Genomic DNA, 264,138 nt, shown 5'->3' on the forward strand with positions numbered 1-264,138 from the left:
CATAAAGGGCTGTTATACAGAGGACAGTGATGAATTGTTCTCCATGTCCACTGAAGGTAGGACAAGAAGTAATCAGCTTAATCTGCAGCAAAGGAGATTTAGGTTAGACAGTAGGATAGTTAAGAACTGGAACAGGCTTCTAAGGGAACTTGTGGAATCCCCATCATTGGAAGTTTTCAAGTACAGTTTAGACAAACAGCTATCAGCACAGTGGGCTGGACCAGATTACCTCTTCGAGTCCTACATTTCCATGATTTTTAAACACTTGGAGCTACTCTGCATTTCCATTATAACTTAGCCAGGCCACAACACTGTTATTCACACATAGATTAAATATCCTTCCCAGCAATGAGGAATTAAATCATTACATTTTATTTTCTCAAGTATTTACCTTTATGTTACATATATTTCTGCCATCTTTGATTTATTTTTACATATAAATATATTTAAACTAAAAATCCAGCTTGTGGTAACTGATTCTGTGTGAGTAGTGAATGCTGGAGAGCAGACTATTGACTGCTAAGGGTGAAATAATACAAATTTTCTACTAATATTGTGTAGTAGACCACAGAGGAACTTTTCTATGATAAAAAATTACACTGAAGCATGAGATCTCTCTCTCTCTCTCTCTCTGTATATATACACTAGACTGATTTTTTGCATGTTGTTACATAACTTCATGTATGTATTATTTCTCCAGGACTAAAAATATATTCAGCACTTTACAATACACAAACTAAAGACAGTCTCTGCCTTGTCCACACTGGAAAGTGACACCAGCATACCCTGAGGTGTGACTTTAAACTGATACAGTTAAACCAGTGCAAATCCCTCTGTAGACACTTTTATTCCTAATAATAAGAACAGCTTTTTGCAGTATAGCTTAAGATGATTGGAAACAGGTTTATTAAACTGAAATAACCAGCCTTTAGACCAAAATAACAGCATCCACACAGGGATTTGCACAATTTAACTAGATAATCTTTAAAATGATTTAAATTAAACTGGAACAATTTACCCATATATAATACAAAATCTTAGAGTAAAATGAAGGGACAGACAAAAGATGGGTATTGTTTTATTCTTGTTATTGTTATATTTATTAAAATTTTAATCTCATTTCCTCTGGGCCATGCAAAAAATAAAGGTTTTAAAAGGCACTTAAACGAAGAGCTGGGATTAGCTCAGCAAACTGGGATGGGAAGGGCATTTCATGCTTTAAACTCCTTCTGATATACCGCGTGACTACTGCTAAGAGAGAGTGAGCTGGATTCTACTTTTCATGCACCATCAACAGAGTTAGATCCTGATCCGAGACAATGAGCTGCAGTGTACCTTCACAGAGCATATTGAAGCATCGGGACATTATTCGCCACACTCCAGTCACATCTGTGCATAGTATACCCATGGAAGGCAATGGGAGTGGAGGGGGGCACAGGGTGACTAAGCACATAATGTGCAACTAAGCACATAATTTGAGGTGAATGGGGCTGCACAAGTGAAACTGAGAACCCAGTTTGGTTTGCAGAACCTTTACTAGTGGTGATAATGTATCAAAAGAAAAGAACCCGGTTGAAATCCTAAATGAAGTTCCAGGACTGGCAGTTCCAAAAATCGCTTCCTTAAAAATTGGGCATAATTGACCCAGAAATTATTGCCAGATAATAAATATGGATCCTTACAACAACATTTATATTGCGTCACTTTTCAGAGTAGAACTGCACTTTAAGTAACAATACATTAATCATGATGCATTAATTCATGTTAAGACAGTGGTGAGCAACCTGCGGCCCATGGGCCACATGTGGCCCATCAGGGTAATCTGATTGCAGGCCTCAACACATTTTGCTGACATTGATCGTCCACAGGCACAGCTCCCTGCAGCTCCCAGTGGCTGCAGTTTGCCATTTCCAGCCAATGGGAGCTGTGGGAAGCAACAGGCAGCAGGGACATGCTGGCCGTCACTTCCTGCAGCTCCGATTGGCCAGGAACGGTGAACTGCAGCCACTGGGAGCTGCGCCTGTGGATGGTCAACATAAGCAAAATGTTTTCCGGCCCGCAATCAGATTACCCGGATGGACTGCATGTGGCCCGCGGGCTACAGGTCGCCCACCATTGTGTTAGGCTCAAAGACAACAGCAGTGTGTCTTAGATATAGATTTTATACCTAGTAGGTTCCATGCTGGGCTAGTTTATATCATATAGAAAATGTAACTTTATAAAATATTTTTGTAAGTTGTGCACGGTAATTTGGGGATCTGTTTTCTCTTCAGCACCAAATGTACAACTCTTTCATGTAATATGAGTTACATGTGGTTCTGGGAGAGAGAGTATCTCTGGCCACTACATTTGTACTTATTGCAATGGGTTTTAGCAGCATAATTCAAACAGAACTAATGTAACATTTTGATAATGTAGGAGGAAAAATTATTTTTAAACAATTGAATCAGGTGGTTTCACTTGGCATTTACACATTTCTTTGCTTTGTTTTTGTTATAGTAATTGCTTATAATATTTTTAACCAGGCCATTTTAGGAGCCAAAATGTGCCTAAGTAGCTTTAGTATATTCATCTTAAAAACTTTACTTAAAGATATGTTGGCTGAGCTCATTAAAGGAAATATTAATAACTCCACTGTACTATACATACTTCCCCAGTGTTATACACTTAAGATAATAAAATTACCTCTTCACATCAAATTTTAATAAATACTGTGTTAAATTATAGATTACAACCACCATGAAGCATTTATAGACAAGTATTTAATGTTGTCATTGTGGCCAGCACAGTTGTCTAGCAGCAGTGCAGTAAAGTTCTATACAGCAGGTCCATGACTTTGGCTTGTTCTCTTCTTCCCTGGTTATCAAAAACTGTACAGGCTGTGGAAGTAGTGAGCTCAATTCCTGCAGAGAACAGAGTGCAACGTGTCATTAGAGTAAGAACTCTGGCTGATTTGGGAGCAGTGATACAGGCTAGACATAAGTGAGAGCTGCACCCAGCCCTCAAAAACCTGATGATGTTCAACTACATGGGATGCGGGGAGAGTAAAAAGGGGTGGAGGAGGCGAGACTATTCAGTGTCATCAGGCTGCAACGCGATTGGAGACATCTAGGAAGAAAGTGTGCTGTTTAGTGTTGATGGTGGAGACCCGAAGCCAAAGGTTTAAAGCTTGGGTAGAGATCACCCTGTCACTCTGATGATGCCTGTTTTGAACATCATATTTCCTCAGTCCTCCTTCCATCACATCAAAGAAGGGGGCAGGGATGCTTAGAGCTATTCCATCCTGCAGCTGACAGGAGATACTGATACAGTGGCGAAACCAACACACACCCTGCTTTCAGAAACCAAATGCATATGTATAATTATTAAACTAAATGCCCATGTATAATTATACTAACAATTACTAGTGTTTTTCCTCCTCCCATCATATCCAGCTGCAGCATTTTTATTATAATTAAACCAGTATTAAGACATCATAGCTTTATTTTTCCATAATACTACAACAGTTAAATCACATATTTATAATTTTGGGTTTATATCAAAGACAATGCATGTAATCCTAATAGCTCCAGTTATTAATTTCTTTCAGTGTTGCCTGTAATTGCAGTTATTTACAAAGTTAATATCCTGCTCCCAGGCTTAATAGCAGTGGATACTCATATTATTCACAAATTCAGTAAAATAGCTTGAAGGATTAGTGATTTCCAATATCTAATGTTTTGTATAACACAGGGTCATAGCATTCTGTCTGGAATATCAATGGGATCTCTTGTCCAGTGTACCTAAGTGTGACACAGAGGCCCACTGGTGGTTCACTATTCTGTGTCAGCAACTCATCAGGCCTGATATACTTACTACACCTCACACACTGTTGTCATGACAAAAGGTGGCATGTATTATATCATTGTAAAACTCATAATTCACTGATCATTAATATTATTGCATAGTGTATGTACAGATAACATATGTAAAATTACAAATGTGCTGAAAGGTTTGGCAAGCAATGCATAAGCCCAGTCTGCCCTATACAAAGGAATGTGTATTTGTTTATCTTACCAGCTGGGTCATCAGGCAGAGACAATGAAGGTACATTTACATAAAAGATAAATCAAGACCTCAGCATAGCGAGAGGGAGAAATAGCCTCTTGCAGGGATCTGAACCTCAAATGATAAGCAAGTATTACTCTATTACACAAATGTATCAAGTAGTGTCTTTTATGAAAGCCTGTGACACACTGGTGATGAATATTATTGTGAAAAGTATGTATTAGCACTATATGAGGAATTAGGAATACTCATTGATATTATGCTTTAAAGTCTGTGATCAAAAACAGAGAGAAACAGGAAGGAAGGTAGCACTGTGGAATCAAAACAATGGAAGCCCTATTTACATTCAAATCACCAAGGAGATAAGCAGTCCACAGGAAGGGAAGAACAGTAGGAGGTCATTCTGTCTCTTGGAACAGAGCCAATGAACTCTGAGAGATGTAAGGGGAAACAGAGCCATTTTGGCAACTAGGACAGTGGTTACCAACTGGTAGATGGTGATCAGTTGGTCGATCATGGAGGCTCTGTCAGTTAATCTCAGTCTCCAGCCACTAAAAGTCCAGCGGCACAGAGGGGCTAAGGCAGGCTCTCTGTCTGCCCTGGCCCTGTGCCGCTCCTGGAAGCAGCCAGCACATCCCTGCAGCCCCTGGGGGTGGGGACAGAGGGTCTCTGACTCTGTACACTGCTCCTGCCTGAAGGCACCGCCCCCGCAACTCCCATTGGCCAGGAACGGTAACTGTGGCCAATGGGAGCTGCGAGGATGGTGCCTGCAGGGAGGGGCAGCACGCAGAGCCACGTGCCCCACCCCCAGAGGCCACAGGGACATGCTGGCCACTTCCAGGAGTGGCACAGGGCCGGGGAAGGCAGGGATCCTGCCTTAGCCCCGCTGCACGGCAGACGCCCGAGGTAAGCACTGCTGGCTGGGAGCTCGCACCCCTGCACCCCCTCCTGCACCCTAACACTCTGCTGCAACCCAGAGCCCCCTTCTGCATCCAAACTCCCTCCCAGAGCTTGCACCCGTCACCCCCTCTTGCACCCCAACCCTCTGCCCCAGGCTCAGCCCAGAGCCCCCTCCCACACTGCAAGTCCCTCAGCCCCAACTCAGAGCCCGCACCCAGTCCTGAACCACAACCCCCTGCCCCAGCCCAGTGAGGGTGGGGGAGAGCGAGTGATGGAGGGAAGGGGGATTGAGTGAGCAGGGTGGGGCCTCAGGAAGGGGCAGGGCCTTGGGGAAGGGGAAGGGTAGATTCTGGGTTGCACTTAAATTCAAAAAGTGATCTTGTGCTTAAAAAGGTTGAAGACCACTGACCTAGGAAGACAAGGGAAAGCAGCACCTTGTACTTTTGTGGAAGACCCTGACTGACAGAAAGTCAGCCATGGCTGGGAAGAAGAAATATTGGTAAGAAATCTACCTTGAACAAAGAGGGTAGCTTGTTAAGTTAGCCTTAGATACTAGAAAGCATATTTCACTTTTATTCGCTTTTGTCCATTTTTGTCTTTATCCCTTGTACATGAACTCACTTAAAACTTATCTTTCTGTTAATACATTTGTTTTACTTTGAATCAAAGCCAACCCAGTGTTGTGTTTGAATTGCATTGATTGTTTACTCCAGTTAAAATAATAGCTTGTGCTTTTGTCTCTTTAAAGGAGCAGCAAAACTTCTTATTTCTCTGAGTGTTCCAGGAGAGGTCTGAACACTTCATGGCATATGGTTTTGGGGAAATTTGGGACTAGGAGTGTGTTGGGGTCACCCAACAAGCAAGGGTGGTGGAAGTCAGGGTGGGGTTGTTGTGGGGTCAGAAGCATTGAACTAAGGCTGCACAGCACACAGACACTCAGGGAACTGCATGCTTGTCTGCTGGCTGTTGGTGTCCTGGCTGTGAGCCACATCTGCATAACATTTAAGGCAGTCAGGGTTACAGGGCAGGCAGTGACACAACCCCTTATTGGTCTGGGTTAAACCCCAGAATGTCATACTACATTAGTGCCTTCGAGCCAGATTCTAACACCCTTACTCATGTTGGGTAGCAAATTCCTCCATGAGTAGTCCCAATGACTTCAACAGGCTATTTGTGGAGCATGGTGTGACACTGGCAGACCAGGTGCCAGCTCATACCAAAGCCCAGGGCCTCACTGAACACTGACAAATGCATGGCTGGAAACCAATCAGACTCACTTGTGTGTTAGCTCTGTTAAAACAGATATTAAGTTTATAAGAATATGTTTAGTGCTTGGATTTTATGAAATGCTTGAGAGTTGCTGCATGCATTAAGTGTGTCCCATCACAATTTAACCTCAGGGGAAAGGGAATAAAAATCCCTGACCAGGAGGAACTGTATCACTATGCTGCTTGGAATTTGGAGTGGGAAATGTTTCTAAGCTTAAGCAAGGGATCCCCAAGCTGCTTAGCTTGGGTTAGCCCTAAAGGACATATAAAGCTTGCACATTACTGCAGCTTCTTACACATTTTGGAACCTAACACTAACTCATTTGTATGTTTACATCATTCAATCTTGTAAATAACTCATTTCTTTTTCCTAGTTTATAAATCCTTAGTGTTTTACAGGATTGGCTACAAGCATTGTCTTTTGACCTGGAGTAAGTGACTGGGCCTTTGGGACTAGGAATAGCCTGAATATTGTTGTGATTTTTGGTGTAAGGGACCATCTGTCACAATGGCAGGGTTGTCTGGGTGGCACGACAGATAGGTGTACCCAAGGGGACTGTCTGTGACTCCATGTTAAGGCTATTATAGTGTTTGAGGAGTTCACACTTGATACTTGGTTGATGAAATCTAAATTATAGAACACACCGTAAGTTTGGCATTTGTGCCCTGGTTTGTAACAGTCTGCCCTGAGGTTGGCACCCATGTTTGTGAGCCACTTGGGACAGCCTGAACTATTGTACTATTCACCATGAATAAGGGTGTGATGGGTTTCCCCCGGGGTGCTGCTTGGAACTGGGTACCACTAAGCCCCCCTGACCCACCAGCCTGGGCTCTCTTCACATTGTATTGCTGAGGCAAGCCAGCCAAGCCCTCCCTCAGGCTTCGGCCTGCACTTAATCAGCGCACACACACAGGTAGGGACACACCCAGCTGCAGGAACACACACTGAAAATGAAATCAGCTCTGCATGGGAAGGTTCAGCTAAGGATTTGCCTAGTACTCAAGTGCCCGCCCCCATCTAGAGGATAAACCCAAAATTATACTGTCTTGTGCTGCACAGAGAACTGTACAGTGTGGAGGGAGACATGCAACAGCTTTTTGCACCCCAGTTATGAATTCAATACACTGGGTGTTAGCCAAAACAAAACCAAGTGTATTAATTACTGTCATAGGTCTCACCCCCACTTAGAGCTGTTGGGTTCCAATGTGGGGACCTGCACTGGTTTCCCTCTAAACTAAAATCCTAGTTTAGATCTGGTAAAACTGCCACCACCCAATCAGTTACGTGGATTGGGACACAATCCTTCCCCAAAATCCTAGGGGATCCCAAGAGCCCCAAATCCATGGAGTTCTTATACCCAGGAGAAATAAACCATTCCCCCCTGCTTCCTCCCCCCTCCCTTTTCCTAGGAGAGACACCGGGATCTAACTACAGAGGGATACCTCCCCCTTCTCTTTCCCTGAGAATCCACCCAAGGAAAGATCAACCAAGTCCTTAATAGAAAAGAATTTATTAAAGAATAAAAAGAAAAGTCACTGTCTCTGTAACCAAATGGAACAATACAGGGTCTAAACTATAAACCTGGAGAGCATTCCCCCTCCCCCTTTCTTTCTCAGTAAAAGCAAAGTAACAGCAAACAAGAATAAAGAATTTCCTTTAGCAAACACACAATTGCAAATGTAGAAATCAAATTATAAGACTAATTTGCCTTTCTAATTAATACTCACTATTGAATAGTAGAAACTACTCCAGGAGAACTTGGAGACATGACTGGTCTCTCTTAGATCCAAAAAGAGAACTCTGAGCAAACAAGGAACACGGACAAAGGCTTCCCTCCACAGAGATTTGAAATTAATCTGTCTCTGATTGGTCCTCTGGTCAGGTGGTCATCAGGTACTGCATGTTAACCCTTTACAGGTAAAAGAGACCTTAACCCTTAACTATCTGTTTATGACAATTACAAAAGATAGATTTAAGTGATTATAAGGGTTAGCAAACAGATCAAAGCAAGTCACCGAGCAAATAAAACAAAAATGCAATCTAAGCTTAAGTTACTAAAGGAAGTGAGTTTTTTTACCCTCAAAAGCTTATGCCCTAATAAATCTGTTAGTCTTTAAGGTGCCACCAGACTCCTGTTGGTTACAAGTAGTAATTTCTCACCCTAAATGTTGTTTCAGGCAGATTGCAGATTCTGGAAGGCCAGCTGCCCTTGACTGCAGCTTAAAACTTCAGATATCTAATTCACAGGCGAGATAACCTCCCATCCTGGACTCAGTCCTTCTCCACCTGCCCCTCCATTCAGTCTTAGTCTTAGATGTTTAGAGTAGTCATCTTGGGTGGAGATTCAGTGAAGAATGAACCATGATTATGTCACTCCCCTGCCTTAAATAGGTTTTACATATGATGGGAATCCTTTGTCTTCCTGTGTGATTCCCACCCCTGGCCAGTGGAAAAATACTAATATTATTATGGTGTCCATTATCAGGTGATTTGATCACATGACCCTGCAGCCGTAACTCAGAGTCTGTTTGAGGCGTCCCCAGGAAGGATTTCCGGGTGAAAGATTAGCCTCGTCTAAGATCTATTGTTTTTCCTAATGGCCCTTTCCAGCTAGCTATCTAGACTGATTGCATTCTGTCTAGTGGGCGTTCCCCAGGTGTAAACAAATTTCTAATAGATGGCTAGACAATATTGCTAACTTCAGATACCAAAATGATACATGCTTACAAATAGGATAATCATATTCAGTAAATCATAACCTTTCCAACGATATCTCACGTGCCTTATATTGTATAAAATACATCATAGTTATGCCATACTCATATCATTATAATACTATGAAGAATATGGGGGTGTAATGCCACAAAGGGTATCAGAATCTGGCATTTAGATGTTCTTTAAAGGTCCACCTCACATAGAGGAGCACAGTCCAATTAATATAGTAGCCTTTGAATGCCCTGCAGAGATGTTGAGAGGAGCAAAGCCCATTACAGTATGCTTCAAAGAAAAAGAATCTAAAGATTCAAATTACAAGGCTATCATCGCTATAATTGCTAGTTCCACCTGTGTCTAGGAAATGATGCTGATACTACACTATGTTCCAGCACAACAAATTAGCTAATTAGTGCATTTGCCCCAAGAACAAATACATGGGCTCCAAGACATTTGACCTGAAGCCAACTAGGGAAGGGGACTGGGATCCACATATAGAAGACTGAGATACATCACGAGAATGTTTTCCCCTCCTTTTTAATTTTGGAGAGGTGGCTATACTTATTTTTCTTTGTGTTTCTTTATATTTTTAATTTATAGCAAAAGTGCCTAGAGCCCTATTTTTGTTATTAGGTGCTTTTTATGTTGCGTATAAATCTAAACAAATGAAAATAGTGTATTTGCCCCAAGAATAATGCAGTCATTATTAAGTTAAGTTAGTAAATATATTAGTCCTCAGTTCCAGCAGCACTTACATACATTCTGAAATTTAAGCACATGTGTAAATGTTGGTCAGATCAGAACTTTAGTTTTCCTGTTGTACTTGCCCAAAACAATTATGTGAATTGTTATGATTCTAGCTAATACCTGTATCCTTGGTATGTTCTTTATTAAGGTAATGTCACTATTTCCATCACCTGGTCGTTAATCTTTCATTTGTATTTACTGTGCTGTAGGTAACATCAGAAACCCTCCTTTCTTCTGAACTGCCTCCCTGTAGAACAATGAAATAACATGGCACATTGTACTGCCATATCTTCCATTTAAAAAAAAAATCTCTATCTCACGTATTTCAAAGACAATTACTGCATTAGTATCTAAACAGCACTACATTAAGTAACCAGTCATTCATTGGTGGTTATCCAATGTCTCAATTAGAGCTGGTTGAAAATTTTCCAATGAGACATTTTTCTGTCAGAAAATGTCAATTTGCCAAAGCCGACATTTTCCATTGGAACATGTTGATTTCAACTAAAAACCTGCCTGGTTTCCTGCCAGTTCACCCTCCCATCTCCTCAGCATCGTACCTAGCAGGTGGGATGAGGGAGCTGAGAGCCTGAAAACTCAGGAGCCCTACCTCCCTAGCTCCACAACCGCCCAACTTCCCAGGGCTTCCTACTCCCCTCTAGCTGACTAGGCAGCCTGCTGAGGAGGTGAGAGGAAGCCTCAGAAATATTTTGAAAGGACTGAAACAAAATGTCATTTTGACTCTTTCTAAATGAAATTTTAGAACTCCCATTCCATGGGAAATTTCAAAATGTTCATTTCTTGTTCCATTTCAGAATGATTTTTTTTTCCAATTTGCAATTTGCCATGGAACAGAAATTCCAGCTCCCAGTCAGCTTTAATCTCAGTTTTGATTCAGCTGTAACTCATCCATAAAGCTAACGTATTACATAACTTTATATACCTGTTACCTGGTGAACAAAAGATTAAAGTGAGCTCTGCTTGCCCATCCCATTGCACAGTTGTCATAGGTTTATTCCCCACTTTGAACTTTAGCGTCCACAAGATGGGGACCTGCATGGACTCCTCTAAACTAAAATCTTAGTTTAGATCTGGTACGCTGCCACCAGCCAGGTTTTTAGTGTCTGGCACACTCCCTGTTCCCCCAAACTTTCCCTGGGGAACACAGATCCAAATTCCTTGAATCTTAACAAAAAGGGAAATAATCCATTCCCCCCACCTTCTTCCCCCTCCCCATGTCCTTGGGAAAGGTATCTTGAATCAAACAAAGAGGGATTCCCTATCCCCCTTCCCTTCCCCTGAAAATCCAAACAAGGGAAGAAATCAATCAAGTTCTAAAAAGAAAAGGATTTTATTAAAAGAAAGAAAGTACACTATGTCTGTAACACCAGGATAAAAAAGATACAGTGTCTAGCTTATAAACCTAGAGAGACTTCCCCCCTCTCCTTTCTCAGAATAATCAAAGTAACAGCAAACAGCAATAAAGATATTTTTTCAGCAAACACACAATTGCAAATGTAGAAAATTAATTATAAGGCTAGTCCACCTTTCTAATACTTACTATACTGAATAGAAGAAAATACTTCAGGAAACCTTGGAGAACTTGAAGATATGTCTGGCCTCTCTTAGGGTACGTCTACACTACAAGACTATTTCGAATCTACTTAATTCGAATTTGTGGAATCGACCTTATGAAGTCGAATTTGTGTATCCACACTAAATACACTAATTCGACTGTCTGAGTCCACAGTAACGGGGCCAGCATCGACTTTGGAAGCAGTGCACTGTGGGAAGCTATCCCACAGTTCCCGCACTCCCCGCTGCCCAGTGGAATGCTGGGTAGAGCCCCCAATGCCTGCTGGGGGGAAAAATGTGTCGAGGGTGGTTTTGGGTAACTCTCATCATTGAACCGTCACTCCCGCCCTCTCTCCTTGAAAGCGCCAGCGGGAAATCTGTTCGCGCCCTTCTCTGGTCGGTTACAGCTCGGACGCCACAGCACTGCGAGCATGGAGCCCGCTGCGATCATCGCTGCATTTATGGCCGTTGTCAACTCCTCGCACCTTATCATCCACCTCTTCCACAGTCAGCTGCTGAGAAATCGGGCGAGGAGGCTCCGGCAGCGCGGTGAGGACAGGAAGTCACACAGTGGCGCAGACCTCTCACAAAGCAGGGTACGCCGCGCAGTGGAGATCATGGTGGCAATGGGTCAAGTTCATGGTGTGGAACGGCGATTCTGGGCCCGGGAAACAAGCACGGACTGGTGGGACCGCATAGTGCTGCAGGTCTGGGATGAATCACAGTGGCTGCGAAACTTCAGGATGCGTAAGGGCACTTTCCTTGAACTCTGTGACTTGCTGTCCCCTGCCCTTAAGCGCCAGGACACCCGGATGCGAGCAGCCCTGACTGTGCAGAAGCGAGTGGCCATAGCCCTCTGGAAACTTGCAACGCCAGACAGCTACCGGTCAGTAGCGAACCACTTTGGCGTGGGCAAATCTACCGTAGGGCTTGCTGTGATTCAAGTAGCCCACGCAATCGTTGAGCAACTGTTCTCAAAGGTAGTGACCCTGGGAAACGTCCAGGTCGTCATAGATGGCTTCAGCGCGATGGGATTCCCAAACTGCGGTGGGGCTATAGATGGCACTCACATCCCTATCCTGGGACCAGCCCACCAGGCCAGCGAGTACATTAACCGAAAGGGCTACTTTTCTATGGTGCTGCAAGCACTGGTGGACCATAGGGGACGTTTTACCAACATCTACGTCAGGTGGCCGGGCAAGGTTCATGACGCGCGTGTGTTCAGGAACTCTGGTCTGTTTAAACGCCTCCAGGCAGGTAGTTTCTTCCCGGACCACAAAATAACGGTTGGGGATGTGCAGATGCCTACAGTGATCCTCGGGATCCCAGCCTACCCGCTAATGCCCTGGCTCATGAAGCCCTATACAGGCGCCTTGGACAGTGAGAAGGAACTCTTCAACTACCGGCTGAGCAAGTGCAGAATGGTGGTGGAGTGTGCTTTCGGACGTCTCAAGGGGAGATGGCGGAGCTTACTGACTCGCTCGGACCTCAGCGAAAAAAATATCCCCGTTGTTATTGCTGCTTGCTGTGTGCTCCACAATCTCACTGAGAGCAAGAGGGAGACCTTTATGGCTGGATGGGAGGTTGAGGCCAATCGCCTGGCTGCTGATTACGCTCAGCCAGACAGCCGTGCCGATAGAAGATCCCAGCGGGAAGCGCTGTGCATCCGGGAGGCTTTGAAAGATAGGTTCCTCGGAGAGCAGGGTAACCTATGACTCTCCAGTTGATTTACAGAGAAGCTGAACCTGAGCCTGTTTCAGTGACTGTTGACCTCGATCTGCGGTTACATACCCCGTTCTCCAGGTTTCCCCCCTTCCAACACACGTTTTAAAATAACTTTAATGGAACACTGATTATTAATAAAGTTTTCTTTAATTATGAATTCCTGTTCAAGGGTTGAAACATGGACGCGGACTGTGGTGGGTACGGTGTGCACTGATGTCCAGACCGCTTCTACACTAGAGGAATGACAGGCTCCTGCTCCTACAGCGGTCTCTGGGGGGAGGACGGTTGCAGGTGGGTGTGCAGGAAGGGGTGGGTTTGCAGGAAGGGGTGAGGGGTGCCGTCTTTGGGACGGAGTTTGGATGCAGGCTCTGGGCTGGGGGTTGGGGCGTAGGAAGGAGTGAGGGGTGTGTGGGAAGGGTGAGTATGTGTCCGTGGATGAGGGCTCTTGCTGGGGCTCAGGGCATCGGAGAGGCTCGTGGCTAGGGTGGAAGGGCATGGTAAGGGCAGCCTGCCTTGCCATTTGTGGATGTCAGGCGCTAGGACCCTGGGGCAGCATACACCTCACAGACTGACCCGGGGCAGCATTCACCTCCCAGAATGACCCTAGTGCCTAGTGACTGCAGTCTGTGTGTGTCCTGCTGTTGATCCTGCCCCCAAGTCTGTACCCTGGTAATGGAGGCTGTCCTATGCAATTAAAAAACCCCTCCCCCCTTCACACAAAGTCTTCTGACAAGGAAAACGTGACGGAAACAGTGAATAACAACAAACTACTTTTAATACTCAACTACACAGTGGGGGGATGAAACTTGGATTTGGGACTGGGTGATCCAGGAAGGGAAGCACTTCTCATACTTTAGGGAATGAGAGCTGTTTGGTACATGAGCGCTCTGCTGGGGTGGAGTGACAGTTTTCACGGCCCCTAGCGCCCCTCCTTCTTGTGATTTTTGGTGACGGGGGGACAGGACTTTGTGGCGGGGGAAGGCGGTTGCAGATACAGTTCAGGGGGGCTCTCTGCTCCTGCCTGCGGTCCTGCAGAACATCTACAAGGTGCCGGAGCGTGTCCGTTTGCTCCCTCATTAGCCCAAGCAGCGTTTGAGTTGCCTGCTGGTCTTCCTGCCGCCACCTGTCCTCCCGTTCGCTGTGTGAGCGCTGGTGCTGACATAGGGTCTCCCTCCACTGTCTCTGCTCGGCCGCCTCGGCTCTGGAGCAAGCCATCAGTTCAGAGAACATGTCGTCCCTAGTCTTTTTCTTTCGCCGCCTAATCTGTGCCAGCCTCTGTGAGGGGGATGCCGAGGCAGTTCGTGAAAGAGCCGCAGCTGTGTGATGGGAAAAAGGAAGTGATTTCCTTGAAAAGATACATGTTTGCGAACACTGAACACAGTCTAGTCAGTTTCTGTGAACAAGACCATACAGGGCACCTAGTCTCACGAGCTCTCAGGACAAGTTCGAGATTTCGGAATACGCTTTCATTGGCTGCGGTCTTGCACAGGAGATCGGACAAGCGGGGCGGTACAGCTGAATCCGTGTAGCAGCCAGGCCTGGTAAGCACTACACTACAGGCTGCTTAACAGTTGATGGATAGCTGTGTCCTCCCGCTGAAGGCAATCTGTAAAGCATAAAGTCTGACCCTGTTCCAGCCCATCGCGGCTGTGGCCGGGAAAGATCACTGTATGCTTTTCCTCTGCGGCCTCCAACACGTGGCTGTTAAACGAAGGTCATTGCTATGCAAAGTAAAAGTCAAGCATTCACAATAGTAACAGTACACTAATTGCCCTAATTAGATGCAGCAGTCGCCGAACGAGATTACCCTGAGGCGGGTCACTCGGAGAGAGAGAGAGAGGATGCTGCTAGAATCCCTGCACAGACCAGGACCGTACGCTGCAATGCTGGTGGAGGCAATGATTCCGCTGTACATTAGGATGGCCTGGCGCGGAAGAGTGTGCTTCCACGGAGCACCAAATAAGGCACCTCTCCCCAGGAACCTCCTGCGGAGACTTTTCGAGCTGCTCTCCGAGAGCTTCGTGGAAGTGTCCCAGGAGGATTTCTGTTCCATCCCTATATGTGTGGACCTTCTCTTTATATAGTTTTTTAAGGAAAAGTTTTTATATAGTTTTTACATATTTTTTATTCCTGTTTTTTTTAAAATAAATGTTTCCATGTTTATAGCACTTACCGACTGATCCTTCCCCTGATTCTGAGTCCGGGTTAACGGCCGGGGAGGGTTGGTAGGGGATCTCTGTGAGGGTGATGAAGAGATCCTGGCTGTTGGGGAAAGCGGTATTGTAAGCGCTGTCGCCTGCATCGTCCTCCACAAACCCTTCCTCATCTTCCCCATCGGCGAACATCGCCGAGGAACTGCCCCTCGACACTATCCCATACTCAGAGTCCACGGTCACTGGTGGGGCAGTGGTGGCAGACCCACCTAGAATGGCATGCAGTGCCTCGTAGAAGCGGCATGTCTGGGGCTGTGCTCCGGAGCGTCCGTTTGCCGCTCTGACTTTTTGGTAGCCTTGTCTCAGGTCCTTGATTTTCACGCGGCACTGCGTTGTATCCCGGCTGTATCCTCTGAGTGCCATGGCTTTGGAGACCTTCTCGTAGGTCTTTGCATTCCGTTTGTTGGAGCGCAGCTCCGAAAGCACAGACTCATCTCCCCACACAGCGATCAGATCCAGGACTTCACGGTCTGTCCATGCTGGGGACCTCTTTCTATTCTGGGATTGCATGGACTCCTCTGCTGGAGAGCTCTGCATCATTGCAGGTGCTGCTGAGCTCGCCCCGATGTCCAACCAGGACATCAGATTCAAAGTGCCCAGACAGGAAAAAGAATTCAAATTTTCCCGGGTCGTTTCCTGTGTGGCTGGTCAGAGAATCCAAGCTTGGACTGCTGTCCAGAGCGTCAACAGAGTGGTGCACTGTGGGATAGCTCCCGGAGCTAGTAAGTTCGATTTGCATCCACACCTAGCCTAATTCGAGATAGCCATGTCGAATTTAGCGCTACTCCCCTCGTCGGGGTGGAGTACCGAATTCGAACTAAAGAGCCCTCTAGGTCGAATTAAACGGCTTCCTGGTGTGGACGGTTGAGCGGTTAATTCAAATTAATGCTGCTAAATTCGATTTAAAGTCCTAGTGTAGACCAGGCCTGAGATCCAAAAAGAGAACGGCCACCCAAACAAAGGACACAGACAAAGACTTCCCTCCACAGAGATTTGAAACTATTTTGTCCCTTGATTGGTCCTCTGGTCAGGTGTTCCTCAGGTTACTGAGCTTGTTAACCCTTTACAGGTAAAAGAGACCTTAACCCTTAACTATCTGTTTATGACAACAGTGCTCAGGGGAAAGATCATAACAATGGCTATTTGGGAGGTAAAGGGCAAAGAATGACTTTGGGAAGATCAGGACTGGGTTGAACCACAAGATGTTTATTTTTCTTCATAGGGTAGTCTATCGGAATAGGTATTTGCTAGGTAAGGCATAAGTATAATTTAAGGCAGTAATGCAGGAATCCTACAAGCCTCAAGGCCTATAAGACAATATCTTAGCTAAACTGATCAAGGCATAATGCCCAAAAAGCCTTAGCCTAGGCAGCTAACCAGGAGTAACCCCAGATCATAAGATGTCACAGGATAGAATGCTATAACAACTACACTGCTGACAGGTAACCACAAGATGCCAGTTTATACCAGCTTAAGATATTTTAAGTTAGGAACATCAGCAGATGTCTGACCACAAGAATGCCATGGCAACTAATAAACATATATGCTAATGAATCTGAGGTAAAGGCCTAGTAGTCTATGGGAGAAGGGCAGTCCAACATTAGTAGGGCCTGGAAGTTCAAATAAAGAAAAGGGGCTGAAATGCCTACTGAATGTGCAATAGGCATAGTGGCATCAGTGTAACATGTTATAAAAGTTGTATCCCAGCCTGCGTGTCTTGAGAGATGCCAGGATGATGACCACTGGTGCTGATGATGATGATTAACACTTCAGGTTTTTCTGCAAGGGAAAGTGTGAGTATACGGATGCTCAGATGTTCATTTTATATTATCCTGACCTTCCTTGCTGGGTTGGAGTGTTTGTGACTTTGCTAATTGTGCTAAATAAAAATGTTATAAGGACAAAATGCCTGTCCAAAATGTAATTGTCTCCTTGGTGCATGTTGGGGTTCCCAAATTAATAATAATGTTAATAACTCTGGACCTGATCTCAGGACTAGACCTCCCAACCCACAGAATGTTAATTGGGATTTCTAACTGATCAATATAATTAATACACAATCAATAGATCAGGCAACATAGCCTGATGTATTTAGACTCATTACTGTATTTTCACTTGAGGAAAAAGATTTGCTGATTAGTTCTTAATACTGAGAGACCATTTCCAATAGGTAAACCCCTGTTTTAAATGACACTTTAAAATATCCTTAGTGATTCCAATATAACTTTATCTAACCTTTAATAAAGGTCAACCTCAACTAGACATCTTCTTTTTTGTTGGTCTTTTGGGTCGTTGCTTATGTCAGGTTTTGCTGTAATATACAAAATATTTATGAATATTAGTCACAATGCATTTCAACTCCCACAACCACCATGTTTGCTTAACTTGTAGTAAAGTTCTGTCTAAATCAAAATGGGTTTACAATTAATATGTATATAAAGCTCTCAGTACACACTGTGCAGTACAATAAATCAACTGCCAAAAAAATAATAGATTCCTATCCCAAAGAGTTTTGAGTCTAGGGGTAAAATGGGTACTATTCAGAAAAACAGAACAGTCTTGCCAGGACATCTGAATGACCAGCCATGGGTAGAGCAGGAACAGGAACAGACTACTGCAAGAGTAGTCTGTCAGAACTACCAGGCAGTTGGGAGTATTCCTGAAAAGGCAGTGACCTTGAGCAGACTAGAGTGGCTGCTTTAATTAGGAGCCTATAGATCTGCCTTGGGGTCACCTGGTTAAACACTTGCTTGTGGATTGGCTGAACCCTTAGGACTCACAGGTAATTATCTCAGGTGATTCATCAGGCTCAGTAAAAGCAACAAAGAATCCTGTGGCACCTTATAGACTAAGAGAATAACACATCTGAAGAAGTGGGTATTCACCCACGAAAGCTCATGCTGCAAAACGTCTGTTAGTCTATAAGGTGCCACAGGATTCTTTGTTGCTTTTACAGATCCAGACTAACACGGCTACCCCTCTGATATCAGGCTCAGGACACTCAGGCTTAGGGATGACTCATCAGGTTCAGAACACTCATCACAAGTCTAGATTTAGCCAACTTTGATTAAAACAAACACATTTTCAAGCCAGCCCCCAATGACTGGAACACCTGTGATGAAATGTCTTTGTGTTTATGACATTACTTTCATGTGACAATGGTAAAGAATCATAGAAATAATTGCTTTCTTCTAACACTGAGCAAGGAACTCTATTATAATAACAACATGCTACCCTGGCTGTTTCTCACACTCTGTCTCTCTACTTCACTATACAATTCTGCCTAGAACCTTTCCTGACTTTCTCTCCCCGCCCCCCACCAACTTTCCATTACAGATTTAAAGAAACAGTACATATCTTCACAACAACAACCCACTTTCCAGTATTGGGCATCACATGTAGAAAGGGAACAAGCAGGACTATAACCTGGCTAAAAAGTGTTTTTTAAACAAATATTACCAATAACTTGGAAACCATAGACTAACAAGACCCAGTCATTAACAGTCATTAAACACAATAAATTGAATGATCTACTAATTTAGAATTAAATAAATCCAGCTATTCAACCAGGGCAAGACATAATTAAGTCCCAATCCACACTCCAGTCAGTGCATTCGACCTGAATTTTGCACCAGGGACTACAGAATTATGCTTTACTGCCCCTATGCCATTGGTCTAGCACAATCATTATAGTATCCTGTGGTGTTTTTTTATTTTGATATTAACCTTACTGTGTTTTCCTCTGCCTCCAGAATTTCAATGTGCTGCAGATTTTCATATTGAAAATGCATAACTGTCTCGCAGAAGCTAGTAGGGAAAAGATGGAGGTTTTGGCAGCTAGGTAGGGAACAGCTGGCACTTTGTCAGCAAGAATATCTACAAGTCCGTTTTGGTGGGATTTGAAACCCAAAAGTAGTTAAGTATTTGTAATGGGAAGAGAGACACTTCCATTTCCCCTCCCCATTCTCCTGATTTCAGGAAGTATCCCTATGTTCATGAAGGGCACTTAAACATGTGCTGAACTTAAAGCTTAAGTGCTTTCCTGAATAGGGATGGACTTAAACATGTGCTTCATTGCTTTCCTGAATTAGGATCTTTGATAGAAGTGAAGGTCACTTTAAATTTGGGGTGGGGTATTAATTCCTCACCCCTTCTCTAGCAGGTCTTGAGAGCAATTAGCTCCTTGTATTCTGCCTCAATAGCTGGCATAAATCCAACAACAGTGGAGAATCTGGATGCGTCTCCTAAAATGATCAGCACTGAAATGGTAAATGCTGACATTTTAAATTGGCATTATGAAGTTTCATTGTTAGTATCTGAGATTAAAAATTAAAATAAATTAAACTAAATCCTCCTTCCCCGTATCATTAACTAGAAGGGTGTCTTGTAGCACCCTTCCAATCAGTGATTTGCCTCAGGATTCTAATTCCCAGTGTTACCAGTACAGAGTGAAGGCTGTAATAAGCTTTGTTTAAATTCATTATTCTATTACTTTTTAACAACTTTATTCTACTTTGTCACACCTGGATTCACTGTTTGTCTAGTGTCTTCCATTTAATACCTGAAGTGTGATACATCTTCATCTTCTACAGCATTGTTTTGTGTTACAAGTTTAATTTCAGGCTATATTTTTACTTTCTTATTTGAATATTCATTGGATAAGATTATATAAGGCAATTATAATTTTTGGTGGGTGATGAATAACTGATGTGAAATGAGCACACTCTACTATAAAAACACAAAAAATGTATCCTGTTCTACAGCAAGACAAAAAAGAGTCAGCAAACTACAATAATAAACAAAAGTTTTTTGCCTTTTAAGGTTTTTAAAACATTATACTTGTTTGGTTGGTTTTGGTTTTTTACTTTCCTCTGTTACTTTCAGATTTGGTTTAAATTCATAAGTGTTCAGAGCTGGGTTAAAAATATTATTAATTACACAAATGAGTCCAGTATGGAAAATGAAGCATGTGTGTGTTTGCAAGATCAGGGTCCAAATGCAAAATCTGTATTTCTATATGCAAATGAGCATTTGTGCACACAAATATGGGATATGCAAGAATAAAAGATGCATACACATATTCTGTAGTTGAAATTTAAATAGTTTTGAAAATACGGTGACAAATATAGAATCATAGAATCATAGAATCATAGAATTCAAGATCAGAAGGGACCAATATGATCATCTAGTCTGACCTCCTGCAAGATGCAGGCCACATAAGCCTATCCCCCCACTCCTTTAGCAAGCGACCCCTGCCCCATGCTTCGGAGGAAGGCGAAAAACCTCCAGGGCCACAGCCAATCTACCCTGGAGGAAAATTCCTTCCCGACCCCAAATATGGCGGTCAGCTGAACCCCGAGCATGCGGGCAAGACTCTCCAGCCATACCCTCTGGAAAAAGGTTAAGAATATCCTATCATTGACCCATGTACTATTTACCAGTGTGGCACTTAATTAACCTATTGACTAAGCCCGGTATCCTATCATACCATCTCCTCCATAAACTTATCTAGCATAATCTTAAAGTCATGGAGGTCCTTCGCCCCCACTGTTTCCCTCGGTAGGCTGTTCCAGTATTGCACTCCCCTGATAGTTAGAAACCTTCGTCTAATTTCAAGCCTAAATTTCCTGACTGACAATTTATATCCGTTTGTCCTCGTGTCCACATTAGCACTGAGCTGAAATAATTCCTCTCCTTCCCTGGTATTTATCCCTCTGATATATTTAAAGAGTGCAATCATATCTCCTCTTATCCTTCTTTTGGTTAGGGAAAACAAACCGAGCTCCTCAAGTCTCCTTTCATACGACAGGCCTTCCATTCCTCGGACCATTCTAGTGGCCCTTCTTTGTACCCGTTCCAGTTTGAATTCATCCTTCTTAAACATGGGAGACCAAAACTGCACACCATACTCCAGATGAGGTCTCACCAACGCCTTATATAACGGGACTAGCACCTCCTTATCCCTACTAGAAATACCTCGCCTAATGCATCCCAAGACCGCATTTGCTTTTTTAACGGCCACATCACATTGCCTGCTCATAGTCATCCTACGATCAACCAGGACTCCTAGGTCCTTCTCCTCCTCCGTTACTTGCAACTGGTGCGTCCCTAGCTTATAACTAAAATTCTTGTTAGTCATCCCTAAATGCATAACCTTACACTTCTCACTATTGAATTTCATCCTGTTACTAATACTCCAGTTTACAAGGTCATCCAAATCTCCCTGGAGGATATCCCGATCCTTTTCCGAATTGGCAATACCTCCCAACTTGGTGTCGTCCGCAAACTTTATCAGCCCACTCCTACTCTTGGTTCCCAGGTCAGCAATAAATAGATTGAATAAAATCGGACCCAAAACCGAACCTTGAGGAACTCCACTGGTAACCCCCCTCCAACCCGACAGTTCCCCCTTCAATACTACCCTCTGCAGTCTCCCCTTTAACCAGCTCCTTATCCACCTCTGGATTTTCATTTCAATCCCCATCTTTTCCAATTTAACCAGTAATTCCTCATGCGGTACCGTATCAAACACCTTACTGAAATCCAGATATATTAGATCCACTGCATTTCCCTTGTCTAAAAAATCTGTTACTTTCTCAAAGAAGGAGATCAGGTTGGTTTGGCACGATCTACCTTTCGTAAATCCATGCTGTAAACTATCCCAGTTGCCATCGGCCTCCTGCTCCGTAACCACTCTCTCTTTTAAAAAATTTTCCATGACTTTGCATACTACAGATGTTAAACTAACAGGCCTGTAGTTACCCGGGTCACTTTTTTTCCCTTCTTGAATATAGGAACTACATTAGCTAATCTCCAGTCCAACGGCACAATCCCCGAATTTAGAGATTTATTAAAAATCATCGCTAACGGGCTAGCAATATCACTCGCTAATTCCCTTAATATTCTAGGGTGAAGATTATCCGGACCCCCCGATTTACTTCCGTTAAGCTGTTCAAGTTTGGTTTCCACCTCCGATACCGTAATGTCTACCCCCATATCCTCATTCCCATCGGTCCCTCTATCACTATTCCTTAGCCCTTCGTTAGCCTCATTGAAGACCGAGGCAAAATATTCGTTCAGATATTGTGCCATTCCAAGATTATCCCTAATCTCCACTCCGTTCAAAGTTTTAAGCGGTCCCACTTCTTCTTTCTTGGTTTTCTTCCTATTTATATGGCTAAAAAACCTTTTGCTATTGGTTTTAATCCCCTTCGCTAGGTCCATCTCCACCCGTCGCTTTGCCTTTCTCACTGCTTCCCTACACCCTCTGACCTCAATAAGGTAGGTTTCTTTGCTGATCCCTCCCATTTTCCACTCCTGGTACGCTTTCTGTTTTTTCTTAATGACCCCTCTGAGACGCTTGCTCATCCAGCTCGGTCTAAAACCGCTACCTACGAGCCGTTTTCCCTTTCTCGGGATACATGCCTCTGACATCTCCTGCAACTTCAACCTGGGGATTTTACTATCATTTGAGAGAGGAAAACCTTTGAATTTTCTGCACTGTGATTGTCTGAAATCATCTTTTCAGAATCAAATCCTAATGGCTTGTATACATTAGGAAACTTCATTGTGTTTAACTTTGTTCTATGTGTTACTGATAAACATTCAGATTTGTTATTTTGCTTGGTACATTGTAATAAAAAGTGGAAGTTTCCTTTTTTATATGTCTTGGAGTTCATCTGGTTATTCTGAATGTTGTCTCATGCAACATGGCAGGAATTCACACTCCTCATAAAAGACAAGATTCTTTTCCTCATTGGAGATTAACTCAGGCACAAATAGTGCCTTTTTATATTACCACAACCGTTCATGACCCCGAAGACTAATTTGTTCTGTTAAGAAGGGCACTCTGCTGTGAAAGGTACACATTGTGTAATGTGTGCCCCTAGTTTGTTGTTGTTGTTATTAATTATTATTATTATTATTGCATATTTCTTTTTCTCAGAAATATGTCTGATTCACATATAATTTTAGTTGATTAATTCAGTTTTAGGACTCAAGAACCCAGATGGTTCATTCAATTAAAAGATAATAGAACAATTACCTCATTTGTATGTGTTTGCAACCACAGCAATATATAAACAACAGTTTGTGTATATATTTGACTATTATATGAGAAAGACAAGCTGGGTGAGGTAATATCTTTTATTGGACCAACTTCTGTTGGAAAAAGACCAAGCCTTTGAGCTACACAGAGCTCTTCTTCACATCTGGGAAAGGTAACTATTGTATCAAACGATGCATCCGACAAAGTGGGTATTCACCCACGAAAGCTCATGCTCCAATATGTCTGTTAGTCTATAAGGTGCCACAGGACTCTTTGCTGCTTTTGCAGATCCAGACTAACACAGCTACCCCTCTGATACTTGACATTGTATCAAAGAGTAACAGATTGTTTAGCCTAGGCAGGCTGCACAGGGAACAGCCAATCAGGGCCCAACGGGTTCACATAAAAGGGAACTGCAGGGCAGAGCAGGGTCAGTTGCTTCAGGGAGCCCATGTTGAGAGGAGTGTGTTCCTAGCAGGCTGCAGGAAGGTAACATCTTAGACAGAGCAGTTGCTGGCAGGGACTGGGGGAGTAAGAAGGAGCTCCTGACTGGCTGCTGCAACATGCTGGCTGGAGGCCCTAAGAGGAAGGTGAAGAAGGTGCTAGGGTTGTGGGGAAGTGGCCTAGGGAATTGAAGAAGCTTTGGCAGAGAAGATAAGGAGATGCAGCAGGAGGCTGCTATTGACAGGGTCCCTAGACTCAGATCTGGAGTCGTGAGCAGGCTCAGGTGTCCCCCCTCTTCCCCCGCTCACCCACCAACCACTGGGGATATAGCTGGACTATAGAACTGGGAGATACTTCCTCCCTGGAAGGGGGAAAACACAGATGGTAATGTGGCCAGAGGGCTGAATTATGAAGAGGATGCTACAGTTCCTGGACTGAGGCAGGTCTGCAGGAGGAGAAGGTGGTAGGAGAGGCACCACCAGGAGATGGCACACTGGCTGAGAGAGCTAATCCCCAAGACAACTCCGTCACAATTTCCCATTCAGTTTTCACTCAGGTGAGTATAAGAGTGGTAGCACTTAACTAATACTAGAACCAATTTGACATCTGTGACATGATAGAAGCATAATAGTAATTTTGTAGGTCTGGGAGACCAAATCCCACACCCACCCACCTCTGCTTGGCTATAGGGAGCTGGATTTTTTTAAAGTGATAGCTGTGAGTGTTGACCCCACAGAAAAGCTCTAATAATGTTGATTTTTCTAAAATAAGATGGCGGGATTTATACAGTTAGCTGCTTAGAATAGAGGAGCCTAGGCAGAATATTCATTTTTATTGTATTAACCCTTCCCCACAGGCTCAGGGAGCGAGGATGCCACCTATTTGTATCACTAGTTATTTGATAGTACTGGATCTAACTTTATCTTCACTAATTCATTAAGATATTTGGTACTTTTATACCTAGATATTTGATTGCATCACTTTGCCTATGGAAATTCCATTGAGAAAAAGACCCACCACATGACAACTGGGAGATTTCCAATAGTTCTGATTTTTCCCATTTTATTTTGTAACCAGATATTGCACTGGATGTTTGAATTAGTGATTGGAGGGCTGGAATAGTAGTTTCTGGTCTGAATATGTACAAAAGTGCATTGTTTACCTATAACATTGATTCCATGGGGCATAAATTGATCTGTGTGCTTCAGATATCTGGATGAGCCTATATAGCTATTGCCAGGGGCTCAGGAGCCAAATCAAAAAGTAATTAGACTGCAGGCATCCCTGCCAAGTTCCATGGAAGAGGCTGAGGTTATCCAAGGTCATGTTGTGATTCAAGAGGTTGGGTAAGAATATAATAGTTGGATCTAGGAAATAAATATGGGTCCAAATTTTTGTAAGGTACAAAACATATACCTCCAACCCGCTCTATGAAAGCCTTTCTGCATCCAAGGCTAATATGGCTTGTGGTTTGGGGTCATATTTCACTGCTATAATATCAATAAGAAGTCAAAGGTTGTCAGAGTCCATCATGGCTCTGATAAACCCAACTTGAATTGGGTGCATGATAGAATACAAAACCTTCTCCAATCTCACCACCAGAACTTTTGCTAATATTTTGATATCACTATTAAGTGAAATTGGCCTATACCTGGAACATAGTGTGGAATCAATTTTTGACTTTTTAAGCAAATCTTAACTTCTTTGTCTCAGTTTTCCCCTCAGTAAAATTGGAACAGTGCTTACCCACTTAACAGGGTGTTGTCAGGTTTAACCCATTAATATTTGCAAAGTACTTTGAGATCCTCAGATGGGATGTGCTAGAGAATTGCAAATCATTATTGGTATTCCTTCCCATATTTATGACACATTGAGAGTAGTGAATATTACAAACTTTTTGAAACATCCAAACACATGATAAATTGTATATCAAAAGGAGATTAACTACAATTATATATATTTTCATTCCCCTTTGTTTATAACATTGTAGAAGTTAGAAAACATTTGGGAAAACACTGGGCTGTTTTTTTTTGTTTTCCTGTTTCATGTCTCTCTTTTCTCCTCATGTCTGTGTGCCAACATTTTCAGTAAAGACCGCATGAAGCTACACAGGTTTGAGAATAAATTGAGAGCTAACCTCAGTAAAGCCAATACAGCCAGTGAAAGAGCTCAAAACACTGGCTACTGTTTTTGTGTGTGTGTTTCAGTTTAGAACAGAATAATGGATTATCTTGTTTTTAAAGTAGATACTAGGCTCAGTCTGCACTCCTTACTTCTACCTAGGCAAAACTTCCAGTGGTTTTAAGGAGCACATTAGTGGGTCTATTCTAGAGGAATTTCTCAATAATATAATAATTTTAAGCTAGGTCAAATTTGGGGCTTACTCTACTTGTCAGTGTCCCTTTAGCTTTTTTCCTTTGCTATGCTCATTCCACTACCTAGCAGTAACCAAAGAATGTTACTTTTTTCCAGAAGTATCGCTAGGGAATGAAGAGTCTAAGTGAGTATTGCCAATGCAAACTACTGACAGTGCATTCCCTGAAATACTAATCAATGGCATGTTCATTTCTGAAAAGGCTGTAAACAGATGCCAGGGGTAGGTTGTGTGTATTCCTCTGATGTGATGTATCAGGTATAAGAAGTGTAAATGATTCCTTTTGACTTAGGGCTTCTCTGCACTTAAAACTCTGCTGAGGCACAGCTGTAGCTCTTCAGTGAAGATGCTACATATGCAGTGGGAGGGCTTTTCCCATTGACATAAGGAATCTGCCTCCCTGAGAGGCAGAGAATTCTCCTGTCAATCTAGCACTGTCTACATCAGTGGTTAGGTCAGTCTAACTGTGCCATTCAGGAGTATGGATTTTTCACCTCCCTTGAGCAATGTAGTTATACCAACCTGATTTCCTAATGTAGACCAAGCCTCCCATGTTTCATGTTTTGCATATGCTTGTTTGCTTACCTTTTTAAAGGTAGGGATTGGTGGCTCTACACACTTACTTAGCTTGTTTTGAGCAATTCCACTCCCTTTTGTTCAATGCCCAACATTTTCTAGGATGTGTAGTCTCAATCTTGTGAATGGAAAGGCCTCTGCAATATATTTCATTTTTGAAAGGTATACCATTGCCGAGGCCAGGAACCAATGAGGGCAGGTACAAACAGCTATAGAAAATGGCTAAATGGGAGCAACTTGATTGAATTACATGTAACAAGGCATCTTTCCCATTTCCCAGTCACTGCGGGGTTGGGAGAACAAATTGCCAATAGCCCATTGATTTTTAACCCTGGCTGGGTTATTGATTTAACCCCAAGACAAAATGTCCAAAGATGAGTCAACAGTGTGATGCTGCAGCAAAAAAAGCAAACATGATTCTGGGATGCATTAACAGGTGTGTTGTGAGCAAGACACGAGAAGTCATTCTTCCGCTCTACTCTGCGCTGGTTAGGCCTCAACTGGAGTATTGTGTCTAGTTCTGGGCACCACATTTCAAGAAAGATGTGGAGAAATTGGAGAGAGTCCAGAGAAGAGCAACAAGAATGATTAAAGGTCTTGAGAACATGACCTATGAAGGAAGGCTGAAAGAATTGGGTTTGTTTAGTTTGGAAAAGAGAAGACTGAGAGGGGACATGATAGCAGTTTTCAGGTATCTAAAAGGGTGTCATCGGGAGGAGGGAGAAAACTTGCTCACCTTAGCCGCTAAGGATAGAACAAGAAGCAATGGGCTTAAACTGCAGCAAGGGAGGTTTAGGTTGGACATTAGGAAAAAGTTCCTAACTGTCAGGGTGGTTAAACACTGGAATAAATTGCCTAGGGAGGTTGTGGAATCTCCATCTCTGGAGATATTTAAGAGTGGGTTAGATAAATGTCTATCAGGGATGGTCTAGACAGTATTTGGTCCTGCCATGAGGGCAGGGGACTGGACTCGATGACCTCTCGAGGTCCCTTCCAGTCCTAGAATCTATGAATCGATGAAGCACTGTGAAACAAGAAATGAAATTAACCACATATCTAATATCTACTTGTTCTTAAAATTCATACCCATTCAAAGTGATCCATGCTGCTGCTCAGAAGTGAATATCTGTCAGAACAACCAACCAAAAAACAAAGAAAAATGCATAACTGCATATTTGAACAAACTGGGGAGAGCAAATTAAAAGATAGTAAAGTTATATTGTAATTTAGTTAAGATATCTTTATACAGTAATGTGGGAGGGAGATTGGAAGCAGCAGGGTGGAACAAAAAGGGGGATGCTTCATGGAGGATTGGTCCATTAATGACTATTAGCCAAGATTGTCAGGGATGCTGCCCCATGCAGCTGTTAGGATAATTGTACCTTTTTTTGTGACACTTACACGATACATTTGCTTAGCTTGCAAAGTCATATGTTACAACAGCATCAGGGACAGGAGAATAGGACTCTAAGACTTAGCACCAAACCTTTTCAAAGCCCTGTACAAACATCAGTTAGCCCTCACAATACTGTGAGGTAGGTGCTAGCATGTTTAACAGAAATCAAGAGACTTGTATGAGGCCACATAGCAAGTCATCAGCGGGCTAGGATTACAACTCAGACATTCCTGATTTGTAGCCTCATGATCATTCCCCTAGATTACACCGCCTCTATCTCTAGACCTCAGTCTTTCTCCCATGGCATCAACGGCAAAACTTCTATTGGTTTCAGTGGGTGCAGGATGATGCCTTTAATGGGGGTACCTTAATCCAATGCTGTTTCAAGATCCAGCATTTATGGATTAGTCTACGTCATCAGCAAAGGCATATTGTTTATTGAAACTGCAAACAGGCTTTACACTGCAGATCATAAAACCGAGATCCAGCATATATTTAAAGTTGGATGCTGAATACTTCAGCCTTAGAAATCAGTAAATTTATTCTCCAGCTATTTTTGCCAAACCTTGAGAAGAAGCCATCTAGCAATGCAGTGGTGACACAATATATGATATAACCAACCTCAGCCTGCAGGGGTTGGATGTGCATATTTTTCAAATATATATTCTGGTAGAGCCAAGGGGCTGTGTGATAGATAAAAGGTAATAATTGGAGATATACCAATCTCCTAGAACTGGAAGGGACCTTGAAAGGTCATTGAGTCCAGCCCCCTGCCTTCACTAGCAGGACCAATTTTTGCCCCAGATCCCTAAGTGGCCCCCTCAAGGATTGAACTCACAACCCTGGGTTTAGCAGGCCAATGCTCAAACCACTGAGCTATCCCTCCCCCCTAGATACTATTTTAAAAAAAAAAAAAAGGTAAACATTGTCCCTGCCCCCTGAGAATAGAATCTAAGAAAACAAGCAATGTACAGAGCTTGGGGGAGAAGGAAACAAGATCTATATTTTATGCATTTGCTGTTTTATTTGTATAAGCATTGACTTTCCCCACTGCCACTCCAATTAGATATAAAGTATCAACTGATTTTTTTTTATTTTTTTTGTAAATGGGCATCACAGTAAAAAAGGGACTTGCAAAGGAGTTGAAGGAAGAAAGGTGCTTCCAAGCATAAGAGGCTGGCATAGAAGAAAGAGATCTATATGGAGAAAGAAAGGGACCGAATACATGATGGTAGCATGTAGCAGAATACAAAGATTCAGAAGGTTGTTTTTTGTTTTTGTTTTTGTTTTTTTAAAGGCCAGAATGGACCACTTTGATAATCTAGTCTGACTTCCTGTATAGCACAGGCCATAGAACTTCCCTGAATTAATTCCTGTTTCAAGTCCAATCGCTGTGCTTGAACTAGAGCATATCTTTTAGCAAAACATCCCATCTTGACTTAAAAATTTCCACTGACAGCAAATCCACCACAACTAGAGCTGTGCAGAGAAAGGTACCTGTAATTCCATTTCATGGAGGATTTTGGTATTTCCCATTACATTTTGTTCCAATTCAGAATGAAATCTAAACTTTTTTTTAAAGTTCTCTGCAAAAGGGAATGGAATACCAGCTCTGGAGCAGTCTGCCTGTTTGATTATCCTAGAGCCAGGAACCTTGGAAGTCTTGAGGTCCCCCACTCAGAGGCAGTCCGCCAGGTGGTCTGCTCTGAGACTGTGGCTCCTGGAAACCTGGGCTCCCCATCATCCTATTGTGTGGGCTGCCAAGTGGCCAAGCTATCAGGAAACCTGACAGGTTTTGAATGTGTTCTGTCAGATCGTACCATAGCTGCAAAACAATTTGATTTCCACAAATTGACAGGTTCTGACCAAAAAAATTATTTCGGAGGAATTTTTGAACCAGCTCTAACCACAACCCTTGCTAAGTTGTTCCAGTGGTTACTTACTCCCACTGTTCAAATGGATTAACAAACTGATTGGCATAATTCCAGGATAGTTGCATTATCCAGGAGCCTGTGTTGCATATTCAGGTCTCCTGTTTGTTTGCCACTGTAATAATGCATGGTGATCTCTTTCATTAGCATCCTTTAGTTTCCTATGGACCTTCTCTTAGGCTGTGAAGAGCAAAAATGTCCTAACTAATCAGCTGTCAGATGTGGCCAGGCTGCAGCACAAGAAGGCAGCAGTGGTAACATGAGGCTCTGAACACTGAGTTTTATTTTTAGATTCCTACTTTGTTTTTTCTCTGTAAATATAACTAAACGACAGCTGGTTATGTGCTGCGAATAATTTCCCATGCAAATTCTTCACAGGATGATGCGTATGGTCCTGTTGTAGTCATGAATGTACAAAATATAGGCATATCTGTAAGGGCACCCATTCATTAACAAGAACCGGATATATGTGAGTTGAAGTCTCCATGACAATGTTTAAAATAGCTTCCCTTATGCTATATTCACATAAAATAGTATTTAGGGACTATGATTTATGCAGCATGGGTCTAATCCAAAATCTACTGAGATAAATGGGAGATTCTCATTGACTTCAGTGGTCTTTGGATTACAATTTATGATGATCTGGTAACAATTAAGCACTTAAGGTCTGATCCTGCTCCTGTACAATTCAATGGCAAAATTCTCATTGACTTAAAATGTGCTGGATTGAGCCTTTAAAATTAAGACCTTGGAAAGGCTGTTGTGTATCTTCCCCAATAAATAATGTGAAACAAAATGGTTTATGAGACTGTCCAATGTTATTTATCTCTGACACCACCTCCTTCAGCTCAAACTCAACATAGCTAAAACAGAGCTCCTAAACCTTCCTCCAAACCCTTCCTTCTATCTCCATTCTTGATCACTGTGGACAGCACCATCATTCTACCTGTCTCTCAGGCCTGAGATCTGGGCCTCATCTTTAACTCTCAGGGTACGTCTACACTACCCGCCGATCCGGCTGGTAGTGATCGATCTATTGATCCATTTATCGCATGTAGTGTAGACGTGAGAAATCAATCCCTGATCACTTTTTCCCCTCCCCACCACTCCCCATAGTGTAGACGAGGCCTCAGACCCTTTCTAGGTCCTCACATCCAGGCCCTATCTAAATCTCACCAAATCTTTCTGCATAACAGCTCTAAGACATGGCTTTTCCCATCCATCCACCCACACAGCTAAATCTCTCATCCAAGCTTTCATTAACTTGTGTCTCAATTATTGCAACATCCTTTTCTCTGGCCTTGACAAATGCAGTCTTGCCCCATTGATATCCATTCAGAATTGTGTTGCAAAGATCATTTTCCTAGCCCATTGCTTTGAACATGTCACCCCCCTCTTTGCATCCTTTCACTGGATCCCCCTTTTCTGTTGCACCAAACATAAGCTATCTGCATTTACTTTCAAGGCCTTTCACGGTCAAGCCCCACTCTACATATCATCCCTCAATTGCTATCAAGATGTCAACTCTTTAATTGGCCCATGATGCCAGCCTCCATCGTCTACTTGTTACATTTTCAAACAAGCACCTCCATGCTTTCTCCCATACTGCTCCTCACGCTTGAGAGAAGTTTCCCTAAACATCTGCAAAACTAGTTCATTCTCTACCTTCAAATCCCTCCTTAAAATTCTCCTTAGTTGTAATGCCTACAAGAAACTTGACAATGGTTAGCCTCCTAGTGTGCTGAACCCACTGCCTATCATGTTGACCAGTGTTTTCTTGTACTCCCCTGTTTGTCTCTTGTCTTATACTTAGACTGCAACTCAGATTGGGTGAAGGATCAACTTTTTGATCTGTGTATGTACAGGGCCTAGCACAATGGGGTCCATGACTAGGTCTCCTGGGTGCTATGTCAACACAAAGAATAACATTAATAATTACCAGAAAGTGCCAAGGGCAGGGAGTGTGCTGTCATCATTATCCATTTACTTCAAAGGTGGATCATTACGTTCTTTAAAATATGAATAAACCTTTTAAACTAATCTCAGTAATACCCTAAATCTCTGTAGTGCTCTGAAAACTTAGATTTACTGTATTTGAAGAAAAAAATGGTAATTAGCTTAGTAAAACTAATTGCAGTGTCCTGTAAATTCTGTAAAATGTTTAATTTTTTTAAAATCATAAATTAAGAAAGATTTAAAATCTTAATCCCATTTGCAATGTGCTTTATTCTTAACCATTAAGGGATCTGGGATTCATGGTATCCATTTAATCAATCTGATCTGAAAGAGGTAATTTGTCATAGCCGGAGAAAGTGCTTACAAAAAAAAGCATGACAAGTTAATTAAATAAAGCTGAATATACTGTATAATAAAAATAAGAATCTGTATTTGTTTTTTGTTTTAATAACATTTGATGCCTGGAAAATCAAGGCACAGAAGAAATTTTATAGACGTAAGAGAGGGGGGGAAAAAAACCTGGCAATAATTAATGTATATTTATTTTATGCTTACAGGATGTGATCTTGCATTCCTTGTACACCCTAAACTCCGAGTGAAGTCATTAGACAATTGTATGGTTCAAAAATTAAACCAATTTTTTTTTAAATGTCACTGTTTTCAAATAATGCCTAACTCTGCAACCCTTGCTAAGGACTAATGCATGATCACACAAAGATTACTCATATGAGTAAGGAGTGTAAGACTAGTCTTCTAGGCCCTGTTTTACAAAGACTTACACATGTGCTTAACTTTACTACCCCGAAATCAATGGGACCTCTCATGGTAATAAAGTTAAGCATCTGTCTAAGTCTTTGCAGGGCTTTAGAATCTTTTGTTCAAAGGGGCTGATTTCTGCATACACACAAGTAACTTTGTTCATTTAGCTAGTCTCATTGATACCAATGTGTGTAAGTGCTGCAAGAGCTGGCAGATTTGCCAGCTCATAGAAGGCCTAATCCTACTGGAGCTGAGTCTCTCCCAAAAATTACTGTGTACCTATAACTCCCATTGATGCCTTTTCAGAGGAGCTAGTATTGCCAGCTCTAGACATTCAAAAATCACAATTCAGGCCCCCCAAAATCATGAGATTGCCTTAAAGAAAACCCACATGTTTTTAAAACAACACATTTGTGTTGTGCTATTTGCTTTCTAATTTTTGAGCTTCCAGGGGTCTCATTTTAAGGCTTTTTCCACAAACATGATGGCTAGAAACACTTTTTTTTATTATTAAATAAAAGCAGAGATTCTTGTGTAATCACATGACCCCAGGAGCTGGAGCTTTAAGAAAAACTGCAGCTGTCAGGAGAACCACAAATAAATCATGAGCATTGGCAACAGTGGGCCCTGAGGCTACTGTGAGGTTATAGCATTCTCTTAATTAATAATTATTAATCTTTCACAATATAATAATTGAAAATAAAATATTTTTGCTAGCTCTCTCCCCTCAAAATACGTTGGGGCAACTTCAGATTAAAAGCTTGGTCCTGCAAACACTTAGTACCTGCTGTAGTCCCTTTTGGAGACTAAACCAAAAGCATGTGTTCTATGAGTTGTATTCCATCTATGCCAGGTTCCCCACTCCCATCCTGGGCTCCCTGACAGCATGGCTCTTTAGGGCTGTGTTGCACTATCTGTCTCTTGCTGCTGCTGCCGTCTCACACACACCTTTCCAAGGAAGTCACCCCAGCATGGAGACAGTCACATAAAATGTAATGCAACCTTACAATGGATTAACCTAATATAACCTTTCTGCTGGTCTCCAAACAGACTGATTTTCAATCCCATTTCATCCCTTCTCAGGTCATAGTTCCTGTTAAGTCCTTGGGGCAGTCGGTGTAGGAAACAATCACTTGAGGCCAGAGAGCAGACAGCTAACCAAAACCTCCATTTTATTTACAGAAACAGAGAGCTCACTCAGCCGGTTGAAACCGGCTGAGCTATCCCTTAATAGTCTAACTCAGTTGCCATAGTAACAAAACCCATGACAACCAAATACACAACATATTCCTCCCCCCCTAATAAGAACATCCCCTAAATAAAACACACACTAAACTAGAGAAGGAGGGTAGACTGCCTCCATTCCCGGCTAAACCCTGGGGATTATTTTGCCCCATAACCGTGGGTTCGCCCTAACTAAAGATCCAGCCGATGAGGAGGCCTTCTGTCTCTAGGTGGATTACGGCAAACTTCTGATGTTGTTGCACCCGAAAGTACTAGGGGCTCAGGGTCCGCAGCACGAATAGGTGAGGAGGTGGTATCAGCTCGTGCTGGGCAAAGGCGTATCTCAGCTGCCGGCAGTAATGGAGGAGAACAGTCAGGAACAGGTGACTCATGATTCGGTGTCTCACCAGGAGGGGTGAAGTCAGACCCCTCAACTGCAGATGGGTCCTGAAGACTGGCATGACCTGGAAACAGCTGATCTACATGTCACCACCAGGTAAGATTCTCTGCAGTCCGGACTGTATAGGAAACAGGTCCTGTTTGAGTGATGACTGTGGCCGGGACCCATTTAGCTCTGGAAGTATAATTCCGAGCCAAAACTGGCTGTCCTGGGCTAAAGGTTCGGTCTTTTGCTCTGGGTGCCCGTCTGATGACTTGATATTGCTGCTGATGTTGCACAGTTTGTCTGGGTTCAGAAGGTTTCAGCAGATCAAAGCAAGTGCGCAGCTGTCGTCCCATCATTAGAAAGGCTGGGGAAGCCTGGGTCGTAGCATGAGGTGTGTTTCTATAGGAAAGTAAGAAGGTATCCAGACGCTTTTGAATGGAGTGTTGTCCCTTTGCTGATTTCAAAGCGTTTTTCATTGTCTGCACAAATCTTTCAGCTAATCCGTTGGTGGACGGATGATATGGTGCTGACGTGATGTGGTGTATCCCATTTGCCTTCATAAAATTTTGAAACTCCTGAGAGACGAACTGCGGTCCTTTGTCGCTCACAAGTTGTTCTGGCAGACCAAAACGACTAAAGAGTCCTCGTAGTTTTTGGATAGTACTCTCTGCAGTAGTGGACTGCATTATAGAGACTTCTGGCCATTTAGAATGGGCATCTACTGCCACCAAGAACATGCTTCCTTCAAGGGGGCCAGCAAAGTCAACGTGAATACGTTGCCACGGGTTTTCAGGCCAGTCCCATGGGTGTAGGGGTGCCCACTGGGGTGCATTTCTTACACTCTGACATGACATACAAGCTTTTGCCTTCTCTTCAATAGCACTGTCCAATCTAGGCCACCAAAAATAGCTTCGTGCAATTTCCTTCATGCGCACTATTCCACAGTGACCGGAATGTAGCTGTTCTAACATCTGTGATCTCAGGGGTGGTGGAATAATGACACACCTCCCCCACAACAAACAACCAGATTGGACCGATAACTCCGTCCGCCTGGACATGTAGGGAACAAGGTCGGGTGAGACCGGAGAGGTTTGTCGAGATTTTCCATGCATCACCAGGTCCATAACTTGGGATAATACTGGGTCAACGCGGGTTGCCTTCTTTATCTGAGTAGCAGTGATGGGTGTATTCTCTACCTGTTCAAAGTAGAAGATTTCCTTTTGGGCACTATCTTGATGTTTGACCGGTAAAGGCAACCTTGAGAGGCCATCTGCATTGCCGTGCAGAGTGGATTTCCGATATTTGATTTCATATGTGTGTGCAGAAAGTATCAATGCCCAACGTTGCATACGACTAGCAGCTAATGGGGGAATGCCTGTGTAGGGTCCAAAAATTGATGTCAGAGGTCGATGGTCTGTAAGAAGAGTAAACTTTCGCCCAAACAGGTACTGATGAAACTTCCTAATTCCAAAAACAATTCCTAATGCCTCACGTTCGATTTGGGCGTAGTTAGTTTCTGCTTTGCTTAGAGTGCGTGAAGCAAAAGCAATAGGTCTTTCTTCTCCCGAAGGCATAATGTGTGACACAACTGCTCCCACTCCATAAGGGGAAGCATCGCGGGCCAATTGCAGGGGTAAGGATGGATCAAAGTGCGTTAGAACTTCAGAATTTAACAATGCATCCTTAGCTTTGTTAAATGCAACATCACAGGCTTCAGTCCACTTCCAGGCCTTGTTCTGCCCAAGGAGCTCATGAAGTGGTTTTAGCAGTGTGGCTAACTGTGAGATGAACTTTCCATAATAGTTCAGTAGTCCTAGAAATGAGCGCAGCTGGCTTACATTTCGAGGTGGGGGAGCCTCCACAATAGCTTTAACTTTTGCAGGGGCCTTATGAAGACCTGCAGAATCGATGATGTGTCCCAAATATTCAACAGAGGGCTTGAAGAATTCACACTTGTCTTTGCGAACTCGTAGGCCATACTCTTCCAGTCTTTGTAGGGTAGCCTCTAAATTCCTTAAGTGATCCTCTTCATTTCTTCCAGTGACCAGGATATCATCCAGATAGCACTGAACTCCTGACAAGCCACACAAGATCTGGTCCATAGCCCTCTGGAACAGGGCGGGAGCCGATGTGATTCTGAAGGGTAGGCGACAGTATCGATAAAGCCCCTTATGAGTCACAATAGTCAACAGCTCTTGGGACTTTTCATCGACGTGCATCTGTAAATATGCTTGACTCAGATCAATCTTACTGAACTTTTGTCCCCCAGCCAGGCCTGCGAAGAGGTCATCGATGCGGGGAAGCGGGTATTGCTCTGCACACAACACTGGGTTGACAGTGACTTTAAAATCACCGCAAATCCGGAGAGAGCCATCTTTCTTCACTATTGGAACGATAGGAGTGGCCCATGAGCTATGGGTAACTGGTATTAGGACTCCATTGGTGACCAGGCGCTCCAGGTCTGCTTCAACTTTTGGCCTGATGGCATATGGCACAGTTCGGGCTTTCAGATATTTTGGTGGACTGCCAGGTTTAATGTTCAATGTCACAGTGATTCCCTTCATACTTCCCAAATCATCTCCAAAAACAGCAGCATGTTTCCTTAGTATAGGGGTTAGACTGGTTTCTTCTTTAGTCATCCGGTGCACTTCTGCCCAGTTCAGCTGAATCTTCCCAAGCCAAGACCTACCCATTAAGGCTGGGTAGTTACCTCTGACCACAAACAGTGGCAATTTAGCCGCCTTTCCATTGAGCTCCACCTTAACATCAATAGTGCCCAACATGGGCACAGCTTCACCTGTATACGTCTTCAGAACAGTTTTTGTTGCCTTAAGCGGAAGATGCTGTAGCTTTTCCTTATACACAGTCTCAGGAACCAGCGAGACAGCTGCACCGGTGTCTAGTTCCATGCGTATAGGTTTGCCCTCCAATAAGGGGGTTACCCAGTATTCATGTGAGCCCGCTGCCAAAGACAAAACATGCAGTGGCACTTCCTCTTGTGAGGAGGTGTCACCTTGATCATCCTGGGTCTGCTCTAGGGTATGCAAGGTTCCTCTTTTTGTCGGCCAGACCACAGGCCTCTTTTTCTTTTGTTTACAGGCATACTCAATGTGTCCCTTTTTGCCACAGTGTCGACACACCAGGTCCTTACACCAGCATTCTGATGCCTGGTGACCCAGCTTACCACAGCGGTAACATTCTTGACTCTGCACCGTTTTGTGGGTCAGTTCTTGTGACACTTTTTGCACCCTAGGGGATGCACCGATGTATTGTGCCTCCCTTGTAGCCAGTTCCATGGAGACAGCAATATCAACAGCCTTCTGTAATGTAAGCTGAGCCTCTGTCAGTAGGCGCTTCCGTATAGCTTCACTGCAGAGGCCACACACTAACCTGTCACGCAGGGCATCATTTAACATCTCTTTAAATTCACAGTGTTCTGCTAGCTTTTTTAAAATGGCTACAAATTGTACAACTGTTTCATCTTCCTTTTGGTCTCTTTTGTGGAACCTATATCTTTCAGCAATTACCAGTGGTTTTGGGGAGAAATGAGACCCCAGGATTTCCACAATGTCACTGTAAGATTTAGTCTCAGGCTTAACAGGGTGCAGTAAGCTGTGTAGCAGAGAGTAGGTTTTAGCCCCTACAACAGTTAAGAATATTGGCACCTTCTTCGCTTCTGTAATGTCATTTGCAATACCAAAAAGCTCAAAACGCTCAGTATACACATGCCACTGCTCTGTATTCTCATCAAAAGGCTCCAGGGGCCTGGTCAGAGTAGCCATGATTTTTAGTTTCACTTTCACAGTCAGTGCAAACAAGCAGCTTTTTTTCTTTGTTTGGTCTTTACCTTGACTTCTACTTCCTTCTGTTACTGGAGCAGCACCAGGATCCCATCCTCATCGCCAGTGTTAAGTCCTTGGGGCAGCCAGTGTAGGAAACAATCACTTGAGGCCAGAGAGCAGACAGCTAACCAAAACCTCCATTTTATTTACAGAAACAGAGAGCTCACTCAGCCGGTTGAAACCGGCTGAGCTATCCCTTAATAGTCTAACTCAGTTGCCATAGTAACAAAACCCATGACAACCAAATACACAACAGTTCCATGCACTTGTGAAGTGCTCTCTACGCATCTGGTGGGGGATAGAAAGGGGAAGAATGATGAGGCAGAAGTGACTGACTCTCCCGCACGTACACATACACACACACACAGAGCATATCAGAGATCCATGAGGAAGGTTATCTCCACATTGGAAGTAATCTGAGAATTTGATTAGGTCCTTAGGGAGGGTGGTATAATGGATTTTACTGGGGGAAGAACAAACTTAAAAGATGTCTATGCCCCAGCATTGAAGTCAGTGGGAATTGCATCCATTTTATTTTATATTATCTTTTTAATTCCAGGACTAAATTTGGTCCATTGTTCCAGATTAAAGAGCCAGATGCTGACTGCCTGGTGTGCTTAATTATGCTCCATAAAACCCACAGCCAGAGAAGGAAAATGGAGTGGAAGTTTTCCATAGCAATTCTGACTCCCACAAACCCATGGAAAAGCCATAGAACAAGGACTGGGACTCTAAATTTGTGCATGCACATTCCCTGTCCTGCCATAGCTATATGCACATACAGCCATATACACAGATTATTTATGATCCTAACAGGAATAATTTGTACAGGGGGAGAAGATAAATCAGTGACAAGAGCACAATAATGAGGTGTCTACAACTGTATTTGTCATCCATTTTGGTGGAATTTAAACAGAGATATAACTTGGCCTCAAATCCTCTTTCTATTATTACTTAAATTCATTTTATACTCTTATAAAGGTATTCAGAAAACAGCTGAGGCATTAATGTACACCAACGTTTTCTTCTGCTGCCCACTCTTCAGAGGGTCAAGCCAAACTGGAGAAGGGAATTTTGCCCCAAATGTCAACATTTTGTTACCGTTGTAAACATGCTCAAATTAATATTTTATTTCTATGAAACAAGTTTCTAAACAAGTTTCCTTTCCATCAACATACTCCACAGAGTAGGAGTAAATGTGGACTGAAGTAAAGTGAGTCATGATGATAATAAAATAATGTTACCTTTAAATGTCAGCTGTTATTCTATTCTAAGATCTCTCTACATTGTAGTCCTTAGAAAGTTAAATGGGAGACTGCCACTGCACTAGACAAACACAATAAAAAAAATTATCGCCAAAGAAACTACTTTGGGCCTTTCTTTTCCTCTAAGACAGCATTAAAGAGAACAAATTCCATCATTAAGTGCAAATGTAACATTAACCTTCCTAACAGTGTCTAATGTACTTGAGGAATAGGTCAAAGCAATTTTTTTTGTTGTGTTTTGTTGCATGAGGATCAGAAATGTCAAACCCTCCTCGCTGTCTGCGTCACACTGGCCTCCTGATCCTTCACAATACTGCAGCAACACCAACACAAACTAGCAGAGATATGAGTCAGTATTCTTTTATTATGACAATAAGGACAAAATTGATTGGCAAACTGCTTTTGTTGTTGTTACTATAACAGGAAAGCATATTCATGGCAGTTACCTAGGGGCAGTGCTCTGCAGAAACAACAGGCTCAACTTTCAGGCCATGGGCCAGGTTGTGACTCATTTACTCCTAGGTAAATCTGATGTCATCCCCCTGACTTTAATTAAGGACTTATCTACAGACAAAAATTGTACCACTTTACCTATACCCTCCTGCCTCCTCTTCTCCCCCACACCCAGTGTCAACCATATGGGAAGAGGAATAATCTATCCTGGTATAAGGCATCTTTAGTCTGGTATAACTGTGTACACACTAGAGGTTGTAATGATGTGATTATATTGGTAAAAAAATCACAACTCTCACTAATATAGTTATACCAGTACAGAGGCTATAGCCCCAGAGTTAGGCCTAAGTAAGGCAGCTTACATTGACTGAATTATGCAAGTGTCTACACTAGTGTCTTACTTCCCCCGAAGTAAGTGGCCTGCCACACCAACATAACTCCGTCTCCAGAAGAGGTGTAGAGCTTATGTCAGGCCTTGTCTACTTGGCCACTTTACAGCACTGAAACTTTCTCCCTCAAGGGTGTGAACCCCGTGAGCGATGCAAGTTTCAGCACTGTAAAGTGGCCATGTAGACAGTGCACCAGAGCCGCGCTCCCAGCACTGGTAGCTACTCCCCTTGTGGGGTGGGTTTGTTTGTTTTTTTACAGCACTGGGAGAGCTCGGCTGTAGTCGCTGGTGCTGCGACTACATAGCCATGTTAAAGTGCTGCTGCGGCAGTGCTTTAACGTTGGTAGTGAAGATGTACCCTTAGTGTAGTCAGGGTGACGCAGCGTCTATGTAGACACTGCAATACTTTAGCTGCCAGGCTCATCGCTGAAGCCATGAAATTGACAATGTCAATTTCACTGCTGGTAGGCTCCCTGCTGTGAAATTAGGCCCAGCTCTGGTCTCGAAGCTTCCCCTGCCCCAGCTGTCAGCCAGGTGTCTGGTTTAGAGCTGGAGCCCCCACCCCCGGGGAGACAGCCCCAGCTGTGAGCCCAGTGAAGGGCTCAATTTCACAACATGGAGACTACTCCCAGTGAGATTGACATTCTTGCCAATTTCACAGCTCCAGCTGTGAGTCCCCCTCCTGCTCTGAGCCCCAGGCAACTGTGAAATTGATAGGAAGGTCAATTTCAGTGCCTGCAGGTTCTGTGAACCCACAAGGGGCTCACTGCTCCAGCTGTCACCTCTGGGTGGGTGGCTCCAGCTGTGAGCCCCACTCAGCTGTCAGTGCCTCACAGTGCCCCACTTCAGAGAGTGCAAATGTTCCTGGTGAGGAGACACACCATTAGCAGAAGGAGGGTAGTGTGGACACCAACAGCAAATTAAATTACTGCAGTGGCTGTAGGTTGACCTAAATTAGGGTGACCAGATGTCCCAATATTCAGGGCTTTGTCTTATATAGGGATCTATTGCCCCCCCACATCCCCAGTCTGATTTTTCACACTTGCTATCGGGTGACCCTAACCTAAATTATGTCAACCTAATTTTGTAATGTAGACAAACCCTTAGTTACTTCAAGTTTATTGGAGTGCAAATTCTGGCCTCAATTCTCTAGCTCCCTGATTCTACAAGGGTTGAGAGCACTGTAGCCCTGCTACTCTCTAAGAGGCAGGGAGTATCTTTTATTATTCAGCAGCAGCTAAGTCCTGATTCAGAGCACTGGAGTCTTGACTAGTCGCTCCTATGCAGCCAAATAAATAAATAAATAATGGTGTCCTTAGTATGAGGGGCTCAAGAATGGGAAGGATTCAAAGTTGAGGGAAATATAGGCATCCTCAGAACTTCATCTAGCAAGTGAAGAAACCCTGGTGGTAAGGGACAATCAGAGACAACTCTGCAGACCTTCTATGGCAGAAGACACAAAGTCAGGGCATACCCTATGTGTCAGGGACATGGTCCCAAGGAGGTAAGGACCGAACAACAAAGCAAGGTTGGGTGGAGGGGGCTGCTAATAACAAACCTGGGGGAGAGTAGTGAGGGTGAGTGACAGAGCTGAGGGAGGTGGGATAGTGAGGGTGTGATAAGGCTCCATGCTTGTTTTTCCTGCCTGGCAATGGTCAGTGGTAGTAGAGGATATATAAGAGCTCAGACTAATGCTTGCAATGGCTAAGAATTGCTGCCCACAGTTAAGCAAAGCAAACTGGTACACTGAGGAATGCTACATCACCAGACTTCTTAGGGTGCGCAAAAAGCTAGCACCAGCCCTATATACTGTTTACACAAGAGGTTTTGCTCTACACTTCATAGAGTGATTCACAGGGCTGTACCCTGCAAAAGACTTAGATCTGATTCTTGCACCTGCTTTTATATCTGTCCCTGGTATTTTTTCCCTCTAGAGCAAAAGCATGGTCAGCAACAACAACATAGTAGCCTTATAACCCAAGTTGTCAAAAACTGCCGCTGAAATTGTGCCTGCAGTTTTGCACCCATAATTATTTTTACCCATATTTTGTGTTTGCAAGTGTAGTTTTCACAAGCAACTCGTAGTTTCTGAACATATAAAAACTTGAACATGAAAATTTGGGAATGCAAAGTTGTAGGCACAATTCTAAAGTCTCTCATGACTAATCTGTAGTATTGCTGATATGAAAGAAATTTCTCTATTATATGTATTTTTGAAGTGTCTTAGTATGAAAAATGATGGTTTTCAAATACATGAAGCATAACAAGAAAACAGAATGTTATAAAATAATTTATTTATATTAATAATTGCAGCTGCAGAGAGTAACACAACCTTGCATATATCTAGTGTTGAGGATAGCAACAGACAGCCAAGTGTAATAACAAGCTAGATTTCACAAGGTACAGGATGTAAATCTGGCATGATTTCTTGCATTATAGATAGTAGTCTTTTTTCAGAAGCAATTCATCTGTTGTCTTTTATATGCTAAAATATTTTAAAAGGATTTTGTACAAAGGACATGATCAGTGGGACAATGGGAGTCAGAACTCTTGCATTATAATTCCAACTCTGTCACTGACCTGTTGTGGACTTAACTTTTTTGTAACTCAGTTTTCTATCTGTAAAGTGGTTATAATACTCAACAACCACACAGGAATCTTGTGCAGCTTGCGCAGATAATATTTTAAAAGTGTTTTGTAATCTTCAGATTCCAGGAGGTATGTATGGAAAAGAATTTAGAATTCAAAACTATAGGCTGAGAGTGTGGTGTGCAGATCAGAATCCATCTGAAGTACCTTCAGATTTTGGGTCTGACACAGAGTCAAACCTGTTCGGGCAAGTTCAGCCTCTAGCATTCCATCATGAGTCACTTCCCACTTCAAAAATTCAGAAGGGTTCACATTCAAGATTTTGATTTTTAGCTGATCTCTATTCTAAACCTGTTATAACTGATGCTATGCAAATGTAATGGAGTGTTTTAATGTGGGGTTTCTTGCTTTATTATAAAAATGTAGGCTGTTGTGGCAGTTCATTAAGCAACTAATATTTTCTCCCAGTTTGTTTTTCCCCTCATGATAATTTATTATTTGATCTTTTGTTGATAATCCTTGCATCACTGTCAGATGTTGCTTTGGGCATGAACAAGGCTTTCCCTGTCTATCATGCTGCTGCCAGAATAACTCCCTTTTTGTGTTTCTCTGAGTAGGTCTACACTGCAGCTGGAGATGTAATTCACAGGTTGGGTAGACGTTCACGTGCTAGCTTGGATGGAGCTACTATGCTAAAAAATAGTATTGGTGCAGGGCAATAGGGTGGGCTAGCTGCCCAAATACAATCCTGTCCAAGAACCTAAGTACATACTTGGGCAACTAGCCCAAGCCTCTGTGGCTACACTGATTTATTTTCAGTGAACTAGTTCAGCCAAAGCTAGCACATGTACATCTACCCAAGCTGGAATTTACAACTCCAGCTGCAGCTTAATTTTTTGATGAGGACAGGTTGTTGGGTTATCATTCAACCTCCAGCCTGGAGGACCAGTGGAATCTTTTTCATCTGGTCACTATCCTTTGACCCATAGGCGCTGACTCCATGGGTGCTCTGGGGCTGGAGCACCCATGGGGGAAAAAAATAGCGGGTACACAGCACCCACTGGCAGCCCTGTGGATCAGTGCCTCTGCTTGCCCCCCAGCACCTCCCACCTGCCGTGGTCAGCTGTTCAGCGGTGTTCAGGAAGCACTGGGAGACAGGGGGAGGAGCAGTGGCAGGAAGAGGTGGGGTGGGTGGAGGCTTGGGGGAAGGGGTGGAGTGGAGATGGGGCCGGGGTGGAGTAGGGGTCAAGCACCTCCCGGGAACAGAGGAAGTCGGCACCAATGCTATAACCTGTCCAGCTTTGGTGGCTCTACCCTTGCACAGATTTCAGAGACATTGTAACACAGCCAGGGAAGGTATTGCTGGTATAGAAATCCCTTTAGAATATATAGAACAAAGGCACTTACAGAACTTTTTATTGCCCCTTTTCCCACCAAAATAATTGAGATCAGATTATTGCCTTTACTCTCCCTCCCAAAATCTAATCTGGATCACACTGACGCTGGGCCTACTCACTAGAAATGCTTTGCTTGTGAAATTCCCCCTCTGAGGGTGTTTTCAGAATTTTTGAGTGTGTCCTATTTGTTTCAGTATTCTGTGACCACGTCTTTCCCTGTTTCCACCCTACCCCTCCTTTGCACAAGTGGGTTTGGGTTTTGATGCTGGCTGTTTGGGATTAATGGAGTTGTTTTTGAAAAGTGCCTTTAAAGTGATTTAATATTTGAAACCTGTTTTGTTTTCATTCCTCCTTTGGTTTTGCCTCAGCAACCCATATGGAGTGCTTTGTATTTGTGCTTTGCATTTTATAATCCCATTTTTAGATCTTCACAGGGTGTGAACTCATCCTGTGCAGAAGGCCAGCACAAGGTATAGGTATCACTTAAGCTTCACTTAAACCTTAATTTGAGGTATTAAGAGGGGATTAAGTGTTGCATGGGCATTATTCTGAATCTCTACACAGTGCTGAATTTCATCCTTTGAAAGCAGTATCCTCACTAATTAGAACTATTTTTTTGCCTTTTCTCTCTTAGTACTCAATAGTACTATTGCTCTGGAAGGCATAGGGAGAACTGATTTGACTCACTAAGAAGGATTTGTAAATTACAAAATTGCTTTTCAAGAGAGAGGACACAGAAATATCTACAGAACCCCTTAGGCCTGCACAGCATGAAGCCACATAAGGAGCATAGGCTTTTGAGAACCTCCACTCTCAGTTCAAACTCACTCATGAATGCAACCACATCCCTGGCCCAGTATCCCACTGCAACTCCCTGCTCCGGTCACTATCTCCCTTTTGAATTTTTGTATACATTGGTGTACAAGGAAGTGTGGGGTATATCACACTCAAGAGCACACCAGATCATGCAAGACTGGGATTTGATGGGCCTCGGAATCCACTGTACACCAAGATCTACAAAAAATCAAAGGAAAATTCAAAAATAAATGAACCACAAATTCATCTTTAAAGGGGGAAAGAGGTTGCAACTGGCTTTCAGGTAGGGAGGTCATAAGTGTATGCTGAGCACAAAAAAGATCTGACTGAGTGGTCCTTTAAAAGCCTAGGCCCTGTGTCTCAGACCAAGTACATTTGTCACAGACTAGGGGCTAACCCTCACCTGTAAGTATCTGCATATATTCTGATGAAAATTATTGGGGGTCTGAGAGATGAGATTGATGTGCCTTGCTGCAGATGCAAAGCACTTACTATCAATCTATAATAACAAAATGTCCGTGACAATAAACATCTTTTGAGAATTGCAATGCTGCCACATGTGAGGTGCAAGTGTCTGTCTACACCCTTGATCTCATCAGATTCAAGATTTTTAAATGCAGAACTGAAAGAGAGGTCCACCCACAGGGCAAAGGGGAAGTCAATCACTGATGGAGAACCATAATAAATATGCTGCTGCATGGAACAAAAATAAGATAGAAGACCAAAAAGCAGAAGCATGTACTCAAAGCAATGCCAGCTATGAGAGTGAGTCAAACTATCTGAGAAGGATGGAAAATCCAGACATCCACCCTCTCAGTCTTAATATCACACAATCCGTAACTGAATTCAGAAGCAAAGAAAATGTCTTGGTCCTCTGAAAGATATAGAAGAGGACCCTGTCAATTGAAGCATCAGCAGATCTGAGCTCTCCCATAGGAGATTTTTTTTTAAATTAAATTAAAAGCAAACATTTCAAAAATAAATAAGGCGGGAACAAATAGAATCAGTTTCTTCCTTGTGCCAAAGCATTAATCATATTATAAAATCAGAATGTAAGGTGCTGCTCCTACAAGCTGATCCATATGGGCAAACTCCAGTGTTAGCCCATAGCCCCACTGTCTTCAGTACAGAAATCAGCTGGCAGGATCAGAGACTAAATGATTAACAAAAGTGAAACTAACACCACATTTATGGCACTGATGCATTTCCCATTTATTTGCCTAACCTGTGGCCCTATACCGCTCAGGAACTGACAGATAATATTAAGAGAAGATCCCTCCACTTCCCATGAATATTTGAGCTCTATGTGGATTTGAATTTAATCAGGCATCAAATAAACTTTGACCAAGATTTTCAAACATGGCTGCCTAAAATTAGGCTTCTAAATCTGTAGTTAGGCAACTGAATAAGGGACTTGATTTTTCAAGTGTGCTGATCATCCAGAAGCTCCCATTAAAGTCAGTTTTCTTTCTTGGGTGAAGTAGAAGCCAGGTGCTGATCTCTTGTTACCATTAGAACATCTTTGCAATGTTATTGGTTATGTGAATCGGAAATGAGGTATATGTAAGACAGCGAGTTTGTCACAGAGGTCATGGAAGTCACGTAGTCCGTGACTTTCTGGGACTTCCATGACTTCTGTAGTGGCTGGTGCAGCTGGACTGGGTCCACCTGAGCAGCTCAGGCAGCCCCTGGACCAGCTGCACCGGCTGCTGGTGGGGCAGTCTCAGGCCTCTGCCCCCCAGCAGCAGGAGTTTGGGTGTGGGAGGGGGTTCTGGGCAGCACTTACCTTGGGGGGGCTCCCTGGAAGTGGCGACATGTCCCTCCCTCAGCTCCTAGCTCTGTGCGCTGCCTCCGCCCATGGGCACTGCTCCCACAGCTCCCAGTGGCCCCGGTTCCCGGCCAATGGGAGCTACGGAGCCGGAGCTTGGGGTGGGGGCAGCGTGCAGAGCTAGGAGCTGAGGGATGGACATGCTGCTTCCAGGAAGCCGTGAGGAGCCAGGTAGGGAGCCTGCCAGCCCTGCCAACCCTGCCCCCCCCAAGGGGAACCCACAGTGCCCCCTGGACTGCGACCCCCCCCCACCAGCACCCACAGCACCCCCCGGGCCGCCCCCCACCAGCACTTATGGCGCCCCCTAGGTTGCCCACCCACAAGCACCCATGGCACCTCTGGGCCTCCCCCTCCCCAAGATTTAGTCAGGAATATATAGTACAACTCATGCACAGGTCACAGCCATGCCGCTTCCCGCAGCTCCCCATTGGCTGGGAACAGCAAACCTGCAGCCACTGGAAGCAGCGTGGGGCCATGCCTGCAAACAGTCAATGTAAACAAAACATCTCGCAGCCCGCTAATGGATTACCCTGATGGTCCATGTGCCGAAGGTTGCTGACCCCTGGTGTATATCCCCACTTAGGTGGAATTTTATTTAACTAAAATTGCAAATTTATGACACTCTACTTAAATTACATGAAACGTCCTAGATATCACATCAGAAACCTTGCTCTTTTGCAATGTGGACCATCAAAGGACTGGAACATCATAGAATCCAGGTTCCTAGAGGAAGGTTTATGCCACCTGGTCATGTTGGGGACTGAGCTCAAACTGTAGTTGAGATTCTGTCTGAATCATTGAGGTTTGATCCTGCAAGTTATTAACTACTCTGACCTTGATCCAGCAACACATTTAAGCCTTACTGAAGTGTAAGTATGAGTAGTCCTCTTCACTGGCACTACTTGCATGCTTAATGTTAATTCAGCTTTTAAGTGTTTTACTAGATTGCAGCCAGAGTACTCAGTACCTTGCAGGACTAAGCCCAGGGTGAGCGGCATACAGTGGGAGATGAAGTTACAAAATGTGTGGGACAAGAGCTGAGGAGCAACATACTGGAGGCACAGTCACAACCACAGGATTGTCAGGCAAGAGCATTCCATTGTAGGAGTGGGATGAAGAAAGGAGAGCCATTATAGTACTGTATCTATTGTGACAGCCCAAATAGCACGGCTTATAATAGTGCTACTACAGGGGCCATTATTGTAGCCAGAATACTCTTTAGTTTCTCCTTTAAGAGGAAATTGGTGGCATTTCATCAAAGGCTCAAGCTAAAACCCTACTCCCATACCTCTGAGGCTGCAATCTTATGTGTGTTCAGGGCCTGTGCTAAAATGGTAACTTCAGTGAAACAGAGGATGGTTGGTATATTACCAAGATGATCAGAAGTTGGCCATCTCTCTCTACGTGTAAAGTAATTTATTGCACAATTACATTTACTTTTTAAAATATTAAATTCCTGAAAGTGAAGCATTTAATTTTTCTCAATAGTTTAATAGAGAAGAAACTTAAATTACCAGATATATTAATTTAGATACAATAGAAGAAGAATTCAATTTAAAAAAAAAACACTACTACTATCTAGCGGATAATGCAATCGTAAGCAATATGTAGCATGGGTTTGCTAAGAATAAAAGTTGACAGACAAACTTGATTTTTTTTATGGAATTACAGAATTAGTAGATGAAGATAACATGGTAGATGTAATATATTTGGATTGTTAGTACAGCATTTGAAGCAATGTCTTAAAATTAATTGAAGTTAATAAGGAAAGTACAGCAGGTTGTAACCCTAACCCGATTGCTCCCAGCTGGCCTTTTAAATAACTTCCACCCACCTCAACCCACTTATTTCTGTTGTGGAGTAATAAGTGGCAAAATATCAGCTTGAGTATAAGTGTCTAGTGGATTCCACAGGGTTTGGTATTAGGACCATTTTTTTAGGGCAAGATTCTGATCCTCTTACACTGAGTAGCATGTTACTTTGCAATGCCACTGAAGTAAATGGAATTACTCCTGGAGTAAGATGCTACTCAGTGTAAGGGCATCAGACTCTGGCAATGATTTGGAAGATAGGGGCAAACAGCATGTGTATAATATGTGAAGATAATAAATTGTGAGGAGTTGGAAATATAAGTGAGAACAGAAGAAGAATATAAGGGGCTCTAAATATTAAAAAATTGGCAGAACATAACAAAATGAGACCCCATTTGGGGAAATGCAGCCTGGTACATCTGAGGGGAGAATAAGCTGAAACACACAAATATTCAATGGGAGGGAAAAACCTGGAACCAGTAATGTGGAAAGAGACATGGGGTCTGTATCTATTGGGTTATCCGGGAGAGGGGGCGGGCGGAAGCCCGCCCCATGCTAACGGATCCCCCCCCTCCAGCCTAAGGGGAGGATCCACAGAGCCTCAGAAACCCACTAATTGCGGGGGACAGACATGGGGTCTGTAGCAGGGTGGTCACCCGCTCCTGCCTGGGAAGGGTTAAAGCCAGCCCTACAGAGGGCTGGGGCTGTGGAAGGAAAGAGCTGGGTTGATTGAGGGAAGCAGCTGCAGCTGGGCCACGCCCCAATCAGAGCCCAGCTGGCCCTATAAAGAGGCTGGGAGCCAAGCACTCAGCACTCTCCCTCTGCCTGTAGGGAGCTAGACAAGGTACCTAGATTGCAGCAGAGCTGGGAAAAGGCAGAGGAGTTGGGGAGCTCCTGCCTGGAAAGCCCCAGGCTGTGGCCTAGCATTAGGCCAAGAGGTACTGGAGGTTGCAGGGGGCAGCCCGGGGTAGGCAAAGGCAGCAGGTCCAAACCCCTTTGCTGATGATGAGTGGCTGATACTGCAGTCTGCCCCAGTGAATGGGGGCTAGATGGAGACTGGGCAGTAGCCAATACTGAGGCAAAGTGGGGTGGGGGTTCCCCTGGGAGGGGGAGACCCAGTTAAAGGGGCACTGGGGTCATGGGAGGGACATGGGGGGGCTAGTAGCTGGAAGGCAGATCACTGGCCTGCAGAGGGTGCTCTGGGCTGGATTGAGCTAATTCCCAGGACAACCAGCAGGAGGTGCCACAGGGGTGAGTCTGGCCCGTCTACAGGGTTAAAGGCACTGACTCCGTTGGTGCTCCAGGGCTCCCCCAGAAAATCACAAAGTCAGTGCCTCTGTATGGGGTGATAAAGTACTGCAAATCTGACATGAGTCTGGGGTGCCTTATTGCAGCAAAAAGGCCAGGTCACTTTTGGGCTGCACATACAGAAACATCAATTAACAGAACAGGGAGATAATGGTCCCTCTCTCTCTGGCTTTGGAGCCTAGTAGGCTACAACTCAGCCAGCTACATCAAGCTACCAGGTCTTTCCCTACATCTATACTAGGAAAAAGGTCCAGTTTAAGTCAGGATTACCTAATGTGTTAGCTAAACATGAAGTAAACTTGATCACTTTTCCTAGTCAAGCCAAAACGCTCTAGGGCTCTGGTCTGGCTACACCTGGAATAGTGAATTAATTTCTGAGCACCACCTCATAAGGGAGATATTGACAAATTGGAGACAGTTTAAAGAAGAGCAACAAGAATTATCTGGAGGAATGGCTTTATGGAAAGATTAAAACAGCTAAATATGTGATTCTGTTACTAGATGACTAAATAGGGCCCTGTTAACAGTCTACAACTATTTAAATAATGTAAACATTAAGGATGGAGTGGAAGTATTTAGACTGGTACACATGGGTGTGAGTAATTAAATGAAATTAAGAAAGGGAAATTTTAGAATGAATATCAGGAAACACATCCTGACAGGGAAGTGCATTAGGCTGTGAAACAATCTGCCAAAGAAGTGCCTTCAGTTAGGACATTTAAAACAGGAGTGGGAAAAATGCTAGAAAATGTGTTGTAGGGAGCAAATCCATAGACAGGAAAATAGACTGGATAATCTGAAGTATTTTTTTCCTTGTCTCTTTTTCTTGCATGAAAATTATCAAGAGAAGAAAATGAAGGCTTGACACATGAATTGGCCATTTACGACACATTTATGGAAGGAAAGAGCAGGTAACTCAGATCTACCTCTATCTCCTGAAGGATGACAACCAATATAACACCTGTGTCCTTTGTGTTCTTCAATTTACTGTTTCTCTGCCACTCACAATACCAAAGCTGACAACCGCAGCAATGCTGAAGGTGTGGCTGGCCATTGCAAAACCTGTATGGCTGATATTTTTCTGTGCAATTGGCTCTCCCTATTTATCATATGATTAAGGCACCTCTTGAACTTAGTTGGCTAATTATTGCTGTAATTTCTGTTGAGCAGCAGGGTTTTATTCACATAGAACACATACACTCTCCCCAAAACTATATTCTCTTTCCCATCATGCTTTATAATCATAATTTTTTTTTCCATACAAAACTTGACAGTCTATTTTGTTGTCGTTCACTGGGAAACAAGGACACTTTTGTATTGAGAGTAAATTATTTCCCTGCCATCAAAACATATTAATACATCCTGCTTCTACTTAAGTGTAACTGAGAACAAAGATTGAACTTTTAATATATAGGAATACTGTATATATGCCACCCAGCAACCTACTGTAGAGCATCAAACATTTATGATACAGTATAATCAGATTAATTCAGGAATAAATCTTAACAGAATACCTTCTCTATCATTTACAGACCTTGAGCCCTATTCTACTGTTTTTGCCTGCACAGAACTCTTACTGAAAACAGTGGGAGTTCTGGACAAAGATGAAGGGGAGAATATGTCCCAAGAGCTATTTGTTTTCTATCCATTTAATAATATCCTACCAGAAAGTCTTTGTATAGAGCATTTAAAAACAGTGAACATTTTAATGTTACATTTAAGATATATAAAACCCTGAATTGTTTATATTTGTAATGTTTCTTGCATGTTTCATTGCCATTAATTTTTCATGAACTGTTCAGTTGGTGCTTCCACCATTTCATTCTGAGAGATTTTTGCCACCTACCATCAGTAGAGAACCCACTGATTCCAATGGGACTTCTTACGGAGAAAGATATTACACTGTGAGTAAGGCTGACAAAAATCTGTCCCTCTGAATATTTTAACAGTGAACTGAAAATGTAAGAAGTAGAAAAATAGCTTATTTTTCAGAAAAGAGCACCTGTGTGCAGCAGAAGACTGAGTAAGGGGGCAATAACTAAGGGTGAGATTGTGCAATATCATACACATTCAAACAATTGCTTGGAGGATGTCTTTTAAAGTTTTTTGGTTTTTTTCCTAAGGAAAACTAAAAGCTCTTGGGCCTCATCATGCTTCTTTGTGCCTAGACACATTTCCCATTGAAGTTAGAGGGTGTTGCTCAGATTTCTCTAAGGTTGCTCAGGCTCCTTCATGTTGGGTGTGCACTGGGTGGCTCTCAAAACTGTTAACAAAAACATTCACTACTAGGACAACGAGGAGTCCAGTGGCACGTTAAAGACTAACAGATTTATTTGGGCATAAGCTTTCGTGGGTATAAAACCACACTTCAGATGCGTGGAGTGAAAATTACAGATACGGGCATAGATATATTGGCAAATGAAGAGAAGGGAGTTACCTTACAAGTGGAAAACCAGTGTTGACAAGGCCAATTCAGTCAGGGTGGATGTGGTCCACTCCCAATAGTTGAGGAGGTGTCAATACCAAGAGAGGGAAAATTGCTTTGTAGTGAGCCAGCCACACTCAGTCCCTATTGAAGTCCAAATTAATGGTGTTAAGTCTGCAAATGAATTGTAGCTCTGCCATTTCTCTTTGAAGTCTGTTTTTGAAGTTTATTTGTTGAATGGCTACTTTTAAACCTGTTATTGAATGTCCAGGGAGATTGAAGTGTTCTCCCACTGGCTTTTGTATGTTACCATTCCTGATGTCTGATTTGTGTCCATTTATTCTTTTATGTAGAGACTGTCCAGTTTGGCCAATGTACATGGCAGAGGGCATTGCTGACACATGATGGCATATATCACATTAGTAGATGTGCAGGTGAATGAGCCCCTGATAGTGTGGCTGATGTGGTTGGGTCCTCTGATGGTGTCGCTAGAGTAGACATGGGGACTGAGCAGACAACGGGATTGGTTCCTGAGTTAGTGTTTCTGTGGTGTGTAGTGCGGGTGAGTGTTTGCTTCAGTTCAAATGTAAGCCTTTCAATACAATGATCAAAAGGCTATGGAGTTCCAGCCTAGGATTTACAGAATGTCAGGAATGAGGGCCTGCAGCCAGGCCTGAGATCAGCTAGCAAGTTAGTAGGCATCCTTCAGTCTCGAGTGACCCTGGGTATGCACCCATAAGAGAGAATTTATTCAGTTGGTTTTATGGCAGCCGCAAACGTGGCTGAAGAGACCCACTAGAGAGGGACAAGCTCTGCCGCATCTGTCACATTTTAAAGGTGATGTTTCAACCCTTTGGGCTCTGCCTTCTGAGAGCTCTTTTCTCCTCTGCTAAGCTGGACTACTTCCTTTCGTAACTCCAGAGATCAGTTAGCTAGCTTCAGCAGAAACCCCTAGTCAGAGAGGTTGCTTGATTGGCTGAATGGCATTGCCAAGACAGCTCTTAAGCCCAGCGGTGCCATTGGCCAGTGGCTGCTCACTCTTGTGCCTCTCGTTTCCAGCTGTGCTCCAGTCGTTTCCCAGCCTTGGTCCATCCCTACTCTAGTCTGCTCCAACCATGCTCCCCTGCTCTGTTTCTGACTCCTGGATCTGGAGTCTGGCTCCAACTATTAGGCTGGATCACCACTGCTATGACCACTAGGAGTGACCACCCATAACCTGATGAGTGACAGTTTGAGCAGCCTACCAAAAAAAGGAGGTAAAGAAGGGGAGTAGAAATGGGTCGGTTACTGGGATGGATCCTGCTAAGGCCAGCATCATCTTGTGTGAGATAGTGAATGCCAGCGTTCCCTCTAATTTTTTACATCCATGTGAGGAATTAATTTTATGTGCACCAATATGGAGGTGATGTGTGGTGGGGTGGGGCTAAAGGGTTATGAGTGTGGGAGGGGGCTCAGGGCTTGGGCAGAGGGATGAGGTGAGAGTAGGTGAGGGCTCTGACTGGGGGTGCAGGCTCTGGAGTGGGGCTGAAGATGAGGGGATTGGGATGCGCAAGGGGGCTCAAGGCTAGGGCAGAAGGTTGGGGTGTGGGAGGATGAGGGCTCTGGCTGGGAGTACGGGCTCTGGGGTGAGACTGGGGATGAAGGGTTTGGGGTGTAGGAGGGGGCTCAGGGCTGGGGCAGAGTGTAGGGTGACCAGGTGTCTGGAAGCAGCCAGCATGTCCTCCCTCTGGCTCCTATGCCAAATTGGACCTTCAAGGGGCATATAATCTAGTCTGGTTCTGAGAGGAAGACTGCTTTCTGTATCAGGTACAGGCATTTCAAATACCTGGTCCTACCTTTTAGCTTGTGCAATGCCCTGGCAACCTTTCAGCACTTCATGGATAATATCTTGGACCAATTTATCTTGATATCCTATTTTTTTTCTCCAGATCAGGATCTTCATAACCAGCATGTGCACTGCATCTTAGAAAAACTCCAGGAAAACCACCTCTGTGTGAGGCTTGAGAAATGTGAGTTTGATGAGGACATGGTTTAATTCCTAGGGTATGCTGTCGCCTCTAAGGGACTCACTACGGACCCATGCAAGGTGTCATCCATATCCAACTGTGGGGCTCTATAGGACATATGGTTCTTGGGTTTCAATAATATCTACTGGTGTTTCATCAAGGGATTTTCTAGGTTGGTCGCCTCTATGATGGCACTCCTGCAAAAAGGAGCATGGTTCATCTGGTCCTCAGAAGTTCAGCCTACCTTTGATCAGTTGACTAGGACATTCACCACGGCACCCATCTTACCACCCAGACCTCACCAGACCATTAATTGTGGAAGCTGACATGTCAGATTTTGCCATATGCGAGTATTGTCCCAGCCAGTGAGCTCTCATAGTCAACTTCACCCATATGCCTTTTATTCCTGCAAACTGAATGTGGCAGAGAATAATTATAACATCTGAGACACGGCAATACTACCAATCAAGGCAACGCTGAAGAATGGTGTTACCTCCTGGAGGGAGCTCAGTTCCCAATCCAGGTTCTCACAAATCATAAGAACCTAGAGTGCCTCTGGATGGCCAGGCACCTCAATCAATAGCAGATTTGATTTTGTTGTAACCTAGCACCCGGTGCCTACAAATGGGAAAGCAGGTGCTCTGTCCCACGAAAAGGTATTCCTATGACTGGCATGGAACTTCTCTTCACAATCCTTAATGCATCCAGTTTTTGTTTCAGGTCAGTTGACTGCAATCTAATGTATCTGTTGTCAGCTGTTCCACGACCCCTTGGCGACCCAGATCCATCAGACCCTGGATAACATAGATGCCCAATCTGGCTCCAGATTCAGGCTGCAAGATGACCTCCTCTATGACAAGGACTGTATTTATGTTCTGGAGGATCAAGCTAGACTCCAGGTCCTGAAACTGTCATGACATGCCAGTTGATGGTCACTTTGGCCAACCCAAGATGTAGGGCCTGATATTGTAGAGTTTCTGGTGGCTTGGTGCACATGCATGCACCAAAGAATATGCAAGGCTCTGAGACATTTTCTCCCAAACCAAGAGCTGGCACTTGAAACCACTCAGCCTTCTCCAGCCTTTGCCCATTTCCCCACCAACCCTGGCCTATTGTATCTATAGACTCTGTTGTGGAGCTGCCTCAATCTCAAGGGCACAAATATCTTCCCCTACATGGGTTACCAACTGGCATCATGCTGGACTGTGGCCCCAGTTTGTCTCCAGTTTTTGACAGGAGTTTCAATGGCTTCTCAGTATAAAGTCTCTCACGTTGTTTGCCTACCACCTGCAGACCAATAGGCAAACAGAACAAGTCGACTAGATTCTAGAACAGTATCTTCATTGTTTCTTGAATTACCCCCAGGACAACTGTTTTCTCTGCTTCACTATGCAGAATTCACCTTTAATAATGCAATCCATGCCTCAACATAACAAAGCTCATTCTATGTGACTGTTTTCATTCTCAATTCCATCATGACATACCCATGAACTCCCCAGTACCACAAGCTGCAGATTGGGCTGCCCACCTACACCAAGAGCCCTAGGAGCAATTGATATCCATAAATGAAACTTACAAACACCATGCTGACCAAGGCTGTCGGACCTCTCTCATCCCTATTGACCCAGAACCTTAAGTTGGTTCACTTGTCAGCCAGACTCAATCATTAGTACTTGTGCCCATTCAAGATCTTGGAAGAGGTCAATCCTGTAGCCTTCAAGCTACGAATACCTGCTTCACTCAAGATGCATCCAGTATTTCACATTTCCCTTCTTAAGCTATGTACTGAACATCCGTTCCCAAATCACTCCAGCCCACCACCACTGCCCACAACCATTAGGGAGCAAGAATAAATTAATCTGGCAAATCTTTAAATCCTGGTGAGTTAGGGAAAAACTCCCTTACCTGGTGAACTGGAAGGGCTATGATCTGGATGACTGATCTTGGGAACTTGCTGAAAACATCCACACCCCAGACCTACTACAGGATTTCCACTGGGCTCACAGTCACCGGCTTCTAATTTTCCCTTGGGGTGCTCTACCCCCACTCAGCCCCATGCCCTGCCCCCACTCCACCCCTCCCCCACAAGGCCCCACCCCACCTCTTCCCACCATGCCTCTTTCAGACTCCTCCCCTGAGTGCACCCTGTCACCACTCCTCCCCCATCTGCCCAGTGCCTCCTGCATGCCACTGAACAGCTGTTCCACAGCATTCAGGAGGTGCTGGAAGGGAGGGGAAGGAGTTGATCGGTGGGGGCTGGCAGTGGGCAGGAGTAGGGAGGGGAGCGTGGCTGCTGGTGGTTGCTAAGCACCCTAAGACTGGGCTCATCCTGAGAAACCAGGCCCTAGGGCTTCTGAGAGGTGTCCTCAAAAGGGAGGGGTGCTGTCAGGAATGAGGGCCTATAGCTGGGCCTGGGGTCAGCAAGCACCACAGCTGCAACCTCTAATTGGCTGGACTGGCTGAGCAGCATTGCAAGGTCTGCTCTTAAACCTAGCTGTAGCACTTAGCACATGGCTGCTCAATACTTATGCCTGCACTCCTGTGCTCACTCCTGTGCCCTGTTCCCAGCCTTCTTCCAACCTTGATCCAGCCCTCCTTAGTTTCTGACTCCTGGTTCCTGATTCCAGCTCCGATTCTTGGATCTTGACTCCTGCTCCAGATACTAGGCCGGACCACCACTGCACTGACCACTAGCACTGACTGCCCAGGCCTTGGTCAGAGACACAGACAAGTCTTTAACTCCCTTCTCTATGCAGTAAGTTTCAATGAGATTTGTGTAACAGATGCCATTGTCGATTGTTGAGACTTGAGGTATTCTGCACACCTGATTGCCTCCTTTCCCCCTTGGGATTAATGCCTTTCCCATCCCTCCTATACTGTGACTGTATCTCTAGTGAACAGCAAGAACTAAAGACTGTAGAACAGGGGTCGGCAAGCTTTCGGAAGTGGTGTACTGAGTCTTCATTTATTCACTCTAATTTAAGGTTTCACCTGCCAGTAATATATTTTAACGTTTTTAGAAGGTCTCTTTCTAGAAGTCTATGATATATAACTAAACTATTGTTGTATGTAAAGTAAATAAGGTTTTTAAAATGTTTAAGAAGCTTAATTTAAAATTAAATTAAAATGCAGAGCTCCCCGGACTGGTGCCCAAGACCCGGGTAGTGTGAGTGCCACTGAAAATCAGTTCATGTGTCACAGGTTGCCTACCCCTGCTGAAGAGTCTCAAGGTGGCCCAGGCATCATTAGACAATAATAAGAAACAAAAAATGAAAAGTATGACACCAATAACTCCAAAGTATATTATTACTGGATAAAAATCAATGCTGTCATGTGGGTGTAAAGTGTAATAGGCTGTTAAATGATTCAACCTGCTGATATTCTAAACAAAAAACCTCCCAACCATTCTTGTAGCTGTTTCCATCACTTCCACCTGACTCAGCAGACACAATACATACCTCAGAATGACAAGGTGCTAACCTGGGATTAGGGCCTCTTTGGGCTCCTGAATCTTTTCCAGTTTCTAAAAATCATGTGATTTCAAGAAATTCAACCTTAACCAGAGAGGTTAAAAATGCTGTTTGGGTGGGGAACTGGATGATTTGGGTATGGTCATATGCAATTTTTTACTCTAATCTTGCCCAGGTCAGCAGTGAATGAAAGTTACTGCTAGTGAAAGCTGTTCGGTGGCCCACTTTGTGACATGACTGATGGTCTCAGGGCAGTTCCTAGAAGAGAAGACCAACACAGAAGTCATGATCACACGTGGCCTCCTTATTGATACTTAGCATATAAAGCCATGGAATTGCATAGTTTATGCATAGGCTGTACTACATACCTCAGGGATAAATAATCTCACATTGCTATTACACCTAGCATCCCCCTATATTTCAAATTTGTATCACAAATTTTCAAATGTGAATTCTTTTATTGGCATGACAAGTTTTCACACGTTTTGCGAAAGGAATACAAGATCCTGCACGACATCGTGTGCTTGCCTCACCGACACTGGGGGCAGGCGGAGGAGGGAAAATCAAGGGGAAATAGCTCCTTCCTCGTAGGAAGCGCCTCCCCCCCAACCAGGTGTGTAGGGGTCTCTACAGCGGAGTCTCCCCCCACTCACTGATCCACCCTCCCCGTCCCCGCGGGCTGCAGCAGGGAGTGCCGCCGGAGGCAGGATGGAGACAGTACCAATGCACCATAGAGAAGAGACAGCAGCAGGGACGGAGCGTCGAGCTGCACTAGGGATAGAAGTGCGCTTCCCGCCGCCATCTTGAAGCCGGGCACGAAGGCCCTCCCCCGGCTAGTTTCACCGCCACACCCTCCGCTCTGTGGCGTCAAAAGGGGCTGGAGCTTCACCGCCAATCATTTCACGCCAGCGGGAGGAGTAGGCGGTTTCCGGACGCACGAGCCGCTCCGCAGCGTGTCGCGCGGCCCCTGCCCTCACCTAAGATGGCGACTCCCCGCTCCGCCCCTCCCCAGCGCGGCGGGGGCGGTGCCGGGCCCGCCCCCCGCCGGGGGGGGAGGGGGTGTTGTGTGTGCACCAGGCGCCCGCCCGCCCCGGCCGTGACTGACACTCGCACGCGCCCCGGGACGCAGCGAGTCCGGAGCCCCGTTCGCAGGGCCCCGCCGAGACACCGAGCCCGCGGCAGCAGCGTGATGAGGGCCCGGCGGGAGGTAGCGGCGGCCCCTGGCCCCGGCTTTGCCCTCCCGGCGCCCGCCGGCCCCCAGCTCGGAGCGGCGCTGCGGCTGCTGCTCGCGCTGCTGGCGCACACGGCCCGGGCCGAGCAGGAAGGTGAGAGGCGCCCCCGGGCTCCGCTGTTACCGTTTGGGGCCTGGCCGCAGAGCGGGGCCCCGATCCCGGCAGCCTGCGCCGGGCCCAGGCTGGGGAGGATCCCCCGGGGCAGGGCGGTTGCTCGGGGGTTTTGCGGGGACCCGCAGCGCTCGAGCCGGGGAGGCGGCTTCTCCCCCACCCCCCAGCTCCGGGGCTGAAGGAGCCCCGGTGCCTGGGCCGCTGCCACCCTCGGCCGGGTCCCTGTGCGGGGGGTGCCCCTTCGCAGCGCCTCGCTTCTCCTCCCGGCCGCGCTGCCAGCTCACAGGCTGGGGCTGGTCTCCCCGCCGCCCTTCCCGGACTGTCACTGCCGGGCTGACGCGCCCCGCCTCGGCCCGGGGTCAGGCCGGGGGCTGGGTGGGTGGGTGGCTGAGAAGCAGGGGTCAGGGCTGGCCGTTGAGGGTCATCCGCAGGCTTTCGGAAGGCAGTTGACATTGAGGTGAACTTGTGAATGGGCTTCACCTCGGGACTTTTTCTGAGGCAGTGGCAGGGGGAAGCTGGTGCTGCCTCGTAAAACACCTTCCCTTGCGGGCGCTTCCCCGTGCTTAAGTTCGAAGGCAGCTGCCCATTATAAGACTCTTTTGCATAGCTTACCCCCCCCCCCCCCAACTGGTCCGCTAAGAGATTGACATCCACCCCTCCCCCAGAACTTTTGACAGGCTGGACCTAGTCACTGTGTAGGATAGAGAATATTTTTTTGCCCGAGTTTGGTGAAATTCAGAAAAGGACTTTTAAATTTGGTGTTTTGAAAACTCTGCTACCACTTTTTTGTGTGGCTCATTTTATTTCTCATATGGGTTGACCTGAAATGCTAAGTTTGCTTTGTTGGAGTTGCTGAGATGTGCCTTCTGGTATTGTGGCGGGGCCTAATGGAATAGATAAAAAGGTAGTTGTCTTTAAGTGTCTAAAGAGCAACATTTAAATCAGTGTTATTGTTTATAATATAAGCTGACATTGTGCTGACTTCAGGCTTAGGTGCTGACTTCAGGCTTAGATGCTGAAGCAGTTCCTGGGTTAAACAAGAAGTGGAGGTGCACATACAAGGGATAGGGCAGAAGTGTGTCTGAGCAGAAGTCCAGAAAGAGGGAGACTGATAGAGAACTGGAAAGTACAAGCAGGTCAAGGGGAGCACAGACAGGTGGCCTAGAGCCATAGTTTGAAGTGAGGAGAGAGTGGCATAGGTGGTTCTGCTGTAGAAATGTAGGATGGGGACCCCAGTGTCATATACACAGAGAGCAGAATACATTTAGCTAGACTGCTGTTTTCTAACCAAGGAATCAACTCTAATAATTAGCTAGTAATTTGTTTTTGTAGATTTTAAGGTAGCAATGTTGATATGGTATGATAGCGACAGAATCATAGCAGAGAGCTGGCTGGATCCCTTTATTGTTCAATTCAAGACATTCTAGTGTTTGAGTTTAAAAAAATTGTGTAAGGAATGTAACATTTGAGTGTGGGGAGTTCATAGACCCAACAGTCAGAATTGTGGTGTCTTCTCAGTCATTGGGTAGTTCAAATGTAGACACTTCCAAAATGTGGTTATTTCCATGCCTTGTTTGGTTATAATAATTCTGGTGTATGTTCGCTCATATGTATCTAGTCAACTCTTAATTGAAATAATCTCCAAATATGATACCACTGATCTATGTCCTAGAGTTAGTGCCACCTTAAGACCACTATTTTATGTTGACTCTTCAGGAGGGCTGATCACCTTCATTCTTTGGGCAATTCCATATTGATGTTTTCTGAGAAATAAATGCAATCTGAGACTCAAGATCAAAGTTTGAGCAGGTGCAATTGAGCTCTTTCAAGAAAGTAATATAACTGTGTCAGTAGTTAAATGTGCTTTTATCAGTATAACTTATGCCTGTAAATTTACCCCAACCATACTTCAACCATCTCCACAGAGTGAATTTGACACTCATGCTCTAGTCTAGAAGACTCCTTTTGTTTGCTTTTTTGCATGCTGCCTGGATTGGAAGCTCTGGATAAAGTGAACAATGAAGCTTTAAGGTTTACCTACCAAGAAAAACTCCTGGATACAGGACCTCTATCATATTTATGGGAATAAGCTGTAGTGTACAAGCAACCTTATACAGATATAAACTGTGTCTGTACTATAAGGCTGCACTGCTTTAACTAGGTCAATTTCTAAACAAAACTAATTATAGTGGTACACAAACTGTGTAGCCCAGGCTTAAAGTGGATATAAATCCATATCCAGACTGAAATTGACTGATATTTGTCATTGTCATTGATACCCATATGATTCTGAAGAGCTTCAGAGAGGCTCTTCAGAATGCTGTTAATCTTTTTTATTTTTATTTTTTAATTGTTTGGGGAAGTAGCAGAAGGACTGGAATTGGTCAGCAGAGTGAGTAAGAAAATACTGAATTCACTCACAATTTGAAGGATCTGTCATCAGCCATAAGGACAAAAAACTTTAAATTTAACTACTCTTCTTTAAAAGCTTGCAACTGTCGGTGTTTCAGACTTTCCTTTCTTAGTGTTATGAAGGTGTCCTACTCTACTGCCAAATGGATTTTTCAAAATCATTTGATATCTTCCAGTTTTTTGGATACTAACCATGACATGGCATAGAAGTGGTACTAGTCCTTGCTTTCAGTATAAGTCTCTGGAATCAGTGCCTGATAGAAGTTTATCTAAGTCTGAGCCAGGTCACATTCAGGAAGAGTTTTAATGTTGCTTTTTAGCAGATGATCTGGAACCTCTGCCATTCAGCTTATTGACCGCATTTTCCTCACCTTCAGCTTGTACAATTGTTGTGTATTTGTTCTCTTAGTATTCAATATATAACTTTATACAAAACGCTGACACTGGAAAATAACTTTCCAGAATAATGCAGCATAAAATCCCTGCTTTGCAACTGGGCAACTGACTAATGGGTGCCGGACTACTCTGTTAACTTCCGATAGCCATCTTACCTGCCATTTCACAAGACTGGAGCAGAGAGAGCAGGACTGTTAGGGTAACTTTAGTCCCTGATGGTGTAACTCTTAAAGATGCTCTTTAGTGCTTATATTGGAACAACTTTTATTTAAACAAACCTAACAACTGACAAGTCAACATGAGCAAATAATATCTTTGCACGTTTGATTTACACTCTTCTAAAGTCCTTGATATTTATCTTTGAAAGATGGCAACTGGACATAAATGGGAGTTAAGATTACCATTAAAGAGGGTCTGTACTGGGACCTAGGAAGTCTTCAGCAGAGCTGAAAACAGAAGAGGATCCTCTATGTGACATTGCGTTAGTCACTGTCTCTCTCCACTTTTGCTAACATCTAAAAAATGGGAAGAGTAATACTTCCTTATGTTGTAGGAGTATCATAAACATAAATTCATTAATACTGGTGAGGTCCTCCGATACTACAGTGATGAGTACCATAGAGAAAAAGCCTATACAACATTTAAAAATGTTTTTTAAAAAATGTCATTCCTTATTTTGTTGTTTCTCGTACACTGCTTTCAAAATTAATGTAAGGCACAGTAAAAAAAACTTATTTTAACACTAAAGTTGTGACCCTGATAGTCCAAAATACAGTCTGATATAGCAACTTCAACATTGAACTCAAAGGATGCTTATTCTATTATACTGAATTGGCACACCAAAATAATAAACAGCATGAGGCAAAAAACTGTTAGTGAAGCAGAGTGGTAAATTTTTACCCTGTCATTGAGAAATTGTAGATAATTGGAAAGCTAAGTGGTTTGTGCTACATCTTGCTCTTTTAATGTGTGATGAAAGATAAGATCTTTCAGCCAAAGAAGTTTTCCATTTATATTTGTATCAATAAGAAAGGAGCAGTAAGTGGTTAGGTAGTGGTTGTCATTTATAGTTGCTGGTCCTGTTAATCCATATTCTTGGGTTGTTAGCCAAATTAAATATGGTAGACAGTGTAGTCATAACAATAGCCATATCCTGTCTTCTGACAGTGGCCAATGCCAGGTGCTTCAGAGGGAATGAACAGAACAGGTAATCATCAAGTGATCCAACTCTTGTCATCCATTGCCAGCTTCTGGCAACAGTGACTAGGGACACCATCCCTGCCCATCCTGGCTAATTGCTGTTGATGGACCTATCTTCCATGAACTTAACTAGTTCTTTTTTGGACCCTATTATAGTTTTGCCCTTCACAACATCCTCTGGCAAAAAGTTCCACAGGTTGACTGTGCGTTGTGTGAAGGAATACTTCCCTTTGTTTGTTTTAAACCTGCTGCCTATTAAGTTAATTTGGTGACCCTAGTTCTTGTTATGTGAAGGAGTAAATAACACTTCCTTATTTACTTTCTCCATACCAGTCATGATTTTACAGACCTCTATCATATCTCCTCTTAGTCATCTCTTTTCCAGGGTGAAAAGTCCCAGTCTTATTAATCTTTCCTCATATGGAAGCTGTTCCATACCCCTAGTCATTTTTGTTGCCCTTTTCCATACCTTTTCCAATATCCAACATAGTCTAGTGGATAGGGAGTCAGGAGCCCTGGATTCTACTCCCAGCTGACCTGATGTGTAGCGTTTGGAAAGTCATGTGGGTCATAGCCCACAAAAGCTTGTGCTCTAATTAATTTGTTAGTCTTTAAGGTGTCACAAGACTCCTCCTTGTTTCTGCTGACACAGCTACCCCTCTGAAACTCATATATCTGTTTCTCCTCTCATCCTTTGTCTTCTCTGTATAGGCCCCAGCCTACAATTCTTTGCATGCAGGCAGACTGCTGTGCTCACGGAGCACCATTAAAGTCAACAAATTGCAGGTTGTGGGCCTTAAGCTGTAAGTTCTTCAGGAAGCTCTTTCATTATTGTGTTTGTATAGTGCCTAGCAAAGTAAGGGCCCAAACTGTGCTCAAGCCTTTAGGTTGTGGTGTAATACAATTAATATATATTGATGTTTTTAGTTTGAATCAACATGACTTCCAAGTCAACAATATTGCAGTATTTTTGAAATGCCTACTTTGAGCCATTTGGATATCTTTTGATGAAGGTATTGGCTGAATGCAGAACAATTTCATATAAAAATTAATGTTGGGCATCTATTGTACAACATATTTGGCTAACTTTTAAAGTGCAGTTCTTCTTCAAAACATGACTTGGCTTTTGGTTCCATATTTGTGTTCTCTCAATGATTCCCAGATCAGATCCACTCCGTTTACAAGTATGAAGATTACATTTCTTCCATAAGCTCTGCAACTCAGTCTGGAATTCGAAAATGAAAGATGGGCTTTTGTGGACTGTGCATTGCAAACAGTGAAGGATCTGTGATTGTTGAAGTGCAAGCCAGAACAGAATCTAGCTCATTCACTTGCCTATTGCTCTGCAGGGCTAATGGGAGTAAACAGTAGTCAAAATGTTTTGTTGCTTTGTTCTTTCTTTGCTGTTTGCCTGTATGCTCTCCCAACTGCCCTCCCCGTCCCCACTGCTCATGCATGTACACCTCCACCCTGTTCATCTTGCTTCCCAGATTAAAGGGCCTGAGGCAGACACACCATGTAGAGCAGGGAAGCATGGGAAGAAGATAAAAAGGAAAGTGAGAGAGAAAACTAATGCTGCTTAAAAACTATTATCTCTTTCAAATACAAATTTGCCTCTCCTCTTCCTTTCAGTCCACACCACATCTGTTGGAGACATCTTCTCCAAATGTTTTTTTCCTTTATTGTAAAATTGGATGACCTCCACTATAGCTTGTCATATCAATGAGTCATTCAATTATATTTGTGATTAGAGAGTCAGAGACTGAAGAGGTTAGAAATTGCTTATCTAAGATGAAGAGTGATACTTGGACTAGCTGGATACTTGATGGAGTGTATGTTCATTGGTTGCCTCAGTTTTTGGGTCGTCAGTTTGAAATCAGTGTAGCGTGTATTAAATGGAATAAAACTGGCTAACTGATAGATCTCAAAGTAACTCTAAATGGGGAATTATACAATGGGGTTGCTTCTAGTGAGGTTCTGCAGGGATCTGTTCTTGTTCCAATGATATTAAATCTTTATCAGTGATTTGCAAGAAAGTATAAAATAGCACAGATTGGTGGGATGGAAAATAATAAAAATATGTCCGTTATACAGAATAATCTATATTGTTTGGTAAGCTGGGTTTATCAAAATGCAAGATTATACATACGTTCATAGACTAAGGCCAGCAGAAATCACTGTGTTCTTCAAATGCAGCAATAAATCTAAATGACTTTTAGCTAACTAAGGAATCTAACTGAGACAAAACCCCATTCCTGGGATGTGCCAGTGGTGCAGCTTGGATAGTGGAATGAAATCCACTCCAGCAGGCACTGTTGTGAAACATTTGTGCCGCCTCCTGCCCCGCCCTGTACTTTTTCTGACCATATTGAATGCAAGGCCATAGAAGGGGGTGTGGTGCTCCACTTCCTCAGTTCTTTCCAGCTGTGGCTGCGGATGGACCAGGGATTTCTCCTGGCTGATCCATCCCCTTTGAAGATTTTACATCAGTTAGATCCCTTAGCTGAGGTTTGTTTAGATTTATTGCTTTTAAGTTATTTATTTTAACATTTTATTAGTTCATGTGGGCTCATGGATCATAGTGGCAGATCTGAAGGGGACGAGGCTTTGGACTCCCATACCAGGTGTCTAGTTTGCTTGGAGGCAGAATACCCTTCTTCACAGTGCATGATCTGCAGCACCTTCTGGCAAGCTCTTGGAGTGATGCATGAAACCAAACTCCAAGACTTGCTGCTTCAGGAGGCTATGCAAACCCTCCAGCTCTGTAACTGCCAGTTCCATGAGTACTGTTGGGCTTGCATCAACCCTTCACCTCCCAGGGAATAAAAAGCAGCCCAAGATCCCACCTGAAGGTAGTATCCTCCTGTCATGGAGTGAAAACCAAACCTTTGGTACCAAAGGATCGTAAATAATTCGATTTTGGTTCTAGACACAACAGAACCCCATATATGTCAGCCTTTGTTAAAAGATCTTTATGGGTGTGCCCTTTCAGATATGACAGTTTTGGTTCAGAATAAGGGTAGGGCCTGTAAGCAAAACTATGCATTGTTTTGGGTCTCTGTCCTTTAGGGTCAGTTCTGAAAACATCACTGGAACCTAGACTAAAAGTTACTGCCTTAGTGCAGGGGAAATCCCAAAGGAAGGGGTGTGCCCCTAATGTAGCAAGTATATCAGTTCCAGGTAATTTCGATTCCTCTGCGTGGTCAGCATCCACTATAATGGTAGTTGCCCAGGTACTGCTCAGATCTGCCGTTAGAGCCATTATCTAATTAGTGAACTGTATATCCCCTGGGCAGAGTGATAGGGACGCTTCCTGCTCCCACCTCCCCACTGGAAAAGAGACAGAAGATCAGAGAAGATTCAGATTTCCCTAGCCATATCACTTCCTTCCCCTAAAACACCTCACCAAGGAGGTTTATCTCCCCCTTTTCAATTTCAAGAATTCCAAGGCATTAGTTGTCCCTTTACTAACTGCCTTGGACCTGATATTGGATCTGCAATCTGTCAGTGAATCAGATCATGAAAAATGGGTTAATATACCAGCTCAGTTCCCATCAGCTGAGGTAAAAGTGAACCCAAATAAATGTTACTGAGATGCTCCATGCAGCACACACACAAGATCATACCCTTAACCAAGTAGGTACTATGATTGGGACTGTGATACTAAATATTAGCAGGCTTAGCAATTCCCTCCTTCATACAGATCATCATCCTTACAGAGATCTAGCACCTCCTATAGATCAGGGAAAATCTCATATATTGGCTCGGTTTAGATTATCTGGGTATACTGAGCACTCCCTGATAGTAGTCCCAGATACGCTCAAAGAGGAGGAACCGATGGGACTTATCTCATACCAGGACATGGATTTGAAGTTTAATGATCAAATGTCCCCCTGATGACAATGTGGGAGTCACTTCAGCATCTTCCTCACCAGAAGATGTCATTCAGTTTCGTGAACTGTAGTCAGAATAGCTTCAACCTTAAAGAATACAACTGTGTCCATAGAAGAGATCTGACTTTGCGTATTCAATATATTGGGTCCTCCTAATAGCAAGATCACCCCCACTCAGTTTTAAAAGCACTATTGCAACCAACCAAAACTGTCTGAGCAAATCCTGCCTCTGGTCAAGCCATGTCAAAGAAGGCTGACAAGCTATAGCAGTTACCACATGAGGATTTTTCTTTTTGTCTTCCTGCTCCTAACTTGGTGGTGTTGCTGCAGCAGTTCAGAGGACAAAATGAGACCAAGTGCATTCTGTCTTGTTTGACAGAGGTGAGAAACTGGATACTCTGGGCAGGATGGTTTTCTCCTCAGCCTCACTAGGCATTAGGATTGCTAATTGTCAGGCTCTAAAGGTTTAGATATCAGTGCCATCTCTGAGGGGAAATGGCCTTGTTTGCTAAAGATCTGCCTGAAGAGCAAAGGAAATTGGCTAAAGCCTTAATAAAAGGACAGCTAGTAGCTAAACATGGACATGTCTAGATCTATAAAATGACTTGGGTGCCTAAGTCCAACATCTAGATGGCACTGAGATCCTCAGAGTCCCCACTCAGCTGCTCATAAATGTGTATGAACACACATTTCTGCTGTTAGTCACCAAGGCGCCTACAAATCTGCTGGTGAGCATGTTCACAGCTGCCTCAGTCTAGGCAGTTGGGTGCCTAAGTCCCAGCAGGATCCTCAGACTAAGCATTCCCCTCCCAATCTCGCCTGCAAGTCCTAATCCAATAGGCCTAAATCACACACAAAACTAATGGGGAAATTCAACCCTCTGCCTGACGTGGAGGAGGGACTTGAACACAAGTCTCCACCTATCAAGAGAGTGCCCTAATCACTGGGCTATGAGGTATTTTGGGGTGGGGGGTCTCTGTCTCCTGTTGAAACTGTTCCACTGTATAAATATGTAAATGTGCATTGGAACAGGAAGACTGGACCCTGGGTCCCTCCCCGACCAGGTGAGTGCCATAACCACTGGTCTATAGAGTCATTCACGCTCTCTGGCTGTATAAATTTTTAAATATTGTATGTAGTGACACAGCTTCAACAGGAGAGATTGAAAGAGATCTGTGTTCATATCCCTTCTCCACATGAGGCAGAGGGGAGAATTGAATCCACCTCTTGTACATCCCTGGTGAGTAACCTAACCATTGGAGTAATGGTTATAAGAGAGGCATACCACCATCCCTTCCTTCAGTGTTTCATGTGGGTGTGTGGTGAGGGGAAGGATTAGCACCTAACCCTTTAAGGAATTCAGGAGACAGTTTAGAGCTGTGAATTCCGAGCAGAGATTGGTGTCTCCCTCTGGCTTATACGTAGGTGCCTAACTGACTTCGAGGGATAGGATTTAAGACCCACCCCCTTCTGGGCATTTTTCTACTGTCTAGGCTCCCCGTACAATGGGCTGGCTTTTGTGGATCCAGTTCTTAAGCACCTAACTCTCCCCAAACACTGTGTTAGGGAGCCAAGTAGGTGTCAAACTTGGGGCTGTGGATTCCAATGGGTGACAAGTCACATAAAAGCTAGGCGTGGCAATGCCTAAGTTCCTTTGGTGGATCCAGTCCTTAGAGCCTCATTTGATGCTTCAGACACTGCAGCAACGGCAGTGGTTTCAGCTATCAATATAGGTCAACATGCATGGTTTAGGCTATGTCTACACTAGCACTTTTGTCAGTATAACTTATGTCGCTAAGGAGTGAGAAAAAACACACCCCTGAGAACCATAAGTTACATCAACAGAAGCACTGGTGTGGACAGTGCTATGTTAGCCGGAGACACTCTCCTGCCAACATAGCTACAGCCGTTCATTGGCGATGGTTTAATTATGTTGACAGAGCTATCTTCCCATCAGCATAGAGCGGCTACCTGGAAGATCTTACAGCTGCATTGGTATAGCTGAGCTGCTCTAAGGTGTCTAGTGTAGACATGGCCTTAGATTATCTCATCTTCCACCTGAATCCAGAGCACATGTGGAAGAACATTCATTCATAGGTGATGGCTTGCTCAGTGGAAGGATTGATAGTCCTAGAGAAGATTAGATGCTAGATGAGCAGCTAGATTGCTAGGGGATTATTAACCCAAGGAGAAGGTTTGGAGCTCTTGTCTTAATTATTGTAGACAGCAGTACACTTCATCAGTTTGTATTTCATACAGACAGGCTATTATTTGCACAAACAACTTCCAGTTCAATAGCAGTGAAGGAAAAAGAGCGCCAAGCAAATAAAGGACAATTAAATCATACCCTTTTCTTTTGTGTCAAGCCTTAGACCACAGGTTTGACATGAGGTTCCAGACCTGCAAGCCAATCTTAAACTGTTCACCTCCCTCCTTCCACACCTTTGAGCATCAGTTTTCTCACTCCAACAACTGGGGTTTCATCAATACAAACAAATGGATCCTGGAAGTAGTACAAAGAGTTTATTCCATATAATTTGACACCATATCGCCCCTTTCCTATCTCATCAGGAATCAGCAAACAAGAACCTACTAAAAGCAGGGGTTCACTTGTTTGTAGAAATAAGGGTCATAGAGGAAGTTCTAAGAGAATTCAGGGGAAAGGGATTCTTTGGAATCAGAAAGTATCTGAAAGCATCTTAAACCTGAGAGTGCTCAGCTCCTTCATCAGAAAGTTCAAACTGTACATGCTGACTCTGTCATTAATAATTCCCTCCCTACCCACTCAAGTTTATTTTGAGTTTTCTGTTTAAAAAAGGATGTATATTACCACATCTCTCTGGCTTTCACATTGCAAATACCTTTGTTTCTTTGTGGGGAGGAATGGGGAGGGAGGAAGATCGCTGTAACTATAGAATCCTTCCTTTTGACCACCTCTTGTATACTTACAAAATACTTATTTGTAGTGGCAGCACATCTAAGATAGGGTGTACATGTATACCCTAAGTTACATGACACACACATTAAAGGATCATAAGAGAGCTTGTCCAGTGATACAACTTGCACCTGCTTCCATTTTGAGAAACTGGGACTTGGAATAAATTGGGGGGCGGGGGGGGAATCATGCTTGCTTCCTACTCAAAGAATTCCTTTCATTGGGGAAGATCTGAATTCAAAAGCAGACAGAGCCTTCCTACCAGAAGAAAGAATCCTGAAAATTCAGTTAGCTATACTCAAGCATCAAGAGTTCTTACCAGATGTAATGTTCTTCTTCAGACTGGTGGGCCTCAGATCTCAGTTACACATACAAATCCCACCCATGCTTGTCTCAAGATGAGAGTTCTGCAGCAATACTTAGCAGAACATGATCTCTAAAGCTCAGACAACATGTTTTCAAAGTTAACTCCCCCAAGAGAAGGGTCACAGTGTCCTGAGAGAGAGCATTCAGTCTCCCTGTTTCATCTACAAGTATCCCCTTCAGTGCCTCCAACTTTAGGAGGGGAGCCTATTTCAACAATTTACTAATTCATGGTCATCCAGGCTATGTGGAGAAAGATGCATACTAATATTGAGGGCAATTTACTGGGCTCGCAAGGCTTTCCTTCCTCATTTGCAAGGTATAGTAGTCCAGTTTGTTACATACAACACAACAGCAGTGTCCTATGTAAATAAGCAGAGAAGTTCATTCCACTCAGCTGTGCAGAGAAGCTGTAGCACCATGGAACTGATGTATCATCACACTTTACCACATAGCCCTACATTGGGTGGGCTGGGCAAAAACAACAACTTGGCAGGTCAACTGAGCAGGAGCAGAAGAGAACAGCATGAATGGTCTGTAAACACATCAACAGATGACATCTTTGCAAGTCTCTGAGTTATCTGTAAATAGATCTGTTTCCAGCAAAGCACAATGCCAAGTGCCCACAGTTCTGCTTGAGAGCAGGAGAGCATTCCATTTAGGATGCGTTACTCAACTGGTTTCCTCTCATCCAAAAAGTAATACAGAAGATAAAGTGAGATACAGCCAATAATAATATGGTTACGACAATGGTTTCCAGACTTCCTTCATCTCTCCAGAGAAGTATATTATTTATTTAATGTATTACTGTAGCACCTAGGTGCCCCAGTCATGAACCAGGACCTCATTGTTCTAGGTGCTGTACAAACACAGAACAAAAATACTGGCTTTTCTCCCTATCACCATGGACCGGTTGTCTCAGTAGAACAGCCAGATTTATCACTCCATCCTTCCATTCAGTACACCTGATAGCATGGGCCATAGGACCTCTCTAGATCGATTAGTTTTGTTGCCACGTCTTGATAAGTTTCCTGAAACAATCAACTCACAATGTCTATGACTTCAAGTGGAAAAGGCTTACAGTTTGGGCATTCAATAACATAGTCCTAGGTTCAGCTCCAAACCAGTCTGTTTGCTTTGCTTGAAACTTTCTGATACCTGTGAAAATTCATCTAGCTGTCATATGTGCTTACCACATACTCATTGATAACAGGATTGTATTTACTCACAGTAAAGAGATTTATGAAAGGTCTAATAAGCATCTATCCTCCAGTCAAAGGTTCAGCTCCATCATGGGATCTTAATTTAGTGCTTACTCAATTTATGAAGCTGCCCTTTGAGCCTCTGAATGTTCACTGTTTGTCTATCAATCAAAACAGCATTTATAATAACCGTAGCATCTGCCAGGAGAGTAAGTGAATTGCATGCTGATGACTTATGTGACCTTCACAGTTTTCCACAAAGCCAAAGTTGTTCTCCAGCCCCACCCTAAATTCTTGCCCAAAACAATAATTTATTTCTATCTCAACCAATCATTTATCTACCAATAGTCCTTCCCAAACCTTATGCAAACATCCACATACCAGATACTAAAAGCTTTCTACCTAAATAGAACCAAAGAGTTTTAAAAAGTCACTAAATCTTATGCACAAAATAAAAGGCAGACTATTACTTTAAAAACTATCTAAATGGGTTATGCTGTGCATTGAACAGAGCTTACAAATTGGCCTCTGTTCCTCTCCCTTTCCAGATAGGGATTAGAGCCCATTCCACAAGGGCAAAAATGGCCTCTGTGACATGCCTTAGGCATATTCCCATTGTGGAAATCTGCAGAGCTACAGCATGGAGTTCTAGCCATGTGTTTACAAAATGCTATGCACTAGACCTGGTCACATGCTCTATTTAGTAGAGCATTACTTCTGCCATTGTTTATTTAGGACTCCTTGTCTCCACCTTCCTTGAATGACGGTACTGTTGATCAAACTGTCCCATGAGTGGGAATGTTCAGAGGCCAGTCGAAGAATACATGAAGATTATTCACCTGTAACTGGAGTTTGCATATTCACACTTCCTGCCTACCTTCTCCTCTTCCTCAGAGTCCTAATTATAGTCTTGGATCTGAGAAGGTGGTGGTAGGAGCAGAGGTGACTGGAGTACCTTGCCTTTAGTGTTCAGGAACAGTGAAGGAAGGTGCAGGAGAGGATGTGAGAGTGCTCCAGTGGGCACCACTACAAAACATTCCAGTGCCTAAGCCCCATTGTAGGTGCATCCAATGAGTGGGAATGTGGAGAGGCCACTTGAAGAACTCCTGTTACAGTTGCATAACCTTGGTTTAAGCTAGCCTGACCACCTGCCTAACATAGTAGGCTGTTGAATTTCACCAAGTGAAATGGAATTGGTGAAACTATTACTGGATTACTGTGTCCAGTTTTGGTGTCAACACTTTAATTTTTTTTTCAAAGTGGAAAGAATTCAGAAAAGAGATACAAGAATGATTTTGAATTCTGAAAAACTAGCCTTTTAGGGGGACTTAAGATAAATAGCCAACTACAGAGGAATCACACTCCTGTCGGTGCCAGGGATGGTCTTCAACCGAGTCCTCTTAGAGAGAATGAAGGATGCCATTGATCCACAGCTACAAGATGAACAGGCAGGTTTCTGGCAGAACAGATCATGCACGGACCAGATAGCAACACTCCGCATCATAGTCGAGCAGTCTATGGAGTGGAACTCCTCGTTGTACATCAACTTTGTTGACTATGAGAAAGCGTTCGATAGCGTGGATCGAGAGACCCTCTGGAAGCTCCTTCAGCACTATGGCATCCCCTCAAATGTGGTCAACCTGATCAAGAACTCATACGACGGTATACACTGTAGAGTGATCCATGGAGGGCAGCTCACAAACAGCTTCCAGGTGCGAACCGGAGTCAGACAAGGATGCTTGTTGTCACCACTTCTCTTTCTCCTCGTCATCGATTGGATTATGAAGACATCCATTTACGAGCGTAGGAACGGAATCCAGTGGATGTTGTGGACCCAGCTTGATGACCTGGACTTTGCCGATGACCTTGCACTCCTTTCGCACAGTAAACAGCAGATGCAAGAGAAGACCAGCGTACTGGCAGCCACGTCATCACAGGTTGGCCTCAACATCCGCAAGGACAAGACCAAGATCCTAAGGATTAACTCCATCAGCAACGACCCAGTCACACTGAATGGAAGCCCCCTGGAAGAAGTGCAATCCTTCACCTACCTAGATAGTATCATCGACCAGCAGGGTGGCACAGACGCAGACATCAAAGTAAGGATTGGTAAGGCAAGAGCAGCCTTCTTACAGCTCAAGAACATCTGGAGCTCCAGAGAGCTGTCTTTGGCAATAAAGATTCAACTGTTCAACTCCAACGTGAAATCAGTCCTACTGTATGGAGCTGAAACCTGGAGGACAACCAAAACAACCATCAGGAAGATCCAGACCTTCATTAACAGCTGCCTCAGAAGGATTCTCCAGATCCTCTGGCCAGACACCAACAGTAACATCCACCTCTTGGAGAGGACCCGTCAACTCCCAGCAGAGGAAGAAATCAGAAGGAGAAGGTGGGGCTGGATAGGACATACACTACGCAAGCAGCCAACCAACATCACCAGATAGGCACTGCGGTGGAACCCCCAAGGCAAGCGGAAAAGAGGCCGTCCAAGAAACACCTGGCGACGCGACCTTCAGGCTGATAGCAAAAAAATGGGCTATACCTGGAACCAGCTAGAGCGAATGGCCCAGGATAGAGAACTCTGGAGATCTGTGGTTGGCGGCCCATACCCCGACTGGGGTGACGGGCGTGAGTGAGTGAGTAAGATAAATAGATTTTATCTAAGACTGTTGAGAAGTGATTTGATCATGGTCTAGAAGTACCTACCTAGGAAAGAGATTTCTGATAGAGGGCTCTTTAATCTAACAAAGACATAGGAAAATCCAGTGACTGGAAACTGAAACTAGACAAATTCAGACTGGAAAAAAGGTGCATGTTTTGAACCATGAGATTAATCAATCATTGGAACAATTTAGTAAGGAATGCAGGGAATTCTGTCACTTGAAATCTTTAAATACAGATTAAATTAATTTCTAAAAGAGGTGCTTTAGCTCAGACAGAAGTTATGGTCTTGATGCAGAAATTACATGGCCTTTGTTATGTTGGAGGTCAGAATGGATGATGATAATAGGTCCTTCTCACTTTAAAGTTTTATTCTATAAAAGGGCCTGATTTTTGGGGAAGGTGCTGTACATCCACCTTTTGAGAATCAGTCTACTTTAAGGTTTCTCAGGCAGATGGACTCAATTTGAATTCTTTTCAGTTAAACACATTGCAATATTAAACTTCCAAATATATATTGTGCTCTTAACTCATATTTATGGTTTGTTCTTTTCCAAAAGCCTCTGATGATCTCTCCTTTTGTATGCTGCTTCTTGTTTTGCCCTTGTCTCTTTCACTTTTGCTGTTCTTGTACTCCCCCATGCGCTCTCTTCTCTGATCTTATTACATGTTTCAGCCTGCCTCTTCCTGTTCATCTGTGCTCCCACGGTACAAGGTATTTAGTCACTTGGCTAAACAATATATAGGTAATATTAATGCAAGATTACTGACACTTTCCAAAAGGAAGGCTTTATTTCTCCTCTTTCCCTGACCGTATACATAAATTTTGCATATGATCAGATGTTGTCTTGGTACAATTTTTTTCCTGTCCTCCAGGCTAACAACACTTTCCAATGACCTTTCTAGTATGGGAAGTGGAATAGAAGAACTTAAGCAAGATGGATAGGTTTCACTCTTCCTTCTGATTAGTCTCCTCTTGTTTATTTTTTTAAATAGAAACTATTATGCAACACTCTTCCCCGAAGTTATTGGTTTAAAAACTGCTGCTTCTGTTGCTTATCAAAGTGCAATCATTGCCCTTGTGAAAATGAATACAATTCTACTCTGGAAAATTACCATGAAAAAATAGTATCTTCTTACTCAGTTGTCCTGCTGCTTATGTGTATTCAGTCAGATCTGTTTAGTTTAGTGATAGAAAGCACCAGGTAGTGGGGCAGGAGCCAGAAAGGTAAGCAGCATCTGAAGAATGCTGCTGTAGCTTGTAGCCAATTGCAGTCCTTTGTTGTTAGAAAGCTGCTATTGGTAATCCTAATACTTTTAAAAGGTGTTGATATTGGGCGTCAGGGCAATGTTCATACCCTAGTATCTTCCTCTTCCTGCTCTCTGGCCCTCCCACACTGTGAAAAATCCTGTCTTTCTTCCCCTCTTCTTTTAGAGTGAAGAAAATCCTGTGTCAATGTTCTTAACGGTTGTGTCCTGTGGTGGGATATTGTGAGGTGTCATTGTTGTAATTAGTCTGAATGGGTACACTTTTGAAGCAATTTGCTTGAGTTATGTTTGCATTGTGTTTGCACAGTCCGCTTAATAGTTTCCTCAATCTCTGGTTAGATTCACAGAATTGCAGCTTTAGGTGGTTAGTACTGGCACTAGTGGTGAGAATCCTCATGTAAAGATAGAATTGTTGTGGGTTGGTGGTTGGGTCTTCTGAGCCTGCAGAGGTTATGAGTAGATGGTAAAGAGCTTGGATTCCCAAGGAGGCCCAATCTCTCACCGAGTAGCTTGTATGGAGCTGTAGGCTTTGGTTAGGCCTTGGATAGCTGCAGGCCTCGATTAGGTTGTCCAGAATTTGAGAATTGGGGTGGGAGGGGGAGGTAAGGTTGCCAACTTTCTAATTGCTGAAAACTGGACACCCTTGCTCCATCTCCTGCTCAGCCTCTTCCCCTGGATTTGCCACCCCCCATTGCTCACTCCGCCCCCCCGTTCCTGGGACTCACCTGCCGCCTGCAGAGCTGGGCTTGGAGGAGCTGATGTGGAGCTTGCCCGCCTGCCCAATTAGGACACTGCAGTTGGGCTCTGACTTAGAAAAGGAGTGAGGGGCTGGGGGCAATTGGGACACAGTGGGGAGGTCAGTCCCTGAAGTGAGGGGCCAGGAGGAATTGTAAGAAGGTCAGTCTCTGGAATGAGGGGCTGGGGTGGGGGCAATTGGGGCACCTGCTCTTCTGTCTTGATGGGGAGGCTGATTGTAGTTACTCTGGTAACCAATTTTTAGTGTCTGGTCATCAGTACTGACTGGAGACTGCCAGATCACCTTTTGGACTGGACTTTCTAGTCAAAAACCTGCCACCTGGCAACCCTAACTGTGGAGGATGGGGCAAAGGATAGGTTGTGAGTAACTCTGTTTCAACATTAGTTCTAATCAGTTATAACTGTGCAAATGAAAACAATAGATTGGCAGAGGTATAACTGAAGGCCTAATTTACGTTACTGAACCTTACTACTGGTGGTGATGCATAAAAAGGAAAAAGCTAGAGCCCTGTGTGGATACAAAAGGTTATATCCACAGAGCTGCAGGGCTCTAGTGACAATGAGTGAGACCATCAGGGCCATAGCCAGCAACCAGGCCAGGACCCGCAGTGGCAAAAGCAGCAGCATGTCGGGCTGCTGCTTGCAGGAGCCAGTGTTCAGCCTAGGCAGCTCCTCTGGTGTGGCTGTGCCGCCCCCAGCCCTGCCTACTGGGACAGGCACCAGGCTCACCAGCAGCTGTGCCTGGTCACACTAGTGTGTGCATATGACTCACACACTCCCAGACAGGAGTCCCATCAATGTTGTACATTTGAGTTCTCATCGGCAATAGGGGTAGTCTGTGCATTGGAACAAAAGATCTTGTAAGCATGGGTAACCTTCAGTGAGAGCACTTAATCTCTTTCTACTAGTAGGCATACATAGTTCCTTGCAAACTCTTTTTTAGCCCAGCACATCATGTTAGTGGAATTTCTTGCTCTCTTTGAAGAGAAACCTTGGTACGCTTTTTTTTAGCTCTTAAAAAGTGGCAGGTGCCCTAAGGTAGGGTCTGTTTGAACAGGGCCTGAGGCTGACTCACTTCCATTCCTCCAGGCTAGGTCAAAGTTCTCTTGTCCATCACCTGTGTGAATCAGGAGTGTTTTGGCACCTTCTCTTTATGGCTGGCTTTCAAAACCAGGACTTTACTAATAGAACTACTAAAGCAAACCCTGCTGCAAAGCTAAACTAAAAGTGGATGAGACAAGTGGATAAAATCCATGTCCAGCTACAGGAAAAATAAATCATGTAACAACTCCCAGAAAGCATTCACTGAAGAGCTACTGTATAAAAAGGAATAGCAAAAGGTGTCTGTCCTTCTCTGTCTCAATGTTTTTCTGTCTTGAGTTTTAAAACTAGTATTTACAAATTGTGATAAGGCTAGCACAAAACAAATACATTGATCTTAATTATTCAACAAAAGTTACTTTGTTTCCAATTTAGCTTAATCTGTTTGCATGTATGTATATTTATTTATTTAAAACCTGGTTGGTGCACTTTTAGTCTTGTATAAAATCTCTACTTCAGCTGTAGGTTTAACTGTCACTGAGTATTTTCCATGCAACTGTTAGCCCTTTGCTGGAGAAGGGGGGGACAAGAGGGAGGGGGCGTTTAAGGTGATGGGGAAGTGAAAAGAGCAAATGAAAGTTTCTATGTGACATGAGTTTTTGGTCTCAGTCCAGTTCCCGTGGATGTTTTGCAGGTGGTCTGTGCTGCTCTCTTAAATGTGTATTTATAACCTTGGCCATGATGGTTCCATCTAGACTCCCTTTAGAGAAGATTTTATTTTATCTGTGCACAGACCCCTGCAAAGGAAAGGAAGAAAGCAGGTCATCTGGCAACACAATCAGCAAGAGCACCTAGTTTGAAAAGGACAGCTGGCTGGTCCTTTTCTGCCCCTAGGACACTATGTAAGGTGATGGGGCCTGTAGGGGAGGAGTGACATTCTGAATTCTCAACCCAAAATATCATGTCTTAGGAGACGGATAGAAGTTCAGGCTGGTTTTTGTGTTACTTGAATCAGTTGGTTCATCTCTAATGAGAGTTGGCCTTTTTTGAACAGCTTGCAGTAATCAGCTGCTTAATTTGTCTGTCTGTCTCTTGTGGCAGAATAAGCTTCCGTTCTCCAGTGAAACTGATGAAAAGTGGTTATTACTGAAAACATATCACTTTCAACACTATTTTTTGTTATTCTTGGAATGTCTGAGTTTTTTATGAAAAGTTGCACTGAGTGAGCATGGCAGTCATATATCCTATGTATAAGTTTCATGGCACACTGTCCATTTCTTCCAAGTGCAAATTCCTATCTTGTTTTCCTACTCCTTCATATCACTGCATATATTAGCCATTTATTAAAACATATTACTTTGTCTCCTCAAGTATTCCACATGCTGCTCAATTTCCTTCTCATAGGTTATCCATCATCCTATTAGTAATGTCTGTTCTATTGGGTGGACTATGGACTATAACTTTCTCAGAAAATCTCAGTGTTTCATTTGAGCAAGACAAAGTGCACTTTGTGGCTCATCTGAACCAAATAAGTTGTTTTTAAAAAAAAATCTATGGTGTCTTCGAATTGAGTGATCTCAGTTTTTTTTACGTAGTCTATTTCTTTGTCAGATACAGTCAAGGCTATAAAACTTACTCATCCAGTTCTAGTCTACTAACACACTAATGTGTACGAATACATGTTATGAATCTTGATATAATGACAATCACATAGATATACAGTGAATGACATTATTGAGCATATTGTAATTGGTTCACAGTTATAATAATATTGTAATTGGTTCATAGTGAGCTTAGTCACAGAGTGGGTTGGAAAATTAATTTAAAAATTAATGTAGAGTACAAAAGATTTTTTTTTTAAATCATCGACTTTTACCCATTTTGGTAAATTAGGCATCACGCTTCCAAAGTGACAGACAAATCTGGAGATAATTCAGAGGACAGATGGTAACAAGTTTCATAAATAAGACTCATTAGGGAAAGGTTTACAATTGGGAGCGTAGTCAATCTAAAGAAAAGACTGAGGCTATGGCTACATTAGCGCTTCAAAGCGCTCCCGCGGCAGCGCTTTGAAGCGCTAAGTGTAGTCAAAGCCCCAGCGCTGGGAGAAAGCTCTCCCAGCGCTGTCCGTACTCCAGCTCCCTGTGGGGAATAACGGACAGCGCTGGGAGCCGCGCTCCCAGCGCTGGGGCTTTGACTACACTGGGGCTTTGTAGCGCCGCAATTTGCAGCGCTGCAGAGGGTGTTTTTTCACACCCTGCTGCAGCGCTGCAAATTTGCAAGTGTAGCCATACCCTGAGAGGAGACACTGATTTTATAAATACATAAAGTAATATTTTAAAAAGAACACTGAGCAATTCTTCTTCCTAACATAAAAATAAAACGTGGAACTAACATGATGCCTGCCTACCATTACTTTGATTACTCTGCTTGTATTTACTACATCTCTTTTTGTCATCCTTTGCCTCATTTATTTAAATCACTGAGATCAAAAAGTAAAGTAAGTTGCTGCCTTTAGGCACCAGGAGGCATGGTAGATTTTAGGGGTGTTAGGCTGAATACAAACTTATTCAGTTTAGTATATCGGTTGCACAGTATATCTTTATAACTTTCTGGTGTTGGTTAGGAAGTTATGGTGCTAAGTGCCACCTTGTTTTGGAGGTTTTTCCCCCCCAAATTAACTCTTTTTCTGGTTATCTGATGCACTGTAGATCTGTATTATTTGTGTCTCAGGCCCAAGCGTGTTTTGTTCTTTTGTGCTGGGCTGAAGACTGCTGTCTGTACTTGGTAAATGATATTTCCTTAATAGGGAATGAGAGAGAAAAATATATTCACATGCATATTTGTATTAACTCCTACACACTTAGGGCAGAAAACAAGAGGTTGGTTGGTATTGGATAGTGCTGCCTGTAGCTGTATCAACCTGAAGTATGGTGGCATAGGCAAGAAATTACTTGTTTTTACCATACTTCAAAATAAGCTAGGACCTTACAATTAAAAAACACCATGGTTCCTGACCCAAAGAGTTTACAGTCTAAACATGCAACATGACAAGGGAAGATCAAACTAGAGGGAAGTAAAAGGAATGAATTTCTGACCATCTAGGTACTTTTATGGGTCTCATCACTGTAATATTTCAGTGTCTAGCAGCTGTCACCAAAATGAGTGTCTGGTGGTTGAGCATGTCTTGTTTAACATTTGTTTTTAAAGTTTTACACTTCAGAAATGACTGTTCCAAGCTGTGGGAAAGAGTGGAATTTAAATAATCACACATGCTACAGAATATTTGCTAAACTAGCTTGATGAGCTTTCTTCAACGTTATTTATTGAACAGAAATTCATGTCTCATTACTTAAGTGTTCATAAAGCAGTTTTTAAACATTGGATCATAATTGTCCAACTGAATGTTAATGCACACTTGTGCAAAGATAATGTCTTTGCTCTGACAGATATTATGTATATTTAACAACTGTTAGACTACTAGATTTGTTTTCAAATGTTTAGAGGTTTATTAAGGTGTTTATGTATATGCATGACAAAAGAAAACACAGAGTGAGAATGTTTTTTCCAGTAACATCACAATCAGTTGCTATGAATGATTGTGGATTATTTCAGTTTCTCTGTAAAAGGATTCTTGGAACAGTAGAAAGTTAACTTAGAAGAAAGATATTTGAGTGATTTGAGGTGCATGAATAGTAAGGAAGACAAAAAAAAGTTGCTTAATAGGAAAGCTGTCTTAAATGAAGAATTTAAGTTTTTGAGGTTGCATCTTGAAGCATATCACTGAACAGCCAGCATATATGGTCTACAGTACTTTTAATAGCTACTGTTGCTTATGACATCACTTCTGTCAGTGATGTGCAGTTATCTACTTTACAGGAGACTTTCCCTGGCTAGGCAAAAAATGGGCAAGCTGTCTGTAAAGGAAATTTTAAAACAGGGCTTTGGAGCAGAGCCCGGAGCTGGAGCGCGGGCCAGTAGGTTTTTGCCTGGAGCTGGAGCGGAGCCAGAGCAGAGCAATTCAAAAATTTGATTGCTCCAAATCCCTGTTTTAAAATACAGCTCCCCAGACTCGTCATCTGAATGTAGTGACTTCAATCTGAGCAGCAGTCTGAGAAGTTACATGCAACACAAATTTAATGTTGTTAAGCTGCAGTTATTCACTCAAGTTTTGCTTTGCTTTTATGAAAATGGAAACAAAGGCTTGAGAGTCAGTGAGTATGTAACCTAAAATAAAAGGTTTAACCACAGAAGCTTAACCACAGGCTGACTTAGGAGCCACCACTGCTGTGTAGCACCACTTCAGAGCTTGGCTGCTTGCCGTGACTTCACCTAGTTCTAACTGTCACTTACTTTCTGAAAACGTCTTGTGAAGTGATATAATGATGAAGGGCACTTTTATTGAAAACAACCACTCAAACACAAAGCACTAGATGTTGCAGAAGGTTTAAGATATATGAAATACAAAAATGACTTGGAGAGCGGCAGAGGAAGCTTGTGGGTTTTACAGGAGAGCTGCCTGAACTCAAGTTGCTTGGTCGTAGGACTCTGACATAGTTATAGCGTACGAGTTGCTATGTGTTAAGTTATAGTAGCGACTTTTGGAAAAGTACATTCTTTGTTTACGAATTTGAGGCTACAGTCATTTCAGCATGCAGTTCAGGACCTCTGATTTTTAAGTGACACATGCGTTGTGGGGGGGGAGGGGGAGAGCTCTTTGCCTCTTTTGCTGAGTTATGATGTATGTAGATGTGAAAGTGGTATTTTAATGGGAGATGGGTGTTCCAGCTTATGTTACATTATACTCAAATCCTACCTACCCTGGTTTTTTCCCTGAAGACTTTACAACTGGAGAATTTCTAGAATTATGATGTCACAGATAACAAGCAACTAAAAATCAATTGAGGGGAAGGAATATTCCTATTCACAAATTCTTGCAACAGTTTTTTTTATTTTTTTTATTTTTTTTTTAAACACACATGTAACTCAGATACTTAATTGTAGTGGGTGAGTGATGGATCTCTTTGCTAAAGATTCAGCCCAGCCCGATCTCTCTCTTTGTCCCTCAATTGAAGGCATAGAGCTCCAAATCGACATGAAGTTCTCCAGGATAAATTTCTGGGTGGAGTATTGAAGACCAAATCTAAAATTCTTGATACTGTGGTTAAAAATGGACTAGTGTTTAAAAAAACAAACAAAAAAAAACACTTTTCTGTCAGTGCTCTCTTTTTCTACTCACTACTTCCATTGCACCTCACCTTTAAAGTCCTGGATGGGTTCAAGACATATAGAAGTAAAAAATAATGGGTTACCTGAGAACTTGTCTATTATACTTGTACTGGCAATTAGTTTGTCTGGAAGACTCATGTTCTGAGTTACTAGGATTAAACGTTCTAGGGCTGATGGCTGTAATTTCTCAGTTGATTCCACTGACTTTGCAATTTGGGATTCAGAGCCCAAGTCCTAATGAGCTTGATGTTATGATATAGGAGCTAAATTAAATGGATCTTGTTTGATTTTTTTTTCTATGTAGTTTGTAATTTTGTAAGTAACTGCTTGATTGCTAGGATAGATACTCTATAATACAAAACAGTTAATAGATTAAGAAAACTTACTGCTTTTTTTGTATGCATATTTACCATAACTTAATGTTTTCCAAACACTCCTGTGTAGATTGATTAAGGCTGTAACTCAAATACACAAAAGCAAGCTAATTCAAAGCCAAGACTGATGCTGGAATGACCTGTTCCCACTAATGCCACTGCTAAGATACTGCAGAACATTGACGCTAAGATTAACTATTTGGAGCCCCGCATAATATTGTTGCATACCAGGATGAGTGGGGCCATATTTGCAGCCTTGCATTTGAAACTTTGCTTTTGAGTTCTGAAGTTTGGAGGCTGACAAAGCAATGCTGTAAAATGACATCCTGGGGTTCTGTATCCTCTTCTCACTTTACAAGTAAAAACATGTTTTTTCTAACTGCAAAGTTTATAAACTCCGCCTGTGAACTCAAAAGCAAACTGTGTTCTTTCTGTTATCAATAATAATAAAGATTCTGTAATTGACGATATTTTGCATACCAATGTGCAAGGCAGTGTAGAGTAGATTCTCTCTTCCATAACAGAAGAGCAGCAGTCGAAAAAGCAAACAGGATGTTAGGAATCATTAAAAAAGGGTTAGAGAATAAGATGAAGAATATCTTATCGCCCTCATATAAATCCATGGTACGCTCACATCTTGAATACTGCGTACAGATGTGGGCTCCTCATCTCAAAAAAGATATACTGGCATTAGAAAAGGTTTAGAGAAGGGCAACTAAAATGATTAGGGTTTGGAACGGGTCCCATATGAGGAGAGATTAAAGAAATTAGGACTTTTCATCTTGGAAAAGAGGAGACTAAAGGGGGATGTGATAGAGATGTGGAGAAAGTGAATAAGGAAAAGTTATTTACTTGTTCCCATAATCTAAGAACTAGGGGCCACCAAATGAAATTAATGAGCAGCAGGTTTAAAACAAATAAAAGGAAGTTCTTCTTCACACAGTGCACAGTCAACCTGTGGAACTCCTTACCTGAGGAGGTTGTGAAGGCTAGGACTATAACAGGGTTTAAAAGAGAACTAGATAAATTCATAGAAGTTAAGTTCATTAATGGCTGTTAGCCAGGATGGGTAAGGAATGGTATCCCTAGCCTCTTATTTGTCAGAGGGTGGAGATGGATAGCAGGAGAGATCATTTGATCATTACCTGTTAGGTTCACTCCCTCTGGGGCACCTGGCAATGGCCACTGTTGGCAGACAGGATACTGAGCTGGATGGACCTTTGGTCTGACCCAGTATGGCCATTCTTATGTTCCTAACTGCACTGTGAAGGAAAAACAGTATTTTGATAGCAAAATTAGCTGAAAGGGTTCTACAGAGTACATTAAAGTACTTTTTACATAGCACTATATTTATAGACTGGACCTCTGAGACTTTTTATAAACTAAACTCCATAATTAGATTGAATAAATAAGTTGGATAATGGTATCTTTTGTTTTAGCTGCTGAAACAGAAGGGAAGGGGCCAAGAAAGCCGCCTCAGTGGTCTAGTGGCAACACTATAGATCAGGGCTGACTTCTCTCCCTTGGCCACAGTGGCTGAATATTGTGCAGTGAATCGAACTTTGAAGGGAGCTGGCCAATGTTGGGGCTAAAAAGTTAATTAAATGCCACCTTCTTAAGAGAATTGCCCGCACCCCCCGCATCCAGTGTAGTATCTTTTCCTTAGCTCTGCAAAAAGCAAATCAATCTTCTGGTTAGAGCTGATTGGGAAACCAACTTCAGTTCTGCACAAATTTGAGGGTTTTTAAAAATGTTTTTATGTGCCCCAAATAGGATGAAAAACCACAATTTAAAATCACAGAACTGAAAGTTGGCAATTTTTTTCATTTTGGAAATACTGAAATATAATATTTTGAAATGAAATATGCTCCCTGGCATCTCCAAGTGCCCACCTGCTTGGCTGCCATGAAGGTAGTGACCCTGGAAGCTCTGGCAGCTGCTGACTCAAATTGTTAGTCTGATCAATTCAGCCACTGACTAGCTGCTGTGAGCGGCAGTGAAACTGATAATTTATTAATTTCAGTCAGCAGTTGCCAGGGTTTACAGGGTTCCTGACTCCATAGTGGCCCCCTGATGGCCTGCCTTGGACCCAGAAAGCCTGGAAGTCCCAGATCCTCATTAGTAGGCCTGTTGGGCTGACCAGGAGCCAGGAATGGGAAGCCCTGGGAGCACTGCCTCCCAAGCTCTGAGGCTCAGCCAGTGGGCAGAAGGGGAGCCAGGAGCCTGGGAGTGCTTGCTGTGCTGTAGGCTACCAAGGGCCTTGGGAGTTGGTGCTCCCTGACTCAGTGAGTCAGTGGATCAATTCCAAGGCACTCTGCATAGCAGGGTTGCACTAGAACAGTGGCTCTCAAACTTTTTTACTGGTGACCCCTTTCATGTAGCAAGTCTCTGAGTTCAACTCCCCCTTATACATTAAAAACACTTTTTTTATATATATTTAATACCATTATAAATGCTGGAGGCAAAGTAGGGTTTGGGTTGGAGGTTGACAGCTTGCAACCCCCCTATGTAGCAACCTCGCGACCCTTTGGGGGTCCTGACCCCCAGTTTGAGAACCCTTGCCCTAGAACTAAGTGAATGAGCTAGGAGGAGACCAGGCAGGGTTCCATCAGAAGTTTGTCTGAGTCAGTTTCCACAAAATGTTTAGAGGTCCCCAACCTTTTTCGTCTGGCGGGCGCCAGATGACAAGCCACGGAGGACTGTGGTGGCAGATAAGCATCCCCCAAAATTCCGCTGACAAGCAGCAATGTCAATAGGCGTCACCACCAAAATGCCGCCGACAAGCTGCGTCATCCAGAGGCTTCGCTGCCAAAATACTGCCGAAAATCAGTGGTATTTCAGCGTGTGCTCATCCGCCGGCCAGTACGCGGGCCCTGCGTTGGGGACCCCTGGTTTAGATTTTGATGAATCAGTAAAGTGTTATTGGGGAAAAATGTTTCAACTTTGCTGTCCAGCTCTACTGCTGATATGAAATGAACCTCAAATATTTGAGGGGTTTTTTGTCTTGAACTTTGCAGATATGACAGCTGTAATACACTGTTATTCACTACTCTAAAATCTTTTAGGATATAATGGAAGTCAAAATTAAGGCAGACAACTGAAGTAGTTGAGTTCTAGTCAGTTTTAAACTAGAAATTAAAGAATGATGCTCAGTTACCGTTTTGGGTAATATTTCAGTGCTTGACCATGATATTCACTACTGATGCTTATTGATTAAAATAGCTAATCAGCTACAATACTCTCATGCTTGTGCTTCCTTCATGAATAAGCAACTTGGATGAACTGCCGACTTTTAATTCAACCAGTCCTTCAGTTACACTAGAAAAATTGGATTCAGAACATAGACAAACGTGGTGCTTGCATAGCGAACTTGGAATTGAGCTGTGTGGGATAATCAGAGAATTAGTCACTAAGACATGTCAGTGAAGCTTTTGTTGTTGCCCCTCATCTGTCATAGCAGAAGTCTGGGATTTTCATGGGGGTGGGCGAGAGCTGGGTACTCATGTAACTTAAGGAACAGTAGCTTTCATAAACTGTTTGTGCAAGGCAAATATAATGCTTCCAGTTACGTTTGTTAATGTTATGGGATTAAGAATATTTGTCAGTAACTAGCTTTCCCTTTACTTCACAGCTTTCATCCAGTCGGATAGCATAATAGAAGTGCTACGTTTCAATGAAGGAGGCTTATTGCAGGTAAACAGTCATAAAGTAAGACCATATCAGTTTAAAGTTTTAGATCACCTCTGTCTTTTATCACTTCTGTAACTTTCATCCCTTTTTTTAACTTGCTAGCTGCATTCAGTGTCTCTTGGTTTAGTGGATCTTGATTTAAGTAAATTAGGAAGTATTGCTAAAACTGTGGATTTTCTTAACTGACTTCATGAAATCTTCAGCATATTTTTTCTGTTGTCTTGCTGCAAGTTGATGAATAATTAAATTGCATTGTATGATCAGTATTATTCCTTTGAATGGAACATTAGAAAAGGGCATCGCAAAGTCTGTGTATACACTAGGCATAACTTTTGCTAAAATTTCCCACCATTACTACCACTTTTTCAGCCCATTGGTGGTAGCAGGGTGAGGGGGACCATTAGCGTAGAGAGGTTTCTAGGTAGCTGCCATTGTTTTTAGGCACTGTTATCGATCCCTATGTCGTGCACACCTACTCTGACAGGGCTTAGTACACCATTGCCTGCCAGTACCTTGTTTGTGCTAGCACTCCTACCTTTACTGCCATCAGTCGAGCTTAAGCGATAGTAGCTTAGATTCCTTTGCATTTGGCAGGGCTGTTTAAGTTCCTTGTTTCTTGCTCCTGCAACCTTTTGATGCCAACTGGCCCGCTGTATACTTCCTTAGTACCTGCCATTATGTCCAAAAATAACAGTGTAGTGCCTTGGCTTGATTCAGCTAAACTGATCAGCAATGAAATTGCTAATGTTGAGATTTGAATTGTCATGGGACTTCGGCATGAATACCCTTGATGAACAGGGTAGTTCATGTTTCTCTAAGTTTTTGTTTCAGGCTGTCTTAATCCATTTTGAAGGTTGTCCTCACAACCATCATGGATAGAGATCTAATATAAGATCTCATTTAAAAAAAATAAGGAGCACAATCATGTGGCAAGGTGTACAGGTGCATAATTACATTTATACATGGGGCTCTGCCTAATGTGCAAGGCCTTGTGTGCGTGAGAAAGTTGCACTCATTTAACTTAAGGTATGGTTTAACTAAAATCAATTTTAAATAGGTACAAACAGGGGTGTGGATACTCTTATTTTGATTTTAGTGACTTAATTCTGTCTTGCTTAAAATGATGCTTTAATTGAGTTAAGGTAGACAGAAATAAGCCTGGGTTAAACTGAAATAAGTGTCCTTGCAAAGGGTTTGCACTTGTTTAACTAAATAAACCAAGTTAAAATCATACCTTAAACTAAACTTGTGCAAGTTCCTCATGTAGACAAGTCCCACATTTCTCATTTGTTGCTAGCACAGTTGGGAAGACAGTGAAATTCATGACAACTGAGAGCCTTTTGGTACTTGGTCTTATGATAGTTAACAATCTTAAAATCCAGTAGTGCTTGCAAGTTGGGCGAAGATTGAGAGCCTTATAATTCTGAGTTTGACTCAATTATTTGTTTCTGGATTTACAGAGATGGTAAACTCTACTTGTAGCGCACCTGAGCTGTAAAAGCGATTAACCCTGAAGTATACAATAGGGCTAGTAGTCATGACAACATTTAGCACAATTACTTCCCTGTTGGTCCCTATACATTACTATAAGACAAATATGTAAGGCTAAGACACTGTATACAAACTTGAATGCAAAAAAAATCTTCAAATTACCATTAAGATTATTAGAGGAAACAACCTTTATACAAAATACGTATTAAGATTGTTATAATTAATGCTTAATGGTTTGGAGGTTTAAGAATGCAAATGACTAAGAAAGGTAACTAGCAAATATATATTCAGTTATTAAATTGGAATATGTATATTCACCGTACAAATTCTAATGCCACTATCTCTGAGCCACCAGACCTGCTTATGCACTTTATCATCAGATCACTCTCTAATTGTATAGACCATAGTCAAAAATATACATACATTAGTGATTAGTGAGATGCATACGCAGGTGGCTCAGAGATAATGTTGGAATGTGTAATGACAGATTTTCATATGCCTATTGTCATGTAATGGTCTATTCGTGTATTTTAACTGTAGCACTAGCAATAGTTAATATTGTCCAGGAACCATTTTTCATGTTTATGGACCTTTTGAGGGCAAGGCATTTGGTAATGTCTAGCAAAAGTATATGGAATCTCTGATTTCCTTTGTAAAATATTAGGAAGTTTCTTCAAACTTCCTAGCATTTTTTACAAGTTACCTGATATAGCACTTGGAAAATGCCAGTCAAAGTTGTTCAAGCAACCTTAACTCTGTACCCTTGTATGTGTATAATGATAGTCTTATTACCTGATCATGTACTATTTCTGAAATAGTCCTACAATTATTTTTCTATAACTTTTCCAAGGTGCATCATTTAAATGAATGAGGCAAGTGTGTGTACAGTGAATGAGGCAAGAACTCTATTGAGTGCTTGATTTTTCTCACTGCAGCTTGCATCTAAATGAGGATATATATTTAAGCAATAGGACATGATCATAGAATTTGTGTCATGCATGTGCAGATGACATTTGCAGGGCTACCATTCACGATATAAGTTTTGTATAAAGTTTGTATTCTAGCAACTTTAATTGTAAGTTAGTAAACTTACTATGGCTTCCATTGGTTGTTGCTGGTCCAATTTGATTCACATGCTCTGAAAGTTCACTATGTAAAATAGCAAAGCAGAACAAACTTTAATGATTTATTCTTACGTTAAAAAATGTTCTTAGCAAGAATAGTATAGAAAGGTAGAGTAAAGGACAAAATATTTGTACAGTTCAAAGGCCAGTTCTTTTGAGTTATCATTGTACAATATATTGTACTCTCAAGCTATTTCATTTTGATGTTTTCTTGCTGTAATAGTAAACGATTTTTCTCCTTGTTCTGTAGTTTTTAGTATGGTGGTTTGTCACAGTTACTCATTTCAGCTGATCCATTGCAACCCAACAGAGGAAATATATTTATCATAAGTTCAACTTGCATATCTTGTCAGAGAACAGTTATTTTTACGGAAGCTGTAAACTCTGTAGTGTCTACTTCTGTAGTGTTACACTGCACCACTGTCAGGGTGTTTTTACGCATCGCTATTCAAGACTGAGCATTCACCTCTCTATGCATCATGTAAGTTCTTATAAATATGAAAGGTTTTTCTGGGTCACCTGATACTGTAGAATGAGAACCATAGCAATAACTCAAGTTTTGAATTTTAAAATAGCTTGTCTGGAGATCAGATACTAGCATTCAGATGATATTTAAAAGAACTGATTTTGTATGCAGAACTTCAGTAATGGAATTAAGAAACATTGTATCAAACATTCTTGGGTGTCCTCTCCTTAAGGAAGTGATACCTCTCAGAGCAAGAATCAAACTTTTATACCCTGGAGGGAATTGATTTATCCAGTCGACAAATTGACGACGGTTATCAGTCCTATTGCACTGTCTGCCATCAGGGAGAGGAGGGGAGGGGATGCTGCTGTTTAGCGCTGCAGCATCCCGTCTACCAGTACAATCCAGTAGACATATGGTGACATTGAAAAAAGGCGAGAAACAATTTTTTCCCCTTTTCTTTCCCGGGGGAGAGGGAAGGGGGGGTAAATTGATGACATATACCCTGAACCACCCGCAACAATGTTTTTGACCCTTCAGGCACTGGGAGCTCAGCCAAGAATGCAAATGCTTTTCGGAGACTGCAGGAACTGTGGGATAGCTCGAGTCCTCAGTCCCCCCTCCCTCCTTCCATGAGCATCCATTTGATTCTTTGGCTTTCCGTTACGCTTGTCACGCAGCACTGTGTTGAGTCCCTGCTGTGGCCTCTGTCTATCATAGCCTGGAGATTTTTTCAAATGCTTTGGCATTTTGTCTTCTGGAACAAAGCTCTGATAGAACAGGTTTGTCTCCCCATACAGTGATCAGATCCAGTATCTCCCATATGGTCCATGCTGGAGCTCTTTTTGGATTTGGGACTGCATGGTCACCCGTGCTGATCGGCGCTCCATGCTGGGCAAACAGGAAATAAAATTCAAAAGTTCGCGGGGCTTTTCCTGTTTACCTGGCCAGTGCATCCGAGTTCAGATTGCTGTCCAGAGCGGTCACAATGGTGCACTGTGGGATAGCACCCGGAGGCCAATACCGTCGAATTGCAGCCACATTAACCCTAATCCAACATGGCAATACCGATTTCAGAGCTACCCCCCTCGTCGGGGAGGATTACAGATATCGGTATTAAGAGCCCTTTATATCGATATAAAGGGTTTCGTTGTGTGGACAGGTGCAGGGTTAATTCAGTTTAACGCTGCTAAATTCGGTATAAACGCGTAGTGTAGACCAGGCCTAAGTCGCAAGTAAGCCTGTCCAGGAGGATTTAGCAAGTCAGTCATCAAATTGTGCAAGAGGGATGTTGGCAGTTCTGCAGCTATTCAAAAGCTGGCTGAAAAGTTTGCCAACATGTCTCCCGCTACAGAAGGGAGAGAGATACCTGGGGGCAAGGAAAGGGAGATGTATAGAAATAAACTAAAATTGCTATCTGTCAACAAGATATGACCCTATGTTAGGCTGCACAATATTTTATCACACCTTTTAAAAAACTGTATTTTTAAAGACAAATACAAATAAACACTTACCTTTAACTTTCAGAATAAACTCTTCATGGCTATTGACAAACGAGCAAATTTTAAGTGTGTGCTAAGGGCTGCTGTCCCCTAAGAAAGGGATTTACTATAAACTTATGGCAATCCAGAAGAGAAGTGTGTGTGTAGTTTTTTCCCCATTTGTCTAATGTTTACTCACCCACTCTAAGTAGGGCAGCTATCTTCTAGACTAGTGATCTTAAATGGCTGTTAGGTACTGCTCCTAATGCAGTGCATTTTAGTCCTGAAGAATAAATACACCCTGTCTTCTTCTATTAAGGAAGTGGCAAGAGAACCTCAAGCTCACTCTAAGGCCATACTTACACTAGAGAGCTTACGGTGGCACAACTGTACCAATGCAGGGCCTCTGTAAGATCGTTCATGCAGCCACACTCTCCCGTTAACGTAATTAAATCACTCCCAATGAGCAGTGGTTGCTATGTCGGCAGGAGACACTCTCCCACCAACATAGCACTGTCCACACCGGCATTTCTATCAGTGTAACTGTCGCTCAGGGGTGTGTGTTTTCACACCCGAGCAACACAAATTATATCTACAAAAATGCTAGTGTAGACATCCATACTGACTGAAGAGTTTTAGGCTGTTTTTTTCTGCTATAATTGTAGGTATGCAGAATTCCTTTCAGAAGCTGGCTACTGTAAAAGGGTGTAAGTCTTGGCAGGCACCAGTTGAAGGCACTGAAGGGCCAAATGGGATGGAAAGTAACAATAAAAATAACTATGTACAGTTATATATAATCAGTATCTTTGGTGGTAGACTCATGTAAATTCTGCTTAGCACCAAAGGTATAGTAATCATAACTGCCTCAGTCCTGAGCATCTCATGGACAAAAACTAATAGGAAATATAGTGACTTTGCAGTGTGGACAGCTTGCTAAAAGAAGCAAGCTGAAGAGTTAGGAGCCTGTGGCTGGAGACCACCTTTGTAAAGGCTATAGTGTCATAACCAGGATGCTGCCACTCTTTTAATTGTGAGTAATTTGATAACTTTAATAGAAGTATTTTAAACACATTTCTACACTTTTTGATAAAACCAAAGATAGTGTCTCAATTTCATAATGTAAATCACTGAAATCCATGACATTGTGGAAATCTGAGGTGCTAGGATTGTGCACTCTATAAATGTCTGCATGTTTTTCACCTTTGCTCCTGAGAAATGTTTAGACATAAGCCTTTTTTTGAATAATTTCAGAAATGGGATTTTGTCTTGTTGCATGGTAGAAATTACTATCTTCAGTCCTCTGGGTTTTTTAAAAAAAATCAACAGTGCCCAAAAGTGAATGTGTATTGCAAAGCCAATGTCAATAGAATAGATTGCATCAGCTGGAGTCAACTGGTGTTTTCACTACCTCAGCTGAGTTAGGTGATGAAAGAGCAGGGCAAAAATGACTAATTCTCAATCCACTAGTTCAGCGAACTCACAGATTTAGGATATTTGATTTTGATTACCTTTATCAAGATATTCATTAACGCTTTATTTAATTCTTCTGTTTATTAACTTAGAGCTCATTAATGTGGAACAGAGACTGTTATTTCCTTACCAGCTTGGCAGTTGCCTTGTAAGAGCTCAACTGCAGCATAGCAAGCAGCTTTTGTACTACTAGAAACATGCCTTAATAACAAACAGCAATGGATATGAAAGATCCCTAGTATATCATGACTGGGAGTGACTTCTGAATTTTAGTTTTAAAATACACCTCTACCCCGATATAATGCTGTACTCGGGAGCCAAAAAATCTTACCACGTTATAGGTGAAACCGTGTTATATCGAACTTGCTTTGATCCACCAGAGTGCGCAGCCCCGCTCCCCTGAAGCGCTGCTTTACCGCATTATATCCAAATTCGTGTTATATCGGGCCACGTTATATCAGGGTAGCGGTGTAGTGTATGAAAATTATAGGAATTAAAACCACTTTGAAGAAAATTATAAGTAGGTTTAAAAAGAAATCTAAACCTGGGAAGTGGTGGTAGTTTAGGAGCTTTTTCCATCCTTTTCTACCAGCTTATCAACCAGTGGGAACAGGATAGTCCAACAAATTTGTGATTCCAACCCCTTCCGAGGCTTGGTTCTGACCAAGTTGTTACAGTATTGGCTGAGTCCCTCTTGGGGGACAGTCACCAGATTGTGTTAATTGGACACAACCTTTGGTTTCCACATGCATCCAAGACCGCTGGATCATGGCAGAATCCAGGCAGTGTCTTGTTGTGTAGGGTACACTCCTAAGTGCAGACTCCGTGTATGAAACCCTTCCTTGGGATGTGAGGCTCCACAGTCCAGCTGCCTTAGGCCCTAAAACCAGTGTTAAACCTCCCAGACTTCCTGAGTCTCTTATATATGCTCCTCCAGAATCCCCTTTTTATAGGCATTCTGGTTTATAGTTTCCATCTTCAGGGACATATGGCAGGTAAAGTTAAGGAACACAGACTTTGCACAGGAGCTTCTTAAACACATGCACATTTTACTGTTAGTACAGGAGAGTTACAGATCTATGCAAAATAATAAATACCTGAATGCAATTCCCTCTTCTTGTCCTCACCATTGAGTACCTGGGTTTTGGTCATTGTCCTTGGAGAAGAAGCCAAAGCCTCTTGTCCCTTACCCCTACTCATGTCTAAAGTTTCTGGTAATGAAGTGGCTCTGTTTGCTTGGAGCCTGCTCTTAAAGCATGCTCTCTGACACTGTGCTTCAAGAGGCCGATTAAATTCACTGACAAAAAATCCCCTTGTGTCAATGTAGGAAGAATCTACACTACAGTGCTACATGACACAGCTGCAGCGCCATAGCAGCGGCTGTGGTGTAGACGTACCTGTAGTCTGTGCCTGCTACAAAAGGGAAGTTCTAATCCAGGCTGAAAGCTACAATCATAAATGCTATTAATAAAACAAAGGAATTAATAAATTGACAGATGTATTTCCCAAACAGTGTCAAGAGAAATCAAGTTCTGTTCTGTTTCAGCAGCAATCATTTGCTGAGTATAGATTTTTGTAGTAATTATCTTTTTGTTTCTTTTTCACTATTTGTCCTTTTTATTCATTTTGTTTAGGCTTTCACTTTGAATTGTATGTAAAAGTTTTCATTGTTCAGCACTTTCTCAAACTGGGTTCTTATGTCAAAACTGGCCTTCATGTAGAGGCCTAACATTATTACGTTGGAATTTTATGCAGCCAAGTGCTGGTAGGAAGTCATATTATTACCTAAAAGGGACCAGTAGAAAGAAAATTGCAGTAAATATAACTGACTCCTTAAGATTTGTAAATATGAATGAAGGATTTTCTGGTTATGTTTAGAAAATTAAGGGTGGGATTTCCAAAAGTGCTCACCATTGGAATGAGAGGTTTATTATTGACATCAGTGGGAGCAGAGTTAACATTTGGGCATACTTGTTTTGCTGCTTAAATAATACTGGGGGTGAATCTCAGGTTAGTCTATGCTAGAAGCACTACAGTGGTGCAGCTGCACTGATAAAATAAATAATAAACCCATCTCTGCGAGAGGCAGGAGCTATGTCCTGCAGTCCTTTAAATAAAATTTATCTGACTTCTCTAGATCAACTGAATACTGTAGAAAAAAATTAGCAGATTTATGTTCTGAGTTCTTATCTGATTTATTTTTTGTATTCTCTACTAATAATAGAAACAGTTTTTTAAATCCTTAATCAGACTTAATTTGGCAGGGAATATTATAGGGACATCTCTGAGTGGGTAATTAAGACTGTTTTTAAGTTTTAAATAATGCAGTTCGCCTTCCTCCCACCAATCCCATCCCTCAGTTTTGGAAAGGTTGTCTTTAGATTCTTGTTGTGCACTAAACACCATAGTAGAATGCCTACTGTGGCACTTTTAAATAGCAAGAAACTAATTTTTTTAGTGCTCTTTCTTTTCAAATCTGTCAGATTAGGATGTGGTTATTGGCATTGGAATAAATTTGACAAGAGATTAGGCACTGGTTTTTTTGGCTTGTTTTTTTGAGCCAGCCAGGAAGATGAGTGTCTCTCCTTTTCTCCCATCTACTTTAGGCTTTTTTCCCCGTTTTTGTTTTGTTTTGTTAAACTCAGTCCAAACTCTGACCTCCAGCTGACTTCTGTGTTATATGAAGGTCATTATATGTTACTACTTTTTCTTTCCTCCAGTTGCTGCTCCTCCCAACCCCACTCACAGGGACCTTACATTTCTAGGGAAGAAAGACTCCGTAAACTAGATATTGTGGGATTTGTAATCTTCAAGGTGGGAGGTACTTACAGAATCAAATGCTTAATTCAGCACTGCAAAAGTGAGAGCCCCAATCTGAGGTAGAAAAGTTTCAAAATAAAGCCCATATTACCTTTTTTTAGAATTCAGGGCCATGTTAGGAAGTTCCTATTTCTGATTAGAAATGTGAATTTCTGAATCACTTTGTTTACCAGGGTAAGCAATATTTTATCTATCAGTTTCAGACACTTCAAGGTGAAAATCATGCATTTTTATTTTTGAGATGCATACTGCTAGGTCAGAAATCTTTTTGGGGGAGTGTTCACACATGTGCATGGAAAGTTCAGGTTCATTAGTACGTATACCAATAAGACAGGATGAAATGTTCTGAGAACTGGTGCACATCTCAAATGCATTGAAATAAAAGGCTCCTTTTGGGAGCTGCAGGTGCTCAGCAATTATGATAATCAGGTCACTTTTATTTGGGTGTCTAAAAGCAGGTACTAGTGTTAGAAAAATTCAATTATAGAACATAGGACTATTTAATATAGTTGCCACCATCCTACCACTTTTCCAGAGACATCTTGTTGAAAAAGTCCAATGCTTGGAGTCAAACAGAGGGTTGAATATGCATCCTTTTGAATGTTGGGTTATTTTGTAATCTGAAACCTTGCATCAGGGACTCAATACAGATGCCCTTTTATTAAATTACCCTTTTGTGATATTGTGAAAATATTTTCCATTAGTTTAAAAAAACCTGCAAAAGTTTCCTGATGGGGGAGCATTTTGCCTGGGATATTGGTGTTAGGGGTCTCTCTTACTTGCTCTCCAGTGTTCTGGAGACATTCAAGTGGAGAAGTGTCAAAAAATGACTTCTGCAGTGATTTGTTCTGGAGACAGTGTGATGAAGTATGTGAATATTTTGAGTCTCAGCTCTTGAGCTCTTCCAGAAAGCTTAAGCATTGCAAGTGCCATGTCAATGAATTTTTTTGCTGTTCCTTTGTAAATGCTGTGACTACCATTGCAATGGGCTAGTGAGGCCAGAAATAGTATGCTTATGGTACTCGCAAGCTGTACAAATCATACCAGCAAAACCTATAATTTCCTGAGGCTTCGGATGTATTTCTTCTTATGGACACAAGATTGCAATCCCCCTGAATGCATCATTTGAAGCATATTGGAAAGTAAGCTCTTCCAGAAGAGCCTGTTACTCATACAATCACCACTGAGAAAACAAAGATTTCAGTAAAGATAGATTGTAGATAATCTGTTCAGCTGCTTTGGAGTTATATTAGCAGGAAGGGGAGAGACTTCATTTTTAAAAGCAAAAACCAGAGGAAACTGTCAGACAAGTCATAAGCTTCTAGTGCCCTTTAACTAGATATAAAGCCAGGAACTCCGGAGTTATTATATTAAATCTAAAGCCAGGAACTCTGGAGACTTGCAGCTATGGTTCCAACACCAACCTTAATTCTACCCCATATTCCAACCACTCGCTAGTTTTAGGCCAGATATCTCCTTACTTTGCCCACTTTTCTTCTTCCGATCCACAGTCCCAGAGACTAACATTTTACAGCTTGAGATCTGACTACTTATTCATCTCCATATGGTGTGCTCCCAGTTTACCAGTACGTAAGCTGCAAGCCCCACTAGTCTTTCCTCGTATATCCTCTTGATAACAGCTGGAAGACTCACCTTCCGTATGCATTTCAGAGAACTAGCCCTATTCTATTCACTCTGCCTATATTGCCGGCCTGTGTAACAAAGCAGGGACTTCCCATCACCTCAAAGAAGAGATAGGGGAGCAAGTATACATCTAGGCCCTGCTTGGCAGCTTCCTAGTGCCTCCAACATTTCACTGCTAACTCTTACTTACCCCACCCCTAATTAGGTCACTTTCAGTTATGATGTAAGCTGATGCTTCACCTGCTCCTCTTCTCTTCAATCTGGGTCCTGCATATTGCTGATGACCCTCTCCCACATTGGGCCTGATTCTTAGCCTGCTTTGGAGTTCACCTGACCACCTGTACCTATGTAGGGTGAAAAGGTGGATTTACGTTAAGTACAACTAAAGTCTGTTTTGCTGAAATTCATGTATTGCTCTTGGGGGAATTCTGTGCCAAAAATTATGTGCAGAATATTTTAAAATTCTGCATATTTTATTTGTCAAAATAACACAGTATAATCACACCAGTTCCAATTATTTTTGATTTATTTCAAAATACCTGTCAGCAAGTATGGTTGCAACAATACAGACGACAAAAAAAAGATTCAGGAGATGCTTTTTGACCAATAGATTCCTTACTAGGCATATTACTCAGTTCTGTATTAATAATTAATTATTAACTACAATACAGAACCATATTTCCCACACCCTTCAGAAGCAGTGCAAAGGCTTGGTGGAGTCAGGGGTAAAGGAGGTGCTGAGGGAGAGGGAAGTAATTGCTGGGGAGGAGCCTGGGTATGAACTTGGAGGGTTGTTGAGTATGGGTGGGAAAAGTATGGAACAGGTGTTTTTTCAGTGTGGAGGTGAGGAGGGATTGTTAGGGAGCTTCCCCCATGCAACCCTGGCTGACCCCTAGCCTCTTCAGTTGTCAGGCACAGCTGACCCTGTCCCAATATATCCCTGCACCCCCTTAGCCAGCCCTTCCCCCATGTGGCCCTGCACCCCCATCCCCATGTGTGTCTGTGCCCCCACTTAGCCATCCCTATTTGCCCATGTGGCCCTGTACCCTCTCCCCGTCACCCTGTTGCCCACCACTTCCTTCCCCACTGTGGCCCTGTGCCTCCCCTCCCATTCAGCCCCTGCCCCCAATCTGTCCTCCACCACTAGCCCTTATGAGCCCCTATCTGTGACCGCCCCAAGCACGGCAGTCAGGCGGCTTTTGGTGGCATGCCTGCAGGAGGTCCGCTGGTAATCCAGATTCGGCGTCATGCCTGCAGGAGGTCCACCGGTCCCGCACCTTTGGCGTACCCGCCGCCGAATTTCTGCCAGAGCCGCGGGACCGGCAGACCTCCCACAGGCATGCTGCCAAAGGCTCCCTGACTGCTGCCCTCAAGACGACTGGCATACTGCTAACCCCACCTCCCCCCACCCCGCTTGCCACCCCAGGCACGTGCTTGGTGCGCTGGTGCCTGGAGCCGCCCCTGCCCCCCCCCCAGCAGTCCCATGTGCCCCATGCTGTCTGTCTCCCCATATCCCCTCTCTCCTGACCTGGGCTGACAGGCGCTGTGAAGAAGGCACTGCAGCCTCTTTCTCTTCGCTATGGTAGCTGGGGCTGGCTGGGGATTGGCTGCTCTGTTCTAGTACCACAGTGCCCTCTGGTGGGCACAATGTACAACTGCAGGAACTTCCCAGCTGAAGTTATTTTCTGCAGGGGAAAAAAAATATGCATGGCACATTAATTATGTGCATGCACAGTGGCGCAAAATTCCCCCAAGAGTAATATATGCACAGGAGTACATTTAAATGTGTTATGGCAACTGGTGAAAGTCCCTAGCTTGAAGGTGGATGATGGGCAGAAGCATGGGGCTGATTTATGATTGATGTTAGAAACTTAATAGCAAATTTAGTTTCTAGCATTCTGAAGCAATAACATTCTCTCTTAAAAGATAGTATCATCTTAAGCTTTATTTAGACATAAAATGTCAGCTCTAATGTTTAACAGGTTCCAGTGTCCATTCATTAAGTCAGCGACCATTGCAACCAAAACCTACTTGGTTTATCTTTATAAGATTAACAATTTTTCTCTCATTTCACCTAGACTTAAGAATTCATTTCCCACTAAATTACCTTTTTTGTTTGGCAGGCATATCTGCTAAAAGTAAAGATGAACACATCTTGGAATTGTTCAGAACTAAAACTATTGTGGAGTAAAACTTTTTTTTTGTATTTTCTAGATGGTTAGCTCAAAAGGCAGAGTTTGAAGTTATTTTGGAGGAAACCAGTGTCCCATTAATTGACAAGCAGTTAATATTAGTTTGTGCAAAAATGCCTATCATGAGGTGGACATTGCAATAAAACTACTGCCACAGAAGACTGACTAAAAGGAGCCTTTTATTTCTAAGTGAAAGAAGAGATCTGTGTCCAGAAATGACATGGTCAGGTTTGCTAAATGGCATTCATTTACTATGCAACTTATAGAAACTTGCATACATTTAATTATTTTTAACCTTGACCAGGTGCAAACTTCATCCTGGACCATGCTAACTGTGCCATTGTAATTACATTTTATAATTACCTTTCCTCCAGTGTAGATGAGATTTGACAAATTTTTCCTTTGTTTTTTATGCTAATGTTATGCTCTCATTGATTAATCTCTTTCAGGAAAGAGGGATATATTTTGTATGTACAGTAAAAGTGTGTGTGATAGGGAACAATATTTGTTTCAATTTAGCACAGCCTTTCCTTTAAAGTATGGATTGGGAAGGAATAACTGATACATAGTTTTAGTTCTTGGCAGTCATGCACACAGCTGGTGGAGAGATGGACCAAGTCAGACAGGAAAAAGAGCATGCCAAGATCCAACACAGAACACCCACAAATTCATTTGATGCTGGAAGAAAAACATTGTCCAAAAAGAGAGTATATAATTGAAAAGCCTTGTCTTATGCATCTGTATATATTATGGATTTTGCAGGACTATGCAGATTACTAATCAGTTTTATGTAATACCAATTATAGAAGCTGCCACATCAGTTTTGCATTTGCTTTAGTTGTGCAATGATTTCGTTATGCTCATGAGCTGTTCACATTGTCTTGGTGTCATTTTACCCTAGTTCACCTTGATTTCAAAAGAATCATTGAGATTACATGTATTACATTTAACCTAGGCAGTGAAATAGGCAAAAGAACACTTTTCTGTATAAATGTCAATCTCTTAGTGATCTTTGTTTTTGCTTCCTATTTACAATTTTAATACACTGAGAATCTGTTTAGTGTTCTGTTCAGTGATATACAAAGTTTATGATTTGTCTTCATGTATGAAGCATCATCTTTTAAATTTAGTTTTAAAGCATAATGTGTGTATATGTATATGTGTGTGTGTATATGTATATGTGTGTGTGTATATGTATATATATATATATATATACAATATAGCCATTTAATCACAACTGGAGTAGAAGACATAACTTATGGCAGTAGCTACAGAAGTACTTTTTATTCAGTAGTTCAAATAAGTTGAAGGAACATTTCCATTTATTCCTCTATGTTCAGAAGTTTAATTCTAGCCAACATTTGCTCCTGGCTGCAAATTGGTCTAAAAGAACTTGATTCAAGACTGACAACAGGTGTCTTTGTTTAAGTTTGGAAATTTTGGGAGGTTTAGGAAAAACTTTTTCACTAGAAGGGGGGTGAAGCACTGGAATGGGTTATCTAGGGAGGTGGTGGGATCTCCTTCCTTAGGGGTTTTTAAGGTCAGACTTGACATAGCTCTGGCTGGGATGAGTTAGTTGGGGATCGGTCCTGCTTTGAGCAGGGGGTTGGACTAGATGACCTCCTGAGGTCCCTTCCAACCCTGATATTCTATGATTCTATGACAAGTTGGTCTTGGAGATTATCTCCAAGGGTTACTTGATCCATTTCACATCCCTCCCTTCTCATGAGAGACTCTTAAGTCAGGAAATAGATCACAAGTTATGTCTAGGGGCCATGGTACTAGTCCCTACTCACCTCAAAGGCAAGGGGTTTTATTCCAGACATTTCTTGATCCCCAAGAGAAAGGGAGGTTGGAGACCCATACTAGATGTAAGAGCACTAAACAGATATGTGAAGGCACAGAAGTGCAAGATGGTTACACTAGCCGTCATTTATTCCATCTCTGGAGCAAGGAGATTGGTTCTTGGCCCTCAGCCTACAAGATGTCTACTTCCACATTTCAATCTGACCATCCCACAGGAGATTCCTCCGATTTACCTTTGGGCGGGACCATTGTCCATACAGAATACTCCCATTCGACCTCATCCGCACCCAGGATATTCTCCCAGGTCCTGTCCGTCGTAGTGACATATCTGCGAACATTAGGTATTGTCCAGGTATGGATAAATAACGACTGCATTCTCAAGGTTCATTCCTTCAAGGATGTTCTGCAAGCCACCCAGAGGACCATGCACATATTTGTGCAACTGGGCCTACACCTCAATAAACAGAAACCAACCTTGACCCCCATACAATGTCTGGAGTTTATTGGGGCTTAACTTGGCGGAATGTAAGTGAGAGCATTCCTTTTGCTGCACAGATTCAGCACCCTGATGAGTCTCATTGACAGTCTGGGTCAGCCCATCAACACCAGCCAAGAATTGCCTCTAGCTTCTCGGGTACATGGCATGCACGTTTGTGATCCCACACGCACTTTTGACATGAGATGTTTACAGATATGCCTCAGAGCTGTCCACTCTCTGAACAAGGACAGGCTAAACAAGCTGCTGTTGATGCCCTCCAGGATCAAACGCTCCCTGCACTGGTGGAAAAAACCATCCAGCATCCGTGCAGACATCCCGTTCACTCAACCAACACTGATTTTAACAACAAATGCCTCTCTAATAGGCTGGGGAGCCCACCTAAACAACTGCAAAGTCCAGGGAAAGTCGCCTCCCACAGAATCGGTACTCCATATCAATCTTTTGGAATTAAGAGCTGTCAGAAATGCCAGTGCACACTTTCCTCACACAAAAGTAATGACAGACAATATAGTGTGCATGTTTTACATAAATCACCAAAGGGGTGCCAGATCACCTTCCCTTTCTGTGGAAGCACTGTAACTTTGGAATTTGTGCATCCACCACAATGTACTAATTTCAGCCGCTTACCTGCCAGGGGTACAAAATGTGACAGCAGGCAGACCATCAGAATTTCTCATACAACTACGAATGGGAGATGAACCCAGCAGTGCTTCATGGCATATTCAGCCTATCGGGAACCCTGACAATAGACCTGTTTGCTACTTACTGCAACAAGAAATGTCTGCTACTGCTCCAGAGCCGAACTGGGGAAACGGTCTCTAGGAGATGTTCTTATTTTCCCATGGTGCAGGGAGCAGTTACATACCTTTCCTCCATTTCCTCTCATGTCAAAGGTGCTATTAAGGATACAGAAGGACAGAACAAAAGTCATACTGATTCCCTCCACTTGGCTGAGACAAGTGTGGTACCCACACTTTGGACAGCTGGCAGTGTGTCCTCCAATTCGTCTTCAGTCCATTTGTCACCTGCTCTCCCAAAATGACAGGTGGATCCTTCACCTCAACCTACAGATCCTCTAGCTCCAGGCTTGGCTCCTTCATAGTTCCAAAACTTAAAAAGCAAATGCTCTGAGGAGGTGAAAGAAGTGTTACTGCGCATTAGGAAATTGACAACTCCTCTCACTTACCCGCAGAAGTGGAAATTATTCCAAATTTGGTGCAATTCCAAACAAATAGCTCTGATACCTTCCTCCCTCCTTTTGATCCTAGATTACACTCTAGACCTCAAAAGGACTGGTCTCTATCTTAGCTTACTTAAAATACATCTAGCAACCATAATTCATCCTTACACCATCGGTTGGATGGATGCTGAGTATTTGCCCATCCAACACACACATTCTTCAAGGGCATGGGAAATGTCTTCCTGCACGTTAGACCACCCACTCCAATGTGGGATCTCAATCTGGTTCTGAAAACCCTAGGTAGACCACCCTTTGAACCTATAGCCACTTGCTCTCTCCTACACCACGTAGGTGCTGGAACTGGGGGTGGTGCTGCCCCCCCCATCTTGAAGTAGTGTAATAACCCAAATACATGATTTCCACCTTCACTATCCTCACTATAAAAATTGTTCCAGCACCATTTTTAGGCAGCATTTCTTGAGGGCATGACTCAGCATGATGAATAGGGGAAATAGTGGCATCTATGGCGCAGCCACTGTTCAGTCTTTTTTTAGAGACAAAATCACCCTGCGGCAACACCCGAAATTCCTCCCCAAGATAATCTTGTCCTTCCCTGTGAACCAGTTCATTCATCTCCCTACTTTTTCCCCAAAACCACATCGTGACAACAGGGAGGCAATACTTCATACACTTGATGTTAGGAGATTCTGAGTGTTTTATGTGGACAGGACTAAGGACTTTAGGAAGTCTCCTAAACTCTTCCTTTCATTCATGGAAACACCCAAAGGTTCTGCAATATCAGCTGAAAGACTCTCCAAATTGCTCTCCAGTTGCATTAACCACTGTTCCCATGTGTGTAACCTACCCCAATCAGGAATCTGCACATACTCAATGAGATCCATTTTTACCTCGGTCACGTTTGTTAAAGATGTCCTCGTCTCAGAAATCTGCAGGGCAGCCTTTGCCCATACTTTCAAGAAACACTACATGATCACTCAAGACTCAGCCTCTGATGCCATCTTTGGCTACACAATATTATTGTCTATAATAGACTGCACTCTGAAGCCCCAGCCCTCTATGGGGGATACTGCTGTGAAGTCACCTACAGAGGATTACCCATAGGGACACTACTCAAAGAGGAAGTTACTCACCTTGTGCTGTAATAAGTTTTTCAAAATGTGTCCCTATGGGTGCTTCACAACCCGCCCTCCTCTCTTCTACTTTGGAGTTCTTGATGAGGGGTTCTGTGGTAGAGAGGGAACTGAGGGTGGTTTGCCCATGCAGTGCTAGATAGCCATGAGGGAGAGCTCATTTGCAGGCAGAAAAGACACTGCTACCTAAATTCTCTGATTTGAGGTGCAGGGGTGCAGATAAACCCACAGTGGCGCACCCATAGAGAGATACATCTCAAAGAACCATCTTTACTGCACAAGGTGAGTAACTTCCTTCTCTGGGTTCTATCCCAGACTGTTGGTCAGTATGACTACTGGCTAGTCAGCATATCTGTACTTCAGTTCATCCATTGATGATGATCATTTTAACACTCCTTAGATATGTGATGCTTAGTTAAAGCCTTTGAATAGAAGATATTATAATGTTGATGGTGCTGTTTAATGGACTCAAATTTGTATAATACTTGGACTGATACTATCCTATTGCCCACAAGTGCTTTCTGAACTGTTGTCAATTTTGCTTCCTTCGGGACAGGGTGCAGTAGAGGACTTGTGGTTGGGTTGAATATCTAGCACAACAGCTCTGTACTGCCAGTCACAGAAAAGGGTGGCTATGCATGTGCTTCCTCAGGAGTAGAGGAAGAAAAGGACCTGAGGGAACAGCAGAACACCTGCTGGTCATTGTGGAAGGGGATGGCTCTAGCTGATGTCACCCAGGCAAATTATGCCTTGGAAGAGTGGGGTAGGGGACTACGAGCGAATGTTCTGGGCTTACCTGTTGCTAAGCCTTTTATCTGAATGTGTTGTCTGTTAGCATTTTGATTAGACATCTCTTTCTGGGGAGGGGGAAGATAGATGGGATCTGAGCTTTCAGCAACAATTAAATTTTCTAGCCAAGCCTGAGTAAGCTGTGTACTGATTCTTAGAGCCTTTCAGACATCGTAGCTCAGAGTTTAGTTTGATTTGGTTTTGAGAGAGAGAATAAATCTTACAAGCTATAGACCACAACTGTATAGTACAAAGGTAGTTATTTTTTGCCAGTAAAGTACGTAGTAGTTCAATTTGTCAACCAACCCAAAGTATGCTGTCTAGTAAAATAAACTACAGTATGATTCCTTGTTGCTGGAAAGCACAATTTGATTAAACTTTAGGAGACAGGTTGCCTCTGTAATACTTCAAGATGTTTGTTGTGTTAGCTTTTTTTAAAGCTTGTTAGCTGGAACCAGGGTCTAGCAAGTGAATTTGCAAATAAATCCTTGACTTACATATGATCTAGTTTGCCGTTTTTTGCACCAATTGCAGTCCTATAAAATCAAAAGATTTAAAAAAAAACCAAAAAAACCCACCCTCGAAATTTTTGAAAACTATGGATACGCAAAAGGGAAAAGAGTACTCTGACATCCTGGTTTAATGGCAGCATTCATCAAATACTGAGATTTGTAAAGCAAAAATTCAGAGTTCCTTAATACTCATTATTTTTGCTTTTCAAAGACTGTATCCTTAAAAGGACTCCATAACAAGTTTTGTTTTGGGGTTATCTGTGGTATATTACTTTTAGTGGTTAAATGTGCTTTTTTTAAACTTGATTTCTGATATAGTATTGGAAACTTAAAGCTCAATCCTATTTGCTAACTGAACTTTCTTTCAATTTCTGCAACTTATGTTTGACTTTCATTTGATTTATACAATGCCCTTCGTAAGCATTTCTTACCCCCACATTAACTGTTGGTAGGTTAGAGGTGCCATACTTTCCTCTCCTTCTGGCCCATAAAATGTTGCCCTTTCTGATTTTTTTTTCTCCTCCCTTTTCAATCTTCCTGAACTGCTACATACCTCATAGTTGTCCATGTTCCTAAGATTTCAGGAATCATTACTAATCGCTTGATTTCTGAATTGCAGGGTGTTTTGGTGTGTGTTAGTTGCTTGATTTGTTGATACCCTTGGAGGTAGACAGTTGGCAGATACTGGCTTGGACTTCCCGCCCCAGACTCAGAACTTGCCCTAGTCTTTTAAAAGACTGTTCTAATTACCGTACTTGTTAGCATTGTATTTTTTAATATGGAAAACCATATTTTATATCAAGCATTGCAACCTTAACTGTTCGTTCTTCTTGTTACAGACCGACACAAGTATTGGCCTCAGTTCATATCAACAGAAGAGGTAAGGTGTGTTCCAAAGTAAGATGTTCACTTTTAATAAATTCCCCACTGGGGAATTTGTGATTCTTGATGTCAAAAAAAAAACCAAAAACTGTTTTTGTGCAAGTCACTGTTAGAAGTAAGATGGCTTAAATCCAAATATTGTAATCTTTCATTTAGTAATCCGTTCAAATTTCATGTCTGCTATATATAGAAATTTTAGTTGGCTAATGTTTAAATACTAAACATTCTAATGTGTAGTAAACATCCTGTTAATGAGCATCTCACTTCATGTATTTGGAACAAGTGAGAAGGAAAGAACACCCTTTTTTACCCATGAAAAACAATTCAGTTAAGTCAGTTTTCTGTTGTGTAAGTGAACACCTCTGCCATTGGGAGATTCCTGTGTATGTAACTCACAAAGGAAGAAAAGAGCAGCACCACATTAACACGGAAAAATTAGGCTGAATATCTTGGCGAATGTCTTAACAATTAGATTTCTGAGCTTGGGGAATAAAACGATGGAAGCCCAGTAGCTTAGGACTCTTGCAGCTACACTGAACAAAAGACTAATGTACATCAAGGAACAATCCTCCACAGCAGAGATGGGGCTTGACTGATTCTGCCAGTAGATTGTGTGTTCTGTTAAAGGTGACCTAGCAGGTAAGAGGTGTAGTCATCTTTGCTGTTTTATGATGATTAAAAGCCTGAAAAACTTTTTAAAAGTGTTCTTATCTGTCCTGCTTTTTAAAGACTGTTACTTGAGAACTTTGTATAACTATGACATCAAAGAATCAAAGCAAGTGAAATGTGATTAATTGCAAAAAGTGGCTTATTCAAGCTGTTACATTTTAATACTTCTCTTCCTCTTGGGAAACATTCAAGAGGAAAAAGGTGGTGGTAAAGATTCAGCACCACTGCCCCTTCCATTAAAGGCTGAGAAAGTAGAGTCCAACCCATCTTTGACTTTTGGTGATTTTTTTCTAGTAAAACCAGAATGATTTCCTTTAAAAGGTTGAAGAAATAATAATTAAAAAAAAGAGTGTAGGACTTTTTGGGTGGGGCTGGAGAATTACCTGTAGGATTTTTTTATGCATTATGCCTTTTGTTTCTTTATGATCTTTTTTTATACATGTATATTTGACTTTAGAACGGTGGACAACATAAGTCCAGATAAGGGCCGTGCACACAGTATTAAATACACTCCATAAAGCTTCCAAAAGGGGGAAGTGCATGATATCTTGTTTTAAATAGTGTTGATAAATAGATTACATAAAACTTCACATATATTTTGCTGTACAAAATTACCATAGCAACTGCCACACATCTGGGTTGTGAGATGTAGAATTGCATTGTTCTGACTCACAAGTTCTATTCTTTTAAAGAATCTTATATGCATGTGTTGTCCATCTTTATATTTTAAAAGTTGCATCTTTGAAACTACAAGGAAAACTTTGATTTGGTCTGGGGAACAAATGGGGTGTCTGTAATAGGACTTTTCTCTTGCATGGTGTCATATTTATTCCTAAATCTCAGGGAGAACCCAGAAAATAAAAATGTACAGTGCAGGTAATTACATAATCATTTACAAATACCTATGGATAGATCTGCTGTCAGATTTCCCCCTTTACCCACCCTGGTCCACAGCCAACCCACTGCTGGGACCTCGCCATCCTCCCCCTCGAATGGGGATTTAAGAGGATTATAAAGGGGGGATTGATTCCCAGCCGTACCAGTCATAGAAGCCTCAAAACCCACTGTTTCTACTCCCTTAAAGAATGCCTCATTTAAATCCTTTACCAATCCATTTTATCTGATCACCCTATCCCTTCCTTCCCTATGGAATACCTGCACTGGACATCTGCCCCAATGAGGTGCCAGCAATTAGCTTGGCTGCCTCCCCCATACCTAGCCGGATTCCTAGACATCTACTAATGTCCTTTTTAGTGTTGGCCAAAAGCGTGTCAGCTCCCAAATCTGACAGGTAAACCTCATGCCCTCCTCCCCCTCCAAATAATTCTGGTGCCCCAAATGCTATGTCCAGATGAGAAATTACTGACACCCCCTCCCCCCAATGCCATGTATGAATTTGGCCATCTCCCTGTTTACATCCCTCCTAACCTTGTTGACGCAAGGGGGCTTCACTGCTTCCCACCACACCCTGCATTGCAACATGTCCAACGAAGTAATTTTTATTCCCGGAAGTTCCAGGGTCCGCCTGAAGTCCCTCTTAGCTCTGAGCATTAAGTCCACCCCTTTACACATTCCCAAATCTGGGAACAATGTATGCCCTTGCATCCTCCGCAAGGCAGGAGCTGGTCCCATAACATGCCTCTCCTCCCATGCTAGCTCAGGACTGCTTCACCACTGAGGCCCAGCTGTGAATCTCCAGACAACTTGGAAGCCTGCCTATGTGCCCAATAACCAATACTGTGCCCGCAGAGCCACACCACCATCTGCCTGGCCCATCTGCCAGCATCTGGAATGCAAATACAAAGGAAAATTGACATTGATTCTCCACCTGGGATCTCATGTACGTTCTGTATGCTTCAGAATGTCAACATCCAATTGCCTGAATTACTGTAGCTCCCAAGCCCATCTGGGCCACTGATGTTGTCGCCCTGATCCTGAATGAGTGGGAACCAAACTCGTGTGCTGGAAGCCTCAACCTCATCAGTCCTTATCTTAAAACTTGAACAAACCAGTATATTGTGAGGGGACTCCAGTCACGTGAACCAAGAAGGACCTGTCCATCCCAGGCCTTATTACCATGTATGCCCTCACTCCCTCCACAGGGCAGATCCATCCTCCTGTAGAATAATAGGTTCACCCTGCCCGCCTTGATCCATCTTCATCCTCCTCAACATTAATATCACTGATCATCCCTCCCAACCTATAGCCCTCAGATCTAAAACCCTTCCAGAAGAATCCCTACCCCTAGGACCCAGGTACTAGTTCATATATCTTAAAAACTCCAAAAAAACACTACCAGAAATGCCTCCTTGAACAAGGCCATCTCTTGTCCGCAAAGATATGTGGGCTCTAGGATCCACGTTAGATCCCTAAGTGTTGTTAATAGTGATGGGACAACATGTATTCTGCCTAGTGTTGGTGCTTCAAGATCACCTGGCTAGAAACCTACCAACTAAAATCCCATGACAAGAACCTTGGTTACCATTCAGCCTACTGACAAACATAAGTACCAATAGGCAAGTGGAGATGGTTGATGAAGCTGGTTGCTAACACCATGTGCTGCAGCACCCATTCCCGTGTAATGGGCCATATCAGTGCCAGGCCCTCCTGCTCCTGAAATTGCACAAAATCATTAACACTTTTCTCATAGAACCATAATGTTCGCAGAACCACTGATCTGACAGCCATCATGTGCCAAGGTTCCTTAGTACCCGCAAATAAAATGTCATCTAAGTAATGCACTACCTGCCATAAACCAGTTTCCCACATCACTGACCAGTGTAACATTGTACTAAATTTCTCAAATGCCTAACAGGATAGTGCCCAGTCCCCTGGGCGTAGCTTTATCAAATTGTCCTTTGAAAGAGAAATCCAAAAGGTTAAAGTCAGAAGGGTGCACCGTCAGCAACTGAAAAGCAGACGATATCACAATTGGCCATCAGTGGCCTTGGGCCACAATACCTAACCATGCACACAGTCTTTTCAGTGGAGGAGTAGTGCATGGAACACAAGGCCTGGTCTAGTCCATCGTTAACTGAGCTACTCCGTGGTTCTGATAGGTGGGGATATCACCTGTCTTAGGGACCAAGCCTAGGGGAGATGTTTGTATTGTCTATATATGTAGAGGGTTGAATGGCCCTGCTACCCTGTTCAATTGTTGTGCAATCTTTTTCTTTACAAATATGATCCATTCCCACTAAGGACTTCAAATTTTCGGCATCACATGACTTCTTTTGCTAGTAAAGGAGATAATAAACCCTACAAAAATGCCCTATCTGTCTTGTGTAGGGTAATCCCAAAGGAGCATCTTTATAAACCTCCATCTTAGCCAGAGATGGTGCTCTTGTCCAGCCCCCATATTCAGCTTGCCCCCCCACTCCTTCCTGTACGTTAGTCCCTATACCCTGCTCCTGCCCCCAGGGATCTGCGGGCAGCACCTGACTTATCTCACATTCTGTTTCCTCACTGCAGCCTTCCCCAGCTGCTGTGGCAATTGCGGGCTGTATAGGCCCCAAAGCATATTTTGCAAGCGTGCTGAAATTTCCATATGCTACGAAACACCTGCTTTCATTAAAATGTCATTATAAGATTCAGGCCTCTGGCGGGCATGCTGTGGAATGAATGGGCCACTGTCAGTGTGGAAACCAAGCCTCGTGGTGTCATCCATTCTAATCATATCACATGATATGGAATGTCCCACCGGATCCCAGTTTGTGTCACCACCCTCAACCCAGTCATAGTTAAACCAAGCCTCTCCTTAAAATAGTATGGTTTGATTTCTCCTGACCTCTTGTGAGGGAATGAGGGGTAAATGACCATCCTTCTCTCCCTTAATTCCTCCCTAGAGGAAAAGTGGGCTAGTTCCCTAAACCCCACCAGATTTCCCCCCTATAGATACCCATGCAGCATGGGACAGAAGGGACTCACTTTCACACCCTGCCCCTGCAATCTCCATCTGGTGCTGGTCACATTCATTCCTGCCAGCTTTGTTACTCTCCAGTCCTGCAATCCGTTCATAGTGTCATGCTGTCTGGAGTGGCTCACTGCCATGAGTGCCAACTTCAGTGCAGATTGTCAAAAATCAGGGCAGGAACCCAAACTCGTAGTATGTGCTATAGTTAGATTTCACCAACCCAGTAACAAGTGTGAACCCTAAAGCACTAAAACAGTCTTACCATGGAGTCACAGATAATCCCCCCCCTTGGGCATTCCAGTCTATGTGATAGATGGTCACTTTACACCAAAATTCACAATAATATTTTGGTTACTCCCAGTCCCAGAGGCCCAGCCACTTAACAAAGCTCAATTGTACTTAGATCTCAAACCAAAGACAATGCTTGTAGCCAATCCTATAATAAACTAACTAAAGATTTATTAATTAAGAAAAGATATAATTATTTACAAGGTTAAAACTGGAGATGCACATGCACAAATGAGTTAGTTTTAGATTTTAAAAGATAAGAGAAACTTTTATGATCAGTTCTATATGTCCTGTAGGGCAGACCCATGTCAGTCAGCATGGGCATCTCTCATGTTTAGGAATCTTTGCCCCTCAGGGTCCAGGCAGCATACAGATCCTAGTTTCTCCTTGTCCATGGATTGTTAGCCCCTTCAGCCCAGAAACCAAGCTGATGGCATTAGTTCATGCACAGATCTCCTCTTCTTGGAGGGAGTGAGGCATGCAATCAGCAAGGTTGCTGTCCTGTGACACCACACAATGCCTTTTTTGCCTTCAGTGGGTCATCTTGTGTGCAGGATGAGCACTTTACCCTAATTAATGCTTCTTTTCCTGTTTAGTGTGTTACACTGACAAAGGTTTAAAATGCAAACACACGATATAACTTTATACCATGGATACGGATATTATAAGTAGGATTAATACATGCAGCATTCTATTAGCATTCCATTCTATGCATCCGAAGAAGTGAGCTGTAGCTCACGAAAGCTCATGCTGAAATAAATTTGTTAGCCTCTAAAGTGCCACAAGTACTCCTGTTCTTTTTGCGGATACAGACTAACACGGCTGCTACTCTGAAATAAAATCTAAGCACATTCTTATAACACTGATATCTAACTGTACTAGGCGAGCCAGACTAGTTTCCAGCTATGCATTTGTCAGTGTTTAGTGAGGCCTTGGGCCTTGGCATGAGCTGGCTCCTGGTCTGCCAGCATCACTTAGTAAGCTTCGCAGTGCTGCAGAAACAACTTGGGAAGCAACTACCTGGATGATTTGAATCAATTCTCTGTTAGCTCCCCCACACCTAAATGCAGCTAGTTCCCCACTGGGAGTGTTTGCTTCTCTCGGATTTACATTACTTCCCAATGGAGGGGAGTCAATTTGGTGGGTAGACAGGCCACTCTGGGATCTGCCAACCCGTCCCGGGTCCTCGTGCAGCTAGGAGCTCACCCCCTGGGATTCTCATGCCTCTCGAACACCACTCCATCCGCCCTGAGCTGGGTTTGGAACTCCCTCCCCTGTCTTCTCTAACACACCTGCTATGGCCACCCTGTCCCCATATCCCCCTAACCCTCACCAGTCGGCTAAAATCCCACACTGATCTGTTTGAAACTCCCTCCTCTTCCCCTTCTGCTACAATACGCCTGCTTCTGCTGCTGCTCCTTGCTCCTCACTGGTCTGGTGTGGCTCCCAGCTGAGTGAGAAACTCCCTCCCCCTCTGTTATCAAATGCCTACTGCTACTGCTGTGGGCTAGAAGTGGCCGGTCTCTTCCCCCCACTTCCCTGTTCTCACTGGTGTGCCACCACATGGCACCATGAGAAAGCAGTGTGCTGTGCTACTGTTCTGCAGCGCTGCCTGGTCCAAGTAATAGAGGGCTTTTCCTGCACCACCGTGGACCTAAATATTTCCCCCTCTCTTCTGGTTACCCTGGGGTGGAGGGATGGATCAGTGTAACAAGGCTGACTTGGTCTGAAGCTGCCACAGCAAGTCACTCTCTGGCTATCTAGCCCTTAAACAGACAAGCCAGACAACAGCCCCCACAATTTAATGTGTGGTGAGGTCATTACACTGCCATACTGACAGGTGCTAACTTCTTTATGCCAATTTGTTAAGAAGATGGGTCATTTCCCTCTGTGCATATTTTATTCCACTGTTTAGCTGTCCACTTGCCTTATCTCAATCCCCATCTTGATTCTCTGTGTAAACTACATATCTTTCTCTACTTAATGCTCCCTCAAATTGTGTTTAGAAATAATTAGTTGCCTTTTCTGATCCTAGCAATGGGATGTTAGTCAGTATGTATTTGGCTTTAATTGCATGGGTTAAACTTTGTTTCTCTTGTTATGAAAATGTTTTGAAAAAGTTACTGACCTTCCTTTCAGTTCTTTGATGAAAAGATTTGTATATAGAGAATCAGCAAGATAAAAAGCTGCATTGTTTCTTTCCTCATGCAGACAACTCATTTTGTATTGTTTTGAGTTTGGCTATTGGGAACCACACCTGTATGAATCACATTACAGACATTCATAAACCAGTAGGAACTGGCCAAAATTAAACTGCAAAAGCATAAACAGATTAATATTAACTAACTTTTTAGTGGTCTGTGTTTGTACTACAAACAGAATAATAATCTGAATTAAGACATTTCTTCATAGCCTGCCTATCATGTATAGATATTACAGGCATCCACAGTCAATTTCAACTTGAATTCTACTTTTTTATTCTTTTGTGAATTTGTTCTGCCATGTGTGTGTGTGTGTGTCTGTATATATGTGTATTTATTTATTTATTTTTAAAAGGGCCTTAAAGTCACCAAATGAGCTGATTACTAATGGCAAGTTTCTGAAAATATTTACCACATAAAGAATCAGCAATAGCCTATTCTGCAGTTTTTAGCATGTGAATTCTGATAGTGCTGGCTGCCTACGTGGTAACCATTGTGACAAAAATGTTACTAAAAATCCTTAGGTATAATGGCAAGAAAAGAATGGTGCATGAATTTTTGTGTGCATGCTGTTTTAAATGCCTTTTAAGCAACCTCTAAGAGGCACTGGAAGTACAGGACATAAGGCACAGTTGTGGACAGGTGGTGCACAAGTTCTTCAAGCAGCACTGCCAAAGCACTTTGGTCTTGACCTCGTACCCCCTCTTCTCAATTTTTTGCCTCTTGAGTATTCTTTAATAAGGCTACGATTTAGTCACAGGTATTTTTAATAAAAGTAATGGACAGGACATGGGCAATAAACAAAAATTCATGGCCCATGACCTGTCCATGACTTATACTATAAATACCCCTGACTAAACCTTGTAGGGGGAGGGCACTGCTGCTGGTGGAGTGTTGCCCCAGGGAGCCGCTGCGGGGTGATGCCACTAGCTGCTGAGGGCCACCGACCAGCGGCTGCTCTGGCCACCCCCAGAACCGCTGCTCAGGTGGTCCCGAAGCCAGCTGTACCTGTGACTGTTGGGGCCGCACCTACAGTGGCCGGTGCAGCTGGCTGGCCACGGGACCGGCCGCTCCAAGACCCGCTGGTGCAGCTGGCTGCCTGGGCAGTCCTGGGGTCAGCCGCGCTGGCCGCTGCAGAAGTCACGGAGGTTGTGGAAAGTCATGGAGTCCATGACTTCTGCAACCTCTGTGACAAAGACGGAGCCCTATTCATTAACTAGTGTGCAGTACTGAGGAAGCCATCCTGATTCCTTTTCACACAGTGCTCCACAAACTTTCCAATAGGTCCACATCTCATGAAAATTGCAAGTTGTAAATTGTCCTTAATGAAAATTCAAATTCCAGTATTCACATTTCTAGCAGAATTTTTGGTTTGCTTCAAAGCACTGTTTTTGATAATAGTAGAAAGCCAACCAAAATTGTTGTCTCTGGTGGGAAGTCAGAAGCCATGTTGTATGCTGGTCTCTTTTTTTTTTTAATAGATCACAAATTTTGTCCTATTATTTCTAACCTGAGTGCTTAAACTGCGTCTTAATTTATATTTAGGCACCTGAATGGTGTGACTTTAAAGGGTTGGCGACTAAAGCTCCTATTTGATTTCAGTGGAAGATATTAGCGCTCTGACCACTTAGGTACCTAACTATGGATGTAGGTGTCTAAATTCAAGTATCCAGATTTGAAAATTTCAGTTAACTATTTGTGTATCTTAAGTGTCCTGTTTAATTTCGTATTTGAAAATGTTCTTTCAAAATGTTTTAGATATGAATAGATAAAGTCTGATTACTAAATAGGACCTCCTTTGTAAATGTAAATATGCTTAGGGCAAAGAGACAGCATTACAAGAAAAACCAGCAGCATGCAGAAATGTTCTTACTCTGACACAGCCAGAATTCTTGCTTGATGCTTCCTCTTACACGTTTTAGACACTATATTGAGAGCTGCAATAATGAGCATTATTTTCTTTTAGAAATTGTTACGCCAAAAAAAAAAGGAAGTATATTTGAATAACGTTTCTTGCTCCTTCGTGCAGTATTAGGGCACAGATTTGAATGCTGCATTTCAATTTAAAAGCCAATTATTTGCATTGGTACTGTAAAGTTAAAGCCATCAAATAACTTCATTTTAACCCCTTAATTTGCAGTTCTTTACCAAGGATCTATATTAGACCAAGGCTTCTCATCCCATCGATCATGACTAAGGCTATGTTTTAGTCACGGGTATTTTTAGTAAAAGTCACAGACGGGTCACGGGCAGTAAACAAAAATTCACAGCCGGTAACCTGTCCATGACTAAAACTTGGCTGGGGGGTGGGGGTGTCGCACGACCCTGCAGGGGGGAGAGAGGGTTGGCAGGGCCGGTAGGCTCTCTACCTGGCTCCGCGCCTCCCCCCAGCAGCAGCAGCAGAGTTTAGATGTGGGAAGGGGCAGAGGATTGGGGCATGAGGTGGACTCTGGGCGACGTTTACCTGGGGGGCTCCCTGGAAGCGGCGACATCCCCCTCGCTCATCTGCTAGGCAGAGGCATGATCAGGCAGCTCGGCACGCTGCCTCTGCCTAGAGCACTGGCTTCACAGCTCCTGTAGGCAGAGGTAGCATCATGCTGGAGGGGCAGCTGGGGAAAAGGGGGCTAGCCCCCCAAATTTGAGTGAATGATGCTGCAATCCCATGCATCAGATACCAGTGCTGTTCTCACAGATTTGGTCTGACCAGCCAGCCAAAACTGAGCAACACTGCAACATCACATTATCTGGAGCGAGGAGCCATGCCCAGCCAGTCCCAGGGGACAAGAGCTTCAGGAGCTTGCTGCTGTGGTACACACAGTGCACTTAAATACTTATTACATAAACATGTGTGTTCTATATTGTGGTTAAGAGATATTTAGTAAGCTAGATGTTTTTTGCACTAAAGTTATTTATTGGGTCGTAACTGGCCATCAACGTTTACAAATGGGTCCTTAGCCCAAAAAGGTAGAGAACCACTGTATTAGACAGATCTATTTTGACCTTGTCTCACTGCACAACATAAATCTCTCTTCATTCCAATCTAATAATTTGATGATGCAGAAAACAACTGATGCAACAGATTTAAACACAAGTTTCATGTATATTTAATCAGTTTCTGTATATAATGTTCACAGAAGAAAACATCCTTGGCCGAGATACACCTCTTCCCTGATATAACATAAATTCGGATATACCACTGTAAAGCAGTGCTCGGGGTGGGGGCTGCGCACACTGGCGGATCAAAGCAAGTTTAATATAATGCGGTAAGATTTTTTGGCTCCTGAGGGCAGCGTGATATCGGAGTAGAGGTGTAATTGCAAAAATCCAGAATCTTGTGATATTATGGGTGCTTTCACTCCCATTGAAAACAATGGTATTTGAGGGTATTCAGTATCAAGATCCAGACACTAAATTTGACTAGATTTACCGAAACTGAAAAATTTCTTCAAAGTTTTGCAGATAGTCATAGTTCAAACTCATTCTCTCCACCACCCTAGTAAACAATTAAGTTTTTCAAAGTAAACTATAAAAAAAAAAATACCACTGCATTAACAATAAAGGTTTGTTCATTTAATGCTATGCTATTGCTGCTATTCTAATCACTTGATCCTGGCTGGAGTAGTTACTCATTGCTTTAGCTCATCTGTAAACTGGTAATGCAGTACAGCACAAAAACCACTGTCAGCCAGTCAGAGAACTTCATATTTTGTTTATAGAAAAAGTTGATGCAAGATTTCTCCACTCAGGATTTCTTAACTCAGACTCTCAGCGCTGGGTTCAGAGAGCAGCCTTTTTTTGGCACTTATTGTGTAATATTACCTCAGACTGTTAAATGAGCATGTGTGGTAGTAATGTTTTACATATGCAGTGTTAAGAAATGTACTCAACTAAGCCATTAGCTTCTTTTAGTACCGTATGTTTTTACTATGGCAACATAGCAGGAGTTTGTGGACTGACACTTACACTGTCATGGTTTTAGTAACAGTTATCTTGTGAACCATTTGTTAAGTATGGAATCCTTAATGCACAAAATTCTATCAGTTTAGTGCTACAATTGTCAGTGAAAACTCTTGTGATTCAAGTCACAACCTTCAGAAATAACTGAATGTTTGTGTACATGTAAGAACCATCATTATGAAAGTGCAACTAAGAGTAAAACAAAATTTAGCACTGTCTAATTTTTTAAAAAACTATTTTTAAAGCAACAAAATTTAAAGGATACTCTTAAAGCTTCAGCATATCCTTGACTCACTCTGTACTGCTTATTGCATGCAATGCATGTAATGGACCTATTTTGCTATTCCAGGAAGAATGGCATAACAGATTTAAATCCAGAGTAGACGCTTTAAATGTAAATGTATGTATTTTGGGGGGGGTTAAGTCAGCCCTTAATGTTGGCGCATAAGGCTTACTTTTGTTTATATAGATATATTGATTTAAAGGAGCAATTCTGGTACACTTTTTTGAGAAATTTACTCTTGATCATATTAGATATGATCTGAATACAGTGAAGTCTAGAATCTTCACTTAATATTCAGATTCCTTAGGACCAGATCTTCAGTGCCTTTAATCTGTTCCAGCAGCACATAGGGGTCCAAAAGCTATATTAACAGAGGAGAGGGCTTCTTGGGTTGTACGTCAGTGTGTCCCAGTTTCCTGGAGTAGTGTGTGTGGCAGGAGAGCATTGAGTTCTGGCAGTTCCTTACCTTCACAACAGCCCCAAAAACCCAGATCAGTTTGGCCCTTAAGCCATTTTTGGCTTCTGCCCACATGACAACCTTCCCCATTGGATCTTGAGGATTGGGGTCTTGGTGTGTCACTCGTACAGATTTTTAAATCTAGATAGTGTCACATAAATGGACATTAGATTTTAAACAAGCTCTCTTTATCTAGCAAACCACAGCAGTGCATATTGAGTGTGTTGGGAGAAAGGTAATTCTTTTTTTGAAGATACAAGTCATTTTTTAAAAGTGTGATACTGTGTTGCTGTTAATCATATCTGTAGATTGGGTCTTTTTCTTTAGCAGTGCATGGTGCCTTTTGTTTGTTTTCTGAAGGAATATTTTTATCTGTAAATTGAGCAATAATAGCATATGGGTACATTGCAGAGAGATGTTAGCAGTGCTTTGACTTCAGAGTTTGGCATTGCATCGTAATCATGTCAGAATCTGCTGGCCTTCTGCCTTGGGGTGCATGTAACCATGCACCTGTGTGCTTATATGCTGGCTGTTCTATCCTTCAGCTGTCTTAAACAGGAATGCTGACTAGACACGGAAAGAGGACTCTGTAACTTTAACAATAGGTTGTGCTTCAACCTGTACTTGGGTACTCTGTTTACTCAGAATTTTGTAGGGTGATGGAGTTGTCATGGAGGTCTTTCCAACCCTCGTCTTTTTCCATGGGGGAGCTGCACTTTGTGCTGCACTTCCTTTACAATGGTGTTGGGGGTAAAGGGGGGGGGAAGTGATCTCCATTGCCCACAAAACATATCTTCCCCAGTAAGTGGATGAGTACAGTAAGTTTGCAAGACTGATGTGTACAATTTAAAAACTTTAGTCACCAGAATTGCAACTTTCTTTTTCTGATCTTTAAATTCTGGCCTTGTAATTCCACATAAATATCCTCAATATGAAATGTCTGTGTAGTTTTAAAGTTTGTCTATTGAATTAACCATTTTTACTTTGTAGCTTTTTCGGCTGTGTGGTAAGAATTTTTGTGCTGCGAGACTTCTTGTCTGTACGTTTTGGTCATTTGTGTAGTTAACTAAACTTTCTCTTGCTGTGGCTGTGAAGCTTGTTCTGTCCCCGAAGCTCCATGTGAGAATGTTCTTTGACATTAGTCTGTAGCTCATATACAGATATTTGTAGCTTTGACGACAGACTGTAGCTCATACATAGGGGAGCAAAGAGGACCCAGGGAATTATAGACCTCATCAGCCTAACTTTGATACCTGGAAAGATACTGGAACAAATTATTAAACAATCTATTTGTAAGCACCTAGAGGATAATAGAGTTATAAAGAATAGCCAGAATGAATTTGTCAAGAACAAATCATGTGAAACCAACCTAACTTCCTTTTTTGACAGGGTTACTGGACTAGTGGATAGGGGAGAAACAGTAGATGTGATATCTTATTTAAGTAAGGCTTTTGACACAGTCCCACATGACATTCTCATAAGCAAATTAAGGAAATGTGGTCTTGATAAAATTGCTGTAAGATGAGTGCACAACTGGTTGAAAGATTGTATTCAATAAGTAGTTACCAATGGTTTGCTGTCAAACTGGGAGGGCTTATCTAGTGGGGTCCTGCAGGGTTCAGTCCTGCGTCCAGTACTAGTTAATATTTTCATTAATAACTTGGATAAGAGAGTGGAGAGCATACTTATAAAATTTGTGGATGCCACCAAACTGGAAGGGATTGCAGACAGTATTAGAATTCAAAATGACTGTGACAAATTAGAGATTACTGAATTTCATTTTGTTGAATTCAGACCAAAAGACAAGTGCAAAATACTTCACAGTCACCAGAAGTGTGGTGGCTAGCTTTTTAGGGAGCCACTTATGTTGGCACTCATATCCCAGACATAACACAACAGCTCTCTGCATGTCTGCTGGTTAGATTTCAGTCACCTATGGATGGAGACTCAGCAAATCTTGAGCACAATAAGCAACTTCCCTGTCCCAGTGTCTGCTACTATATCACACAAGGATAGAGAAGTATATTACATTGCTATTTCCGTTAAAATGAACAGCGAAATATCATCATGATGGCAAATTTCAAATGGATGTGGCCGCCTTGCAAATCAAGTGTCCCCCAGATTGATATCTGTCAAAGTGTTTAAATTGATCAGTTATATTTATAATATTCAGTTTGTCCATCAGTAGCAGTCTTATCATGTCACATAAGCTTTTGGCACCCGTGTGATTGCTGGCTTGTAGGAGCATTCCTTGGTACATACATTTCAGAATTAATTGGTCTCCCATTCTTATTATATGTCCATAACAAGAAAGCAGCCGAAACTGAAACAGTGCTGATGGAGACGATTGCTGGGTTCAGCTTTGAATATTCTGATGTCTGATCTTGTCGTACTGCTTGGTATGAAGTAGTTGATGGAGATGATGAGAATGGAAAATGTCAATCCAGTGTTCTTGAACCTTCCTCAGCACTCACAGAGTTAGTCATACAACAGAGTTAGTATAACTGTGGTTCTATAGATCCGTAGCTTTGTAGCAAGCTTGATGTCACACCGTCCCCATGAAGCTGCTGAAGGGCCTGAAACATATCAGCAACTGCTCACATGTGTGTTCACATCTTTTGAGCATCCTCCAGCACTGTCTATGATTTTGTCCAAGTATATGACAGCTGCCCAGTGTTCCATCCACACAAATTAATATTGAGCTAGAGACTGTTTGATAGTAATTACCAGGAATTTAGTTTTATCCTAATTAATAACCAGACCAATGCGTGTTGCTTCTTGCCTGCCCAGATCAGCCGTCAGCTGCAGGAATTAATCAGAGTCAGTGAGACATTGTCCACAGTGTATTCAAAATCTTGAAGTGGAATGGTGTTGGGTTCAACACCACCAACAGCTGCCTTCTCAAGTGCAGCCATCAACCCTTTCAATGGTGGCACAATGCAGTCTTGCCAGACTCCCATGCAGATAGGAAACTCTGGCATGTATCTGCCATGGACTCCAATGCAGCTTTCTGTTCTCTTGTAGAGCTCTTTTATCAATGACACTGTCTTCTGAGGATTGCCTCGATGCCTCATCAGATCCCACAAACTTGCTCAATACGCTGAATAAAAAGCCTGACAGAAATCTATAAAAAGTGCTGCCCAGCTTATTAAATTCAGCCATCTTTTTAAAAAACGGTCTCAAGATCATTCCACTGTTGACTAGATCTTTATCAAGTCTAAAGTTGCACTTAGTATTTCAGCCTTTGCCACAAATTGCATCATGGATTCAAGACACTAATACAGAAGCAAATGCTTTCCCTGGGTCCAATGATAGCATAATACCTCTGTGATAGGGACTTTCAGCGTTAGTGAATAGGTATTGTCTAAACACAGAAGGTCCATGGATTTAAGTAAAGGTGTAGTGTTGCACCAGTTTAAACAATTGCCACTTGTGTGTGGACACTCTTAACATGGGTTTAAATTCAAGTTTAGTTTGGACTAGGATTTAAGGTGTGGTGGTAAAACCTAGTTTAGTTTTATACCTTATAAAAGCAATTTACAGGTTAGCTAAGATGGTCCAGTTAAAAGTCTAACCTAGGTTTATATAAATGTAGTCCTTGTTTAAATGGAAAAGTTTTGCCACTTATACCACTGTAGATGCTTTTATTCTGCTGTAAGTGGCTTTTTTGATTGTCTAGACACCTTCCCAAGCAACATAAGTCAAATCAAAGTCACTCTGATACCAGAATAAGAGGGTCTGCCTGCGGGTTTATATTAGTTAAGCTGTTCACCTAAAGTTATATTGAAAAAAATTACCTGCGTAAACAAGCCTTTATCCTAATCCAGACAACCTAGATTCATTAATTTTGATTCACATTTTGTAGATCCTTTCCATGACCATAAACTAGAAGTTTTTTTTAAACAATAGATTTGGGGCACAAGTATGGCATATTAAGAAAGGACAATTGCATGATAACTTGTTTTATGTATCTGTGTAATCACTTATACAAAGGGCCTTGGTCATGACTGAAGGATGCCCCTATTCTGAAATAAGACCCTAAGGGCAGTTGAATGAATTCTGTTTATGGAAGTAGTATATTCTGTATAAATTGGATGGAGAAGCCTGAGCAGAAAAAATCAAACCCTTTTACACTCTATTTAAATTTAAAAGGAAAAAGACAGGAAAGTAGCTTTCCACCTCTGTGGTTCTGTGGAGCAGAAGCCTCTAACCCATGGGCAGAGAAGGAGAAGAGCACGGGGAGAGTTGTCCCTTCCCCCCCCCCCAAACTGCAGTGCCTTAACCAGAGTGGGGCAGTCCTGGGGGCAGCTGCACACATTCACCCTGCCCCCAAAGTCCCACCCCCTGGCCAGGTCTGAGGTGGGAAGCCAAAGCCAGGCTGCTACTCTGACTGGTGCTATGGAGGGCGCAGCCGCAGCGCTCCCCTGTTTCCTCTTCCTTCTCAGCTCCCGGCCCCTTTTGACTGCTCGTAGAACCAGTAAGAATCACCCTGGTGGAGGGACCTAGTTCTGGCAGAGCCCTCAAGGAGCAACAACTGTGGGGGGGCCCTCCTGGCACAGCCTTTAGCTACCGCCCTGCCTGAACACCATCCAGCATAACAGCACCTATGGCTTGCCATTGGGGAAAATGAAGGACCCTGGTATGAGGGAAGGGAATGGGAAAATGAAGGGGCTTATCCCCTGGCATGGGGGAAAGGGTAACGGGAGGTATACAGAGCTCCTTGGATGGGCAGAGTGGGAAATGGGGGACACAGCTTCTGTGGGATGTGTGTGTAAGGTTGCAAGCATTCCTAAAATTGAATGGGATAGGAGGGCAGCAGGCAGGGAATTTGAAGGGGGAGTGGAGGGACGTAAGTAGCCCCAGATGTGTGCAGTGCGCTTAGCCTACAGAAGCAACAAAGTGTGCAACCCTCTTAATTATCATATCTTATTGAAGTGTGGAGCCCTTCGGTTTTAAAGATTTAGGCTGTTGCAGTCACCCACATGGGGTGAGTTCTCATACACGTCAAAGTTGTTACCCACTTGTGTTTATTATGAGGAACAGACTTGTCTGTTAACAGGAAGAGACAAACCTTTATTGAAAGTGAACTTAAAGTGAGAAAATAACTTGCTTTGCATGAAACCTCAGCGGCACTTAGTTGAAAGTGTAGAACATCGCACATAATGTGGGCAGAAAGTTGCAAACATAATAAGTTGCAGTTAAGATAAATGTGAAGCATCTATTTTCCTAGACCAATTCTTATTGAATAAGATATGACTAATGAGATGTTGGGAAGATGTTGCTCACAGTACAGTGGCAAAAATTCTGGCACGATGCTATAAAAGATTTGAAAGTTTAAAAAAAAAAAAACGGGGCAACCTAATGCTCATAGTTTTCTAGAATTTAAGAATCATAAGGAATCATTTTTTACTTTTTATAAACATTACACCTCTGCTTGCAATTGTTTTTAGGCTATCTCCTGAAATTATAAGAAGTTGGGGCAACCAAGCCATCAAATGAATTAAAATAAATAGTATTTGGCTAAGTTAAAGTTGAGAAGAGGCTTTGGGGAATAGAATGCCAAGGTTTAAAAGTGGAAAGCTTGGTGAGACTCTCATTCTGCATTTGTAGTGTTACTTGGCCAGATTTGGAGTGGCAAATGTGTTAAATTTCTTAGTAATGACTTAATACATTCTCTATGAATACTTGCAATATCCCATGTATCCGCACAGTATGGGGAGGGGGTGACCAGCCCTCTGTGGGGAAAGTAGTAGTTCAGGGCTATTTAGAAAAGCTGGACGAGCACAAGTCTATGGGGCTGGATGTGCTGCATCCGAGAGTGCAAAAGGAGTTAGCGGGTGTGATTGCAGCAGCATTGGCCGTTATCTTTGAACACTCATGGCAATCAGGGGAGGTCCTGGATGACTGAAAAAAGGCTAATGTAGTACCCATCTTTAAAAAAGGGAAGGAGGAGGATCTGGGGAACTACAGACCAGTCAGCCTCACCTAAGTTCCTGGAAAAATCATGGAGCAGGTCCTCAAGGAATCAATTCTGAAGCACTTTGAGGAGAGAGAAATGATCAAGAGCAGTCAACATGGATTCACCAAGGGCAAGTCATGCCTGACTAACCTAATTGCCTTCTATGATGAGACAACTGTCTCTATGGATGAGGGGGAAGCAGTTGACATGTTATTCCTTGACTTTAGCAAAGCTTTTGATATGGTCTCCCACAATATTCTTGCCAGCAAGTTAAAGAAGCATGGGCTGGGTGAATGGACTATAAGGTGGATAGAAAGCTGGCTAGATCGTCGAGCTCAACGAGTAGTGATCAATGGCTCCATGTCTAGTTGGCAGCCAGTATCAAGTGGAGTGCCTCAAGGGTCAGTCCTGGGGCCAGTTTTGTTCAATATCTTCATTAATGATCTGAAGGATGGCGTGGATTGCACCCTCAGCAAGTTTGCACATGACACTAAACTGGGAGGAGTGGTAGATACGCTGGAGGGTAAGGATAGGATACAGAAGGACCCAGACAAATTAGAGGATTGGGCCAAAATAAATCTGATGAGGTTCAACAAGGACAAGTGCGGAGTCCTGCACTTAAGACAGAAGAATCCCATGCACTGCTACAGACTAGGGACCGAGTGGTTAGGCAGCAGTTCTTCAGAAAAGGACCTAGGGGTTACAGGGGACAAAAGCTGGATATGAGTCAACAGTGTGCCCTTGTTGCCAAGAAGGCTAACGTCATTTTGGGCTGTATAAGGAGGAGCATTGCCTGCAGATCGAGGGATGCGATCATTCCCCTCTATTCGGCATTGGTGAGGCCTCATCTGGAGTACTGTGTCCAGTTTTGGGCCCCACACTACAAGAAGGATGTGGAAAAATTGGAGAGTCCAGCGGAGGGCAACAAAAATGATTAGGGGGCTGGAGCACATGATTTATGAGGAGAGGCTGAGGGAACTGGGATTATTTAGTCTGCAGAAGAGAAGAATGAGGGGGTGTTCCTTCCTCCTCCTCCTCCTCCTCTCTCTCTCTCTCTCATCTATGTTCCACTCAACCCTCTCAACCTTCCAATATCCTCCCATATTTTTTCTTTGCACCTTCTTCTGTGCTGTCCCTTATGGTTAGAATAGTTTCTCTCTCATCTCCTTCAATCTTTACATTCCTTCTGCAAGACCTTGCAAGACTTGTGTGCAAACTGAAGCTTGTAGAGTTACCTAGTATATTGTCTGAACTAGACTGCAAACTCCTTGGGGCAGGGATTATGTAATTTTTTTGTATAATGCATGAGAACATTGTTGGCACTCCATATACAAATATAATTAGAAGCTAGCCTTTTCTTTAGCCGTGTCCAGCAATTACAATAAAATTGGAAAATCAATGCTAATATGATAAAATATTGCTAATTATCACCAGCTTGTTTTTAATTAAAAGTGAAGTTAAATGTCCTCAATATGCCCTTGCAAATAGAATCCCTAACTTTACAGGCAGAAATCCAAGAATTGAAAAACGTGTATCTAGCCAGTTAGACCAGCTGATTATTATCTAATAAACTACTTGTGGACTATTTGCCTATTCTGTGAGACTAAGCAAACAATCAGTTTACAACAGAGTGTATAACTAAACTTGTTCCCTTGTGTAGACACCTCTAAAAGGACACACATTTTTATAACTTTCGTTACATTTTTGCAACTGTGCTTTGAAATCAGTAGAAGAAAAAAAATCTCTCATTGATGTATTGCAGCATTTAGGCACTTGTATTCTGTAAGAAACTGCATAAATTCAAGTATTTCTCCCATCTGTCACTTCCCTGCATGCAAGTAGATCAGTGAAATATAAGTACCAAAAATTTGGGCTCTGTCTGTCCTATCAGATCAGAGTGGGATAACAATGATTTTTAAATCAGTTTTTAATCGACATTTAAAAAATTTAAATAAGATATTTTACATTTTACTCATCCTTTAAAATGAGAAGAAAGTGAGGTCCTAAATTGCTAATGTGGATGTTTTGTGCTTGTTCCTTTAGTTGTCCAGTAGTTAATAGAAAGTCTGTGTAAAATATAAAATTCTTCTAAGAAGTTTTATGCTTAAAATCCTTATCTGTACTGAAGAAATACACAGATATAGGCAAAACAGAAGACCTACTTGCACTTCCCCACCTCAGTTTCCTCAGCACTCTTGAGATTCTTTGGGCTAAATCAGTGTCCCCAGTGGAGTCCAGAATCCCGCCATCTGCACTCAGTCTCTCTCTCTCTCTCCTTTGCACCTGGCTTCCTTTCTTCTTCCTTGGCTGGTCCTTCAGTTAAACAAGACCCCTCTGCTGTGGAAGCATGACTCTCTGATCCTCTTTCCTGCCCAAGCTTCTTGTGTCTCTCTTGTTTTCCCCTGATCTGCTCAGTCTGTATGATTTTAAAGGCTAGCATCAACACTTTGGTTTTTTGTTGTCCTGTTCGGAGATTTCTCCAACTTGGTTGAACTGGTTTCCCAGTTCAAGCAATCCTCCTTAGCATACACGTTGTTTAGTAGTCAGAGTATAGTTGTTAAGGGTAATGACTTTCCATTGTCTCTGATCTGGGAAATGGGTGACACAGGTCTGACAGAACATAGCTGATACACCATACACTGAGGCATGAAATGATACAGCAGTTTCACAACATCAGTCTGAATTCATATATTTTTACATAAGCAGATTCTCCAAATTGTCACAGTGACTTAAATTGTACCTCGCATCTGTATGCCCAAATTAGTCTGCTTGGAGAAGTTTCTTTTATACAGCTGAATACACCTGATGTTAGGACTCAGTTGTATATCTGTCTCCTAAACAGAACCAAACTTAATTGATCGTTTCCGTAGTGTAGTAAAAAACTTTTTTTTTTGTTAAATCCCTTAAGCATGATTAGAGTAGAATTCATTGTAAATGTAAGCATGATATTTTTGTGTTCGTCTCATGTTCTAGCATATTAGGTTTTCAAAAACACCCCAATATGGTTGACATTGGTTTATAAATAATGAAATTTCATTTTATTACTGAGTTAAAAGTAGACTTTCTTGTTGCGGTCTTTGGGAGATAGTGTTCTAGATGCCACTGAAGCATGATTATTAATAAGTTGTTGCCAAAATATTGCATTTGGTGCAATTCAGAAGTGTTAGCATGGAATCAAATCAATGTAAAATATCTCAAATTTCTGTTCCAGAAGATCCTTACATGGCAGTATGCATGCATAGTAACTGCTAATGTTGCCTGTTCAGTGACGAGTCTGATTAGCAGATGCCCAGTTCTACATTTTCACATTTAAAAACATAACAAATGTCAATTTAAAAATAAGGAAGATGAAGAGACTTACCTGGTTTAGAAAAGTTTGGGTGCTTGCCTACTGTGTTTAAATTGGCCTGTAGCCATCCCACCTTGGGCTGTAAGCTTATTAGATCTCACAAGCTAAGCAGGGTAGGGCTGGGACAGTACTTAGTTGTAGACCTTCAAGGAATACATGTAGGTGCTGCAGAAAGACATTAGTGACTCAGTAGGTAGCAATCTCATCTGAGTCAGGTGTAGGTAGCCCTACTCCAGCTCCTAGTTTTATAGGGTCCAAAGACCATAACGGTTGCACTGGAATAGCCCATGAAAAGGTCCTGCTCAGATTTCAGTGGTGATAATTACCTTCCACCTTCACCCATGCTCCTCGGCTGGACCAACTGTGCAGTACTGGAAGGGGCGTGTGGACAGATTCCATTACTGGTAAAGGGGGCGTGACAGGAAAGGTTTGGGCACCACTGATCTATTGGCTACAAAGAAAAAACACCTTCTGAACAAATCGGTTTTCTGCATGTATGAGAGTCATAGGTTTGCTTCAGTGACAAATAACTTCTACTACCTTTTATTCCTGCAAACACTTCAGAGCTGAGAAGCGGAAGAAGAGTTAGCTGAATTACTTTTTGGTTTGTACCATCAACAGAATTAACTGTGTCAGCTGCAGCATCTATATTAATGTTAACTCCTAAGCCAAAATAATAGCTTGACTTTTATTTTTTAGACCTCAAATTGCTTGCAGGGCTGGCAATTAAAAAATACTTTTGAATTGACTTATTGTTGAAGACATTGAGAGAAATAAACATGGAACCTCTCTACCATTTTTAGTCACTTTTGGGGGACTATATAACCACAGAGTGAGCCTTGTTCCCACTGTCAGAAGTCTTGAAATGTTTTTTCCATGCAGGCAGGGGGCCAGGGTTCAAGAATATAGGAGTCCAAAAAAGTCGCATTCTACAATAATGTGGAGTGTCCCAGAATAAATGTCTGCTTCCTAGTTCTGATATTCTTAACAGTTATAGGAAAGTCAAGAATTGTGAGAGGCAAAAAAAGCACTCTTTGATCCTGACATTTTTTAGAAGGTTCTCTGAAAACTCTACTATTCAACAACTTAAACTATGGGTATTAAAATACTTGCCTTGCAAGATGGCCTTCCCAATAGCTGTTAACCCTGTGAGAATTGTGAATATCTGCAGAGGTCAGACACATTTCCTTTTAAATGAATCTCTAAAGCCACTCTTTCTTTTGAGTTCAACTTTCATTTTACCTTAGAGTTAAAATAGACCCCCTAGTAATAAATCCCTTGTTTTGGTGGGCAAACTCCAGCATAAATCTGATGTCTATATAGTTCTAATAAAATACTTAAGCAGCTGGCTTCTTTAAGGTTCTTACCATTGCATAAGAAATAATTTGGGTGGATAAATAGGTAGATCCAGTCAGTCTCAGAGCCTATTTCATCTAAAAAATTAGAGGGAGAAAATCTACTGGGACATGTAGTACATTCTTCATGCCAATGTAGATTTTGGTCCCTGTTGTATATTTTCTTAGACTCCTGTTCAGTCTAGTTATAAACACTGTACAGGAAATAGTACTTCAACTCCTTCTACTGAAAGACTATACCACAGTCATGGACTTTACTGGTTAGACGTTTTTCCTGATACTCTCTTAATTTCATTATTCTTAGTTATAGTTTAAGATACTGAGGTAAACCATTGGAATTTAACCCTACAGATGCCAGCAATGCCCCTCTGCCATGTACATTGGGCAAACCGGACAGTCTCTACGCAAAAGAATAAATGGACACAAATCTGACATCAGGACTCATAACATTAAAAAACCAGTGGGAGTTCAACCTCTCTAACCACTCAGGCTTTGGCTACACTTACACTTCAAAGCGCTGCCGCGGCAGCGCTTTGAAGCGCTAAGTGTAGTCAAAGCACCAGCACTGGGAGAGAGCTCTCCCAGCGCTGTCCGTACTCCACCTCCCTGTGGGGAATAACGGACAGCGCTGGGAGCCGCGCTCCCAGCGCTGGGGCTTTGACTACACTGGCGCTTTGCAGCGCCGCAATTTGCAGCGCTGGAGAGGGTGTGTTTTCACACCCTGCTGCAGCGCTGCAAATTTGTAAGTGTAGCCAAGCCCTCAGTGACAGACTTAAAGGTGGCAGTTTTGCAACAAAAAAACTTCAAAAACAGACTCCAAAGAGAAACTGCTGAACTCGAATTAATATGCAAATTAGATACAATTAACACTGGCCTAAACAGAGACTGGGAATGGTTGGGTCATTACACTTATTGAATCTATTTCCCTATGTTACGTTCTCCTCACACCTTCTATGGGCCATCTTAATTATCACTTCAAAAAGTTTTTTTTCCTCCTGCTGATGATAGCTCATCTCAATTGATTAGACTTTTCCTGTTGTTATGCATACTTCCACCTTTTCATGTTCTCTGTATGTATAAATATCTCCTGTCTGTATGTTCCATTCTATGCATCCGAAGAAGTGAGCTGTAGCTCACGAAAGCTCATGCTAAAATAAATTTGTTAGTCTTTAAGGTGCCACAAGTACTCCTGTTCTTTTTGCGGATACAGACTAACACGGCTGCTACTCTGAAACCTACAGATGTTGACCATTATATGCCTTTTTCACTTTTCTTTGTTTAACCAAACTGTATTACCATAATTTCTTTCCTCATAAATCTGTCCCTTTAGGGTCCTAGTCACCTTTGTTACTCTACTATGAATTGTCTCCATTAATTCCTATTTATTTATACCATTCTGGAACTGAAGAAAAATAGGCCCTGACTCCAGATGCCTTAGAATTCACACATGGGGGAAAATTAGGATTCAGAAAAGATAATTGGCAAAAGGAAATTTATTTTAAAATGTTTAAAGCTCCTCTAACAGCATAGAGGGCTAGGACTCAAATTAGGCAGAGTATCACCGAATGTGACCAAGTTGCTTTTTGTGGTTTCTGCCATCTTGTTCTCCAGAATTTTGTCTTTTTATTTAAAAGTCTCTAGCCATTATGGTTGTGAAGAAAACCTTCAAAAAGTGATCAAAGTGTAACCCAGAGGTCCCCAAACCAGGGGAGCACAGAGGAATGTTCTGCTTCAGCCCCGCCCCAAGCCATGACCTCCCGACCAGGTATTGAGTTATCCCTAAGTGCGCCATTAGTTCCAAACTATAGTATACGAAAAAGATTGCTTTAGAGTACCATTCAAAACTATTTAAAAATTCACGGAGGAGAGTAGTTGCAGAAAGGCACAAGCTTGTCTCCTTTGGAGCAAATTTGTTATACAGTTTAAAATAGCACAGTTGGAGTGGAAGCAGTAAATAGAGAAAAGAATATGGGTCCAAAGAAGGTTTTATATTTCGATGTTGAGGAATTTGCATTGAGATAGTGCCCACCTTTCACAAATAACTGTTTTGAAACTATATTGTGTGAATATAGCTATGAATATGCACAACCACTCTGTCAGTCTGACCACTGGTAAGTGGCTTAGTTACACAGTAGAGCCTAGCTAATTTTTCACATGGGCAGTTCTCACTTCAGCACTGAGCTGTTAGATCTTTGCTGAGGGTTCATATTGCTAAGACTTCATTGGTTTTGCAAACATATTACTGGATTGGTCATGGTCAAGGCTTTAATCTGGTTCTAAAATACAGTTAAAATTCTGTCTGGTATTTTAATTTTGTAATTGATTCCCCAACTGCACTGTGATTGGAATGTGGACGTATGTCCTTAAATTTGATCAATATTTAGCTTTTCTTTGAAGTACAATGGGAGAGATTTAGGTTCACATTATGTGTACAATTTCTTTTCAAATCCCATTGTCACAATTACAGGGCTAGTTGCATTACTGTCCCTTTTCTGGTCTCTCTCATTGCAGTCCCTCAGATGTCAGGGATCTTTACCTATCTCAGGATACAAATCCACAATTTTCCCATTCATAGACCAGGCCCTGTGTTACAGTATCCTGGGGATATGTCTACACTGCAGTTAAACACTCCTGGCTGGCCCATGTCTGCTGACTTGGACTCGCACTATGGGGCTGTCTAATTGTGGTGTAGACATTCAGGCTCAGTCTGGAGCCTGGATTCTGGGACACTGAGCCCAGGCGCCAGCCCAAGCCCATACATCTGCACCGCAGTTAGCCCCATTGTGCAAGCCCAGGGAACCCAAGTCAATTGACCACAGGCCAGCCATGAGTGTTTAATTGCAGTGTAGACATACCCTGTGCATCAACTGTGCTTGCCCAGCAGGAGCGACAGAGTTTGGCATCTGTGGCGCTTCCCTTTGTGAGTCTGTGATCAGGGTTATTGTGACAAAACAGCCTTCTAAAAACCAAAGCATTGTTTAACAGTAGAAACACAGCATTTAGAGAGAATTTTAAAGCAAGTCTTTACACATGCCTATCTTACCTAAAGGCTTACTATCCTCTGATGGTCATTGTCACCTATTCTTTGTAAATGGTAGGTTGCAGGGCTGTTGCTAGCAAGTCAGGCTTCTGTATCAGATAAAGCCTGACTACAGAGCTTCCCCTCAGAGAGATACACCAGAGATGTCTTCCATAAGATCCTTTAAAGTAGGGCTGAGGTTAGCTGAAGTTAAGATACAGTAGAACCTCGGAGTTATGAACACCAGAGTTACTAACTGACCAGTCAACCCCACACCTAATTTGGAACTGGAAATATGCCATCAGGCAGCAGAGACACCCCCACCCCCCAAAAAAGAAAAGAAAATACTGTACAGTACTGTGTTAAACATAAACGGCTTAAAAAGGGGGGGGGTAAAATTTTTTTTGACAAGATAAGGAAACTTTCTGTGCTTGTTTCATTTAAATTAAGATGGTTAAAAGCAGCATTTTTCTTCTGCATAGTAAAGTTTCAAAGCTGTATTAGGTTCAGTTGTAAACTTTTGAAAGAACAGCTATAATGTTTTATTTAGAGTTAAACACTTCAGAGTTACGAATACCTCCATTCCCAAGGTGTTTTAACTCTGAGGTTCTGCTGTTATACACAATGCCACCTAGTGGCTGAAGAGTATAATATGGTCAGCATTCCATTCGTTATCTAGTCAGTGCTAACTTCTTCAGACACCCCAGGAACTGTCAGTCTCTGTGTAGTTCCTCGGAACAACGCCCCTCTTCCCTTGAGAGGATTCTTTCTTTAAAACCTGTCACAGTTCTCTTGATATTCTGGTTCCCAAGCCTTTTCCAGTTTTGTTGAGAAGTGGCTTATTTTGAGCCATTTCCCCCCTTCCTGCTTGTTTTTCTTACAGATCCCTTTTAAACTAAACCAATATAGTTGTACACTAAAGCAATGACCTGGTTAGCATACAGTATTCATAAATTACAGAGCAGCTCCAATTCAATCACACCAATTCATTCAAAGAGAAGTAAAATATTTTGGGTTCAGCAAGTGAAGTTCAATTTCAGTTTGAAATTAATTATTCTTCCTTCTTGTTCCTCTTTGTAATGTGTGGATATGGTTCTGTAAGAGACCAATCATATGTGCATGAAATATTGTCATATGTCCAAATGGACATATGTGTTTGGACATTGATGTGTTTCCCTAATGTTTCGTCTTGGTATTTTGTTTGTATTGGAATGGATATAATTGCGGAGGGAAAAATTAAAATGTTAGCTTAAACTGTACCCATTTAAGATGTATAGTCTTAACATAACATAATCCTGTTTGTCTCTGCATTTGATAGAATGCATTCAACATAATTTTCAGATCTGTTCACTTAAAACCATCCAGTGAGTTTATTCATAAACGTATGTACTAAAGCACTGCACAGTAACAACTTGAGTAAATGCAATGCAAATGTCACTGGTTGGACAAATTTGTTAAATTCTTCTTTCATCTAAAGTAATTATAACAATACTAGCCTCCAGAAATTACGTGATAGGAAAGGAGGAATTGAGATGTGTGGAGAGAAAATGTATTTGTTGTCACTACTTTTGTTACAGAGCCTTATTTTTTTTCCGCAGTGTATCTCTGTATCGGGGGAATTGCAGACCTATCCGGTTTGAACCACCGATGCTGGATTTCCATGAACAGTAAGTTGGGAAGCTTTTAATTTCTGTCCTAGTTAGAAGACACATACAAAAATTAACCTAAACAACACACACATTTGATGGGCAGAACTTTAAATGTATATCCATAATTGCAGCTGGCCTAGCTGTATGTGTCAAAATGGGATCTCAACCATCTTTGACTCCTAGCTAAAACTAGGCTCTTGACTTGTTTTGTATAGTTGATCTAAGATGTGACGGAATAGCTTGTTTTAAGCAGAGTCTGCTTTCATTGCATGCTACAGTGAAGCTAGCTGGATTACTTTTCGTTTGTAGGAAAGAGTAGAGGCACAATGTGGGGGATGTAGAGCAGTATAGGGAAAATAGTGGAAGTTTTGCCTGTCCAAGCCAGAATTTTATGCTGACCCTGAGTTATTTGTTAACCTGTGGAGGGAAAGGAAATCATGTATATAGTTTTGTCAAAGTGGTTGTCCAAGAATACCCTATGCATATGGAAGTATCCTTCTCCCTTTCATAGTAAATACGTTGCTAAACATTAAAGCTATATGAAAGTGCTTTATTTTACAAGTATTAATTAATGGCCTTTGTCAGTGCAATGAACAACAGACTATAGCTAATGTGCGAAATTTATATTAACACATTGTTACAAAAAACTTGTAAGAGAAGCTAACCAACCATCTTAGGTTTGTCTATGTTTCAGTCCTTTGGTTTGGCAACTTTCATGATTTTTAAGTGTCAGTATGTGGTCATGGTCAGAAAACTAACTGTAGTTATTTGCTTATTATGTTTAAGCAAAAATGTACAGTACAAAAGTGCCATGTTAGTCACATCTCTGCTATAACCACAAAACTTGATTGAATATCATATTATATTATATTATAAATAATGCAGTACAAGACCGAAATTCAGTAAGTTTAAAGACTGCTCATGTAGATAACTTTTTTCTATGACACAGTTTTGATTATATGGTCTTAGTAACAGAATAAGAATAAAGTAAATGTATGGGGAAATTCCTGAAGTTTTGATTTGTAGTAAATACACAGCATTCTTTTAAGAGTTAGTTTATTTTTATTTTTATGCAGTTTTTTATCATAATGTTAATGGCTTCTACTCCTTTACTTTGTAGAAAAATCTCACTTTTAAAATCTTCTGTAAGCATATCTGAAGGAAATTAAATGAGTTATGTGAATTTTTTTTAAATTTCGGAAGTACTTGAATATCTATTTTTCATAAAAGTATGAATTTTAATATAAAATATCAGTGTTTTAGCATTAAAACGGATGTCTTAAATGTTTGTTCTAATAAATTTGCTCTTCATTATGCTTCAGTTGGTTTTTATATAAATCTGTCCTTCCAGAACTCTCTCACTTTGAAACAAGTCAATTAATAGAGATCTGAAACCCTGCCAAAACTGTTGAAGTTTATGATCTGCAAAGGGCATGTGCAGCTCTGTAGAATTAGTGCCAAGTGATGTAGGCTTTTTTAACTGAATACAGACATTTCTCAATTAAAAGCTGTAATAGGAGCATATGTGTCAGACTTTGGTTCGTTAAATGTTTTCTTCGCTTCTTAAAAATACAAATATGTTAAATATATTTTACCTGCTGTAGAAAGTTGAAATGCTTTGCTGCAATTATAAATTTAGTCAGAAAACAATGGTTTGCTATTATGATAGATTTGTTAAAAATTTAGTAGGACTGAGTTGAACACAATGTGGAAAATAATAGATTTTGTTAGAGGTAACTAGGTCATGTTTCGTTGTGTCCCCTTCATGCTCTTAGTAGGGCTGGAAAAGTCTTGGGGAGGAGAAAAAGTGATAGTCTTGGGTTGTAAGTAGCTCATGTATGAGCTGGAGGTACAAGGGCGGGAGGAGGAGGGTAGCCCCAGAGTCTCCATCCCATATTGGGGAGATGGAGTGAGAAGGGGCTCTGCACACACCTCTGCAAACTGTGTAAACTGGCTCATTCATCTCATTCAGATGAGAACATGCCTGTGAGAAATACCCCATGGAGATGATTACACCTTGAAATACTATCTCTGAGAAGCTGAACTGCCCCATTCATCTCAATGGGTGTTCTCCTTTCCCTCCTCTCATCTCTGTACCTGTGGCATGTAGCAAAAATTTCCCAGCTTCTTATCTGAGTCTCAGCCCCCTGTGCCTATGGCATGCACTGAATGCCTCTTCCCAGCTTCCAGAACAGGCTCAGTCTATCATGCCTAGTGATGCCTTGCAGGAGTTCAATTAGACAGTCCTAGTAAAGAGAACCATAGCTGGCTTCATAATACTGCCCACCAGACCATCTCAGGTTGGACTCAGGCAAGCAAGTAGATGGCTCTGACCTGTTGTATCGAATGCAAAGCTTGATGTTTTTAAGTGTGAAATTTCATGTATTTTACCAGTTGAGATACACTTGGTGAGCTTGGTTTTAAAAACCTAACTGTACTCAGTATGCTTGTTTCACCAATTTAGAATTTCCCCCCAGATAACTAGCTCTAAAGCACTGCATTGCTACGTCACGGGGTCCATGTAGACCATGTTGGATTGCCACTGATTAGACAGAAAAGAGATACTAAATTAATCTCTCACTTGTAGAGAGTGATCCCTCTAGAAGAGGGATGGAATTTATTGACTGCTGCCATAGCTCTAACAGTATGTGACTAGAGGACTTTCTTTCATTTTCTTTCAATCTGGTCTTTCTCACAAGCACTAAATTTACAGTTCGTCTTGTAAAAGTAGTCTGCCAGTATATTCATTGAGGTTGTTGAATCATGATTAACAGACTGTAAAAGTCTTCAAATGGTACTGAAATCTTCATTGTGGCAAAATGTATCTGTGGAATGGTCTCACCTCACTAGTGTTGAAAAGCATCTGCCACATCTCAACCTATGCCTAAGGCTTGTAGAATATTAACCTAGGAAGAAAAAATAACTTTAGTTTTTGTGGTGTTTTCTGTTTATCACTGCAAGTAGTTCTATCTTGCTTGTAAGTGCTATGCTTTTAATATTTGGCAGGCGGTTTTTACTCTGAAGAGAGTACAGAACAGCTTTTGTCTGCACTTAAACATTAACAAGCAATTCCTTTTAAATTGAATATCTGAGTCCTTTCTGCATGTGATTTAAGAGTAATTTAAGGGAATGAGAAGCAGATCAGACCCTTGTTTCGTCAAGAACTCTAATCTCTAACAGGATATGGGGAAAATAATTATCAGCAAGCAGGAAGATCATCCAAATAATTAGCATTCTTTTGCATTCTTTTTTCTTTAAGCAGCCATTTTCACAGATTTCAAGGTGATTTTATAAGATAGCTGTAATAAAGAACCAAATGTGCATTTGTCATGTTTTTAATACATAAGAGCTTTATAGTATCACTTACATTTTAGACATGCTCAGGGTAATATAAAATATTTTTCTTCTCTCTTTGTAATAGACTTTAATTCATATCTGTTTTGGAGTTGGTTAAAAAACTTAATCTAGAAAACCGTTCTATTGGTAGATCTAAACTGAATATGTTAAGTTGATGCAATCTGTTTTGTATTTGTAAATTATTTGATCTTAGAATGAGAGATGCTGATAGGTCAAATAATGCAATAATTTAAAGCCTTGTATCATAGAATCTTAGAAGATTAGGGTTAGAAGAGACCTCAGGAGGTCATCTAGTCCAACCCCCTGCTCAAAGCAGGACCAGTCCCAACCAAATTGAGCCATTATTACTACCCGTTGAGCCCAACAATCAAGCCAACTTTCTGTCCACCTTATAGTCCATTAATCCAATCCATACTTTTTTAACTTGCTGCCAAGAATACTGTGGGAGACCATATCAAAAGCTTTGCTAAGGTCAAGATGTATCACGTCCACCAGTTTTCCCATATTCACAGAGCCAGTCATCTCATTATAGAAGGCAATCAGGTTGGTCAGGAGTGACTTGCCCTTGGTGAATCCATATTGACTGTTTCTGATCAACTTCCTCTTCTCCAATGCTCCAAAGTGGATTCCTTGAGGACCTGCTCCATAACTTTGGTCCAGTTCATTCTAAGTGACATGATTGGATAATGACCTGCTCTCAGTATTTCAATCTGTGGAGCTTTGAAAACCAGTTGAAAAGAGGCGGCTGCACTGCAAAGATTGGTCCAAAAATATACCTTATAGAAATACTTGTACTTGTTACATTAATTAAAACTTGAAGATTAATAATCCGTCTCTGGTAGTGCAGTGATATCTCTTCCTTAATTTCTGCTGTATTTCCCCTGGTAGGGTGACAAAACTGAGATCAGTTGTCACCCTATCTCCCTCAGTTACCTTAGTCAGAAAAGTAACTCATCCATATTGCTCAGACCAACCATTATGTATGTCTGAGTACAAAGCAGGGAGCACACTTTTTTAGTGCTTTGGTCCTGTCCACTGTCTTGCTTTCCGTGAAGCTGTGGCAAGAGTCCAAAGCTGTGTCCAAAGAGTCCAAAATTATGAAAGAATAACCTTTCCATTTAGGGCAAACTGGGTATTGCACGTGTCACTAAAGACAGAGTAGTCTCCTTTGCTTAGGTCTCTTTTTCATAGGAAGCTTTCCTTTAGCCTGATTTTCAGCAGCTGTCAAAGGTGATTATGGGGAAAAAGTTTGTAGACAGCCTCAGAATTCATAAAGCCTCTGTCTAGAACCAGGGCAGACCTGTTAGAGCAGGGGTAGCCTGAGGGCTGCATTGAGTTTCGTAAATTATATGGAGGGCTGGTTAGGGGAGGGAGTTATGGCCCCGCCCCCACCTCATATCTACACCCCCCACCCCCACCCAGGACTCCTGCCCATCCAACCATTCCTTCTCCCTGTCCCCTGACTGCCCCCAGAAGCCCTGCCCCTAATTGCCACCTGCTGCCCCATCCAACCCCCCTTCCTTCCTGACTGCGCCCCCCCAGAATCCCTGCCCCCATTCAACCCCATGTTCCCCCCCAACTGCCCCGCCCCCATCTACACCCTTGCCTCCTGACCACCACCCCGAACGCCCCTGCCCTCTATCCAGCTCCCCCCCCCACTCCCTGCCTGGAGCACTGGTGACTGGCGGTGCTACAGCCGTGCCGCCCAGCTGGAGCCGGGCCACACCACCAGCGCCACACAGCACAGAGCCCGGGTCAGGCCGGGCTCTGCATCTGCGCTGCCCCAGGAGCTCACAGCCCCGATGCCCAGAGCGCAGCAAGCGAGCTGAGGCTTGCAGGGGAGAGGGAACAGTGGGGGAGGGGCTTGGGGCTAGGCTCGGGGACAAGGCAGGATGGTCCCACGGACCGTAGTTTGCCCACCTCTGTGTTAGAGTGTCTAGACTTCTTTCCCTGAACCTAAATAAAGAAGAATCCAAAAATCACAAAAAATCTTTCTATTCTTCCTCATCCTCCAATTTTCCCACAAAGAAGTAGAGATAGAAGGGGAGAGATGTTAAGGCTGAATGGGAATTCCTGCTGAGATTACATTCTCAATTTTTAATATTCAAATGAAATCTTACGAATTTCAGAAGACAAGTTTGCATTTGTTTGAAGAATCCCAAACTAGATATAGATTGAAAAGAAGCCAGAGGTGTTCTCAGTAAAGGTCTTTTCCAAGCAACCTCTCCTTGCCCCACAATGAACAGATGGAAATCTCTGAGAATTACTTTGAGCCAATAACAAGGACCCTTGTAACCTTTAGCTGCAGGTTCAACATGGCTCAGTGCAAGGGACTTACTCACTTCTTTACTTCTAAAGAAGAGGGTAAATTCCATATTCACTAAAACAATTCTAGCAGTTATGTTTCAGATGCCTTCAGATTCTCTTCCAGATTCATAACTTCAGTTATCAGGTGCTACATATAGCTGCATTTCTAGAAAGCCAAACAGTGCAGAGTGGGAAGATAGTATTTCAGTGGAATAAAAATAACTTATAGTAACTATATCCTTGTTTGATAGACTCATAGACTTTAAGGTCAGAAGGGACCATTATGATCATCTAGTCTGACCTCCTGCACAATGCAGGCCACAGAATCTCACCCACCCACTCCTGTAACAAACCCCTAACCTATGTCTGAGTTATTGAAGTCCTCAAATCATGGTTTAAAGACCTCAAGGTGCAGAGAATCCTCCAGCAAGTGACCTGTGCCCCACGCTGCAGAGGAAGGCAAAAAACCTCCAGGGCCTCTGCCAATCTTCCCTGGAGGAAAATTCCTTCATTACCCCAAATATGGCAATCAGATAAACCCTGAGCATGTGTCAAGTATCAGAGGGGTAGCTGTGTTAGTCTGGATCTGTAAAAGCAGCAAAGAGTCCTGTGGCACCTTATAGACTAACAGACATATTGGAGCTGGAGTCAATACCCACTTCGTCGGATGCCTGCAGCAAAATTATTCTGCTTCACATTTGGAACCTAAAATGAAATGTTATAGAAACAATTGCATAATTACACTAGCATTCGTTAAGTAAACTGGTAACTAGCCAAAACTTAGGTTGCAAGGATCTTCAACCCTTTTGATTTGTATAAAACTATTTACTGGAATTGCTCTATGGTATCTACTGTAATGAAAGTGTACACTATTTTAATAGACAGACTATAGTTTTAGGGAGCAAGTACATACGTGATCTGAGGGTAACTTTCAGAGACTAACTTGGAGTAAACTTGTTGGTTACATACACATTAACCCCAGAATAGTTTATGTGAAAGGTATGTTTTATGAAGTATAAAACAAATTTCTTCAGAGACATTGAAGTCTGAAAAGCAATCATGAAATCAAAGCATGTCTTGTTTTGTCAGTGTATATATGTGCTTTAATAAAAGGAGTGAGTCAAAAACTATGTAGAACAAATTATCTATTTGATTTTACTGTTACTGAAAAGCTTGCAGTTTATTCATTGTTTTTGTCAAGTGAATGGATTTTGTAGTCTCACTGCTCTCTAGAGCTTCTGCACTGACAGCCTGATTTGGTTATCTGAAGTGTATTTTAAGAACCTTTGCTATGTTGTCCTAGAGATGTAAAATTCAAATAAGAATATTAGATTATATTATAATACTGAATCAAAAGTGATGTATATATTTGTATGCTTCTAAAATACAGTACATTTTCTTTATAGTAAATGGATAGGAAACACAGGACCCAGATAGGGCTGCTCGTGAAGATCTAATGAAAATAATTTCAGCATTTGAGGGTTGCGGATTGGTGTTGTGTGTTCCCTTTTTTCTTTAAGTTGCTTTGATGTTACAAAAATTTTTTTAATATTTTTTAATAATTGGAGATATCCCAATCTCCTAGAACTGGAAGGGACCTTGAAAGGTCATCGAGTCCAGCCCCCTGCCTTCACTAGCAGGATCAAGTACTGATTTTTGCTCCAGATCCCTAAGTGGCCCCCTCAAGGATTGAACTCTCAACCCTGGGTTTAGCAGGCCAGTGCTCAAACCACTGAGCTATCCCTCTCCCTCTTATTCCCCCCCCAAACTTATACAAGAAAGGAATGATGGCTTTGTCTCAGTTTCCCATCTATAAAACAGTGATATTACTTTACTTCACAGAGGTGCTTAGGTTCTTAATGTTTAGGGCAGGGGTGGCCAACCCCTGGGGCTTCGGAGACACATGCGGCTCTTCAGAAGTTAATATGTGGCTCCTTGTGTAGGCTCCGGCTCCAGGGCTGGAGCTACAGGCGCCAACTTTCCAATGTGCCGGGGGGTGCTTACTGCTCAACCTCTGGCTCTGCCACAGGCCCTGCCCCCACTCCACCCCTTCCCGCCCCCTCCCCTGAGCCTGCCATGCCCTTGTTCCCCCCCTCCTCCTGCACACCACAAACTAGTTGATCGGAAAGTGCGGGAAGGGAGGGGGAGGTGCTGATCAGCGGGGCTGCCAGTGGGCGGGAGGTGCTGGGATCGGGGTGGGGAGAGCTGAAGTGGGGGGGGGGGCGGGAGGGAACTGCTGACGTATTACTGTGGCTCTTTGGCAATGTACATAGGTAAATTCTGGCTCCTTCTCAGGCTCAGGTTGGCCACCCCTGGTTTAGAGTGTGTCCAGATACTACTACAAGCGCCACAGAAAAGTGTATAATCAAATAAAATAAATAATTAAACTACAGAACAAGAGCAAGCTTGTAAGGAGGTGTTGCTTTTCTTATTTCCAGGTGAGACTTAAGTATTGCTTCATAATGCTTTTAATGAGGACTTGCGTATGTGAATTCTTTTCACTGCTTTTTTTAAATTTGTATTTCTTGTCCAGTCTTCTGTGATATGAAACCTAATAATAATTCTATCTAATAAAACACAGTAAAAACATTCTGAATAGACTTTTATATTCTTTCTCTTGTCTTTTGACAGGCCAGTTGGGATGCCAAAAATGGAAAAAGTTTATCTACATAACCCTAGTTCAGAAGAAACTATTATATTAGTATCAATATCTGCTACAACATCACATTTTCATGCATCATTCTTTCAAAATAGGGTGAGTTACTCTGCTTATTAAAGTTATCGTGTTTTTCTTATGATTGTAAAAACTTGTTTCTCTTTTCAGAGTAGCAGCCGTGTTAGTCTGTATCCGCAAAAAGATCAGGAGTACTTGTGGCACCTTAAAGACTAACAAATTTATTTTAGCATGAGCTTTCGTGAGCTACAGCTCACTTCTTCGGCTGCATAGAGTGGAACACACAGACAGGAGATATTTATACATACAGAGAACATGACAAGGTGGAAGTATGCATAACAACAGGAAAAGTCTAATCAATTGAGATGAGCTATCGTCAGCAGGAGAAAAAAATTTTTTTTGAAGTGATAATTAAGATGGCCCATAGAAGGTGTGAGGAGAACTTAACATAGGGAAATAGATTCAATTAGTGTAATGACCCAACCATTCCCAGTCTCTGATTAGGCCAGAGTTAATTGCATCTAATTTGCATATTAATTCGAGTTCAGCGTTTTCTCTTTGGAGTCTGTTTTTGAAGTTTTTTTGTTGCAAAATTGCCACCTTCAAGTCTGTCACTGAGTGGTTAGAGAGGTTGAAGTGTTCTCCCACTGGTTTTTGAATGTTATGATTCCTGATGTCAGATTTGTGTCCATTTATTCTTTTGCGTAGAGACTGTCCGGTTTGGCCAATGTACATGGCAGAGGGGCATTGCTGGCACATGATGGCATATATCATGTTGGTAGATGTGCAGGTGTACGAGCCCCTGATGGCATGTCTGATGTGATTAGGTCCTATGATGGTGTCACTTGAATGGATATGTGGACAGAGCTGGCATCAGGCTTTGTTGCAAGGATAGGTTCCTGGTTAGTGTTTATGTTGTATGGTGTGCGGTTGCTGGTGAGTATTTGCTTCAGGTTGGGAGGCTGTCTATAAGCGAGGACTGGCCTGTCTGCCAAGATCTGTGAGAGTGAGGGATAATCTTTAAGGATAGGTTGTAGATCTTTGATGATGCGCTGGAGAGGTTTTAGTTGGGGGCTGTAGGTGATGGCTAGTGGCGTTCTGTTATTTTCTTTTTTAGGCCTGTCCTGTAGTAGGTGGCTTCTGGGTACTCTTCTGGCTCTGTCAATCTGTTTTTTTCACTTCAGCAGGTGGGTATTGTAGTTTTAAGAATGCTTGATAGAGATCTTGTAGGTGTTTATCTCTGTCTGAGGGATTGGAGCAAATACGGTTGTATCTTAGAGCTTGGATGTAGACAGTGGATCGTGTGGTGTGTCCGGGATGGAAGCTGGAGGCATGTAAGTAAGTATAGCGGTCAGTGGGTTTCCGGTATAGGGTGGTATTTATGTGACCATTGCTTATTAGCACAGTAGTGTCTAGGAAATGGATCGCTTGTGTGGATTGGTCTAGGCTGAGGTTGATGGTGGGATGGAAATTGTTAAAATCACGGTGGAATTCCTCGAGGGCTTCTTTTCCATGAGACCAGATGATGAAGATGTCAATGTAGCGCAAGTAGAGCAGGGGCGTTAGGGAACGAGAGCTAAGGAAGCGTTGTTCTAAGTCAGCCATAAAGATGTTGGCATACTGAGGGGCCATGCGGGTACCCATAGCAGTGCCACTGACTTGAAGATATATATTGTCCCCAAATGTGAAATAGTTGTGGGTGAAGACAAAGTTCAGCCACCAGGTTAGCCGTGATATTATCGGGGATACTGTTCCTGATGGCTTGTAGTCCATCTTTGTGTGGAATGTTGGTGTAGAGGGCTTCCACATCCATAGTGGCCAGAATGGTGTTTTCTGGAAGATCACCGATGGATTGTAGTTTCCTCAGTGGTGTCTCAAAGATAGCTGGGAGTGCTGGTAGCATAGGGCCTGAGGAGAGAGTCCACATAGCCAGACAATCCTGCTGTTAAGGTGCCAATGCTTGAGATGATGGGGCGTCCAGGATTTCCAGGTTTATGGATCTTGGGTAGCAAATAGAATACACCTGGTTGGGGTTCTAGGCATGTGTCTGTACAGATCTGTTCCTGTGCTTTCTCAGGGAGTTTTTTGAGCAGATGGTGTAGTTTCTTTTGGTAATCATCAGTGGGATCAGAGGATAATGGCTTGTAGAATGTGGAGTTAGAGAGCTGCCTAGCAGCCTGCTCTTGCTTTAAACAAAATTTCTGGTGGATATCTAAAACTTTATGGATTCTTCAGTTCTTTTGATCTTTACCAAGACTGATAAAACTATTTTTAATTTCTAAAGGTATTTTCAGCAATTAAATATCCAGGCCTGACTGCAGTTGTGACTTGCACACTTTCCTTTATGAATCCTGGTTTTTCTTCCCAAAGGTTGCCAAGCTATGTCACAACAACCTTCACTTCAATTGGAGGACCCTAGGAAGCTGCTTTTTCTGTGTTCATCAGTGAATATTATTAAGTTGGCCAGAGGAGAAGCTGAGATGTAGGGTACATGTAGCAATGCACTTTAAAATTTCTAGGCTGTTTCTCAACACTAGTTCTAACAGTGATTTATGCTTAGTTTAGGCTGTGTGCAGATGTTTTTACTACTGTCAGTCTAATCCTGTTTAGAGCAGAGTAACTTTCTAGTATAGATCTCAAAATAAAGAACAGAGTTTAGGGTGGTGGTTTGGTTTTAGTTATAGTACAGTAGACTAACCATTTTTTGCAGTGGTGCAAGTAGAATTCATTTCTTATCAGTACGCTGCACTCATGGAAGGGAAACGGGGTGGGTGCATGTGACTTCTAGACGTGACTCCTCCTTGCCCCAGCCTGGGGCCCCGTCCCCTCCCCGAGATCCATCTCATGTTACCTGTGGGGAGTGAAGGGGGCTCTGTCATCCTTTTGCTTTGCTGGAGACTTCTGAACCGCAGCGGTGAATGGAGCAGAACGTGGGGCCGCTGGACAGCCCCACACTGGCAACTCCTCTGGCGTGGCGGTACTGCCCCTGAGCCCTTCCATGCAGATGCGTCTCCTGAGTCCTGTCTGGGGTCTGTACAGCCTTGCCGGAGGACAGGGCATGGGGCGGGCTGGGATAGGGGAACAGTACAGCCACTCCAGGGGAGCTGCTGGCGTTCTGCTCCTTTATCGCTGTGGTTCCTTGCTCCTTTCGCTGCTACGCTTCCCAGGAGAGCCCTGCGGTTCAGCCCTGGAGTGGCTGTACCACCCCCAGCCCGGTCCTCTGGTGGGGCTGCTGTACAGATCCCAGCCAGGAGACGCAGCTGCATGGAAGGGCTGGGGGTGGTACAGCCGCGCCAGGAGACGCAGCCCCACATTCTGCTCCTCCCGTGTCTTTCTGGTATGGTGTACTGGCTATAAATATCTTACTGGTACGGCATACCGGCCTGTACCGTCCTCCTTGCACCATTGATTGTTGGTATACTACTTTCCTTTATATTCTAAACATTTCTTTTTAGTAAAGTCTTACTAATTTTGCCATGAAAGGAACCTGCATTGAAATCCTTAGGACTCGTTAAACTAAGACAAGTATTTTTGCAGGGAGCAACTGAAACTCGTCTGCCTTTAACCTGATCCTTAAGCTCACTAGATCATTCCTGCTTCCTTTAATGTCAGTCAGTTTACTCTTTTGGTACCTATCAGCAGTTTTTTTTTTTTTGTGGTAATAGTTTCTGCATCCAATTCCAGGATTGTGTGGGGTTTTTAAAGTTTTTAAATGCGTTTATCATAAGGGAGAAAATTGGAAACAGTAAATAAGCAGACACAACTAGATTAAGATTGTTATGAAAAATGTAGCCAGCTGTGCTCTAAGGTTAGTTACAGAGAATACTAGCTAAGTCTTACCTTTTAGGAAGTCCTGTGTCAGCTAGTTGCTGTCTGAGGCTCCCCCTCCCCACCCCTCCCCTACCCCCCACGGTTTGTCTAAATTAGGACTGTAACCTTTTACTGACAATGGTTGTCAACTAGTTCCTTCTAGATCTATGTCAACTGATGTCAGTACAGTTTGGCTGGTAATGTAGACAGGGTCAAATGGTTTTAAACTCTGACAGAACCTATATCATACTAGGCCTCTAGGATACTTCTGTGGAGATGCTGAAAACAATTTCTCCCTGTTTACACTAGCAGCCAAACTGCTTTAAATATCACTTGAGGAGCAGCTGGGGGAGATTCACTGTTAAATTGTCAATAATGTGAATCACTTTCAGAGAATAATCGGACCCTCTGAATCTCAAACTGTGTCTAGTTCCATTCCTTCTCTTGTAATCCAGTGAAGCTCTGAGTCCATGTGGTGTTTTTATAAGTCATACGTTACTGTATCCTTTAATCAGATATCAGTCCACAAGTATAGTTGTATTTTAAAGTTCTAACCTATTTGCTTAGATGTTCAGTACAGTTCTCAGAAGCATCTTTCAATTTACTTAATTCTGAAAGGGTACAGATCCATACTTTCACCCATTTCAAAAGAAGTCTTTGAACCTGTCCAAGAGGTGAGTCCTTTAAGATGGATACAGAAATGCTGTGCATTTGAAGAAAAAAAAATCTCTCTTCAAAAAACAAGTAGCCCAAAAGTTTCTGATATACCTTAAGGATCTTTCAAAAGGTCTTCAGTTCCCTTTGTGCTCTTTGAGCTTGCATTTTTCTTGAAGCAGCTGCTATTAGCATGGTTAATGAACACTTCACATTGGGAATTTGTTTCCTAGCTGAACACAGTTTAGAAAATTAAAATTAATAGAAAATACATATAGAGCCAACATATTGCTATAACAGATACAAGCCAAATTGAACAGTGAGGTGTGAACTGTCACACTGAGATAAGAAATACCTTAATATGTTTACTTCGTTCTTTGTAATGTTAAATCAAAAAATCTGATTAATTTTAGTTAAACCATTCTGCCTCTTGTAAACCTGATGTACAGTACTCTTGATAGAGTGGATGTGTCGAAGCTCTGCTGATTGTACATGTGTTGCCTTGAGTATGACAAATTTACAGGGGGTTGTACTTGTTACTAACCCATCAGAGAAGTTTTTTCCAAGGCCCATGAAGCAAATGAGACAGGAATTGGGCTCTCAGCCAAGAAATCTGAAGAGGGCTAGCACCTGTGTGCGCTTCGTTTTTTTGTCTAGTTGTGTTCAGAAAACTAACAGCTTTTGGGTCCTTAACCATGAGATGTCCTTTCTCAGTGTTGAGAATTATGATATTTTAATAGTCAATAAATCAAGGTTTAGAAAAAATTAATTTTTAAAAATGTACTATATCAAATATGAATATGAGTGAGATTTGAGGATGTGGTAGGAAAACAGTTCATTATCCTGAATTTACGAATAAGTAATTCCAGTCTTAATCTGGCCAAATAAATTTCTCATTTGTCTTGCTTCATTTCTCAGTGAAATGGCAATTCATTTTTATTATTTAAAGGACACTCAAGATTGGTTTACCATTTCCCCCCCTCCTCCTTAAATTTTGTAGAAATTCCTTCTGTTTAAAAACGTATAAAAATATCACAATACAGAATTAACATAGTTTGGACAGACAAAGATGGAAAAAAAAACTTAGCAAATGTAATGTTTAATGTGAGTTTTTCAAAACAAATGTTTTATTGCTGTTTCTTAAGTGATGGATGAGATGAAGAGGAAAGAAGGAAAAGGTGGGACTAGATTTTACTTTTTCTCCATTTAAAGATAATGAACATTGACACTTTTAAAAATTTTAATAAGTCAGTGAAGTGATGCGTGGAGAGTTGATGCACTGATGTTTCACCACCAAAGTGGCAAAACTGGATAATAAGAAAGTGCCCTTTGATAATCAGTGCCCAAACCCTGTACTGTAATCTTTAATGTTACGGAATGTTTTGGTTCTAAGTGTTGAATACTCATCAGGATTTAAGGTCCTGATTTAAGGTTGAAGTTTGCAGTGTCATACAACTGTGTGGACACTGAGATTCAACTTCCTTTGCCTATATAAAGGTAGAATGAATAGGTGATGCATAGTATTTTCTCCTTATGAAATTGACTTTGTTTTCAAACTAAAATCTTTGAGAAATTTGAGTGACATTTTAGATTATGCTGTTAGAAACCCATAGGAATATATTAATTATTTCTAACTAAGTATACAATAGCTTAAATACTGCTTTGTTCCTCGTTAATTTTTTTGCTAATGTTTAAATGTGCAGTTTCAGCTAAACATTCTTTGAACTATATACCTTTCATTGTGGCGATCTTAAACTGATTTGAAAAAAAACATTACAGTGAAGAGAAAATATGACTGATATTAGAAATGCATTAACTCATTTAGTCAAAGCCCCACTTCCTGTGCCATTCTGTGCTTGCTGACTTTCCTTCAGATTCCTCTCTTTGTGCCAGAACTATAGTCCAGGATCTGAGCTGCATTTAAAAATAAAATTGAGTTTCTAGCCTGTATAGTTACAAAGAAAACTTCCTGAGGTATAAGACTGTCTGAAACAGTAATTCTAACGCAGGAGTAAATGGCCTCATTCATATCCATGAGTGTTAATGCTGAAACTTAATGTCATTAAAAATGTCAACTTTTTAACTGCTAATAACTTTAACAGAAATATTCATTTTTTTTTATTTTGGGTAGCATCTTAAGGTGCTATACAAACACACGTGTTATGGTGTTATGGTTCCTGCCCCCAAAAGCATAATCTAACAACCTTTTGTGCATCCAAAAGTTCTGCCATAATCGCTAATTTCTTCACACCAACATTCATTATGCAGCTATAAGTTATCAGTACAAAGTTTCTGAAGGATATTGAACATAAAAACGTAAGGTGTAGTGTAAATGTTAATCATAATTTCAAACTAAACATGTAATGTATTGATTATATTATTCATATTCACCTTTAACTGAGTTTAAAACCTCCTTTCCTTTATGTGAAGCTGACAGAGAATTTCTAGTCTGCTGCAAAATCCTTTCCATAGAACTTAGGTCAAGTTTGCCATGAAGTACACTGGAGAGGATTCTTGACTACAACATGCAATATTGTTTATTTGAAAGGTGTAAAGTCCTCCCTAAATATTCTTATTTTCTCATTGCTTTTATTTTTCAGAAAATTCTTCCAGGAGGGAACACATCTTTTGATGTAGTTTTCCTTGCAAGAGTAGTTGGGAATGTAGAGAACACTTTATTTATTAACACTTCCAATCATGGGGTATTTACTTACCAGGTAAGAGAAGAAATGGGAGAATAATCTTTTTAACATTCTTAAAATAGATAACCATATAGGTCTGTAAATATATTTTGTGAATATGTTTAGTGGCAGGTATAAAAAGTGTTGTTTAGCCAGCTAGAGAAGTGCCAAGAAATGGAGAAAAGTGCCACAGAATTTGTTGCCTGACTGAGAGCATTAATACCTATAAACACCATTATTCTGACAAATTGCTATATGTAAATCCCCCTATCAAAACCTAATACTGAGCATCCTGTCTGAAAAGTTCCCTGAAGACAAAAATATGCAGTAGCTTGCCCATTGTTACCACAAGTTTGTATCTATTCCTGAGTGGAGCAACATTTTTGATAGAATGCTTTCCTTTGGTGTTGTGCATAAAGGTTATCAATTAAGGGCAAGAGTCTGACCCCCCTAACTCATATTGTGGATGCTGTTCAGTGAGAATAAGGGTATCCGAATCAGATATTAAATAACTTCCCATATAAGGGTAGGTATTCTTTGTATATCTTGTATGTACTAGGGAGCGCCAAAGGTTCCTCCATATATAATGTGGATGTCTTAGTGTTAAGTTAGGAGGATGGAATTATTCAAAAGGCTGGCAATGTGATAGAGATGTCAACTTCTAGGTCACTTGTAAGTTGATTCAAATAATTAGTAAATTAAGTACTTGCCAGTAGTAAATCTACCAGTGCTGTTAGGCATATGAGAAATGAGTGGGAAGGAGAAATGGTGGTGGGCAAGTAGATTCTGTGACCGGGTTACTAAACCAGTTTTTGAAAATCTGTACTGAATTCCCTAACAATATATTTTTTTAAAAGTAACTGCAGAAGTTATATGCCAGTAATTTTGCTGCTGCTGTTTACTAGATGCCCAATGGGCCAACTTAATATAATAATTCATATGCTAGATTTTAAAGTTTGGTTCTAGTCTGAAGTCACACAGTAAAATATGTCAGAGGAGAAGAATAAAGCAGGCAAGGTGGACGTAGGTTTAAGTGCTCAGTGTATTTTCTTATAGTACTAGGGCAAGGGAGGATACAGTGAAATTGAAAGACAAATTTTAAAACTGATTAAAGGACATTGTTTTTTTATTCACCATGCAGTTAACCTGTGGAACTCATTGCCACTAAATATAATTCAAGTGAAGAGGTTATCATAATTTCAAAAAAAAAATTAGCTGTGTGGATAATGAGAACATTTGTAGCTAAAATGGATAGGATAGAAAAATATAGAGAAATACCCATGTTTCTGCATGTTAGCCTGCTGCTCAGATACTATGACCATGAGTGTGACATTAGAACCTATATAGAACAGAGAGGAAGTTTAGTTGTTTAGGAAGAAATTACAGCTATTCTGTAACTGTCCGTTATGAGATGTTTCACCTTTGTGAAACATCTGGTACTGACCACTCAGAAAAAATATCGGACCAGAGAGATCAACAATCTGACCTGGCTTTTGTCACTCTCAATGTTTTGTGTTTGTGTGTCAGTAGTTAGCAGAGGTGGCAGATATAGAAATCATACTTTTGGTTGTACATTGAGTCAACTTGATCTGAAATAAACATGGATTTCCATGATGCCTTTTTAAAATTAATTAGAGTACACTTTAAATTGATGGCATTTATTTGAAAAATTGCTGAGTCTGTTCCCTAAAATTGACACATTTTGTAGATACAATACTAGTTGCAGAAACTAAGACTTTTTTCTCTGGTTTGAAACAGGTGTTTGGTGTTGGAGTCCCGAACCCTTATCGGTTGCGCCCTTTTATTGGGGCAAGAGTTCCTGTAAATAGCAGTTTTTCTCCAATAATAAATATACATAATCCCCACAGTGAACCTTTGCAGGTGAGCATCAGGTGCCAGTTTCGTGTGTGTATTTATTTTTTTACAGTGTTCACTGAAATTTGTTCACTATTTGCTTTGAAATTGCATTAAAAAAGTGTTTTGTTTAAGAATGCGTCCCTCTCTTTCCCCTTCCCACCCCCCTTTTCAAAACTCCTTTTCTGGTATTTTGAGCACTATGTGCTCTGTTTAAAATGCACTAAAGGAGAAAACACTCGTAACTGATTTGATGACTTGATTGTCTAATTTAATATTTTGAGAAGCTGTGTTCAAAGAATTGTACAGAATTACAAATAAACAGGTATGTAAATTTAAGGCCGAATCTTGCAAATTATAAACACTTACATAACTTTACACGCAAGTCCCACTAGAATCATTGGGATTGCTCACAGGCAGAAAATTGAATAGAAGTTTTGCATGATTTGGCTTTATGTGAAACTACTCTCTAAAGAGGAAATCAAAAAGTAGAAAAAGCATGAAATTAGCCAATTTAAAAGCACTTTTCATAATACTCATGTAAAAAATTAAACTTGACAAGCCACTTTAAAAGTTAGTATATGTGCTTAATCTTTGCCTTCACTGGTAATTAAGGAAAAACATTGATGCAAGCAAAATGCAGTATATTTTCAAAGCAGAGAATAAAGGAAAGTGATTCATTGTTTGAACACAGACAAGTCACTTAACTTCTCTATGCATGTGTTCTCAACTGTAAAATGGAGTATAATCATTCTTAACCACTTTTGTAAAGTGTTGAGATTTATGGAAGAAAAATGTCAATTCTAAAACATTAATAAAAAGGAAAGGGAAAAAGTTTCCTTAAAAATGACTGTTTATTTGTCAAAGACTGCCAAAAGTATTGAAAGTCTGAAAGTACTGAAACTAAAACCAAATTTATTTTCCTCTACTGAAGTTAAAAAAAAATAAAAATAAAAAAAAAATAAAATAGATGTAACTTGTCCTAAACTACCTCATTGTGTGGATGGCTTCTTTTTTAAATTTACAGAAATATCTTCTGAGGGCAAAAGTATTCTAACATTCAGGCATAGGTAAGCTGTGCCTGCTTGGAAAAGAAAACCAATCTTCCATTGATGTGATTTCTGTAAATGTGACACCTTATGCTCTACAAATTCTGACATACATAGATGTAGAAGGTGCTTGTTTCCTGAAGCTTAACACTGTAATTATCTGAAATCAGCAAAATCTAATTTATCAAAATTGGAATAGATCCAACGGACTGTGCTCTTGTGCCTTTGCTGGTCCATTACACTGTTGATTAGATTATAATTTCACATAACTAATGAAAGTTCTTTTTAATATTTATTTTGTCATAGGTGGTAGAAATGTATTCAAGTGGAGGTGATCTCCACCTAGAGCTTCCAACAGGTCAACAAGGGGGTACAAAAAAACTGTGGGTGAGTGGTAATATGTTTTCTAACAGGTTCTATATTCATTTTGGTCTGGTGATTTTTGTTCTTGTTCAGCAACCATTTAAAAAGTAGATAAGCATACAAATGATTATTATTAAATTGAAGTCAATGGGAGTTGGATCAGATACTTATTTAATTACAGGTGTCTACTCATGTTATGTATTTTTCCCATTTCAGAAAAATAGAAAAAAAATACAGTGATTCATGTTGGGGTCACGATGCCACTTGACCATTGTCATGTATAGGATGTCAAATTATGTATATGATTGTTGCAGGGTGAAAGATTCCCAAAGAAGAACTTCCAAATGTACATCCTTAGTTTATGCATCCATGAGTGAAGGGGTGTACTGTCACTATTCTAGTTCTGGGCTTGATTAATTTCGGAAATACCTTTTTATCGAAGTGTACTCTACCTTCATTTCTTTTCTACCTCCATTTTGAGATGAGGTAGAAAAGTTTTGTCAGTCCCTTTTGAAGGAGGGACTGACAAAGGCTTTTATCCTTCAGTAGGAAGTTCTATAAAGAAACCAAAATACATTTCAGCAGCTTAAAGCTACATCTTTAAGATACAAAATGCAACATGTTAGCAATGTATGATTGCAGTGCACAGAGTTTATGGCTATTAAACAGTGTATAAATCACCTTAGAATTTTCTTTGCTATGGCTGACAACCTTTATTATTAAAGGAGAAACATTTCTTCATTGTCTATTCAACACAACATGCAGGTTTTTTTTCTCTTAAACGCATACACCTATATTTGGTTATGATGGAAATGTAAGTTTATTGTATGTTGCTTTTGTATTACTCTGTATTCAAGTGATTATTTGTGCTATTAAAAATCTCCTCTTAAATATGAACTGCATCAAATTTGAATAGAACAAAATTCCACAGTTATGCCTGTATCTCTTTCTGATAAGGGTTGAAAAATTCTTCTGGCCCCTTCTCAGAGTCCCAAGAAAAACTCTGTTGCAAGGCAACCTAAGCCTTCACTCCAACAGAAGAGGGCTGAGGACCTCTTCCTAAGGCACCACTTTCAGTCCTCCAGTAGCATTGCTAGAGATCAGCATGTGGCACTGTATAGGGGTTTGGCCCTCTCTGGGCTGGCGGGAAACCACACTGCCTCACTACTTCCTTTAAGTTGTGACAGGGAATTAGCCTGGCCATGGGAGTCTCTCGCCGCGGCAGCAGGAGAGGCAAAACACAGTTAGTCACGCCCTGTCAGCAGGCAGTAGTGAGTCACGGGCTCACTGTTATATAATGAGCAGGTCCAGGCCCTGGGTTAGGGCGGGGCAGCAAAGAGTCAATGGCTCAGGCTCTCAGACAGGCAAGGCAGGTAAACAGCAAGTCCAGACTCTTGGCTCCAAAGGGCCTGGGAGAGAGGGGACGCAGGCCCACCCACTCCACTGCATCCCAGCCCGGAGCCCTAGCAGCAGCAGAAGGCCTGCTGCTGAGTCAGTGGGGATCCTGGCCACAACACGCTGGCATAGGCTCTGGCAGTGCTGCAGCCAGATTAGGGTTGGCTGCCCCTGGGCTACTTCCTAACTCCTCCCTATAGGTACCTGGGTCTGGACGGTGTCCTCCAAGGGGTCAAGCACCATGGGCTCCTCAGGGTAACTGGCAAGGGGTAGGCTTGGCAGCTCCTCTGGGTAACTTGCGAGGGGCAGGCTTGACAGCTCCTCGGGGCTCTGGTCGGCATCAGGCATTGGCAGATCAGGCTAGTCTTCAGGTCAGCAGCTGATTGCTGGGGTCTACCAACCAGGCATCTGGTCTCTCCAGTGGCTGTTCCTCTAGTAAGCTCTGGGGCTGGGCTTTTATACTTCCTGTCCCAGGCCTTGACCTCTGGGGGGCGGGCTCAGGATTCACTGGCTCCGCCCACTTTGGTGTCCGGAGAGGCTTGTCCCTCTCCAGGGTAGCAGGGAACCACACTGCCTCACTACAGGCACGCTTTTCCTCGGGCCAAACATGCTGACACAGAAATCTGAATGTATCTTGTATTGTGCTGTCGGTAGATTGCTAGCTAGCCCTTCTTTTCTTTTTTATAAATATGCAATTATAATCCACTCCAATATACTGCTAATTCTTTTTAGAGCATTGTCTATGCATAAAAATGACACCAAATTGTCTGAATATTTTTAACAATATATGTTTGTTGCAGCCTTGTTGGAACTACTGCATTCTTATTTATGTCTGTGATTATTTCAAAAGGAAATTCCCCCCTATGAAACAAAGGGAGTGATGAGAGCCAGCTTTTCTTCAAGAGAAGCAGATAATCATACAGCCTTCATTAGAATAAAAACAAATGCCTCAGACAACACAAAATTTATCATTCTTCCTGTTGAAGTAGAGGTTACAACAGGTTTGTAGGAAAATGCAGTATTCAAAATATTCAGTTTATATTGCTATACTAGAATAAGAAAATATTAATGGTTTTCCTTTTCTTTTTTGTAAAGCTCCAGGAATCTATTCATCAACAGAAATGCTAGATTTTGGTACACTACGAACACAAGGTAAATTGTACTTAGGGTTTCTCATTCTAGATTTTAAAAATTAAATCCCACCCCAAAAAAATAAGATTGTAGAAAATATATATAGAAAATTCCTAGCTCTCCATTAATGAAAATTATTTGTGGAGGGGAATGGTGAACCCCAAAGATCCTTCTGTCTCTGCTGAGCTTAATTTGTACTTGTCTTCACAGGCAGTTTTTTTTAATGTAATTAAAGGAAAATGACTTTTAAAATGCCATTTAAAACTGATTTTTTCCTCCTAATAATAAATATTCCAAAATGTAGTGTGTGTGTGGAAAAAAAAAATCAGATAAAATATGAAACTAAAACCAAAAAAATAACTTGGGTCTGATTTTCAAAGATGGATGGATGTGATTGCAGATGCCAAGCTCATGCAAAAATGTTATCAGTGCAAGCAAATAACCAGTTAAATATGTGGCTATATGCAAATAATTTGTATGCACAATTATAATACTGATGGTATCATGGACAGATTAGGCCGGCACAGTTGCACACACCTAACTCTAAGAACTAGGTCCATACAGTTTATTTCCTTAACTTTTGAGTGAGGTTTTTGTTTTTTAGGTGACTTAAGAGTTTTGGAACATTGTACACAAATGTTAGAATATATTCTAATTTAGAGGTTTTCAATCTTTTTTCATTTGTGCACCCCAATTTTTTTTCAAAAAAAGTGTAGACCCCTTCGGAAATCTTACACATAGTCTCTGCACCCCCAGGGGTCCGCAGACCACAGGTTAAAAACTACTTTTCTAATTTCATTGAATTTGCTGTTCTGATTTAATCTTCATTCATTGAAATATTGGTCAATTACATGATTATGAAATCTTGGCACAAGTGTTTTTATAGTTAGAGATTAAATGTGAACAAAAAATCTGTTAATCTTCAGTATGTGCGTCAGAGAAAGCAATATATTGGTGTCAGTTTTATGAGATGGTAATAACTTGCAACTTTGGTAAAAGGAAAAAAAAATCCATCTATGGTGGATATGAAAAGACAGAACTAGTGGTTGTGTTGTGTTTTGTTGTTTGTTTTTGTTGCTTTGTTTTTTTAAAGTGGGTGATGTTGCTTCTGAAATAACAAGTTTCTGACTGGTTGAACTGTTTTTAAAGTTTCATATTGAATAGGGTTTAATTTGTGCAGAAATCTGGTTGGAACAGATTGCTTTTTGTATGATGGATTATACAGTAGTATGACCTGATAATTAATTTGTATTTGTTTTTAACAGACATTCCAAAAATTTTAAATCTACATTTATTAAATTCAGGAACAAAGGATGTACCAATTACAGTAAGTTTTATTTCCTTTTAATGTCACCCGTTTTGTTTAGTTTTATGAAGGGAAGAAGACTGTGTCCAAACTTTAAATCATTGACATTAACATGATATAGTCCACTAAGTGGTGTTCAAGGTTGAATTCTAGGAAACATACTTTGTTTCTTTTCCCTGAATTGGTATCCCAAGCTTCTAAACAGTCCAGTGGCTTATTACCAAGATATAGCTTGACGTCTTTCTGACATTGACTCTAGAAATTGCAACATGTTTCACTTAATTTCTTATGTTTTTATCTTCATTCTCAGTTCAAACTGCCTGCCTGCCTACCTTAGTCTTATTAAAGCAGTACATCCTGAGGTTGCATATATAATTATTTGGCTTCTTGAAGCTTCTCCTCTCACCAGTTAACAAGCTGAAGTAGGTCTAGCAGGACAGATAATGAAGGGGTTAACTCTGCCATACTGCTATCCCCTCACCAGCCCCAGTGGAAGCCTCTGAGCCCTGGGCCCTGTGGCCCCCTCTACACTCTCACTCTGTGTGGCAAAATAGGTATCAACAGAAGCCTACAGAAAGCCCTTTGAAGCTTCTACACTTGAACATATTACCTGGTGGTAGAAGCCTATAGAAAACTAAACACAAAATCACTGACTCGTTCAGAATTCTGTGGCTGTTCAAAGAATTTACTTTTAATTTTTATTCTGGAGAGAATCATGTTTACTTTCCTGTTGGCTGGATAATATTTAGCAACCTTTTAGTGGTTCAACTGTGTGACAGTGTCAGAATTTTACTAAAAATTTGTCATTGGTTATTTTTTGTCTGTTTATGTTCTAGAATGAACACTTAACAGTTCTGTAGCTTGGTAAATTTCTTTATTAAACACATTTGGTTGCTAGAACAGAACTTTACTCCTATTGGCACAGCAGATACTGGTATAGACATGCTGCTCTCCCTGCATAAGTGCTTGGAAAGTTGTGCTGTTTAGTAAGGGGCGTTTCATGCATGTGGGGAGAGCAGCATACAGAAGCTGAGATCCATCATAGGAATATGAGAGCACAGTATACCTACCAAGGCATATAATCCTTATCACTTGCCCAGTGCTTCATACAGAAATGACTATTTTTCTCCTTTCCACTCTATATGAGAGAGACGTGATTCATCTATAGCTGTTTTTGTTTGTGTATGTTTATTATTTGGGGCAGGGGGTGAGAGACAAAATTGAGGGGAAGCTAAGTTAAGGAAATCCTTTCTTAAAAGTTAGCCATTCTAGGTGTTATGTGGTAAGGTTTCAGTTTCTGTGAAAGTTGGCAAGTTTGTGCCCCCCTCTAGATTGAGGATTCAGTCCAGGGTTTAGCTGTCTGTTTTTGAGTCTGATTAACGGAAGGTAGAGGGAAGAAGAGAAGAAGGAATCTTCCAGTTCTTTCACCATAACTATACTAGGGCTTCATTATTCACACTCCCAAGAAGGCATAGGAGGTATAAGTTTTCAAATATGCTGTTACCTATTGATTGGGCACACAGAAAAAGTGAGTGTCATTTAGTTAAGCTGGGTCAGTAAGTTGGAACATCAGCATGGAAGTCTGAGAGCAACAGTCCATGGCAGATCTAAATGTTGTGTAGTTTTGGCTACTTGAAACTCTCCCTTTTTCCTTGTGTGGTGATATGGCAGTTGCTGGTTTACATAGGCAGGCTGGGCTGATGGCCCAGCATTCATTCTTGGTGAGAGGTCTTCAGATTTGGAATGTCATTCCTGTGCCTTCCTGTTTGGGTGCAGATTTGGTGACTTTCTAGGAACACTAAAAGAAACTTGTTTTCTAAGGTGGTATTTGGATGAGAGTTTTAATTTGGGGGGAAATGAGATTTTGTTTTAGATTTAAGAAGGTCTTTGAGGTGGTTGGTTGTTCCTTAATCTCTCTAATTTGAATTAATTTGCTTTTAAATGTTTTAATCCATGTGGAGAATTTGAGAGCTACAAATGAAAACAATTAAGGAATTTTGGACAGCAACAGAACGTAGTAATACAAAGATTAATTCCTTTCAATGAGTTTTAGCCACGAAGTAAGCATTTTGAGGAGTCCACCTGCAGAACTTTGGTGCACCACTGATGTTGAGTTACATTCATTTCTAAAATTTCCTACTTTCCTGACAGAACTACATAAAGAATCTTGTATATAGAATGAACTGCCCTTTTAAATATTTCCAAACTTTAATTGCTGGATATAACTTTCATAATTTTCAACTTTGGCTATTAAGGAACAGATAAAAGTTAGTGTGCCTCAATCAGTTGAATATGCAAGAGCCATTAAAAACTGTTATCCATTGCTTTAGGGGAGGTACAAATGGCCATAAAATGTGAGTTCTGTGCTTGTTTACAGCACCTTCAAAGGTTTTTTATTTTGCAACACGCACAGTCCTCTCCAGGGAGCTGGTAATTTTGATTCATAAATAGATCCATCAAGGTCATCTACACTACACCAGAGCATATTTGACCATAAAACCCAGTACCTCTTAATCCAAAGACACACATCTCTTCCAATTAACTGAAAGAGACTATTTGTTAACTGTACAGTAGAACCTCAGATATATGAGCACCTGGGGAATGGAGGTTGTTCATAACTCTGAACAAAACATTGATTGTTCTTTCAAAAGCTTACAACTGAACATTTACTTAATACAGCTTTGAAACTTTACTATGCAGAAGAAAAATGCTGCTTTCCCTTTATTTTTTTTTTAGTGTTTAAATGTAAACTACAGTCCTGTACTGTTTGTTTTTTGTTTTTTGCTTTTTGTCTCTGCTTGTGCCCGATTGCATACTTCCAGCTCCAAATGAGGTGTGTGTGATTAACTAGTCAGTTCGTAACTCTGGTGTTTGTAACTCTGAAGTTCTACTGTAGTAGTGTTAGTTGGGCTGGTTGCATCTGGAAGCCAGCCACTCAAGGGCATGAGATCTGGTTTGGATAGGTCTGATAACTCATCTAGCAGAAAGCAGTAATATAGATATACAAGATTTTAGAAATTGGCTTCTTTAAATGAAGAAAATCCCTGCAACTTTTATTAAATAACATTGTACTGATATATTCAAGATCCCGAACTACTCTGTTGTATGACCGTTGGGACCTCTGCAAATAAGCTGTGGCTAATCACAGTGACAGAATGACTTCCGAACCATGTTCATTGACTATTTCACAACTTTAATACCATTTCCACTCACTTTAGAACATTAAAATGCTGTTGGAATCTGAAAAGTGACCCTGTAAAATTGTATAATTCCATGTGTAGTATCTGACGTGACAAATTTTTCAGTATTCAAGCAACATTTTTTTTTCTAACTGCCAGCTCTGCAAATTCAACCTACACTCTGAGTCAAGCTGGGATCATTGCCTTGTGAATCATCAAATGGCACAACCTTTATTGATGAACTTTAAATACTTAACAGTTCTGTTGATGTGTGAACCAAAAAAGAAGCTAGTTTTCTTCTGTAGGTGTATTAGCTCTGCAGCATTAGCAACAGTAGAAAGTAGTAAAATCTTAGCTATTATAAAAGTAAGATAAAACTCACTGCCTGTGTGTATTGTATCATTTTATTTACATAGTCACTTTTCTCCCTAAAACCAGAGTTGGATTCACCTAATACTGTTAGTGGAAAGTTCTGTATTACCCACTTCACTGGATGTTAACTTGACTAATTCAGAGTCCTTTGGCAAGTTCCCAAGCCTCTTAATCTTACAATGCTGTCTTCATTATAGTGAATATAAAACTGTAAAAAAGCTGCAAATGCTGTTCACCTGATCATCTGGAAAAATACAAAAAGCTGTGCACTCTTGGTGGTGGTTTGTAAATTTTCAGCAAATTAACTGTTTAATATTTTGGCTTCTGTTTGCAGAGTGTTCGACCCACACCACAAAATGAAGCTATAACAGTACACTTTAAGCCAGTTACATTAAAAGCTTCTGAAAGTAAATATACCAAAGTTGCAAGCATTAGTTTTGATGGTAAGTATTTTTTCTTTCTTTGTAGAAATTTTAAAATATTTCTAAAGAGCTACTGAAATCTCATGAAAATTTGAAAAATACTTCTTCGGAAAAATGTATGTTCTGTGTCATATTTCTAGGGAAAGTGAGTAATTCCTTCTCATGTCAGAATTTTGTTGATTCTTGTGACTTCAAAACTGGTTTATTTGGAAATAATTATGGCATGTAAAACTGTAAACTAATCGTTTGAGTTAGTAGCAGGAATAGATGAATTCTAAAGTACTCCATCTTGTAAACATTTTAAAAAAATGGAATAGCAAAATTACTTGGCTGCATAAGCAGAACTGTTTGTAGAATATATCAGTTTTTAGTTGACTGTTTGTTAAAGCAACAAAGAGTCCTGTGGCACCTTATAGACTAACAGACGTATTGGAGCACAAGCTTTTGTGGGTGAATACTCACTTCGTCAGATGCATGTTTATTAAAGGTAAAACTGAATTGTTGATGGTAAAAATTAGGTATTTATAAATTTCAAGAAAGCAGATACTTTCCTTATACTTTAGTAATAGAAATTTGGACAGGATGTATCATTTCTTGGATCTTCAGTATTTTCCAACATCAGATCAGAAAACTTTCAATTTGGGGCAATCACAGAAGATATGAAAATAATTCCATATACCATAGAATGCTCTCCAGCATTCTGCTGTGAATTTTAAGTCTATTTTATTTTGAAACATTGGTGTGCAAAATAGAACTTCCACTGGTATTCTTTCTATCAGGGAGAGCACATACTGCTCACAGTGGCTATCACTTCTATCTCTCCTGTCCATTGGAGATACTTGGTGGTTCATTTCCTTTTCCAACCTAACCTCATGTGGTCAGTATTGTCCTGCAATTTTATTGGAAAAAGTGCATAAAACATACCTGTTTTCTACCAAAGTTTTTGAGTTATCAGAATAAGTGTTTGATGCATCCACAAGTTATTACAGTAAAAATATTACAGGGTGTAGTACGTCTCTCAGGCTGAAATGACTCAGAATGGAGGGTTGTGTGTTCGGATATCGTTCATTTTGAGATGAACCAAGATAAAATGTTGGGAGACTCCTCGAGTGAATTACAATCATTGCAACTTTTAAGAGCCTAATATTAAAATTTTGTAAGAAGAGAGTGAAATAAGAAGTTAGGACACAAATTCTACACTTGCCAAATGCCCCCAGCTTGAGGAAAGGATTTGTCCAGATTTAGAAATTTGAAGAAAAAACAGATTATTAAGACGGAGATCAAATGAGTGTGGTAGGGCACTTTAAGTTGCTTAGTGTGAAGTTGTAGACTCAGCTGGGTTCAACATTCTGTCTAATAGACCATTTGCAGCATTTAAGTGGTTCGCTGATGAGTTGGCTTAATGAAGAGGACCTATTCTGAACATTTTTCTGATTTTACTGCCCTAATATATGAAAGTGGTAGGTGTTTGTGACTTCCACCAGCCAATATTCATGACTTCATTAACTGCTTTCTTGTGGTGTTTCTACAAGCATGATGTTCTGCTTGCTGAGAGACCTTGGGAACAACCCCCAAGGCTTCTATCTTGTTTCAGCTTGTACTACGTCTGAGTCCTTGCAACCACTGCGGTTTTGCTCATTTCTATAGTCTTCCAGGTTAAAACATCCAGTTTTTTTTCTTTCCTTATTTAATAATACTGGATCCCTGTGACTTTTATTTGAAAAGTCCCTGAAACTTTCCTTAGGGGAAAGATTCAGTTTCCTCCCCCATCATAACCTTATCTCACAAATAGCTTTCTCTTGTTCACATTTATTTTCCTTGCCACCTGATAGAGTAACTTGTTGGCTAATTCCTTGTCTACTTCAGTAAGGCTCAAATTGGGACTTAATTTTGTTGCACTCTGCTCCCAATAACTACTGGTCTGAGAGTTTGGACTGAGTATTTTTTTTTTAATCACTGCCAAACATCAAGTATGATTGTTTGCCTAAAAATATTCGGTCTTAAGAATCTCTCCAGCTCCACCATATGCAGCCTATTGATACTAGTAAATGTCTTTTAATAGAAAGTATCTCATCTAGTAGCAACAAGTAATCTTGAAGCAGTTCTTTAGAATAAGGAATGTGAAGATGGAGGTCTCATGATTTTTAAATAACTGTGCCCTGGTCTATTGTTGACTAAGGTACCCATCTTCCTATGCATATAAAGAAAAAAATTACAGCTTTAGTATTTTATGTATAAATCAGTTAGGTGAGAAAAATGATCCTATGACTGGTTTGCAGCAGTTAACTTTTAATGGCAGCTTTAATCGCTTAACAATTAAATTTTAAGAATAAAGAATAGCTATTGATTTACTATTTTATGTAAATAAAGTGATCACAGAACCTATTTTATTCTTTGTCGTACATGTGCAGCATCAAAAGCAAAAAGACATTCTCAGTCTTCTGGAAAAATAACTGTTAAAGCAAAAGAGAAGAGTTATTCAAAACTTGAAATTCCCTATCAAGCAGAAATATTAGATGGGTAAGTCTATATAAACTGAGTGCTGATTAAAAATTAAACACCGAGAATCAGATGCTTTTCTTTTATCGTGTTTTGTGGAATAAGGTGTTGCTCATGTACTCTTAACTACGGAGTTCTTCCAGTAGCACAGGTGCTGGTTCTAATTTTTTGCTTTCTTGAGATAGCAGATGAGCTAGTGTTACTCAGTAATACATAAGCAAATTTCAAGATTTGGACACTCAGTGGCTTTCATGAGTCATTTACCTAAGTGGCTTATGCTACGTATGTCATATTTTCCAAATGCAAACTTATATCACTTGCTCTTCTATTTGAAAACGTTGGAACAATCACTGTTTTGTGCTTGGATTGCCCTGCCACTATAGCCTGAAGCAAGGGTAGAGAGTATACACTGGGTGAGCCATCCCTTTTGCGTGAATTGACTGCTTTTAGTCCTTGGAGGTAAAGAGCACAGGAGATTATTTTTGAGGAAAATCTGAAGTTTTTGATACATTTTTCTTTTTAAATAGATATTTAGGATTTGATCATGCTGCCACATTGTTTCACATCCGGGACAATCCTGCTGACTCTGTGGAAAGGCCAATCTATCTTACAAATACATTCAGTTTTGCAGTACTCATTCATGATGTTGTGTTACCAGAAGAAGTAAAAACAATGTTTAAAGTAAGCCCAATTCCAATGAAAGTTTTACCTAATATGAAATATTTAATGAACTGTACTATATTAAATTTTAACTTTGGTGTTATTTCTTCACTAATTTAGGTCCAGAACTTCAGCAAACCAGTCTTGATCCCACCTAGTGAATCCATATATATTTTCACACTTTATTTTATGCCTTCCACGTCATCTGTTCATGTAGATAACAATATTTTACTTATCACCAACGCTTCTAAATTTCAACTGCCTGTGCGAGCATACACAGGTTTTTTAGATGTAAGTATTTATTTTTCCTTGAAATTTCACTCTAGATCAAAGAATACTAATTTGATTTCCTTGGTCTTTCTCCATGGTAGCTGTTCAACTCCTTTGTGATTTAAAACAAAAAAGCAAATTAAATTTTGCTGCCCCTTTCCCCATGACATTCTCAACGTACTAAATAATTTGTCAGGGATTGGTTTAATGTGGTGAGTTTTTTCCCCTGTTTTTTCCATTTCTCAGTTATGTGGTTTGTTTGGTTCATGGATAGAATAAAGCATAGTCCCAAATTTTTAATGCTTTCACTTATTAATGAATTTGCTAGTGAACTCTGATTTTGAATGTACTGTGTATTTTTAAGTGCAGCTATAATGCCTTTCTTAATCTTTCTAGTACTTTGTATTACCCCCCAAACTCGAGGAACGTTTCATAGATTTTGGCATATTGAGTGCAACAGAAACTACTAGCATTTTATTTGCAATCATCAACAGTAATCCCATTGAGGTAAGAATCAACATATTTTAAATTCCTGTTTGTTGTAGTAAATTTCTGCATCTATGTCATTGCTGAGATTGTCATCTTTTTTGTCTTTTTTTAAGCTGTCTATAAAAAACTGGCATGTTATAGGGGATGGCTTGACTATAGAACTCCTGGTTATTGAAAAAGGCAATAGAACCACAATAATTGCAAACCTTCCAGAATTAGAAAATGCCAGTGTATCTGATCAATCTTCAGTAAGTAAACTCTTCTTCTTGAGTCCTTAGTTAAAAGCTGCATGTAGCACGTTGATAAGGGATGATAAATAATGTAGCAATGAATGACGTAAGTATAACTTTGTCATGAAGATATTCACAGGATAAAGAACAAGGTAGCATGTTTTGAATAGAAGGTAAAATAAATTTGTTCATATGTGGGGTAGTTGTAGCCTAAGGGTACACTTGAAGGGTTGGTGAGTTTCTAAAATAAAATGTTCAGAAAGCTGAATCTTGGTAAACACGCTTCCTGGGTCATTGCATAGTAGTCATTTCCCTGGTCACTTTCTAGAGCTGAATGAACTTTGAACTAGTCATTCATGACAGCTGCTCAGGGAAGTGAAAGTGATTCAAGCAGATAGCAGCAGGTTTCACTCTACTTTCCTCAGCTGCTCTTATGAAATATGAGTGGTACATATGGAGATACAAAGATGGGCTCAACCTGTGAGTTTTTGTTTACAGAATGTTCCCACTGCAACCTTTGTGGGTCTTTGTCCAGCTAGCTGGAAGAAAAGGGGCATTGCCCCTTTAAGGTCTCCCTTGCAGTAGGTGGAGAGAGAGGAATAAAGTCATGGCCTAATTAAACCAAATCCATGGCTTCCTGTCTTTCTTCTGGTGTAGATGGACAATGGGCATTATAATGTTTATATTTTATTTGTATAGGCAGCTTGCAGGGATTCACTGTTAACCCAGTATCACTGATGCTGCTCATAGTATTAAATCATAATACCATTGTTAACATTAATGCATGGCAGCCACAAATCCCAAGCTTCATTCTGCTGTTCTTACCATAGTTAAATAACTCACTTTACTCTCTGCCATGATATATTGTGTTCTGTTTTGGAAAATTAGGTCTTATAAAGAGAAACTTTAGAAACATTAATCTAGGTAACACTGTAAATGTTCACGGTGGTTCGCAAAGAAGTTTAAAAAAAATCTCCCTGGACTGAGGAATTTACAGTCTAATTTAGTCAGAATATTGATTAAGTTGAAAGAAAAATAATTTAAACAGATTCTGTATTGGTATATAGAACTTGCAGTTTATTAGGTATGTTTCCTATTAATATTTCTGTTTATAATGGAAGAATGCGGCATAAAACATAAATGATTAATTATATATTTCTACCACTTACAGGTAATACTAGCATCTGGTTACTATGCTGTGTTTAGAGTAAAACTAATAGCAAAAGAACTTGAAGGAATTCATGATGGAGCCATACAAATAACAACAGATTATGAGGTATATTTATTGCCCACCTAAATGACTGTGGTGCTGCCATAGATGAGATGAGTTAATTGTTATATTTTGGTTATTGTGTAAAAAAACATTTTATCCTATTGTGGACTGGTACTTTGTGCTATACTTTGTGCTAACTGACTCAGATATTAACTCTGAAAAGCAGTTGCTACATTGATGCAATAGTTGCGTGCCATAAGCGATGCTGCAAACCACATCAGTAATCTACTATGAAGTCATAACAGATCCATTGATGACATGTCTGGATCCCAGTTGATAGAATAAAGTATTAAGCATATGTTGCAATGAAATACAGTGCTAGTGTATTTGCTCTGAAGGGATTTGAAAAAGGCAAGTTTCGCTCAGCTTTCCACTTTACTTCTGGAATTTCTGTTTCAATCTATTATGTGATGCTTCAAGGCGAGTCCAGGTGAATTGAGGCTCGATGCATACTCAAAGCACCATGGCATTGATCTTTTGACATGATACACTGTGATGACGCTCTTAGTGTATCATGTCAGTCATTTGTGTGAAAGCTCATTGTAGCACTTCCTTTTGAGACGTTTAGAATGTGTTATCAGCCCACAATATGGACTCATGCTGTTGGAGAGAAGTATAATAGAAAGTTACTTTACTTGACCTCTTTGGTCTTCAGTGCTAATATCCACAAAATAAGATATATTCTAATCTCTGCGATAAGAGGAGTAACCTTGAAGCATATAATGGGATCGCTTTCATTTTTAACAACATTTGGCTGTAACTTTCAATGACTTTGTGTGTTGATATAGCATATTATAAACTATATTGTGAACATTGTGTTTATTTTTGTGCATTTATGGAGTCAGGAAGTGTTGTAGTTTATTCTGAATGCAGCTACAGAAAAAGGGGCTATTTTAGAAGTCTTCCAGTATTCTGTATTTGGTAGAAATAATAATGGCATTTGTTTGCATATGCACAGATGCATACATATTTGACCCTCTGAGCAACTGTAAAATCTGAAGCTGTTTGTTTTTTCCTGTGTGCGCACATGTTTCAGTCTTGTTCTGATTGTGAGAACTTTGTTGCGCTGATATCTGTTCATCTTTAATACTACTTTTATATAGTCCGATCCCTAAAACAGACGTTTGTGTCTACAGCTTAATACTTTACCATGATTTATAGTGCTTCTAGAGCAGTTTAATATTTCCTGTGTAAACACAGGTGCAATATTTTTAAGAAGATGTCATTGTATTTTCCAAGGGAAAAAAAATGCCCATTGGAAAGTTTGTAACTTGTTTGTATGTTTTATTCTGCATTGTATGCAGTTTATATGAGTTGCATATAAATTAATAGAATGTGTGTGATTAAGGAAAAATGGGCTTCTTAATATTTTTCATGATAAACTTTTGACTTGAGTTTTCTTTTAGAAAATTGGCTGAGGAATCAAAATATTTGGCTGGATGATGAGACTTTAAAATAATCATCCTTGCATTAAACTTGACACACTTGGTTGTCCTATCGTTATGCCAAGTCTGTTGGCTTGATTATATGTAAATGTGAAACATGAATAATAGAACTTCAGATTTTTAGAAAATGTGTTGATGTAACTAAAAACAGAAATAAAAGGATGAATAGATGGACATATAAAGATTCCACTTGGAGAAGATGTATTACTAAACTTCTCTTGTTCTTTCAGATTTTGACAATTCCTGTGAAGGCTGTAATTGCTGTGGGTTCACTGACTTGCTCCCCTAAACACATTCACCTTCCGCCTTCCTTTCCAGTAAGATATTTTGTTGACAATATTTTCTTTCTTTTTTAATTCAGATCCTTTTCAGGAGCAACTTCCTTTATGATTTGCTTTATGACTTCTGAATTGCTATGCTGGAGGGACCAGTGGTGATTATTCTTAAGCTCTAATTAGCTGGCACTATAGAAACTCTTATCATCCCAGATAGTAGTAGGCATGACACACACCTCAACTCACCTTTTATTGTATCACCTTGAAGAGAGCCTGGGATATTGACTCCTGGCCCAGACTTGGCTTTCTATTCAGCTTCATTCTGATGTAGCTGTGCTCAGTTGTTTTCTTCATCATTCCTTCTGCATTAGTGCCAGGAATAAGAGAGAGGCATCTGATTATATCAGGTATATCTCTGGATTTCTGAGATCTTCAGAAGAAAGACTATGAAACCAAAGAAACTCTTAAATTGGCCAATTTACAAAAACACAAAATTAGTTGTGTATTTAGCATTGTTTCCCAACCTGGAGATGGGTTGCCCCTAAGGGGGTGTGTGGCACAGTACAGGAACAATACAGCAAGGAAGCTTTATGATCCTGGATCCACTTTAATCCCTTTGTAGACATACGATGACTGCTTGTGGAGATCTGCCTATCTTTCATCTCTGCTGCTGCTGCAGTCTTCATGCACTGAGCCCCAGAAGCATCTGATTTTGTACAGGGCTGTGTGTCAAATGGGGGAGCAGCCCATTAACCAGATTTTATCTTCTCTGCTCCCATGGCATTTGGCACAACCATGGGATCTCGTGCAGCCTGGCCCAGCTGTGAGCCATGAATGGATGATCAGCCAGGCTGAACAGCATGTAGCCTTCTGATGGGTAGCGAACCAAGGGGGAGGGAGAATCAGGGAAAGGAATACAAAAACTGAAAGTGCAGGGGGAGAGGGAGATCAGAGAGGAGAGATGCTAGCACAGAACCAGTGTAGGGGTGCTTTATTGCAAGGGCGTGAGTTGAATAAAGGATGGGAATTGGATTTTTAAGATTTTTTGTATGGCTGTCAGCTCACAAAGGGGATCGTTCAGCTGTATAGTCTCTTCTTGTTGGTAATCACTGTCCAGGTTTAAGAACGTTTTTTTCTTTTTTTTTTTATTTAATCAAAACACTATTAGTTTTTGCTAAAGACTTTAGTGGAGTCCCAAATTGCCCATTAATAAAAGATGGGTGTATGTGCAGGACTCCATACATGGGGCTCTGGCACAGTCATTTCTTCCTGCTATGAAATGTGTCCATTCGTCAGGACAAAGCGATGTAGTAAAATATCCCTTCATGCACCAGTCATCACTTTTGAAAAATTATTTTTCTTGTGACACTTCAAGAATTTCCTGAGCCTACAGCCATCGTTGTGGCTTGCAAGCCCACAGCTGTGACTTACCCCCATTCCTCACCCCAGCTCTGGCACTGAGATATATAAAAGGTAAATCTCAGATTTCATTTGAGGGAAGGATGCAAGTTTCTAGTCCTCTTCCTTGCAATAAAACTTCAAAAACATAATTTGTTTGCATCTGTCTATATTTTTTGGTGAAGGTTGAAAGATGGTCACTGATATTGACTAAAAATCACAGGTTATTTATATTCCCCTTCACGTTCACCAGCATTGACCTTTGCAATGAGTGGAAAAACATGACCACAGGTCCCGTGATTTTTGTTAGGATCTCAGAGTAGTTTGTGGCTGTGGGGGCTGTAGCATCTATACTGCCAGAGATGGCAGTTAGGGCAATCACAATTTCCAGCTAAGCCAGTCCTCTACTGAGCATCCGTGATGGCTTTTTGCCAGAAGAGGGAGTATCTCAATGAGTGCCAGCATGGCATAGTGAAATAGACACAGGATGGAGAACATGAGGCTCAAGCATTCTAATCAGGGCTCTGCAGATGACAGCTGTGTCATCTAACTCTGCTTTAAAATTATGGCATGTTACTTACCTGTTTTATAGAGGGAGGATCAGGACTAGAGCTGGCACAAAAACTTGGAATTTCAAAACTTTTCTGTGAAACATCTATTTGTTTCTCATACATTTTGATGAAATTTCATCCTGTTATTGGCCATCTCTGGTTGTGATGATTTAGTAGTAGTGTTTTTAAAGCACTATATGTGTTGTAAATTTCACCATATACATACTCGCAACCCAGCAGTAGCTGAGGGCCTACTGGATTCCAGAATCCTACTTTATTGTGCCTTTCAAAATACTTCTAAATGTTTGCAGCTATGCACAAGTTCCATCACAAGCAGGCTGGGAGAACCTAAAATTCAGCCCTTGGTCTCTCTCTTTTGTCACCTTTAATGTAAAAGGAGTCAGATAAATTTGGGGAGTATCTCAAAAAATCATTTTCCTAATCCTCCTCAAAATACTTAGGGTGGTTCTGTGCATAGTACTGTGATATACTAGGAGAGGAATTGGCTCTGTTTTGGGAGACCAGAACGAAAAATTGTGCAGGCCTCCTCCAAAATGCTGAGGTAGTTAAATGCTACCTATGTAGATAGATGTGTGATGGCTTGCGCACTATGTGTTGTGAGTGGGAGAAATTTATACAGTATAACTTTTTTTCCTTTCCTTTAGGGGAAAATAGTTCATCAGAGTTTAAATATTATGAATTCCTTCTCTCAGAAGGTGAAAATACAATATGTACGCTCTCTGTCCGAAGATGTGCGGTTTTATTACAAGAGATTGAGGAGCAATAAAGAAGATTTAGAGCCAGGAAAAAAATCAAAGGTTGGAAAGTTTTGTGTATTCATACTAATAGGCAGTTTTTCTTTAAATGTAACACATTGATAATTTTGCAGTTATTCATAGAATCAAGAATATCAGGGTTGAAAGGAACCTCAGGAGGTCATCTAGTCCAACCCCTTGCTCAAAGCAGGACCAGTCCCCAACTAAATCATCCCAGCCAGGGCTTTGTCAAGTCTGACCTTAAAAACCTCTAAGGAAGGAGATTCCACCACCTCTGTAGGTAACCCATTCCAGTGCTTCATCACCCTCCTAGTGAAGAAGTTTTTCCTAATATCCAACCTAAACCTCCCCCACTGCAACTTGAGACCATTACTCCTTGTTCTGTCATCTGCTACCACTGAGAACAGCCTAGCTCCATCCTCTTTGGAACCCTGTTTCAGGTAGTTGAAAGCAACTATCAAATCCCCCCCATATTCTTCTCTTCTGCAGAGTAAATAATCCCATTTCCCTCAGCCTCTCCTCATAAATCATATGTTCTAGTCCCCTAATCATTTTTGTTGCCCTCTGCTGGACTCTTTCCAATTTTTCCACATCCTTCTTGTAATGTGGGGCCCAGAACTGGACACAGTACTCCAGATGAGGTCTCACCAATGCCAAATAGAGGGGAATGACCATATCCCTCGATCTGCTGGCAATGCTCCTACTTATACAGCCCAAAATGCGATTAGCCTTCTTGGCAACAAGGGCACACTGACTCATATCCAGCTTCTCGTCCACTGTAACCTCTAGGTCCTTTTCTGAAGAACTGCTGCCTAGCCCCTTGGTCCCTAGTCTGTAATAGTGCATGGGATTCGTCCATTCTAAATGCAGGAATTTTTCTCTATTTTAGTCATCAGAGATGCTTGCTTCATTTAATTGTTCTTGTACCTTTTGCAGATAGCAAATATTTATTTTGATCCTGGTTTACAGTGTGGGAATCACTGTTATGTTGGATTGCCTTTCTTATGTAAATGTAAGTAATTTTCATTTTTGTAATTAAAATCTCATTTTATTCCCTTCCCCCTTAATATTGAAGCGTATAAAAGTATGGTTTTTGTTTTTTAGCTGAACCTAAAGTTCAGCACAGCTTAACGATGCAAGAAGATGCATGGGATTCTGATTGGGATTTGCATGAGAACTTGTTCAGAGTGTGGGCAGGAATCAGAGAGAACTCAGGTCATAGGTGAGTGTATATTTGCCCTGTGGCCTGTGAATCACTTGATTCTTTTTGTTTTGTGTTGCTTGTTTACAGCATTGAATTCTTGTGTTGCCAGAGAAGGGCAAGGAACAATTGCTTGGTTTGCTCTTCTAAAAGAGTTTGAAGCGGGGGAAAATGACATTTTTCTCAAGGTGCTATGTTTGGCTTAGGTCAGTGGTCATCAAACTTTTTGTTTCTGAAGACTACTTGAAAATGCAGAGGTTCTTGGTGGGCCACTTAATGATCTTTCCAAATGTTGTTGGTACGGTTAGCGAACTATTGTAAAGCACTTCGGATAAGCGCTATATTAAAAAAAACCTTAATCATTAACGTTTTTTTGTTCTACAAACAAAAGCACACAACTCATATTTTAATATCAGTAGTCTTACCTTTCTAATGCGATAAATGTGCCCTCTCTCCCCCTCGATGGCAGCCCCCGAGCTGGGGCTGGGAAGGGGGGGTGTCTCTTCCTCTCTCCCCTGCTGCGGCAGCCTCCGAGCTGAAGCTGGGAAGGAGGGTGGGGAGGTCTCCCCCCGGCAGCCACAGCCCTGGAGCTGAGGAAAGTCGCTTCTTTCTCTAGCCGTCGCAGCCCTGCACATCCCAAATTCCCCCCACCCCTTCTTCTTACCCCCCTGCTCTTTCACACCTACCCCCTATTCCCCCCAAGGCTACCACCTCACCTTACATGTGCGTCTTCTCCAGGGGCCAGGCACCTAATTAGTGTAGTCATGCCTGCACAGCTCCGCTAATTAGGTGGGTGGCCATTCATTCTCTCATGTGCAGCTGCCCAGGCGTGCACCTTAGAGGAAACTATCCACAGACCACCTGAATGGAGCTCGCAGACCACTGGTGGTCCACGGACCAGAGTTTGAGAACCTCTGGCTTAAGTAGATCAACTAGTGTGAATTTGTAGTTGACCATCTTTCTTTGTAAACTAGAAGGCTAAAGGAAACCTCAGCTTACACAGTATTCCTAAAATGTGTGGTATTGCTTGTGCAAAATAGCTGCTGTGCTCCTGTTTATCTAGTTTATCTCCTTTTGCCATTGTACTGAGATTACTCTATTCACCACTGAAAAGTAGAAATCTTTTAGTTTGGTGTAAAGTATTTTGGGATGCTTTTTTGAAAGGTGTTATATGGAGTGTGATGATAATGACTAAAAACATTCAAACTAATGCCTAAGAAGTTGAACAGTTGTGTGGTGCTACTGTGCTCTGTTAAAAGCATCTGCTATATTTCATGCATGAAGTGGCTGCTTTTCAATGGTGGATAATATGTTCAATGTCTCAGAAGGGTATTGTGTGGATTAGTTAATGTTGGCAAAGTGCTTTTGAGATCCTATTTATTGTGATAATATCCATTTTAACTTGGATTTTATTAATGTTCTAGACTTTGTGAAAACACAAAAAGACTTAACATAAGTATTGAAATATTGCAATAGGACTATATCAACAGCATAACAAAAGTGCCTGCCACATCCCTCGGAAAGCACAACAGTAACTCCTAAAGGAAGGGAAATATGACCCTGTCAGAATTCCCTGATATTATCTACTTTTTGCAGTTTACATTAAAGGCTAGAATATTTGAGGAAGAGGGAAAGCAATACAGGAAAACACATCTCCAGATAGTTACATGATGCAGTGAATGTGTAAAGCCCTCTAAATTCAGTTAAAGAAACAAATAATACAGAGAAACTTTAAACAAATAATAGAGCATGCTCGGTCTGAATACTGGACAGACCTGACTGGTACTAAAGCCGTGCCAACAGAAGGCCTTGGCTGAAGAGCTTGAGACCTATTGAACCCTGGCTTTTTGTCCATACCTCCAGCACTCCCACCTGCCTACTGAATCTCCACACCAGCTAGTAAGTTTTATTTGGGTGTTGGGCTACTCTGTCCCTTACTAGGTGAGAATCTCTTTGGCCTGGTCTGACGACTCATTACACTTATCCTTCAGTTCCATTTCCTCCCTAAGCTTGTGCTCTGCACCTTTCAGCATGATGGAGCTCAGAAGAGTGAGTGCACTGAGCAGCTGGGCCAGAGAAGGGACCATCACTGGAGCAAGAGGAAAACTGAATTAGGGATACAGAAAAATTTAACAGCTTAGTCCAGTTAGACTAGATGGCTAATGCCCTGTCTCAAATTGGAATCAAATTGCAACTGCATCAGGGGGCAAACATGTATCCTCAGTACTGCCATCCCTAGGCATTCAAATATCATGACTCAGGCCTCAATAAATCATGATTTCATTAAATCATGAAGTTTAACATAAATAAATATAGATGCTCCCCAAGTTGCGCAAACTTGACTTACAGAAATCCAGACTTACGGAAAAAATTCCGTGTACACTTTTTTTTTTTTGCATAATTGTCGGAGATACGTTCCTGACTTAGGAAAATTCGACTTATGCAAGGTGTTCCAGAACGGAATGCTTGCATAAGTCGGGGAGCTTCTGTATGAGATTCTTTTCACTTACTTTCTGGATTGGACATTTAGGATTCACTTAGGTCAGATTAAGATTTTTCTCTGCAGCCATGGGAGTTGGAAACTTTGTGAAAAACTTAACTTCCATTAAAATCACCTGACTCCAGGATCTGGCGCTGAAGAACACCAAATATCCTGAGACTTGTGATAAAATGGTGGGAGTTGGCATTGCTGTAACATGGTTCACTGTGCTTCCTGTATTTATGACATAGACGCACACTGTGTGTCCTGTATTTATGACATAGACAGTTTGTGAAGCTGTATAGCTGGAGCTATGCCATATTGGACCAGTGTTTAAAAACAGCTAATGTTTATAGAAGTAACTTTGCATATCCACTTGTGGGTTTAATGCTGTTTGACCCTGTTCACACTGGATAGCCAAACAGTATTAGAAAAGGATTCAACAGTAGCTGTTTACTCTAACTCTCTTTTTGCACCACTGTAGTCTCACTACCATAAAACACTTTTGTAACAAAAGAGTACTCTGGTAATTGAAGGAGGCATGGGAGGAACAAAACAAGAAAGCATAGAATATTCTGCAAAGGTATGACAGCACAGACAGTGTGGTTGTGTTGTCCCTTTGTGCTTTCCTTTTCTTATAACTGAAATAGCAGTAAGTTCAGGTAAAGATCAAATGTTTGACAAACGTAAAAATATATTGAAGAGTAGTGCATTCCAAAATAATTCTACATTTTCTAGAGTGCATGGAAAGTTAACTAAATGTTGTTGTTTTTTAGGCTATCGACATTCCACTATCACAAGGTGGATTTTATAACTTTTTTTTTTTCTAGATTGAGTGCCATGTTTGAAGTGGACACAGATCTCCAGAAGGATGTAATATTGAAAATCACAGCCGAACTGGCCTGGCCATCCATACTCAGTTCACCACGCCATTTAAGTTTCCCACTTACCAATACCAACAGCTCATCAGTAAGTGTGTGTGTGTTAATAGGATCATTTTACAGTGACTGAGCATAGTTTGAAATAGGTCTTAATATTTGGAAAAGTTCACTATATTCACAATTAATATGAATGTAAATGTTTGTCAAATTGTTGCTTTTGTAATAGGAGGAAGAAATTCTTCTAGAAAACCCAGCAGATGTTCCTGTCTATGTTCAATTCCTTCCTTTAGCTCTGTATTCCAACCCATCATCTTTTGTAGACAAATTAATAGAGCGGTAAGTATTGTTTGGAATATTTAAACTCCTCTTGCTTTGATGCCAGATGTGCTACTTGCGGGGAGGTGGGGGGAAATCAATGCAGTATTTATCAACAGCAGCTGTGCTGTAGAGAGAATTCAGAGCTTTAGTATAAATGGGAAATGAAAAGGTAAAGAAACTTTAGTACACTTTCATTGCCAGCCATCAGTTTGGGGCAAAGCTGGTGAGCTAAACAAATGCTTCAGATTTTCCTCTTTGGAATGCAGAGTGGAGAAAGGAGAGACCAAGCAAAATAAGAAAAATGAGTGGCCATTTTATCTGTGGAGTCTTCATTACAGTCATCTTAATATAAATCCTGGTGCTTTTGGTTAGTGTTAAAATCCATAAATTATTTGAAATTGTTATAAAGGCCATATTGTCAATTATGTGAATTTCATAAATATCTGTATATCCTATCTCACTGTAATATAGTTTGGTAAGAAGTATATGTTTATATTTTAGGTTTAACTTGAGTAAGTCAACAAATTTCAATTTGAGGACACTAGAATTCCAGGTTTCCAGAAACTCTGTAAGTTATTTCAAAACACTTCCTTCTTTTCTAATGTTTTTACATAGTCACACAAATATTGTATAATAAAAATACAGCCATAGAGTCTTCAAAGTTATGAATGGCATGTGATGTTTGTTGGATATGTTAATGGAAATTGCAGAGCAATTTTCCTGCAAAATTAGTGTGTAATTCAAATTTAACTTTTTTTCCAGTATGTTTATTCTTTTATGTAATTATAGAACTTAAAGATGAAAAATATCTGTTGGCTTATTTTATTCATCCCCTTACTGTTATATAAGTATTCCATACAGTATATTCTTGGATGCTAGTTTTAAATACCCAGGTGGTGGGGCATCTGTCACTTCACTTTTCATTCAGAATTTTTTGACAGTCTAAATTTTACTTGTGATCCCCCTAAGCAGATATTCTCTTTGAATGTATAAATATTTATTCTTTTCCCTCTAATTAGTCAGTTTTTAGCTAAGCTATACCTAGTTACTTATTTCAGGGGTTCTCAACCTTTTTCTTTCTCAGGTCCCCCCCAACATGCTATAAAATCTCCATGGCCCACCTGTGCCACAACTGTTTTTCTGCATATAAAAGCCAGAGATGGCGTTAGGGAGGAGCAAGCAGGGCAATAGCCCAGGACTCCACACCACAGAGCGCCTCGCAAAGCTAAGGTGCTCAGGCTTCAGCCCTGGATGACAGAGCTCAGGGCCCTAGGCTTCAGCCCCATGCAGTGGGGCTTCGGCTTTCTGCCCTGGGCCTCAGCAAGTCTAATCTCAGCCCTGCTTGGCAGGCCCCCTGAAACCTGCTTGTGGCCCCACAGGGGGCCCGGACCCCTGGTTGAGAACCACTGACTTATTTTACTATCGTCTCCTAAATCAGTGCTTTCTTACAGTAAGATCAAGATCAGGAAAAGGTCACTTGAGAAATTTTTAGAAATATTAGATTTGTGTCCTCCTTTTACATTGGTAATACTTAGCCCATCTACCTCAAAGTGTGTTCTGAAGATTTAATAATTGTAGAGCACTTTGAAGATGTGAAGCACTATATAATTGCAAAGTAATAATATTAGTGTTAGAGATGCACATGAAACAACCCCCTGAATACCCTGTCCTCTGAGGGTTTTAGGAACCCAGGTGAGTGTTTTGTAGCTCAGATTGCTTGTGGTGAATAATCCAGTTGCACTGCTTTGAACTTGGTAATAAATATAGGATTTTTTTGTGCTGTAGATCTCTTGTTTTTCTGTTAAAGGCTATGATAGCTTAAAAATTAAAAAGAACAAGTGTTGCATATCAACTGGTGGCAGAATAGCAGCTGCAACCTGTTCTTTTTGCCTGATCAAACTCTCATTGACTTAAGACTATTTGGGGCACTTCCAGTTCATGGTGGACACTCTTGTGAATAAATGTTTGTGTGTATTTTTTTAAAAGAAGAACTTTTTTTCTGTTACCCTTTAAGTCTAATAGAGAATTAGAAGACTTTAACTAGGCTACTTAAGTATTTAAACAACTTCATCAGGAAGCATGTTTTGATATAAGAATTTTTTAGAAAATATAGTTTGTATGTACTCAGTGGAATCTATGCAAAATCCCCTAATTTTTAAAAGCGGTTTTTATTTTTCATTGTCTCAAGGTTCAGCCATTGCAGAGCACTACAGGATTTGCAGAGGGTCTATCTCGACATTCGGTTTTAAACATAGTTTTAAAGCCTGGAGAGCGAAAATCTGTCAAAGTAAAATTTACTCCAGTTCTTAATAAGACTGTTTCATCATTAATTATCATCAGGTATGGTAGGTCTCTGAATTAGGTTTGAGTTAATTAGGTTCTTATTTATGTGTAGGTTACACATTTGACCACTTGTGACCAATAAATTGTCCCATTGTTTCAAGATTAATTGTGGAATCTCCAGGTTTGGAATGATGGGTTTAGTTTGTATACATTACATTATGATTTATAGTGGTCAAAGGCATTCAGTTCATATCTTCAAATATTCATGTATTGCCGATATGTTTTCTATATTAAGATGTTTAGATTCTTTTCAAGTTCATCTATACTTTTTGTATTGAAAGTAGGGACTTGTCAAACACTATTTTTCCTAAAATATTCTTGCTGTGAGAAGTCGAGTTTAAATAAGTGTGTTTACTGTTTGAAAGAAGCATGTAGGAGATTTGCAGTTCTAAGTGTTAATGATAAAATTTTATAACTAAATCCTGAGTTTCTTCACTAAAGCTTAGTATGCTTTGTGTTGGTTACTGCAGCCCCTAACCTGCAAACACTTATGCATGGGAATTGTGAGTGAGATTACTCATATACATAAGACTGTTCTAGGATTGGGAGGTAATGTAATATAGTTTGTGAACATGTTTGAGAGAGCAGTGGAGTGCATATTTATTTTGCTAAAAGTTTCTTCTTTCCCCTATTCTCTTTATACAGAAATAATTTGACTGTAATAGATGCTATAATGGTACAAGGCCAAGGAACAACTGAAAGCCTGAGGGTTGCAGGCAAGCCTCCAGGTCCAGGAAGTTCATTACGTTTTAAGATCACTGAATCATTATTAAAAGACTGTTCAGAAAGTGAGTATTCTATGAAGACCTATTACACTGAACAGAAAATCTCATGACATCTGATGTACACAACTACGAATATCTGCAGTAACTAGAAAATACCACTTTCCTGTTTTATAACGCCTAGATGAAATGAATCTCTACAAATATGTAAAATATGTGAACTTGTGGCTGATGTACCTTGACAAATACTGTATTTCAATATACAAGCAATATTTCTGAGCAAAATTTTTTATTTTCATAGTGTCTTGGGCATTTTGCCATTGTAAACAGATTGATTAAGAAATGTAAACATACAGATAAAGGTCTGTCCAATGTTACTTTAGTTTAAAGTGATGGATACTAGAGGCTATATAACCTCACTTTTGTCTGTCTTCACTCTTTTGCTCTTAAAAATTAACAGAAAACCCACTACAATGGCCCTGGATCTCTCAGTCGGAGAATAGTTAAACCAAGGCAGCAACCAGCCCTCTGTCTTCCTGAATCCTTTAGCAGCCCTCCACGTGAACAATTTGTGTAGGGGGCAGGGAAGGTAGAGGTAGAGGAATTGGGGCTGAAGAACTAATCAAGATGATTTGTCCCTCAGCCTTTGCCAGAGATCCATAGTATTTCTTGATGGATGGTCTTACAAACCCTTCTCCATTGAGTGATGTGTAGAAAACTCAGTTGAAGTTCAAAACTCAGATTCTACCTCTAAACGTGCCTCACATTGGTTTTCCACTAGCAGTGTAAATTCTTAAAAGGCGATATTCCTCTTAATGATGCTGACTTCAGTGTCTTTGATGTCATCCATGAGTTTTATTTTCAGGATAGAAAAGAATTTAGTGTTAGAGTACAGATAATACTACACATACTATCTGAAAGTAATGTTTACAAGATTCAGTTAAATGCTACTAGTACAGGAACTGTGTACAGAAGCAAAGTAGACACAGTGAACAATAGTTTACACCACTACACAGATGGGGGGCGGGTTATAAGCAATATTAGTCTTAATAGATTAGCTTTCTCCAGGTTTTTTGTGAGGGAATAGAATGCTCTGGAATTGGACAAAAACCATTCTACTTGATAGCCATCTGACACTGCTTGCAGAGACCTCTGTTTTAACATCTTGTCCAAAGGTCAGCACTTCGACCACCCACCACTTCCCTGATGCATGTATTTCCTAGTATCTCTGTTGGGCTTAAAGTGAGGATGGTACTAACAGAACTTTGCAAGAATTTTTTGTAGATAATGAATTTACTGCACTATAGTGGCTTAACACAGTCCTAATTGCTTTGTTCTATATCTTTTTAGAAATTAAATTAAAAGAACCAAATTTCACATTGAAAAGAACATTCAAAGTGGAGAACACAGGACAGCTTCAGATTAATGTGAAGTCCATGGAAATCAGTGGATATACATGTGAAGGATATGGATTTAAAGTTGTTAACTGTCAAGAGTTTGCACTAAGTGCCAATGCCTCTAAAGACATTGTCATATTGTAAGTACATTGTTGAAGAGTGAGGCCATTTTCCTCATGTAGATCATCTGAGCATACTCTTGCATTAGAAAATGTATGTACAAAGCTTTACTCAGTAAGAAATCAGTGTTGATTAAATCCTTTTTCTTCATTTAAACTTTGAGTTCTTAATTTTCTTCTGTACGAACAAAAATTGTGAAACTTCCTTTCCTTTCTAAAAGTGGAACAAACTGTTTGTAAGAGCCTATTAAAGAGATTTCACAGCTGAGTACAGTGTTGTATTTACTGGTCATAACAGTTTGCTGTAAACTTGGAACTGTATAAACAGATGCATATTAAGACAACTTCATTCAGGATATCGTAGAATATAGACATAGATGAACATATCCTTTTGGTTAATTGCAGTGTGTACTGAAAAGGATCTATCTATGTATTATGAGTGCCCCTATCATAATGTACAGCATTTTAACCCTGCAGGCTTTGTGTATGCTGCACTGACTGAAATTGTAGTGGGTGTTTTAATCAAGAATTGGCTACAGAAAGGACTCCTCTGCTCCAAAAATTATCTTTGGGCCCTGGTTATATTTAATGCTTCTTTTGTATACTAATTGATTAGCCTTTACTAAAAATTCATAGAATTTAAGACAGTAAAGGAGCACTCTAACTAGTCTGGCCTGCTGCATGACACAGGCCATAGAATTTCACCCATTAATACCTGCGTCAAGCTCAACAATTAGTGATGAGACTACAGCATAGCTTTCTAGAAAGATATTCAGTCTTGACTTGAAGATGAAGTGACAAAGTTTCCACTTTTCTTGGTAATCTGTTTCATTGCTTAATTACTGTCGCTCTTAAATTTTGCATTTTTTGCATAATTTTAGTTTGATTTTTTTTCTTAATGAAAAAAATGGGTCCAAATTTAATTCCAACCATTGTATCTAGTTGGCTTCATCTGCTAGATAAATCTGCTCTCTGGTATTGGCTTAATTCTAGGCCTTCCCTCTTACAGAATATATTCTTTCTATGTATGTACTTAGAGACTGATTTCATTGTCTCTTAAGTTACTTGAATTATATCCATAGGTACTATTTGGCTAAGGTGTCTGGGAGACTAGTGATCATCCTACTGATTCAGTCAGTTTCAGCAAACCTCCTCAAATTACAGCCATTGCAGTCGCTATTATCTTTTTAAAATACGAAAAGGATGAATAATGCAAATTATTTAGAATTTAAAACTGTCTTACTGGATTTAGTCTTAAAATATGGACAGGTATAACAATCTGCGTTTACTTTTTCAGGTTTACACCAGATTTCACTGCTTCCAGAGTCATTCGTGAACTGAAGTTCATTACAGCAGGAGGTTCTGAATTTATATTTGTATTGAATGCATCTCTTCCATATCATATGTTAGCAACATGTGCAGAAGCCCTGCCCAGACCCAGTTGGGAGCTGGCACTGTACATAATCATCTCAGGAATAATGAGGTATGAGTTGCTTGTACCTGCATAATGTACATGGAGTTGTCTGAGTTTGAATACAAAATACAAAGGGTGTAGATGCTTTGATTTTAGTATAATTTAGGATACATTTTGTATACAGTGCAATTGGTAATTGATGTAAAATTGTATTATGGTAAGATGAAGTTAAGAACAAACAGGTGCAAACTACTGTGGATTTTGTGCTAACACCATGACGTTGGGAATTCTAACTTTCTGTGGAAAAACTAGTGCAAAATACAGCATATGTTTGCCCAGAACATCTTTGCTAAGATCAAATATTGCACTCCTATTAACCATGATGATGTGTGATTGTTTATAGCTGTAACTAAGCCAGACTTGAACCAAGTTGGGGATTGGTCCTGCTTTGAGCAGGGGGTTGGACTAGATGACCTCCTCAGGTCCCTTCCAACCCTAATATTCTATGATTCTATGATAAGTTATGAATTAAGGCAACGTTAAACATGGCTTCTTTTGGAGGTGAGAAGTCGCTCTTCCACAGTGAAGCACCTTAGGGAGATATGAAACAGTGACTTAAATGAGTTTAGCTGCAAATGCCTTTTGAATGATTTAATTCTGCTGCCACCTTTATATGTGATAGACAACTGGTGATACTAATAATGGAATTTCTGAGAACCTGGAGGGCACTGTTGAGTCATATGTAAAACATTTAAAATAGAGTACCATCAGTTAGTGAGGTTACATAATAGCATATGAATACACCGGACAACAAAGCACATTTTGCTAGGCAGCGTACAAACACGTAGTGAGATAGTCCCTTCCAGGAAGAGCTTGCAATCTAAATAGATAAAACAAAGAATGTAGCGGGAGAGAGAGGTGCACACAGAGGTGAAGTAAGTTGCTCAGGGTCACAGCTCAGATCAGTGGCAAAGCTGGGTGTAGAATCTGGGTCTCTTGACTTTCAGTCCAGTACCTCCCCCATTTCTTAATATATTCCTTATATTGTAGTTACAAACAGAAATGAAAATAAATTTGTTTTGCAATTTCACTGTATTGAAACACTAATGACTGAGTATAGCTAAAATATCAACAGTAAAACTGTAAAAATAAGAATTGAATGATGGAAACAGAAGAGAACTTTTTTTTTACTCAAGCAACAGTGTGTTATATAAACACTCTTTTTTCTCTCAGTACAATTACTTGCTGTGTGTATTCAATAGTACTTTTAGTCTGCACACTAAATCTGTTGACAATATTTTAGTCCATCTAGTATATTTTAATTACACAATGGCATTTTTACCCAAGAATTAAAATGTCTGCAGTTTTCTGTGCATTAAATCAGATGCTAACCTGTTCTCCTCCCCTCATCTCTCTCACTCTTTCCCCCATTGACAGTGTGGTTTTGACAGGAAAAAGGAGCTAAGGCCAAAATTCTGCCCTCTTATATAGAGTATTGATGAATTTATCTGGAGATGTTTCCCTGTTTGATTGATCTGTTTTCCTTAACTCTTTTATTGCATCTTTGTGGAAAACTTTTTTGTGAATTGGTACTTCATTTCACTCAATGGAAATATCAAGAAGCTGTCAAAAATTTGGAAGAAGGAGACAAGACCATGCTGATTTGAAACAAGTTAACTTCTGCTTCAGAAACTTTTTTCCATAGCTTTTTGGTTTGGGGATCATGTGTATATCTTGTCTTTGCACTTTAATTGTAAATCCCATAATAATATGTGTACATTGAGGGGTTAAATAGGTGTGTGTGTCATGCTGGGATTTTGCTCTTTAGAGCAACATATAAAATTGCTTTTTTGGGTACTGTTCACCTTTTACTTTTGATTTGTTGGCAGAAGATGCATCTTCTTTGCCTTGTTGCATTCAGCCTCATCACCCCTAAAACGATGACGACAAAATCAATGCTTTTTTTTACTTCTATTCCCTATAGTGTACTCTTTCTCTTGGTAATTGGAACAGCATATTTAGATGCTCAAGGAATTTGGGAGCCATTCAGGAGGCGCCTGTCCTTTGAGGCATCAAACCCTCCCTTTGATATGGGAAGGCCATTTGATCTCAGGAGAATAGTTGGAATTTCATCTGACGGAAAGTAAGTACACACACATTTGAATAAGGCCACTTGGAAAGGAACGTTTCTTCCTAGTACAGGAGACTAATCAGGGTCACCCTCCTAACAAAAGGGGCTGGTAATTTAGCAATAACTTAAGAGGGCATCCAAATAGTGTGGGGAGGGTGGAGGAATTCCTACTTTTTCTGTGAAAATCAACATAGTAAATTACATACTACCTGTTAGAAAAACAGAAAGTGTATAATGCAACAGACTGGGGCAAAAGTGTCTCTCCTTAAGGCTCTCTGCCTAGGGCAGAGGTAGTCAGTAGGGGGACCATGGCCGAAATCTGGACTGCCAGATACTTTTGAATAGACTGAAATCTTTTCATTTACTACTACTACTTGTTGTTGCAATGTGAAAAATGTTTCTCTGGAGTCTGGACCTTGCCTATACCTTTACAAAAAATAGACTACCCCGGGCCTCCTAGGGCTTTATTTGAAAAAGAAACTCCCCACACCAGTATTCCTTCTCACATGTACTATGTGTTGTTGCTGTGATTTGTCCACAAATGTAAATAAGTGAATAATGGATATTAAGTATTACTGACTTGTCAGTTGAGCTTTAAGGGAGTTTTCATGTTACATTTCTGTGATAAATAAGACAAGAACTGTGTAGTTCAGGATTACTAATTGATGTAATAACTCTTCTTATGTAGAGGAATATACACTTACTGTATATTTGAACACACTTGCTCTTCTTCCAGCTTGAATGCACCTGGATCGGACTCTAATCACAGTTCCTCCAGAGGAATCTATGGAGCAGGTGGTTCCTCATCACGATCCAGTGCAGGAAGTCACAAGCAATGCAATCTAACAGCACATCTGCACAGCAATAGAAATTCAGCTGATATTGAAAATGTCAAATCTAAAAACAATTCAAACGTTGCTAGCAGGACTTCCCTACAGACAGCTTCCATGCAGTCATCTAACAGAGGCAGTTCCCTTATCCTGGATTCAGGTGTTATAGCTCAGAATCATACAGCAGGCAGAAGATCCAGGGGGGCAAAGCAGAACCAGCAAACAAACCAGCAACATGCTCAAGTTCTCTTAGAGCAGCATTCACAACAGCCGACACCAACAGTGCCTCAGCAACAAGAGCAACAGACTGAAAGTTCTTTGCCACAATCACCACTTCTTAACCCTTCACACCCAGAATGTACCAGCAACACAAGGCACAGCTCAGAGGATTCAGATATCGCTGGTCTGATAGAAACTATGGACAAAGAGTTTGACCACCCAGAGTCCCCATCCCCAGATGTGTTTACAGAGCAGCCCCCATCTCCAGTAACAAAAAACAAAGGTAATACAACTCTGCTTTGCTTAATACGGGTGGCACATTATGACAGCCAAAGAGTGAGTTTTGAGCCAGTAAATGTAAAGGTTACAGTTTCATAGTGTTGTAAGCTGCTAATTTCTCAGCTGTACCAGAGCTTCATGCATGATCCTGAGTAGGGTTAATACACTTCCTTTCTGTCACTTGATAATACTGGAATTGTCCATTCAACATTGGATAAACTTTCATTTGCAAGTTTTATATGAGATAGGTTTTTACTGAAAACTGGGGTGTGTGTATATATATATATATATATATAAAATATATAAAATATATTTAGAAATCTTTTTAAATTACTATTCTTCTGGCTTCAGTCCTTTTAGCCTACAGTTAATTTTGGGAAAGGAGGGTGGTTGCCCTAGTTTATTATGAAAACTGATAAGTGGAGGATAGTGAATCAATACAGTATTGTCAGAATGGAATTCTTCATGCCTAGCACTTGCAGTTGTGACAGAAAATCCTTGATGTTAGGAGGTCGACAAGTTAATAAATGGCACCTGCTTGATTTTATTTTTTATAAAGTGTGTTAATCTTGAAGCCAGGGTGCTTGTGGAGTTGTTTATATGTGCACCTTTTGATTTCTCAAATGCTCTTGAAGTACATACATCATGGTGTTTTGATTTTATACAATTTTCAAAACAAATTTTGAGATTATTAATAGAAATTTATCCTCATGCTGTAAATATTTCATTAGTGTAGCTTTTGATTACACTGATTGTCCAAAACTGTTTTCTAATTAGCCTGTTGAGTCTAACACACACATCTATGATGGGTCACCCTAGTTACAAATTTTTTGGGAGGGGGGATTCATTTAGGCAGTATTGTTTACATGGAATATTGCTGATGCCTTTCATACACGCTATATAAAATTCATTGGAGATGGACATTGGTGGGGGAAGAAAACAGAGGATACGGTTAGAAACCCTAAAATGGCTGTGTAATCACAACAGATAAAGCAATTTAAACTTGTATTGTAATCATTAAAAAATACAGCAGACTAACACAACATTGTTATGGACAGATGGTATTAAATATTCCTGCTGGATGCAAAGTGTTGGCTGTGCTTATGAATGAGATGCATCTAGGATTCCAGCAGTATCAGGGTCTAGTGGAACTATGGAGACTATACTTTTTATTTCTTAAGACTTGGAAACAAAATTGTTGTCTTTTAACAAATGAATGGCTAGTATGACTTAACTACCATTTTCATATCTGGTTCCTGGTTGGAACAATTCTCAGCAATTTGTATATTGGGAGATTATCTTAACATGTTTAGGATGAAAATAGTTGTTCCTAAATATTGTGAGTGCTGGTTATCAAGTTTTTATTTACCCATTTTTCAAGCAGTATGCACTGCGTAATCACTTGCTAGTTTGTCTAACAGTTTCAGCAGAAGTCTAAATGAAGTTAGAACATTTCACATAACTCCTAATGAATCATTTATAAGACACATGTCCATTTTTTCTCTTGTAACTTTTTTTTCCTAATTCTAAACACCTTCAGATAAGTCCATACTTCTATAAAAAAAACATCCCTTTAGTAGCCTTGGTCATTTCTGCTTGGGAGTGAGGCTACAATGGATGCTTTCAGACAAGCAGTTTTATGGTGTTAACTTTTCATCTTCCCAAACCAACAAAATGCATTTATTTATAAAAAGCCCTTCATCCTTAGAAAAGTCTACACAAAACTAATATTAATAAATAAACTATACAGTTTTGAGTTATACAATTTGAATGATAAAAACTCAGTGCAATACATGATAAAACTTGTCCATTTCCAATCTTCCTGTAATACACTTTTTAAAATTTCTTCATTGAGATATTTGCTTCATCCATTAGGACTTAGATTTTAAAAAATTGGGGCCCGATTCTTCAAGCAGTTGTGCATGTAACTATGCATGTACCCAAATGTTTGCATAATCAGCCTCTTATGAAATAAAATTTGTACCGTGGTATCTAGCTAAGGAGTATCACTTTTGTAAAGTCTTGCGGCAGCTGTTTCTCAGTCTATAAACTAGTCCTTCAGTGATAGTACACTCTCAAAGTCTGAAGTTTGTTTGTGAACTATCAGGACCTTGTCTGATTCTGTTACATGAAATTGCACAAGAGAAAATACAGGATTTTTTTTGTCATAAGTATAATTTCAAGAGGTTATACCCAAGAGAGCAATTTAATCACCTAAAATTATATAACTTCTCTGTATGTGAAAGCTTAGGAATGTTAGAACAGACACGTCAGGTTGATAGAACTAGATTCTGATTGGTCAGCACCCATGAAAACGTGTTGCTTTGGGAAATCCTGATTATTATTTTTTTTTAACAGTTCACTGAGTTTATTAGTATGAAAGATGCAGTTTGACAGCAACTTTTTGAATGTTTGATTTTGTTCAAATGTTTATGTAGGATTGATCAAATACTGTTGTATCCAGAATGTGGTGCTCTAACGTGAAAAAAAAAATCAAAATAGAGAAATTAGTTCCATTATAGAGGAACCAGACTCTTAAAGGGTCTTACAGTATTTTAGAGAGCATTATCAGAGTGAAAATGTGTATTAAACAAATTTCCTTTCTTCTAGAGAGAGAAGGTAGGTGAGGTAATGTCTTTTATTGTACCAGCTTCTGTTGTTGAAAGAAACATGCTTTCGAGCCACTCAGAGCTCTTCTTCAGATCTGGGAAAGGAACTCCCAACCTCACAGCAAAACTGCAAGGTTGAACAGATTGTTTAGCATAAGTAATTATTACTTGTATATTGTAATGCACCATTCAAGATAGAGTGGCCTGTTAAGACCTCTGGAGTCATAGGACAAAAAGTGGGGGTTAGTGGATAAGCCATAATAAGTTGGTCCAATAAAAGATATTAACTCACCTAACTTGTCTCTCTAATATCCTGGGACCACTATGGCCACTGCATACTAACCTACCCTACTAATAATTTACTATAAAATTGAATGGAATTTTTAAACATTTATCTGGTGAATAGACTTTCCCAGTTTCAGATTCTTGTGCCCTAACACAATGAAGCAAACCGTACAAGGGTTATTTTTGTTAAAAGTACACTGCTACCCCGCTGTAACGCAACCCGATATAACACGGGTTCGCATATAGCGCGGTAGCAGCGGGGCTCCAGTGGCGCTTTAAAGGATCCAGGGCTCTGGCTGCAGCGGGGAGCCCCGGGCCCTTTAAGTCACCGCCAGAGCCCTGCTGCCACTACCCCGGGGCTCCAGCAGCGGGGCTTGGGCAGCGCTTTAAAGCATCTGGGGCTCTGGCTCCTGTGGGGAGCCCCGGGCCCTTTAAGTCACCGCCGGAGCCCTGCTGCTGCTACCCCAGGGCTATGGCAATGGGGCTGGGCTGGCGATTTAAAGGGCCATGGGCGGCTGCAGGGAGCCCCGGGCCCTTTAAATCACTGCTGGAGCCCTGCCGCTGCTACCCCAGGGCTGCGTCAGCAGGGCTCCGCCAGCAATTTAAAGGGCCTGGGGCTCCCCAAATCACCGCTGCAGCCCTGCCACCACTACACCGATATAACGGCGTTTCACTTATAACGCACTAGGGATTTTTGGCTCCCCATGACCGCGTTATATCAGGGTAGCGGTGTATTGTTTACAGTCAACATTTTTTCTTTTCATGAAAATATTTCAAGTCATCTAAGGTTTGCTAAGTTTTAAATCAATTACTCTAATGTTTGATAAGTATGTGTGCCTTTACAAAACCTAAATTTTGGGCCAAATTTGACTTAGCTCTTTAACTTACCCATTTAACAAGGTCTCCTGTAACAAATCAATAGAGATTTCATTAGTTAATGTACATCTGTTAAAGAAGCACAGTCAACTTGAAATCTACTTTTAAAAACACAAAAGTTCAAGGTGGTTTCATATACACCTGATCTTTAGTACCCCTACCAACTTTTCTATTTTTTACATTAACGTTTTCCTGAACAGGAGACACTGATAATGTGAGCCAGGCTTTTAATGGTATTTAGGTTCCTAAATATGCAGTTAGCTACCTAGTTTGATTTTCAGAAGCACCTATATGGATCTTTAGGCATCAGAATACCTTTAAAATCTGTCCTTATTTAGTTTGTGCCTTTGACAAAACTTTGTCTAAAGACATAACTAAATATTGAGAATTTTCCCCCCAATATTAGTAACTAATAAAAGCAAGGGGAAATTTCCTGAGAGAAATGTAATTTTTTTAAAGTAGACTGTTTTCTTCCAACCATTGTTGGATGCTAGAATGAACCTTGCTTGATGTGTAACTGGTGTTTTTTCAACCTTCTCAATTGTGATAATGAATAGCCAGATCTAGGAGGAAAAGAAGTCAATCATTAGGTTTGCAAAAATGTTTTAATATATTTCCTGAAGGTTTCTAGTAACTATTTTACAGTTTAATGTTAGGAGTAATAGCTTCTCAGACGATGTGAATTTAAAATGAATTTTTGCAGTGTTTGTTTTTAACTTTTATACCCAGAAAAATAGAAGTTTAGCTTATAGGTACAGACTGCACGGGTACAGCTTTGCACAATGGGGCTCTCTTCACAACTAAGTGTTTTCAGGGTCAGAACCTTATTTTGTGTAGTATTTTTCATATAACCTTTATTCCAAAAAGTTTTACACGATGAAATATGGCAACAACCATTATGAACCAGATTCAGTTCCAACATAAGCAGACAAATCTCAATTAAAATTGCACCCATTTACTAGAGCTGAATTTGGTCTTCTCTCAAAATATTAAAAAACAAAACAGCAGTATGTAGACAATATGGCTTATAAGTGAATGCATTTAGTCTTAAAGCCCGCATCTGAGGAGGATCTTATTAAAAGGTATTGTAGTGGATGGCTGACAGAAAGTAGTAAGGGAATAACTAGAGGTAATGGCGAGAGAAGCCTATAGATCAAGATGAAGGTGTTTAGCAACAGGTGCGGATTTGTTTGTTTTTGTTTTTAAAGTTGCTCCATATTGATGCTCTTTATGATGTTAACTCATTTCCCTTGCCCAAGAGTCCAAGACATACCGTAGTATTTTGTCTACCAAGAGTTCTGGCAGGATTTTGGTAGATCTGTAGATGATGCTCCTTTGAATCTATCCCCTCAGTAAATTTCCCTGAGCTCAGGCACCTTCAATCTGAAATTGAGAGAAACCAAAAAGAAATAAGTATATTTAAATGTAATTAGCTCCTCTTTATATATACATTTGTTGTAGAGACTGGTGGGTGATCTTAACTGTTACAACTAACTTTATAGATAAGTGTATGGATTTTTTAACACACTTTTCCTGTTTGGGCCTGTAATAACATTCAAAACATTTGGGCTTAAAATGTAGGACATCAAATTTAGTTTTAAGTATTAAAATTTAACATGGACAGAACAAAATATGCTGAAGACAATTGATGTTTAATCGGTATCCCCCGGCATACTTGTTACATCCTCTCATAAGAACCTTGTAATATTTGTAAATACTCTCCATCAAATTACTGCAATTCTCAAACAAAAAATGCACAATGGAAGTCTGCAGAGCAGTTCCATTTCTCATTTGTTTGTTAAGGTGATAAAACATTCATAGTGGTTTCTGAAGTGATTGTCAAAATCAGTCTTACATGGTGAAATTTCTAATACTAAACATTCAAACAGAACTCCAGTCACATGGTAGCAAAGAGTCACAGAGGAGAACTATGTATGCCTAAGTGGCCAGTGTCTGTGGAAGGCGGGTAATGTTGGTAGGATCTGCGGGAGTAAATGTATGAGTGTTAGTATTGGTCAGAGTCCTTTAGGTTTGACATGACTTGTTTAGATGAAGTGAAGTGGTATAAAGACATATCAGCAAAAGTCTGAAGTTGCACTTTTAAGCACCGTATGAAAAAAAAGATGCAAATGCTATGGCAGTCCAAGTCTCCTTGAACTAAGAGCTGCAGCTGGCTTGGGAGGCTTAGTGATGGATTGTTTTTCAGTGCACAAAGTAGTGCAAAACACTCCCAGTCTTGGAGCACAGCTGCTAATAATCTGGAGCTGCCCTTATCTCCCTAGGGAAAGGGAAACCGTTTCAGCGCAAATCTAAATCACAGAAGAAGAGGGAGGAAAAGGAGAGAAGAGGAAAGGGAAAGCAACAGGAGGATGAACTGAAAGATTCTTTGGCAGATGATGACAGTTCTTCAACCACCACAGAAACCTCCAATCCAGACACAGAACCACTCCTGAAGGAGGTACAGAGCTGTTAGAGAGGGAAGGGTACTCTTCTCAGATACATAGTGGCTCACCTAAGTAGAAAGCATGGCTTTGCTTTTGACACGCATTCATTTATAGTGGGAGCTGCTACTTATACTGTGTTCGCTGGTGCCAAGAATAGTAATTAGCAGCCTGTTTCCAAATCTCTCTGAGAAATAAAGGGATTCTTCCCTTATAGAAAAGAGAACTAAAACGTGCTTGCATTGCTAACTTGTTTCACTCACAGGACCAAATGATGCTAGGTAATCAACTACAGCATCTCAGCCACTGGTATATTGGTCAGATGGCCATGATAATGGTTTTGTCTCAAAACATGCATTATGAAACCAAAATAAAACTAATTGGGGAGAACAGAAAGCCGGAGCTAAATTTTGGGCATGTTTTTAATGTGATGAATTTGTTGCAGCTAGAATCCTGTTGTTTTGAAAGCAAAACTGGTTAAATACATGTTAAAATATTTAGGATTCAGTTTGATCAGTTTCTGCTTTGCAAGATGGTTAGTCATTAATTTGACAGTGTAATTTATATCACCTTAGTCATAAAGCACAGAGGGTCTGTAAAATGAAAGAGAAGAAATAACTCAAATGGTGAAGTTGCTTGAACTTGCTATTTCTTTGCTTAAAAGCATCCTATCTAGTTGAGATATGGAACCACTTCAGTTTTGGGTCGTCTGTCAAATGCAGCCCAGGTCATCAATGACAGAAAGTTACCATCCTCTGATGACTGATCAGTGACCTATATGAACTGACTTGTCCATCTCCATCCAAAGTCCATAACCAGCATCCTTTTTAACAGTCTCACTAAAGGTCTGAATGAACATGGAGTTGGAGCTACCCTCATGTTCCTAGAATGGCCCCCAAAAATCAGGTTTGAAGCCCATTAGTAGGGTAATCTGAGGAAGTTTGCACTGCTGCTTCCCATCCTGTACTGTTTCTGTGGATAAGCAGAGACCAAAATCCTCTAGGAAAGTCAACCACCTTTTGATAGGCATCACTTTTGGGATGGAGAGGCATGGTCACTATTGAGTGTTGAAATGTTATCATGCATTATGCAAATTGCTCACAATTTGATGCCACTTTCTCTCTCTGGTTTTTATTGAAGCAGGATCCTTCAGTTACTGTTCTTAATGTCTTCTGTGTTACTGTGTGTTGGCTTTTGTAGGAACCAGAAAAGCAAAAGGGAAAACAAGCCATGCCAGAAAAGCATGAAAGTGAAATATTCCAAATAAAACAGAGAGGGAAAAAACTATCAAATATCAAGAAAGAAATTCCAGCAGATGTGAAATCAAGGTGAGCATAATTATAAGGATCTCCTCCTAGTTAGGAAGGCTTTATGCTTGAAGGGGAAATGTTAAGGTGGAGCTTTCTGTGATCTTCAAGGCTTTGGGCTGCCAGCCTGCTCAGAAAATCCTACCTGTGACAGTGGCTAACCTTACTTGTCTTTCTTCCTGATGTTGGAGAATATCTGTTATGTAAATGTAAGGAAACATCTGCCAGGAATGCTGTGCATCATTGAGATACATGCTAGATCTTGAGCAGTGAATCAACTGCACTAATGTGACGCTTTTGGTAATGAATTTCATGTAGAAAAAATGATATGGCCAACATTCCATCAAGTGTTGCAACTACGTAATAAAGTACACGGGTCACACCTGTGGTTTATATCAGATACTCTTGGTGGAATTATAGTCACTGCTACCTCTTCCTCTTGTCTGGTGCTAGAATGATTTTTACTGTGCCTCTGCATCATCTGTGCCGACAGAGGTTTAGTCTTACTACACCCATTTCTTTCTGACACTCCACCTGGGGAGTTTTATAAAATCACAAATGCCACACCTCTGAATTGTATAATAGATGAAACGCAGAATATTAATTTGTGTGTTCCCGCAGGGGTTGTGGCAAATAAATACTAGACTAGCAGAAATCTAGAGTGAGTGTATACACTGATTTCCTTCAGACTACTTCTGAAAATGCTGCTTTATATAGTCTCCCCTCTTTCTTTTACCACAATCATATTTTGTTTGCTTTCCAAATGATAGGTATTTATTAATAAACACTTACATTCATTGTGACCGCATCCAAAGGCCATACTGAGAATTGTGTTGGGTTTGACTCCCCCTGTCCTGAAGAGTTTACAGTCCAAATGGTTGGGGATTAAGAATAAAATATACAGGCAAATGAGCTTGCTATTGGTTGCAACAGTTTTGTTGTTCTTTAATGTTTAACTGGGAGTCGAGATGGGATGATGGGAGTGGCAGGAATGTTTGAGCTAGTAAGAATAGAAAAAGGAGGAGAAGAGGGGCAATCACAGCTCATCCCCTACCTAGCTGTGACAGTTTTGTACCATCAGAAAGCTCCAGTGTGGGAAAAAATCAGTGGGTTCTTGAAGTTGTGGGTTAGTTTAGAGGCCATTATAAGTCTATGGGGGTGGCAGCATAAAAGGTATAGAGAGAGAGAGAGAGTTTGAAGGAGGAGACAGATGGGGTGATAAGGCACCCAGGGATTTGGGTGCGTGAGAGTGCAGTGAGGTGTAGGAGGAGATGAGGGCAGAGATGTAGACAAAGGCAGAGTTACAGTTATGGAGAACTTTGAATGGGAGGAGACGCTTGACATAAACAAGGAAGGCCAATGCAGAAATTCAAAGAGAAGAGGAGGCTTAGAGCAGTAGGAATAGATGATCTTGGCAGCTGCAGTCAGGATGGACTAAAGTCAGGGGAGTAATGAGGCAAGTCGGAGAAGACCAGACTTGTATAAAACTACACGGCGTGTATATACGTGAAACTCTTCTGCAATACTTCACCCAGCAACAAAGAATAAATCTGTGTTCATGTTTTCACTTTAGTTCCTTGGAGTTACCATATACTCCCCCACTGGAAAATAAACAGCGCAAAACCTTTTCATCCAAGATGTCTCTTCAGCACATGCTGACAAATGGGTCCAAATCAAGAAACCTCCCGAAAACAAGAGGTACAATATACCAGTTGCTCTTAAACAAATATTTTGGGGTTTGGAGGATTTTTGTTAAATTACACAAGTGGTTTTTTTAATTTTCAGTTTTTAGAGTTCTAGCTTCTAGATCTCTGCACAAGGAGAAAGAAGTGCATCTCTTAATGGCTGTGGCTTGCTCTGTTTTTTTGTACAGGTCCAAACAATAAGTTAATGGACAGCAGGCCATCAGCACTAGCAAAATTTCTCCCCAGTGGCTCTGGACAGGAATTAGGCAATACCAGCAGTTCAGAAGGGGAAAAAGATTCTCCACCACCAGAGTGGGACTCGGTGCCACTTCACAAAGCAGGCAGCTGTAAGTACAGTTACTGTACAACAGGAGGCTACAGTGTTCTGCAAAACAGCAAGGACTGTTTGTTGTGATTCTTCTTTAAATCTTCCCATTCTCCCTCCCCACACAATCCTGTTCCTGTTTTTTCTGTAGTGGTCCCCATTTTGACAGAATCTAGTGCTAGTGTGGAGGTCTGAAAATGAGGGGTAGAACCTTGATTTTTCCACAGTTCTTTAGCAATGGGCAGAATGGTGCGAAAGCTGAGAATTGGCGATCGTCTGAAAACAGAATGCACCATTCTTTTGAAATGTGGGCTCCATTTTGTCAGGTCCATTACAGCTGAGGTTAAAACTAGCCAATTTGCATATCCTAGGGAAGCAATAATGAGAACATCTGAAGTAACCAGAGAGCATTTATTAGATGGAACTACTCACTATTACTACTTGCATTTCAGTAGCAGCCAGAGCCCCCAGTAAGAACCAAGACCACCTCATGCTCAGTTCTGTACAGACATAATAGAAGCAGTCCCTCTCCCAAAGAGCTTACTAAAAAGGTTTAGAATCTTATTCCCCTCCCCTGCAGTACAAACCAGCTTTGCCTGAGTCTTCTATCCAAGCTGTATCCCAAAAAAAGCTTATAGATATGAATAATACAAGATGAGAGTATTCTGGTGGGATCAGGGACAGTTTTCCCTCCAACTTGAAGCCAAATGCTACACCTCAATCATTTGTTATGCAGTCAGGCTTTGAGGGCTGTGTTTGGATCCAACTGATGACTGATACTTCAGGGCAGGGCGTGAAACCAGAGAAACAATCAAACCTGGCTTTATGCCAACAGTGGAGGGGAGGAAATTGTGAAATGCAGAGTTCCTGCTTGATTCCACTTTCTGAGGAAGATCTTTGCCACTGCTGGCACAGATTGCTTTAGACGTAAACATGTGCCTCTTGTAGTGATTATAGTAGCATTTGTTGGTTTTGGTTTTTGCCTTCCTGCCCCTATATATTCATCTTCCCTGGACTGAGAGTTTCAGCCACAAAATGTTGGAAGATAATAGGGAGCTTTAGTTCTGGAGTAGGGGGGATGGACATGGTTCCACTTCCTAGGTGTGTAAGAGAGAAGCAGCAGCCTTCTGCATTGAGCAAGCAGGCACTAATGAAGACCATAGGAAAAGGTCAGTGTGATAGGAGCTAAGTGGCATGGATGAAACTTTCAGCAGAGATGGAGCTAAGGCAGGGATGTGTAGAGGTGATGATTGTCAGATGTAGGTGATGTGGTAGAATAACAGTTTATGGTAGTGTGTGATGCTAAGGCTACACACAATGGAAGAAAATAGGAGATTTTTAATTGGGGAAATGGAGGCGGGTTTAAAGATACACCTTTCTCTACCCATTCCATGCTTTTCATATCCTGCTTTAACTCATTTTGTAAATAAACTACCTGCTGCCTTTGCTCCAGTTCACTATCCCAAAAGTATATCACCAAAGACATTCCTATATAGGTCTGATGTACAGTCCTGCAGCAATTTTAATTAGCAACTATATCAGTATGGGCTTCATGTGTTGCAGTGTGCATCAATTTTTTCACTGATAATTCAGAAATCTCCTCCTGTTGTAGACTAAATCTGGTTCTGGATCTAGCTATGTTTTTCTGCATTAATTATTAACCTTTAAGAGATTTAAAAAAAAACCAACAAAGCGTTTAAACAAAGCGCTGAGAACTAGAACTGTGGGAAAGGTTGACTGGCAAAATTCTTGGAAAACTTTATTTTCATCAAAGTATGTTCACCTGGTGTTTTAGTAAAAATGATAAACAGCTTTTTCACCTGACTGAATCTACACAGACTCCATGGTGGAAAGCCAGTACCACGATTTGATAGTTTATTAGCAGAGAATTACAGGCTATACTAAAATTAGTTTTTGCTGAAGTTCTGTCACTAGTACAACTCCAAGACAGCTTTCCTCCGCCCAGCTTTTTGTGACATTATATTGGTTGATATTCATTTCACTTAATTCTCCATTTTCTTTCTATGAAAATTTGATATAGGAATATTTCATACATAAATATTGTTACATGAATATATTTGAATGTAAAAATTTCTGAGAATTTGAGCAGGAGCTACAGTACTTCAGAAAGATGACAAACCTCCTTAAGAGTGGCCTACGTGGTGAAATGAATACTATAAGATCTTCTTTGCTTGGTTTCCCAGCTACCGACAACCTTTATAAACTGTCTCTGCAAACCCTCAACGCAGATGCTTTCTTGAAACAACGACAGACCTCACCAGCTCCTGCCTCTCCATCTCCACCCCCTCCATCTCTAGCTTTTGTGCAACGGAGCACTTATAGTAGTATTGTGAACAGCAGTTGCAGCAAGTAAGTTGAAATCTCTACCTCATGTTAAGCAAGTTTTCAGTCTTTTTGCAATTATGTGAAGTTCATAGAAATATACAAATTAGAGGTGGAAAAAGAGCTATCAGGTTATCTCAGTCATCCCCCTGCCAGTATATTTCCCTAAAGTATATTTCTTAATGTGTTTTCTCTCCCTTTTGTATGGGAAATGGAAAGAGTATTAAGTGTTGATAGTTCTTGATTTAAAATGCTCTGAATTTGTTCTTGAATATGTACCACTCCTGTAATTTTGCAATGGGTTGGGGTTTCTTAACTTTGATTCTTCAACGTGGCAAATTGGGAAAATGTGTTATCATAGACCACTGCTTGAGGCTGAAATGCTGCTGCTGAGACCTCTGTATCCATGATTTTACTGCTGCTGCTTTTGAGAAGCTGAAATTGATATAACAACTGAATTCCTCTGACACTTGCATTTTAAGCTGTTCGAGTACTGTTGGGCAAAATGTATTGATTCACTGTAAGGTGATAAGCAATGATTGATTTTACCAGTTAAGGTTTGAGTAATCTTAATACATACTCCAGTTAGCCACTGCAATGCTGGCTGAAAATTATCCAGTTGACTTCTTCAAGAAATCCAGTTGTCAGTCAGTTCAGCAAGAAGTTCCGAAATTCTTAAACTTCCATTGTCGTCATAGAATCATAGAATATCAGGGTTGGAAGGGACCTCAGGAGGTCATCTAGTCCAACCCCCTGCTCAAAGCAGGACCAATTCGCAACTAAATCATCCCAACCAGGGCTTTGTCAAGCCTGACCTTAAAAACCTCTAAGGAAGGAGATTCCACCACCTCCCTAGATAACCCATTCCAGTGCTTCACCACCCTCCTCGTGAAAAGGTTTTTCCTAATATCCAACCTTAAACCTCCCCCACTGCAATTTGAGACCATTGCTCATTGTTCTGTCATCACGTACCACTGAGAACAGTCTAGATCCATCCTCTTTGGAACCCCCTTTTAGGTAGTTGAAAGCAGCTATCAAATCCCCCCTCATTCTTCTCTTCTGCAGACTAAACAATCCCAGTTCCCTCAGCCTCTCCTCATAAGTCATGTGCTCCAGCCCCCTAATCATTTTTTGTTGCCCTTTGCTGGACTCTTTCCAATGTTTCCACATCCTTCTTGTAGTGTGGGGCCCAAAACTGGACACAGTACTCCAGATGAGGCCTCAACAATGCCGAATAGAGGGGAATGATCACGTCCCTCCATCTGCTGGCAATGCCCCTACTTATACAGCTCAAATGCCGTTAGCCTTCTTGGCAACAAGGGCACACTGTTGACTCATATCCAGCTTCTCGTCCACTGTAACCCCTAGGTCCTTTTCTGCAGAACCGCTTCCTAGCCATTCGGTCCCTAGTCTGTAAGAGTGAATGAGATTCTTCTGTCCTAAGTGCAGGACTCTGCATTTGTCCTTGTTGAACCTCATCAGGCTTCTTTTGGCCCAATCCTCTAATTTGTCTAGATACCTCTGTATCCTATCCCTACCCTCCAGCGTATCTACCACTCCTCCCAGTTTAGTGTCATCTGCAAACTTGCTGAGCGTGCAGCCCATGCCATCCTCCAGATCGTTAATGAAGATATTGAACAAAAACAGCCCCAGGACCGACCCTTGGGGCACTCCGCTTGAAACCAGCTGCCAACTAGACATGGAGCCGTTGATCACTACCTGTTGAGCCCGACGATCTAGCCAGCTTTCTATCCACCTTACAGTCCATTCATCCAGCCCATACTTCTTTAACTTACTGGCAAGAATACTGTGGGAGACCGTATCAAAAGCTTTGCTAAAGTCAAGGAATAACACATCCACTGCTTTCCCCTCATCCACAGACCAGTTATCTCCACATAGAAGGCAATTAGGTTAGTCAGGCATGACTTGCCCTTGGTGAATCCATGCTGACTGTTCCTGATCACTTTCCTCTCCTCTGAGTGCTTCAGAATTGATTCCTTGAGGACCTGGTCCATGATTTTTCCAGGGACTGAGGTAAGGCTGACTGGCCTGTAGTTGCCCAGATCCTCCTTCTTCCCTTTTTTTAAAAATGGGCACTACATTAGCCTTTTTCCAGTCATCTGGGAATCCAGTCAATCGCCATGAGTTTTCAAAGATAATGGCCAATGGCTCTGCAATCACATCCGCCAACTCCTTTAGCACCCTCGGATGCAGCGCATCCAGCCCCATGGATTTGTGCTCGTCCCGTTTTTCTAAATAGTCCCGAACCACTTCTTTCCCCACAGAGGGCTGATCACCTTCTTCCCATACTGTGCTGCCCAGTGCAGCAGTCTGGGAGCTGACCTCGTTTGTGAAGATGGAGGCAAAAAAATCATTGAGTACATTAGCTTTTTCCACATCCTCTGTCACTATTTATCTCTCTGTTGTGATAATCTGTGGTTTCCCTTGGGGTTAATGTCTGTTGTTTATCTTTGTAGGAAACCGAGGGCAGGTCTATGCTTAAACACTATAGCGGCGCAGTAGCACTGGTGCAGCTGCGCCGCTGTAGCACTTCAGTGAAGACTACCTTGCCGAGAGGAGAGCTGCTTCCATAGGCAGAGTTAATCCACATCCGCAAGAGGCAATAGCTGTGTCGATGGAAGAAGCCCTGTTGTCAACATAGATCTGCCTACACCAGGGGTTAGATCAGTATAAGTGCGTTGCTCAGGGGTGTGAAAAATCCACACCCCTGAGCAACGCCGTTATACTGATGTAAGTTTACAGTGTAGACCTGGCCTGACATCTTCCTGGTTTTACTAGCTTTACCCAGTTTATTGAAAAGAATGATGTCATATACTACTTTTATCCAGTAAGAACACAATATAATTATAGATGTACTATCATTTTATCACTTCCAGAGTCATCCATTTACAGGATACTGGTACTTTAATGATCACACATTTATCAAACTTAGAAGAAATAATATTTTGTGCATATCATAGTAGAGACATTATCTCTCATCTGTGCAGTGCTTTTAAAAGCTTGGGACCATCCATGTAACACGGATAACTGGGAATCTGATATAAAAAATCATGCTCATCTTAACTCTATATTTAGTGATTAAAAACTAGAAATATACTTCTTAATCGCCTATATGTCCTAACCATCTGATTATCAAATGTCTACAATTGCACATAAGCAGTTTTTAAAAGCATAGATTATATGGAATTAGCTGATTCTGCTGATTGGTGCCGTTCTGCAGTAGGCTCTTATAAGCATATAGGGGAAATGGTAAACGTAAGCTAGAATGGTGTTGCATTTTCCCATAAAGCTATATTTCTATAGCCCCACTGGTGCTGACAGCAGTGTAGCCATGAAAAATTGATTCCCGCCTGCATTTTCTTTTGATTTAAAAAATTTAAAAAAATCTGTTGCTACTGAGTGGTGTAATCTCAATATTCCTCCTTGTATTCCTCCCAGTATAATGCGGTCCTCAAGAGACAAAAAATCTCACCGCATTATAGGTGAGACCACATTATATCAAACTTGCTTTGGCACACACACCACCCCACCCCATCCCCATTCCTTGTTCCCTGACCGCCCCCTCCAGAGACCTCTGTCCCTAATCACCCCCAGGACCCCACCCCCTACTCAACCCCCCAGCTCCCTGTCCCTTGACTGCTCCGACCCCTATCCACACACCCTGCCCCCTGACAGGCACTCACCGACATCGCCGGGAAGCAGAGCAACGTGGCCTCAGCCCGCTCCACTCCGCCAGCTCCCAGCCGCGGTGCTCCACTTCCCACTGCTGGTGAGTGTGGGGAGGTTGGGGAAAGGACGCCCCGCGTACTTAACCTGTGGCGGGAAGCGGAGCGCTGCGGCTGGGAGCTGGCAGAGTGGAGCGGGCTGGGGCCGAGCTGCTCCACTTCCGCCACTGCCGATGAGTGCAGGTGGGATCCCTTCCCCAAAGCCCCCTTCCCCGAGCGACACAGCTGGGGCCAGGGCGAGGGAAGCAGAGTGGGCTGCTCCCAGACCCCTGCTAATCCCCCGGGCCACTCTGGGACTGCGGGGCCCCCAAAATTGCCCCCCCCACCCACAGCTCCTGTGTCCTAGACCCTGGGGTGGAGGAGGCCCTGACCGCCCCCGAGACCTTCTGCCCCTTATCCAACCCCTTGGCCCCGGCCCTGCACCCTTAACACGCTGCTCAGAGCAGCGTGTCAGAGCTTTACCGCGTTGTATGCGAACCCATGTTATATTGGGTTGCATTATATCTGGGTAGAGGTGCAATTGAAAAACTTACTGCCCTAAAGTATAAAAATATACATATTTTACTTCCTGGGCACAGTTAATAATCTTTACTGAAAGAAAATCATATATATTTACAAATAAAATTTAAAAATCCAGCAGCTAAAGTTAGATCCTCTGTCCCTACTGTTATAGACTGAGACTAAGTAACATTAAAATACAGTGACTTCTCTTAATATTTTTACTTTTCCCTTATACAAATTCATGTCAATATTTGCAGTATTTCCTATATATCCAGGGAACAGTAAAATACTGAGGTAATGTTATAGAACATAGTTAATCTTTTAAGTATGACCTTTCTGCTCAGATTTCATGTAACTTGATGTTTCTCAACATTTGATGGCTAAAATATGGCTGCATATCAACAGTCTTTCTTACCAGCTTACAGTAGCAAAACTAGAGAATAGACTTGTTACATTTTTCAAGTCAGCTCTGGCTCAGTCATCTGCTCATTTAAGAGTACTCAAGGCCTTATCCAGTGCCCACTGAAATCAACTGAAAGACTTCCATTAATTTCAGTGAGGATTGGCAGTGGCCTTTAATCAGGATGATGCTTACATTTTCATCCAGTGTGTGTGGGTAGATGTGCTTGTTTTGTGGGGATTAAAATGACTGAAATGGGACGATGCTGTCCTCTGCTAACAGTAGTCTGAAATTTAGTTTGTCTGGAAGTTGTAATTCTGAGTAATTAAAAAAATTAATTACCACCATATGCCTAGGAGTACTAGTCATGAACCAGGACTCCATTGTGCTAGGTGCTGTACAGACACAAAACAAAGACTGGTTCCTGCCTTGAACAGCCTAAGTACAAGATGAGATATCAAATGGATACAGAGTGGCGAGTACAAGAACACAGTGGTACCACATTGGTCAGCCTGATAGGCAGTGGGCTCTACACATCAACCAACTAACTCTTAAATATTTTGTAGGCATCATGTCAAAGGAGAGTTTGAAGGAGGATAATGAGGTAGCTTTTCAGATGTTTACAGGGAGCTCCTCCAAGTGGAAGATAGCACAAAGGATTGTCTGAAGATGTAGTAAGTGGCCAGTGGAGTCTGGAGGTAGTTGCTGACTGGAGGCAGGAGTCAACATTTCAATACTGAATGAGAGGTCATAGGTGGTAGGGTGGGAATAGGCTCTGAAGACCCTTGTAAATGAAGACAAGAAGCTTAGGTTTGGTGTGAATGAACAGGGGGAGTCACTGGAGAGATTCAAAGAGAAGGTAATAGGTAATAATTGGAGATATACCAATCTCCTAGAACTGGAAGGGACCTTGAAAGGTCATTGAGTCCAGCCCCCTGCCTTCACTAGCAGGACCAATTTTTGCCCCAGATCCCTAAGTGGCCTCCTCAAGGATTGAACTCACAACCCTGGGTTTAGCAGGCCAATGCTCAAACAAAGCAAAAGGCCCTTAATATCATCTTTGAGCAGCCTTCTGAATGGATATCAGTAGAGCAAGACTGCATTTTTTCAAGGCCAGAGAGAGAGTTGTTGCAGTAATTAGGATGAGGGCATGGATGACAGCTTTAGCTGTGTGGAGGGCTTTTGTTCCTCCTCAACAATCTCCAAGACAGGATGACACATTCGAGGACCAGGAAAGAAGACCTGACAAGGAAGCTACTCCACAGTCTAATATTTCTTCTTTCTCTCTGAATAAAGCTGTCATCTCATGTTTACTATTTCAGACAGTTTCAAGATCTGATAGTTCCTATTAGAAGTAGTGCAGAAAATATGGTACAAATTGTTTGACGTATTGCATACATTGTCATCAGCACGGGGCCCCCGCCCTATTTTATAGAACCTACCCGGTCCATCTGGCAGACTCCTGTTACTACTCCCCCACCCCCAACAACTAAAAGACCAAACAAAAGGTATTGTGTCCCAGCTGGGGGATGGGAGTTTTTATTTCCCCTGCCCACACCCCTGCTCCACCCCCGCTGAGTTCTTCAGTCATGGACAAAGACTACTCCTCATGACAAGGATCACAAGTATTTGGACCTTTTGGGCACAGGCGATTCTGGAAAAATACAATCACATTAATTATTCAACAATGAGCTCTTACTGAACATCTACCACAAGAGCAGTTTCAAGCCATCATTGCAGAAGGGCAACTCGTGGCTAAAATAGCCCTGCAAGCTTCTCTGGCAGCTAATACAGCAGGTCTTTCTACTGCTACAGCTATAGTAATGTGCAAGGCATCATGACTCCAGTCCTCAGGATTTCCATGTGAAGTCCAGAACATGGTAAAGGGACCTCCTTTTCAATGGTCTAAAGTTATTCAGGGACACCACAGATGATTTGCTGCATACTTTGAAGGAATCCAGAGCTCATCTTCGTTCGCTGGGCATATGTCCACCTGCAAATAAAAGGTTTAGTCTATATCAGTGCAGATCACGTTCTTTTCAGTTCTCCACTTTCCATAGACTATCAGAACCACCTAGAAAAAAGCCCAGCTTTCAAAAGGGAAGATCTTAATCTGCTACAGCAACCTCGATTCAGCAATCGACAAAGGCCAATTGTTCCTTTTTAAGTTTTCTGTTGAGAGCCATGAACACTCCTGCAATCCAGACCTGTTGCTGCACCATCTTACCCCATCAAACTTTCCATATTATGGGGATTCTGTTTTCCATTTTCATATCTCATGAGAACAGATTACCTCCAACAGATGGTTTTGAAGGTTATAACTTCAGGATACACCATTCATTTCTGCTCCATGCCCCCTTGCCACCCTCTTCTCTGTCCTTTTCAGGGATCCCTCTCACAAACCCCTTCTGAAGCAAGAGGTTCGGTCCCTTCTCTGTTTAGGAGCAATGGAATTAGTTCCCACTCAACACAAGAGAAGAGGATTTCTTGGTTACCAAAAAGAGAGGCAAATTGAGACTGATTTTTAGATCTACAGATGCAGAATACCTTTGTCAAGGTATAGAAATTAAAGATGGTGACGCTCCGCCATCATTCCACCTCTGGACCAGGGGACTGCTTTGTGACCTTGATTGTTAGATGTATTTTCATATTGTGATACACCCATCTCATGAGAAATGTCTACACTTCATGGTGAGGCAGAACCACTACCAATATCATGTCCTTTCTTTCAGATTAGCTACCGCTCCCAGGCTGTTCACAAAAGTCATGGAAATGTGGCTGCACAACTTCATCGGTGGGGAGTAATGGTCTTCCCTGGCCTCAACAATTGGCTTATCAAGGGACACTTCTACACAGATGTCAGATTGGCAGTTTCAGGGCTACGACTGTTCAACAGTCTTAGTCTCCAGCTCATCTTCATGAAGTCGTCCTTCTTACCTTTACAAAGGATAGAGTTTATAGGGGCCATTCTTGACCCCACCACAGCCAGAGCTCATCTCCAAATGGCAGGTTCCTGCTAAGTCACATCTGATGGTGCAAGTTCTGATCAGTTCTCAAGTCACTGCCAAATCATGCTTGCAACATCTCGGGCACAGGGCACCGTGTACCTTTGTTATGCTGCATGCTTATCTGCACCTCCGTTGAGTCCAAGCCTGGTTCAGGTCAGTGTATACAACCTATCAGGGACAGTCTAAACAAGCTGCTCTCTATCCCCTGTCATATTCTGGTTTCCCTCAAATGGTGGAAGAATCTGGACAAAGCGTGTTTGGGGGTCCCATTCAACCACCACTTGCGCAATAGTTTCCTATGTGTACCTCCCTCGATGGGGAGCTCATCTCCAGGACCACGCTCTCCTGGGCAGATGGACTACCCGAGAGTCCACACTGCATATCAGTTTTCTGGAACTCAGTTGTCAGGTATGCCTGTGTACACTTTCTACCCATGATCCAAAGACACTCCATCCACCTAATGACAGACAAAAGGGCCAGCATGTAATATATGAATTGGCAACGGGGAGCGAGAGCCCCTACTCTCTCTGCAGAGGTCATGTGATTATGGAACTGGTGCATAGCACACAATATCCTGATCTTGGCAGTCAACATACCTAGTCTCCAAAACACTACAGCTGACAGCCTCAGCAGGCACTTCACTCAAGATCACAAGTTGCAACTAATCAAATCCATACTCAAGCAGATACTTCTTCCCTGGGGATTTCCAAAAATCTTTTTACCACCTAAGCCAATTGGAAATGAGTGTAGTTCTATTTCAGGGGAAGCTTGGGACACCTTCTCCTCTCTTGGGTGAAGAATCTCTTATACGAATTTCCTTTGCTGCTGCTGATTCTCAGGTTCTTATACAAAATCAAGCAGAACAAAGCCACAGTCATCTTGAATGTACCAATCTGGCCAAGACAGGTTTGGTTTCCTCACTTTCTTTGCCTGACTTCCCAACCAGCCATCAGTCTTCCACTGACGCCCAGTCTTCTTGCACAGGACTTGGGGAATGTCATTCATAGCCCTGACCTGAACCTGCTGCAGCTCAGGGTCTGTTATCTAGATCAGTGGTTCTCAAACTAGGGCCACCGCTTGTTCAGGGAAAGACCCTGGCGGGCCGGGCTGGTTTTTTTTACCTGCCAAGTCCGCAGGTTCGGCCGATCGCAGCTCCCACTGGCCGCGGTTCGCCACTCCAGGCCAATGGGGGCTGCAGGAAGCGGCCCCGGCTGAGGGACTGATCTAGATGTTTCTCGAAGCTGTACTTTCTTGCACCACAGAAGTTTAGGGGCTTCTGCTGAATGACTATTACCAGAAAAACTTACCTTGCTTTCAGAAATAGAAAAGGTTTTAGCACTGGTGTATTCCCATAGTTTGTTTCCTGTTGATTAATTCTGAAGAAAGAAGGTCTTTCTTTGGGTTCCATTAAAATTCACATAGCTGCCATCACAGCATTCCATTCTCCCATACAAGCCTTTTCTGCGTCATTGAGATTTATAAAGGATCTATTAGACCTCTTCCCAAATGTTAGATGCTCTAATCCCACCTGGGACTTAAAGTTAGTTCTCAATGCTTTGATGAAGCCACACTTTGAATCATTAGCAACCTGTTCACTTCTGAACCTCTCCATGAAAACCGTATTCCTAGTGGTTATTACTTCTGCCCAAAGGCTGGAGAAACAGAGCTTTATATGAAGGGTTAACCGTTTCCATTTTTGTCAAAGGTAACGTTTCTCTTTGACTATATCCACACTTTTTACCCAAGATTACTTTGGATTTTCATATCAATGAATCAATTCATCTCCCAGTGGTCTATCGCAAGCCTCATCAGTCAAGACAGGAAGTTGGCCTTTGTATCTTAGATGTTGGGAGAGCATTGACTATCTATCTGGACAAGACTAGACCTTTTTGATCTTCCCTGAGATTTTGTTTTTATGCCAACAGAGCTAAAGGGGTTCCAGTGATTACCTAGATGCTTCCTAAGTTTCTGGTTGTGTACTCCTTTTGTTATGCACTTGCTAATGTACTCTGCCTGCTTAAGGTCATTGCTCATTCTACCAGATTGTATTGCATGTCTGTGGCCCTACTAAAGGACATATCCGTTTGCAGAAATATGCAAGGTTGCAACATGGGCTTGGATCCACACTTCCTCAAAACATTATATGTTGGTCAATGCTTCCTGGGCAGATGCTGCCTTTGGCTCTGCAGTCCTGCTGGCAGCCTTACACTGAGTTCCAAAGCCCCCATGTTCTTCAGAGGGTACCATTAAGGAGTCATCTCAAATGGAGCACACATCGCAACACGACTGAGAGGTTACTGGAGTTCTTTGAGATGGGTGTCCCTGTGAGTGCTTCAGTACCTGCTCTTTTTCCACTCTGCTTTGGAGTCACCACCTTGGGGCTTTGCAGTGGAGAAGGAACTGAGGGAAGTTTTTGGGAACAAGGATCTGTGGGGCATATGCAGGGGCCGAAAGAACACTGACACCAACAATCTTTGAAGGTGCGTGCACACCTCAAGAAGAACTCCAGGAACTGAACAAGGAAAATAATCTCTCCTTGAGTGGTGTGTACCTAGGATAGATTTGTTCACTTTGCCTCTCTGCAAAGTTACTAGTTTTCTGCAGACGACATTGAGTGAAGCACACTGAGAATAAAAGCCTTCTGTGCCTAGTGGAAGTTGGGGAGTTGATGTACACGTTTCCCTCATTAACTGTAGTAGTAAAGGACCCGACCAGCTCATGAAAGAGAGAAACTGGCTCGTCACATGTAAACTCTGACCCTTACTACAGCCCAGCTCAAGATAGCATGGCTCCTAAGGGGACAGAGATGTGCCTAAGCATGTGTCTGAAGTCCTGTCTGCTCAGGAGTCTTCCAGAAAAGCAAACCAATGAAAGGAGAGAGAACCTGTTTGACTTTCTTCTCCTGTCTTAGTATGTGCTACAGATCTCATCCGTAAAATACATTTCACAGCCATTTCAGCTTCATAGTCATATAGAAAATAGACCAATTTCTCTGCAGCCCAAAGTCATCAGTCTTGTGATGGACTTCATTGCATTTAAAACCTCCCACTAAAAGAGATGGTTGTAAGATATTAACATGGTATTTAGGAAGCTACTAAAACATCCCCTGGAGTCACTGGATACTTGGGATGTTCAGGCACCTAAATTCCTTTCGAAGGCAGTGCTTAAATTCCACCTTAATTAAAACAGTTATCCAGCCAACTTTCTTCCTCTGCCTTTATGCCATTCCCAGCAAGGCTCTTCTACAAAAACTAAACATAAGCAGGTCCTGAAGTTTTCATCTGTAGTGAAACTTAAGCCCTTAGAAAGGGCTTTAGTTTTCTGTTTCATTTTAACCTGATACACTAGGTTATGCTGTTTCCAAGAGCCATGGTCAAATGGCTGGCTGCATCTCGTATTTTTGTTCCTTTGTTCCTCGTATTTTTGTAAGTTTATAGATATGTGGGATGGTTAGTCCAGGGATCAGCAACCTTTGGCATGCGGCTCGCCAGGGTAAGCACCCTGGTGGGCCAGGCCGGTTTGTTTACCTGCCGCGTCCGCAGATTCGGCCAATCACGGCTCTCACTGGCTGCGGTTCGCTGCTCCAGGCCAATGGGGGCTGCGGGAAGTGGCACAGGCCGAGGGATGTGCTGGCCGCCACTTCCCGTTGCCTCCATTGGCTTGGAGTGGCGAACTGCGGCCAGTGGGAGCTGCGATCGGCCGAACCTGCGGATGCGGCAGGTAAACAAACCGGCCTGGCCCTTCAGGGGGCTTACCCTGGCGAGCCACATGCCAAAGGTTGCCGATCTCTGGGTTAGTCAGAGAGGAATGTATCGCATGCCCCCAGGATCTGATAATTATTTAACAGTGAGATTTGGAGGACAGCCACATGAAGTTACTTGCGTGCTTCTCTGAAGTGTTACTGCATGGCCTATCTCACCACAAGCTTGTAAACTTAGCCCAGCAGTGCTATAGGAATTCTCTGAACTAGCAGTGCTCCAGGTCTCCCACTCCACAGTAGCTTTATTTTCTGGTGTAACTATCTGTCTCTTGATGTATTTTATCCCTACATTAAGTAACTTCTAAGATAGGTTCATCTGAATAAAGCTCATTCCTGCCTTGCAGTATATTTGCTTCTGCTTGTACTTGTAACTTTTCTGTTCATACAGGTAAGTTTACTTCTAAAAAACCGTGAGAGAAATACTCTGGAAATTAAGGCTCCCTTCAGAGCCCAATATTCTGTAATCCATTTGATTTTTCAAAATCTGTACATCTCTACCTTTTGCGTACAAAGCAGCTAATGGCAGGAGGCACTAGGATTTAGAAATGGTTGCATTGCAGGGGCAGAATATGGCTCCATCAAAGCTAGAAGCATGGACCCAAATCTGATGATCTTTTGCAACCTGTATAAGTAATTTTTCCATTCACCTACCTTTGTCTCCACCCCACATCCTAACTCTAATTCATCCTCCAAGGCGGTCCTCCATAACCTGAATAATTGAACCCTTCTTGCCTTTATTTTCTATGTCCTGCCTAACCAAACTCTTATTCCAGATTAAGAAAACTAATGTGTTTCCTCTAGATCTCAGCAGTGCTGCTGCTTGGAGCCTCTGTGTTTGTAATCACTCAATAGTAATTCCTTTGCTTGATTATGTAGTCAAATTATTGACATCTGGTGGTTCTAGTCACAGATCTAAATGTCAACAGGATAATTAAAAACTGGGCTTTGGGAACTAGTGTGGTATTGTATTCTGGTCAAAAAGATCAGTAAGCTATTTCTGTAATAACTTTATATCATTGCAAAGCCAATTAAATACTAGTCCTGAGAACTTTCTTTTGTAGTAATGTGCTGAATCCCAACATTTTACCTTTTTTCCCCACCCAGTGAAACAAAAAGCAAGCCCCTTAATGGTATCAAACACAAGTTGGCAAAGGCAGCCTCTCTCCCTGGCAGGAATGGAAATCCCACCTTTGCTGCTGTAGCTGCAGGTTACGACAAGAGCCCAGGTAATGGAACTGTTTTGGAGTAATATCTATTGCTGCACAGTGTTGAATGATGTTCTTGTACCATTTCATTGCTTTACTCAATTTGAATTCATTGTTGCAGGTGGTAGTGGATTAGCAAAGGCTTCACCAAATAAAACAGATGGTTCTGACAATAGGAGCATTTCTCACACACCTGTTGACAGCGATGGCTCTGACAGGTAACTAATACACTTCTAGAAACCATCCCCCCCATCCCCTCACCACCCCTATAAAAACCCTAGAGAATACACATGAACTTAACAGAGGCATCCTCTGCATGGCTAGGAGGAGCTCATTCTGGTTCCTAGAAGGGATGCTTTTATTAAACATTTTAGAGGTGGATATCGGAAGATTACCTTCTAAACATGAGTACCATTAGCATGTCCAAGTTTCAGAACTATATGGGTGACTTGGAAGTAGGAGAAAGTGTCCTTCATGGCATCTGATTCTTATCCTTTAACTCTTTTTCCCTTTGTGAGACAACTCTATCTTTGTCCTCATCCAAACAATAGGGAACCCACGTGGCTTTCTCAGCATCTTGAGAAGAATGCATTAGGTTCACCTGATGTAACCTATAGGTGGAATTTCTGACCACAGAGCAGGGGAACGAAGTGCAACACTCTTCCTCTCCTAATGTAACCTTGAAGGCGGGAATGGTGACTGCATTTCCCAATGTTGAGGGCAGAAGCAGAGTGTAGTCAGACTAATTGATACTCCCCAGTTGGCAGCGTGACCTATGTGAAGTGGGAATGAATGTTACGCCAATGTGGTTATTAAGGCGATGGGCAAGAGGAGAAAATGAGCTTTGAGGGATGATATGTTTGTCACACATCTAGTAACTGTTATGGAATAAGAACTAGCAGGGGCGGCTCTAGACATTTCGCCGCCCCAAGCCCGGCGGCATGCCGCAGGGGGCGCTCTGCCGGTCGCTGGTTCCGCGGCTCCGGTGGACCTCCCGCAGGCGTGCTTGCGGAGGATCCGCTGGTCCCGTGGCTCCACCAAAGCCGCGGGACCAGCAGACCCTCCACAGGCATGCCGCCGAAGGCTGCCTGCCTGCCGCCCTCCCGGCGACCAGCAGAGTGCCCCCCGTGGCATGCCGCCCCAAGCACGCGCTTGGCGTGCTGGGGCCTGGAGCCGCCCCTGAGAACTAGACATCAACTAGGCTTCTGCTTTTCTGACCAAGCTTCTCCCTTCCTCCTCCTCCTCCAATTTGTTATTGATCCCAGTTAACCTATCTGCTTTTCAATAAATTTAAATCCAGAAACTACAAACTTAGTAATTAAATGGCTTTCTTTTAAGGGATCTCTCAAATAATTTAGAACCTAGACTTCACCTGGCTGGCAGAGAATTTCTCCTAGATTGTGACTCCAAAAACTTCTGAGAAATTGAGCGAAAGAGCTATTGTCAAACGTGCACTTGTTATAACTGTATCAGCAATTAAATAATCTGCTCTATTTCCAGAGAGGTTTATCTCTCATAAGACAGGTGCCAACAGAAAAGTAAGCAAAAAGGCTAGCTGAAATACTTAGGGCCAAATAAGAGAGATCTAGATTAACTGAGTGCGATAATGATGAGTTAAAAATTTTTAAAAAACTATGTTAACATACTTGGTCACTTCACTTTTCTTTACATGTGGTCTCCTATTTCGACTTGTACTTCCTAACAATATATCTGTTTGTTCCACACAATGTTTATATGTATAGCACTAGGTTGTTATCATTAGTGATGCAATTTCAGTGTTAACTTTTGTGTATTGTTCCTCCCCCTGTATGTTTAGTTCTGGTTTGTGGAGTCCCATCAGCAACCCTAGCAGCCCTGACTTCACACCCCTCAATTCATTCTCAGCATTTGGAAATTCTTTCAACTTAACTGGAGGTGAGCTTTTTAACACTAAAATTAGTAAACAATAAATAGTGGAGTGTGAAAAATTCTTCATTCCTTTCTCCATATTGGAAAAATAAAAATAGTTCTTCAGTTTTTTTGTTTAAGGGGAAGGAATAGTCTGTACAATGGTTCTCAATCAGGGGTATGCATAACATATGGGGTACACAAAGGTCTTCCAGGGGGTACATCAACTCATCTGGATATTTGCCTAGTTTTACAACAAGCTACATAAAAAGCACAAGCGAAGTCAGTACAAACTAAAATTTCATACAGTGACTTGTTTATGCTGCTCTATATACTGTACACAGAAATATAAGTAAAATATTTATAGTCCAATTGATTTCTTTTATAATTATATGGTATAAATGAGAAAATACGAATTTTTTTCAGTAATAGTGTGGCTGTGACACTTTTTTGTATTTTTTTTTGTCTGATTTTGTAACCAAGTAGTTTTTAAGTGAGGTGAAATTGGGGTACACAAGATAAATCAGATTCCTGAAGAGGTACAGTAGTCTGGAAAGGTTGAGAGCCACTGGTCTAATATCTAAGCCCAGAAGAAATAGCAACTTATTTTGGTATTACTTATGTGCTAAAACTGTAGCGACAGTAACATTCTGGTTTTTACTGTCCTAAAGTGGACAAAGAGAGGCAACAGATGGTTGTTGCTTCACTTGGTTAAGAACAGAAAGTAGACTGAGATTACACTCTTATTTGAAGCTGACAATTTCAAATTGTTTTCTGCGGTGAAGCTTTATGAGGTCTTGGATTTATGCCATTGGGTCTTGCTGTGTTGGATTGACTTCTCATGTGGTAATATGGTGCTTCTTTTGAGTGACAGGCAATGCTGCTTCCAAAAATACTAGTTAATAGGCTATTGGAAGATCAACAGCAAGGTAACTAGCAATGGGAAGTTTTTTCTAAACTACATGTGTCAGTATTCAGATTGCCAAAGCTGCAGGATGTAAAAACTGTATAAAATAACACCTGCTCTAGGGAAGAGAGATAATGAGCTTCTGTTCTCCTTGTCTCAGAACAAAAGAACAAGAGGACAATGAAACCAGATGGTAGAAATTTCAAAATTGATAAAAAGCAACACTTTATATTCAATTCATAATTAGACCGTGGGACTTTGAATCCTACTAAATTAAGTGATGCCACAAAATGTCATTGAGGCAAAATGGGATTGGAAGTTCATTTGGATAACAAGACTATGCAGAGTTATAGTAGTTAATGGAAACAATCCTCATGCTTCAGGTTTTAAATCAGTCTCGAGCTATTGGGGATCGGGATGAGACCAGATGAGATCATACCTGCCTACTGTGGGGTTTTTGCACCTTCCACTCAATCACTTAGTGTTGGCCACTTTCAGAAATGATACCGGACAAGATGGACTGTGGGTCTTATCCAGTATGGCAGGTCTGACATTCTTTTACAGCAGTGAAAAAACCTGTTCTATTTCAGCTGTAATTGAGAAGGTAATGCTGCAAATGTGATCCCTGAGACCTTGTTTCATCACCTTAACCTGTTCCATCTCTGGGATTTTATTCTTATTCATTAAAAATTCCCGACATAAACTTCCCAACATCATTGGGGGGGAGGGGTCAAGGAATCCTGATTCCTGGCACTAATGAGTTAATATCCAGTACTGCGGCAAGCGTTGAAGAGGAGTTAACCCATATGTAGTGTGTATGGAACTTTTTCTCTCTAAGTATGATCCTGGTTCCAGTAAGATGTCAGCTGTGGACAGCAAGCTTCTAGGATTGCGCTGGACGAATTTTTCTGATATTCCTCTAGCTGGCACATCAGATAGGATCTATGCTTTTCTGTTAAATGAGCTTTCTCTATTTTTCTGTCTGTTTCCCCCTGTATTGGTATCCACTGCACTGTGGAAAATCTTACACTATAATAGCGTGTTTAAAATATCAGGGGAAATGTGAAGTGTTCATGTTTGTTTGTTTGTTTTCCTTGTTAGAGGTTTTCAGCAAACTTGGGCTCCCTCGATCTGCTTATGGCCAGGATATGCAGCGAAACTGGAGTGAAGTTAGTAACATCCCTTCATCCATCTGGGACTCTTCGGCTACCCCTCCTGTACCCTCCTGGCCAACAAATTCAGGTTCCCCAACTCACACAACTGCAGTAAGTACACGGGCTATATAATCTTTTATTAATCTTTTTGCCATGTGACGTCAGTAGTATCTAATCTTTTTTAATTGAGTGCTGCTGAAAGTTCAGCCAATCTTCAAGTGAAGGGTTTTACAAGGAAGAACATAGTCAAAATAGCTGTTGAATTAAAAAAAAAACTATTAAAATCATATGGGTGCTGTAAAAACCAATGAAAAAGATCGGCTTACCTGCAGCTAGATCAGTGTATAGTGCTTTACACAAAATACTTGTCTTAGGGCCAGTCTTACAGCAATGGTGCAAGCACCTGGAATTTTTATAAAACCACTTGTTTGGTACCCAAGCACTTCCAGCATTGCACATACACACCCATAATGCTGCTCTCTATCCTGCACTGAAAGCCAGGAGCATTAGCTCTATCACCTGTAAAGCTACTCCTTCCACTTTCATGCACAATTAAGAACAGCCAAGGTGACATTTGGCAGATCTTGATTCTGCTTAGTAGCCCCAATATCATCCCAGCCTCTAAATCACTACAGTCCAAGACAAATGATGTTTTCATACCCACTCTTTAAGAGTCACAGATTTTCCTAAGCTGCAGCTTAAAAACAAAGGCCATAAACAGAGAAAGAAATGGGAAACTGAAGGGTAGATTCTTCGCTGACCATTGATTTTAACCACCCAGGTCATATAGCTAGCTCGCTAGAAAGAAGAATAGATCCTACATTCAGACAGATAGTGGTAGCTCCACACTCTCATCCTCACACTCCATATTTTACTCATTTAGTATGAAGACTGACATTCAGGGCAGCAATGGAGGGAAGGGTTTTTGTTGAACTGTGTCGTGACACATTTTTCTCTTACTATGGTTAGTTCTTATAGTGTACAGGAAAATTAGTTTGTGTACAGTTTCCTCCCCATTTCAATGCAGCGTTTACCTCCTATAAGAGTTTAGGTGGTGTAATGCACACCCTTTGTTGCTAAACCTTAACTGTTTTGTTTAACTCACCATTTTAGTGACATAGGAGAGATTATAAGCGTGTCACTTTGAGAACACTTCAGCATCCTCTGCGACTACTACCTAAATCACGTCTCGGTAGTTTCCTTTTGCTGGTGCATAGTTAGTTTCACATAGGAGCAGGGATGACTCCTCCATTCCTGAGGGAATTTTTTGCAGAAATGAAGATTAAATATTCAAGGTGAAAATCTTGAGATTCAAAATCCAGGTTGTTACTACTTAATTTTCCAAAATGAGTTTTAATTTTTGCCCTCAAATGCAGAATTCATTGGTATGTAATTGTTTAACGTACGGAAATGTATCAGGCTTTTATCCAAGCATTAGAAAGCTCAGGTAATGTTGAAGTCCAGTGCATCTGACAATTTCATAACTAAACGTGTCTGAGCTAAAGGAAATTAGTTTGAAAACTGCCAGACAAAGAGCAGTGACTAAGACTAATATTGTATTAACAGGTGTATAACTAACCTACAATTTTTTTGTACTGCAGTCGATCCTTGGCAATCCCAGTGGCCTGTGGTCTACCACCACTCCATTCAGCAGTTCTATTTGGTCAAGTAACCTCAACAGCACCCTTCCCTTCACCACTCCGGCAAATACATTATCTGGTATTGATCTCATGGGTAGTGAAAACTCTCCCGCTCCTCCTCCATCTACTGCTGCCAGTGTTACTAACCCGGCTGAAGACATGGGACAGACCTATAATCCCTGGCGAATTTGGAGCCCTACAATCGGAAGAAGAAGCTCAGATCCTTGGTCTAACACTCACTATCCTCATGAAAACTGAAATTAGACTATACAAAGGAACTTTTATCCAGATCATGATACAATTCTGAATATGCCATTTTTGAAACATCATTTTCAGGCTATTACCATTGCTTTTTTCTTCCCTTTTTTGCAACAAAGTTATGAATCAGTCATGCTTTCATCACTTTCTCCTTTTAAAGTCTACCTTGCAATTATGATAGTGTGAGATCGCAGTTAAGCTTGGAAAAAGTCAGTGTGGTAACAAACCAAACTTCAGCTAAGATTTGTAAATCGGAACAATTTTCATTGGTTTCATATTTTATTATCTGCCATTCTTTATTTGGGAGACGATTTGAATTAGAAAATGGTCCCAGCATGCAGCAATTTTATCAAAGTACCAGTTTTTGGTTTTTAATTTTTTTTCCAGTATTATGCTCCAAGATCTAATTTTTTAAAAAAGCACCTTGTGCTAAAAATGCAGAGTATTTTTTTAAGATAAGGCTGTCTTTGTTAACAGGTTCTAAGAATGTAAAAACATTGAGCAAAAATGGCTGAATGTAAGAAGATTCATTCTGTTAAGACTGTACACTTTCTGTGCTGTTCGTACATTTGTAAACCTGAATGCATTTTTAAGTTGAACTGAAATGCACATAGCCAAGACTTGTGAAAGAAACAAGATACCCGGTGCATTTCTTACAGATACAACTTTGGGTTGTACTTTAAAATAAATAATGCTTTTTTCAAAAACTGCCTATTGTATTTCTCTGCTCCAGTCTCTGCTGATTTGCGTATGTACAGGTCTGAATGGCTTCAAAGCAATTTTCATTCTGTGCATGTGGGCTTTGAGCGGGAACCCCACTGCACATGAAACACATTCCACTGCAGACTGTTGTTTTCAGAGCAGTGGAACTATATTGGTGCAGGTCACCTAATATGGAGGTTTGCTCTCTAGAAGAGCACTGTGCAAAAACACGTATTGAGTGTAAACTTCCTTTTGAAAGCCAGCTGCGATAAAATTTGCTAGCAACAGGCTTGGCGGCAGCGGCTACACCTCTAGTCTGGTAATGCTGCTCTTCCTGTCAGTCACTAGACAGCAATACTAGGCACATTGTCTCCTCCAAAGCTGTGTGTGTTGGGCTTGCAGATCAAGTTCACTCCTACACTTTGATAGTGCCCTTTGCCAGCAGTGAATCAAGTATGTTCTTAGTGCTTCCTGGGGGTAAGAGCTGCAAAAGGCAGCAAAAGATACACTTGATTTTGTTTTCACTCATGGTCTGCTCTCTGCAGAGTAATCTCTCCTACAGCTGCTTGTACAACATAGAGAAGGGAGACTACCTCTGCTACTCAATGCTTCCCCAGCAAGAGCAGAAAAGCAGACAAGAACAGCATTGGGATCAGCTGTTCTTGCTGCCTCTGGACAAAGCTAGAGGTATGAATTTCTGAAAAAGGAACTTGAGACGTGCAGGAGAGGAATGCAAGAAAACCTGGGAATTCCTGGATTGTAGAGTCCAGGCTGACAGCTAGATCTTTGAGTTCACCGACCACTCTTTCATATACTGTGTTCCACTACCTTTTGGTAACTAGACTGAACCATTTACAAGACAGCCTGTCAGCAGCTCTGTATTTGCATGCTGTGGACAAGAGCCACTGACATGTCCTAACACGTTTCCTCTCAGCCATCCGCCAGCTTTTCTTAGGGGAAAGGGAACAACAAAACATCTGTATTAAGCACAGGGAGGTCATTAAAGCAGAATAGGTGCTACCTTTTTCCAGCAGGCCTTTGTAGGAAGGTATCAGCTGATTCAATCATGAGCCTCCATCTCCAATGGCTTTTAACAAAGTTTATCTGTCAACTATATAAAATATCAACAAGCCTAGATTTATTTTGACTTTATCTGGCCAAAGCACCCTCAAATGCTAGATGTGACATCAGGAAAATTATTCTGCTACTTTAAAGGTCTGCCACCCTCAGGGGCTCTGCTTCTTAATGTTAGACAAGAACACAAACAGAGCTCTTGAGTTTTGGTCCTCAGACATGAGCCTTTCTCTGTATTCTATTCCAAATGCCTCAATTCCCTCTAGTTTCTACCCAAGCAAGAAGTGAGAAGATTCTAAAGCAGGAGCTCCCACCCAAACTCCAACTATACCCAGCAGCAAGTGTGCATCTGCAGAAGTCACAACAGACCTTACGAAACAAAAGTATAGGCAATTTTATCTTCTTGAGAGAGACCAGATTCACAAGGTTCCTATTCCTGAAGAGTGAAAAATCGGAGGAATCGCCCCATAAAGTCTTTCAGCAATACTCCTTTTGGCTTTGATGAAAGCTCTTTGGTTTTCATAAAATCATAGAAATGTATGGCTGGAAGGCAGCTCAAGAGGTAGTCTAGTCTAACCCTCGGTGCTGAGGAGGACCAAATATAGCTAGACCATCCCTGAGAAGTGTTTATCTAACCTCCAGTGATAGGTATTCCACAATCACCTTTGGACACCTCTGCCAGTATTTAACTATCCTTAAAGTTTAGAAAGTCTTTTCCTAATAGCTAACATAAATACCTCTTATGGCAGACTGCCAGTTACTTCTTGTCATATCTTTAATGGAGAATAACTGATCAGTCCTTTTCATAACAGTCTTTAACTTTTTGAAGACTTATCAGGTTCCCCCCTCAATTTTCTGTTCTCAAGTCTAAATCTATGCAGTTTTTTTAACCTTTCCTGTAAGGCAGGACTCTAACTTGTCCACTTTTTGAAGTGTGGGGCCCAGAACTGGATACACTACTCCAGCTGAGGCCTCACCAGTGCTGAGAAGAGCAAGACAGCTAACTATTTTTCCTAAATAAAATGAGGCAAAGCTTCAAATATGTAACTGACCTATTTAAACTACTTTCTTATGTTCTGATAAGACAGATGTTAGCAACAGGGGGAAAGTTCTCAGAAAAAAGCCTGTGTATGCACAACCTGAAGCCTGCTGCTTCATCTGATGTATCTGTCTGGCTAGTCTAAAGTGTAACAAATAGTCAAATGCTTCATAGGAAGCAGACAAGCTCTACATAAAGATGGATGTTTGCGTATGAGGCAGCTGCTTTAAGTCTAGTTCCAATTAATTCTCAGAAAAATGATTTAAGAGGGAAAAGACCAAAACAGCATCCAGTGCAACGATGGATGAAGTCCACGTCCCAGGTCCTGTGGGGAACTTCTCTGCTCACCATAGTCAGAAAAAATAAAAAGTTCTTGAAGGAGGGGGAGGGTTTATGGCTAAGGCTACATTTTAGTCACGGGTATTTTTAGTAGAAGTCATGGACAGGTCACAGGCAGTAATTAAAAATTCACAGCCTATGACCTGTCCATGACTTTTACTAAAAATACCTGTGACTAAAACTTGGGTGGAGGACTATGGAGGGGGAGGAGCTGTCAGGGGCTCCATGTCCTTGCAGCTCCTAGGCAGCAGAGGGGCACAAGCACCAGCTGCCCTAGCTCCCGTTGGTTGGGAATCACAGCCACTGGGAGCTGCAGCGGTGGGCCTGCAGGCAGGGGCAGCACAGAGCCCCCCACCCCACCCTTCTGCAGCCTAGGAGCTGCAGGGCTATGCCAATGGGACCCCCCTGCCCCTAGCCCTGACCTCCTCCCACACACCCAAACAGCTGCTGCTGGCCTAGGGGCTGCCTGGCTCGGGCAGCCCAAGCTGCTACAGAGGTCACGGAATCCATGACATCCGTAACAGACTCGCAGCCTTACTTATGGCCAAGCACCACAGCCTGTGTTCCATTCCATCTGCTGACTCAGGTTCAGAACTGCACAAGGTCTTATGTTTCCCACTTCCAGGTCTCAGCTCCAGAAGCAGACAGCCGGCCAGAAATATGTCAATGGTATCTAGAAGTCTTTTCTTTAAAGGAGGCTATTGCCAATTAAACCTGAAGTATAGCAGAGCTTTTGGATGTACTGATATAACCCTAAAATGAGAAGTACCACTAGAGCAGTGGTTCTCAACCTGTGGCCCATGTGCCATCCTCAGGGCCATATGGGTAGTATTGGCTGTGGCCCACAATGGTAAATCGGTTGAGAACCATTGCATGAGAGCCTTGGGAGCTGGGCGTGAAATAAAAGATTCAACCTGAACAAATGCAAGTTACTGTAAACCAGCTACAGGATATTCTAATCTAGAGGTGGGCAAGCAAGGAATGCCCAAAGAAGCAAAGGAATTTTTGGCTACCTGTAACTGCCCCAGAGCTACCACCCTCTTGCTGCATGGCCCTGGAGAGAGTACCTGATATACTGCACTCCATTCTAGGCCCCTCCACTGCAGAAATGTCAACAAGTTGGAGCGAAGGCAGAGTTTGTTCACTTTGGTTGATTAAGGAACAATTTAAGAACAAAGATGAAAAGGACACAGCGCTTGACCAAATGACAGTAAGTGGGGAATAAGATTGCAAAGCTGGGGTTTAACACAGAGCAATGGCCCACAAAGTTACACTTGGACAAAACTGAGCAGAAGTTTGCCAATGCTACAGCTGAAACAACGTGCTTTAGAAAGCTTACAGTGCAAGAAGCATTGGGCCTGGGCCGGTCCAGGCTGACCTAATAGGAAGCATAGCTGTGAGTTAGGGCTGTGGATAGGGTGCCTAAGGAAAGCCTTCACTTGCCTGTACCTTCCCTAACTGCCAAATAGTATAGACCGCATATAAGTGTTGGAGAGAGTTCATGGTATTCCCTAAATAACTGTAGTCCAGTCCCAGCCTCACAGCCATGTGCGAAGGTTGCAGTGTGCTACACAGCTCTTGCGGCTACAACCTCTGTTGTCTAAATAATGCTACCAACCACTGTGGGTAGGAAATTTTCTTAAGTATTTTCTTTCCATTGCTGCTGCTTGCTCCTCAAACAAGGCTCCTTTCCATTTCCTGCTTTCTAGTTTATATAACCAGGCTTGACTACAATTTCTGAACCCAAGAAGTGGCACTGATTGATTGTAAGTAAGGTCAGCAGTTGGATGGATGTACAAGCATGAGCTGCTCTGGCCTCTTAAGGAAGCTGGCTGCAATTATACACGCAGATGTGTGTATGCCCAGTGCCTGAGATAGGTACATGCTATAAACTTGTCATCTGAGAGCACAACCACCCTCTGTCACTCCGAACCTTCACTGCGCTAAGGTGTAGTCAAACAAATACGTGAATAGGGTAGGGGATGGGCTTTAGTATACATACATCTACACAGCCCATACTCGGTTTTAGCCCCTAGCATAGACCTGAGCCACGGCTGAGTTTTAAGCCACCCATTTTTTTTTTTTGCACCTGTAAGCCTGGCATAGCTGTGCCAGAGCTGCTCTTCAGTATTTATGCTAAGTCTGCAAAGGGCCAGGACAGCTACCTGCATCATGAAGGTGCTGGGAAGCCCTGGCCATGTACCCCATGCAAATGCAGGAAGAGAAGTGATGAGAGAGGATTTATTACCAAGCATCCTCCTACACCAGCTTTATGACCACACATAGGAAGCATCCCAATGCCAAGAAGCACCTGGGCCTGTGTGCACTTGCACCTGTGCTAGCCACGTTGCTGGCCCTGAAACTCATTAGCCTGCTAAATTATTGACTGAAGGCACTTTAAATTTTGCTTACAACAAAACTGACCTGTCTGTTTTAAGGGAGCAGCATAATGGCATCTGGGATTTAGCTGGTGCCTTAAGTGCTGTATTAGAGCTGACAGTACAAGACCATATTTATTAACTCTGACACTGCCATCCCACCTACTCATTTTTACTCTTCTGCATTCCACTTATTCTCTAGCAGCCTCCTCTCCTTCACACAATTTTTTTTAACCATTCCTAGGCCCCACTTAACCCTATCCATGTTACTTCCTCGTCTCCTTAGGATGATATTCCTTTTGCCTCTTCTAGATCCTTGTCTGGCCACCCTTCTTCCTTTCAGGTATACAGTCGGGTGGCTTTGATCATCAAGACTACTGCAATCTTGGCATCAGTGCAGGCCAGAAGATGATGATGGCCTCTGACCTGCCTTTCCCTTATGCTGGGAGAGGCAGCAAACTACCATGGAGGGTACAGTTAGGGGAGAGCTGCAAGATCCAAAGGAGGAGGCATTGCAAAATTATTGCAGTCATTGGGGAAGGGATGTATGCTCAAGTGTCCCGACAGCCTGTGGAAACTGGAAGAAAACTCCAGGAGCCCTAGACCTGACGAAGATGGCATCTTATCCTAGTTAGGGGTGACTAGCTTCCCGCAGCCCCCAGTGGCCTGGAGCGGCAAATCACGGCCAGTGGGGAGCCGCGATCGGCCGAACCTGCAGACATGGCAGGTAAGCAAACCGGCCCGCCACGGGGCTTACCCTGGTAGGCTGCATGTCATAACTATAAAGGAAAGGGTAACAACCCTCCTGTGTACAATTCTATAAAATTCCTCCTGGCCAGAGGCACCAAAATTCTTTTACCTGTAAAGGGTTAAGAAGCTCAGGTAACCTGGCTGACACCTGACCCAAAAGACCAATACGGGGACAAGCTACGTTCTTCGGGGGGAAGGAGAGGCTTTTGTTTGTGCTTTGTTTTGGGTGGTATTCATTCTGGGGACTAAGAGGGACTGGACATCAATCCATGTTCTCCAAATCTTTCTGCACAAGTCTCATATTTCAAACTTGTAAGTATCAGCTAGGCAAGGTGTGTTAGTTTTATCTTTGTTTTCTCAACTTGTAAATGTTCCTTTTGCTAGAGGGTTTACTTCTGTTTGCTGTAACTTTGAACCTAAGGCTAGAGGGGGTTCCTCTGGGCTCTTTAAATCTGATTACCCTGTAAAGTTATTTTCCATCCTGATTTTACAGAGATGAAGTTTACCTATTCTTTTAAGAACCTGATTGATTTTTCATTGTTTTAAGATCCAAGGGTTTTGGATCTGTCTTCACCAGGACTAATTGGTGAGGGTATACTCTCAAGCCTACCCAGAAAAAGGGGTGTAAGGACTTGTGGGGGAGGAATTAGTCTCAAATCTGCCCAGGAAAGGGGGGGTTAGGGACTTGGAAAATATTTGGGGGGAAGGCCAATCCCTGCCTTAAGCAATGTCCATGGAGATCTGGTCATTATTATAGAGTTTGTTTTAAAATTACAAATTTTGGAGTCAGGCTCTGTCCCTAAGGTTTCAACTGATGTTTGCAGCCATTTAAAATAAAAACAAGGCCCATTAAACATACAGTGATACTAAGTCAGCATATAATAGCAGGCAGAAATCTATACTGCAGCTATTAAAACAATGAGAGTAGAATATTGCTGAAATCAGTAGGCTGCTGCCAGACAACTGCAGCAAATCAACAATATTTTACTGTGCTTTCCTCTGTGTGTTTTAGTGGAGCCTCCTTAAGAAGTTTCAGCTATTTAGCACCTAGGGCAGTGGAAACCACATTGGCAAATTTCCCCCACACTACCAGCAATTGTGATTAAATCAGTGATTTGCAAATCACACCTTGTCTAACTCAACAGATTTGACCAATACAATTAAATTCCTCTCCGTACAGCAAATAACTAGAGAGCTTTAAATATAGATCAACAGCACCACCCTGTGGCTTAAGTAAATGTAGTACTTTCAGATGTCATTTTTCAAAGGTAAGATACAACATGCCAGACATAGGACTTGTCTACACTACCGTGGTAAGTCAACCTAAGTTACCCTACTCCAGCTACATGAATAACGTAACTGGAGTCGATGTAGCTTAGGTCGACTTACAGTGGTGTCTACACTACACTGCATCAATGGGAGACACTCTCCTGTTGACTTATCTTACTCTTCTCATTACGGTGGAGTACCAGAGTCGACCAGACAGCACTCTGCCATCAATTTAGCAGGTCTTCAGCAGACCTGCTAAATCAATCCCATGCAGCACCATTGATCTCGGGTAAGTGTAGACATGACCATAGGGAGAAAGAAGGGCAAGACAGAGCCCTTGCAATGAAACAGTATTTACATTTTGTGTTTGTACAACACTTAGCTCGCAATTGTGTCCTGGTCCATGACTGGGGCTCCTAGCTGCTACAGTGATACAAGTACAGTAAATATTACTCCCTGTAAATATTTTTACCATATACTACTTGTAGGTCAAGTTATCTAACTAAACTGGACACTGTCTCCTATTAAAGTGTCCTTTTATTTATTATCTATGGCTAGCTCTACCCTCTGCCTTCCTCCTCCAAAAAAGTCAATTTTTCATGTTCCCATTCTGCACCTGCCTACCCACTGTCTATTTTTATACAGTTTAGGTATTTTTGATTTACACACCTCATATTTTCCCCAGTCCTTCAGACTAGTTTTCCCTTTCCTCCCTTTCATTGTTTTTCACCCACCCCTCTCCTTCCTTCTCCTAGCACACAGCCCCTATACATGAGCTAAATATTATTACAGTAAGACTCTAGCACAGGGGTACACAACCTATGGCACGTGTGCCGAAGGCTGCACGTGAGCTGATTTTCAGTGGCACTCACACTGCCCGGGGCCTGGCCACCGGTCCAGGAAGATCTGCATTTTAATTTAATTTTCAATGAAGCTTCTTAAACATTTTAAAACCTTATTTACTTTACATACAACAATAGTTTAGTTATATATTATAGACTTATAGAAGGAGACTTTCTACAAACGTTAAAATGTATTACCGGCACGTGAAACCTTAAATTAGAGTGAATAAATGAAGTCTTGGCACACCACTTCTGAAAGGTTGCCGACCTCTGCTCTAGCATATTCTGGTCATAGCGCATTGGACAACTACCGTTCATGGACGGTCATGAATTTTCTAATATATACACACACACAAATAAGATAAGCACCTGCATATATCTGCACAGTGAACTGCGTAACTCCTACAATCGTTCTCTTGGGTTGCTGTAGTTCACTGTATGAGCATAAGTGTTTGAAGAAGACAGGTGGCTGAACTCCTCTTCCAGAAAAAGAGGGAAAAAATTAAGCGTATATGGAAAAAATGATCAAGAAGTTCTAGAGAACAATGAGAGAGAGTTCCAAGCTATATGAATGACTTTGGAGAATGGATCACGCACACAGGATTAGTGATCACAGGAGCGGAGGGCAGTGTTAAGCAACTGATAGGAGTCCCAGAATCTGAAATTAGGAAGTGGCATAATCATGCCCAAACATGGAAACTTTTCAGCATACTTTGGTAAGATAGTGAGATGTGGGACACTAGCTCCACAAACAGCACTAAGAACACAGAACTAGAAAAACACAGCTAAATAAAAGTGGATCTAACATCATTCATTCATAGGTTAATGTTACAGAAAAAGGAATTCAGCCATTTTTCTCCCCCATCCTCCCAAAAACAGAACATTCAGCCTGAGGGGTGACTATCTCCAAGGCATAAAGAGAACTCCCATCCTTTTGCTCCCTCTTTTAGGCAAAGAAAATTAAGTTACATATTAAATCACAAATAAATGAAAAAAAAAGCTATTAACCTTAAAGAACTGTCTCTTCATTTTTTTATATCTAGGCTGAAAACCAGGCACATGGTGTGATTGGCTTTGTAGGTTGGGCTAGAGATGACCTGTAAAAGTTTTAAGGCGGCAAGTGAGGAGACAAATTTTTGGGCTTTTGCATCTGTGGACAACTCAATATGCATATTAAAATATCCTAGGACAACAAGTCTGGGGTGTTTCACCACCATCGCCAACAAGGTATCAGTGAGCTCCATCATAGACAGATGCCATTATGATCTGGAGTTAGATGCACCAGGGAAATATATGGTAGAGCATAATTTTATTATATCAGCCTAGAAGCAATGGTCTAGGGGGGTCAGATGCAGGAGCACTGGCTCCTTTAGAAAACTACATCTTCCATGCCTGTTCTCTTTGCTCTCTCTCCCCACCACCACATCATATAGCTCTCATACCCTAGTGCAGTGTTTCCCAAAGTGTGGTACGCGTGCCCCTGGTGGTACGTGAAATGGTTTCAAGGGGTACGAGGCACAATTTTTTATTTTATTTTTTTAGCAGCAGAAAACAATTCACTAAAATTTAATATATAAGAATGGTGTACACTTGTACAGTAGAAATACACACAGGTTTATATTGTAACTAATATGATAATGCGTTCAGTAACATCTAATAGCACAGCAAAGTTGACACAAACCATGAGTGCGCGTTGCCGCAGCTCAGGCAATACTCTTGCCTTTGTGGCATGCGCACAGGCCCAGATTCAGGCACCTTCTAAAGAAGCAGGTGCTTGGGGTGACCAATACAAAGGGGCGGCACTCCATCCGCTATTGGGGCGGCCCGCCTGGGTCTTCCGTGGGAATTCGGCAGCGAGGTCCCTCGGTCCCTCTCTTCTTCTTTGAGTTGCCGCCAAAGTTCCGCTGAAGAGGAAGAGAGGGAGTGAAGGACTCGCCGCCAAACTGCTGCCTAAGAATGGAGCGGCACGATTGAGCTGCCGCCAAAGTGCTGTTGATTTATTTATTTTTTGCCGCTTGGGGAGGCAGAAAACCTGGAGTCGGCCCTGCATGCACAGAAGTCATACTGACGGATAAAAGATAAAAGTGATTAACTATTTGTAGTAATCTAAAGATCATAGCAAGTACATACTTGGTGTATATTAATATACAGAATTTCTCTCTTTGTTTTTGTTAAACCCATTTACAAAATGGGAAGTTTGAAATGAACAAAAGAAAATTATGAAGGAAATACGAATGTTAGTGATAATTATGCTGAAAAATGCAGTGATATGGCTACATCAGACAATTGTGATGACAACATTAGTGAACCGTATGAACCATCTGTAAGTTTATTGAACGTATTAGCTGCAAAGAAAATGAAAAAAGCCCACAAATATGTTGAAGCATATCTTAAACTGGGATTTTCATGGACTGGTGATGAGGTGGAGCCTGTTCCACTATGTGTGATTTGTTACGAGACTCTCACAAATGAAAGTATGAAACCATCCAACCTAAAACGCCATTTCAATAGCAAACAAAGAATACAAGGGAAAACCTGTAGAATTCTTCGAAAATAGGCGCAAAGATCTCCAAAAGTCCCAGAAAACAATTTGTTATGTGACGGGAGGTGAAAATATGAAAGCTTTGGAAGCTTCATATGGTGTGGAGTACTTAATTGCAAAGTCCGGAGCTGCTGAAGTGACTGGCGAGACATTAGTAAAACATGCAGCCAAAGTAATGGTGCAAGTGATGATTGGAGACAAGGCTAGCAAAGCTATAGATTTTGTCCCCCTCTCAAATAACACTGTTCATCGTAGAATCACAGATATGGCCGAAAACGTAAAGCAGCAATTATTGTCAAGAGTACAAAAGAGTCACTACTGTGCACTGAAAGCAGATGAATCCACTGATATTGTGAATTTACTAATCTCTTGTTGTTTGTCAGATACGAGCTGAATAATGAAGTCCACGATGATATTTTGTTCTGCCAACCTATGCCAACACATACAACTGGAGAAGCTATTTTTAAAGTTATTGATAACTTTATCAAAAACAATAACTTGGATTGGAGTCGTTGTGTTGGAATAAGCACGGATGGCGCCAGAGCCATGATTGGTTCTAAGAAAAGAGTTGTTACACATATTCAAGCTGTTGCTCCAGAAGCCAAATTGACTCATTGTTGCATTCACAGGGAAACACTCACCACCCAGAACATGCAGGCAGATCTAAAGCAAGTACTGGATGAAGCTGTGAAAATAATCAATTTTGTGAAAGGCCGCTGCCCTCTGAACGCCCAGCTGTTTTCTCAGATTTGTGATGAAATGGGCAGTGATTACACACAACTCCTATTTCACACTGAAGTGTATTGGCTTTCGCGTGGAAAAGTTCTGAATCGCCTGTTTGAGCTGCAAGAACTGCAAGTTTTTTTTAGATGAAACCTTTAACTTGCTAGACCATATACACGACTGGAAATGGCTAAGCAAGCTAGCATATATTGCAGATATCTTTGCTCATTTAAACAACCTCAATCTATCCTTGCAAGGGAAACTCATATCCATATTCCACGTTCAAGACAAAGTGAGCACCATGGTTGCAAAATTGAAACTGTGGCATAAACGTCTTAGTTATGAACTGGATTCCTTTCCATCTTTTCATGACTTAGTAATAAACTCGCCTAACGAACTTGATAGTGATGTGTTGCAAACCATGAAGCAGCATTTGGAAAGCTTGCAGAAAGAGCTTAGTAACTATTTCCCTGAACTGGACGGCACCTTTTATCATCAATGTTCAAACATTGCCAAATAACCTCTATGCTTCAGAAGAAGAACAGCTCTTGGAGCTGGCTTCAGATAGCTTCCTGAAAACAAAATTTGAGCAAAATACACTGTCATCATTTTGGTTGAGGGTTAGCTCTGAATATCCAGTTCTATCGGACAAAGCTGTCAAGTATCTTCTGCCTTTTCCCACCTCATATTTGCACAAGATTGGATTCTCTGCACTGGCTGGCATCAAAACAAAAAATGAAATAGTCTTATTGACGTGGAGCCCCATCTTCGTCTTAAGATCACAAACATCGAGCCAGATATCCCTGCGATAGTGTCTGGTCAAAAGCAGTTCCATCCCTCGCACTGAATAATTTGGTTTGTACTGAAAGTTTTTCAATACTGAAATAGTAAGTATTAAAACTAGTGCTTTCTTCACTAACCTAACCAAACCAGAGTATTTTAATTTCAGAATGATACAAATTCACCATATATATATACACACACACACACACGCTGTTCTGCAAGACTGATTTGCTTCTATTTTAATTATTTCTAGTACTATTTCTATATGTATCTATTATTTCTATTAAAAGTTTTGTTTCAACTGTATGTAATATAATTTTGTATTTTTTTCTAATAAACATTTAATCCAGAATGAAATGAATTAGGAGTGTGTTATAAAAATGTGGCTACCACCTCCCACCCCAAATTATCTTCACTGGAGAAGGGGTACGATGGTAAGACAAATGTCTCAAAAGGGGTACACAACTGTTGTAAGTTTGGGAAACACTGCCCTAGTGCTTTAAAGGACACATAGGCATTGGAGGGAAGAGAAGGTTACTCATCCTGTGCTGTAACTGAGGTTCTCTGTCTTTGAGATGTGTATCCTTATGAGTGCTCCACTTTAGATGTGTCTGCATCCCTGCACCTAGCATCAGAGATTTTTGGTAGCAGTGCTCATTTGGCCCACAAATGCACTCTCCCCGTCTCATGCTGTGTTCAGCAGCTATATAGCACTGTGTGGCCAAACCACCCTCAGTTCCATCTCTACCACAGAGTCCATGTCTGAAATGAAAAAGTAGTTGGGAGGAGGGTAGGTAGTGAAGCACTGATAGAGAAACAGACATCTCAAAGAATCTCAGTTACTGCACAGGATGAGTAATCTTCCCTTCTTCTTCAAGTATTGTCCCTATGAGTACTCCACTTTCGGTAACTGTAGAGCTGTTCCTCTCATTGGAAGGATGGGGCTGCAGAGTTGGATTTCTTAGTGATGTTAAAACAGTCAAACCTAATAGAGCATCAGATGATGAGTCCCACACAATGGTACAGAAGTGGATGGTTGGGATGTTGATGATTGAGATGGAGGTGGCCTATCCTTTTTAGCCCGTCTCCTCCTTTGAGGGCCATATTGTCCCTGAGGAGGAATGTATGGAGTAGGCCTCAATCACTCTGAAGAATGGTATTTACCTGGCCTTCTCTTTTACACAGGTGTGTAGATACTTAAAGACTGAAGAATTGCCCTAGAGTCTCTTAAGGAATGGAAGGATTCATTCATCTTATCCGCAAACAATTGGATTCTTCAAAGGGAATATCCTGTACCTCTTTTGGAAACCCCGAGAGGTGGAGCCATGACACCCTTCACATGACCACAGCTGTAGAAATAGATCCTGCAGCTACATCAGCACCATCCAAGGAAGCTTGTAAAGTTGTCGTGCCTGGAATTGTTCTTTTTTGTCATCACGAATGTAATCAATAAATGCATTCAGCTTTGAATAGTTGGTATGATTATATTTGGACATCAGGGCTTCATAATTGGCAATTCTAGAGTCAGTGATGATTAGACTTTGTATCCAAATAGGCCTAAATGCTTCCACTCTATCATTTGGGGTAGTTTTAGTATGGTATTGTCTGCTCTGCTCATTCACAGCTTCAACCATTAAACAATTCGGGAACGGGTGCAAGAACAAGAAATCCATGCCCTTAGAGGGGACATAGTACATTTTGTCCACTCTTTTACGGGTGGGTGGTATTATGACAGGTGTCTGCCAGATGGCCTTAGCTGGGTCCATTTATGGGAGTCCAATTTTAGATGAGGTTGATGTATGTTTCTAGTATATCCAGCGGGGGGCGCTGACCTGATTGGTCACATTTAGTTGGTACCGAGTGCACTATGGGCGCGATGCATACCAGTGCAGTATCAGTACTGAGAAGCTGAGATTCCGGTGTCTTGGATACAAGCAAGTCTTTCTGGAAATTAAATTCTTGCAGTATCAGGATGGGCATCAGTAACAATGAAGATATTGGGGGCAGTACTGCTATAGTTGAAGCGGTTGACAGTGCCGAGGGGGCTCTGCGTTCCGTTGAGTGATTGGTAGGTGGTGCCATAATCTGCTGCAGTGTTGATCTAACCAGTGCCATGTGTCTGAGCAGCTCTGTTGGTACCGTCATGGAGGAGCTAGGCCTATTTCTGCCACTCCTTTCCAAGCCCGCCCTCCATGGCTTTACCAACATCAGTGGTACTGGAGGATCCCACTGACTCAAAGGTACTCAACTGTGCTCCGGTCGGTACCGATGTCATTGAGCGTGCTGGGGATCTTTTCTTTTTAACTGGTTCCCTGGTAGGGAAAATTGGTGCCTGCTTCATGGCAGTCAGTTGCGAGGAATGCAGCGACTTTCTCTGGAAAGTTTAGCAGGGAATGTTTCTCTGAAGCTGTCACCTGGGTCGAGCGGGATCACTGCCCAGACTGGGTCTCCAAGCCAGGGTCAGAAGGCGGCTGAAGTGAACTCCATCATATTAAGTTTTAATTTGGCTTTTTTGGTTCATGCCTTGAGCTTGAGGCAATGCATTCACTTCTGAAGCATGTGTGCCTCTCCTAGGCAGTGGCTGCACCATGAGTGTCCATCGCTGATGGGAACAGCCTCCTGGGGAACCCCGTTTGAACCCAGGGGAGCCTGGAATGCCCCTCTTTTCTAGCTGTTTTTCCCTAATGGGAAGGAGTCTGGGGAGAACAACTATACTAGTCTAAGGATAATTAACAAATCTTTAGCGAAATTTTTTTAACCAATAAAGAAATACAATGAGGGGGGAGAGGGTATAGCTCTAACACACACTATACTATAACAAGATCCATGAAAGGCAAATTGTGTGTGTGCAGGAACTTTAACTGCTTTGCAACAATTTTGTGTGTGTATTAGGTTTCCTAGGTTTTTTAATGCTTACTTGGAGGGGGGGACGTGACAGATTGGGATTACATCTATGTCAAATTGCAAACAGACATGTGGGTAGAGACATTTAAGGCCTTTGAGGAACCCGACCGTTATGTTCTGAGCAAAACCCAATCTGCCTGGAGCGGAGGATGGAAGGCTGAAATAGCAAGTGGACTTTAATAGATGAAAGAGACAGGCCTTGGAGCTTGAGATGCAAAAGGTACTCCAAGATCAACTACAGTGAGGCCCACTTGGGCCAAATGCCTTTTTCCGAGGTTGAACATGTGAACCACTTCCATTTGGCCAGGTAGGTCACTCTGGTGGAGGGCCTTCTGCTGCCCAACAGGACCTATTGGACCCCAGCACTTAACCACGCAGCAGCCACACAGTCAGGTGCAGCGCCACCAGGTCCGGGTGCAGAAAACTGTTGTGGTTCTAAAATAGCAGGTCTGACTGGAGCGGTAGCTATAATGGAGTAGCCACCAAGAGGTCCAGCAGCGTGCTGAACCAGTGCTGGCGAGGCCAAGCCAGGAACTGTATCATAGAAGATTAGGGTTGGACGAGACCTCAGGAGGTCATCTAGTCCAACTCCCTGCTCAAAGCAGGACCAACCCCAACTAAATTGTCCCAGCCAGGGCTTTGTCAAGCCGGGCCTTAAAAACTTCTAAGGATGGAGATTCCACCACCTCCCTAGGTAACCCATTCCAGTGCTTCACCACCCTCCTAGAGAAATAGTGTTTCCTAATATCCAACCTAGGCCTCCCCCACTGCAACTTGAGACCACTGCCCCTTGTTCTGTCATCTGCCACCACTGAGAACAGTCGAGCTCCATTCTCTTTGGAACCCCCCTTCAGGTAGTTGAAGGCTGCTGTCAAATCCCCCCTCACTTTTCTCTTCTGCAGACTAAATAAGCCCAGTTCCCTCAGCCTCTCCTCATAAGTCATGTGCCCCAGCCTGGCCCCCTAATAATTTTCATTGCCTCTGCTGGACTCTCTACAATTTTTCCACATTGTTTCCTGTAGCGGGGGGTCCAAAACAGGACACAATACTCCAGATGTGGTCTCACCAGTGCTGAATAGAGGAGAATAATCACTTCTCTCGATCTGCTGGCAATGCTCCTACTAATGCAGCCCAATATGCTGTTAGCCTTCTTGGCAACAAGGGCACACTGTTGACTCATATCCAGCTTCTCATCCACTGTAATCCCCAGGTCTTTTTCTGCAGAACTGCCACTTAGCCAGTCAGTCACCAGCCTGTAGCAGTGCATGGGATTCTTCCATCCTAAGTGCAGGACTCTCCACTTGTCCTTGTTGAACCTCATCAGATTTCTTTTGGCCCAATCCTCCAATTTGTCTAGGTCACTCTGGACCCTATCCCTACCCTCCAGCATATCTACCTCTCCCCACAGCTTAGTATCATCCATGAACTTGCTGAGGGTGCAATCCATGCCATCCTCCAGATCATTAATGAAGATATTGAACAAAACTGGCCCCAGGACTGATCCTTGAGGCACTCCACTTGATACCGGATGCCAACTAGACATGGAGCCATTGATCACTACCTGTTGAGCCCGATGATCTAGCCAGCTTTCTATCCATCTTATAGTCCATTCACCCAGCCCATGCTTCTTTAACTTGCTGGCAAGAATACTGTGGGAGACCGTATCAAAAGCTGTGCTAAACTCAAGATATATCATGTCCACCACTTTCCCCATATCCACAGAGCAAGTTATCTCATCATAGAAGGCAATCAGGTTGGTCAGGCATGAATTGCCCTTGGTGAATCCATGTTGACTGTTCCTGATCACCTTCCTCTCCTCCAAGTGCTTCAAAATGGATTCCTTGAGGACCCACTCCATGATTTTTCCAGGGATTGAAGTGAGGCTGATGGGTCTGTATTTCCCTGGATTCTTCTTCCCTTTTTAAAAGATGGGCACTATATCTGCCTTTTCCCAAACGTTTGGGACCTCCCCCGATCGCCACGAGTTTTCAAAGATAATGGCCAATGGCTCTGCAGTCACATCAGCCAACTCCCTCGGATGCATTAGATCCAGCCCCATGGTCTTGTGCATGTCCAGCTTTTCTAAAAATAGTCCTTAACCTGTTTTCACCACTGGGGACTGCTCACCTCCTCCCCATACTGTGCTGCCCAATGCAGCGGTCTGGGAGCTGACCTTGTCTGTGAAGACCGAGGCAAAAGCAGCATTCAGTACTTCAGTTTTTTTACACATCATCTGTCACTAGCTTGCCTCCCCCATTCAGTAAGGGCCCCACACTTTCCCTGACCACCTTCTTGTTGCTAACATACCTGTAGAAAGAGACGGTTACTCACCGTAGTAACTGTTGTTCTTCGAGATGTGTTGCTCCTATCCATTCCAGTCAGGTGTGCGCGCCGCGCGTGCACGGCATCTCGGAACTTTTTTACCCTAGCAACTCCGGCGGGCCGGCTGGCGCCCCCTGGAGTGGCGCCGCCATGGCGCCTGTTATATACCCCAGCCGGCCCGTCCGCTCCTCAGTTCCTTCTTGCCGGCTACTCCGACAGTGGGGAAGGAGGGCGGGTCTGGAATGGATAGGAGCAACACATCTCGAAGAACAACAATTACTACGGTGAGTAACCGTCTCTTCTTCTTCGAGTGATTGCTCCTATGCATTCCAGTCAGGTGAATTCCAAGCCTTACCTAGGCGGTGGGGTCGGAGTGAGACGTGGCGGAGTGTAATACCGCGGAGCCGAAGGCTGCGTCGTCTCGAGACTGCTGCACCAACGCATAGTGGGAGGCGAAGGTGTGGACGGAAGACCAGGTGGCCGCTCGACAGATGTCCTGGATGGGAACATGGGCCAGGAAGGCGGCGGACGAGGCGTGCGCTCTCGTCGAGTGAGCAGTGAGGCGGCATGGTGGCACGCGAGCAAGCTCGTAGCAGGTCCGGATACATGCCGTTACCCAGGAGGAAATCCGCTGCGAGGAGACCGGCTCGCCCTTCATGCGGTCGGCGACTGCTATAAACAGCTGGGTCGAACGCCGGAAGGGCTTCGTCCGCTCGATGTAAAAAGCGAGCGCCCTGCGGACGTCGAGGGTGTGAAGCTGTTGCTCCCGAGGCGAGGCATGCGGCTTCGGGAAGAAGACCGGGAGGAAGATCTCCTGATTCAGGTGGAAGGCCGAGACCACCTTAGGGAGGAAGGCCGGATGCGGTCGAAGCTGCACCTTGTCCCCGTGGAAGACAGTGTAGGGTGGACCCACCGTTAGAGCACGGAGCTCAGAGACTCGTCTTGCTGATGTAATGGCGACGAGGAAGGCTGTCTTCCAGGAGAGGTAGAGCAGGGAGCACGTGGCCAAGGGCTCGAAGGGGGGACCCATCAGCTTGGCCAGCACGAGGTTCAAATCCCAGGTCGGGGCAGGACGCCGCACCGGCGGGTATAAGCGGTCCAGGCCTTTAAGGAAGCGGGAAACCATCTGGTTGGAGAAGATGGACCGACCTTCCACAGATGGACGAAAGGCGGATACTCCTGCCAGGTGAACCCTCAAGGAGGAGACCGCAAGACCTTGCTCCTTAAGGTACCAGAGGTAGTCCAGGATGGTAGGGACAGGGACTACGAAGGGATTGAGGCCTCGTTGGTCACACCAGAGCGCGAACCGCTTCCATTTTGCCATATAGGTGGAGCGAGTGGAAGGCTTTCTGCTCTCTAGCAGGACGTGCTGGACTGCTGCCGAGCAGTCCCTCTCTGTGTGGGTCAACATGCAGGTACCAAGCTGTAAGATGGAGGGATTGCAGGTTCGGATGGCGGAGCCTGCCGAAGTCCTGGGTGATGAGGTCCGGCCACAACGGAAGGGGGACGGGATCCCGAACGGAGAGCTCGAGCAGCAGGGTGTACCAATGCTGCCTCGGCCAGGCGGGAGCTACGAGTATGAGGCGGGCTCTGTCCCTCCGCAGCTTCTGTAGCACTCGGTGTACGAGCGGGAACGGAGGGAAGGCGTAGAGGAGGTGATCCTTCCAGGAATACAGGAAGGCGTCCGACAGGGAGCCCGGCGAGTGACCCCGGAACGAGCAAAACAGGTGGCACTTCCTGTTCTCCTTGGACGTGAATAGGTCTACTTGGGGAAACCCCCACCTCTGGAAGATTGTGTGTACTACATCGGGACGGAGGGACCACTCGTGGGAGAGGAACGACCTGCTGAGATGGTCAGCCAGCGTATTCTGCACTCCCGGAAGAAAGGACGCTTCCAGGTGAATGTCGTGGGTCACGCAGAAGTGCCACAGGAGCATCGCTTCCTTGCAGAGGAGGGAGGAGCGGGCTCCGCCCTGTTTGTTCACGTAGAACATGGCTGATGTATTGTCCGTGAACACCGTCACACAGCGGCCTTGCAGGTGGGTGCGGAAGGTGTGACAGGCCAAACGGATCGCTCGCAGCTCGCGGACGTTGATGTGCAGAGCGAGCTCCTGGGGCGACCACAGGCCCTGGGTGTGAAGGTCGCCCAGGTGAGCTCCCCAACCGAGCGCTGAGGCATCCGTGGTCAGAGTGGCGGACGGGCGAGGAGGGTGGAACGGGACTCCCGCACACACGACCTCCGGGTCGAGCCACCAGCGGAGGGACTCGAGGGTCGGCCTGGTGACCGTGACCACCATGTCGATGGGATCTCGATGTGGCCGGTACACCGACGCGAGCCAAGACTGGAACGGGCGGAGGTGGAGCCGCGCGTACGCGGTTACATACGTGCATGATGCCATGTGGCCCAAGAGGCGGAGGCAGGAGCGCACCGTCGTGGTCGGGAAGGTGACGAGGTCCTGGATGATGGAGACCATCGTCTGATGTCGAGATTGCGGTAGGCAGGCTCGGGCCAACAAGGAGTCGAGGACCGCTCCAATGAACTCCACCCGCTGCGACGGAATCAAAGTGGACTTCTCGGCGTTGATGAGAAGACCGAGTCGCCGAAAGAGGGACAGGATTTCTGTCATCTGGCCCATTACCAGCTGTCGAGACTGTCCGCGAACCAGCCAGTCGTCGAGATACGGGTAGACGTGTATCTGACGACAGCGGAGGGCTGCGGCCACCACTGCCATGCATTTGGTAAACACCCTCAGTGCGGTAGCGAGCCCGAATGGTAACACGGCGAACTGGTAGTGGGCGTTGTTGACCACAAAACGGAGGTAACGTCGATGAGGGGGATAGATCGCGACATGGAAGTAGAGGCGGCAAACCAGTCTCCTGGATCCAGAGAGGGAATGATGGTCCCCAGGGTGACCATGCGAAACTTGGGCTTGAGCAGGTATTTGTTTCGCTCGCGAAGGTCCAGGATAGGACGTAGCCCTCCTTTCGCCTTGGGGATGAGAAAATAACGGGAATAGAATCCCCTGCCCCGCCTGTCCTGAGGCACTGCCTATATGGCACCCACGCTCAACAGAGTCTGGACCTCTTGTAAGAGGAATTGCTCGTGAGAGGGGTCCCTGAAGAGGGACAGGGAGGGTGGGTGGGAAGGTGGGGGCGAAACAAATTGAAGGCGGTATCCCGACTGGACTGTTTGAAGCACCCAGTTGTCCGTTGTTATTTGGGACCACGCCGAAAAGAAATAGGAGAGGCGGTTGCGGAAGAGAAGGGTAGGATCCGGTAGGGAGAGTGATGGGCCGTCCTCGTGCGTCCCATCAAAAGGCCTGCTTGGACCCTTGAGGGGCCTTGGAAGAGGCCTGGCCCTGATTACGCCTGTTGCCGGAAGGACGACGGTGATTTGGGCCCGGTCGCCTGCTATTATACGGGCGGTAGCGTTGCTGCTGGAAGGACCGGGGGGGTTGCTGTCGGAAGGACCTGCGCTGTGGAGCCGGCGTGTGCATCCCGAGGGTGCGGATGGCAATGCGACCGTCCTTCAGGGTCTGGATCCGTGAATCAGTCTTCTCAGAGAAGAGACCCTGAGTGTCAAAAGGCAGGTCCTGTAATGTATACTGCACCTCCGGCGGCAGGGTGGAGGACTGCAGCCAGGAGATGCGGCGCATCGTCACGCCAGAGGCCAAGGTCCGAGCTCCCAAGTCCGCGGTGTCAAGGGTGGCCGTGATGGAGGACCTGGACGATTTCTTTCCCTCGTCCAACATTGCTGAGAACTCCTGGCGGGAGGCTGTTGGCAGGAGCTCTGTAAACTTCGCCAGGGACGTCATGATGTCAAAGACGTACCTGGCGAGGAGGACCATCTGGTTGGCAATGCGCATTTGCAGGCCGCCCGCTGAGTAGATTTTGCGGCTTAACAGGTCCATCCGCCGCGCGTCCTTCGATTTAGGCGCAGGGGCAGGTTGACCGTGCCTCTCCCTGTCATTGACCGACTGGACGACCAACGAGTCCGGGGTTGGGTGAGTATAGAGATACTCGTAGCCCGTGGGGGGGACTGAATATTTGCGCTCGACCCCACGAGCCGTAGGAGGGATGGACGCCGGCGTCTGCCAGAGTTTGGTGGCGTTCTTCTGTATTGTCCGCACAAACGGTAACGCCACTCGCACTGGAGCCTCCGCTCCGACGACGTTAGTGATAGGGTCCTCATCCTCCTGAACCTCCGCCACTGGAAGAGCCATAGCCGTCGCCACGCAGCGAAGCAGGTCTTGGTGAGCCTTCAGATCTATAGGCGGAGGGTCCTTGGTGGAAGCTCCAGCTACCGCCTCGTCCGGTGAGGACGACGAGGACAAGCCCTGGACAGCGGCCTCCGTTGAAGGACCTGCGGACTGTTCATCGGCTGGGTCGGGCTGCATGGTCCCCTCGCGGTCAGGCTCACGTGGAGGTGAAGGTGGCGGCCGGCTAACAGTCGCCTCTGGTGCCCTGCGCTCGGAAGCAGGGGCTCTTGGGGGCAACGGCACCCCCTGAGATTCATACTGGGCCCATGGCACCCAGAATCCCCACTGCTGTGCCCCCTGAGGTTGACCGTGGGGGGTAGGCGGTAGGTGAGCATTGCTGTCCGCCGCGGAGGTGACCGATGCAGAGCGGGATGGCCATGGCGGTGCCGAGGCGCTGATGGATTGCGCCGTCGACTGAGGCAGTCCGGCCCCGGACGGTGCCGAGGATCGGTGCCGGTCTTCACGGTACCGGGATGGTGATCGAGACCACCGTCTGCTGCGGTGCCGGGAGCTCGACCGGTGCCGGGAGCTCGACCGGGATCCAGATCTGCGGTGCCGGGAACGGTGCCGGGACGGAGACCTCCGTCGGTGCCGACGCGATGGCGATCGGGATCTGGTGCGACGCCGGGAGTGCGACCGGTACCGCGATGACGAACGGTACCGGGACTGCGACCGACGTCGAGACGGCGACCGGTACCGCGATGGCGAGCGGTGCCGAGATCGCGAGCGACGGGACGGTGACCTGCGGTGGGACCGGGAACGTGACCGGGACCGGGAGCGTCGTCCGTGCCGTCTGTCCGGAGAGGGCGGCCGGGTCATCATGGCCGGCTTTCCTGCCGACACGACAGCCCGCGCCGGCGGTGCCGGGGGCCGGAGGCTCGGTGCCTCTATGAGCTGTATCAGCTCGCGCGCCGAGGAGAAAGTCTCCGGCGTAGAAGGCAGCCGGGGCTCGACCACGGTCGGTGCCGGGGAGCGTGGCGGTGCCGGACTCGACGGCCCTTGCGGTGCCGGAGTCAACGGTCCGGTGCACGTCTTGTGCACGGCTACCGCGGGGGCAGGTAGCGCCATCGTCATCGCTGCTGAGTCCTCCGCGCGGGACTTAGCAATCGCCTTCGCCAGCTTGCGCTTCTTAGAAGGCGAGAGCGAGCGGTGCCGGGTCTTCGGAGCCGCCGGTGCGCTCTGCACCGATGAAGTTCTCGGTGCCGGCGCAGACGGTGCCAGGGGCTGGAGCGATGCCTCCATTAAGAGTTGTTTTAAACGAATGTCCCGTTCCTTACGAGTTCGCGGCTTAAAGGCGGAACAGAAAGAACACTTATCTGTTCGGTGACCTTCACCAAGGCAACGGAGGCAGGCGTCGTGCGGGTCCCCGATTGGCATAGGCCTCTGGCACGATGCGCAGGGCTTAAAGCCCGGTGCCTTGGGCATGAGCCCGCACCGGGGGAGGAAAGGGAGGGGATACCCCCCTTAACCTTATCCTAAAACTTAACTAACTATCAAAAACTATCTACACTAAGTACTAAACGAACTATATACAGAGAACAGTAGCGAGAGCTAGGGTGGTGGAGGACAGAGAGCACTCCACAGTTCCAACTGGCCGTCACGGGCGGTAAGAAGGAACTGAGGAGCAGACAGGCCGGCTGGGGTATATAACAGGCGCCATGGCGGCGCCACTCCAGGGGGCGCCAGCTGGCCCGCTGGAGTTGCTAGGGTAAAAAAGTTCCGAGATGCCGTGCACGCGCGGCGCGCACACCTGACTGGAATGCATAGGAGCAATCACTCGAAGAAGAACCCTTCTTGTTACCCTTCACATCCCTTGCTAGCTGCAACTCCAATTGTGCTTTGGTCTTCTTGATTACACCCCTGCATGCTCGAGCAATATTTTTATACTTCTCCCTAGTCATCTGTCCAAGTTTCCACTTCTTGTAAGCTTCCTTTTTGTGTTTAAGCTCACCGAAGATTTCTCTGTTAAGTCAAGCTGGTCGCCTGCCATATCTGCTATTCTTTCTGCACATCAGGATGGTTTGTTCCTTCACCCTCAATAAGGCTTCTTTAAAATAACAGTCATCTCTCCTGGACTCCTTTCCTCCTCATATTAGCCTCCCAGGGGATCCTGCCCATCAGTTCCCTGAGGGAGTCAAAGTCTGTTTTTCTGAAGTTCAGGATCCATATTCTGCTGCTCTTCTTTCTTCCTTTTGTCAAGATCCTGATCTCAACCATCTCTTGGTCACTGCTGCCCAGGTTGCTACCCACTTCTACTTCCCCTACCAATTCTTCCCTGTTTGTGAACAGCAGGTCAAGAGGAGCACGACCCCTGGTTGGTTCCTCCAGCACTTGCACCAGGAAGTTGTTCCCAATACTCTCCAAAAAACTTCCTGGATTGTCTGTGCACTGCTGTATTGTGCTCCATCTATGTTAGGGTGATTGAAGTCCCTCATGAGAACCAGGGCCTGTGATCTGGAAACTTGGTTAGTTGTCCGAAGAAACCCTTGTCTACCTCATCCTCCTGGTCTGGTGGTCTATAGCAGACACCCACCATGACATCACCCTTGTTACTCTCACCTCTAAACTTAACCCAAAGACTCTCAACAGGCTTTTCTCAAGTTTCATACTGCAGCTCAATCGTACTTCTCCTTTACACACAGGGCAGGGTATAGCCGGAGGATATTATGTTGAGCACCCAACGGTCTGAGGTCAGTCACAACCAGGCCGACCGGAAGTAGGGTGACCAGATCACCTAGGTCAAATATCGGGACGCGGGGGGGTGGGGCGGGGACAGAGGAGGAAAAAATGACGGCAGAGCAAAAAAAATAAAAATAAAATAAAATTCCCCACCCCCGATTCCTCCTCCCTCTGCAAGCGCTGCAGGGAGGCCCAGGAGACTCAGGGGAGCACGGGGCCGGGTTGAGTGAGAGTCCGGCCTGGCGAGTAGGGGGGTGGCCCACGGGGCCAGGCGGCGGCGGCTGCTCTCCCCACCTGGGCAGTGGGACTCGGGAGCAGCCGCTGCTGCAGCTCCCACTGCTGCGGGGGGAGGAAGCGGCCACTGGCCAAGCTCGGCGGCTGCAGCTCTGGCGCCCACGAACCCCCCAAGCCCGGGCCTGCTGCGGGGACCCAGTGCGCATGCTGCATGCGCCCAGCCGCTGGCCAGTCGTGTCTGGGCTGGCTGCCCAGCTGGTGCAATGCCGTGGGCGGCCCCAGAGTGGGGGCAGCAGGCCCCAGCCCCCCCCCCCCATCCCGCTCGGGTCCCGCAGGGGAACGAACGGGGCTGGGCTGTCGATGCCTCCGCCGTGAGATTGCACCAGCTGGGCAGCCAGCCCAGACGCGACTGGCCAGGGGCTGGGCGCAGCGTGCGCGCTGCTGGGTCCCCGCAGCAGGCCCGGGGCATTTGGGCCCAGGCGCCGAAGCCGCAGCTGCTGAGCTCCACGTGCTTGGCCACTTCCTCCCCCTGCAGAAGTGGGAGCTGCAGCAGCTGCTGTTCCCGAGTCCCGCTGCCCAGGTGGGGAGAACAGCCGCTCCCTGGCCCCGAGGGCCACCCCCCCCTACTCTCCTTCCAGGTACCGCACCCGAGTCCTGCCTGCTCGGGGCCAGGCAGGACTCTCACTCACCCTGGCCCCACACTCCCCTGCGTCTCCTGGGCATGGCGTGCTTGGCAAGAGGCGGGGATTTGGGGAGGGAGCCAATGGGGCAGGGATGGGGGCGGGAATTTGGGGAGGGATCCAATGGGGGAAGGAGAGGGCAGAGTCGGGGCGGGGGAGGGTGCGAGCCCTTCCTGGCTCCGGAGCCTGTGCTTGTTTGTCCACTGTTCCGACCTAACATTGGTCGGGACGTGGGACAAACGAGCAAATATCGGGACAGTCCCAATAAAATTGGGACATCTGGTCACCCTAATCGGAAGGGACACAGGTGGTTGAGGAAAGAGTAGGAAGGTGGATCCTGGGATGTGACTGGGGCGCTGTCCTCAAGCTCACCCTCAAAATGCCTGTTACTGGCTTTCCTAGTTTCTGGAAGGGCCGGACTGAGTAGATGAATGGAAAGATTGTTTAAACCCCTTTTCTCTGTCCTTTTTTCTATATGTGCTGAGCCAGGAAGTTCTGCAGGACCTAGGCGGAGGAGAGAAGGACTTCCTGGTCTGCTGAGGAGTATGAAGGCCCAGAGAGTGGAGGGTGGCACGGGAGTCTTTCAGACCATTCAGCCATGCGTCCATGAGCTCGGAGACGAGCCTAGTTCCCTCAAACAGGAGGTCCTGCAGAGTGAATTGCATCTCCTGGGATAACCCAGAGGACTGCAACCAAGAGCTGTGCCTCATTACCACCACAGAGCCAACAACCCTGGCCGCTGAATTCATCACGTCCCAGGCCATCTGGAGGGCACTTTTCGCCAGCGCTGTGCCTTCCCTCCACTAAAGCGGCAAACTCCTGAGCTCGATCCTGTGGGAGGATCACCTTGAATTTATGAAGGGAGCCCCACAGGTTAAAATTGCACCTGCCCAACAGGGCCTGGTGATTAGACATCCAAAATAGCAGGCTGGCCATTGAATAATATTTCTGACAAACAAGTCCAGTCTCTTTACGTCGTCTTTAGCGTGCCACTTACGTGGCCCTCTCATTAACAGCAGACATAACCAATGACCCAGCTGGAGGGTGCATATAAAGGTATTCAAATCCCTTTGCAGGGACGTAATACTACTTTTCTGCCTTCTTAGAAGTGGGTGGAATAGAAAAGGGGGTCTGCCACAGTGACTGCGATCTTAAGGATCCCTGGGTGGATGGGTAGTGCGATCTGGGCCAGAGTGGTGGAGGATATGATGTTGAAAATGTCATCTGATTGCTCCACCAATTCCTCAGTTTCCAGATTTAAATTGGTAGCCAGTCTTTTAAGGAGGGCCTGGTGCTCCTTGAAGTCGTCGGGGGACTGCCAGTCTGGGAGGGGCCTGTCACCACTTTGTCTGGCGGTGAAGACAATTGCACCGTAAGTGGAGGGGCAGGTTCCCCTTCCCTTTCTGGGGACAGCTCCATAGGCATTGAAGCCTGCTGTGCTTCCCCCACATCGGATTCCGCATTGTGCTCCAACCCCGGTGCCAGTGGTGCCATGAATGGTTTGTCCGAGGTGGCCAGGGAGGAGTGGTGGGAGTACAGGACTGGCATTATCGGTATGTCCCAAGGATTCCAATAAGGCCACTGTCCTTGCTGCCATGCCGCCGCCATGGATGCTGCACTGGTCTTATGAGTCAGTGGTGAGTCACCCTTTCTTGGCGAGGGTGAACTCCTGCTCCAAACCAGACCATTCCCCCTCCGGTGACCAGGGCGGAGCTGAGGAAGCCTGTGTCCACACACTGGTCTCTGACAAGTGTCAGTTAGCAGAGGGCAAGGATCGATGCCTGCCTAACGACCAGTGCCACGATGAGAGGCAGTCCTGCACTGGTGGGGAATCGTCTAGGCCAGGGGTCTTAAACACACGGCCCGCAAGCTTATTTTCTGCAGCCTGCGAGCTCCTCGCCCCGCCTTCCCCCAGCGTTTACCTAGAGCGGCTCTGGCCTGATGTACACCAGGGGCAGAGCAGAACCTGGGGAAGGAGGGGCGCAGGGTGTGTGTTGATATTGCTTCAGGCACTGCCCCCAGCAGCTCCCACTGTCTGCAGTTCCCCGTTTCCAGCCAATGGGAGATGCTGTGAGCGGTGCCTGAAGCAACAGCAACACACAGCTGTGCCTTGTTGCTCCCCCACGTTCCAGCTGCTTCCCAGAGCAGCGCAGGGGCAGGGAGCCAGAGCCCGCCTCCCAAACCCCTCCTGCAGTCGAGCCCCCTGCAACTCTCTAGTGTTCTTTGTTAAGAGTAAAGAGTAGGTTGTTGCTAAGCCTTTGTTTCTTGCTTTCCTGCCACATTGTTCCTGAAGGATTTAACTAGAAACCAGAGCTTCCATAGCCAGGTGGACTTGGGGCGGGGGGGGGAGAACATGTTAAGCAACTGGGAGTTTGGCAGGGTTCCAGGATCTGAAATGGCCAGATTTCAAGATCCATTACCTAAGAAAGGTGTCAGATTCAGTCTCTACATATGGAAGTGTGCCTGAGACCCAGACCTAGGAATAGTGATCACTCACTGCCCAGAGCTAGGGGGGCTTAAAAGCACCTGAGATCTGGCAACTGGGTCCACTAATAACAGACTGGAGTCAGTCCAGAGAAGGAGACCAGGCCAGGTCACGACAGGGGATTTAGGCAATGTGAGTGGGGACCTGTGGGGAGTAGAAGTGCAGCTACTGAGGTACACGAATCCCTTCTCTTTTGTAGAACCCGATGGACATTTAATGTGTGCCGCCTCTCCACTGACTCTATCAACTGGTCTTGTGTGGGCCCAGCTCCAATCAACCAATTATGATAACTTTCAGTTATGGGCATGAATAATGGCTAAAACTGACTCTAAATTCAACAATGAAGGGGAAAAAAAACAGCCTCCTTCTTGCAACAGTTCCTTCTCAGCATTTACCTACCTACCGAGTTTTATAAGAGAGAGTTATGCTTTTCATTGTTGACTGATTGCCAAGGGAAAATTTCAGCCAGAGCCCTATTTCAAAGGCTTTAGTTTAAACCTTGTGAAAATAATTATAGTAACTACAAAAAAACCCCTCAAAGGATATAAAAACTAGCAAGGTGTAAAATTTCACAGATTACCCACCTACTTTTAGAGAAATCCACCCCAGGAAATTATGCCTCATTTTAGAATGCAATTCTAATTAAGGAATCACTACCAGGGAGAACAAGAATAAGTTATAACAGGGATGACCACAAGACTCACTCATGAAGGGGAGCATGGCTCTTTCCTAATGCATGAAATAACTGGTTTATTTCACTTCCCATTTTGCACATTCAGGATTTTCCAAGGAGCAAATTAAAATTAGCAGCTGGAAAGGACACAGACAGGTATTTAATATTTTTCTCTACTTCCGAAATCATACATGCTTCTTATACTGATGCATCTAAATACAAAATGCCATTAACATACTGATTGCTGATATAAAACATCTACAGTATTCTTAAAGAATCATATGAAAATACAAGTAGCAAATGTCAACTTAAAGTTACAGTAGCATGATTATTTCTGAATATTTGCCATTACGGTAATATAAACAGAAACAGCAACAATAGTTTAGATGTAAGTGTGAACATTTTTAAGTTATTCTTTGTGTTTCTTGTTAAAAGTTTAAACAAAAACTTTGGTTTTGTTCCTGTTTGACAAACAGATTTGATTTCCTCCTCCCTTCCTCAAGAGCATGAATTAGTATTCCTTTATTATCTCCTTGCTTTCAGCAGAATTATTCATTTGTTACACAGCTCTAGGAATAGATTTAGCTAACTGCTGCTACTGAACCAGTATTAAGGCACTATTACAGAAAATACTTAAGCACATTTGTAACTAAAATGATGTCAGTGGTTCCATTGACTGTGATGCTTTGTGTTACACACATGCTTACCAAACATGTGCTTACTGAACCATAGCTTTACAGCATTGGTTTCCAAACTGGGGGGGCGTGAAGAAATTCCAAGGTGGGCGCGAGGCTGCCTAGCCCTTGAGCTCCCAGCTGGGGAGGCTAGCCTCCAGCTCCTCCCCTCCTGTCCACCCTCCCCCACAGCCACACCACCACGCTGGCAGCACGGCTTGCGCCCGCCCACCTCCCAGGCTTTCCAATGAGCCAGTCCTGCCACTCTGAGCAGCCCAGTAAGGGGGTGGGGAGCGGGGGGAGGAGAGGTAGGATAAAGGGGCAGGAGGTCCAGGGGGGGGCAGTCAGGAGACAGGGAGCGAGGGGGTTGGATAGGGAGTGGGTCCCGGGGGGCACGGTGGGTCCTGGGAGGGAGCGGTCAGGGGACAAGGAGTGGGGGGGTTGGATAGGGGGTGGGGTCCTGGGAGAGGGTGGTCAGGGAACAAGGAGCGGGGGGGTTGAATAGGGAGTGGGGTCCTGGGGGGACGGTTAGGGGTGGGTGGTCCTGGGACGGGGTGGTCAGGGGACAAGGATCGGGGGGGGGTTGGATGACGATAAAGGAGAGGTGGGGGGCATGAGGATTTCTCAAAAATTAAAAAGGCGCCGTGAACCATGGCTTTAGAGCATGCAAACTAAGACATATCCAGGTCCTACATTAACAAGTCGCTATTCTTTAGTTTCTTATTGATGGAGAGCTGGGTTTCAAAAGTAGATAATTAGCAAATAACGACTTTCCCTTTTTAAGTTATAGCAAATTTTGGAGTCAAAACTAAAGAATTTCTTCTAATAAATTAAATATTCTTAACTGTTGACAGCCACAAAGTAGGATTTTACCCCAGAAAGGGAACAATTAAATACATGTATTTCAACTGGAAATTTTATATACAGAGTTTGCTACTAAAATAACGTGAAAGACTTAATTGGGTGTCATATCAGACTAGTGTGACAAATCTAATTAAATGCAATTAATCTTATACGCTGCTTTAATTCCCTTTTCCTCAGCTTAAACATTTTAGTATTGTGCAACTACTTTACTATTGATTAGGAATTTGGATCCAAGTACTATTTCACTCAAGTCCATTTTGAGCAACAATATAATATGGTCTTTTGCTATTAAAATAATTACATCAGTAAAAACAATTTCCAGCATAAGTTTAACTGCCAGACTGACATGATCAGAGAGTAAAGGCAATCTACAGAACAGGAACAGCATGGATAGACAAGGCAGGTGTTAAGGGTATGAGATTGCCTAGAAGAGCATATCTGAAGCAGCAGCAGATGCAAGTAATTTCCCTATCATGAACAAATGCATTTGTATAACTTGGCCACCCTGGCTCTTGCTAACCAAGAGATTTATATGACAGAACTTTGGCTCAAACTATCAAAATATAAAACATATGTCCTGTATAGGTCTTTGCTGGTAAGAGTCATTAGGTGTCTTGCATCAGAGTTACGAGTCTAATAGTATTCCAAGTCATGCAAGTCACTGAAGTATCAAAAAGGAGACAATTAGGAAACATAGCAATAGAAGCCTGCATCGTAAATAAGGCAATTACAGCCATAAAACTATCCTCCTAACATTAAAATCATTAGTACAATCAGCAAAGAATAAACTCAAAACAATTTCTTCGGGGCTACAATTTCTTCTTACTAATTCAAAGCTAGCAAAATGGAGTATAAAGGAAAATGGAGTACAGTTTAGAGTATAGTGCAATTTACTTGAGACAATTTCTTCCCATTAGGCTTATGCTTACACCTAACGGGTTTGCTACTTTCATTTGTGAGAAGTCCAAGGCTTGAACCTCAGCCCATCTCAATCGGCAGAAGCATATACTGAGTGTTCCTTTTCTATGCACTGTGAAATAGGTAACTAGAACAAGGTAGGGCCTAGACTATGGGAAAAAATCTGGGATTCAGGAAAAGGAGTTTTTAAAGCTTATCACCGAAGAGGTTGTCTCTATGGACAGTATATGCCCTTCAAATGACTGCCAGATACACTGCTTGATTTAAGTCAAGACTTCTCAAACATTTTCATAATGTATATTACATCTTAATAAAGATAGAATTTAATTGCATGGACCACTTTCTACTCCATCCACAATCTGACATCTATTACAAGTAGATCCAACACTTTGAAACTGATTGTGAGTGATGCAGAAGAGAGCTCAACACTTAAACTCTACAACCTATCCTGAAGGACGATCCCTCACTCTCACAGATCTTGGGAGACAGGCCAGTCCTCGCTTACAGACAGTCCCCCAACCTGAAGCAAATACTCACCAGCAACCACACACCAAAAACACTAATCCAGGAACCTATCCTTGCAACAAAGCCCGTTGCCAACTCTGTCCACATATCTGTTCAAGGGACACCATCATAGGACCTAATCACATCAGCCACACTATCAGAGGCTTATTCACCTGCACATCTACCAATGTGATATATGTCAGCATGTACCAGCAATGCCCCTCTACCATGTACATTGACCAAACCAGACAGTCTCTATGCAAAAGAATAAATGGACACAAATCAGACGTCAAGAATTATAACATTCAAAAACTAGCCAGAGAACACTTCAACCTCCCTGGTCACTCAATTACAGACCTAAAAGTTGCAATTATTCAACAAAAAACCTTCCAAAACAGACTCCAACGAGAAACTGCAGAACTAGAATTAATTTGCAAACTGGACACCATTAAATTAGGCTTGAATAAAGACTGAGTGGATGAGTGATTACACAAACTACAAACTATTTCTCCATGTTAATTTTCCCCCTACTGTTACTCACACCTTCTTGTCTACTGTTGGAAATGGGCCATCCTGATTATCACTACAAAAGTGTTTTTCTCCTGCTGATAATAGCCCACCTTAATTGATTAGTCTCATTCGAGTTGGAATGGCAATACCCATTTTTTTAATGTTCTCTGCATATATCTCTATATCTTCCCGCTGTATTTTCCACTGCATGCATCTGATGAAGTGGGCTTTAGCCCACAAAAGCTTATACTCAAATAAATTTGTTAATCTCTAAGGTGCCACAAGTACTATTCGTTCTTTTATCATCTTCTAAATATTTTTTATATAATACAAGATGGAGTGGTATGAAGGTTCTTTGGGTGTGAGTTTGGGATGACCAGTTCGGATGATCACACATTTTTCACAGCGGTAAAATTATGTAGGCAATCCCAAGCAAGTGCCGATAAAACCTTTCTACCACATCATTCTGTATGGACAAATAAAATCCACTTTACAGGATATGGTATCTTACACAGAGTTTTAGAGTTTTCTTGTTAGTGTAAACATTCACTGTATTCCTAACCCTATAAAATTTTCACTACAAAGGGCCAGATCCTCAACTGTAAAAAGCCATTTGGGAAGGTGTAATTATGTTTTGTTCTTAAATGGTAGGTGTCTGAAGCTGCTCAGAGGTTTGAAATATTAGGATAAGTTCCAAGGAGATGGATTAATGGGCCCAGGGCATGCAAAGCAATCAAAGACTCATGACAAATTAATTTAACACATGGCTCTGAAGCTTCTGAAGGAATTGCTCATTTACTTGTGTCTTCAGGGCTGTTCATTCTGCATAATCTACAAACAAGCGTGCTTTTTTGTTGTGTAAACTGGACTCAGGTTACAAACCCACTTTAAATAAGATACATAACAGATGTCACATGATAAACTCATTCACTACATTTCTGGGCCATATTCAAATTAGTAAACTGAAGTTAAACAGTTTTGTTTCCCATGACCATGGTCCTTCAAATTCTTCTACATCTTCCCTTTTTACAAATTTTCAAAAATGTGTTTTAAATGTTATCATTACATGTTGAGCTCCTGGATCTTAAAGTGGTTTTTAAATAATACTTTGCAAATCCTTAATCTAGATTCTCTAAGTAAAAATTGGATTGTTTTCTCATAATAATAATAAAGCAGTGAGAATTAGAACAATCTATCTACTCCATCTTACAAACTGATGACAGATCATAATTTATATGTATATTCTAGTTTTCAATGCTCTTTTATTGCTGTTTCTGTCTATTGAGTAAATGCATGCTAAAGTAGAGTACTAGCCTACCAGGTAAGTGCATTCAGAGTTATCTAACAATTAGGCTGCCATTTTAACTTGCACTTTGAATTCTCTCACTACTGTAGATTTAAATGGGTCCTTTTCATATTCACTTGAATGCACTTTGTTGGAAATCTGACATAAGAGAAAGTTATTAACCAAAAATAATTGTATGTTGTCTGATAGTAGCTATGAATCTAAAGTTATCTGTACCACTGTAACTAGACCTACAGTTACAGTTCAAAATTAACAAGATTGGGAAATTTATCAGACAGCCAAATGTTATTTTAAAGCAGCAATGAGAAGTCCCTTGAACTTCTCTAAATCACACTTATTAATGACAAAAGCTTTATTTTTCTTCTTAAGAAGACCAGCCATATCCATTACCATCATTCCTCTAGTTAGTGAGCCATTCAGCTCCACACTTACAGCAGTTTCTATGGCTTTTGTGACAAAGCTCTCATCAATTGCAGCAGCCATAGCATAAGAATCACAAGACACAAATCCTGAAGTCCAGAAGATGTTGCTTGTATTTTCGTGTTTTGGATCTGTGAATTTTATACTGTGCTCAGATATTTTCTCCATGAACTTAGCTTTTTTGGTGTTCTGATTAACCCACTCATGATAGAATTCCTGCAAACCAAAAGAATAATGTTGGCAATTAAAAAATGAAGAGAAACATTGGGATATAGCTTCAGCCCTCTTTTTGCGATTAAGTCAAGACTGCCCAGCAACAGAGCATGTACACAGCTTTAGATACAGTTATTTTTACATTCCAATTCAGGGAGCTCTGATTTAGGACCCAGTCCTGTAATCTGATCCATGTGGACATACCCCTGTACCCATGCAGACTGAGTTTCCCCAGATTTACCTTTAACTTTAATTTACATTAAACATTTGGTGTCTTACCCAAGACAATGAATTGCGACATGTAAATTCCCATGTTGCAATATAAGTAGGGCAAGTGAACTCATTTAAGACAACATACGCAGCTTCTGGATCAGTTGCAAAATTGAATTCTCCACAGACTGTAACATTTCCTCTGGCTAACAAAAACATAAACCGAAAAAGTAACTGTTCAGTATTTTTGCTTACTTTCTTCAATCATTTTACTTTTCAGTGCCAAAGTTTACAATATTTACTGTGCCTTTTCCATTTTGCTTACCAAAAAATCATAATACAAAAAAAGAACATGTCCAAAACAGATCATATTTTAGCATCAACATATTATCATAAGATAAATTTATTATAAAATTCCAACAAAGATTTAACTTCAAGTTAAGGTCATTAAAAGGTATAACTGTGAGTGCAATTACTAAAAATCAAGGAAATCACACATTATGGCAACATTAACAACTACACCAACCTCATTTCCCATACCTAATCTAATACACAAATGCATGTAGTCTAGCAATTGTATAAAAAAGGCCAAACAGCTTCTGAATAAGCATACTGGAGTTATTAGTTAAAATGTTTGCCTACTGATCATTTTATAAATTAAATTACTTACATTCTTCATTTCCTCCCATGATGAACATATTTTTAAGCTTCTGAGGAAATGTTGGATCCAATTTCACTGCCAAAGCTAGATTAGTCAAAGGACCAGTGGCAACTAGAGAAATCTACAAAACAAACAAAACACTACTCCATCTCTTTACATATTACTCCAATGAACATTTTTCTAAGTGGTTTGTTTTAAACATTTATTTACAGTTCTGTTAAAGCAACACTCCGTGACTTCATCTATTAGTGGATGACTTCTCCCACTTGACAGAAGGATTAGCTATGTTGGGGTTCTTTTGGAACTCTCACTGCAGATGTCTGGGAATCCCAGAGAAGTCACATACTTCTTTTTTCATCTGTAGTTGTTCAATACATTATGGTATTTTCTTGCTTTTATTGGAATACTGCCATAAAAACTCCAACAGGAACTATCCATAAAGACTCAGAAGCTGCTGCTAGTCCAGAATGAGGCTGTTTATCTGCTAGGTGTAGTGAGTTGGTATGAGCACATTGTGCCTGGGCTCCATATGTTGTACTGGCTTCCAATCTGTTATGAGTGCAAATTGAAGGTGTTATTTTTCATTGAAACATGATACAGTTTAGAACCCGGACACTTAAGAGAAAAAAATCTACCTCCATCATTATGACATAAATTAGTTAAGATACTTTTGCTGACAGTCTCTAAAACTACACTTTTGAGGACTGGAGGCAAGATATTTTCATTGGAGAGTGATCTGAATGTGGGCATTTCTACAATGCAATAAAAGACTTATGGCATGGCCATGGCTGGCCTAGGTCACGGGGCTTGGACTATGAGGCTATAAAAGTGCCATGTAGCTCTTCAGTCTCAGGCTGGGGCCCAAGTTCTGAGATCCCATGAGAGGGAGGGTATCAGAGCCCATGCTCCAGCCTGAGCCTAAACAGTCACACTGCAATTTTTAGCCTCACAGTCCAAATTCCGAGACACAGTGCTGCAGGGTTTTTTATTGCAGTGTACACACACCCTGTGAAGCTCCAAGCTCACTCCCTTTGATAAGCCATCAGAAGCAGAATCTACTAGCTTTCAAAAGAGGGAAATCAGTATGTTCTTGCACTATTTACCAGCTAGGTAGTAAAGTGAGGGGCAGAACGGGCCCGTAGGTGATTTTCTTAAAAAAGTTATCCCTGCCCTATATTGGTAAGATGAGGCAGAGAAGATCAGATTCCTCAATATTTCGTTGCGGAAACATTACGAGGAGGACTAGGTTTTTATGTCTTTGGGAAGCAAGGACATCTGTTGGGGAAGAAACTCTAATGGCCTTCCATTCTGGCCAAAAACGTGCAGGAAGGTTGAAGAAGGGATTTAAACAAGAGGCAAGAAGTTGAACACTTAAGGCAGAGGACTGTTAGAGTGCATAAGATGGCTGATTTTATTGTCCAGGATGAGGAAGCATCTGAAGAGGGTGTTTTTTCATTTTAATGCTAGATTAGTACAAAAATAAAATGAGATGATGGCAAGAGAAATGGATTAAATCAGAGGTCAGCAACTTTTCAGAAGTGGTGTGCCAAGTCTTCATTTATTCACTTTCATTTAAGGTTTTGCGTGCCAGTAATACATTTTAATGTTTTTTAGACGGTCTCTCTCTACAAGTCTATATTATATAACTAAACTATTGTTGTATGTAAAGTAAACAAGGTTTTCAAAATGTTTAAGAAGCTTAATTTAAAATTAAAATGCTGATCTTACGCCGCCAGCCTGGGGTTCTGTTCACCTAGGCCGGCAGCAGACTAAGTGGGACCGGCAGCCGGGACCCCAGACCAGCAGTGGGCTGAGCGTCTCAGCCCACTGCCGGTCTGGGGTCCCATCCCTGCCCACATAGAGTGGGTACCTACCTTCTCCCTCTCTTCCTCTTTCTCTGCACTGAGCTGAGGGTGGGAGTGCACTGAGCACAGGACTGGGGGTGAAGGAGTAGGCTGGGGGTTGGGGTGAAGCATCTGGCCAGGAACTAGAATGAAGGAGGGGGCTCAGGGTTGGGGCAGAAGGTATGGGTGTGGAGTGCTTACCTGGGCAGCTCCCATTTGGAGCGAGGGGTGCAGGTGGGAATGTGTGTGTGGGGGGAGTGCAGGAGCTCTCATTTGGTGCTCAGGGTGGGGGTAGGGATGTGGGGGGTGCAAGAGTCATGGCACCCCCATGACACCCCCCCCCACACACACACCCAGCCCCCTGCCCTGACCCTGCACCCCCCACACACACCCAGGCCTCTGCCCTGACCCCTGCACCCCCACACACATCCCTAGCCCTCTGCCCTGACCCCTGCACCCCCTACAACTCCAGCCCTCACTTCTGCACCCCCCACACATACCCAGCCATCCCACACCCTGACTCCTGCACCCGCTCACAAACCTCCAGCCCCCATTCTGACTCCTGCACCCCCACACCCCATGCCCTGATTCTTGCACCCTCCCACATCCCCACCCCCCATCCGGAGCACCAAACGGGAGCTCCTGCACCCCGAACCCCCACATTCCCACCTGCATCCCCAGTCGGGGGTCCTGGCTACCAGCCCCACTCAGCCCACTGCGAGCCCAGGCTCCCGTCTGCCAGCCCCTTACCAGCCGGGGTCCCGCAGGCCCCACTTAGCCCGCTGCCAAACTACGTGAACAGAACCCCAGGCCGGCAGTGGGCTGAGTGGGCCGTCGGTGTAAGATCAGCATTTTAATTGAATTTTAAATTAAGCTTCTTAAACATTTTGAAAACCTTGTTTACTTTACATACAACAATAGTTTATTATATAATATAGACTTATAGAGAGAGACCTTCTAAAAAACGTTAAAATGTATTACCAGCATGCAAAACCTTAAGTTAAAGTGAATAAGTGAAGATTTGGCACACCACTTCTGAAAGGTTGCCGACCCTTGGCCTAGAGGCTGACAGAACACATTAGAATGATAAGCTAAATAAAGTTTTGCCAAAAGTATACAGTTTAGACAAGGAAAACATATCATAATAACTATACCAAAGATGTGTTTAGGAGCATAGGATGAAGACAATATAATCATGAGCAGAGTTCTCTGTAAAACTGAAAATATTAAAAGAAAATCCCAAAATGCAAGAAACATGGTCAATAGGATCCTAGGCTGCATTTGAGGAGAGACATTATAAACTACACAAAGAAAATTAATACTTTAATTTTTTCTATAAATTTGAGAAGAGTGTTAAAATGAGAGACCTGGAAAATCAAGTCATCAGTTTAGCTACTGAACAGTTACACCACTGGTGAAGAAAGACACTTCACTATGCCATTCCAACAATGTGCCACAACTCTGACCACCTCTAGAGGCAAGATATTGTTCACAGATTCCATGTCCATTCAATCCTTGGTCTCTGCTGGAACTGTTATCTATCTTGACAATCACTATCAAGTCCAGAGGTGGCTTTTGTGATTTGTATACTTGTCCATAGGGAATTGGACTGAGCACCAGACCCATTTCATATGGACCGAACACCCATCAAACAGTAGCAGCTTTCAAGCACTACCAACGAGGCCTATAATCTGAATTTCCAATAAAGATGAAACACACTATGTCCTATCTTCAGTCCCTCCAAGTCATGCAATCCGCCATAAGGAAAACTATGATATAGAAACACTGAGGCCCCAAAATGAAGTACCATGATAGTTTGTGGCTCTGTAGGGATGTAAAAATTCTAAAGAAGATAAAAAAACAACAACAGATAAATTAAACAAAGGCATAGAGGGTCTTAGCTATTATGAAAGATACCTTTGTGCCTACATAGTAGATGTTGAGAAACAGAAGGCAGTAGGAAATCTTATTGCAATAAATATCTAAAAGAGGATCACAAAGACATGAGCAAGGACATGTTTGAGGTAAGCAGCAAAAAAAATACAGACTCTCCTAAATATTAAATAAAGATATTATTCCTCTGGGAGAAAGGGAGATGGTAAATCAGTGTGTCAAATTCTTTGCCTCCAGAATTACCTGACTAAAGGAACAATTACTTGGACGCCAGTGACTTGGGACCAGATGTTTAATTATGGCTATTCATGTACAGGGTTAAACTGAATGCCAAATTTCAGTCTGAGAAACAATTTCTTCCAGCCCCAGTGTACAACGCCATGGACTATCAGGAGAAGGTAGGCGGATCACCTTCCACTGAAGACTGAACCTGGATTCTCCATTAGGATTAGACAGGCAAAGCAATTTCATATAATTGCAAGGCATTGGCTTAAACAGACTTCGGTCCTGCTTGCTGTCTTCTGTTACTACATAAAAAAAAAATGATATAAAGAACACTCTCACCTGACCAGGCTTCTCATTAATAATTCTTAACATTGCAATCACAGCATGTTCTTTCTGTAGATGGTCTAATCCTGGAGCATTCGGAACAGGAACATCACCCAAACCATCTCTTCCATGATACATAGGCCCCTTCCACAGGACCACCAAGTAAGGGAGCAGATGCACCTTGGTAAACTGGAATCTAAACAAGATGTAAGTTGCAAAAATTGACTATAGCATGGCTGCACATCACTTAAAGGCATCTTGCCTCTGTTTAAATTTATATTATCCCAGTACTACCACCACCACTGTTTTATTTACAGTATTAACCCTGTTGTTACATAAACACACAATCTATTTTAAGGAGCAGATTGTGTTTGTGTTTGGAGCAAGTCTCAGGAGTGGTTTATTATTATTCATGATGTCTTGTTACTGATTGAGCTCCCCTCTCTCCTCCGTGGCCACCAGCTCCTCCCCTTCCCCCGCCCCCCCACGGTTCAGCTGAGTGCCTCCAGCCTCGGAGCACCGGGTGGGCGGCCCCTCCACCCCAGCACTGGGCAGAGGGTTTGATGGCAGCTGCCGATCAGCTATTTGGTGGTGTTCATGATGGATGATGCAATGAACAGGGAGGAACTCCAGAAATTTGGGATCGCTTTTCAAGAGTCCGATAAGACCTACTTTTTCCCCCACCATTGCAGGTGCTCCATCCATTGCAACACTGACAAGTTTATCCAGTCGTACATCACCCTAGCATTTGTCAATGCTTCGTCAAGTACATTCTTTATGTCAACAACATGGGTTGTTTCTTTTAGCACCACTAAATCCAACATTTCTTCTTTCACAATTACATCTGTGGAAACATAGCGAACAAATATCGCTAGTTGTGGTTTATCTTGAGTATCTGTGGATTCATCGACAGCTAGGCTGAATGCTAGAGAATTCTTTAGATCATTTTGCATGTTGCATCTGGGAGATCTGCCTCTTCATACTGTGGTGTGAAATTGGAATTTGCTGCATTAGTCACTGAAGTTCTGTGTTACTTGGATCTAAAATTGGAATCACTTCTGCAATAATCTTCTTAACAAATTCTCCGTCACAATATAGACATTTAGCACGAGTGATATTCCATGCCATAACAAAACTAGCTTCAGCCATTGTGTCAGCTTCCTTACTGAACACAGAAAGTAGGGTCTGTTGACTGTTGAGGCATAATTTTAATGTGGTTAGCTTGTTTTTCCTTAATTCTGATCCAGGAGGGTACTTAGATGAAAAGTTATTGTGAGTAATCTGAGTAACTGTCCACATGAATTCCACTCTTCGAGACTAACAATAGGTTATCTATTGCCTGGAGGTGGGTATTAGGAGTCCTACTTAAATGGCTATAAGACAGCTCTAACAAAAGCAACATCTGATGTGGGAACCCTTACTAAGCAATAGTGTCTTGTAAATGTCTGGTTAATGCTCCACATAACTGCTCCTCAAATATCGTGGAATGAGCTTTAGTCTGGCTAGATGGATCTATCCTGGCTAATTCATAATATGACTTTAAATATCTGGAGACCCACTTAATCAGGCTTTGGGGGAAAAAACGGGAGATGAAAGGACTGGCTCATATGGAACTCTGAGACAATCTGGTGAGAAACTTTGAGTGAGATCTAAGAATGACCCTGTCCTTACAAAATACTGTATATAGACGATATGTCAGAAGGGCCCGAACATCCCATTCCCTGCGAGCTGATGTAATGGCCACCAGAAAGGCAGTCTTCACCAACTGGTGGGGAACAAGTTGCTGAGGGTTCAAAGTGAGGACCCATCAACCCTGCTAATAAATATTATATTGCTATACTATATTGAAGTCCCAAAAAAGGAGAGGGGCTCCTGCATTGGGGGGAAAATATGTGAGGCCTTTAGGAATCTTGCTACTGTAGAGTGGGAAAATACAGTATTACCCAGGAGTGAGGGATGATGTGCAGACATTGCTGCTACATGGACCTTTATGATCTGATATAAAGTCTAGACCAGGGGTCTCAAACTCAAATGACCCCGAGGGCCGCATGAGGACTAGTGCATTGGCCCGAGGGCCGCATCACTGACACGCCCCCTTGCTGCCCCTGGCCCCACCCCCAATCCACCCCTTCCATGAGGCCCCGCCCCTGCCCTGTCTCTTCTCCACCTCCTCCCCTAAGCGCGCGGCTCCCCGCTCCTCCCCCCTCCCTCCTGGAAAGTGCTAAGCGCCACCAACAGCTGTTTGGCGGCTTGGCGGCGGGAAGCGCCTGGAGGTAGGCAGAAAAAAAAATGAAGAGTAATATAGTAGTATAGTATTAAAATATAGTATGCTATTAAAAGTCAATTTATTAACTTTTTTATTAACTTCTTTAACTGTAATGTGAAACGTCAATGCTAATTTTGACAGTCATTTCATTTTTGGCCACTTAGCTGGCAGCATTTTGCATCAACCAGAGCATCAATATTAGGTTTGATATCCTGAGATGAAACCAATCTCAGTGTTGCTTGCAAATGTTCATCAGTGAGCCTTGATCTTAACACAGATTTGTTAATCTTCATGGAAGAGAAAAACTGTTCACATATATATGTACTTCCAAACATTGCCATTATCCTTGCAGAAGCAGAGAATAACATGGGAAATCTTTCTTGTGAAAGAAACCTGTAGAATTCTGGAATTCCAACATCTGTATACTTCTGCTTCAAAATCGTGTCACACTGAAGCTCCACTAACTCCATCTGCATTTCCTCTGCAACATTGTCAATTTCAACAGCAAATGGTGTGGAAAAAAGTTGAAAATGTGGTTCAAGTGCCTTGAAATCTTTAAACCGCACATCAAACTGTTTGTGTAACTTAGAAATGATCTCTGCATATTCTTTCAAGGATCTGGGTTCAACTTTTCCTAAGGAATTCAGAGTTGAGAAATGGACCAAATTGCCAGCAGTCAGCTGTTTCCCCCATAAAGTAAGCTTGACTTTGAATGACTTAATACTGTCATACATCTGTGTTATCACCTGTTTTCTACCCTGAAGTTTCAAGTTCAGTGCATTCAGGTGATCAGTTACATCTGTTAGAAAAGCAAGGTTGCAGATAAAAGTGGAATCAGCAAGCTGTGGAACCTCCTTGTTTTTCATTTTCATGAAGGAATCAATCTCCTCTTTAAGTGCAAAAAAACGCTTCAAAACATTTCCACGACTCAGCCATCTAACTTGAGTGTGATACAGAAGTTCCCCATATTCACTGTCCATACTTGCTAGAAAAGAAGTGAACTGTCTGTGATTCAGCCCTCGTGCACGTATAAAATTAACAGTTTTAACAACTACATCCATAACTTCTTTCATTTGTAGACTTTTACTACACAGGGCTTCTTGGTGCAAAATATAATGTATACAGGTGAAGCTAATTCCTGGTATATTGAGGCTGTTCAGTTTGGTCTTCAATAATCCAACCACACCAATGTTTTCAGAGCACATTGATGGCGCACCGTCCGTAGCCAAAGATACGAGTTTGTTCCATGGCAGCGCAGCTTTTTCAATGCACTCTTCCAATCCTTGAAATATGTCACGTCCCGTTGTGGTACCCTTCAGTGGCATTAAGTCTAGCAATTCTTCAGTTATATTCAAATTGCAGTCCACACCTCTAATGAACACTGCACACTGTGCGGTATCTGATACATCTGTACTCTCATCAAGAGCAACTGAAAATACTTCAAAGTCTTTTGCCATTTGAATCAATTGTTTTTGCACATTATCAGCTAAATCCGTTATCCTGCAGGCAACTGTATTTGCAGACAAGCTTATGCCTTCAAAAACTTTCTTCCTATCAGGACATAAAATTTCACTGGCCTTCATAAGACATTCTTTTATGAATAAGCCTTCTGTAAAAGGTCAATATGATTTAGCTATCATTTCGCTTATCACAAAACTTGCTCTTACTGAATCTTCGCTAGACTTGTTAATCCCTGAAAATAAATTTCTTTGCTTGGCAAATGCTGCTTTAAATTGCTGAACTTTTTCCTCTCGGATTTTTCCGGTGAATGCATCATATTTTTCACGGTGCATCGTGTCATAGTGCCGACGCACGTTATACTCCTTGGGAACAGCAATCGTTTGCTGACAAATAAGGCATTGAATTTATCTTTTACCTCTTTGAAAAAATATAAATTCTCCCATTTGTCTTGGAAAACTCTCTTTTCTTCCATGAGTGTTCTTTTTTTTGACGAAGTCATTTCCAAGCAGTTTTAATAAATATATACACTCAATAATGCACCTCACTCAAAGGACAAAACACGCACTTAGATTTACTGCCTAAGGCTCTGGGAGGGAGTTTGGGTGGGGGAGGGGGTCTGGAGTACAGGCCCTGGGCTGGAGTTTGGGTGGGGGAGGGGGTCTGGAGTGCAGGCTCTGTGCTCGGTGCAGGCTCCAGGCTGCGGCAGGGGGTGGGGGTGCAGGCTTTGGGACGGAGTTTGGGGATAGGAGGGGGTGCAGGGGTGAGGGCTGTGGGGCTGAGGGTGAGGGGTTTGAGGCATTGGAGAGGCTCGGGGCATTGGAGAGTCTCAGGACTAGGGCAGAAGGGCAGGGGAAGGGCAGCCTGCCCTGGCCCTAGTGCAGGGGGGCGCTAGGACCCTGCGGCAGCAGGTGATGCCGGAAGCCGGCATAGCGGAGGAGTGGAGTCAGCGTGAGCTCCCGGGCGGTGAGGGGGCAGCAAGTGGGGGCCGGGAGACACTGGGGGGAGGCGCGTGGGGCCAGGGGAGAGACCTGGCCCCAAACATTGGGGAGCAGCGCGCGGGGAGCTTAGGCACAGAAAATAACTTGGGGAGGGGGGTGAGGGGAGTTTGGCGGCGACAGGAAGTAACTGGGGGAGCTCCGCGGGCCGCAGGGAAGAGCTCCGAGGGCCGCATGTTTGAGACCCCTGGTCTAGACTGTTTCAGGGCTAGCAAATACTCCACTATTGCTGAAAGTAATGATGTCGAAGAAGACAACTACCACTGGCATCCCAAGTAGAAAACCTCTTCCGTTTAGCCTTATAAGTAAGGTTGAAAGGTTTCCCCTGCTTTGAAGCAGAACGTTTTGAATCTCAGCTGAACAGTTTATTTCAGTAGATATAAACCACACAGCATCTAGGCCTGGGTGGGCAAACTTTTTGGCCTGAGGGCCACATCAGGGTAGGGAAATTGTATGGCGAGCCATGAATGCTCACAAAATTGGGGGCATGGGGGTGGGGGTGACGGCTCTGGGATGGGGCTGAGGGGTTTGGGGTACAGGAGGGGGCTCCAGGCTGGGACCGAGCGGTTCAGAGGGCGGGAAGGGGATCAGGGCTGTGGCAGGGGATTGGGGCACGAGGGAGGCTGAGGAGTGCAGGCTCCAGGCAATGCTTACTGCAAGCAGCTGCCGGAAGCATGTCCCCCCTCTATGGGCGCCGCTAGGTGGCTCTGCGCGCTGCCCCATCCAGGCACCACCCCTGCAGCTTCCATTGGCTGAGAACCACGGCCAACAGGAGCTGAGGGGGCGGCACCTGCGGATGGGGCAGTGCGCAAAGTCGCCTGGCCACACCTCCGTGTACTACATAGGAGCCAGAGGGGTTCTTATGATTTTCTTGGCCCAATTCCAGAGGTGTGTCTCAGCAATTTGGGATGACTTAAATCAAAGCAATTTAAATCAGCAAGCTGGAAATACTGATTTAAATAATTGGTTTTAATCTTATTTTGCTTTTGTAATTTTTAGTTATTTTCCTAAAGAATGGTTGACTCTCATTGGTTGATAACCATTAAAACATGTTGATTTGGAATGAAATACAGCCTTTACACTAAACTTGGTACTACTTTTTGCTAACCAGGAGGCTATACTATACATACACACATTTACTTACTTGAGCAACAAGTAATCTTAATTCACATTTATTCAGAGATTCTTATTGTTTACATTTTTCTTATGTTAAGAAATGTCATTCACCTTTTTTCTTGACTAGATGATGAATAAATTTTTACTTGTGAACTGTATCCACAATTTAATGGAAATTCAAATTCCATTAAAAATGCACAAAACAGCATTTTAAATTATTTTATTACGAAAACGAACTTAAATGTGCTGGATATGTGAGGGGAAAAAAGTAAATTTATCAAAACATGTTTTACATTTATAACTGATTTATTAAATGAAGTATTATCTGTAGCTAGTGAATTGATGCTAAAATGCTTCCATGTCTTTCAAAATTTTAGAACTCATCCTCTCATACCTATGCTAGCTGCCACAGGAAGTAAGAAGGAGCTGAAGGACAATTGGGCCTACTCCACCCTTTATGCCCATTAAGGGGGAGATGGAAGGGGGCACAAGGGCACCTGAGGCACAACGTGGTCCCAATGAACACTGCTGGCCAAAAGAATCCAAATCTCATGTGCATGGATGCATGCACACATGTATGGAATCCATGTGGACAATCACTTGAAGAAGCAATATTACAGGATCAATTTCAAAGAATATCCTAGCAGTGATCAGATTAGTGGCACTAAAATTGCAGAGCCTTTATGAAAAGGGCAGAAATTTCACATCAGCCAGGAAAAATAGATATACAGGGAAACCCTGCTATAATGCACCCTGCAATAATGCGAATTCAGCTATAATGCGATTGTAAGGTGGCTTATAATCCAAAAAAAAAGACCAAAAAAAAAAAAAAAAAGAATGCATCTGGAGCCCCGCAGAAGTGAAAAAAACAAAACAAAACAAAAAAAAAACCGCCAGCGTGCCGCCGAAGCGCAAAAAAAAATAAAAATAAAATAAAATAAAGCGGCCGGAGCGCTGCGGAAGCGCAAAAGAGAAAAAAAAAGAAAAAAGAAAAAAAAACCCGCCAGAGCGCCACTGAAGCGCAAAAAAAATAAACGGCTGGATCATCGCCGAAGGGCAAAAAAGGAAAAAAGAAAAAAAAAAAAAAAGAGAGAGGCTGGAGCGCCCCCGAAGAAAAAAATACAAAAAATGGAATGTGCTTTCCCCCCTGCCTCTTCCCCTCTACCCCCGCTTACTCTTTTGGTGAGAAGAGCCGTTCTCCTCCCCAGCTGCTCCTCGCTCTTCCTCTGCCCCTTGCACGTCTCCCCTGCTCTCCCCAAGTGTTTCCCTCTCTCACTGCATGGCTGAGAGTCCCCGCTGCTGGAGCTGCACCCTTTCAGTTACTGTTATGGGCAGTTCACAAATGAAAGTAGTTTTCTGCCCAAGAGAAATCGACCGGCTTGAAACTGACCAGCTTGAAATGGTAAAACCCACTATACCGCGATCCCGCATTTAGTGTGATTCAATTTTTTGGACCCCAATCATTGTGTTATAGCGTGGTTTCACTGTACCTATAAGATTTTTTTTTAAAGGATTTAGGAAAATTACTATTATTATTCCTGGGATTGATATGGTCAGAAAATAAACAAGACAAAAATTACCCTACATCAGCAAAGAAATTATTTATGGAGGAGAAACTATAAAAGGTGACCCTAGCCTACGCGAGTTGATGATTTTTAAACAAGACCTGACACAAAGAAAAACCCATTCACATACATTTAAGAGACTGATTACCTCAAGCCTATTACAAACTTGTAGTACACGAAGTACATTTTTGCAGACGTTTTCCAACACTGTGTTTCCATAACAGCAAGTAATTCCCAGGATTTCAACACTGGGAGATGCCAGCGCCATCATTATGGCTTGAGCATCGTCGACTCCACAATCAACGTCAATCAACAGCAACTTTGTCATTTTTGAAATACCTACAAAAAAAGTTACAAGCAGATTAGACAATTAACCTAATAATTAAGTTTAAGATATGTTGTCAGTAGCTACCGGTGTGGTGCTCTGCTCTTGTTCGATGATGATAACAGTCGGCTGCATGCATGTTCCCTCTTTGTGCTGCCCCGGCTCTGCACAGATAGCTGATGCAGCAAACCCCGAGAGAACCCCCAAAAACCACAGACTCTAGTAAGATACGAAGGAACCCGAGCCAGGTTTATTGTCAAACGAAGCACAGTAATAGTTTCCTATAGACTCTAAAGGACATATTACGAATATGTGCCCCCTGGCAATGGACACTGCTCAGTCAGTGGTAGGACACTCCACTGCCCCCTAGGCTGGACAAAGATGCGTACTCTGGGACCTACTTTTATACAGTTACAGGAAAGATTACTCATCCCTTCTGACGTATTGAGGTACAGCCCGTTGGCCCATTAGGGTGCTGTCTCTCCCTTTGATCATGTTGTTTCAGACAAACAGATCTATCCATCATGCTGTCCTTTTGACCCTGTCTTTAAGATGCACCAGCCTATTCCTTGTTATGTCTATGGAGTGTCCTCATATTGGGATGTCCAGGTGCCGTCTTGGCACAAGTTCCTCTTATTAGCACTTATATGTGAAAGCACCTGCTTCTAACAAGCTTTTTCTCTCCAACTTCTGTGACTGGGGCCTGCCTCAGGCTCACAGCTGTAGCCCTGAGGATTAATCTGTTGGTCTGTATAAAATGTCTTTTTGATAAATTTAAGTATTTGATGTAATAAGCTTATAGATTTATAATGCAATAGCTGTAATGCAAGAAACCTACAGGTCAAACATCCTGTATGACGCTAAGGCAACTTCGGCACTTTTTGGGACCATCACTCAGAAAAGTGATAATAAGACAAAATACCTACGCAGATGTCTGGAGACCTTTAACTGAACCAATAACAGTAAAGGGTGGAAAAAGGGGATTTTTGCCCACAAATCTAACAAGTACACCACAAATGCGTACATACCTGTCATTCATATGCACATAAATGTTAACCTATGAGGCAGGTGTACCCTAACATTTCCATGGGGGAAAGATGAAATTTGGGCATAGGAGGAAGGATTTCCGACCAATGCTCTATAAAAAGGTGAGACAGCTCACCATCAGGGAGGCGATACACCCATCTATCTGCTCCTGTCTACTCTTCATTGCCTTCACCCTCATCTACGTATCGATGCTACCCATCTACGATGGCTATTAACTATTAATAGGCCGTAGTATTATTTCTTTTCAAAACAGTAAGTAAAAAGGGATTTAATCTCCCTCATATTTCATTTTAGTTTTAGCATTTAGTATATATAGAGTTAAAATCGGAACACAAACCATCTTGAAATAACTTCCTCTGTCAGAGGTGTGAAACCGCCCAAGGAGCGCTGCTGTGAGTATTGAGTGAGTATTCAAGTTTGCATAAATCATAAATCTATATCTTAAAGAACTGTGATATTTGTAACTTTGTAATTTAAACTGTTTTAACATTTGCTTATCGTTTCATTGATTTTAATAAAAGGTCTTTATGACTATATCTGTCTCAGTGTAAGCTCCTGTCATATAACCCGAAGTTCCTTTTATAAACTCTGAGAAGCCTGATTCAGGACGAACTTTATCTTCTGATCAAATATATTGGTGAGCCAAACCCATACTAATTAATATCCAATAATTATTATTAATATTACTAATTAATTAAAAATTAATCAAATAAAATTAAATTAAGTGGATAAATTACACCAACCCTACTAACCCACCCTAAATCAGGCTACACAGCCCAGCTTTTGCTTAGCAATGCCTCGAAGTACTTCAGGCCTCAGACTGGGCCTCTGACACAAGAGTTTGTTTCAGGGCCTCATCTTACTACAAGATACAGTAGGTCATGTGGAGAAAACATATTCTAAAGATATGGCTATAGTTTAACTGGGTTTCAGTTCAAACACTGTAGGTTATTTGCCAAAACTTTTTTCTACAGACTTTTGTTTTATTTCAGTTTACATCTGACTTTTTTTTGTAATGTTTTATGTAACATAAATTTCACCCACCTCTATTTTAAAAGAAAATGTCAAGAATCACTGATTTGTAAATCAACAGGAACCTAAAAATGAGTGGTTACCTAACTGGGACTTTTGAGAAGTTTTCATACGTTAACTATAACATTTGTGCAGTGATTTAAAAAAAAAATCAAATGTACGTTTATATATATCCAATTAAAATAATTGGGGATATTGTAAATTACCCGCCGAATACCAGTTTATATTAAAATTGAAATGATTTCTTAATCCCTATGAAAAAGCTCGTAGTTATGCACACTCCTTGTGACAGTCAAGTAAATTATAATCTGGGAGGTAGAGGCAATACCCACATTGGTGGGAGTGGGGGGAAGCATCTGAAACCAAGGAAACCAGCACACAATTATAGGAGCTGGGCCACAACTTTAACACTTACCTTCCTCAAAGCTTCATTCCCAATTAGAAAGTAGTTTATGGTTGTCTCCACTGCAATTATCTTAAATGAGATGAGGAAATATTATTCATACTCAGTAGAACGGCAACCATTTTCTGCTAACTTAAATTCTTGTACCTTCATGGGCACCGACTTCTAGTTTTCACTGGAGGTGCTCACCCCTACTCCGCCCCGTCCTTGAGGCCCCCACCCACCTGCCCCTCCCTGCTTTCCACCCTCCCTCAAACCCTTCCCTGAGTCTCCAAACAGCTGTTCAATGGCAGCTGCAGATCAGCTGTTTGGTGGCACCCCCAATTAGCTCATTGGGGTCACCA

The 264,138-nt window shown here is 42.3% G+C and overlaps 2 protein-coding genes across 2 annotated transcripts in view; one reads left to right on the forward strand and one right to left on the reverse strand.

The window, feature by feature from the left end:
* Nucleotides 1-59,052: 59,052 nt before the first annotated feature.
* TMEM131 (transmembrane protein 131) lies at nucleotides 59,053-215,048 on the forward strand. The gene is made up of 41 exons (XM_045005282.1): nucleotides 59,053-59,203; nucleotides 86,587-86,648; nucleotides 106,110-106,150; nucleotides 133,201-133,269; nucleotides 141,547-141,670; nucleotides 148,654-148,770; nucleotides 150,493-150,615; nucleotides 151,944-152,024; nucleotides 154,246-154,396; nucleotides 154,491-154,547; nucleotides 155,792-155,853; nucleotides 159,718-159,826; nucleotides 162,217-162,325; nucleotides 162,832-162,985; nucleotides 163,085-163,255; nucleotides 163,631-163,741; nucleotides 163,837-163,971; nucleotides 165,125-165,229; nucleotides 166,902-166,988; nucleotides 169,561-169,713; nucleotides 170,608-170,683; nucleotides 170,776-170,893; nucleotides 174,182-174,320; nucleotides 174,459-174,568; nucleotides 175,052-175,118; nucleotides 176,739-176,890; nucleotides 177,539-177,681; nucleotides 178,966-179,152; nucleotides 180,429-180,614; nucleotides 182,530-182,688; nucleotides 183,413-184,008; nucleotides 190,057-190,232; nucleotides 191,416-191,543; nucleotides 193,096-193,220; nucleotides 193,396-193,554; nucleotides 195,737-195,902; nucleotides 208,395-208,516; nucleotides 208,617-208,713; nucleotides 210,312-210,409; nucleotides 212,391-212,554; nucleotides 214,045-215,048. Exons 1-41 carry the CDS (start codon nucleotides 59,068-59,070, stop codon nucleotides 214,339-214,341), a joined length of 5,622 nt encoding a protein of 1,873 aa, XP_044861217.1. The 5' UTR covers nucleotides 59,053-59,067; the 3' UTR covers nucleotides 214,342-215,048.
* Nucleotides 215,049-246,335: 31,287 nt separating this feature from the next.
* Nucleotides 246,336-264,138, reverse strand: part of LOC123363838 (inosine-uridine preferring nucleoside hydrolase-like) — a 19,591-nt gene continuing 1,788 nt past the window's right edge. Inside the window, 7 exon segments of the mRNA XM_045005293.1 lie at nucleotides 246,336-248,430; nucleotides 248,707-248,843; nucleotides 249,308-249,419; nucleotides 253,600-253,722; nucleotides 253,724-253,780; nucleotides 261,136-261,326; nucleotides 263,807-263,866. Coding sequence (XP_044861228.1) covers nucleotides 248,080-248,430; nucleotides 248,707-248,843; nucleotides 249,308-249,419; nucleotides 253,600-253,722; nucleotides 253,724-253,780; nucleotides 261,136-261,315 — 960 coding nt within the window. The 5' untranslated portion in view covers nucleotides 261,316-261,326; nucleotides 263,807-263,866 and the 3' untranslated portion in view covers nucleotides 246,336-248,079.

The sequence above is a fragment of the Mauremys mutica genome, chromosome 1 (genome assembly GCF_020497125.1).
Source record: "Mauremys mutica isolate MM-2020 ecotype Southern chromosome 1, ASM2049712v1, whole genome shotgun sequence".
In the NCBI taxonomy this organism is placed as follows: domain Eukaryota; kingdom Metazoa; phylum Chordata; order Testudines; family Geoemydidae; genus Mauremys; species Mauremys mutica.

Bases quoted from the DNA above. Each gene is read 5' to 3' on its own strand.
- TMEM131 (XM_045005282.1), top strand. From the start codon at position 59,068: ATGAGGGCCCGGCGGGAGGTAGCGGCGGCCCCTGGCCCCGGCTTTGCC. The intron at 154,397-154,490 runs GTTTGTAGGAAA...TTTTTTGTAAAG, and splicing joins TGAAGTAGAGGTTACAACAG to CTCCAGGAATCTATTCATCA. The intron at 174,321-174,458 runs GTAAGTGTGTGT...CTTTTGTAATAG, and splicing joins CCAATACCAACAGCTCATCA to GAGGAAGAAATTCTTCTAGA.